Source organism: Notamacropus eugenii, chromosome 2 (genome assembly GCF_028372415.1).
Source record: "Notamacropus eugenii isolate mMacEug1 chromosome 2, mMacEug1.pri_v2, whole genome shotgun sequence".
Taxonomy (NCBI): Eukaryota; Metazoa; Chordata; class Mammalia; order Diprotodontia; family Macropodidae; genus Notamacropus; species Notamacropus eugenii.
Genome location: NC_092873.1, coordinates 79,409,869 through 79,624,047, shown reverse-complemented (window position 1 = coordinate 79,624,047; position 214,179 = coordinate 79,409,869). Strand labels below are relative to the sequence as shown.

Here is a 214,179-nt window from a genome sequence, read left to right as displayed (position 1 = left end):
TTGATGGCACATGTATAAACTATATCAAACTGCCTATCACTTTCAGAAGAGAAGAAGTTCCAGGAGGAAGAAAAAATTGGAACTCAAAATCTTGTAAAAATTAAGGCTAAAAATTTTCTGGACATGTAACTGGGGGAAAATACTATTAAAATAAAATAAAAAATTAATCTAATATGTACTTTTTAAAAAGCAAAAAAAAAAAATACATAAACCCATGAGAGAGAGAGTCCTAGATCTCACCCTAAAGGAGAATTCCCCCAAATTCCTAATATAACAAACTGGGGTTAAGGATTAAGAAAGAAAACACTCTAGTAAGCTTCTTTTATAAGTCAAATAAGCAAAGTGGGAAGGCCTGCAGGAAGATAAATATATTGATACAATGTTGGTAGAGGTTTGAATTAGACTAATCATTCTGAAAAATAATTTGTAATTATGCTTTAAAAATTAACAAAAATATCCATACCCTTTGTTAGATTTCCTATACTAAGCAAATGCTTCAGGGAGATCAAAGACTGAAAATTCTCATATACACCAAAATATTTCTGAATATATCCTTCCATCAACATCTATTTTCTTGCAACAAAGATAGAAACATTTGTGGGCTGATTTTACTCAACTGGTTTTTTTCTTTTTTTTCAGTCTTTGTGGCAAGAAAAGATAGAATGGTGGAAATATATATTCAGAAATGGATAAAGGTAATAAAAAATTTTAATAGGGGTCTGACACATGTATAGTGTGTTGAGCTGATGCAACCATCTCTTCAGATTGAGAACCCTGGGGAAATGGTTTCCAAGAGGGAGAAAGGCTTTGAAGAGTGTTCAGTACACAAGTCCATGTGGCAAGGAGTCATTTGGTCCTTCTTCTCCTCTGACATCATATGGTCCCAGATAAAAGGGCCTGGGTCCTTGGCCTTTTCATTCTCTTCCAATCTAGGTACTAGAAGTGAAGTCTTCAATATTGAGGGTTTCAAAGGCCTGGAGAAAGAATCATGGGAATCCAGGAGTTGAGATCCAGGCTGGATTTGAAGTTAACAAGGTTCCAAAGAACAACTAGAGGTTTTTGAGAGTGACCTTTCTGATACCAGACCAGCAGAAAGATTCAACTGTGGACATGAACTAGGTGTGATCAATTCTCTTTAAGCACTAACTTGTTTTGTGCTTACTCCCCCTAGAGACTGAGGTGGTAAATGAGAGAGAGAGAGTACATTGTGGAGGCATTGGGAAAACTATTTGTGCTCTCTTCTTGCTCTATCTTTAAAATAAATGTCCCTTTATAAAAAGCTATTCAGTGTTAAGTGGCTAAATGGAACTGATGGGGTGCTTGGGCCCCAATTCTAAAATCACATTTCTCTTTAAAAATTACACTTCTTCCTAGCCTCAAAATACTATCCCAGCCCAAGGACACAGTTTGCCCCACCAATGACTGTTATCTCCTTTCCTAATATAGTAGCCAGCTGCCCCTATAGAATTTATTAGTCTGAACCAAACGTGTACTGACTGAACTGGCTGTGCACTGGGTCATAACAACATTTACTACTCACTGACGAATCATATGTATCCTAGACTTAGATATATGTATACTCCCTTATATTTGTCTTGTCTAACAAGACATTGATGAGAGCAGCTTGGTATTTCTGAGCCAGCCCTGACCACTAGTTGACTTAGTGACTTCAGGCCTCAAACCACACTTCTGTGTAGCTCCCCCTTGCATTATTTCCTGATGAATTTTGAGTAAAATACTTACACAGTAGATACCAAAAGTGCATGTTCCTTTAAGAACTGCCTACTCCTTAACCACTCCCTAATCCCACCCCAAAACACCTAGTTAGCATATTTGGCACATGTTTCCTATAGAATATCCTATATAAACTTTCTCTGTACTCCTTTAAGGCTGCAGGTCCCCTAAGAACTCTTGCCCCCTGAAAAGCATAATAAATCTTTACCTTGACCTCAACAATGCTTGAGTCCATGAATTCTTCTCCAGGGGATCTGCCCCCAGTACGCGTAGAACACAGCCAGTGGGAGCTCAAGCCAATGGCAGCAATAGATACCCCCAAAACCCCTCAGGGTGCCCTGGATCCCTGAGGAGTTATATAGATGACCTGGCCCTGAGAAACTGAAGTCTGAATAAGCACATTATTACAAAAACAAAAGTCATCAAAAATATAGATAAACCATGTAATGATTATTCTCTTTAAGTGGCAGTGAATCTTACCTCTCCAAAAATATGTTTAACAATTCAACAAGTGAGTATATTCTTACTTTTTAGATTAATTTATCTTGTGACCCATGAAATAGATAATCACATTTTCAAAAATGAAAAATCCTGGCTTTCTGAGTGCAGACTAAAGCATATTTTTTACTTTATTTTTCTTGCCTTTTTTTGGCAACATGGCTAATATGAAAATGTGTTTTGCATGTATATAATGGATTTCACATGTGTAAAGGATACATTTTTCTTGCCTTCTCAATAATTGAGGAAGGGGCAGGAAGGAGGGAAAGAATTTGGAACTCAAATTTTTTAAAGTGAATATTAAAAATAAATAAAAAATTAAAGAAAAAATAAAAGGAGTTACTGTAGATATTCTTACACATATAACTCCTTTTCCTCTTTGATTTCTTTGGGGGATAGGTCCCATAGTGGCATAGCTGGGTCAAAGGGCATAAAGAGTTTGGGAATTTTCTGGGCAGAGTTCCAAATTGCTTTCCAAAATAGCTGGACCATTTCACAGCTCCTCCAACAGTGCATAGCTGTACATTTTCCCCCCCACAATCCTCCAATGTTTCTCATTTTTCTCTATTATCAGTCATTTTGATCAGTTTGATAGATGTGATATAGAACCTCAAAGATGCTTTAATTTCACTTTTCTAATTATTAGTGAGATAGAACATTTTTTCATACAGTTGTTAATTGTGTAGATTTCTTTCTTTGAAAAATGACTATTCATATCCTTTGACCATTTGAATTGCTCTTAATCTTATCAATTTAAATCAGTTCTTTATATATCTTGGATATGAAATCTTTATCAGATGAACTTGCAAATATTTCCCTTCTAATTATAACTATATTTGATTTGTTTGTGAAAAAAGTTAATTTTATTTGCTCAAAATAAAATACTATTACTTGTCATAAACTCTTCTGTATCCATAGATATAAAAGGTAATTTCTTCCTTGATCCTCTAATTTGTTCATGATATAACTTTTTATATCTATGCCATGTATCCATTTGGAGATTATGATATGAAGTGTCAGTTGAAACCTTCACTGTCCAATTTTCTCAGCAGTTTTTGTCAAATAGTAAGGCCTCCAAAACTGAGAGCTTTGGGATTATCAAACACTAGGTTATTGGGCTCATTTGCTTCTATATATTGTGTACCACTGATCAATTTCCCTTTTATCCCATAGAAAATCATTTTAATGATTCTCCCTTTGTAGCACGGTTTGAGAATAGATTCTCTTTATTACCACTTTTTCATTATTACCCTTCGGGTTCTTGACCTTACGTTCCATCAGTCAAATGCTTCTGATAACAGTTAACTTACAATTTCTTATTTTTTTCAATCTTTTGATTATAATATTTCTTGTCTCATGGAGTCACTCATTTCTCTTTGTTCTAATTTTCATAAGTTTGTTACATGGTAAATTTTATCACTTTCTCTTCTAAGCTATTTTTCCCCTCATTCTTTCCTCCAAACTTTTATTTCATTCTTTTATATCTCTTGCTCATTTTTCCCCTCAGGTATTCATGTAGCCTTTATAGAAAATTCATTCTCCCCCTTCGAGGTTGTAGAATTAGCCTCTTTCTCTAAATTGGATTTTGGGGCATCTCTGGATCTATTGTGGTTTGTGTCTTCTGTTTACTCACATCTTAGGCATTAGAGCTTGAATTGGGGTTATATTCCAAGGCCAGGCTCTGATTTCTGCTGCACTTTTGGGCAAGAGAGTCTGCCCTGCTTGGTCTCAACATGGATCACTCAGTTTCCTGTGCTGACCTTCATCTCCCAGGGTGTGTCTATGCTAAGGGCACTAGTAGGTTTTAGGCTCCCTTGGATATTTGAGCTTCAGAGTATTGGATCTTCAAGGTATTCCATCCCGTCTCAGGACAAAGTGCTAAGGATGTCAGAATCCCTAGACCTGAGATGTTCCTGAACTGGTCACTGCCATTCCTGGCAACCATCTTGGGGCTTTTTTGGAGATGCTAACCACATTTGCTGCCTCCAGAAAGTTCCTTTCAAGTTACAAGTATTTCTGGTCTATTTCTGGTCATTCTGGGAGGTTATACTGAGGCTTTCTGGAAGATCCCCTTTCCTATTTCACATGGATTTCTGGTTGACTTGTACAGTTCTGGGGTGAGTGGAGTCATTTAATGCATTTTCTCAATGGATTTCTCAATTATTATTTGTTATGGAGTAGGGCTGTAGGAGCTGGGTTGAGTAGAGCTCCATTCAAGCAGTCATCTTGATCAGAACTTACCCCTACTCATTTCAGGTCATTCTTTGGCTTCCTAATTTCAAGGAATTATCCTGAATTCTTTCCTTACCTTCCAAGGAACACAGCATATCTGTGTAAGGTCTTTCTAGACCCATTTACTTACTTTTCCAGATTAGATCTGGTTGTTTCCTCTCTATATCTACCTAATTGACTTCAGTATTTTCTTGATCTCAATGACTCCACCTACCCCCACCTACCTGGGTGCCCTTGCTTCTTAGGAAAAATATGATCTCCAGGGCTCCAACTAGTCTTTACCACCTTATACCACAGGAAGTCCTCTACCCTTCATTGTCCAAGGGAACTTTCAAGTTCAAAATTATAGAATGCTGAAGCTTTAAGGTACCTTCATAGATCCAACTCCCAGTGCTTTTTTCTATTTGTTGTTTGGTTGTTTCAGTCATGCCCAACTCTCTGTGACCCCATTTTGGGTTTTCTTGGTGTGATTTGCTGTCTTCTCCAGCTAATTTTACAGATGAAGAAACTGAGGCAAACAAGGTTAAATGACTTGCCCAGTAAGTGTTTGAGGTCATATTTGAACTCAGAAAGAGGAATCCTCCTGACACCAGACCTGGTGCTCCACCTAGCTGCCCTCAAGGGACTTTCAGAAGTCATCTAATTCAACTCCCAGTGCTTTTTCTACTGTCCTAGAGGAAGAGAGGTCTCAACCTGGACTCTTCACTTTACATACTGGCTTGGTTACACTAGTATACCTATGCAAGAATGGAAGAAGGTATGGAAAAATCCTGTGTTCTCTCTTAACTGCTAGCACAGACTATAGGCTACACTAAAGCCCTCTTCACAGTCTCTGTTTCTACCCTGTCTCCTCAGTCTACTAGTATCACAGTGAGCAGAACAAGGGACCTGGAGTCAGGAAGACCTAAGTTCAAATCTAGCTTCAGATAACCATTTCCTGCAAAAGATTACCATTAAAACAATTCACACTTCTCAAATCAAGATGGCCCAATTTCTAACAAAATCTAAGAACTCCCAGATTATTAGATTGGTTAAAATATGGAATATATCAAGAGTAAAAAATAATAAATGCATCACCCAAAGAATATGCTGGAATGCATGAAATAGAAAATGACTTAGAACAAGTACTCCAGAAGATTGGGTAAATGCTTTTGGGGAAAATCAATGGGAGAATCTGCTTGAGAATCACACAGAATAAGAAAGCATGGATGAGTTGAGATACGCACCCATGGGGGAGGTAAGTACTCTCATCAGTGAGATTGCAGATTTGTTGAAATATTGATTTTTCTTATTCTATTAATGAAGGGTTAAAATTTCATACTATTCCTGACTTTTTAGTTATTTCTCTCAAGACTATTAGCTTTTCCTTTGTTGTTGTTCTCACCTCCATCTCTTAAAATCCTCAAAGTTTAGCTCAAGCACTATCTGCTATATAAATGTACTCCTGATGCAGCCCTTGCTATGTTTATTTTATTCATAGCTTCTTTACATATATAGAATGTATATATGGAAGTTCCGCACATAAATCTGAACATATTATTTCCCAGGTACAATGTAAGCTCCTTAAAAAAACAATTTCATTTGTGTCAGTGTATTTCTAGCAACTAGCATAGTTTCTAGTTTGTGCCAGAGAAATACTTTTTGACTGATTATTGATTTTGTTATAGTTCTAATGTATCAGTTCAACTTTGCCTAAGACCATCCATTCCTGCTTCCTTTTGATTTGCTGGCTACCTCATCAATTTGAAATTATCCCTTTATTTTGAGTTTGGCTGAGTCTTTCTGGGTTAAATGTTTCCAGTAAACAATATGTTTTTGAACACTGCCATTCTACTCAAGCTTCTATTCCACTAATTCATTTCTACTTAGCATTATATGCATTAGGCGTAAGTATTCTGCAATCATTTGTTCAGAAAAAAATAAACCTCTGTGACCTTGGGCAAAATTAAGTTCACTTAACCTCTTTGGTCTTCAGTTTCCTCACCTGTAAAATGAGACTAGACTTAATTACGTCTAAAAAGTCCCTTCTAGCTTTTAATCTGTAATCCTATAATTCTATTAATGTACACATTCTTAATATTTTTCCTATTGACACAAATATAACTAAATACTTTTTAAACCCTGTCTTAAACTAACTACATAAGTTTATTTAATTTGAGCATGCTCTTTCTCAGAGACAGATCTTTTGCTCTAAGATAACAAAATCCATTGGCATTTTACTCTTCATTTTTAACTTTGATTCTCCATTATTTCTTTGTTTATCTAAAATATTCATTTGAAATACTCAGATTTAGCTAATGCCATAAGGGAGGTTGAAATTTTGTTACCTACTTTTTAATCCTAATATGAAAATTGAATTGTTTTAAGTGTTTTTCTTATTAGAAGCATAACTGTTGCTTAAAGGAGATCTGCACAACATACAGTCCGCGGGCTACTTGTACCACTAAATGAATTCAGGCAGCCCACGAAAAAAGTAGGGAATGTGAAAGAAAGTAAAGATGTAATGAATGTTTTGTCTATACCCCACTTAACCCACTTTCCCCACTAGTCACTATTGTGCCCCTCATGTAACTTGGCAGGTGGGATGCCACTGTGCACTATCTCCTGTTTGTCACATGACCTGTGGCAATGCATTCATGGTCAGTCTGTCTCAGACTAGAGATGAGTGAGAGTTGTATATTTTCACTGTTTTCAGTCATCATTAAATATAAACAATAAACAAGAAGAAAACCTGAAAAATTTATTAAAACTTGTACCACTTGGCAATTTTTAATTTTAATGTGATTTCATGATAAATAAAAATCATAAGAAATAATAATAATATACAATATAAATAATAATAAATTCATGATAAATAAAAATCTTAAGAAATAATAATAATAACAAAAACAAATCTAGCCTCAGACACTTGTACTAGCTGTGTGATCCCAGGCAAGTCCCCTAAGAAGAAGATGAGGGAAGGGAAGGCAATAGCACCAGCTTGTGCTAGGTACAGTGCTAAGTGTTTAATTTCTGTCTGCTTCAGATTCTTCATCTATAAAATGGGGATAATAATAGCACTGATCTCCCAGGGATGTTGTAAGGATCAAACAAGAAAAAATAAGTCAAAAGCTTTGTAAACTTTAAAATGCTATGTAACTGTTAGCCAAAACTGGTGGCAAAATCCCTTGACCCCTATTTGGGACATGGAGAATGGCATATCTTCTGGATTTGGGCCAAGGGTACAAGATAAGGGAGATCCTGTATCACTCCACTGAGCCTCTCTTGTGTTATTGCTATTTGAGGCTGGTCCTACTCCATGAAAATGAACCCTACCAGGAAAGGTAAAGAGACAGAGTACATGTTTGAAGGCTTCTGTGTGAAAGAAATAAATGGCAAAGTAATACATAAGGTCGGAGCTGGGACAAGAGCAGAGAGACTATTTAATCTTGTTCCTTTATTTTATATGAGAAATTGAAACCCAGAGGGGTTATATAACTTGTCCAAGCTCACACAAAAGGCAGTAGCAGATGAGTGAGGGGAGCAGAACCAGAAGTACATTATACAGAGTTACAGTTACGTTGTTCGATGACTAACTTTGATAGACTTGGCTCTTTTCAGCAATGCAAGGGTCTAAGACAACTCCAAAAGGCGCATGATGGAAAATGCTGTCCATATCCAGAAAGAATCAAGGAGTCTGAATATCGATCAGAGCATACTATTTGCTCTTTCTCTTTCTTGTGTTGTTTCTTCTTTCTTGTGGTTCAGTCCATTGGTTACAATTCTTCTTTGCAACATGACTAATGTGAAAATATGTTTAATGTGAATGTATATGCAGAGCCTATATCAGATTGCATGCCATCTTGGGGAGGGAGGAGGGGATGGAGGGGCAAAAAAATTCACAACTCAAAAGCTTGTGGAACTGAATGTTGTAAACTAAAAATAAATAAATACAAATAGGAAAAAAAGGTAGTAGCAGAACCTAACTAGAACCCTGGGCTCAAATGTTTGTTGAATGATTTCTGAAGACATTGGTCAAGCATTTTTCCCCTCTGAGATATTATATTAGCCTTTCCACCATCCTTCGTATTAGTTCACCCAATCCTTTTCCCAGTTTCTGTGCTAAATGGTGTCTCCCCTACAAGATAAGTCTCAGGCAAAAAATCATGCCCAACAGAGCTGGCTTTTATCAGTTGCCTTTCATCTCCCCATAGACCTGTGACTGGGGCTGTGGACTGCCTTCCTTCACATGAACATCTTAGCCAGATATGGCCTCCTCTGAAAGCCTCTATCCTTACATCATAGGATTTAAAGTTAGACAGCATGTTATTTGGAGTCAGAAAAATCTGATACTGTGAACAACCACAACATTTCACCAGAACTGGTAAGGCTTAAGCTAGCTAATTCTCACATACCCACCTGTTGAGGGCCAGGGTGGAGTGCTGTTGACAAGATCAGGAAAGACCTTTGGGGAAACTGTTCTTTGAGACTGTGCTCATTATTATCCGGAATGGCTCTCCATGCCCCCCAGATGTTGCTGTCTCTATAAGACAAACATGGGAACTACAGAAGACAAGGGATATGTAAAATAGATGTCCTCTAGGCTAACAGTCTTTAAAGACAATAGGACTGGCCAAATCTCTGGGAACTGGAGATGAGCAGAATCTCATGTAGACCTACAGTTTCTGTCTATAAATACCTTGACCCTCAGATCAATAAACGGAACTGGTCTATCTTTTCCCGCCTCCCGTGCCTCTTTTCTTCAACCACTTCACCGAGCAGTGTAGGGACGCGGGCCGTCCCCTACACCCACCAAGCCCTGTTGAGTACCAAAATGCTACATATCAGATGTGGGACAGTTTTAGTAAACTTTGTTCCAAGGTAGACTGATTTGGGACCCAGCTGTAGGGCCCTTTGAAGAGGTATAAAAACAGTTTTAAGACTTTAGAGGGGAGGTCCTGAGACACCAAAGAACCTCTTTGCTGACTGATTTTCATTTCTTGCTGGTGGTTTTTACCTGCTTTTATTTTCCTGATACTGCCTTTTACTTCCTTATGGATTGTATTTTACCTAAGGGATGGCAGGGGGATTTTTTTGGTGGTGATTGTTGTTTTCTGGTTTTTTGTTTGTCTGTTTTAATTAAAGGGATTTGAACCCTCAGGCTCTGTGTGACCCATCTCACAAGAAATGGAAACATAATGAGGCTGCCTTTCAAGATCACTACTAGCTGTAGTCATCTTAACTAGTACACATCGTGGGACTCCTTCACCTAAGAAGGTGCTGGAGCCAGTGTACAGCCTCTGAAGAATTGGTTATTAAATTCTCAATGTGAGTATTTACACTTCAGAAATCAGCAAGTGGTACAAATCAGGGCTTCATTTATTATTTTGTTGATTGTCTAGACTCAAGAAAGTGATGGATAAAATCTTAATAATGCAGATTAAACTTAAAAGTATGTCCTGCACACTTTTTTTTTTTTTACCAAAAGCTGATTGCTAAGCATTTACCAGCATGCCACTGTCTCCACACCCAGATATTGAAATTTTCAGAACTGACAGAGGAGACATGACCTAATATGAACAGCCATGTGGTAGCAGTGGTGGTAGTGCTAGTGGTGGTGAGTATGAACCCTGGTCACAGTTCCAGGTTGAAACAGAGTGCTTATGGTCACTTACAGACCAGAGTGCAGACCAGGAGAGTAGTAAACACACCTTTTCTTCCACCTTGTTAGAACTGAAAATTTACAGTACCCCCCAAACTAGCTCTGAAAACAACTGCACAAAAACCCTGAAGCTTAGGCAGTGTCTCCTCTACCCCTAGAGCAGTGCCCAATTTTAACATAAGGTTAAAAGTTAAGAAATTGACTGGAAAAATGAGCAAACAACAACAAAAAACGAACATGACCATAGAAAGTTGCTATAGTGACAGGGAAGATCAAAACACAAATTCAGAAGAAGACAACAAAGTCAAAACTGTTACATCCAAAGTTTCAAAGAAAATGAGACTTGGTCTCAGGCCCAAAAAAGAATTCCTGGAAGAACTCTAAAAGAATTTGAAAATCAAATAAGAGAGGCAAAGAAAAAAATGGGAAAAGAAATGAGAGTGATGCAAGAAAATCATGAAAACAAAGTGAACGTCTGGGTGGAGGCACACACACACACACACACACACACACACCACACCACACACACACACACACACACACCACACACACACACACACACCACACACACACACACACACACACACACACACACACACACTTTAAACAACAGAATAGGCCAAATAGCAAAAGAGGCACAAAAATCCACTGATGAGAAAAACTCAGAATTGGTCAAACTGAAAAAGATATGCAAAAGTTTATTAAGGAGAAGAACTACATTAAAAAAAAAAAAAACAGAATTGGCCAAATGGAAAAGGAGGTACAAAAGCTCACTGAAGAAAATAATTCCTTAAAAATTAGAATTGGGCAAGATGACTCCATAAGACAACAGGAAACAAGTAAACAAAATCTAAAGTTAAATAATAAAATAAAATGTGAAATATTTCATTGGAAAAACAACTGACCTGGAAAATAGATCTGAGAGGGATAAATTAAGAATTATTGAACTACCTGAAAGCTATGATAAAAAAAATCATCAAGTAAAACTGCCCTAATATCCTAGAACCATAAGGTAAAATAGAAATTGAAAGATTCTACCATTCACTTCTGAAAGAGATCTTGGATGAATACTCCTAGGAATATTACAGCCAAATTCCAGAGCTCCCAGGTCAAGGAGAAAGTATATTGCAAGTAGCCAAAGAGAAACAGTTCAAATATGGTGGGGTCTAACAGTTAGGATACCACAAGATTTGCCAGCTTCTATATTAAAGGATCACAGGGCTTGGAATATGAAATTCCAGAGGGCAAAGGAGTGAGGATTACATCCAAGAATCAGCTACCCAGCTAAAATGAGTATTATCCTATAATGGCAAGCAAGATGGGACTTTTTTGTTGGTTTTTTTTGAAATTCAGTTTCCCAGCCTTGGGCTAAATTGTGAATATCTGAAGGATTAATCTCCTTTGACATTAGGTGTTGAGGATCCTGGACTCTCATGCTTTTGGCCATTGAGCTAATGAGATGCCGAGGTTCAGCACTACATACCTAGGCTCTCTGCTGTGAAGCCAGTCAGGTAACTGCATGTGGGCTATACAGATGGGCTCAGACAATCACATACAATGTTCATGGGCTATGCACATGGGATCTCCTCACTGAGTCAATCAAATGCTGAGTTAAGCCATATATAAACTGGAAGATTAATTTCACTTTGGGGCTCACTCCTAAGAACTCTTGATGTCCTGAAGGATACTCTGGTAGTCGTTGTTAAGTGCCCCCTCCTCTATGGATGTGAACCCAGAAGAAAATGAGCATCGAGCATTGAATGTTGACTATTGAGCATGAAGAGAAAACCAGACAGAAGAAGAAAATGAGCATTGAGTTGGAACACTGAGAAGGCTAGTGGTAGTGGAAGTAGCAGCAGCAGCACAGACTTACTGGAGAAGCCTTCCAGTTGTGACAGTGAATTGAGCTGAAGGGTAGAGATCCACCCACAGGAAACCAGCTTAGTTTAGGCCCTTTTAAGAACTGTTATCAAGGAGCCTCTGGGATTTGCAAGTGAATTGAGGTGGTGGTGCTGATAATGTGTGTAAATATTGTTGCTGGCCTGGTAAGGTTTGTTTTCCCAGAGACAGAAACTGCAGGCAGGAGCCTCTGGAACCTGTGGCCAGGCAAGAGGAAAGAGAGCTTGGAATGGAGCAGTCCCTTCCCCTGTGAGCTAAAGCAAGGAGCAGGAGCAGAGAGCTGCTTGCATCAGGATCCAGGTAGGAGCCAGGAGTGGTCAGCCCACAGACCTGAAGGAGGAGCCATGGAGATCGGTTGTCAGCCCCGAGTCAAGATGAAAGCCTTGCAGCAAGGCAGGAGCAGTGAGAGGGCCAGGTGGGAGCCTGCAGCAGCCATATGAGGGAAAGGACACCCCCCCCCCCAAGAGGACTTTACTTGGACACTCTGTTTTGATTGAGGGGTTTGTAACCTACCATGACCTAGAGGTGGAATGTGTGCTATTCTCTGCTACTTCTGAACGAAGGTTCACCCTTCGTTGCTGAAGAAGACCATGCCATCAGAGAAATGATGACATGACTTGCATTTGACTTTGTTTTGAGTGAGGGAGGGCTGTGCAGGTCACCAGTCTCACTTCTCCTCTAGGGCCATCTGAATCCAGTGACCAGATATTCATCAGGATGACTGGAGATGACCCAGGATGAGGCAATTGGGGTTAAGTGACTTGTCCAGGGTGTTGTGCTAAGGAAGACCCTGGTCTGGGACCCCCTGATTATATAAACAAGTATAAGGTGAGGGCATGCTATGTTATATACTGAATGCAATGATATATGCTGTGTGCCATGTTACATACTGTGTTATGTTATATATTGGATGATGTGTTTCTTTTAAGGCCATATGACCACCCTGGTAATAAGTTGTTATGGATTCTGAATGTTATGCTTTAGTTTCTTGAATAAGTTTCACTTTTGAATAGAGTGTTTATTATACTGTGCCATTTGACCCTGTATATTCACAGCACCAGCCTTGTGTGTTGTGTTGATTGGCATTATAAATCCTTGTGGGGGGAAATGGATATTTAATGAAACTGAGGATTTTCGAGCATTTCTGATGCAAAGACAAGAACTAAATAGAAAATTTGACTTTCAAGTATAAGACAACTCAAGAAAAGTATAAAAAGGTAAACAGGAAAGACACCATTCATTTTGGGGTATATGATTGTGATGTAATACTATTGTACTCTTAGAAATGATGAGCAGGATGTTCTCAGAAAATCCTTGAAAGACTTACATGGACTGAAGTAAAGTGAAATGATCAGAACCAGAAGACAGCAGTATTGTACAATGATCAACTATGAATGACTTAGCTATTCTCAGCAATAAAATAATCCAAGACCATTCCAAAGAACTTACCATGAAAAATGCTATCCATCTCCAGAGAAAGAACTGATGGGAGTCTGAATGCAAATTGAAACTTACTTCTTTTTACTGTCTTTATTTTTCTTGGGACTTTTTGGTTTGTATTTTCTTTCACAACATGACTAATATGGACATATTTTTGAATGATTATACATGTATAACTAATAGGGTTCCTGTTGGGAAAAAGCCATGAAATACAGTAATAAGTGAAAAACCATAAAAACTTAAACTCTGTGAAAGGTGGAAGCCCACACATGGCAACCTGTTAATAACCATAACTTAGATATTGAATTATATCTTAGACACTAAGTCATAACTTAAGATACTATGATCTATGAAAGCTATAACGAGAATATTGTGACATATATGTAACTGGGATATGATTGATACACAAACTTACGTTTGGGAATAACATTGGCTTAACACCCAAGCTCACTACTGAGCAGAAAACCAAAAATATCATCCTATCAATAGTGATGCACTCTCTAGCTCCTCCTACCTTTGTTTTCTATTATTATTACAGTGAATTTTTGGAATTCTTTGCAGGGATCCACTAAACTGTCTGGCTGGCGCCCCAGACCAAAGATTGCCCCTGTTTTAAGTATTCATAATGACTGATTAAACTACTACCTATAATCAGTCTGGGGATACTTGGTCTCTTCCTTTAGTATCAGAAGAACACCCCATAGAGTTATGGGGAAGGTACAGGGATCCCCATCAAATTGCTTGCTGTCTCAGGAATGGGGGAGGTGAGGAAGGGAGGGAGAAAATTTGGAACTCAAAATTTTAGAAAACAAATGCTAAAAATTGTTTTTATATGTTATCAGGAGGAAAATAAAATACCAAATATATTAAAATTTTACAAAAATAAATGATATGCAAACAATAAAGAAAGAGAAAGGAAGGAAAGAAGAAAACAGGCAAAGAATTGGAGGCACTTATGGTAAAACACCTTCATAAGAAGTTTGGCCAATAAAGACAGGAGAGATGAGATGATGGTTAACAGGAATGGAAGGATCAAATGAGGGCTTTTTGAGGATGGAAGAGACACAGGCATATTTATGGGCAGTAGAGAAGCAGCAAATAGGGAGAGACTAAAGATAAGTGAGTGGAATGGTAGAGGGGACAATCAGTTGGAGAAGATGGGATGGAGTAGGATCCCTTCTGCATGTAGAAGGGTTCTCCTCGGCAAGGACATATAGCTTTATAAATATTTGTTAACCTGAAAAAAAATAAAATATTTTTATTTTTTAATATTTAATATTTATTTTATAAATATTTGTTAGTCTGAAAAAAATAAAAAGAGGCCACTGAAACATTTTTTAAAATGCACAGAAGAGTTGATAAGAAAGCATAGACAAGCAGACTAGTTTTTAAAGTAGCATAAGAACTTATTATTTAGGTTTTTTTTAAATAGGCAGCATGAAGTGGAAGTACATCATATCCTCTTTTGTGTTCTGATGGACATAGAGAATTTTTTTGGTGTTTAAATTCAGAATTTAAAAAAAAAAAAGAAAAAAGGGATCCTCAGCAGGCAAAGATAAGGATGGGAAGAGGAGTGAGGAAATTGAGGAAGGGAGAGTGATGCAAATATAGGCAAAAAGGTAAGAGAATGCATATCAAAGTGAAACCATGTTGAGTTCCAGGAAGGCCAACATCACCTTTTACCAAACCTTCACAGCAATTCAACTTGATGTCCCAGGTGTTGTAGGAACTCAGAAGGGAAATCAGTGAGGGCTGGAGCAATCATCAAAGTGGAGGTGGCAGTGAAACCAAAGTTAGATACTGAAGGATAAGTGGGATGCAGCTACTTGGAGAACATTATAAGCATTTTGTTGGAAAAGAAATAATAACATGGGCATGGAGACAGAACCTTAATAAAGACCCACAGAGTAAGTATGTAATAAATTCATCTAAATAAACATTTCATTGAATTCAAAGTTTAGTATAGCTGAAACGTACAATTATATATAGGACAAAAGGAATAAGGTTGAAAAAGGTAGGTTACTGTCAGACCCTATAGCCTTGATTACCAGGCTAAATGAAGTTTCCATCTGTAAAATGAGAAAACTATAGACTGTATTATTTTTTCCTTAGGTCCTTTCTAATTTTATCATTCTACAATTCTAGGAATAAATAAGTCCCTCCTCCATCTACCTTTCCAAGGAATCTCTACTACCTCATCTTAGGGAGAGGCAAATTCAGCATAGCCAGTCCCTCATCTGACCTCACCCTACATTACCAACTTTATTTCTTGCTACTTCCCAGGGAGCAACCAACCTTTCCTTTCAGGCTGCCCCTGTAGCTAACAAAACTCACTTCCTTGTCAACAAATGTTTATATTTCTTCCTCCTTCTTCCTCTTCCCAGCCCCACCTAAATCTTGGAAAGTCTCTGAATAGCCAGATTCTACCTACTTAACTCCTTCAAAATCCAGCTCAGGTCCCACATTTTACAAGAAGACTTCACTGACTGCTCTAATCTTTACTGATCCCCCACAGATTAGCACTCAATTTCACACCATTTTAAATAGAGCTTTCTAATTGCCTCTCAACTCCTGGGTAGAGGGTATTCCTGTGTTCTATCTAGGACAGTCACAGCTACATTAGTAACATAATAGGTGCTCTTTTCATACTTGACTTATTCCTCCATGTGACCAGAGGGAGGGAAGAGTATTTATTAGAGGGAGAAAGTGTTTTCCAAGCAAGGGCAGGTCTCAATCCACTTCTGAGGGTCACACCTGCAAAGGGCTAGGCCTAGGGCTGGAATGGGGAAACGTATAGAATCGGGGTAATGGGCAGTGGTGACACAGGGACAGAACCCTAAACAAAAGTGAGATGGGTGGAAGGAGAGAGCCCGTAGCTTTCTTTGTGTTCCTCAAACATCTGTTCTATGGCCTCCATGTAGAGCTTGTGGTACCAGTCAACCTCCTCTTGGCTGGGATTAGGATGATGGGGAACTGGGATGGGGCGGCCCACTAAAGGAGAAAAGGGTTTGTGGGTTAAAAGGAAACCCAGAAGAGGTGACCCTGGTACCCAGAGCAGCAACATCAGAGAGAAAGAAACTCACCAACAGTGGTAATAGGCACAGGAAAGGGCAATAGTCCCCAGGGGAAGAGGAGACCACAGCCCCAGAATATGCAGGGAGCAAAGCCTATCAGTCTCTTGAAAGCTTCCTGCAAAGTCCTGGGCCAGGATCCTTTCCCAAAAGATGCTTGCATGAAGATCTCATTCTCCCCAAAGGAGTATACAGGAACCAGAGAGGCCCTGTAGGACAGAGATTTGTTATTGTTCAGTTGTCCTCAGTTGTGTCTGATTCTTCACATTCCCGTTGCCGATTTTGGGGACAAAGACGCTGAAGTGGTTTGCCCTCTCTTTCTCATTTGCAGATGAGGAAACTGAGGCAAACAGGGTTAAGTGATTGTCCAGGGTCACATAGCTAGTTATTTGAACTCAGGTCTTCCTAACTCCAGACCCAGCACTTTATCCACTGGGCCACTTAGCTGCCCTAAGCCTCCATGGTATAGCCCTACATCCAGGGCCATTCTTTGGCGTTGATATCAACAAACTTACCCATGCCTCAGAGCCAGGCGCACGAACCCCTTGCGCTTACGTAGTGTGAGGCAATGCTTTCCCGGGACCCCATGCAGTGACTCATCAGCGCCCCCGACCATGATGACCACAGCCTGGCCAAGCTGGGGCCCCGACAACAAGAAGTCCAGGCTATGACGGCTCACTGCGCATAGTCCTGCGGACAGACTCAGACTCCAGGACCCGAGAGCTCACTCTTCTCCCCCAATATTCCCCCAACCCCCTTGCCCTAGGTGGAATGATGAGTTCCTTTTCCCTCCCTCCCCACCACAATCACGGACACACACACGCACACATGCATGCATGCATGCATATACACACTCATGATGTAGCCCCAGTACACCGATCTCGGAAGCCGTCTCCTCTCCACCACAATCACGAATTCACACATATGCATCCATAGACACTCACCACAGCTCATGAGGTAGTCCCGGTATACCGGGAGTCGAAAGAGGCCCGCCAGTCCAGCCACGAAAGGCCGAAGACCCGGGAATTGACGGGAAAAGCCGTTGCTCTCGGTGGCAAAATTACAAAAAGTTCCAGCGCACATGATCCCATGAGGGTGTGAGGCCAGCACATAGTTTCTGTCTGGGGGCAGTTCTGCCGTCTTCACCAGCTTTGCGGAGAAGGGATGTGTGTGGGGATGGGGAGCTGAGCAACACGGGCTGAAACACCAACACCGACCCCCGCCCGCAGATCTCTCTGGTTAAAAGCCTCCTTCCTGAGATTAGAGAACCCTTCCCTCTCAGCTACCCACTGGAATCCCGCCCCGCCCTCTCCCAGGAGCAAGCATGGAAATTTAGGAATTTAATCTCTACTAGCAGTCAAAAATACCCAAAGATCAGCCCCTGAAGGAATGGGAAAACCTTTTACCATCCTAACCTTTCAGCTCGAGAATTGCAGGTATTAAAATAGGCGTCGGCACAGGTAGATTACAGGCACACCAACACCCCACGACCACCTCCCTTTTCTTACGGTACCCCAGACACAAGTTTTATATATTAGCCCATTAAGAAGAGAGGATGAACGAATGATCAGAAGGACAGGGTGATTAAGGAGAGAGGGGCAGTATTAGGAAATGAGGGACAGGCAAGCCCAATATCCCTCTCTCACCTTGATGGGATAATAATCTCTAAAATGTTCCCAAACCTTGCACTTCCTTATCCACTCAAAGCGCCGACCTCCTGCGGAGAGGAAAGGGGGAGGTGGAGAGGTGTAGTCTGAGAGGCGCCCTTACCCCCACCCATCTCTCCCTCATTTTCCCTCCGTTTGGGTCATTCTTCACCTCTGTCCGGTGTGTCCCAGTCCAGATAAAGCCACGCCATGTAGAGAACTGAGAGGAACCAGAACGGCGTAAAGAGAAGAAAAATGAGAAGAAAGGAGAAGAAGAGGCCTGTAAAGAGACGAGAAGGGGTGGAAGTTGGGGGAGAAAGACCCTAATGTCCAGGAACTCACCCCTCCCTCTCTCTATTCATACTCTCCCCACCCCAAATGCCCTATCCCTTCAACCACCCAGATAAAGGCCAGTCTCACCCATGAAGAGGTAGGTGAGTACAAAATGATAAACGCTGAAGATTTCTATTTTCTGCTTCTTCAAGGTCTTCATGGTGGGAGACGGTGAAAGTTAAATCTAGCAGGGAAAAAAGTGACCAAAGGGAGGCTAAGGAATGAAATCTTAACGGACAGTGAAAGTAGGAAGGGATGGGAAGAGAGGAAGAAAAATTGTGGGCACTTCTCCCCAGAGGAAAGGTCTAGAGTGTTCTGAGGCTCTGAAATTTTCCCAGACTTTCCTTGTCTACACTTAAAATTAATCTTTGACCTTTGACTTACCTTTCTGGTTAGCCTCAGGGAGAAACAGAAAAAAGTCAGCAGTAGGAGGTACGGCACTGGAGGGACCAAGGTCCAACGTCCCTGAAGGCAGCTATTTAAACTAGGTAAGAAGCTGCACACCAAGGTGCTTACTGATGACTGAGGTTGGAGAGATCTTGTCTTTCCTGCTAGCTCCGTTTTTATGGATCCTGGACAACCTACTTTTAGATACGGATCTTAGGGGGATGGGTCAAGACGACCGAACTGGTCACCCCACCCACCCCCCTGCTCCCATCGAGGGCTTCTTGGACATCTCAGCTTTCCCTAACCCCCTCCCACCACACACGCATAAGAAAGACAAAAATTTTTTGTCTTGCCCCCGCCTTTTTTTTTCGGTCATAGAGGCGGGGCGGTGGTCTGGAAGATACCATTTCCCTCAAGGGTGGGGCATGGGTGAGTAGAAGAGGGCTGGACCTCGAACTAAGCAACTCCTAGACCAGAAAAAGGTGGCAGTTCTGAGATACTCCTTGAGTTCTTTGCAGAGCTGGAATGAGGCATTCTATCTAGTTTTTTTTATTAATATAATAATCATGGTAGAGATCGTTCATTCTTCTGTAAAGCCTACTGATCTGGTATTCCCCTTACCAGAATTTCCACCTTCCCCAAATTGTGAAGTCTTTTTCTTTATTCCACCCCTTGGAAAAGATAATTTAAAGCACATGAGTAGTTGTTGGAAGATTCGAAGTGCTTGGCAATAGGGTAGATCTCATAGATCAAGTCTTCCCATCAGATAATCCCATATTTACCAAGAAATTTTGCAATAAGGGCAATTCTCTGTTTCAGGTTTGTCAATGGAGTCATTCACAGACTTCACCTTTGGATAACCCAATGCCAGTGCATGGTTCCACAACCCTCAGCACATTAATTGAAGTCATATGAAGCTTAACAAAAGTACCATTGAAGATTTGGTGAAAAGGAAGAAACCTCAATACTTAAGAAGTTGAGGATTATGCCATTGATATCTATGATTCTCATCACAAAAACTAACTTAGTTGCCAGCTTTGTGTGCCATTCTAGCTGGACAGATTTTCCTTCTGTTCATCTGTCTGTACTCCTTATGGTAAGCTTTAGCTTTTTCATAGATTTCTTTTTTCCATATCTTATGGAACTTTTTTATAGCCGTCTTCTTCTTTGGGTGTCTGGCCTTCAGTATTTCAAAGGTCTTTCACTTTTTCAGAAGAGATTCTGGAACCCATAGTAGTTTCTTCTTTTCTACTACACTTACCATGATTACAGCCAGAAAAAAAAAGAGAGAGAGCGCTCTATATAGAGTCTTTTAAAATTATTATTATTTTTTCAACATTCACTTTTATAAGATTTTAACTTTCAAAATTTTTTCTCCCTCCCTTCCTCCACTTCTTTTCCCCAAGATAGCAAGTAATTTTATATAGGTCCACATTAGTTATCTTTATAGAATCTTTGCAAGCTCTTCCACCTTGGCTCTGCTGAGGATTGGAGGCTCCCACTTTGAGACAAAGGTTTGACGCACACAGAGCCACTCAACCTCCCCCATGACACTCAAACACCCCTGATACAGGGCTTTTACAGAGCAGTTCACACACACACACACACACACACACACACACACGCACACACGCAAAATCACTCTCAAATGATACACAGGCTTCCAGCTCCTGAAAAGATCCCCAAACCTACTCTCCAATAAGGAGCAAGTCAAGGTTTGGGGGAAAAGGGAAGCAGGACCTAATCTCCTTTTCTATGCCTGCCATGTCACATGTCTGCATTGCATGTAAGGTTGGAACCTCTTCCAAAGTCCAGGCACAGGGAAGGCAAGGAAAGAAGAGACCCAGAGTCACTCATGGGACAATAGTGGATGCGTGTGTGGTAAATTCTCTGTCTGAGAATTGTAGTGTTGCAGTTTCATGGTGTGTTGTGGGGGTTGTCTCAAAGAATTCAGACTCAGACCACCTCCAATCCAAGTGAAGGCATTTATTGAGAGTCACACCTCTCATGAAGCAGAATGGGTTCCAAGCTTCCAGTAAGACAGGACAGTCAATTTTATAGTGCAGTGATGGTGATTACACAACAAAAATTATGAATATCGCAAAGGCAGAAGGGTTTTGTCAAGGGTAATTAGTTAATGGGAGAAAGGTCTTGGCTTTCATGGAACTGCACACCTACAACACATAGAGAAAAGCCCAAAAGGGGGGAGCATTAATATATGATAATGATATCACAATAAGCTTTTCTATTTCATAAATTCACCCAAAGGACAGTTTTTGTCTATTTAGCCTTCTGTTGTTTTGGGGTCCACATCTTGCTCAGGTGTCCTAGAAGTGCTGCTTTTTGATGGGCTAGCTATTGTGGTCCTGTCTGAGATTAGGTGGATATTGATTATGGTTGAGTACATGGACACACCTGCTGTTTCTGTGGGAAATATGAGGAATGAGTCTGGGGACAATGGCTAACTAGAGACGGTGACTAGCATTCCATCACATGGACACTCCTGCTATTCTAGCGAGGCAGTGAGGCATGTAATTAGGAAGTTAGGATACCGGTGGTGATGTGGTGCTTGGTTGCATGTGCTTGGACCCCAATTCTAAAATCCCATTTCTCTAAAAATCACATTTTTCCCTAGCCTCAAAACACTATCCCAGAGTTTCTCCCCAGCCCAAGGACACAGCCTGCCCCAGCAACAACCATTATCTCCCTTCTTGGTAGCCAACTGTACCTATAGAATTTATGAGTCTGAACCAGTTGCATACTGGCTGAACCAGCTGTGTACTGGGTCATATAATAATATTTACTTTCACTGACCAATCACATGTATCCTAGACTTAGACATAGGTATACTCTCACATTTATCTTGTCTAACAAGACATTGATGAGAGCAGCCTGGTATTCCTGGGTCAGTCCCGACTGCTAGTTGACTTAGTGATGTTTCAGGCCTAAAACAACACCCCAATGTAGCTCCCCCTTGAGCTATTTCCCAATGAACTCTGGGTAAAATACCTTCCCAGTAGATACCAAAGTGCATGTTCCTTTAAGAATTAACCACTCCTGTGCATACCCTTTGACCCAGCAATATCGCTACTAGGACTATATCCCCAAGAGATCATAAAAATGGGAAAGGGTCCCACATGTACAAAAATATTTATAGCAGCACTCTATGTAGTTGCCAAAAACTGGAAGTCAAGGGGATGTCCATCAATTGGGGAATGGCTGAATAAATTATGGTATATGAATGTAATGGAGTACTATTGTGCCATAAGAAATGATGAACAAGAAGACTTCAAAGAGGCCTGGAAGGACTTATATGACCTGATGCTGAGTGAAAGGAGCAGAACCAGGAGAACTTTGTGCACAGCAACAACCACAGTGTGCGAGAGTTTTTTCTGGTAGACTTGGAATTTTGTAATAACGCAAAAACTTCTTATAAAAAAAAAAAAATCCCAAAGGTGGTTCTCAAGGCAAAATGCCTTCCACACTCAGAGAAAGAAATATGGAAGTCATTCACAAAATGTAGCAGATCATGTTTGTGTATGTGTATGTGTTTGTGTATCATGTTTTGATTTGTTATACGATTTCTTTCATTTATCTTAGTCTGACTACATAGCATGACTATAGTGAAAATATACTCAATAGGAAAGTATATGTAGAACCTATACAGAATTGTATGCAGTCGTGGGGAGGGAGGGGGGTAGTGGGGGGTAGGTGTGGGGGGGATAAAATCTCAATTGTATGGCAGTGAATGTTAAACATTAAAAAATAAAAAAAAAGAATTAACCACTCCTTAACAGCTCCCTAATCCTGCCCTGAATCACCTACTTAGAATATTTGACACATGTTTTACTATAGAATATCCTATATAAACTTTACCTGTACCCCTCCAAGTTTGCAGGTTCCCTAAGAACTCTTGCCCACTGAAAATATAATAAATATTTACCACCATGACCTCAACAGTGATTGAGTCCCTGAATTCTTTCCCAGACGGCCCATGCAGGGATCTCCAGTCTTGAAGTTCCTATACCTCTGTCTCTCCAGCCCTCATTAGTGGGGGGATGGTGGCTAGGTAGGGGCAGTGGGCCTGCTGTTTAGTAAGGCCTATGACTGAGTCTGGGGGCCTGTAGTGTAGTTAAAGCCAGATGGTGTGGTTAAACCAGGACATGTCTTCTGTTCAGTGAGGCCCATAAGGAAGTTAGAATATTGGGGCTGAGGGTAGCTTTATTAGGATTCCATCAGTAGGAGACTTAGAGTCTCCTGGGATATCAACCTCTCCAACTGGGGGAGCAGAGCTGGAAGAACAGATGTCTGGGATCACTCTGAAGATTCAGGGCTCTGGGTTTTGCCTCTGTGAGACTGTTTCTGCCCACCATGAGAACAGCCATGTGGCCACTTCCTGCCCAGTACAGCAGATGGGCAGGACTAGCCTTATTAAAGGAGACCAGACTTGGAGGAGAAAGAGAGGAACGGATGGAGGGGGCAGGGAGCTGAGAGATTTTGGTCACTGGGATCCTGTATGGGCAGGGTTAGCTGCAAGCCTGGAAAGAGGTGAGAGAAGATGATAGTTTCAGTGAGAAGTTGCTAGCAACCAGAAGAACCCTATGGAAGTAAAAGCCAAACAGATAGATAGTTATGGGAAGAATCCAGCTCCACTGTATTCATCAGTTAAGGAAAAGAAAAAGGGAGAATACCCAGTAGGGTGAGTGGGATGAATAGTTTGCCCCGAAATCTGCCCACCCAGCCAGAGCACCTCTCTATCCTCCTTTCCTATCTGAGTTTCCTCTGCTGATAAAGCAGGTGTGCAGGGTTGTAGAATTGCTGACATTCACATATATGGGGAAATAATCTCAGAAAAATCTCCACACAGCCTAGTTGCAGACCTAGACTGAATGTCTGTCCCCAACCTGTGCATGTTCTTGTCACTGTAAAGCCAGACAATGTACAAGATAATGAGGAACCAGACTCATCCCAGTTACAGCTGCCAGAAGAAATTTAATCAGACAAACCTGAGCTGAAGATTGGGGTAGGAGGAAGGAAGCAACCTTCAAATTCCAAAGATCAGCCTCTCCTACTGCCCTGAGAAAGAGTCCCACAGACTTCAGGAACACTGAAAACTCAGGAATCTCCAAAGTCAGTCACCCAACAAAATAAACCCCCACCACTCATAGTCTTACTTGGCGGGGTGGGGAGCCTGCAGCCTCAAGGTCATATATGACCCTCTAGGTCTTCAAGGGCAGCCCTTTGACTAAATCCAAACTTCATAAATAAAAGAATTTGCTCTGTAAAACTTGGACTCAGTCAAAAGGCTGAACCCATGGACCTAGACGGTCACATGTGGTCTCCTGGCCACAGGTTCCTGGACTAGAGAAATGGACTTTCTAGTTTTGTTATACCTCACACCCTCCTCTGCTTTGGAATCCAGTGACAATGGCCTCCTTGCTGCTACTTTCTTGCTGTAGATTATTTCTTTTTCATCTTGTATGTAATTTGTTTGTACACAGCTTTTGGCCTGTTGTCCATTCCATTGAATTGTTAGCTCCATATGAGCAGAGACTAGCTTTTCGCCTTTCTTTGTACCCCTATTGCTTAGCACGGTGACTGGCATATAATGATAGACATTTAATAAATGTTTATTGAATGACTGACTAGGGTCCTGGGTTGTTTTCCAGGAGGAAGTGAGATAGAAACAGACATTTGTCAATTTACAAATTGAGCTCCTGTGCTAGGCACTAATGTCCCTTTGTTAGATGTTAGATTCTAACCAGTTTATCTCTCCCACCAAAAGATTAAAACCAAAAAAAAAAAGGAAATTTGTTTCCCCTGTTCCTTAATCCTTATCCCCCTAATTTTTTTTTTAGAAAATAAGTCTTTATGGATACTTTCAGGAGGGTTTGGGGGAAAGCTCGAGCAAGTCCCTGCTTTTACTCTGCCATCTTGACTCTGCCCCCCTATATTTTCTGTTTCTTATACCGTTATAGTATCCCATGTATCCCTCCTTCTCTCCCTCCTAGAGAGCCATCTCATACGACAAATAATTGGGGAGTTTTTAGAGAGGAGAAAAGTCAGAAAAGCCCAAAAATGTGTGCAATGTGTAACAACTGTTGACCTCTCACTTTCACAAAGGTATAATTTAGGGGTTTCTTCTCACATCTCTTCATTCAAGTCCTGTTTGATCTTTATAATTTTGTTACATTTATTTTTTATTTGGGAGGATGTCATTCCTTCCATTTACATTGTTATACTGTGCATATTGCTTTCAGGGCTCTGCTTACTTCAGTCTACAGAAGTTCATGTAGATCTTTCCATGCTTATCTAGATTCATCAAATACAACATTTCTTACAACACAGTCATTTGCTTAGTCATTCCCCAGTTGATGGACATCTACTTTGTTTTCAATTTTTAGCTATCATAAAATGTGCTACTTTAAATATTTTGGAGTATATGACACCTTTTTTTTCTTATCAATGACTTCCTTGTAAAGCTCAGTCATGGAGTCTCTGGTTCAAAGGATATAAACTTTTAAGTCACTTTGTTTGCATAATCCCAAATTGCTTTCCAAAACGATTGCACCATTTCACAGGTCGATCAACAATGTGCTAATATACCTATCTTTCTCCAATCTCTCCAACATTGACTATTGTCATGTTTGTCAGTTTGCGGGGTGTGAGGTGAAACTTCAAAATTGGTTAGATTTGCATTTCCCTTATTGGTGATTTAGAACATTTTTTCATGTGCTTGTGAATACTTTGAAATTCTCTTGAGAACTGTTTGTTTATATTCTTTAACCATTTATCTATTGTGAAATAGCTATTAGTCTTACATATATTTATTGTTTATGAATCTTGGATAGCAAGCCCTTATCAGAGAAAATTTGATGCAAAGAATTTTTTTCCCATTTGACCACTTCCATAGAACTCACATGGTGGTCAGAAGAAGCGATACAAGGACACTCTCAAGGTCTCTCTCAAGAACTTTGGATTTGACTGTGCAACATGGCAGACGCTGGCACAGGACTGCTCAGAATGGCGTGCCCACATCAGAAAGGGTGCTGTGCTCTATGAGCAAAGTAGAATTGAGACACGAGAAAGGAAACGTAGGATGCAAAAATTTGGAGTAACCACACCAGATGTTCACATGGGCTATCTGTGCCCAACTGTGGTAGAACATTCTGAGCTCATATCGGTCTGATCAGGCACAGTCGGACACACTGAAACTTCACTTTATCATGATGGTGTCATTTTGGTCCTCTTTGAAGATGAAGAACAACAACCAACAACCAGGTATATTAATGTTATCTGTGCACAAGCTTTTCAATTTCAAGTAATCAAAGTTATCTGTTTTATCATTTGCAATTGCCTATATTCTTATTTGGTAAAGAATACATCTTCTACCCATAGCTATGAGAGGTATATGATTTGTTCTAACTTTTTTTATCTTTTCTATTACAATATTAGGGTTGCATATCCATTTAGAATGTATTGTGGAGTGTGGTCTAAAATGTTAGTCTAAGCCTAATTTCTGCCAAACTGCTTTTCTGTTTTCCCAGTAAGTTTTCACCAAATCAAAAGTTTTTTCCCTAGGTAATGTGTGTTTTCCACTTTATCAAACAATAGTTATTAAATTTCATTGTTTTCAGAAACAATCTCCCTTGTCTTGTCTGTTCCATTGACTTATTTCTCTATTCTCTAACCAACACCAGATGATTTTGATAACAGTTGCTTTATAATATAGTTTGAGGTATGAAAATGATAGTTGCCCTTCATCCTTACTTCTTTTCATTTCCCTTGATATTCTAGATCTTTTGTTTTTCCACATGAATTTTGTCATTTTATCAAGTTCTATAAAGTATCCCTTGGTTGTTTTCTTGGTATAGCATTAAAAATATAAGTTAATTTTGGTAGCATTGGCGATTTTGTTATATTGGCACACCCTAGCCATGAGCATTGAAAAGAGAGAAGCTGGCAGCAGCACAGAAGGCCTTCAGGAGCAATCAGGGCCCATCCCTGAGTGGATCTTCAGTGTTCAGATGGTGTGAAGTGATAATAGAAGGAAAATGGTGAGTTTCACTGATCAGTGGGATAGATGCCTGGAAAGGCAGAAAGCCAAGACAATCAGCCTCTGAAGTATATTGCAGACCTTTCACCACCACTACTATTCAGTAGGCAAAAGAGGAGTCTTGAACAGAGCTGTGATTAGAGCAGCACCCTATAAATATTACTTTGGCAGGACTGTGAAGGATGGAATACAGTGGAGACCAGGAAACCATTTATAATAATTATTGCAATAGCAAAAGTCCCATCAGATGATACTGAAGGCCTATATTAGTATGATGGAGTGGAAAAAAGGACAAAATGGAAACACTGTTGAGACCGACAAGGACTTCTTCAAGTGAACTGATGTGACAAGTGAGGAACTTTCAGGAATGAGAGATGGCTCCAAGTTTTGTGACTGTTTGAATGATTGGTGATGCAGTTGACAGTGTTAGGGAAGTCAGGGGAGACTTCAGGTCCTGTGAGCAACAAGATGGAGGACTAGACATTTTTTCCAATCCCCATTACCTCCTAAATCTCTCAAAACATAAATTATGCATCAAAGATAAAACTGTTTCCATGGTTTAAGACACACAGAATCCAAAAGAAGGTAAAAAAAACATAACAAACAACCTGTGAAGTGAAACTCACTGACCTGATCTCACTCAGCACCTATCCCCCAGGTCCCATGTGACTATCAATGAGACTACACTAGCAGACCCAAGGACATGACACAGGCTTACATCAAAACACAGCCCTGTTCTCTGCTTGTCCCTACTTCTTTCCAGTGCCATGGAGATCCTGACTCTAAGCTCCTAAAATTTGTTCAGGCCCTGACAGCCAGCATGGCCACAGCCCTTCAGGAGCAAAAAAGGCTTCTGGGGGCTACAACCCAAAGGCACCAATACTGCAAAGCTCTAAATTGTTGGTGCTGGGCCAGAGATCTAATGAACAGAGAGAGTGGGACAGTTCATCAGGACAGAACACCATGGGTGTGGGGGGACTGTGCAGAACTCCACCAAGCCTGAGGGAAAGAGCAGAGCATCTTGCTGGGGCCAATTTTGACCACTTTAAAAATCATTTAGGGTATAGACCTAAACCATGAATAATCCAGTGTGAGAGGAGGTTAAGATGCTTTGAGATTTGACCCCCAGAAGAAACCACAATCAGAGGAGGAGGGAGTCAGAAGGTGAATAGTAGGAAAAAATAATCCTTCTTTCCAAAACTGCTTCAGGCCTTCCCTCTTTCTCTCTCCTCTGTCAACTTTCCTTTGGTGAATATAAGTCTCCCTGTATTCAGTGATTTGTAGGGAGAGTGGGAAGTCAATAAGGAACAGAAACCAAAGTATCATGGGATTTAAAGCTAGAAAGAACTTCAGATATCAACTAGTCCAGCCCCCTCCTTTTGCAGATAAGGGACCTGAAACTCAGAGAATTTAAGCGATATGTATGTGCAGGGTTACACACTAAGTAGCAGAGTCAGGGTTTTAATATAAGTCCATCTACTCCAATTCAATGTTCTTTCCACTACCCTAAATGAAGACAACAAGAATGGGATACTCTTCCCAGGACAGGTGCATGGTTGTAGGATAAACATGTGGACACAAAGGTAACAAATCCTCCTTTATTCAATAACTTATCACACAGGGAACCTCTCCCAAACACACCACCACTTTACCATTTGTGGCTGTGGGTAGGAAGAGGAAGGACAGGAGTTGCAAGGGCTACCTGAGAGGGTCATGTCAAGGCAAGGTAGACAGACACACATTGAACTGACAGACAGGTGCACAATAAATACACATCATGGAGCAGAACTCAGAGAAATTCTTCTGTCCCCTTCCCCTAGCAATGAGGAAGGGGGCTGGCCCTAGGGCCCAAGAAGGCACAGTGGTGATAGGAAAAGGAAAAGTAGTTAACTGTCAGGGATCCACAAAAGACACCATGATGTATCGTGTGCCTTTTGTAGTGGGCAGTCCTTCATGGTAGTGGGTGAGGCGCCCAGGGTGCAAAAGCCCCCAGCCTTTCCTTGGAGATGAGACAATGCAGTCGTATCGCAAGAATCGGCAGCCTCCTCCCTAAATGAGGAGAAAACCCAGGAAGACAAGATGTCATGGTAGATACAGTCAGATTTCCCCAAGGGCTAATGTTGGGATAGGAGAGGAGAATTAGATTAATAAGAGACTGAAGTAAGAAGAGGAAAAAAAAGAAATAAGAGAGATTTAAAAAAAAAATAAGAGAGTGTGATTACCAAAGAAAGAGAAATGGGAGACAAAAGGAGAGATGAATATGTATATAAGATGAGAAAGAGAAGCTGTGGGGATTTTTTGGGGGAGACATCTTATGTTATTCAGTCTTGGGGCCAAGGGGTTGTGGAGATCTCAAGCGTATCTCAGAGGGTAATAAGAAGAGGGTCATTTCATTTGGTTTCCAGAAGGGGGAAGGGATATCACATGGGGAGGGGAAGGGTACCCCTGCTCACCTCATAGTCAAGACCCTTGCTATTGAGTGCAATGTTGAGGGTAAAAGTAGAAGAATCATGATGTGGTCGCAAGGATGGCTGCTCATCTGGTCGGTACCGGACCACAAAGTTCATTACTGCTCGAGTCTGGGGAAAGAGAGAAGATCACGGCCTGGGGTCTGGGATGATCCCATAGAATTATGGCCAGGAGGATCACTGAGACGAACTTGGGAAGGACAAAGGAAAATCCTAGGGTCTTCACCAGCACCTCTACCTTTCCTTTGAGCTCCATAGGTACAATCCCGTGACCAGGGCATTGAAGTTGGAAAGTGCCTCAAGGAGGCACCAGGCAGGCCACAAGGTAGCACTATTCCTGCCAGAGCTCAACGGGAACCAAAGTTTGTATCCTGAGGTTTATACTTAAATAGTCGAATGCAGACCATTTCTGTTTGTCAAGCAACTCCACTCCCCTGTCTCTAACCCATCTCTCAGGCTGCTTAAGGCATCATTTTATGGCAGTTCTTCCCTTTCTTGGGACTCTCGATGTGCCGACCTCATCAGTACATGCAAATTAGGTACAGATCTGGTGGGGCAGGTATAAGCCCTGGATCAGAAGAACTGAGAATCCTGGCTCTGCCACGTCCCATTTATGTGATCCTAGACAAGTCACCTCTCTGAACCTCAGTTTCTTTATCCATAAAATTGTGAGCATCAGATGAGATCATGGATATATGAGTTACCTGTAATCGCTGAGTACTAAGTGAATAAGAGCTATTTGCTTTCTCAATACCCTCTTACCAACCCCTGAGGAAGGACCTAAAATCAGAAATTACAGTTCCAAAGTGAGAGACATCAGAAGCTCACAGGGATCATGCAGGGAAAGGGAGGGCGGATACTGAGATCTGATGGGGGAAATTAGATCGTTTGGGGGTGGGGGGGGAAGGCTGTGAGGAGAAGTAGTTCCATGTCCCCTCCCATCATCCAACCTTTGTGTGGTACCCTGGGAACAGGTTCTCTGTCATGGGTCCCACATAGGTTCTCAGGAATTGTAGCCATTCATCCTCATAACCCAGCTGCTTCATATGAATGTCTACAGTAGGCACGTTCTCATATCCTCCTGCTAGTCTGGAGTCCTAAAGGGGAGAGTTTGGGCACACAGAAGTTGAGCCATCTCTACTCTCTCCTGGGAATACCCTTTCCCAAGAGTTTCTTAAACCCTTATTGCCACTATTGCCACACCCCCCAATACTGATCCTACATTACCTGGCCCCTGCCTAGAATCCTATGTCCCCCTTCATCTCCTGGGTTTATGTTTCTTTTATCCCCTTCCCCTACCCTCTCACTCACTCCCAAATGATCCTTAATCCTCTGTCTTTTCCCTAGGACTCCTGCATTCTCTCTACTCCTCCTTTCCAGAATACTCAGTGCCCCATCTCCTGACTTTCTCCAAATTACCCCATCCTACCTCATGCTTTCCCCCAGACCACTGGCCAAAGTTCTCCATCTCTTCTACTAGTTCATCACACATCTGCTCCGACAACAGTGGAAACCAGTACACATCTGGACATGGCTAATGAGGCAGGGTTGAGGGAGGGAAAGGAAAGAAACACAAGAGCTCTAGAATTCTGATGATTATTAGACAGAAAAAAAGGATCTGGGTTGAGTGACTCATTTTTGATCTGGCAGAGTTGGTGGGGAAACAAAAGAGGGGGTAAAGGGCCAGAACTGGGAGGGGTGGGTGGGAGGGTGATAAGGACTGGGAGGGGTGGGTGGGAGGGTGATAAGGTAGGGAGGAAGAGGCAGTGATAAGGACTGGGAGAATTAAGTGACAAGAATCAGGGGATGAGAGAGGGCAAGATGTGTGTGTGTGTGTGTGTGTGTGTGTGTGTGTGTGTGTGTGTGTGTGTGTGTGTGTGTTGGGCTTAGAGGCTACGGCTGGGATACTCCCTAGTATATGATGTATGGTGTTTTAGTGTTTGGGTGATTGGGGATATTCCCTTAGAGGGGCTTACCTGTTCCACCACACCATCCCCATCAAGTGCCCAACTGTAGTTCTCATGGATGTACTGCTCTTGCCAGTCCTACAAGTAGATTATGAAGGAGACAACACTGATTATCTCCCCCTCCCCCCCAGTACCAATAGGCTACCACTCTACTATCAGACCCCTCAAGATTACTCCATTCCCTCACTGCCTTTGGGCAAGATGGGATTTAGGGAGAGGGACTGAAAGGCAACTATTCAGGCATCAAGAACTGGAGACAAAGCAGTGGCCCCTTCCTCACCAGAGGGTTGTCAAAGATCTGCCAGAGGTCAGGGTAGAGGTGGTCTGTTCTGTACCGGGCTGTGGACAAAAGTCGCCCAAACTCCTCCTGGTTACTGAGATGGAGGAAGATACCCTAGGGAAGAAAAAAAGGAGAGATTAAAAGAATTGGGGAATGGTCTTCCCAGTCTCCCCTTCCCCAGGGACCTAGGGACCAAATTTCATACCTTATCACGGACTGTCTTGCAGAAAGCCATGTCAGGATCACTCTCACTCTGTGAGAACACTTCTCTCTGGGGCAGCTCATTCCGAAGTGTGTTCCCCTTAATCAGATAGGCCTGGGATATGTATGGTACATTCCACACACCCCTATGTATGTGTGGAAGACAGCAAGGTTAGCAAGGTTAGCATAGTAATAAAGCTTTTGTAGTATTTTGTAATTACAAAGAGAAATTACAAAACTCTTATTTTATTTGATAGCTCATTTCCATATTACTTTACTTTCTTCACAGTCAGGTAGGTAATACAAATGTCTCCACTGTACAGAGGAGGAAACTGATATTTAAAGAAGCTAACCAATTCCCTCAGTAAGGGAAAGAGCTCAAAAGGAAACCAGGTTTGCTGAGACCCCATGCACTGCTTAGGACTTCATGCTGCTTCTGTCCAGGTCAACAGAGAGTCCTTCACCCCTGAGGATGCACTTGCTTAGGGATTAACAATTGTCTTCCTCAGCAGGGTTTGGCCTGCTTCCTGCTACCCCAAACCATTGGGAAGATGTCTGGGAGACTGGTCAGGAGGCAGTAGTTCAGGTGAGAGTAAGTCAACAAACATTTATTAAGAACCTACTATGTATTCAATGGTGATAAGAGCCTGAACTAGGGTAGTGGCAGTGTTAACGTTGAGAAGGGTACAGGTGCAAGAGATGTAGTGGAAGGTAAGGCAGGGATTTCTGCAGAGGAAAAAAGACTCACACTCGTTTCCTCTGCACCAGCTCCACATAATCCTCAGATCGAGCATAGTACTCCTCAGGACTCAGTGCCCCCCAGAAATTGGACCAGAGTTTCCCATGTCGAGACAACATAGGAGCTATCACCTTCCTGGAGGGAAAGGGAAAAGGGAAAGTGAGGCAAGAACTGGGCTGAAGAAACCTGGGGGGTGACCTAGGATATGCCCTGGGGGTGGACATAAGGGGGCTCTTCTTGAGAGGAGGAAAAGAATTTGAGAATCCCTTCAGAGATTTGGGGATGACTCAGTTGGGTGACCTGTTCTCCTCAATGAGGATGCGTAGGGTCTGGGGGTTGGTGATGACAGCATCTGCATCCAGGCTAAAGTAGAATTCACACTCAGAATCCTGACGACAGTTGTCCCTGCAGACAAACAAATAAACTGGTGAGTCCCTAGAGGCAAGCCTCCCCTCCTACTTTCTTTTCACACCCACTTTCAGCTCCCTGAGAAGAGATTGAAGCCATAATAAGACGAATCAAAGACAAAATTCTGGAAAGAATGCTTACTATGGGGAATGGATAATGTAAGGAAAAGCAGCGGTTCCACTTTCCCCAGACATGTGCAGGCACGACCCCACCTAAGCATAGGGACAGTCTGATTGGCTCAGGTACAGGGAGATGGGATGGCTCAGTGCAGAGATGGACAGTATAGGCATAAGGATGGCCGGGCCAACCTGTAATTCCGGAGACGGCCAGAATATAGCAGTGGAATGACTAAGTAGGTATCAATGTGGCTGAAATGTCCCCGTCCCCACTCCAAATTTACTCACATGGCCATGTCCCGGGCCTGGGCTGGAGTCAGAGCCTCCTCTGGTCCAACAAGCTTCACAGCAGAGAAATGGTCCTGGAGCTGAGGCCAAGCAGCTGCGATGTGGGGCTCATGATGGACCTCCTAGTGTTGAGGAGAAGAAGGGAAAGACAGAAAAGGATTGGGGAATAAGGGGCAAGAAAGATGGGGGACATGGGAGGAAATTCAAGATTGGGGTGATGGTGAAGAAAGGACAAGGGAAGAAATTAGAAAACATGAGGTCAGGGCCACTAAAGGAGGCAAGGTTTACATTAGGACTTTATTTGAAATTGACAAGCATTACTGGGACTTGGGGATACAAATATAAAAGGAAAACAGTCCCTGTCCTCAAGAAGCTTATATCCTACTAGGGTTATCTCAGGAGGTGATAAGAGGCAGTTTGGGGAAGTGGAATGAGTTTATCTCACATTATTATGCAGGAAGAGTGTAATCTGCTCAGGTGGATAGTCAAGGAATAGCAACCTCTGTAGGAATCTTGGCAGGAACGGAGTTGGCTGTTCCACAAATACAGACAGAAGCACTCTGGGGAAAGGCTGCTGTAGATGGAACACATGAGGAAGATTGTCACTTGGAAGCCTGTCACTCCCACCTCCTCCAGAGACAGACACTATTTCCCTGATGATACCCGAGCATATTTACAAACCTGAAGTTCTAGAGGAAAGGGGAAGTTACCTAAGGGAAAGAGACCAAAACCCCACGCTCTCTAGCAATAGCCCCCCAACAAACAAAGCCAACAGAAATGGGCTAGGGAAAACCAGACACTCTTTCTCCACCCTGTCCTCCCCAGGAGCTCCCTCTGACCCAGCTTTGAACACTGTTAATGTTTGTTACATTAGATGGAATCCTGACTAACTCCTCTGAACCATTTCATTCCCCCTTTCTCTTTCTCATTCTCACAAGCTCCTCACCTGCCGCTCCTCTAGGTCTATCCGGTCACGGTCACAGAACCCGCAGCCTCCCTCTGGAGTCCAGCCATTAGGGATGTAGTTTCCCAAGTAATTCAGCTGGAGCTATTAGGGGGGAGAAAAGCAAGCAAAAATCTGAGTTCCAGGAAGCTAAGCGGGTCAGGAATTCCACAGAAGGAAGCACAAAGAGGTGGGGAAAGACATTAGCAAGGGGAACGAGAGAGACATTGCACTCTTCTCATCGGTCCCATCTGCTCTACAGAAACTAGGTGGCACAGTGGATGGAGCACTGGACTTAAAGTCTGGAAGATGAATTTGAATCCTGCCTCACATAAATTCTAGCCACAAGACTCTGGGCAAATCATGTAACCTCTGAAGCCTCAGTTACTTCATCTATAAAATGAGGATAATAATACCACCAATCTCAAAGGGTCATTGCGAGGATCAAATGAAATAATACATCCAAAAAGTTTTGCAAACCTTAAAGCACTATGTAAAGGTTAGCTTTGGTTTATTGTTTTTATTATGAGAAGGGTCACTATGCAGGCATCCAAGTTACTGTAATCCTTGGGATAGAAGGGTTCCTTAGGGATGCTAACAGGTCCATGGATGGGGAGAAGGTACCTTGGTGGGTCCATTGCCATGGATCACAACAGGGAGTGTATCATAGGCCACATTCCGAATTCGAACCTGATTCCGGTCAAACTTTAATACCACCTCATCTAGGGGAAAGAAAGAAGCCAAATTTTATACTTCCCTTTCCAGGGTCCATAGTGCTACAGATATGAATAAATTTTTGTATTCCAAAAGTCAGATTCTTCAGGGGAGGGACCTCAATATCAACACAGTTACATGAAGTACTCCTCTTAAGTCTGGGATTTTCCCCACATCAGGTAACCCAATTGCCCATGAGAACCTCCCAACCACTCATAAACCTTAGTTGCTCCCCCTTCAACTCCCTGACCTATGGCTCCATTGAGATTCTGAAAGATTCGAGATTTGTGATCCAAAGCCAGGCCAAGTTTTTCCTAGAGGGGTCAAAATAGGGAATGTTAATTGAAGGAATTTCCCTAACTTCTTTCTTCCCACATTTCTTTCATAACCCCCAACACTTCTTTCCATCGTTCAGCCTCCCAGAATTTTCTCCAGCTGTATTACTTTCCCTCTCCCTCCACCAGGGAGTTCCAACCCCCACCCCAGTAAATAAGGTACCCCCTTTTCTAGGTGTTTCAGATTTCTTCTCAATCCCCTCTCCTCACTCTGAGTTTGGAGTCCAGGTAGAGCCGAGTGTAGAACAACTGGTCATCATCATCATCCTTGTATTTCCACTGACGAACAATATGATGGATAGTGGGGGCAAAGCCAATGAACCCTGTCCAGGTGGGTGAGGGCAAACTTTGGAACCCAGGTATCCAACTCCTGATAGACCAGGTATATAACCCTCCTCCCCCTAGTTCTCTGTGCCAAATCTTATTTCTAAGATTCCTAAGGACTCAGGAACTTACCTTTCCTATTCTACAAGTTCCTATCCGAGACCAGGTGACCAGCCCAACCCCACCCCATCCCATATTGTCTGTCTTTCATTCCAACCCTGAGATTGACCTAGCCCCAGTCACCAAAGTGACCCAGCTGCCCAGTTCCCCCTGGCCACACCTCCAGAATTGAGGAAACGCTTTCCATTTCCCACAGTGGGGTACTTCTCTGCTAGCCCCCACTCTGGCCAGCAGAAACTCTCAGCTGAAAAGAGCAAGCGGCTGCCACTCTGAAGAAATTTCCACAGCAACTCTTTGGGGCTCCCAGCTAGAAGTACATCATAGCTGTGTGGAGAAGGAAGAGAGCATATTATTAGAACCACAGCCTTCTCACTCCCTAGTTGCTACTTCTGCCCACTTCTTAAAGAGGTCGATTCACTGAATGGGCATTATCTCACTCAAAGTGAGAACTTGAAAAGACCTTAGCCTGAAAGGGCCAGGGTCTCCCATTGCATCCTGGGCCATCTCCAGCCATCCTGATGAATATCTGGTCACTGGACCCAGATGGCTCTGAAGAAGAAAGCAAGGTTGGTGACCTTGCACAGCCCTCCCTCACTCAGATCAAAGTCAACTGCAAGTCATGTCATGTCCCTGATGTCATGGTCCTTTTTGAGAACAAAGGGCAAACAACCTGTGAGTAACAGTTCCTTTCCTCTCCTCTCCTCTCCCTCCTTACCTGGGGTGCTCTGCCCAGGAGAACATACACTTCAATGGTCAAAATCCGCTTTTTTCTTTTGGGTTTAATGGCTAGATTTCTTTCTCAAAGACTAAGCCTTAAACCCAGTTCACTCTGGAACTCAAAGGTTGGACAACAGGTCCCTGCCCTCCTAGCACAGAATGAATGTAAATACTAAATAGTAACTGTTTCTCTTTTGCCCAGGAACTCAGAGAGTCTTCCCCTCCCCATTCGATTTTTTTTTTTTTATTAAAGGAGTCATCCCTTGACTCACTTCTTAAAGAGGCCTATTCACTGAATGGGTTTTACCTCACTCAAAGTGAGAACCTGAAAAAACTTTAGCCTAAAAGGGCCAGGGTCTCCCATTGCACCCTGGGTCATCTCCAGTTGATGAATATCTGGTCACTGGATCCAGATGGCTCTGGAGGGGAAAGTGAGGCTGGTAACCTTGCACAGCCCTCCCTTGATTAAATCAAAGTCAATTGCAAGTCATGTCATCATCTCCCTGATGTCCTCCTTGAGAATGAAGGACAAACACAACAACACAACTTCTGCCCATACATTTTGGTGCAATAGAAAGAATGTTGGATTTGAAGTCAGAGAACTGGACCTGTAGCCTTCTTGCCCCAAGAGATCCCTCTGCACTCAAGAGCCCTCTTTTCCCAAGGATGAGTTCCTCCTGGAACTTCTATTTTGAGGAAGTACCCTGTGAACCATCAAGTTCTCACCCGGGAAGTTCCCTCATCTCCTATAGTCTTCTTACCCTGGAACATTCCTTTGCCCCTGTAGCCTCCTTCTCCAATTGGTGAGTTCCTTTAAGAACCTCCCTTTTGAGAAAGGGCCCTAGCCAGTCATCCTTCATTCCTCTCCTGGCTGTGCTTCTGATTTTCGGGACTTTGCCACCATACTTTCCTCCCTCCTCCTCTTATGTGTTGTTTTCCCCAGTTAAAGATGTAAGCTTCCTGAGAGCAAGAATTTTCTTCTTGATTGAATTTGTTTACCCAGTACTTGGCACAGTGCACCATTTACAAGTGTAAATATATGCTTGTGGACTTGACAAGAATTTAAATCTTGCTTCTGCCCAATTATTATGACCCCTTTGGATCTCACTTTGCACATCTGAAAAATGGTAGGGTTGGTCGACCTCCAACATCTCTAAATCAATGATCTCATGATGTTGAGCCTTTGTTCATTCAGGATCTCTCCCAAAGATCTTTCCCTTTCCCCACCCCCAACTCTATCAATCATTCTCAATCCTTTACCTGTCCACAAACATGATGACCATGTCCTTTCTTTCTGCATATTTCTCCATCTCCTTCTTCAGCCATCGAACCTTCTGGCCCCCTCCAACTGTTCGAGCCACATCTCCTCCTCTCCATTCTTCTCCTAGGCCCAGTGTCTGGAAGATCAAGACAGAACGCCAGGAAGAAGTCTTAGCCAAACAAACCCTGCTCCCCTCAAGGACCCAGACATGCAGTGCACAGCTCTTGCTACTTCCCTTCTCCAGCTCACATTCCAAACTACCCCACCCTCCTGGGGGTTCCTCACCTGAACAGTGTAATTGAAAAACTTTGCAGACTGCAGGAATCTCAGATATCCTTCTGTCTCCTCTGTGGCAGCAGTGATTACCAGTAGTTTATCTGAAATGGTGACCGGTGAAAAAGGAATCCCCCCTAAACAACTCCTAACCCTCCACCTCAACCCAAGGCTCCTGTTTCATACGAGTAAGAATAAGAACGTCAGATGGGGAAGGGGAGCTAAGGAAGGCCAGATGTAACCAGAGGGGGGAAAAAGGAGGACAATGTGTTTATTGCCCCCTTGATGAAAAATAGAAGCCAGAGAAAAATGAGTCGGGACTTTGCTTCTCAAACTTCCCACTCCTTTTCACCACCCGGGGGGCTCCAGAAGGAGGACTTCGGGGGCCGTGGCCCACTCTGCCCCCTCCGACGCTATCCCAAACCCAGCAAACTTCTTCCAGGTCCCCAGCCACGGCCCCTCCCGCACCTTGCGGCCACTAACCAGGATTGACTCTCTCGCCACCGCCCAGGCTAGCGGCACCTTCCGCTACCGAAGCTGACGACGAGGCCGAGGCTCCTGAGGGTCCCAGCAGCTGCCAGCCAGGCGGCAGCAGCAGCAGCAGAGATGACAGTCCCAGCTGAAGTCGGAGGCTGAGCCGGAGGCCAAGCGAGCCTGGGGAGCTCATGGCTGGGCGTGGACTGTGACACTGACCAGGCCGGGCACCGGCGGGCGCGCGCCAGCCCGGGCTGCAGGGGACTTGGCTCTAGAGATCCCAGCCCGAGAATGGGAGCATAGGAGAAGGGGAAGGATTGGGGGCAGCTTCGGGAAGGGAGAAGGTGGTGTTCTGGAAGACCTAGAAAAAAAAGACGTAACCCGAGGCGACGGAAACCGAAATCCAACTCTCAGACAAGGCGGGGATTGTGCTAGGGCTAGCAGACTGTACTGGGGGCACGTCTAGGGAAGTGGGCAGGGAAAATTAGGGAGAGTAGGGCGGGGAGGGGAGAAGGGAGAGGATTTGGGAGAACAGGAGGTGGAGAAAGGGGATGAGGAAGAAATTGGAGAGGAAAGGGGGCAAAGGTTTAGAGAAAGTGAAACTGGACGATTGGGGGGAATTGCGGAAAGAAATTAAGGAGAGTAGAGGGGATTATAGACTTTAGAAGGGCAGAGGAGTCAGGAGACCTGGATTCCAGTGCAGACTCTGCCACTAATTAGCTGTGTGATCTTAAAAAAATTTCCCTCTCCCTCTCTATTTCTCAGTTTCCTCACCTTTAAAAAGACTAGATGAGATCATCTTTGAGGGCCCCCCAGCCCTAATATACCACGAGTCTTCGGAGAAAGGAGGGTATAGATAAAGGGACAGAAAGGGAAAGGTAAACTTGAAGGATGGAGAGATGGAGATGAGAACACATGGGAGAAAGGAAAGGGGCACGAGCTTGGGAGGAGGACCACCGGCTGCAGGATAAAGAGAGGGGGCACTAAAGTTTAGGATACAAAGCTAGAAGCAACCCATTTACTTTATCCATAAGAAAATAGGTACAAAAAGGTTGGGTGAGTCACCCAAAGAAAAAGCACTTTCAGTGAGTAAGGATTAGAAACCAGGGACTGGTCCATTTCCACTACCCTGGGCAGCCCTCAGAGAGGAAATTTCCCAGGACCTCTCCCCTCCACTTCCTGAGAGACAAACTACAAGATGAAAATTATCATCCCAATCTGGCTCCAGTCTATCATGCAAATTCTTATTACTCTCTCTCTCTCTCTCTCTCTCTCTCTCTCTCTCTCTCTCTCTCTCTCTCTCTCTCTCTCTCTCTCACACACACACACACACACACACACGCACGCACACACCCTACCTGGACCACTTGTTCCCCATGAATTATATTCTATCTCTCATTTCTCTGTATTTGTATTTGCAAAAGTTGTTCCCCTATAATGCTCTCCCTACTCCTCCTCACTTCTTAGAATTCCTAGTTTCCTTCAAGACTCAATTCGAGTGTCTTCTTCAAGTAGTCTTTCCTGATTGCCCCATTTGTTAATGCCCCTTCCTCCAATGCTATGTATTTTTTTAATTTTATTGATGTGTTTTGCTTTTGCTTACAGATTACTCTCTTTCCGTAAGAGGTGTCTTGTAACAAAGTAAAACAGTTAAATACCTTATCTGAAAGTGAATGCAACATTCCATAGATAAAGCACCCCTTCTCAATTTTTAATAATTAACAGAAATCTACTTTTTTCTCCCAACACCCTACCCTAAGGGGGAGAAAAGAAGAAAAACAAATTCCTTGCAACAAAGAAGTATGGGAAGAAAAACAAATTTTCTGTATGACTGTATAAATGCATAAACATATGCATATAAATGGATATGTATAGATCCAGATATGCAAGTCTCAGTCTGCACCCTCAATTCATTCCTTCTCTGTCCTTTCTGTCCTCCTTGTATGAATGCTCCTAGTTCTTAGAGCTTTCAGAGTTGTTTTTATAGCAGAGGTATTGGATGAATTGTTCTGCTTCTGCCCATTATTCATCAGTTTATGTCTCCAAAATTTCCAAACCCAAAAAGTCATGGGATCACATTTCTAAATCTGGAAGAGACCCTAGAAGCGATCCAAAGCTTTCATCTTTACATATGGGGAAACTGAGGCGTCGCTGGCACCGGAAGTGACTTCTCTAAGAAACAAAGTGTAAAGCTTCCTTGTCTCCTAGGCAACACGTGGCAGCTGTAGGGCCCAGCCTTTGGTTACGCTCAGGTGCCCTTAAGGAAAATGGTGGCCTCGGCATTGTCGTCCTTCCTCTGACGTACGGGCTTCCGCCGGAAGCAGCCGTGGTCTTCCCGGAGAGCGCCCGCGTCTCCGCTTGCCGGTGTTCGTGAGCTGCGTTAGCCACCATGGTGGAGAAGAAAACTTCGGGTGAGTGTGAGCCTCCGCGCACGGGTCCTCCGGGGCGGCCGGCCGCCGCTCCCCCCCCGACGGCCCGGGCAGCCGCTCCCCCCACGACGGCCCGGGCAGCCGCTCCCCCCCCGACGGCCCGGGCAGCCGCTCCCCCCACGACGGCCCGGGCAGCCGCTCCCCCCCGGACGGCCCGGGCCCGGGCAGCCGGCAGCCGCTCCCCCCCCGACGGCCCGGGCAGCCGCTCCCCCGACAGGCCGGGCAGCCGCTCCCCCGACGACGGCCCGGGCAGCCGCTCCCCCCACGACGGCCCGGGCAGCCGCTCCCCCCCCGACGGCCCGGGCAGCCGCTCCCCCGACGGCCCGGGCAGCCGCTCCCCCCACGACGGCCCGGGCCCGGGCAGCCGCTCCCCCCACGACGGCCCGGGCAGCCGCTCCCCCGACGGCCCGGGCAGCCGCTCCCCCCCGGACGGCCCGGGCCCGGGCAGCCGCTCCCCCGACTGCGGGGGCAGCCGCTCCCCCCACGACGGCGGGGGCAGCCGCTCCCCCCCCCGACGGCCCGGGCAGCCGCTCCCCCGACAGGCCGGGCAGCCGCTCCCCCGACGGCCCGGGCAGCCGCTCCCCCGACGGCCCGGCCGGCAGCCGCTCCCCCCACGACGGCCCGGGCAGCCGCTCCCCCGACGGGCCCGCCTCACCCCGCTCTCCCCTCTCCTTCCACCCAGTGCGGTCCCAGGACCCCGGGCAGCGGCGCGTGCTGGACCGGGCGGCCCGGCAGCGCCGAATCAACAGGCAGCTGGAGGCCCTGGAGAACGACAACTTCCAGGACGACCCCCATGCCGGCCTTCCCCAGCTGGGCAAGAGGCTGCCTCAGTTCGACGATGATGCCGACACCGGTGAGCGGGGGCGAGAGGGCGCTGGGGACCCCGACGGATTGCTGCACCCCGGGGGGTTGGGATTTAGAGCTGGATCTTCTGAACCTCTGGTTCCTAGCCTCTTTGGTATCGTGGGCCCTCCTCTTGGCAGCCTGGTGAAGCCCTTGAACCCTTTGCAGAATGTTTTTAAATGTATAAAATACGAGGCAGCCAATTATATTGAAATGTGGTTATCAATATATATTGTGGATGTTAGGACTGGACCAGGGGCTCTTAACCTTTTTGATATCATGGGCTCTCCTCTTGGCAATGTGGTGAAACCCTTGAATGGTATGCAAAACGTTTTTAAATGTATAAAATACATAAGATTACAAAGGAAACGAATTGCATTGAAATATAGTTATCGATATATATTATCGAGGTTAGGATTTAGAGCTGGAAGAGACCTAAGAGATGTGGACCAGGGGCTCTTAACTTTTTTTTGTCTCATGAACTTTCCCCATGGCTACACTTTGCTGATTGTTTTTAAATGTATAAAATGCACAGAATTACAAAAGAAACCAATTATATTGAAACGTAGTTTATATAAATTGTGAAGGTTAGGATTTAGAGCTGGAAGTACTGAAATACGATTATCAGTGTATTATGTGTATGTGTATTGTGTTTGTCCTTCGGTCTCAAAGAGGACCATGACATCAAGATGATGCCGTGACTTGCAGTTGACTTTGATTTGAGTGAGAGAGGGCTATGCAAGGTCACCAGCCTCACTTTCTTCTCCTGAGTCATCTGGGTCCAGTGGCTTGATATTCATCAGGAAGGCTGGAGAGTGCCCAGGATTCAATGGGAGACCCTGACCCTTTCAGGCTAAGGTCTTATCACAATCTTTAATTTGAGTGAGATACACCCATTCAGCAACAGGGTTCCCAGATAAAAGAGAAACAATTACTATTTGAATGACACAGTCTGGGAGAAAAGGTGAGACAGCCTAGGAGTAACGGTGACCAATCCAAGTGCTGAACTGCTACTTTTCTTTTTGTGAGACAATCAGGGTTAAGTTATTTGCCCATGGTCAGAGAGCTGCTAAGTATCTGAGGCCACATCTGAACTCAGGTCCTCCTGACTCCAGGGCTAGTGTTCTATCCTAGCTGCCCAGATACTTTCAAAATATGAAAAGAGACAAAAGAAAATCCTGCAGTGTGTTAGTTGATTCTCAAAGGAGAATGTATGTGAAGTCCTGGACCAGGGTCACACAGGATAGGGTGTATATTAAGGAGCTTCAGTCAATGAGGGTAGAGGAAATACTAATAGAGATGAGATATGGCACTGATGTATTCATTTCGGAAGGAATTATGTAAAAGGTGTGTGTATATCCTCAAGTGAAAAACCTCTGTTCTTTTCCAATCCCTGACCTACAGAGAAAGAAAATGAGACCCAGACAGGATTAGTGGTTTGCCAGAGAACACATGAGGAGTAAGTGGGAGAGTCAGAATTCAAACTCAGGTCTTTTGACTCCAAATATGGGCTTCTTAATGCAGTTCCATTAAACAAGCCTGTGTAGAGGCCCAGGCCCTGTGTTAGATACTGGTGTTAGACAGAAGCATATGGTCCCCATCCTTAAGGAATTCATTTCTCTTGCACAGAAACAACACCGAAATTGTGTGTGAGTGTGTGTGTGTGTGTGTGTACACATATGTAAATATGAAATATATATGAAGTAATTTTCCTGGTAGAGGGTACATACTTAATGTATAGGGTAGTTTAATAAAACAGAAATTTTAGAGGACACCATACAAGGGTAGGGAAGAGTGAGATAGAGACATTGGACAAAGGGAGCTCACATGAGTTTTAGGGAACAGAGACTGGTGGTAGAGAGCTTTAGCCTAGGCAGCCTTCTGTAAACATGAATTCTACTTGGAGCCATAGGGCACTAGACTTTCAAGCCTTTCACAGCAGAAGAGGCAACCTTCACTTCATTATCAATCTGTAAAAAAGAGGTGGGGGGCCAGGGAGAGATGGAATGTGTAATAGTAGGGCAGATAGCCAGTTCCTGGTCCCGTCTCCTAGTCTACCCAGGTAGAGTTCTAGGGCCAGGCTGGTCATAGAGATGAGGTGTGTTTGAGATGTTGTCTTCATCCTCTGCCAGAGGATTCAAGGCAGTGCTTCAGAAATGAAAGGGACCAAGGGAAAAGAAAAAAATTAGACAAAATAATACAAGGCAGCTTGTAAGGGAAAGAAAAACATCTTGATAGAGGGAAAAAAATTATTGTTTTGATTGTCAGGGGTACTTTCTTGTTTGCCCCAGTGCTGCCATTCACTCTTTGTCATTTTGGGCAAGTCGCTTTTCCCATCTGAGCTCATTTGGTCAGCAGAACCCTTAAGATTCCTAATCCCTTCCCAGAGTTGGAGCCCTCAGTCACATTTAAATTCATAGACTGACCCTGCTAGTCTTTGTATCTAAAGCAGCATGGTCATATAGAAAGAACACTGGACTTGGAGCTAGAAAACCTCTCTAAGCTTTGAGGTCTCCTTTACCTTTCAGTCCATGACCTCTGACCTCTGCTTTTGACATAATAGGTGAATGAAGTAGAAAGATAAGGGAGCTTAAGCAGGAGGAAGGAAAATATCTGATTTTCTGAAAGGGGCAGTGTAGAAGTGTGAGGAACTGGGGGGATGTTAGCCTCAAGATGAGGAAAAGTGTGGAAAGAAAGGCAGCAAATGGAAAAGTTCACAGAATAACTCCTCCCTTCTGTTCCCCTTCAGGAAAGAAGAAGAAGAAAACTAGAGGAGATCATTTTAAACTACGTTTTCGAAAGAACTTCCAGGCCCTTCTGGAAGAGCAGGTGAGGAGAGTGGGGAGAACTTAGAAGCTGAGGTTGGTAATATAGAAAATATATGAGGGAAGGGGGCAAACTTGAACTGGACAAGAAGGAGGTAATCGCAGGTCCATGACCCCACTCCTTTCATTTTTCCAGAATTTAAGTGTGACTGAGGGCCCTAACTATCTCACAGCCTGTGCAGGGCCCCCAACCCGGCCCCAGCGCCCCTTCTGTGCAGTGTGTGGCTTCCCTTCTCCTTATACTTGCGTCAGCTGTGGAGCTAGATACTGTACTGTCCGCTGCCTTGGCACACACCAAGAGACTCGGTAAGACCATACCTCATTCTTTCCCTCCCCCAGTTCTGCTAACCCCTCTTTAAGCCAATCTACTTCTACCTCTTCTAATGTGTTTTGTGCTGGGGAAACCTGAAGATGTTCCCTTCCCCCTTGTCCCCATATATATTGTCCACTAACGATTGCTTACTGTGAAGTAGCCTAGGTAAATTCACTGATGGAGACAAAGACCAGACCTCCTTTTCCATAAGAGACTCTTTCCTTTCCTGTCTCTGTAACCTCCCCTCCCCTCCCCACCTTCCCCTGTTCCTTCTCTATATAACTGATGCCTCAACTCTGTCCCCAGGTGTTTGAAGTGGACAGTGTAAGTCTGGGACCTTTCCCCAAGGAAAGAAAACCCTGCCTTTCTCTCTCTCAGAGAGAAAAGATGAAACTATTGGGATGTTACAGCTTCCTAGACAGGACTGTTCCTCAGTCTCTCTTTTCTTTTTTAAATTTTTTTATTTGTCATTCTGTACTCCACAAATATCAATATCAGCATTTTGAAAAACACAGAAGTCGCAAAATACGATTATACATACCTTCTTATATACATCTTACATTCTTTAAAGGATATAATAAATGCAACATGTTTATTTCAGAGCTGTCCTGCTTGTTTCTCCTTCTGATCCCTTTTCTGTGCATTTTAAAAGTGCTTTCCTGACCTTCTTTCTTCATTTTTTGGCACATCTGTTGCTAGTTCTTTTCTCCCTTCTAAATCCCTCCCATTAAAAAAAAGGCAACTTCCTGTAATAAATAAGCATAATGGAGCAAAACAGATCCATACCTTTGCTGTGTCTGAAAAGGTATATCTCTTAATGCTGTTCCTTTTCCAACAAGGAAGACGAAAACTGGGGAAATGAATATCCCTTCTCTAAGTCCTGCCCTCAGTGTTTCAGTTTACATGGGAGAGGTGGTATGGGACTAAATTCACAAAACATTACTGTTCAATCTATTTGTTTCTAATAAAGCCGTAAGAAAAAGCTTTGCTGTGTCAAGTTGACATTTTATTTGTTGGGGGTGAGTATGATGGTTGAGGTTCTTCTATTTCTTCTCATAACTCCTCATCCTTGCCCTTTCAATGTCCATTGGGTCCTCAGTATCTGTACTCTTAACCATCCTCATGTCATTAAGTCTTACAGTTTCTCCTTTAGTGTCTATGCTCTTACTTTTCACTTAATTTCCAAACAACCTATATGTGCAGAAGACTGGGCCACCTACTGAAGTAAGAGGGAGTGAGTAGAGGAGATGGTGCAGAAGAAATTGAAGAGTCTACTGACCCTGTCTGTGCCCTTAGGGTTTTCCAGTCAGATGGACAAGAAGACTTCACCTTTGTAACTAACTCTCAAGCCAGTTGGCTTCTGTTACCAGAAGTAATGATGTTTGAAATGTCTGGAAATAGGGCAGAGGGTACTAAGATATATATAAATATGCTTCTTTAAGTTACTCAAGGTAGTCCCTTTAATTAAAAAAAAAAACTGGGAGGGGAAGAACCTCAGGGTTCCTGGGTAAAAGGGAAACAAATCACTTTTTAGTTATTACATCCCCTCAGTGCTAGGTGGGTGGGGACTTGTTGTCCAGTCTATGAGTTCCAGAGTGAATTGGGTTTAAGGCTTGATCTTTAAGCAAGAAATGTGGCCAGCAAACCCAAAGGAAAAAAGGCAGCTTTTGGCCATGGAGTTTACCTTTCCCTGGGCATAACACCAGAAGAAAGGAGAGGGGAAGGGAGGGAAGGGGACAGGAGAGGAGAGGAGAGGAGGTGCTACTCACTCACAGCTTGTGTTTGTCCTTCGTTTTCAAAGAGGTCCATGACATCAAGATGATGACATGACTTGCAGTTGACTTTGATTTGAGTGAGAGAGGGCTGTGCTAGGTCACCAACCTTACCTTCTCCTGAGCCCCAGCCCACTGAGAACACTTGTCAGGACCCCCATACCACAAGGTATCACTTGTTACCTGATGAATTGTTGCTGAGTTCTAGTTGCTTATTATTAGTACACAGAAACGTTAATAACCAAGAGAAAATGGCATTCATTATTCAGGAGCCAGGGCTTGATTGTTGGGGGCTCATTGGGCTATCTGAAGAGATAGGGCATCAGGGATTAAACTGAAGGCCTGTCTCTGTTGGAGTCATAAACTGCTTGTGTGAGGTCCCCCAGGCACCCAGGCAAGCATGATCATGAATATAGCATTCTCATTGATGAGTAGGGTCCCCCTGTCCCCTACTCCTCTTAGTGGTACTGTTTTGCATCACTTGACTCATGATGGGCAGATTTGGACAAAGGTATGACCTTGCCTTTTCTACTTTGTGGTAACTAAGTCTATTAGTGACTGCTTCAGGGTGTTTGCACCCCCAGAAGCCTAATAGGGACTTCTGGCCACCTCTTGGTTCTTGCCAAAGGTTCCATTCAGCCTGGTTTTTAATAGACAAAAGTTTCAAAAACATGAGCCCCAAAGAATCTTAAGTCCCAAGAGGAAGAGCCAACTGATAGTCTGTGTTAGGTCTCATAGAGCTTTAGTGCATTCCGGGCTTTACTCAAAAGCGTTAGTCTTGTAGTTGACTGAGTAAATGGAATCATCAGAATGTCCAGGTTGGAAATATGGGTCCTGAAAAACCCAAAGATTCCAAAAAGCCCATGGACTTTCCTCATAAATTCTGAGGAAGTGTCAGTTGTTTATTTTGGACTTTTCCCAGCATTATCCACTGCATTCCCCAAAACCTGACAGTCTGGACCCTGGATTTTCTTAGGACTGATTTCTCACCTCTTATCCCAAAATGGAACACAGTCTAATCCAGGAGCTCAGCTACTGGTCACCATGTCCTCAAGGCCGTTAGGAAAAGAAACCTCAACTTACCAAAAGGTGGCAGTGTGAGAGAGAATTCAGGTATCCCTTCCATATCACAGGGGTTAGGGGTGTGGAGTCTCGGCTATCTGGAAAATCTGCTTAAAACTTTTTGCCCCCCCATCCCCCTTCATAGTAGAGAAGAAATCTGATTTTTTTTTTCTTTTATGAGGTGTGTACAGTATTAAAAGGTCAAATATGTTCAATACTATACATATATTTTATGCATTTCTGAGTTTCTAAATGTTTTCTGTGTCATCAGCTGGCTTTTTCATGTCATCTGCAGCTTCCACAAAATTCCCATTTAATTTCTTATGCTGACCCGTGATATATTGAAACCACAATGGGGAAAGTCACAATATGGACTTCTTTTTAATTGTTTATGATCTTTTCTTTCTACCTGTCTATTCTTTCCCAGAATCCTTTGCTGGATCTTCATCTACTAAATACAGGTGTCACCTGTATAACCTATCAAACTGCTTACCATCTCAGGGAGGGAAAGAAGAGAATATGGAACTCAAAATTTTTTTTAGATGAATGTTAAAAAACTGCTTTTTATGAATAATTTGGAAAAATATATTATTTTAAAACAAAAAGCAAAAAAATAGACATGGGTATCCTCCAAGGATCTGTCTGGGGTCCTCTAATCTTGTTATTCTGTACCTTAACAATTTCACCAACTCCCCTACATTCAATAATAATCTCCATGCAAAATGATTCCCAGCTCTAATGTCTCTTCTGAGCTCCATCTCCCATCCCAGAGGCCTTTTGAACATCTTAAATTCGATGTTTCACAGGTATCTCAAACTCAGCAAATCAAAACAGAATTCATTATGTTTTCCCAAAACTCACCTCTTCTGAACTTTTGTATTACTGTAGAGAGCTTCCTCCCAGTTACCTAAGCTTGTAACCTCAGTGCTCTTTCACATCTCTCATATATGTCTCCTCTTCATTCACACAGCCAACCTCATCCCTAGGCCACCTAGCTGCTTCAGAGATTCTGTACCTGACAGTTGCCACCAAGAGGGGAAAGAGCTCAAACTCTAACCTGATTTGCCAGATAACATGGAGTTGGAGGGAGTTGTTTGGACAGTGCAAGACCAAAGTGAAATGTAACAAAGCTATTTAGCAGTCCCACGAACTGCTTCATGTTCCAATGTTTAAGTCTTAATTTTCCAGCATAGTTGTTGTTGAGTCATTTCAGTCTTGTCTTACTCTTCATCATCCCATTTGGAATTTTCTTGGTAAAGATACTAGAGTGGTTTGTCATTTCAGGAAACTGAGGCAAACAAGGTTAAGTGACTTGGCCAGGGTTACACAGCTAAGTAAGTGTCTGAGACCAGATTTGAACTTAGGAAAATGAGTCTTCCAAACTTCAGGCTGGCACGCTATCTACTGTGCTACCTAGCTGCCCTTGGTATAGTAATAGCTATTACTTATTGTTTAAATGTCTGTCATAGCCTTTTGTGTTTAACATTTCTTTTGTGTTGAGGAAATCAATACATGTCTAAGCTTGACCCATAATTGTTAGGAATAAAATTTCTAGAGGAAAAACAAAGACTCCTGAAGTAGATGAGGCAAGCTCCTTTATTCTGTGTTCTTGCAAGAAGCAGATGTTCTGATAGAACAGATACTTATGGAAGTAAGATCAAGTAGTTATATATCCCTGTCCCGGAACGCCATGTCCCTTCCTCATTTCCTCATTGGCTGAGTACTCTGGGGTATATAACTTCCCAATATGCCTACTCCACTTTTCCCCTTGATATGTTGGCTCAAATTTCTCTTGGTTTCTATAACACTGATCACACCAAGTTCACATGCAAATACACTATTGCTACTGGGTGAGCCTTATCTCAGCTACTGTTGGCTAGGTCTCAAAAGTCACTCCATACTCCTCAAAGCTGGACCAACTGACTGCAAACACCATTAAAGACTCAAGAACTTGAGGCTTTTATTCATGGGCCATATGTCTGCTTTAGATGAGGACCCAAGATGTCTTCCCTTACAGCACTGTCTTTCTTCTTTCACCAGAATACCATCAGACTGGAAGAAGTCAACCAAAAAGAGCAGAGAGGCCAGCTGGGGCCTTTTGAATGCACCCCAGTTTAGGTTACACTGCCACAGACAATAAAAGAGCATCCTAGTCAGCATACGGTTAGGGACCAGAACCAGTTATAAAATAGGTTGCAAATCTCCACAAGGCACTTCTATCACAAGTCATCACCATTCTCCCAGAATCAGGCCCTCCAGGAGAATTGCATTGTTGCTACTGTCATGTAAATCTAAAGCAGAATTCAAGTGAATTTGTATGGTTATGTTAGGATCGATTAGAATGGTTTATTTGTATTCACAGACAAATGTGGTCCAGAGGGTACGGACTGATGAAAAAACACCATTTCCGTCAGAGACAGACTTGTATGTTTCTACCTTCACCCCCACTGTCCCACGGAGTAGCATTCCGGGTGGTAACCCAGATAAGCAGTGGGATATGCCCTCTAGTTAAAGATACAGAGCTGCTAAGTGTTTGGATTTGTATAGGGTTTTTAACAAAGGACTTGTCATTGCAGTTGTCACATGATGAGATAAGGGGGGGTCAAGGAACGTGGACCGGTTACAAAAGGGGTGGAGATGCTCTAAAAATTAACCAGGAAGGCCCACTTAGAATGAGGAGCAAGGAATTATAGCTGTGCCACATCAGAAAATTTGCTGGAGAATAGAATTTAACCTCACCTGTACCAGAGAGACAAGGCACCTCAGATCACCTCCACAGCAGTAGTTTTGAGGCTGTTCCGAGTACCACATCACAGTCTCTGTGGCTACGTAGGACTTCTCAGTCCAGCCAAGGGGAAGCTGTATCTCTTGGTGGGAATTCAGCCCCTGATGTTTGCTGAGTCCTACATCTCGCTTTTCTTACAATGGCAGCCTGCTCTTCAGCCTCAATGTCAGGGCAAAACTGGGGGAGGAGGAGGTCAAGGAAGAGGATGCTGGAAAATTTCTGCTTGAGCCAGCAGGCATCCTAATCTCCTTGGAGATGGCATGCTATTTCGGCTTGGCCAAGATAGGGTGTCTCTTCCATTAGTTTTTCTATACTACTTTAATGCTAGTCTATTTTCACAGGTTGTCTATCCTCCCCCCCGACCTCCGCCTCTGCTTTCCATTTACCTGCCCTATCCCAAGTTCCTTGAACTTATTTATGTAATAGGGCATGCACAAAGTTGCCCTGACTACTTCAGCAGGCCACATGTGTTAGCTCAGTGCGTGGGTGCTTTGGGGATGATGAAACCCTTTGATGTATCCAGCTGGCCATGGGTGACTCAGCACTGAAAAACTCAGGCACTTTAGAGGATGACACAGCAATCCCCATACTGCCTACTAATTCAGGAAGGGCCTCAGTAGACTTTTAAAAAAGAGCCCATAATACTGCCCTTGTCTCTCTTTTTCCTTTGAATCTCAATGTGGGAAGTACTTCTTTGAGAGGTAGAAGGAGCTGCCCCCTTAGCCTACCTCCGTTGCATGGCAACCACTCTCGCATGGCAACTGAATTGGTGCTTGGCTAGGTGAACTAAGTCTAGATCTTGGGGTTTCTGGCTGCGTTGAATGCTTTGGGTTTCCTTTCCTGAGCACAGGTAGCCAAACAGCAACCCTAATTTGTATACATTTTGCCTTGTAAGCCGTCTTACGAGTTCAAAAGGTTTTGGAGATCCAGGGTCTTCACTTGGAATTAACTGGTGGGAAGAAAAATGTAATACCTTCACAGCTAGCATTTAAATACTGCTTCAAGTTTTGCAAAGCACTTTACAAATATTATCTCATTTGATCCTTAGCAGCAGAACTGGGAGAAAGGTGCTTATTGTCCCCATTTTATAGATGAGGAAACTGAAGCACACAGATGCTAAGTGACTTGCCCAAGGTCACACAGCTAATAAGTATCCAACACCAAATTCGAAGTCAAGTTTTCCTGACTCCAGAAGACAATTGATTTCCCTGCATCTGGTATGTATACATTCCCACTCTAAGCTCTACATCCAATTGCAAATGCTACTTCCTACTTTGGGACCAAGACCTGTTTGATTAAAGCAATATCTGCCGAAGGCGCTAGAGACAAGGGGCTATGTAGGCCATTCTGGGGTGGCATTAAACCTGACTTCAGCCTTATTACTCAGAAGCCATTTTGAGGGCTGATGGGAAACCTATCATAGCCATTTGTCTTCTGTTTGGGGCCCCCTACAAACCCAACAGTTCATCAAGTTAAATGCACCAGTCACAGCCTCCCCAACTTGTAGGAATGTATTTTGACTTCCTATTGAAGGTGGTGCTAGGTGTGGGGCTGAGACATAGGTTCCAGTCAGAGCAAACTGATCAAGAGGATCCATGTAATTAGACTCATATACATCCTAGTGGAAGTGTGTATGTCTGATAGTGTCCTTCCACTGGCAGAGGGAGGAAGGAGGTTTCGCTGAATATTACTTTTCACCTTTTCACCCAGTAACACTCTCTGTCTATCCTTACATCTAAAATTTGGATATTCACTGTTTCCCACTATGTCATTTCAAAGGATCCAGATTAAGGAACACTTTATATTTATAACCAAGCTCTTCTCATCTGGCAGGATCCATTTTCCTTTGTCAGTTTCAACAGCCTCTATTTCTCTGAAGTGTTCTTTCTCTGATTCTGTGAAAGAAGGGGTTACTTTAACTTCTGGTATATATGGGAATCAGCACTTGGATCTTTATACTTTGAGTATCACTAGTGGCTTCCTTAGCCTTTTCATACGCCAGTCTATTACACCTTGCCTCAAAGCTTCCCCCTTTTTGGTGTTCAGGTACATGGACAATAGCAATTTCTTTAGGTAGCTTTACGTCTTCCAACATCTCTTTAATTATTTCCCCATATATCAGTTCTCTCCCCTTACTAGTTATGAGTCCTCTTTCCATCCAGATCTTTCCAAAGATGCGTACCACCCCATATATGCATATTTAGTGTCTGTGTATACAGTTCCTTCTTTGTCCCTTAGAAGCTTCAGAACTTGATTTAAGGCAAAAATTTCACAGGTCTGAGCCGACCAGGAAGCTGGCAGCTTTCCCATCTGTCTCACTGATTCACCCATTCCATCAATGACTGCATATCATTCTGTTTCCTTCCTTCTACCACCCTGGATGATCCATCAGTGAACAGGTGTTCCCCAGCATACTAAATCAGGCCTGACCTTGGTTTGGTAGCAAATGATGTCCCAACAATCATCTTCTACCCTTGATGGTGTCACCTCCTTTCTCTGATAGGAAAGAGGTCAATTTCACATGAGATTCTGTTGTCAGTAAAAGATCATCCTTTTCAGTTAAAATGGTTTCATATTTTAAGGTCCTAGAATCCATTAACCATCTGCCTGCCTTTTGTTTCAGAATATTGCTGAAGAGTGGAAACTATTAGTGCTCCCCAAATGTTAATTTCCTACTTTCACCTACCAGAATGGCAGTTGCTACAACTGCTTGTACATATTCTGCCCCACCCCCCACCAAGAAACCTCATCTAACTCTTTTGACAAGAAGGCCACTGGTCTTCTCATTCCTCCCTAGGTCTGCGCTAAAACCCCAGTTTTCCACTGTCACAAATAGGTGAAAAGGTTTGTCAAGTGAAGACAGAGCTAATACAGGAGCCAGGATCAGAGACTGTTTTAGGTCCCTCATCAGTTGTAATTCCTCCTCTGTTCATCCAATTGTCCCAGTTCCTCCTCTAATAATTTAGAATACAACGATTTAGTCCTTTGGGTGTAGGAATCTATCCAAAGATGACAATATCCAATCATTCCCCAAAACTCTCTAAGTTCCTTCTTAGTTTTTGGAACAGAGGTTTTAGTAATTCCCTCAGGGCCTGTCTTTCCTTTCCCTTCACTAATTAAGTGTCCCAAATACTTAACCTCTTTCTCCACAAACTATAATTTAGTCTCAGATAGTTGCAATCCCTTTGACCCCAAGAAATTTAACAATTGGAAAGTGGCCTCAGCCACTTGTTTTCTTTTCTAACTTGACGCTAGCAAGTCATCTACCGCTGTTGTCGTTAAACATATTGCAGTAGAGTAGTCCCATAGGGGACTTGAAAATCTTCTAATATCTATTCTAAAACCTGCCCAAATAAGTTGGGGGACTCTGGGAAGCCCTGAGGTAAAACAGTCTATTGGAATTATTGCTTTCTCACTGTAAAAGGATTTTCCCACTGTAAGGCAAAGAGCTCCCTGCTTTCTTGGCACAGGGGACAAGCCCAGAAAGCATCCTTAAGGTCTACTACACTAAACCATTAGTCTTCATAAGGGATCTTCCACATCAGGGTGTAGGAGTTTGGAGCTATAGGATGACTAGGAGCCAAAATTCTGTTCACAGCCCTAAGGTCCTGCACCAATCAATAAAACCCATCCAGTTTCCTCACAGGTAATAATGGGGGTGTTATGTGGGGACACACATGATTCTAATAATCCATCTCTAACCAGCCCATCAATAATGGGTTGGAAACCCTTTCTTCCTTCACCAGGTATCCTGTATTGCTTAACTCAAACTACCTCCCCTTCTTGCTTAAGATTTATCTTATGAACATTGTTCTCAATCCTCTTCTATTGCCTTGTCTTACCCACATGGATTCTTCTATTTCTTTCTCATCCTCCTCAGTAAGTATGGCCATTTTCACCTTGATCCCTTGATGCTATGTTTCAATTTGTAAATTTAATCGAACTATTAGATTCCTTCCTAACAAATGACTCCCTACTTCTGCAATGTATAAGAACTGAATAAATGTTCTCCCTTTTTCTCGTTGGAGCCAAGTCACATCAAAAATTGGCACCAAAACCCCCTCCCCCATTACCCCTGTCACTCTTAATTTTTGTCCTGAGAATTGTACATCTTTGGGTTTGAAATGAAGAGCATGCAGCTCCAATATCTACCAGGAATACTGTTTCCTCCTCTCTAGGAATTTACCAAGGGTTCTGGGTGGGCTTCTTGTCTCAAGAACCCTTCACTCACCTGTTCTTCTTCAAATATCATCAAGGGGACTATTTTCTCCTCCCTTCTTAGTTCAGGATATTCTCTTCGGAAATATCCATGTTTTTAACAGAAATAACCTCGGCCTGGTGAGAGGAGTTCGATGTAAAACTACCCCTATTCTGCCCTCTCACCATAGTTCTTGACTGAAAGGGGGTCTCTTGGGGGGTTTGCCTGTCTTCCCCTTTCATTACCTCCTGCACAGTTGCAACCATAAGTTTGAGTTTCTGTTTCTATCCCTCCTCCCTTCTCACAAACACTTCCTGCGCATATCTTAGGAGTTCTTCCAGGGGCCTCTGACTCCAATTCTCCATCCTCTATATCTTTTTCTGAATATCTAATTCACTCTTAATTACAAAATGAACTTTTAGGAGACTTGTCCCTTCATTGGAGTCAGGGTCTATACCCAAATACCTTCTCATTTGGTTCTTTAGCCTGTGTAAAAAGACTGAAGGGCTCTCATCCTTCTCCTGATATATATCCAATGCTTTAGAAAAAGTCTGAGACTTTGGTACAGCTGCTCTAATTCCTTAAATTATCAGGTCTCTAAGGTCTCTCATCTGGGACCTATGCCGCTCATTACTGTTATCCCACCCAGGGTCTATATTTGGGAACATTCTTTTGGCAGGCAGCACTCCCAGGGCAGAGGATACCTCCGTTCCCAGTCTTTCATGGCTTCCTGTCTTATCATTCCTCTCTCTTCACCTATAAATAATATATTCAAAATTGACATTTCTTTTGACCAAGTATAACATATTTGATCCTAAAAACTGATCTAACTGTTCTGATAATCCTAAGGGATTCTCTATGAGAAGCTTCATTTCCTTTATGAAATTTCTTACCTCGATAGCAGTTAGCAGCATGTTCACATTCAATTTCCCTTTGACCTAATGGGACTTCTCTCAAGAGGTAAGTTTTAATCTCCCTCTCCTTCTCAGGGAAAGGAAAGTTCTCAAGATCTCTCCTACATTGCTCTCTCTCCTCAAAGGTGCATGAGGAGTAGAAGGTGTGCTGGGCTGCCCACCTCCCTCAAATGGGCCCTCCAATTCCCTCATATCAATCAAACGTTGTCCTGGGGAGGGAGGGGGGGAGCGGGGGGTAGGTGGGGGGGATAAAATCATAATTGTATGGCAGTGATTGTTAAACATTAAAAAATAAAAAAATTAAAAAAAATTAAAAAAAAACCGTTGTCCTGGTAATAGGGGAGGGATATAGGAAGATGGGAGGGATACAGGAAGGTGGAAGGGCCTTGAGAGGATCCCATGGTTCCTTTTCCTTCTCCTGAACCTCCTCCTCCTTCCTGTCTTCAATTTTAAGAAGGAAAGCTTGTGTGGTGGCCCACCCCTCCTTCCAACAAGAGGCATGATCATTCTCCTCTTGACTGAGAGGTTGCTTCTCATTTATATACAGATTTAATGCTTGACAAATCCAATCCTCACTGGCCCCATACTTGGGCCAAAAATACTTCCGGAGGCATAATTCTCTCCTTGGGGCAGATAACACAATAGCACTTTATTATCTGTTTCTTACTCTTATTTTTCATGCATTCATTCCATTCCAATTCTCTAGCATCCTCCCCAAGGTACTGTTTGGAGGAACTCTACCCCAGGGCCCTTCTCCCACCCCTTCCCAGTGCCTTGGTTCCTTTATTCCTCATTCTACCCACCTAGAAGTACCAGTCCTACTACAGTTCCTTTAGACAGAATATTCCTGCTCACAAAGTAATACTAAGAAGTCTGAACTTTCTTGCATAGTAACCATGGTTTCCTCTTATTTCTCCAACTGCAGCACTCTACCTCACTTCAAATCAAAGTCTCAAGTCTGGGCAGTCAGAGGGGAAGACACTCACCAGCAATCCACAAAGCTACCGACTTTGGGGAGGCATACCTGTCCATCCTTCAGTGGTGGTTGGTCCCCCTCCCTCCACATAACTCACATGTATATTCAGAGAAATTAGTATTCATAAAGCTATTACGCATGTATACTCCAAGTGGAGTTGTGACATTTGTTCTATAGTCTACATTCTTGGCCCCAATGCCTACCTTAACTGGTTTCTTCTGGTTTATATAGATACATCCAGTTACTGGCTAACTTCAGCTAAATTAATATCTGTCTCTCTCTTCCTATTCTGTGTGGGAACCATACTTCTATTTTATCACTTCTCTGTGGAAATATAATTCTTTATACTTTACATAATGTAGATCAAATATATTTCTGTTCTTCAACTTGGGGAGACTCTAGATGTGATCCAAACCTAACTTTTAAGTAATTTTTCCTGTGGTTATAATGAAGCAAAGAGTATGAAAAAAAAAGAAAAGGATTAAACCTTTCTTTTAGTCAGTCAAGATCCCCAAGGACTGAACCTGGTTGGGACCTATAAGACAGATAAACACAGGAGGGCTGCTAGCACAGGTTCACTCTTGATCTGCTCAGACAGGAAAGACACTAAGAAAGGGTTAATAATTTTACTTTATTCTAGTCTAGTTTTCTTAGGAGAGGATTGCTGATAATGCAAGCACAATTCCTATAGCATTTCCTAATCACCCTTCTCCTCACCCTTCTCCCAGGGGCTGGCAAGAAGAGGGGCAACTACCCCTATGTCTCTATGGGGTCAGTTGAAACAGGCACAACTTGTCCTTCCCCTGAATCCCCTCAGGCCTCAATGGGGGTCAATCAAGGCACTCACAACATTCTAGCTTGTGCATTCAAACCTAAGGTGCCCCCCAAGTTTCCCCATCCCTTGACTAGTGACCACCTGTTTTATAGGGCACCAGACAAAGAAGGCATCCTGCCAGCAATAGCCTCACAAGTTTACATCACCTCATCCCTGTATCTCACTGTGCGGTCACAGTGGATGCTTATATTATTTACCATTCTGTAACTCTGCACAAGCGTGGTGGAGATGTTTTGAACCATAATTGTGGGAATTCATATCTAATACCTGAGAACAAGAGATTGTTATGGCTATGGATCCCGGGAAACTGAACTCTAAGAAATAATTACAAAAATCCACTTTATACGCACTATAATCCACCTTACTTACACACTAAAATTCACCTTATATACAGAAGCATATGTATGAGGCCAAAATAGATAGACCGGTTAGTTGAGAGAGAGAGAGAGAGAGAGCACAAAATCTAGCTCCTTGAACCTAGGAGTGATTCCTATTGTTACCTAAATTGCTAATTTATCTTTCTTTTTATTTATGTAGGTGAGTTGTAGTATACACCCATGGAGTATGTAAGGAGATGGAATGAAGAGGGGTGCCACTCCACTGGGCTTGCTCTGAGGTGCTCTGGCTGCTTCCAGCTGACCATGTGTGATTCAGTACATAAGTACTTCGGTGCTTTAGATTGATGAAGCAATTCCCTTGAAGGTCCCTTGGTCCTATGATGGCAGCAAGGGGGTGTTTGCATTAGAAGAATTTGCTGCTGATCCAGGAAGAACTATCAATTCAGTACTTTCAAAGAGGAAACATCTCACTCTACGTCCTTTTCTTCCCCTCCTGTTCCTCTCCCTGGAATATGTGGCCAAGTAGCTCTCTCTCCCTGGATGTCCCATGAGAAGTTGAGGAATCAAGGGCTCCTTTTCCTTCACTATAAAAGAAACTTCTAGAACATGACAGTCAGCATTATGTGCTGGCTTAGATGGGCTTGAGACTATATCACAAAAATCTAGCTTCTTCTTTTGCTTTGTGTTTCTTTCCTGAGCATAGATAACTGAACAGCAATCCTGAGATGGATGTTTCCAGACTCGTAAGCAATTTTGTGTTTGAAAGCACCTTCAACTGATGCTGGCTATACAGTGAAAGGGTAAAATTTGATAAATCATAGGAACTTCCAGTGTAATACCCAGTACTCCAATGTGGCATGTACCTAGGGATAAAGTGAAGATCCTAAATCATCATCTGTTCATTGGGATGATACTTGCCTTTAGATGGTTTGCCTAATCATTAAAAAGAAACTTTTGGATTCTGCTGAATTGAGAGCATTCTTTGATAACTACCTCTCCTTGAGATCAGCTATCAAACTGCTTTACAGAGGAGTGTTCAGTATCAGTATGATCAAGAATTATTTCTGCTACTAGCATTTAGATGTTGCTTTAAAGTTTGTAACGTCTATTATCTTACCTATTATCTATCTCCCTTAATCACAATGATCCTGTGTGTGTTAGTACAGCAATTATCCCCATTTTATAGATAAGGAAACTGAAGTTTCCAAGAGATTCAGACTTGCCCATGTTACATGGCAATATAAGTGTTGGAGGTGGGATTTGAGACCGGGTATTCTGACTCCAAAACTAGCACTTTGTCCGCTACAGGCTAATGACAATCTGGTAAATTCCCAAAAAGAGTAGGTATTTCAAGATTGCATATGTAATCCCCCTCCCCCAAAATAAAAAAGATATCCACTAACTTCCTAAACCAGTTGAGTTCAGTATTAATTTTTTTGCAGGGGGGGGGTAGATAGTAATGAGTTCAAGCATTCTCATTTTACAGATGAAAGAACTGAGCTTCAGAAAAGCTGTTACTTGCCCAAGCGCGCGCGCACACACACACACACACACACACACACACACACACACACACACACACACACACACACACACGACGTACCTATACTGTATATATTTGCCTCCTCACTCATGCTCTCTCCCCCCATCTCTTCTTTCCCCCTCCCACCTCCCCGCCCCGGCACCATGAATTCCTTTGTTTCAGCGCTAAGGTTGTCATACAAACTTTTATTTATACAAAATACACGTACTCGGTGTTTTTCCCACCTCCACCCCGTACCCCAGAGGGTCTCTTAAAGTCTGGCCACAGAAAGAGGCAACGGCGAGAGAGCTGTGCCACCGGCCCTCTCTGGAGCCGTGGGACAGGACACTGGGGGCGAAGCCCGGTATCGGGGCCGGGTAAGGGTGGGTCTAGACGGAGGGTGGAGTGCTTGGAGCTGGCTGAGAACTGAGGCGGAGCCGAAGAGCGGGGGGCGAGGTCTGACTTCGGGGAGCTCGGGCCCTCTCCTCCCGTTCCTTCCGAGCCGGGTCGACAGAGGAGAGCCGAAGCTGCCGCCTGAGTCTCTCTACACGTAGGCGTTTTTCCCGTATTTGCCGAAGCTGGCTTCACTGTTATCTGAAGCCCCTGGGGGCAAGCGAGAAGTAGGGCTCACGGTGGGCAGTACAGTCAGAGGGGCCTTGTAGGGTACGCTGCAAGTAGGATGGGGACGAGAGTCAGGCAATGAGGTCCCTTCCCCTCCTCCACACCGTCCCTCCCTGTGCCCCCCGCCAGGCTCACCGATTGGAGGAGCTTTGTGATGAGCAGCAGCAGTGGCTACAGAGAAGAATACCCCCGAGGATGCAGAGCAGGGAGGCACTCCAGCCTAGGTACAAGGCGGGGCCCAGCTCGTACCTGGGGCGGCACAGGGGTGGAATGGTGAATGGATGGAGCCCTGGGGCCCCTGCTGAAGAGGGGAGCTGAAAGGGGCTGGGGTCCTTACAGATGTGTAGGATGGGTTCAGACTGAGGTGGGTAGGGCAGAACCTGAGAGTGGAAGAGTGGGAGAGGGCTGAGAAATCTTGTTGCTGGGGAACCTGGGGACAAATAGAAAGCCAGAAAGTTCCCATACTTACTTGGTCCCAGAATACAAGGGGTCAAAGAATTCTCGGGTGATATTAGAGGCATACCAGGAGATAGTCACCATCCCACAAATACCTGAGAGAAAAGATGGGAGGGAGGGAGAATTACACTGAATCTCCTCAAGACTCACTCCTCCACTGAACACCCCAGGTTTCCCCCACTCACTCCATGGAAGGAAAGAGAATAAGGAAGAGAGGAACAGAGCCTTGGGAGGGAAATGGGAAAACAGAGAAGCCCTAAAGGGAACCTTTAGGTGGGGGAGAGGTCAGTGAAAAGTGGAGGCATAGGTCCTAGAACACTTTTATCTGCCAGATCCTCTATGAAAGCTGTGAAAGGCTACCCCATTACTCACAAGGAAAGTAAATGTCCTGGGTCAGGTCCTCCAGTCTGACTCCCCACTCACCCTCTAAGACTTCTTTATTTACCATGAATCTAAGTCAAAATGATTTTCCCTGACTGTACTTCTGGTTGATTTCATCTCCACTAGTTCAAATTTTCCCAGCCCTTCCAGCTCAAGACACACCTCTTACATGAAACTTTCCTGGAATATTCAGCCCAGAATGTTCTCTCCCTCCTATAAGCTGCCAAAGCATATTCTGCCTGGTACTAGTTTGAAAGCACCTTCAACTGATGCTGGCTATACAGTGAAAGGGTAAAATCTGATAAATCATAGGAACTTCCAGTGTAATACCCAGCACTCCAATGTGGCATGTACCTAGGGATAAAGTGAAGATCCAGTTCTGGATCTAGCTCAGTTCTCTTTCTATCCAGTTATGAGTCTATTTTGTCTTGTGAGAAAACTTTATTCAACTGTGGGAATTGTGAGAAAACATTTTTGCATTGTTTGAAACTAAGCCCTGCATGGCTGGGAAGCTGTACCTCCTCTCCCTCTTTCTTAAAGACCATTTACTAAGGACCTAGGTTATGCTGACCAGGAATGTAGTCAGATCCAAAGATTGATGCAAAGAGTTTTCTCACAATTATACATCTCAAGCAGCCCATATGTTTTATCTGAAACTTGGCTCCCTACTAGTCAGTCAGTTACTGTTTTCTTGTTCCTTTGATACAGACACTTGGAGGGGACTGGAACACCTCTTTTCCTGATTTTGGGAACTATTCACCACCACCACTACCCCCTTCTCTTCCTGAAAAGTCCATAATCCTTCCTCCAGTTAGAAATCAGACTATTTAATCTTTTCTCCTGATTTGTATTCTGTTAATTGTTTTCTTTTAATGCATAAATATATGTCTCCTCTTGTATTTGGGGTCCAGAGCCAAGCTGATAAGGCCTGGTCCCAATTTGTTACACAGTTGGCATACATTGTTTAATAAAGCGATATGCTCAAAAGCAAGAACCTTGTTTCCTCAGGTATTTCAGATTTCACTTGTCACAGTCCCTATCCCTATTTCACTCCATACATTAGGCATTCCAAATTTTATTTTGTATCCTCAATCCATCTACATTTGTCTCCAATCCTTTCATCTGAGGACCTTGGAGCTTATTTTAATTAGCAAATTTAGGAAAATTTTCATCATGAACTCTTTCTTCTCTCCTCTTTAAGCTTAAAACCACTTGATTAACATCATCCCTCTCCCTTCCAAGGCCAAAGCCTCTGTCAGACAAGTAGCTTTTATTAAGTGTCTACTATGTGTGCTAAGTTCTAGGGATACAAAGAGAGGCAAAAGCCTCTCATGGAGCTCTGCTGAGGGAGTCAACATGCAAACAACTGTGTGTGTGTGTGTGTGTCTATGTGTGTATGTGTCTGTGTGTGTGTGTTCGTCCTTTATTGCTGAAGAGGACCTGCCATCAGAGAAATAATGACATGACTTGCATTTGACTTTGTTTTGAGTGAGGGAGGGCTGTGCAGGTCACCAGCCTCACTTCTCCTCCAGAGCCATCTGAATCCAGTGACCAGATATTCATCAGGATGACTGGAGATGACCCAGGATGAGGCAGTTGGGGTTAAGTGACTTGCCCAAGGTCACACAGCTAGTGAGTGTCAAGTGTCTGAGATGCAAACAACTATGTACAAACAAGATACATATGCAATAAATTTCAGAGGGAAAGATTAAGGAAGACTAGGAAAGACTTCTTGCAGAAGATGAGACATTAGCTAAGAGTTGAAGGAAGCCAGATGGAAGATAGTGTCATGCTCTAGAATACCAAGGAGGCCAGGGTGTCTCTGCATCAGAGTACATACCAGGCAGTAAGGTGTGAGAAGATTGGGAATTTAGGAAGGGAACAAGTTATCAAGGACTTTAAAAGCCGAACAGAAGATTTTACATTTGATCCTGAAGATGACAGGGAGCCACTGGAATTTACTGAATAGGGAGGTAACATGGTCAAATCTGGGTATGAGGAAGATCAATTTGACAGTTTAAGTGGGGGATAGATTAGAGCAGGGAGATTTGGGGCAGGAAGACCAGGCAGAAAACTATTATAATAGTAAGGGCCTGAAAGAGGGTTGTTGGAGTTTCAGAGGAGAGAAGGGGCATGTGTGAGATGTCACAAAAGTAGAGACAGCAGGATTTGACAACTGGTTGGCTACGGTATTGGATATGATCTCATCCCCTGCTATATTCTCTAGCATATTACTCATTCAACTATCCCCTCCTTCTCTCTAATCAGACATCTCCCTTTATCTACTGTCAATCAGTTAAACATTTGTTAAACATCTGCTATGTGCCAGGTACCGTACTAAGCACTGGGGACACAAAAATTAGAAAAGACAGTTCCTGCACTCAAGAAGCTCATAAACTAAGGGAAGAGAAAAGTAAACAAATACGTATAAACAACTTATATATAGGATAAATAGGAAATAATTAAAAGAGGAAAGGCACTGGAATTTAAAAGGAATTAAAACCCTTTCTACAGAATATAGGATTTTAGATGGTATTTAAAGATAGCCAGGTATGAGAGCAGTCAGAGAAAATGTCCAGAGCTGAGAGATGGAGTGTCTTGTTTTTACAAGAGCCAGGAAGTCAGTGTCATTGGATCAAAGAGTACGGGGCAAGGAATAAGGTGTAAGAAGAATAGAAAGGTAGGAGGGGGCTAGGATATGAAGGCTATTGAAAGCCAAACGGAGGGTTTTGTATCTGATCCTGGATTTTAATAGTGGCTCCTTCCCTACTACCTTCAAATATGCCCAAGCATCCTTCATTCTTAAAAAAAAAAAAATTCATTAAACAATACTATCTCAATTTATCATCAAGTATCTCTCATCCCTTTTCCTACCGAAAGTATGGAATACCTCTATACTCTCATCACCTCCATTTCCTTTTCTTTCAGTCATTCCTCAACCTTTTTACTTCATCACTCAGTGAAACTTCTCTGTCTCTCTCTCCCTCTCAATTTATCTGCTGGCCTTTGACCCTGCTGACAGCCTTCACCTCCTAGTACTCTTGACTTTCTGGGTTTTGTAAGATTTCTCTCTAGTTCTCTTCCCACCTGTATGATTGATTTTTCTGTTTCCTTTGCAGGTTCATCATCCATCTGAAAACTTGGGGTATTCTCCAAGGCTCTGTCCTGGCCCCTCTTCTCTTTTTATGTTCTTTCTCAGTGATTTTCATCAGCTCCCATGGGTTTAATTATCATCTTCATGAAGATGGCTCACAGAGCTATATATCTAGCCCCTGTCTCTCCCCTGAGCTTAGGTCCCACATCAGCAACTATTAGACATTTCAATTGGATGTCACAGTCATCTCAAACTCAACATGCACAAAACAGAACTTAGAATCTTTTCCCTCAAGCCCACCCCTCTTCCAAACCTTCTTAATTCTGGCAAAGGTACCCCCAGCCTTCCCATTTCCCAGGTAATAATCTTGGTGCTATACTTTAACTCCTCATTCTCCCTCATCCACAGAGCCAATCAGTTGCCAAATTTCACCATTTCTATCTCTGCAATATCTCTACAATCCACCCCTGTCTGTCTGTTCACATAGCCACCCCCTTAGTTCATGCTCCCATCACTTCTCCCCAGTGGCCTCCTATTTAATCTCATTAATTCAAGTCCCTTCTCACTCCAGTCCACCTTCCATGCAGTTCCCAAATTAATTTTTCTTAAGTGTATATCTTACTCAATAAACTCCAGTACTTCCCTATTGCCTGTAGAAGAAAAAAATGCCTCTGAGTCACTTTTATGACCCTTAACAACCTGGCCCCAACTTATTTTTCCAGCTTCACTGTATATTACTCCCTGCAATGCTGCAATCTGGGCAGCTGTTCCTCACACATTAACACTCTATCTCTTGTTCTCCTAGGCTCCAGGGGCAGGGAACCTTTGACCTCAAGGCCACATGTGGCCTTCTAGGTCCTCAGGTGTGGTCTTTTGACTGAGTCCAAGTTTTACAGAACAAAAAATTCCACAAAATAGCAGGGCCCATGTCTTACTAAAACTTTGTATCCTCCATAGCATCTCACAGTGTTTCTTAACCTATAGTAGATGCTTAATAAAGATATGCTTTGGATCGCATCCATTCTCCTACTTCAGTTATCATTTCTATGAAGATAGATCCCAAATCTCTTGTGAGACCTCCATCTCCAAGGGCCTACTGGTCATCATCACCTGGTTATTCTAATATTATCTAGACTGTAGAATGTACAAAACAACTTATTAATATAATATACTATGCCTTTCATAAGTGAAAAGTTTAATTGCTAAAAGGGAGCAGAAAAAAAAGAATTGTATAGAGGGAAAGGATGAAATCAACTTGTAAAGAAACAATCTCATAGAATATTGGACATAAATTAGTCTGTCAGCTTATTTGGATGTTACTATTTTTAGAGTTTTAAAGGTTATAACTGGCAAAGGTGTTCATCAAATAATTGCTTAGAAACTATGGGAAGATCAGATAAAGACTGTTGGTTTCATTACTGACAGAAAGGTTAATTTCTTGAGTTTTACCTCATAAGGTAAAGTTGAATTATTGACCATCAGAAGTCTCTCATTTGAAGCATTGTGTGTTTGTCCTTCGTTGCCAAAAAAGACCATGCCATCAGAGAAATAATGACATGGTTTGTACTTGACTTTATTTTGAGTGAAGGAAGAATGTGCAGGTCACCAGCCTCATTTCTCCTCCAGAGCCATCTGAATCCAGTGACGAGATGTTCATCAGAATGACTGGAGATGACCCAGGATGAGGCAGTTGGGGTTAAGTGACTTGCCCAAGGTCACACAGCTAGCAAGTGTCAAGTGTTTGAGGTGAGATTTGAACTCAGGTCCTTCTGACTCCTGCACTGGTGCTCTATCCACTGCACCACCTGGCTGCCATTTGAAGTATTAAAAGAATAAAAAAGCCAGTTGTGAAGAAGCCAGCACAGAGTAAGCAGGAAGGAGGGCCTACTGAAGAGAGGAATTGCTTTGCTAATTGGCTGGAGAAATCACTGGAAGAGAACTGAATTTTTCTATTTGAACTTGATGCCTTGATCTATGGCCTAAGACTAAGGGAGACTACTCAAATTGATGCCTGCTCTCTACTGCCCTCTTTGGTTTGAAAGGGAGAAATAGAGGGGGAAGGAAATTTTTGCATTTGTTTTGCTGTGAGCTTTGCTTTTCTATGAACAAAGGCTTGACTGAGAATTGTTTGGACAAGACAGGATCCTGTTGAGTAAAGAAGTCGCTAAGCTTATCTGCATGGAACAAAAAAGTGAAACTGAGGAGCCTTGCAGTTCTCTGGCTTAAAGGAACTGCTTGTTATTCAATGGTGAAACACTTTCTCATAGTCCTGTCATGGGTAAACTGTGAGCTTTATCAGTTCCAAAGCATAAGAGTGGATTGATCTTAGACAAAAGAGCTAGAAGGACCAGAAGGGGAACAACTAGCAGAAAAAACTTTCATGTGGTAGGTATTGTTCCTGAACCTTCTAAGGACATCAAGACCTGCAGTGCTGATTTGTGAGTTGCCCCCAAGAACATTCCCTTGCTAGATTTCTATAATGCACATACTACTCCATGGATGCTGTGTGCATTGGTGAGAGAATGTGGTCGAGGTTTATGAGTGTATTGTAATGTATTAATTATTTATGAATTTTCCCTATATTGAGTAACTGTAATGTTAATGATTGCTTTTTGCCTTATCATTAAGTAAATATTTGTCAATGGTGTCATAAAGGTGTCTGTCTCTTCAAGGGCCCTTTCATAAGAAGTTCTTAATAATTAAAAGAGAAAGTGTTTTTGTGTAAAAGAAGAGATTTATATCAATCATCAGATGATTTGGAACATTGCCACTGTTATGGATGAATATTTTATATTCTAACGAGTAAAAGAACCTTCATTTTAATATACACTGTTAAAATATGCGTATGAACAAAAATAGCTTTTAAATGAGCTTTGGGCAGTTTGGGAAAGAAAATGTTATGTTCTGTAGATATGAGGACTCGGATCACCACGTGTGGGAACAGTTTAACCTCAAAGAAATAGATCTTTTGTATATTAAAAAGTAGAAAAATGTAAATGTGAAGAAATATAGTTTCAAGGGCACCAAAGAGGCAGACTACCTTGTTGGAGACTTTGGAGCCAGGCAAGATAAGCTGATCCCCTACTTTGCATCCAGGTGTTTTACATATGGGAGACTGAGAAAATGAGACACCATTCAAACTGAGAAAATGAGAAATCATTTAAACACTTGGAGGCTATGGCACGATTTTTTTTAAAAGATTCAATTTAATAGGGAAAATTGGAGGATTTCAGATTTTTTTAAGCAAAAACATCCCTGAGAATCAGATGGTTCTCAGTTAAGCCATTCAAGGCAGACAACGAAGGCAAAAATCCTCGGAACAGTGAGAGCGGGGCAAGGAGAACGGGAGAAGTGAAGACACCGCAGGAGGGCAGAAAAGCTGCTCTGCCGGAGCTGGGGCAGAAGAATCAGCTGAGAGGTCTCACCTGACTGACTCCTGAATGGACAGAAAGAAGTGACGTCTTTAGTCACGGGCTACAGGGAAAGACACAGTCCGTCAGCACCACAGAGAGCCTCCTGAGACAGGAGAAGCTTTTCATAAGGGCTTGTTGTTCTCTACTGCCACCTCTGGTTTAAGAAAGAAAAGCAGAGAGGGTTTGGAAGGCTATGGAAAATTCTGGTGGCTGGGCGGGATTAAAAAAAAAAAACCAATCTGAAGCGTGACTGCGAGCTCCTTTCTGATTGGACGGTGGAAGATCTAAGTGGATAACTGATAGGACTGATTTGTATAACCAGACCTGAAATTAACCAGATCTGATAAGATTGGTAGTTGTCTGACATAGAGAGAACGCTATTCATATTAAGCGTTAACCCTTTCCAAATGCCCTTTTAAGAATGATGGTTAATTGTGAGAGCTTATAAAATCAGTGTTCAAGATGAGATGTGTATTGTAATATAGTTTATTACATGTGTATTTGCTTTAATAGATTATCTATTGTTATTCGCCAGCTTCCAAGATAAACGCAAATGGGGGGCTCAAGAGTTAAGAGTCCTGAGTAGGGGAAGTATATTTCTCCTCAACAAGGTTACCCTGGGGTCCTGAGAGGGTTTGGATATAACCATGTGGTGGTGATCTATCTTTGGGAACTGTGTCTTTTGGGAACTATCTTGTGGGCTACTAGTGTAAGAGCAGGTTCAAAGAGTGAGCAAAACTCACAGAGGTGACATGTTTCACACACCTAGGTGAGATGTACAAAGCCCCAAGCGTGACATAGTAAGAGGGTTTATATTCCACAGTGCCTGTAGTTACCAGTGGAACACACTTCTCATTACATTGTGGGGACATTGGAATAGACATTATGCATTACAGTTGGTACACAAAAAATACAGAGATGGGAGATAGAATTGTACAAGGAATTGCTAGCAGGCCAGTCTGACTAGGACAGAAAGTAGAAAAGCTAGGTTTAAACCAGATTGTGGAAGGTTTGAGGTTCAAGGCCAAAAAGTGTATACTTAACCTTAGAGGAAATAAGAAGGCACTAAAGATTTTTGAAATTTTTGACAAATGTATTATATCCTAAAATACAAAGTGTGTATTTTAGGAATACCAATTTGGTAGGTGTGTGGAAAACGAATTGGAGAGGGGAGAGATTGGAAATAATAGTCCAGATGATGGATGATGAGGCCCTAAACTAGGGCTGATGTTATGTGAGCCAAGAGAGTTGGGCAATGTGAGAGCTGTTATGGAACTAGGGACTGACAAACCTTGACAACTGACTGAATATGGGAGTTAAGGAAGAAGTAAGAGTTAAAGCTGACTCTAAAGTTGTGAAATGAGTATCTGTAAAAATGGTGATGCTCTCAACAGAAACAGGAAAAGTTTGAAAGAGGGATAGTTTTGGGGGAAAAGATAATAAGTTCTATTTTGGATATATTAAGTTCAAGATGTCTACAAGTCATCCAGTTGTAAATATCCAATAGACAGTTATTTGGGACTGGATAGAGACAGGAGAGAGATTAGGGCTGGATATACAGATCTGGGAACTGTCTGTGTAAAGGTGATAATTGGCCCCAGGGGAGCTGATAAAATCACTAAGAGGACAAAAGAACGTCCAGGATAGAGGTTTGGGGGATGTCCCACTACGCGTAGATATCACAGAAGCCAAAGGAGGAGGCTATTACAATGGCCCAGAGTCAGTCTATTTAATAACCTCCCAAGTGGCCTACGGGTCCATAACTTGGGATACCTGAACTTTTTTTTTTAATGTTTAATGATTAAGTATTTCAATTTAATTGGTTTCCATTGTAATCCTATGTATCTTATTTTATGCATTCAAAAACATTATTCTGAGAAGGGATCTCTAAGTTTCAGCAGATGGCCAGAGGAGTCCAGGGCACAAAAATCCTGGTACAATGCTCTCATACATCTCCTCATTCACATGACTGGCTCCCAAAATGATTTTCCTAATGTCTCGGTCATGTCACTCCTAATCTAGTATTAGAGATCCACAATGATATGGTTCCAGTCTTTTTTATTCCACCTGATTTCATACACTTTCTTACATGTATTTACCCTGGGCTCCAGCTGCTCTCAATGACTTGCTGTTTCCTTACCTCATCTGACCTTTCTTGCCTTTGTGTCTTTGTTTCTTCATCTTCTCACATCCCATTCAACCGTCTGTACTGGCCCCAACTTCATCGAGTCCCTGCATCTACTCCAAGCTTTGGTTTCTGCTCCCAAAGAACCATCTGACCTCCAGAGACCACACCCTGAGGGAATTATTCTATTCAAAGTGAGATGTCCAGATTGATGATCAAGAGCAAATTCACACAGCCCAAGCCATGTTTCGAATCAAATCCAGCTATCCACTCAGCCCAGCACATGCCCAACTCCCCCAGTAATTAAATCAACACAACCATTGTTTCTAGAAGACAATCAACTGCCCTGTCCTACAGCTCCACTCTCAATCCTTGTAACTTCCCAGACCAAAACACCCTTCCCTGGCCATTACTCCCCTATCTGTGTTGTCTCCCCCATGAGAATGTGAGGTCCTCTAGGGAACGGGCTTTCTTATATTTGTATCCTAGCACTTAGCACTTGATGCTTAGTAAGCACTTAATAATTGTTTTCATTCATCATCTATATCTGAAATATACCCTTTCTTCATTTTGAAGTCTTTTCCATATTTCATGACCCATCTTAAATGCTACTTCCTCCAAGAAATCTTGCATTACCCCCTCAGTCTAAAGTGTTCTTTCATTTGAAGTCCAATAGCACTTTTTCTTGCATTTTCTTACATATTTCAAATGGTCTCTCCCTCCTCAAATCTTCCTGGTGTTTTTTTCTCATTTCTTCTATCATGTTCTGCCTTATATTCCATCCACCTGTGTGTATGTTATACCTCCTTTCCCTTCCCGTTCCAATGTAAATTAGTTTTGTTTTTATCTTTGTGTTCTCTATGAATATTTTTCATTATAGTTATCTGTGTACATATTTTATCTTTCATATTAGATTCTAAGTGCCTTTGAAAGCAGGGACTATGTCCTACTAATATTTCCTATCTCTTCTCAATACCTAGAATAAGGCAGTTGAGGTGGAAGAGGAAAGTAGCAGCTGTGACATTGCTTGGCAGAACTACAAGATACAGAGGGCAAACCCAGTCAAGTCCCTCCAGAATGTCCCAGGTTTCCTCTGTGCCAGTTGCGCCCCTTTTCTTACCAGCCACTATGTCCAGGGCCCCTGCAGTAGCTGCCAGTTTGGCCTTGCTCTCAAGTGTCAGAGACCCAACTTGTGTACATCGAAGGCCAACAATGCCTACAAAGAGACCCAGGAAGCCAAAAAGGATGGCTGTGATCATGAGTGCCCGGCAAGCCTGGATAGTTCCTGGGGAGAGAGGGGTAAAGGTAATGGTTAGCCCCATATCTCTCTACCCCATTCCCATCCCCTCAAAGAAGCCCATTTCTGCCTTCCTTCAGCCCCTATTGCAACTTTAGCCCTTGCAGGACTTGTAGAGCAGAGGAAATAAATATAGCTGGTTCTCCTCTATTATATTTGGGCCCAGCTTCCCAGCCTGAGTCCCCACTTTCCCCATGAGCTCCTTAGAATTGTCCCTTCTTCCCTTAAAATGGTTCATTCCACCAGCTCTGACCTCAGGATTCAGGACAACCCCCATCTCACTTTGAAATGTGACCTTTGTCTTCCGGTAAAATGGGGGAGGGCCAAGGACAGCATCTTGGGACTGAGGTAATAGGTATTATCCCTTTCCTAATCTAAAGCATCACATTTTCAGGAACTGACCACAAGCACCACCTCTCTCCTTTCTCTCAACAATTGCCAGATACTCCTAAGGACCTTGGCCCCCTCTCCTGGGGTGGGGCAGAGCTGCTGAAGGGAGGTAAGAGACTGGCTTATAGCCAGGAAAGAGACTACAGAAGTGGGGGGAGGGCAGGGAAAGGTGGAGGGAGGGACAAAGTACTCTGGGAGTACCCACTCCCATTCTAAGCTTTCCATTTCCCTCCTAGGTTTCAGTTGCCTTTGTGTAACTGCTCTCCATTCCTCTTTCCACATTCTCATGAGACTCGCTTTGCCCTCATCTCTGGACCCTAGAAGCTTTGGTGCTGAGGGGGAAGAAAATAATCTCAGACCCATAACTGTCAGTTATAGAAGGTACCCTAAAGGTACCATCTCTCATTCAACTCATTGTTTTTACCCATTTATGTTTTTCAATATTTAATTAATTTGTTTTCAGTTTTCAACAATCACTTCCATAAGTGTTAAATTTTCTCCCCCTCCCTCCCCAAGATGGCAGGCAATCTTATATGGGTTCTACACATACATTCTTATCAAACACATTTTCACATTGGTCATGTTGCATAGACGAATTAAAATGAACGGGCAACTCCCTCATTTTTGTAAAAAAAGTAAATTGCAGCCCAAAAAGAGGAATGGATTTAGCCCAGATTTTGCAACAAATTAGATCACAGCCTATGTCAATAGTAATTGCAATATGGGGAGGGGGTGACAACCAGGAGAGATTCCCCACCTCAAAGAGCAGGGTAAGGAGGTGAACAGCTCCTTCCTCCCTATCATCCCTAGGCAGTAGTGTGGTCACACCTACCAGAAAAACCTGATCCCTCTCAGACCACAGAGATAAGAGGTGGTCTTGAGGACTATAGTAAAACTAGCATCCTTCCTAGACACCACTATTACAGGAGACAGAACGATACAGTAGACTTGGTCTGGGAGTCAGGCAAATTGCTCAACCACTGTCTTAGTGTATGATTTGGGCTTTGATATTCTTAACTATAAACAGCTCTGATGATCTGTAGTTCTAAGGTCCCTGGGGTTTAAAGGCAGCTTCCAAAAGGGATTCTGGGAACAACAGAATTGTGCTTTTACAATTCTATTTCTGTTCAGGGGAATAAGCTGAGGAACAGTCTCCCATGAGGGGAGCCATCTCCCACCAGATTACTGGAATCTGGTGTGTTGGGATGGGGTGAATTTGGGTGAAGCTCCTGAGATGCTCAGGGGCTACAAGAAAACCCTCCCTAAAAGTCTGTAAAATGCACTGAGATTCCTCCTGCCCTCACACCATTGGAAGGTGTATCATCCTCACTGATAGGTAATGGAAGAATGGAAAGACACTGGACTGGAGTCAAGAGAAACAAAGTTCAAACATGGGCTCTGTGGCTTATTATTTGTGTGACCTTGGGCACCTTCTCAGGCCCATTTTCTCTTCAGTAAAATAAGCGATTTGGATTAGATATCTCTAAGGTTTCTTCCAACTCTAAAGCCTATAGTTCCACTGTCCTTCGGTGTCAATATTTTTCTCTCTCCATCTTAGGTAACTGCAGAAATGTTACACACAGCCCCATCCAGCTGGCAGTACTCTTAAGTGGGGCCAAAACCATATTAAAATGTACCTGGGAAATAAAATAAAGATAATGGTAACATATGGCCCACAGAGGTCCTTATGTGCAGTTTAGTGATCCACATTTCTATTTGAGCTCAACACTACTGATCTACAGGGAATCAAATGTGACACCTGCGGGGGTGGTTCCAGGGTAGCAGAAGGTAGTGTCCGATGCCAGAAGGACTAGACTCCCATTCTAGGGAAGAAGCAGAGCTTGGAAGCTAACATGAAGCTTGAGAAAGAGGAAGGCAGGACTTGAGATTGGGGTTCTTATATGTGAGAAGCTAAAGGCCACAGGACATCATTTCTTTACTCCTTTTCCACATAGGAGAACTGTTTTAGGAGTTATAAGGAAAGTTGTCACCTTGTGGCCACAGCAACCTGTAGTGAGCCTGGGAAACTGGCACAGAATACCGAGAGACCCTTCTGATTATCTGTGGACGTATAGTGAGAACCACTTCCAGGCCACTAAGAACAGTGAGAGCTGAGAGTCATTCCTTCTAAATACAGTATGAATTTATAGAACCAAAAAATATCAGAGTTAGAAGGTAGCTATGAGTGCATCTATCCCAGCTCCTTCAGGTCACTATTATGAGCCTTCAAGGTTACAGAGTAGCAGATGCCATTAGAGGTACCACTAATATTTCCCATCCCAAGTGCAGTGAGAGTCATAGCAGGTTATACAACATGGCTATCCCAGACACAGGGCCAGTAATTTCTGGCCACAGTCCTTGCCTCCCAAGGCATAGTACAGGGCTATATCAGTCAAGGTAACGTGAGGCTTGAGAAGCAGGTGCTGCTCTCCCCACTCCCCAACTGTAAAACATAGAGGGTCAAACTTGAAGAGACCTTAAAACATAGAGCTCTTACAGATCAAGTTACTTTTCCCATTTTACAAAAGAGAAAATTCAGGCCCCAAAAGGTTGCATAGTAAAAGCTGGGCAAGGTAGCCAGAATCATCCAATGTCCATCCCATTACACCAAGCTGCCTGCCAGATACAATGCTTTCCCATTTTTCTCCCTTGCAGAGCACAGGATGTAACCTTAAGAACACAGATTCCAAGCTGAAAAGGATATTAGAGATTATCTAGTGCTAAATCTTATATATAGAAGAGGAAACTAAGGCCCAGAGATTAAGTGACTTTCTCAAGGTCACCTAGATAGTAACAAATGGAATTCAATTCTGTCCCTTCCCTTTCTGGGGCTCCTTTTTTTCTAGTGAAGTATCCCTTCCCTCCTTTTCCCCCACATCCAAAATTATACCAGACAGGGCAAGCATGGAGGGAAACTCCCAGCAGTTGTAGACACCAGTGGAGTCTGTGGCGCAGCTATACCAGAGGTTCTCAAAGATGGTCGATGTTGTAATGACATTGCCATGGATAGAAGACACACGCCAATAGCCGTTGGGAAGTGTTACTCCAAGCATCAGTAACCCCAGCACACCCAAGAAGAATCCAAATGTCTCTACAGCAACTGACATGATGGGAAGACAGAAGCCTGGGGGGATGCGGGAAGCAGAGAGGCTAGAGTCCAAGCCTCTGCATGCCCCAAAGGGTGGAACCCCACGACAGCAAATAAAAACTACAATCCAGGAACCTGGGCCGGGGGATGAAGAAGGGGTAAGGGGTAGGAGCTCCCTTTTAGTCTGACTGGAGTTCTGTCTCTCTCTTCACGTTGGGTCTTTCGATGTCTCCCTCTCTCTTCTCTCTGCCAAGTGTCTGTCTGTCTCTGACTCTGCTCTCTGCTTGGTTCCAGGACTGAACAGAGAGAGCTATAGCTGCTGACAAGAGAGGAGATGGAATGAACAGGCCAAAAGTCCACCCTCTCCTCTCCTCCCCCACCTCACTCCACCCCAGGTCCGCCTAGGGCTCCCCACCCCCCTCCCACCCCCAGGGGGAGGAATTGACCGGAGTTAACGGAAATACCCAGGAAGATACCCCATGGGAGGGGAGGGGCCAATGTGGGGAGGCAGAGGGAGGTGTGTGTCTATATTGGCTCAACTTGCATGTTGGGAGGAGGGGGAAATAGGGAGAAAGGGGAGATAGAAGTAGAGAATTAAACCATAGTCCTCTCTTTCTCCTCTTCTACCCAAACCTGTTGTCCTCTTCTTGTCTATTCCTTCTTAATACTTAATTTGAAGGCAGGGATGCTGAAAAGAGCAGGGGAGTGCCTAAGGAAGATACAGAGAAGGCCTGCCCTGGCGCAGTCTTAAGACTCCCTTACTAGTAGCCCATGGGTGATAAGAAGCATAATCTCAGTCACTCCAGGGCTTAGAAGGCAGGTTCTTTGGGTCCTCGATGAAGGGATGGTATTAAAGACTGAAAATATGTTGCCACTGTACTTGAGAGTCAAGCTCCATCTACCATCTCCCTCTCCCTGCTCCCCCTCCATAAAACTCAGCTTTTTTTGGGGGGGAATATTAGTTGACCTTTGACTCTTGGTGAAACTTGATCCTGAAACAAGGGGCACCCAAGGAGGGAGGGGAATGGGCCACAGGCCCAGAATGTGATCCTGGGTGGTTAATCTCCTTTAATGAGCCCAGAGTTCTTAGGATTTATCATCAGCTGTAGTAATGAAGATGGATTGGAAATTAAAAGCTACTGTACTGTGCCCTGCCCCTTTTGAGATAGGGGGACCCTGCCCCTCAGCACCTGCATCCTCCCTTAGGGCACAGATCCAGATTTTTAGGAACAAGGACCAGTTTCCTGTCACCTAGCAGGCAGCCGCAGGCAGGGGGAGTTGGTAGGACATCAGCCTTGTTCTCCACCCTCAGTTAAGGAAAGCAAGTAAGGTTCTTGAAGTTAAGCACCAGGGGACTGTCAAGTCTCTGGCTGCTAATGCTTGGAGCGATACTTTCCCACATCCACTTCTAGGTCCTGGTTTGCAGCTGCCCCAAAGATCCTCTGACAAGAGCACATGCTATCAGACTAAGCAGGAATTGGTTAAAACTTTGGGGTCTGCTCCACTCCATCTTGTAACTCCCACTCATCATCACCAGGTATCTATCTACTCCACCCCCCCTTTACTTTCCCTTTCAGGTCCAGCCCTGCACTGGGCTGTGGAACGAGAAGTATGTGATGAAGCAAGCATCCCCATGCTGGGCCTGGCACCAGAGATGTGAGATGCTGAAGAGCAGGGCAAGAGCTGAGTTATAACTGAGCTGGAATGGGAGAAAATTGGAGTCTGTGCCTTCTAATCCAAATCCTAATAATCAAGGATCTGAGATCCTGAGTCTTTTCTTAACATGTTTTCATGCCCTGGGTACCTCAGTTTCCCCTTCCTCCTCAAGAGGAAGGACTTGATGGAGGAAGCAGGGAGACAAAGGGAGGGGAAGGGTGGGGCCTATAAAGGAAGCTAAAAGGAGGAAATTCATAACAACCAGTCCCCACCCACTGCCACCCCCTTCCAACACGTTGGTATGGAAAACTACACATCCTACAGCTTCAGCCCAGTGGATCAGAGGGCAACAGGGCACTTAAGATTTGGTCCTACTTCACTGTACCCCTAATTTCTGTCCTTTCTCATGCTCAAGAGATTTACGCCACCACTTCTGGGTGCTACCACTGTTCAATGTCATAGGGGAGGAGAGCTTAGAGGCATGCCTTCTAAGTTCATTAGTAGTTTCTGGGCAAAAGGGGACATAAGACAAAAAAAAAAGCACAAAATAGGGAAATGCCAGATAGGCATGACATCCCTGTTTGCCACTCCATTCCTCCCTCCCCCCAACAAGCCCCACCTTATTCAAGACACAGAAGCCTCAGTCCAGAGCCCTCAGTTTTATTTACATTCTACCAAAGCACAAAATCCCAGGGGAGGGCAAGTCTTGGGAAAGAAACTGAAGGGCATGAAGTAATAAAGGAGGGAAATGGGAAGAGGATGAAGATGGAGGGAGGAGGGTAGAACAGAAGGAAAGGTACAAAAGAGACAGGGCCCTCCCCTTATCCCCCTCTTTAAATATCCTCAGTATCAGCATCTCCATGGCCCCAGCTGGCTGCTTCATCTCCGAGGGTGGGGCAGGTCAGAGGTGTGTCCCGAGGGTAGCAGAGGTAGAGCAGCTCAAGACTTAGACTTGGCCACAGCAAGTCCAATTAGCCCAGCAAGCCCAGCCACACCCAGGGCCATGCCCCCCACGATAGCCATGCCTACCAGTCCATCTGGGAAAAAGAAAACAGTGTGAGGACTTGAATGAGAAACCTGATTCTACAAATCCCGTTCCCCCTGTTAAACCACTGGTTGCCACTCAAAGCCTCCTGAAGTGTTTGCATATGAAATAATATGGAGAAAAGAACACGGCTGAAGGGCAGAAAGATTTCTGGGGAGAGTGAGGGCTAAGAGCAAAATGATAAATGAGGGGGAACTTGAGGGATGATGAGGAGCGAGGGTTGGGAAGGTAACTGGGGAGGGGTCAGGAGTTCAGAGAGAGCTGCAAGGTGAGAGGTATAAAAGGCAGGAAAGGAGGAAGACTCACCTTTCTTCATAGCCTTATCAATAAGGCTTTCTAGCTCCTTGGCCTGGTTGTTCTGGGGCTCAGTCTGCAGTAACCCTCTCACGTACTTCAGAGCCTTCTCATATTCCTGTGTAGAGGAGATAAATGTTTATACTGTTTTTCCCTTCTCCCTCTCTTCCTGGGCTAGGGGCCATACTCTCCCAAACCTGTGCCCATCCCAAGCCCGCCTAATGCAGTGTAGTTCATAAAAAGCACCAGCTGTGTGGGGGAGATAAGACAGGAGAGATAACAACCCGATACTTGAAGTTGCACCCAACCTCAGCACCCTGACCTCACTCCACTCCCCATGCCCTCAGTACCTGTCCTATCTTTTTCTTATCCTCTCCAGTTTCCTGACTCACAGTTTTACCTCCACCCTGATACCACCCCAGCAGTCCCCTCTCCCCATTCAAGTGGTACTATTATGAATTAGGAACGTAATCAGAATACAGCACACTGAAGCCCAGAGGGAAAGTGAGAGAAACTGGGGAGGGGTCCCTCACCTTGAGGCGGTAGTTCCCCACAGCCAGGTAGAAGACATAATCTCGTTGCTCCTCTTTACTTCCTTTAGGTAGCAGTTCTGGGGAAGAGGTGGAAGAAAACCACATCCAGGCTGAAATGCCCTCTGTGACCCTGGGAAAGTCAGTGCCCTAGTCTGGGCCCTGAATAACCCTACCTACCCCAAATAAGCCCTCTCTGATTCCAAGGATGGCATTAGCATGACATGTACTGCTTCAAAGTGCATTGGCAAATGATCCAGAAAGTATTAGTTTCATGGTCAACTCATTAATCTGCATGAGGGAAAGTTAAGGCACAGACAATACTACAAAATAATAGTATCACACACATCCCTTCTATTTGGCTTTGGCCAGTACTAAATAATTTGGCTTCCTTTCCCTTTTTCAAATACCAGCACAAAAGTTGCTTCCCAGAAGCCTTCCTTGATTGACCCTACCCAAGTTTGATGCTTTCTTACTCTATGACCTCTCACTGATTTATCATCTGAATCTGCACTACCTGTACTAACACTCAACGGTATGTAGTTTTTCTATGCAGTGTTTAAAATCTCTACATGTTGTCCTGTCACACAACTAAGTTGGTTACCTGGAGAGCTAAACTACAACTGTGTTTAAAAAAAAAATCTAAAATTTTGAAACATATAGAGGGGTGCTTATTTGCAAAAACATCTTACTTTTATATATATAAACTTCTTTTTACAGACCAATTTTTCTAGTAGGGTTAGTATTTACAAATCTTTAATTATTCTATCAAAGTCCAGAAAAATTTAAAGGCAGTTTCTGAACCAGTAAAGACTGATAAGTAAAGGGTCTTTTTATCAATAAGAAACTAGAATTCTCCATGTAAAAATGCCATTTACTCGTAATTTTTGAGAAATACATGTACAGGTAAATCTGTTACACTACCCCCAGCCACCAATAAAAGGCTTCAAATAGAGAAGGTATTTAAAAGAAATGAATATCTGAGTATTATTTACCAACCAATGACAAGGGTAGTGGTAAGGAAAGTGCTGAAAGAAACCTGTCACATATGCTGAACTGAGAGTTGACTGCATTATGGAGTCTTGCGTTGAAAATAAGACAAGAGGATGAGTCAAAAGGCTAAGGTCAATGGCAGAGGAGAGGGATAGGAGGGTTATAGTGGTCAGTAAAGAAAACTGGGAAAGAGAGGGATTGGGGAACTAGGCACCTCACCCTCCAGCAGCACGATGCCCTTTCGGATGTCATCGTTGTATCTGCTTCTCACCAAACACCAGGCATACTCAAACTGAGTGCTGCGTGACACAGAGCCCCCTGCCTGCTCTGACTGGAACTTCTTCTCGAATTTCTGCCACCAGAGAGAAGAATGATTCAGAACAAACAGCAAGGAAATATTATCACCACCACAGCATCCTCCTCTCCTTGTCCTCCATTATTACTACTGCCTAATCTGGCAAACGCCCTCCTTTTTCCCCTTCTTTCAACTAACCAAGACATCCAACATCCCAGTCTCTGGCCCGTCTCCATTTGCAGTGGCTCCTACTCACCAACATCACCCCTCACAAACACACTTAAGAATGGCACTGCCAGCTGCCTGCAGGCATGAGGTGAAGGAACCACATGGTTATTACTCAAGGTGCCACTTCCCCTTCCCTAGAGGAAGACTCAAGGCTGGACCCTCAGAGTACATCCCCACCCTCTCCAAAACTCTCAAGGATGCTGGAGACCATCTCTACCCACACCCCGAGGGACCACGCTTCCCTTTCCCCCTCGAGGACCCAGGCGACAATCTCTCCCTCTCCCATTCCCTTCGGGGATCCAGGCGATCATACCCCCTCCCCAATTCCTCTCAAAAGCCAGGCATCCATCTCCACCCTAAATTCCTCTCAAAGATCTAGTTATCCACCTCTGCCCCCAATTCTCCCCAGAGACTCAACCCTCCAACTTTTCCCAAGCTCCCTCAAACCTTCTGACAAAATTCTGGGGTGCTGAGGACGAAAAAACTACAATCCCCACCAAACTCAGAGCAAAGAGGCAGGTATCCACAGGGGGGTGGCCCCCGAGGGCTTCTGGGATTTGTAGTTCTATCGTGTCCCCACAGAGGAGGAGAAGGCAGATAGGCCCAATCCAAATTTTCAGCCCTTAACGACACGCGCCTCTGGATTCCTCCTGCCCTCTCCCGAAGCAAGGCCTCACCACTAAATCGTCAGCGGCCACCAGCTCGCTCAGCACGGCCTCCATAGCAACCAACTACCCTGCGGACTTCTCAAACCCAAGTCACCAGAACCTTCGCCATCTCTAATGCTTCCTGAGAAGGACCGGAAGTCAATTCCCGTGCCCTACTATATGTAACCAATCACCGAGTACAGCCTAACGTCAACTTCCCGCCTCCGTGCCGTCGAGAAACATTAATAGCCAAATTTCACCTCACTCCGGGGACTGGGCGGAGTTAGGAGGACACATCACCAGGGCGCAGCCTCACAGTAAGTCCGCACAAGATGGGGCCGCCGCCCAAACCCTGAAACCAAGGTCCTGGGATACAGCCGGAAGTACACACGCCCTGAGGCTTCCCGGTTACTCTAGGACGGCAGCGCCTCATCTCGATGGTACGCCTGGCGGACCCTCTAGGTTGGGGGCATGCGAAGGAGGCGTGGAAGGCAAAATAAGACTAGTGTGGGAAAGAAGGCAGTGCTTGTCTACTCCAGCACCTTCCTTTGAGAGGCGGGGAGGCTGAGGGCCAAAGAGAGCGGACCTTCCCAAGACTGTTAGTGTGCTGGTAGCAGAATTGGAATCAGAAGCTGGATTTCTCCCCTGCCCCACCCAAAGTCAGCTTGCTGTTTGCGCAGTTGGGCAAACTAGGGGACCGAATGGGGTCTTTCCTGTGATACTCCTGTGCTCAGGGCGTGTCTTACACTTTAAAAAGTTATTATTGATATTGACATCACCCTTGTTACAAAGTTACAAGCAAAACAACTAGAAACAGTAACACTGCATTGTAACCTAAAGCATGTGCTGCATCTCTACAGTCCCCCAACTCTTCTCAGTTCAGCAGGTTTATAGTCTTTTTTCCGTGTTATTTTTTTTAAAGAATACTCTATATATATATATATATATATATATATATATATATATATATATATATATATATATATGTGTGTATGTGTGTGTATGTGTGTGTGTGTATGTGTGTGTGTGTATATATATATATATATATATGTATATATATATATATATATATATATATATATATATATATATGTGTGTATAGAGAGAGAGAGAGAGAGAGAGAGGTCCGTATTAGTGAGAATAATCAGTCCATACAGTTAAAAGTTATAATTAAGTATACAAACACCAAAATAGTCCTTGTCCTAAAGGGTTGTATGTTGCAGGTGATAATGTTTAATATAAAATTTTGGAATAATCTCTTTGTTCTCTCTGAAGCAAACTCAGAGAGTGCCTCTTCCTATGTCAGCAAAAGCCAGCCAAGGCCGACTCTACATTCCTTAGGAGGCCTTTAACCTAAGACACTATATCTTGAATAATGAGGCTTTCCTTTGTATCTTATTATCTATAGACACATACTATGTTATGGCATATCTTGAATAATGGGACTTTCCTTTGTATCTTATTATCTATAGACATATACTATGTTATGGCATGTTAATGGTAAAGAAAATATAGACATCTTAGGTTGTAATTTCTATTGAACATAGTTTACCCTTTCCTATGTCAATTATATGTTTAGGGGAGGAAGCCTGCCACTTACTAGTGGTGGGGTTTCTTTCCTGATCACTGAGACATATGCTTACCCAGCCTGGAATCTCAAGGCCTGACTAACATTGCTTTGTTAATTGTCCTGTCTTACTGAATTTATGATTTGCTTAATTAGGAGAGTTTTTTTTCTCACGGCAGAATGTACTTAAAACAGATGATTTCTGTATTAGGTAGTCAGAGTCACCTCTGACTCCATAGCGCTATGTAACTGTTTTCTTTATGGGGAACTGATTAACTAATTAAATCATAAAATGTATGCATTTAGCCTGTTGCCTTTTCTCTAAACAAGTTTTCAGGTCAACACAGGAGATAACATGTAAATAATTAGGTATACATACAAGATATATACAGAGTAGATGGAAAGTAATCTCAGTGGGGAAATTTTATTTCATCTTTATCTCATCTATTTATAGAGCCATTATAGTAGTTCCTTGTTTATAATGTCTGTTTTTGTCTAACTTTTATAAAGTGTATAATTAATAGAGAAGTATATGCATATATTTTATGTTTGGGAGAGAGGAGGTATTAGACTGATTACCAAACTGAAGGTCTACAGAGCTCTTGTGCTGACCTCATTGTTATATGCCTGTGAAAAATGGACAGCCTACCAGCACCATGCCAGGAAACTGGATAGCTTCCATTTGCATTGTCATAGGGAGATTCTGAGGATCAATCACCTGGCAGGATAAGGTAACAGACTAAAGTCCTTACTCAAACTCTTCTGACATTATCACCAAGTGGTAATGGTGAATGCCAAGCATTCAAATTATGCTTCAGAGAGTGCAATTCGGATGGACTGGCCATGTTGTTTGAATGCAAAATGTACGCTTGCCAAAAAGACCATTTTATGGAGAGCTTATATGGGGCAGGCGATCACATGGTGGTCAGAAGTGATACAAGGACACTCTCAAGGTCTTCCTCGAGAACTTTGGATTTGACTGTGCAACATGGGAGACACTGGCACAGGACTGCTCAGCATGGTGTGCCCACTTCAGAAAGGGTGCTGAGCTCTGTGAGCAAAGCAGAATTGAGACAGCACAAAGGAAACATAGGATGAGCAAGTTTGGAGTATTCATATGGACTATCTATGCCCAATCTGTAGTAGAGCATTCCGAGCTCATATTGGTCTGATCAGCCACAGTCAGACACACTGAAACTTTATTTTATCATGGTGATGTCATTTGGGTTCTCTTTGAGAATGAAGGACAGCAACCACCAAGTACGTTTACGTAAATTGGGGATATACAATCAAGAAAATTTGTAAACCAGTGTATTAGGGATGACTCTGAGTTATACATTTGTTAATTCCTTATATATTTCACTCTGTACTTTAACACCAAAAACATCATTTCCATAAACACAGCAGAATACAGAAAGAGGCTTCTATAAAAAATCATGAATCTCCATTTCCTACCCCTTGCTTTTAAAAAAAAAAACATGAAATAAATTCTAAATGTTAATTTTAAAACTTCCCTATTTATCTGCATCACCTTCCATACTATCATCTCTCTGGTTTTGCAGTTGCTCTCAATACTCTGTTTCTTTTCAGAATCTTCATCCAAGTCCTACCCACTAACCATGCATGTCCCCCAGGGCTCTGTCTTGGTCCCTGGTTTCCCTCTATACAGTGTTCCAAAAATCTTGCTACGGTTTTAAACTATTAAAGCATAAAACTGCACCAAGACTTTTGGAACACATTTTACTATTTGTCTTCATGAACTCAGCCCCTATAGGTTCAATTTTTATTTCCATGCAGATGATTTTCAGATATGTTTATCCAGCCCTAATTTCTTTCCTGACCACTATTCTCATATCTTCAGCCACAATTGGGTGTGCCATAGACATATTAAATTCAGCATGTGCAAAAATAAATTCATGAAGTCTTATGAGGAACCTAGGTGTCCTTGTGAATACGGAACTGCACCTACCAGAAGAAATATCTGAATTGAAATGTAGTCTTAGATGCTTACTAGCTATGTGACTTTGGGCAAGTTACTTAACCCGTCTGCCTCACTTTTCCCTTCTGTAAAATGAGGATAATAACAGCAGTTTTTTTCTTCCAAGGTTTGTCATAAAGATAAAATGAAATAATATTTGTGTTTTTTTCCAACTTAATTGAAAATTGGTATTACTATAAATATTAGCTGTTATTTTCCCCTAAATTCTCCCCTATTCCTCTTTCCCACTATTGTCAAGGGCATCAGAATTCTCCCAGTTACTCAGGTTCACAATCAAAGAGTCATCTTTGACTCTTACTCTCTCTCACCTCCCATATCCAATCAGTTGCCAAGTCCTGTCAATTCTGCCTTGGTAATATTTCTCCTATAAACCCCTTTCTCTCTTCTGACATTACCACCAACCTGGTTCAGGTCTGTATCACTTCACAGGTGAACTCTTGCAATAGCTTTCTGGTCAGTTTCCCTATTTCATGCTTCTCTCCACTCAGGTCCATCTTCCATTTAGATGTCAAAATAATCTTCCTAAAGCATAGATCTGACCATGTTACCTCCACACACACCCACACTCACCAAACCACCTCCCCACCCTATCCTGCCCCTCACTATTGTATAAATTCTTTATCACCTCCAAGATGAAATATAAAAACTTTTGTTTAGCTTTTAAAGCTCTTCACTTTCACCTGGCCTTTTACCACCTTCCCAATCTTCTTACACCTTAACTTTTCCTCCTCCTCTACACACAAACCCTTGAAACAAATATGAAGTCAAGCAAAACAAATTCCCATATTATCCATGTCCATGCATATTTAATCCATCACCTCTCTGTCAGGAGTAGGTAGCATGCTGTATCATTGGTCCTCTGGGATTGTGGTTGATGCCATATAGCTTTCTAAGCAGGAGAATGACAGAGACAGACCTTTCTATCACAATATATAATTTTGGCTGATATGTGAAGAATGAATTGGAGAGGGTAAATATTTGAGGCAGAGGGACAAAGTAGGAGACTATTTGCACCAATTCAGAAGAGAAGGCATAAGGACCTGAACCAGGGCCCAGTACATTTTATTTCTCTGCACCTAAAATTACTTCCATTTCCTAATCTGGACATGGACCTCCTTGCTGTTCCTGGAACAGAACACTTCTGGTTCCAGGCATTTTTAATGACTGTAGCCAAGCCTGAAATATTCTCCCTTATCTCCTCCACCTACTGGTTTCCCTGACTTCCTTTAAATCCACACTAAAATCTTATCATCCACAATAGTGCTTCTTAAACTTTTTCCATTTGCAATCCCTTTTCACCTGAGGAATATTTATATAGGTATGTAAAAGAGGTATACAAATCAAACATTTACTGATAATAAATCAGAAAGACAATTTTTTTAAAACAATTCTTTGATAAATATATATATAATTTTACCATTTATTAAAGATGAAAGCAAATTTGCATACTATTGAGATGGATGTGCTTGTTTACTTTTACATAAAGAATTAAATCTTGGCTGAATTATTGTTAATGCAGAACACAGAGAATCATCAATATTTTGTCAGAGTTAATGGATATTTTGATTTTATAATCATCAGTGCTGAGAGTGCCACTTCACATAAATATATAGTATAAAATGGCAGAAGTATGTTTAGGACCATTTCAGAAATTGTTGGAAATTCTGTCCTAATTCCCAGCCAAAATTCATTTAACAATTTTTTAGGAAACTCAAGTTTTAAACTTGTGTCACTTGACAACTTGGCAAATTCTTCTTGAACTTTTAATGGCAGATGACAGACATTTTTTATTTGAATTGAGTGTGATTTAGTTTTTTGGAATCAGAATTTGAAGGGAAGTATTTCTGAAACTGTATCTCCAGGCACTTCAGATGATCAATTTTAACTCTTACAATTAAATCTTTGGGAAGGTTATTTTCAATTATAAAATCATCTGTAGCTGTAAACATTCTAATAAATAATTTTCGACTCTATTCTTCCATAGATTAATTTTTTTAAGTAAAACTTTCAATTTTGTTTTTTAACAATTTTATTGTAACATAAATTTAATTGTAACATAAATATGTTACAATTTTTTTCTTGAAATGATATGTTTAAATCATTGTTTTTTGAAAATATCCAACAAATAACACAATTTTGAAAGTCATAAGTCATTATGAAAAATATTGATAAAATCTAATTTCTGCTCAGTCAAAAATATAACTTCATCTTTTAATTTCAATAATCTATTTAAACTTCACCCCCTTGAGAACTATCTTGCTTCTGCATATAGTAATAAGTAATAAGCTCTTGTAATCAGAGGCCATGTCTTTCCAAAGGTTTGAAAACAAACAACTGTTAAGGGCACAGCTTTTAATTAAGTTAATGATTTTGATAGTGTCTGGAAGCACAACATCTGACTCTAGTGATATTTTTTGGCTATGAGTGCCTCCCAATATGTTCACTGCCATCAGCTTTAACTTTTGCTACAAATCTAACTTCTTGCCCATCATTGTTCCAGCATCATCTGTACAGACTCCAATGCAATTTTTCCACTGTCAACTTTTATTTGTGAAAAATTCATCAACTTTAAGATATATATCTTCCCCTTTTGGTTGCCCTTCCAAAGGGTGACAAAGCAATAATTCCTCATATATGCTTCCTTATAAATATATTTTACATAAAGTAATAACTGTACCATGTTAGAAATATCAGTTATTTCATCTAACTGAATTGCATACTTTGGGGTGCCCTTAAAGCCTGGTGATAAGCCACTGGAAATGGTCATTACTAATTTCAGAAATACTTTATGAAACAGTACCATTTGATAAAGGAATTTTATGAATTTCATCCCCATACTTTTCCCCGCGAACTATTTCTGACATTTTAATAGCAGCAGGTAACATGAGATCTCCTGTCACATAGGGCTTTTTAGTTTTTGCAATTAAATAAGTTTCATAAGATGCAAGAAAATACTTCATTGACAGATTTTGTAACAGATTTCTCAAAACATTGTTTTTGTTTATTTGAAGATTTAAAGAGTCATTCAAAATGTCCCTTTGATTTATGACAGTACACTGCATGTTTGGCATTAAGATGTCATTTTAGTTTGACTGGTTTTATGATCTTCACAGACAAAAACAAAAACAAGCAAAGAGGTTTTTCTACACCATTATCATTATTAGAAGTAAATCCATATTGCAAAAAATTTGACATATTTTCTTTTTATTGTCAATTTAGGTATACTACAACTTAGTAGCAAAGACTCTGCTGCATTGTATTTTTACCTCTTCTGCATAAATTTAGCCACTTATCAGTAACTGAAAAATATTTTTGTCCTAAAATCTAAATAAATGTTGCTAATCATTTCTCAAATAAATACTAGCTTTAGTTTATGAAATTACATTTGTTTGTGCTTAATTTTAAAAATTAGTGTTCACACCTATATACATTGGTTGGTTGTTGCCTTCATTTTCGAAGAGGACCAAAATGACATCACCATGATAAAGTGAAGTTTCAGTGCGTCCAACTGTGGCTGATTGGACCAATATGAGCTTGGAATGTTCTACCACATGTTGGGCACAGAGAGTCGATGTGAATATTTGGGGTGGTTACTCCAAATCTGTGCATCCCACATTTACTTTGTGCTGTCTCAATTCTGCTTTGCTCATAGAGCACAGTACCGTTTCTGAAGTGGGCACACCATGCTGAGCAGTCCTGTGCCAGTGTCTCCCATGTTGCATAGTCAAATTCAAAGTTCTTGAGAGAGTTCTTTAGAGTGTCCTTGTATCACTTCTTCTGACTACCATGTGATTGCCTGCCTCATATGGGTTCTCCATAAAATGGTCTTTTTGGCAAGCATACATTTTGCATTCAAACAACATTGTCAGCCCATCAGAGTTGCACTATCTGAAGCATAGTTGAATGTTTTGCAGTTCAACTTGAGCAAAGACTTCAGTGTCTGGTATCTTATCCTGCCAGGTGATCCTCAGAATCTTCCTAAGACAGTTCAAATGGAAGTGATTCAGTTTCCATGCATGGTGCTGGTAGACTGTCCATGTTTCATAGGCATACAACAATGAGGTCAGCACACGGGCTCTGTAGACCTTCAGTTTGGTAGTCAGTCTAATACCTCTTCTCTCCCAAACTTTTCTTTGGAGTCTCCCAAACACTGAGCTAGCTCTGGCAATGCATGCATCAACTTCAAACATCAGTGATGAAGGAGAAATATTATTAAAGGACTTTCTTGATGCAATTAAGCACTTATATTTCTGTAAAAGAAAGAGATAACAATAATTTTAAAAATCAAACATTCTAACATAATACAATCCAAAGATATACTAATTTGATATTTACATGCTGAGGAATGAGGAATAATGAGGAAAATATTAAAAGTCTTTATTCTTCATAATTAAACTATTATGTTTCTGTAAGAACAGAAAACTTTGTGTATATAGTAAAAACACTACATTTCATAATATATAATAGTCTCAAATCTGAGCCAAGGTATTTTTGGTAGCGATTACATGGTGTTGTGTGGCATGATGGCATGCACAGTACAAAGTGCACATCTTGTATGTTCAGAACCAAGGCTTCAGTGAAATCACATGATGCAACACAGGCAACCACTGCCAGACAGAAATACCTTGAATTCATTACACATTTGATTTCGAAATAATTTTTGGTTGTTGTGCATTCAGAAACCTTTTACTCTTGCCAAATTTTTTACAATCTCATATTCAGTTGCATCACTCCATACTGGGTTTCAACCCACAGTTTAAGAAGCACTGGTAAGAAAACCTTTCTCTTAATACTAATGCCATCCCTCTGTGGTTATCTCCAATTTATCCTGTACGTATCTTATTTGTACATAAGTGTATTGAGAGAAATGATTATTAAATAGTCAAATATTGGGGAGATTCAGGATTTTTTCCCTTCCAAGAGGGAAGATTTGGAGATTAGTCAAAGCTTAGTTCTTTGAAGGGTAGGGTGGATGATGAGATGCAATCTTGGAATTGTTACCCTACCCAACTAGAGAACCTTACAAAGAATTTAATCTAAGGTGAATTTTCTCCCATTGTGTTCCACTCTGCTAGGTCTGAGCAGAGGTGGACCCTTTTGTCTAGATTGCCATAGTATGGATAAGAAATAAGTCTTTGTTCAAGACTGAGTGATTAGTCGTGTCTCCCCAGACCCTCATTCGAATAATCCCACCTCTCATTATAATATTCATTCTCATTAATTGTTAACCAATCAGAATTGATTGCCATTCTCAGGAACATCCACTCTCCTACCCACCTATAAGTGCTGAGTGGGTTCCATGAGGGATCTTTGGCATTTGAGCGTGCCACTGACCCCTTTTATTAATTATCTACTAGCACGATTCATAAAATGATTAATTATTCAGAAACTATGACTCTCAAACATTTTACACATCACAGTATACATATTGTTCCTCTTATTAGACTGTAAGCTCCTTGAAAGCAAAGAACGTTTTTTGCTTTTCTTTGTATCCCCAGTCATTTAGCACATTGTTTAACACATAATTGGCCCTCAACAAATGTTTGTTGACTTGATTTGACATGACTTGGTTCCTGCTAATGTTCCTTCTCTTCTGTTCATTTTTTAAATAAAAAAAAAAAACCCAGAAAATGAGGATTGCACATGAAAATGTGGATCCCAGTTGCATACAGATTGCTTTTCAAGTACATAATAAATTCAACGTGCAAATTTCAAAGCTGTCTTACTTGCCTGTGTTATTGCTGGCCTTCTTTCTGTTCTCTCCTGTGCATTTTTTTCTTCTCTAATCTGCCTCTCCCACTCTCTGACACTACCCCCCCACACACACACTTGCACATTGAGCAAATATTTTTAAAAATAAAGAAAACTAAAGGTCTCATTTTATATATGTATTATAATATATATATTATTTATATATATAGTCTGGCAAAGTATATATATTATATATATTAATCATATATGAAAATGTATGTGTCTTCTGCATTTTAAAGTCATGACCTCTCTGGCATACATTTCATCTTCATTCTTTTGGACTTTGGTTTATCATTGCATTGATCAGAGTTCTGAAGTATTTCAATATTGTCTTTCTTTATAATCCTTGTAGAAAATGTTCTGTACCATCTGCTCTTTTTGATTTGCATTGGTGCATAAATCTCCTCCCAGTTCCCTCTGAAACTATTCACTTCGCAATTTCTTTATGGCACAGTAATCTGTTACAATCTTCATAAAAATGTTTCAAACTCTTCTTTATTATTGAATGTCCATCTTTTCTCTTGTATAGCTAAGCTCAGACTTGCAGGATACATCACCCTGGGCTGCATCCTAAACAATGGCCTTTGGAACACATTATTCCATTCCTTCTTTTTCTAGTGGGCACAACATAGTCTTGTGCTATTTTGAATGTCTTTTCCTTTGTATCTGAATGTCTTTCTCCTGATGACTTGCAGATTTTGTTTCTGAATTGAATTGTTAAATTTAACCACAATGAGTATTGGAGCTTGCAGCATTGGTTGGTTTGGTTGGTTTTTCTCGACACAATCTATAAATTCTTTCAACTGTAATTTTACTTTCTATTTTCAGAAGTTCTGGACAATTCTCTTCTATTATTTCCTCCATCGTGGTGTTGCTGGGTTGTTTTTTTTGTCCTGTTGTATTCACCTAGGAGATCTATAATCCTTACATTGTCTCTATACATCCTGTTTTTAAGATCCATATGTTTCATTTGTATAGTGAGTATATTTTCCTTTAATGTTCTTGTTTTTTTTTCTCTTCTTCTAGAATACCTTTCACTTCTGCTTATTTGCATTCCTAAACTATTGCTTTCTCTTTTGTTTCCTTAGTGAGGTTTGCCACTGCAGATTCTAGTTTTTCTATTCTGTTCATTATGTTTGCTATGCAGGACATAAACTCTGCTCTCATAATTCTCATTTCTCTTTTGAACCACTCAAGAATAGCATGGTGTGGTTCCATGTTCTCCTCAAATTCCACAGGGTCCTCTGTCTCATCAATTATTGGATCATTTCCCTTCATTTAACAGTATTCATTCATAGATGCCTGAACTCATTTACGAGATCTGGAAGCCACATTTCCTTCTGTTGTTACTGTTTTTTGTGTTGATTTATCTGTTTACATTCAAGGTCTTTGAGATTTATTCTTCCTGGAATATTTGGTAATGAATGGTAATCTTTTTCCCCCTTATTTTTCTTACCAGTCACTTTCTGACTCCCTCCCCTTTGATTGTGGTTTCCTTGGGGGTTGGATCTCAAATCATCTCAGACTCCTCCCACACTGAGCAATTCATGGTTCACCAGCCTAGGTTTCTGTCTAAGGTGACTTTTGAGGGATCAGAGCTGCCCTACCTCAAGCCAGATGCTATAGTCCTTTCCTCAGGCCTGGTGAAGTGCTAAACAGCTCCCCACCTCCCCTGCCCCTCCCCCCCACACACACAGTGTCCTGTCTTCATGATCTGTCCCACTCCCTCAGTTCCTTAGTTCCTTGGTATGACACTACCAGTTCCATCTACTTACTCTAGTACTGGCAGTTCAGAGCTTTGCAGCCACCATCAGACTTTTATTCCTGAAGGGCTGTGGCCAAGTTGGTTGCTGAGGTCCAAGCAAACTTCGACAGCCTAGAGCTGAGGTCTCTATGCCACTAGAAAAACAGAAAGGGGAATGGGGGCCAGTGAGTGTGTTTTGCTGTAAGTTTGTGTTGTACCCTGAGGTCTGTTAGTGAAGCTTCACTGCCAGTAGCATAGGAGGTAGAGGAGGAATAAACTCAGGATTAGTAAACATTAGTTCCTGGGTTTGGGGATTGTTGGGTTTGTTTATTTTTAACCTACTTTTAGATTCTAGATATCCTAGACCATGGACACAGCTAAAATTGTTTTATCTTTGGCATACAAGCTCTGTTTTGGAGAGGTTGTAGGGACTGGAAAAAAAATACATCGAATTTACCATTTTATTGCTCACATAATCTGGAAGTCCTCCATTAAAATCATATACCACAATTTGGTTAGCCATTCTTCAGCAGGAGGAAATTCCTTTAGTTTCCAGTTTTTATCTACCATGAAAAGAGTTACTGTAAATGTTTTTCTACATATAATTCATTTTCCTTTTTCTTTTGTGGTGGTAAGAGTCTGAACTGACTGAGGAGACAAAGTTCAAGCTTCTGAGCATATTGATTTATTAAGCAATGCATGCCAATTGCATAACAAATGAGGCCAGGCCTCTTCAGCTTTGGCACTGCCCTGAATACAGGGAATGACAGATTTTTTTTTCACATTGAAAACAATCAAATAATACCAGTAGCCTTCATAGTCAATGAAAGGTTGAGAAAAGCATTACTGGGGTCTAATCTCAAAAATGACAGAATGATATGTTTGAATCCAGGGCAAACCTGTTTAAGATCATGGTAGTACAAAATCTGTGCTCTAACTACTGATGCCAAAGAAGCCAAAGTTGATCAGTTCTATGAAGAACTAGAAATAACACCAAAAAATGATATCACATTCATCATAGGGAATTGGAAGGCTAAAGTAGGAAATCAAAAGAAAATTGGAATAACAGGTGAGTTTGTCCTTGGAGGAGAAAATGAAATAGGGCAGAGACTAACAGAGTTTTGTCAAGATAACTTGCTGCTGTCATGATGCTAGGAGACATCGTGTGTGGCAGAGCTAAGACCCAGAAAGCTATGCCCTGAACTTGGCATAACAAGAATCTTTTTCGTCCACCCTTTGGATGATCTCACCCTCTGATAGAATCATGTAATTATTGTACTGCTCGCTGGGCAACCATTGGTATAAGTATTTAGATTTGGCCACACTCAAGAGGGTTCCCCCATCACCCCACTAGGGGCGGGGCTCTAGCAGGTGTCCTTGCTTGCAAGCTGTTTCCCTGATTTTGAAATTAAATTTTGATTGATTCCTGACTCTCCTATCTCTAAGACTGCTCTGTTCAGTTTCAACCACCCACAGATTAGAGGCTGGTTCCCTCCAGATCAAACAAATTCTCTTTTTCAACAACCCAAAAGGTTGTCATTACCAGATGGTCAATATATCCTAATAAGCTGTATTTTCAGAATTAATTTTGGTTATTACCCTTAATTCATTTCCCTAAGAAAGAGCATAGCATTTTTTACCTAATTATTTTCCTAATGGGAAGTCTGGAAAGGGTTTTAGGCTAGAGAATTTCTATTTCTAAAGAAATAGTGTAGAGTGTAGAAAATAATTTGAGGGAGTTTGGTTCTTTCTCATCACAGGAGAGCTCACAGTAGGAAACAAAATCATGATTGAAAGGAAAAAATGTAGGAAAGCTGTTAGTTGCACAGTTTTTGAACATTTGAACATAGTTGAACATCTGAACATTCATACTAGGGGGAAATCTTTGAATGTGAATAACACATTAGACAGCAAAACATTCAAGAGGAAAGAGAGACAGTCTAGGTGGTTTGCAAGCTTGGGAGTACTCTAGCAACCAATTGGGATATTGCAGATCATTAGAAAAATTATCTTTTGCACTTAAGGCAGAGAGAGACAAAAAAAGAGGCCCCAGGTTCTTGGTTTAAGTAATTTGCCATCTGGTGGCCAATTTGTATATTGCACTAATGTAAATAAAAATCCTTGACTAGATAACTGCTTCCCAGTATGATTAAGGGACTATCTGTGCCCAATCTGTGGCAGAGCATTCTGAGCTCGTGTTGGTCTGATCAGCTACAGTCAGACACATTGAACCTTGACTTTATCATGGTGATATCATTTTGGTCCTCTTCAAGGATGAAAGACAGCAACCCTGTCCGTAAGGGAGTGTCAACCAGACCCAACTGGAGTCTAATCTGCAGATGAGCAGAGCCAAACAAAGCAGACTGGAGACAGGAGAGTTAGAAGTTTAATTTCAAAGTGAGGGAAACGGCTTGCAAGCAAGCACACATGTGCCGGGGCCCTACCCCTAGTTGGGGAGGGGGAACCTCAGGTAGTGTGGGGAGATCTCAATGCTTATACCAATGGCTGCATACTGAGCTGTAACCCTGAGAATGCAGGGAAAAATAATCATGTGACAAGTGTGATTCATAACTGGGCTTCATGACCAGAACATGGATACAGCAGGTGTATGAGCTCAGAGAACACCTGGTGCTGGTCAAAGCAATACGGTAATTATGTGATTTTGCCAGAAGGTGAGATCATCCAGAGAGTGAATGCAAAGGGCTGTTGCTATGCCAAGCTCAGGGAACAGCTTGCTTGATGAGCCTTAGATCTGGAAAACAAAGTGTTGTAAGGCCAAGCAAAGTAGAATCTTTTGCTGTTTTTGTTTTACTCAAAGTGCCTCTGAATAATGTGATTAAGGAGGATCTTTCAGGTCTGGGAAGATTTGTAGGAAGGTCCATGCCTTTTTTAAATGAGGCACTGGTTCTCAAGGGATGTGATGTCCTCTGGTTCTAAAAAAGTATATAAAGACTCTGAGGTGCAGTTTTATTTTGGGGCTTAGTTTTTGGAAGTGTTTGTTTGACCAGAGGAGGACTCTGGGAAGCCACTAAAGAGTTCTCCAGCTTTGAAAACTTAGATGTTAGTGCTTCCGTCTCTGGTAACTATGGTCAGACAGTTGGATCTGTCAGTTGAATTGTGATGTATTTATTGATTATGGTCAAGCATAGGAAGCCATGTCTGTTGATCTTTGATTTCTCTGTATTTTCTTTGAAGTTCAGGGTGCTGACTCCCCTGAACTAGGTGAATGATATATATATATGCTTGATTAAAGTGATTGTTAACCCCTCAAAAGCTGCCTTTTCTTTTATGAATGCAAACATAAGAACATGTGATCGCAGGCCCCCCGTGTATGATGGGGTGCTTGCTGATATAGGTGTCTCCTAATGTCTTGACATTTCCTCCTTTTGGCCAAAGGGAAGGAGTCTGAAAGAAGCTTTACCTTCTGGCCAATAAAGGAGAGGCAGGTAAACCAAAGTGCCAAGAGAGGTCATTTGGGCCAAGACCAGATGTTGCCTAGGGGGTTAGTCCCTTGAGGGGACCTATCAGGGAAGTGTGTCCCAGGCATCATTGTTAGCCACTGTTTGCTTGCAAGCAGAAAAGAGGGGGACAAGAATATACAGGGAGAAAATAACAGCAAGCCTTGAATCAGTGCATACTCAGCTCTCGTCTGGAATCTTAGGGCAGCTCTCTCATGTGGATGCCAACTGCTTCTGGTCTGTACTAGATGAACCTTGAGGTCCCCAAAGAGTTCTGCTGTCCACTCAGGAGCAGGGTTTTCTTCAGCTGATCCAGGAGTACATACACACAAGTTTGAAATCTTCGCATCTGAGTTTCTGGTCAGCATAACATAAGTCCTTGGTTAAGGATCTCTAAACAGTACATAGAGATAGTCCAGTTTCCCAGTCATGCAGGGCTAGGTTCAAAGCAATAAGGTTTTTTCTCACAATTCCCATAATTGCATAATTACATTAAATCAGGCACAGATCAAACTATTTAGAGGACTCACAATGGACTAGTTCTGAGAAGGGAGATTTACATGTCACCAAGGTAACCAAGAAAACTTAAACATAAACCAAAATCTCAAGGTTGAGATCAAAAACCAGTCTTAAAAGCTGAGACTAGAGTCAACAATGCTAACTAACATCAAATCTCCTTGTATCATAGTAACTCATTCTCGATATCCATTTAATTAGTACAATTTGAGTCTCAGATGTCTCGTGGTTATCTGGTCCCTAGATATCTTTTCTTGGACAATAGGCTTTATTCTCAGGACAGTTCTGAAGGGGACTTTGCTTCTCTGGTTCCAAATCTAAAGGTTCCTAGATAATTCTGACTTAATGTAGTACAATCACTTAAATTTGGTTCTCCAATTTTGCAACTTTGGAGAATTTCAGTTTAGATACCATTTGCTGTTTCTATCTTTACCTAAAGCCTGCACCTTACAGAAGACTCTTTTAAAAATTTATGAAGGTCCAACTGCAAAATGAACTCTTCTTCCCTTTAAGATTATTAGACAGAGAGACTCACAATTAGAGCTGAAGAGGTTAGGCGAAACCAAAGCCCTTGGAGTCCACATTGCCATGATCCAAGACTCTGAGGTGGATATGGCAGAGGTGGACATGAAGGAGGTGGAGCTCAATGAGTTGGAACCAGAGAAACAGCCCTGCCAACTGCCACCTTGGGGCCAAAAAGAACAGTGTGGTCAAGGTCAAGGTGGCCGACTGCTTGGCCTAATTGCCATGGGCTACCTGAGTCTTCTTACCTTTCGCAGGTCTTCAGTGATCAGCCAGATAAACGTATTGAGAGAAGAGACTTTCCAGAGTCAAACAAGGTGGTAGGCTTTATTCAGGGTCTTGGTTACATGTCCATATGCAGGCGAGTTCTTCCCCAGGAGAAAGGAACCCTCCTCCTCCCAAGGAGCAAGGATCACACAGCGAGAGGACAGGGCAGAAGAGGGGAGGGACCCCTGAAGGGGATCCCGCAGCAAAAAAAGAGGGCTGCCTCAAGCTTTCCTGTCCCTGCTTAAGCTCTCCCAGTGGCATAGTTTGCACGTGAATACCGTGCATGTGTGCTCTCAGCCCCTAGCTAATTAACAACAGGTGTGCTCAGACCAGGGACCAATCTCAAGGGTGGGATGCTCTCCCCAGCAAGTTTCCACTGAGAAGAGGTGGTCACTCTTCAATTCCCAGCTGTTCCCTGGGGGACCTCGTGAGAGCTCTGAGGTTTAGAAGCCCTTACCTTCACCTGACCCGAGACTGTTCACGTGAAAACCAAGCTTACACCCCAACAGCCGACGATGAAGCCGAGGCCACTGTGGCCTCCAAGTTCACAGGCATGTCCAAGGAGGAGCTGCTGAAGGTAGCTGGGAGTCCTGCCTACCCTCTGTGCCCTGCTACTGCTCTTCTGGCTGGGCATACTGGCTGGTGTCATGGTCCTTATCATGCAGCCACCCCACTTCCACAAGCTGACAAGCTGCCTGTCCAGTGTTGGTGGCACCAGAGTGCCCTGTACTGCATCAGAGCCCTGAAGGTCTTCCAGGGCCAGGAACATTAATGGGAGTCTGGCTGAGGTAGAGGCGCATCTTGATTATCTGAGCACCTCAAAGCAAAGGCACTGGTGGTATTGGGCCCCATCCATAAGAACCTTGAAGATGACCTTGTTGAGATGAATCTGTTGCAGATCAACCCTACCATTGGCTCCCAGGAAGAATTTGCCCAACTCTTGGAAGCAGTCAAGAAAAAGAACATCCCAATCATTTTAGATCTCACTCCTAACCCCAAAGTCAAAGTAGCTGGTTTCTGAAGTGAAAAGAGTGAAGAAATGAAGGGAAGATGAATGGTATCCAGGTCTACAATATCCACAAACTTACCAATGTTGCTTCATTCCCATCTCATTGGAAGAACCTCACTCATAGCATCAGTGATGACAAGGTCCTGATTGCAGGAACAGGAGCCTCAGACCTTTCTGAAGTCCCAAGCCTGCTGAATGATACTGATCTGCTCAGCAGCTCATATCTAGAAGACTCTGAGAAAAGAAACTCCTCAGGGAAATAGCAGAGAGAATTGGTCGATAACTACCTGAGCACTGTTGGTGGCTACTGATGCAGCTGCACATATTCTCAAGTTGGGTACTTGGCCTCCTACATGCCTGCCCATTTTCTCCATCTTTATCACCTATCATTGTTCACACTTCCTGGAACACTCATCTTTAGTTATAGGGATGAAATTGACTTGCAGACAGCCGCTCTCCTCAGACAGACTGCTGAAGCCCCCTTCATGCTTTGTGATGAAAAAACGTGAGTATTCTGAGTCTGTGAATCTCAACATGATTGTATAAGGCCAGAACAATGACCCCGCTTCCCTCCTTGCTCTGTTCCGCAAACTGAGTGATAGCCGAGGGAAGAAATGGTCCTCGCTGCACAGGGACTTTGTGGTCCTGCCCACCCAAGACAACCTCTTTGCCTACATTTCATTCTGGGACCAAAGACAAGTGGTTCATTATCATCTTCAATCTGGGCCCCATGGGCCAGGAGGCTGAGTTGAGGATGCCCCCTGTGGCCGGCAGCCAAAAGCTGGAGCTTTCCTAGGAGGCAATCCTGTTGCTCAGCACCCAAGGGGGTCACCAGGAATGCAGCATGCTGTCCCTGCACAAGCTGGCCATGGGCCCAAGGGAAGGGCTGCTGCTCAAATTCTCCTACGTGGTCTAGGCTCCTGCTGGGTACCCTCTTCTCATTGAATCTTTGTTGTGTTTGTGTGTATTGGCAAGGCTCAGGGAGGGTTTGGGATTTTTTTTTACTGTTGAAGATGCCATGGGATGAAATTCTGAACCTGTATCTGTGTATTAAAATGATAGTGATGAGGGGAAAAAAAGATTATCAGACAGATACCTTAAAATCATGGGAAAATAATTCACTTTCTTTACCATTAGCCATACAATTTATGTGTAAAATCTTAATCCATTTTTGAGAACTTATTACTCAAATGTACTCAAAGTCTGAATTTCCATGATAGGTAAATTGAGAAGTCAATTGTATAATCCTGTTGCTTTCTCAAAATTTACTATTCCATTTATTTAGAAAATTTTTATATTACATTTTTGTCTTATTAGTTTGTCTAATCATTTCCTCCTTAGGAGTATAAAATCCTTTTATTATAATTTGATTACAAATACATGTTAAAATTGTAAGATGTTTATACTTGCATCCTATTATAGTAACTCAAAAATATTCCAGTACTAATTTATTATTTAATAGATTTAGTATTATATTTGTTAAACTTCCAGATTATAGAAATTTGATATAAAAGGAAAAAGAAGGACATAGTTATAACAATGTCATATATCATAACAGGGAGAAAAACTCCCTTAGCTCTGTTTCATTCCAGACAGAAAAATCATGTAGTCACAGTGTATCAGAAGCAAGCCTTGGGATTAACCGGGTGGGAAAATTTCCCTTTCAGAAAGGAAATAGCATGATGGGGAAATGGAGTCAGGAGGATCTTATGTAGGCTGTGTCATGGTTGTCCCCCAAACTTTTCCAGGCATAGACATCCACCTTTAGTAGTTCTCAGACTGCAGCACATGCCATTTTCTACCATTGACTTAATGATAATTCAGACAACTATTCCTGTAATCAAAGCTCAAACAATACTAAATTACAGTCCCAGGAATTTTTACCTTAAATAGCAAAATTTCACTAATCACAACTTAGGGCTTAAATATCTTTCCTAATGTTCCTCTAACAGATAATATTTCATTTATCCTTTACTTATAAATTAAAACTACCCCTATTCTGGGGTTTCAGATATACAGCAAATACCTGATAGTTGACTCAACATTAATATGCTGAAGCTACATCTTTAAACCATCCTATATACTTTCATAATAGCCAAGAATTGCAAATGAAAATTTACTATTATCTATTATTATTATCTGCTTCATAACAAAATATAATTCATTAAATATTTAACAGTTTTCAAAGTTTTTCAAAGACCTTTTGACTGAGTCCAAGTTTGACAGAACAAATCCTTGTATTGTGGGGATTTGTTCTGAGAAGTTTGGATTCAGTGAAAGGGTTGCACCTGAACACCTACAAAATCACATGTGGCCTCAAGGCTACAGATTCCCCAACCCTGGTTTAAACAATATTTTCTCTTTTCATGGTCAGAAATGTCAAGGAAGCGTTAACAAGAGGTTGCTATAAGGTGCAGACTGTTAACCTATTTTTTTTTTCTTTCTTCACTCTACAATTACTTCCTCTACTCTAGAACAATAAAGCTATGAACCTTGCCATTGACTTTTAAAACTTTAAAACCTTAATCTGCTAAAATGGTTTTAGTAATTCCACAACCTTTGATTATCTGACTTTATTTCTGTAATTCCAATATAGCCAAAGTTGAAATGACAGAAAAAAAAATGTCTTACAAAGTTTTTTCTTTCCTTTTTCTCTTTTCTTATAACCTAGTCACCTGTGGAAAGACTAAAGTGGGAGTTAGTCCTGCTTACTGGGACAAAAATGCTTCAACTGTGAAAGTTCATCAATCTTTCTCAGTGTTCTGAACTCTCTGGCTACCAAGCAATTTTATGACTGACTGCATTTTAAATCTTTCAAGGTTTCAGAATCTACACAGACATTTCACAGGATACAGACATTTTATATTTTACAAAGACATAAGTACAGGCAAAATGACAAGACAGACACAAACAATTCTAATAAAGCATGCAGTTACAATCCATAGCCATAGCCAGGAATGTGTTTACTGGTTTAACAGAGCATGGAGCTAACTGAGCACTCTCTTAGTCTTCAGGGGTAGGGTGAGGGTAGGAGGAGGCAAAGCCAGAACAGAGCAGATAAGAGCCTCCTGGCCTGTGGAGACTGGAGCCAAACAGAGAAGGCAGTAACAGCTGGTTAGGGGAACAGAGTGTCCAGAAAGCATACACTTACCAGAGAGACCCAAGACAAATCAAGTTACCAGAGGCCCCGGAGTTTTCCTCACAATGAATGGAACTCAGATATTGGAGCAGGAACAAGGGCAGAGCATGCACCAGATTGGGGTGGGGGTGTTCTGACTCTGGAGAAATAATCTCTGGTGGTACATAGTCTGTTCCCATTGGTCCTGGAGAGTCCTTCGGCCCAGTTTTATGTCCAATTCTACTTCTATCCCTGCCCCTAGTGGAGGAGTGTGGGGAGATCTTAATACTTATACCAATGTCAGTACAGTGAGCTGTAGCCCTGGCAACGAGGGTTAACAGACAAGTCTGATTCATGGTACTTGTCCAAGCTCAGAGAACACCTGGTGCTGGTCAAAGCAATAAAATAATTATGTGGGGCAGCTAGGTGGTGCAGTGGATAGAGTACCAGTGCAGGAGTCAGGAGGACCTGAGTTCAAATCTCACCTCATACACTTGTCACTCACTAGCTGTGTGACCTTGGGCAAGTCACTTAACCCCAACTGCCTCATCCTGGGTCATCTCCAGTCATCCTGATGAATATCTGGTCACTGGATTCAGATGGCTCTGGAGAAGTGAGGCTGGTGACTTGCACAGCCCTCCCTCACTCAAAACAAAGTCAAGTGCAAGTCATGTCATCATTTCTCTGATGTCATGGTCTTCTTCAGCAATGAAGGACGAATACACAATAATTATGTGATTTTTGCCAGAGGGTGAGATCATCCAGAGGGTGGATACAAAGGATTGTTGTTATGCCAAGCTCAGAGCACATCTTACTTGCTGGCCTTAGCTTTTAAAACAGGGTGTCTCCTAATATTTTGACAGGAAGCAACACAGAGCCATAAATGTCATTTATGTGTGGCAATGATCTCAAATTCAAATAGAAAGAGGGGCCATTAAACTATACAGAAGCATCTCTGAGTACCACATATTGACTTAGTTTTAAAATAGAATATTGTCTATGTATTATTGTATTCTTATTTTAAAAATATTTCTCAATTATATTTTAATCTAGTTGAAGTGCACTGGTTAGCCATTTTTGACATAAGGTAATCCCAGCTTAGAACTTCTTTCTTCTGTGAAGATTAGAATCTTCAGGGTTCCCCACAGTGTTCTTGTCCTGGATCCTCTTCTCAGAACTCATGGATTTAAACTACCATCTCTATGCTGAGGATTCTCAAATCCACCTATTCTTTCCATACCTCTTTGCTGTTATACACTCTCACATCTCTAAATGCCTTCAGATATCTTGAGCTAGATGTCCAGTAGACATCTTAAACTACCAAGTTCCAAACTGGTCTCTCCCTCCAAACTCTCCTACATTACTAAGTTCTCTATTTCTCTCAAGGGCAACACCATCTTCCAAGTCCCTCAGGTTTACAGCTTAGGTATCGGTATCGTCTTTGACTCCTCTGTGTGGTGAAAGGCCTCATCACTGCACACCTGTATTATTGCAATAACCTGCTGGGAGATTTGCCTGCCTCAATTCTTTCCCCCACCGATTAATTCTCTATTCAACAGCCAAAGTCATTTTCCTAAAGAGTAATTCTGACCGTGGCACCCCCACCTCCCCACCCCCCCTCAGTAAACTCCAGGGGCTCCCTATCATCTCCAGGACCAAATAGAAAACCTTGTGTTTGGTGCTCAAAGCCCTTTGTAACCCAGTCACCTCCTACCTTTCTTTATTCTTACACCTTACTCTGACATATACTCTTCATTCAGTCCATCGGTACTGGCCACCTTGCAGTTCCATGAAAAAGACACACTCTCTCTCCTCTGACTACTGCATTCCCTAAAATCTCATCTTCTACAGAAAGCCTTTCCCAGCCCCTCTTAATTCCAGGACCTTCCCTCTGTTATTTCCAATTCATCCTGTATTTAGCTTATTCGCACTTTTGCTTGCTTCTTTTCTTGCCCTTTAGATTGTGACCCTCTTGAGGGAAGGAACTTTCTCCTCTTTTTGTATCCCCAGTGCTTATCACAGTAGCTAGAAGAGAAACAAAATATCCCCTTCGGGTGAGGGTGGGAGAGTACACAAACCCAGGATCAGTACCAAGAGAATGCGAACACTTCTTAGTAGCAAAAAAGGCAAAAGCGAGGGAGAGGAGGCACCCGCAGGGAAACCCAAGGCAAAGATTCTGGGTCACCGGCCCGGAACCCCTTGCAGGCCGCCCTGCCAGTCGCGTAGGACTAAGTACATCCCGTCCACCCGGAGGCCGCCGTCCCACGCCGAGCATATCGTAGAGGGCTGCTCCGCCTAAAGGGAGCCCAGAGGCCAGAACCCAGAGAAGTGGAAGAAAAAGAGGGTGTGGCCAGGAGGCCCTACCGGCGAAGCCCCAGGTGATCGCCTGGACAGGGCAAGTAAGGTCTGCACTGAATCACCGCGACTAAGCCCCCGAGCTAGGAGGGGTCCGGCCCGGACCTAAGCGTCTGCCCCAGGGGCTTCGAGGGGCTGGGACGCGGGATGACTGCTGCGTGGAACAGTCAGGAGGCCGGGAGGGGCTGTGGCGTCTCAGAGGAGGTGAGAGATCGCACCTGCCCTGGGTACCAAACGAAAGGGGCTGCACCAGGGCCCTGGGGATAGGGGCGGGACTCCTCCTGCGAGTACGGTTCCCACTAGCGTGTACACCTGCCTACGAGTACCACACCCCCTCCGCGGCTGGTGCTGGTGCATCCTCTAGTGTACACTACCCATCCCTCACCCGCTTTCTAGGGGCAGTTTAAATTACAGTAGTAAGAAACAAGTTTCCTGCCCTTGGGACGCATCCAACTTCGTTGGAGAGAGGAAACTCCTACATGAATAGCAGTTTGTAGGACAGATAAGTGTTGAGGTGTGTGTGACAGAAAAGTATTGCAAGCTTTCAAAGAAAGAAGGAATGAGTGGGTGCTGCAGCTGGTCCTGGAAGGATAGGTAGCGTTTGTGTAGTTGTGAGGGAAGGTCGGAATTGGAAGACCTCTGAATCCTACCCCTGGCACTACCTATGTGACTAAAGGCAAGGGGGAGAGGAAGAGGAAATAATTGAAGAGACAGAACAGTCAGAGAGGTAGGAAGAGAACACATTAGTGTAGGGATGAGAAAACCAAGGGAGAAGGATTTCCTGTGTATTATATAATGCTAGATGGTCAGCATCAAATGCTTTAGAGATGTGGGAAGATGATTTCTCAGTCTGCAAAAGAAGTTTTAGAATTTATGCGGCGGCGGGGAGAGGGACGTGTTGCCGAAGAATCAGACTTGAATTAAACAATAGGGTTTTTGGTACGACTTGTTTTGATTCACACAAGGGAAGACTCAAGACCTAAAATGAAAATCTCTGGCGTGGAATCATGGCGGATGCACAGACACCATGAGGGCAAAGAATATTACTGGGTCTCAGTTGCTGGAAGGATCAATTACCGGAGCCTCATGTACCGTGGTCTTCAGGCTGAAGCAAAAACAAAAGGTGGTCAGTAATGGACTTTGGGAGAGGATGCCCTGGGACTTGGCACACCTTGCCAAGCTCTAGGTCACTTCCTGGTCAATCAGGTGAATGAGATGACTAGGCTGCACTCCCTTTTATACCGGGACAGCTTACTGTGGCAACTCAAAATCAAGGGCTGTTGTTTCTAGGTAGGGTGGAAGTAGGGAAGGAGTTTCATTCAAAAATGTCCAGCTGGTTTTCCTGTCTTTGATTTCACAGGTAGAATCCTAGGTATTGGTTAATGATAACAATGGGAAGTACCAATATAGTATGGAAGTTTCCAGAATTTTTAGAGGGCTGGGGACAGGCAGATTACAAAGGAATAAAGACCATGCCTAAAGAGAACATATGTCACCTACTGCCAGTGAACTTATGGGTCACAGAAGCCCAAAGGTTCTAGTTTTTTGGACTATTCCAGATGAAGAATAAGAAAACCAAGTCACTGGTGGCCTTTGAGGGGAAAAATAATGTAGCAGGGTGGGTAGGAAAAGGGGGGATTAAATGACCAGAAGAGCTGGCATCTATACAGTCCTTTAAAGTTTGTGAAGTGGTTTACATTCTTGAGTCACATATTAAACAACCTGACCAGGTGTGAATACTACTATAGTTATTATCATTCCCATTTTACAGCCAAGGAAACTGAGGTTCAAGTTAAGTGAAGCCACTGATCACACAGTTAGTAAATGTCAAAGGCAGCATTCTGATTCTAAGTTCAATACTATGTCTGCTATGCGACTCTGAAATATAGAAAGTGTATCAAGCAAAAGTAGAATATGTTTGAATATATCATTGAAAGGAAGGAGATTCTTGACAAGTGGAGAACTGTGGGTGAGAACATTGTATATAGTCAGACTTGGTTGATGTGTCAGTTTTGCTGAATTTTTTTTCTCTTTTATTTGTTAGAAAGGATGGCTCTCTGCATAAGGAATGAGGAAAGAATATAATTGAACCCAAAAGAGGAGGAAATCAAACAACTATAGAGCACACAGAAGCATTTCTGTAAGAACACAGTGCTAGAAAATAATGGGAACATAGTCTCTTTGGGTAAGGATTTTTTTCCCTTTGTGACAAAGATTATCCCTTATGACTACTTGGATCACTCCTTTGTTAAAATCTGGAAAGGGGTGGGGCATAAATTATTGAATTTTGAGTCAAAGTTTCTCCATTCTTAGATATCTGATCTGCTCAATTAAAAATTGAAAATGAGTGGCCTTTTGGCGTATACCTGAGTTTGCACTTCCTCATCCACCAAGTCTTGCTACCAAGTGTCTCCAACAAATACGATCTAACAGACCATTTTACTGGAAGATTTCAATATGTCACAACTCTCCCAGAAATTTATTTCCAGTTTTATTAGGCTAGCTGACAAAATTCACTTTAGCCCTTAGCAGTTTGGAGGGCTTTAGTAACTTCCTACATGGGTCACTATCTAAAAGAAAGATTTCCCTGAACTCTACCATACTTCTCTGAAGTACACATCTGGAAGGCTCAGAGCAGTCAGCCAAGTTCCTTGCCTGGTAAGGGAGAGGGAAAGGTTGGCAATTTGCTACACTCACGACTGTGGCAAAAGGCTAAACTTAATGGGGTTCATGCAGAGAAAACCTCCCAGAAAAACTCTACATTTTCCTCCTTCCATCACCTCTCTCATAATTCTTTCCCCATACAATCTCACTGAACTTCCTTGAACAGTTGAGAATCCTAACTTTCATATTTCTCTATGTAAGCAACTATACAAATCTAAAACTGTGCCACTGAATACAAAAGAGATGACTTTATAGACATTTTCTTCTCCTTCGTATCTTTATCTCTTTCCAAATCTTAATGAGAATGCTTCCATGTGTCAGAATTTTTCATCCTTTTATCAGGGGAGAGTAAATGAGCTTCCCTTTATCTAGGTCATCACATGTTTGACTAATCGTTGTCATAGGAATACATTCCTGAACCTCATCATATCTAAGTGAACTTTATATAAGGCAGCATTTTAATAAGTTGCCTATAGGTGGTACAGCAGATAGAATGTTGTGCCTGGAATTAGGATGACCTCAGTTCAAATCCAGCCTCAAACATTTACCCACTGTATGATCCTGGGCAAATCATGTAGTCTCTCTGCCTCAGTTTCCTCAACTGTAAAATGGGGATCATAACAGTACCTGCCTAAAGGCTTATTATAAAAAAAATGAGGTGATATTTATAAGGCATTTAGCATAATGCCTAGAACATCGTAAGTACTATGTAAATGCTTATTCCCTTCCCCTTTTCCCCAAAATATATTAATTTTTTTGAAAACATGGATGTCTTAATAATACTCTGCTAAATGAAACATTGAATATTTTAGCAATGATTTTTAAAATATTTTTTTCAAAATAATAACATTAGACAACAGAATGATTTTGGTTGTATTATTTACTAAAGTGTATAGTTTGGTTATATACCACATAAGTGACTACTGAGAAGCTACATTGTAGAGGATAGAGAGCTGGCCTTAGGGTAAGGGAGACCTTGATTCAAGTCCTGAATCTGACAGAGTCTTGCCTTGTGACCTTGGGCAAGTCACTTAACCCTACAATGCAACATTTCACCTTCTGAGATTATAAACTGCAAAATAGTTGTGGATCTGCATTGATAAAAATTTCCTCCTTTTGTGTTCCCTGGACAAATGAGATTACTAATCTTGAGCTGTATGCCTTGGCTATTGGGGCAGTTCTTTCCTAATGAAGAAAATTTCCAGTTTACAAATCTTTGGAGCAAAGGGAAAAGCTGATGATACAGGGTCTGTTGGGAACTTGGCATGCCAAGGAAAATCCTTATTTCAAGATGAGATTCAGTCCCCTTGAGGGGCTCTTTGACCTTAAGGCATCTGCTGACATGTTGGCCACCCCTGAAGGTGGCACATCTACAGAAAGATCGTGTTCATCCTTCCTTGCCAAAGAAGACCATGCCATCAGAGAAATGATGACATGACTTGCGCTTGACTTTGTTTTGAGTGAAGGAAGGCTGTGCAGGTCATCAGCTCCAGAATCATCTGAATCCAATGACCTGATATTCCTCAGGGTGACTGGAGATGGCCCAGGATGCACTGGGAGACCTTAGGCCATTGAATAGGCCTGTTTAAGAAGTAGCCAGGGCATGGCGCCTTTAATGAGGTCAAGAAAAACAAAGACATCAGGCTGGGTGGGAAACAGCAACCAGTTACTATTGATAATCACTCTAAAGCTTCGGGGATCCAGAAGTCCTTGGCAGGGACCCCTTGGAGTCCCAGTTTCAGTGTAGTAGGTTTAAGGTTTTGGGAGAGGACAGGGGACAGGGGACAGGACAGGGGAAAGGGAAGAGAAGGGAAGGGAATGAAAAGGGAAAGGAGACAGTAAAACCCAGGTCAACTGAGCAACTTTTGGCCATCCAAATTTACCTTCCTTTGCAGAGAAGGAAGGGGAGGGAGAGGCAGACCGGAAGGAAAATGGTAAAGCCCCCATATGTTTCACCTTGGCAAAATTCAGACCTTTTTAAAGTAAAGTAGCTTTTGTGTTCCATCATAATTATAATAATAGGATAACGTTCTTGATGATGATGCTGTTTTGGTGGCCAGTGGTCTCTCTCTTCCTCTTCCCCACCCCCATCCCTAATACTATTTATGAGAGGAGGCAAATGGTTTGATAGTTTTGGTTTCCCAGCCCCTGATACTTGCTGCCTAAGGTTTGGTTTGATCTGCCCCTTGATAGGACTCCCAAACATTAGTTTATAAATAAAAAGTCTCATTTCTTTTCCATTTTTCCCCCTCAAAATCTCTCATTTGCTTTACGAAAGATTTTTTAAAAAAACACAAAACTTTTATTTCATCTCTTCCAGGATTTCTAATTGAATTTTATGTTTTTCTCCAAGGTTTTGTTTGTCAATCTTTAGGAGCCATTACCTTCTTTTGTGTTTGTGTATTGAGTGTCCCTGCAACCATAATAGCTCTTTATGGTGCAATTCTTACTTTGTTTGACCTTCTTCCAGCCTATTTTGACTTTGGATTTGACCTTAGGACTGTTCTCTGCCACACTTCTAGAGAGGAGATTTGAGCTGATCCTCTTGCTTTCTTAGAGTATTGAGTGTTGTATGATTCCAGGATCTCAAGGACAAGCTGGGGACCTGCAGGCTTTAAGTGCACGAAGAGAGGTCTGATCCTGGGCAAAGTCTGATTTCTGCCCCTCTGTTCTGAGTTCTGCAGGTTCTTGACCTGGGTGTGCATCTGAGCAACAGCAGACTGCTGATGGATTCTCCACTCCTTTCTTAGCTATAAAGTTCTGCTAGTTCTGAGTGACAGAATTGCAGGTTCTTCTTTGGTCTGGGATTCTGACCCTGGTCATTCCTCTGTAGGTTAGGCTAGATGCTGGAACTGCGACCCTGCTGTGGCCCTGGGGTCTGACTTACTTACTGCTTGCTCTTGAAATTTCTCCTTTCTTGATAAGCTGCTCTCTACATGGGAGCACCATCCCCAGAGGAGGTCTACTGTAGGCTGCCCTAGCTCAGTACCCTGGAACTACGTAGTGGGTGACAAAACCATCTGTTGTCACCTGTCCCTGGTGCACAGACTTTTTCTGGGCACTGGAGTGTCATAAAAAATACACACACATATTTTCATTAAACAAGATAAAAATTTGTTTTATTGATTTCTATGGATACCTTGACATTTAAAATACAGAAATATGAGGTAATGAATGGAAAGCTAGACTTAGGAAGTTCTGAATTTAAGTCTTACCTCTATCATCTACTGTTTGAATGACCCTGGGCAAGTCACTCAACCTGTTAATAGTAGGCTAGCCAGTTGGCAATTTAGATTGTGGGCTAGCCTGCTTTCACCCAGAGGCAGAGTATGTATCCACATTCCAATACTGATGGTTTCTAAAAAATACTAAGATCCTGACTACCTAGTGGTGGAACTTGTGGCTGTGACTCTTGGAGATGGGAATGGAATCTTCCCTGATGACTCAAGTTGTGGGAGCTTTAACATTTCTGTGGGGAGAGTGGGGTAGGGAGACCAGATTTGGGAATATCTATGCCAGTGTCTGAGGGAAAGTTGGATAGGGATGTGATTGGCTCTCCATAGTTTTGGCTCTCCTGTCCCAGTGAAATTCAGCCCAGAAAGTTGCACAGACTTTTCCCTGGGCACTGGAGTATCAGCATGCCCCAGTCCCCAGTGTCTGCAAATGTTTCTGTTTCCTTGTGCTAACCTTTGGTAGACAAAGGACTCATTGTGACTTCTGGATTTCTGGTCTGGGTCTGGTGCTTTTTCTAGGTTTGTTTGAAGGAATTTTGTCTAGGGAAGTTTGGTTGTATTGCTTCCTGCTTCTTCACATTCTTGACTGCTTCATTTCAAAGTGAGGTTCAAGTGATGCTCACTCCCCTCACCTCTTCCTCCTTTGTATAGACTTCTACTTTTCTCTTCCCTTCTCTCCCTTCTCCCCACCCCAAACCCAACCCTCTAGCTGCTGGCCTGGGCCAGGGCTGTGTTCAAGATCAGTTCTAGATGTCCTTGGACCACAAGCCTAGCTCAGAGCTTTGGGTACTGAGTCCAGGCTCCTGTTCCTTCCAAGAGATCCTAAACTTTTGGCTTGGGCCTGGGGCCAAGTTCAGGATCAGCTCAGGGCTTTGAGTGCTGAGTCCAGGATCCCAAGCCACTCCGGTTCCACAAGTTCCATTTCCTTGTCAGTTGACTTTGTGATGTTAGCTGGAAAGATGATCTGCTGTAGCTTCTCTGATTATCTAGTCAGTACTTGATTTGGTGCTGTTAAATTATTGTTGGAGCAGTGGGAGAAACTGAACTATTCTGCTTCTTCTTTTGTCATCTTGGCTATTCTCCAGGGCAGTTTTTTAATGTGCAAGGATGTAAAACCTGCTTCTATGGTTTCCCTCCTTTTGTCTTATAAAGGACAATAGCTACTCATATTTAATCGCTTAACCTCTGTTTGCCTCACTCATTACCAGTTTATGTGCGCGTAGCCCTCAAAGTCATTCGTGATCATACAATCTCTTCCTCCCTCCCTCAGCCCTAATCCTTGTGCTCTACCAGAAGGAAGGTAATTCTGGGGAGTGATCCTTGTGAGGCTGTTGGCTTTTTTCTTCAGGTTTTGGCACAGGGTAAGTCACAGGGAAGGAAAATCAAAGGGGAAATAGAGTTTCATGATGGTTAGGACAGATTGCCTCTCCCAGGTCACACACAGCACACCTTGAAGTTCATGATGGCTACTGTCCAAAGGACAATGGCTAGAAACATGGGGTTCATTAGACATAATGGGAATTTGGTCCTTGTATTGCCAAGGCAACATTCACAGCATTGGTGGTGACTATGAATATGCCAGGGTAGTTCTCAATCGCAAAATATAAGACTCTCTATATAGAAGACAGAAGAAAAACGTTTATTTAAACACCAGAAAGCAAAATCCGTCATGGTGACCAAGAAGTTAATAAACATGGTCACAGCAGAAGGCAAAGTCATTCTCAAACCTCCCCTCCCTCAGCCAGGGCCTTCTCACTGTCAACTGTCACACTGTGTCAGTTGACCAGTGTCTGTCAGTTGGCCTGTGTCAGTTGACCTGTGTCGGTTGGGCCCGTGTCAGTTGGCCTGTGCCAGTTGGCCTGTGTCAGTTGGCTTGTGTTCTGTCCCCTCTGACCTGATCCCACTCACTCACTTCCTCCTAGTTCTGCTCCACCCTTCCTGTTCCACCTCTTCCACAAGCTCCTCCCACCACATGTGACCCAGACTTCCAGGAGATTTAAGCAGATCATATGGGCCTATTAATTAATGAGAAAGATCTTTCCATTTACATGACTATTCTAGTTCTTTCATCTTATCCTATAAACAGTTCTATGGCCAGTTCTGTCACCCCAGGAAATGACATGCCTCTCTCTCCAAGTTGGTGTTAGCAAGTGGGTCCTACATTTTTATCCAGTTTTTTAAGCCTTTGTTAAATTTTTCAGACGGTCCCAGATAGTCATCCTTACTGTGATAGACCAAGGGCCATTAACAGTACAGAACTCATGTTGTGGATGCCAAATGATAAGACGGTACAGTAGGTTTAGTGGGTACATTGGCAATTTTTGGTGAACTTGGTAGGACCATTTTGCAATGGCTGATGTGCACTTAGGCTTCATGTCCTTGGAGAGATGTCTTTTCTATGAAATGACCAATGAACATTTTACCCTTCCTCATGTTGGACCTTTATGGGTCATGGTCTCCAGAGGTGAGTTAGTAGTAGCATGGTCCTTTGAAATTATTCTGGAAGAGGGCCTAGAGCTAGAAGTAAGAAGACTGAAAACCACTCATGAAAGCATGGCAGTAATTTAAAGCAGCTCAGGTCCTCTAATCATTTCAGTTTACTCATTTCTCCCAACCCCTCTGCTTGTGATAATTATAAATAATGTGTCATTTTGAGAGGAAGGTGGAGCTAAGTCCTGGAGGCAGAACAGGTCCTTAGGGTTCTCCAGGCCAGTTCATCAACTGAGGCTCACCTGCTGCTTCCCTTTTATAGACTTTCCAGTTCATATCCTCATCACTGAGAATCCAGGATTTGGGATCACTTAAACTTGGAAATACATGGCCAGAAGATTAGAGTTAGGGCGGATCTGGGTCACAACCGAATGATGTGTCAACTCTGGTTGTTTAAATCCCATTCAAGTGGGCTCTCAGTTACCAGATGTCTATATGTACACAATCCCAAGGTTCCCTAGGTACTCTTTGATATAAAACTGTCATCATGGCAAGCCAATCTTATAATTCTCTCTATTTTTTATTTACATTTTGTGTTCCCCACTGGAATGTATGTTCTTTGAATGTACTTTCCATCTTCTTTTTCTGTGCTTTTGCACTGGCTGTCCTCCATAACTGGAATGCTCCTATTTCTCGTCTTTGCCACTTAGCTTCATCATTTCTTCTAGCATAACTGAATTGCATCATAATCATATACCACGACTTGTTCAGCCACTCTCCAACTGATGGGCATCACCTCAATTTCCAATTCTTTACCACCTGTTACATTTGAAAATTAAAGTAAACTGAGACACAAAGTTCTGAGCATTATCAGTTTATTAGTAGAGCATGAATCTACTAACAAAGTGGGTCAGTGGCTACCACTGTAACACCAGAGACAAAAATGAGCAGAGGCAGCTCCTTTTTTAAAAAGCAAAGAACAGGATCAGAGAGAAAAAACATGATTGGTGGTAGGGTTGATACCATCATGGGAACAGGAACATTATGATTGAATTTTCTGAGGAATTCAGGCTAGTAGCCATGTGGGGCTAATGATCACTTCCCTCTGTTATTAAGGAATGCTGCCTGATTTATGGGATTCATCTGCAACCTGTAATCTTTGCTGCTGGATCAGAGTTAGCAGACTCCCTGGCACCTAGAAAGTTTGTTAGGGAGATAATAGCTTTTCTTAATGATGCAAGGAGAGTTCAGGGACAGTATATCTCTTAGAGCTAGCTTCAGGACTTAAAGATAACACCAGATGTCTTGGTATTTACCCAAGAGCTAATGGTATAAAAGATGAAAATTCTTTCCTTTTAACTACAATGACTTATGATCAGACTGACCTTTTAAACTAACTCAGAGGGGAAATCTGAATTTCTAAACTTAACTAAAGGACACAGAGAGTGAACTTACATAGATACAGAATCAATTACAGTAAGAAATCAATACAATATAGAATCAATTATAAAGTAGAATTAATTTGAATTTCATAAACAACAAAAAAAGGTGCTATAAATAGTTTTGTACATATAAGTCCTTTCCCTTTTTCTTTGCTTTCTTTGGGATACATACCTACTAGGATTTTGGAAGTTTTAAATATAGAGGTGGCACATTTGTCGGTGATGGCAAGATTATGACCATCTTTGTGAGTGGAGGAGCTGGTCATGGGAAATAAGCAAGGAGAGGAACTGAGTGATCAAGGTGTTTGAGGGAGAGTTAGTAAGGATGTTGATGTCCCCTTAGTGTGAGGCCAGGAGTTATGGAGGAAAGAAAAATTGTGAACCAGATACCAAACTCATTTGCAAAGGAGGGAGAGTGAACCGGAAGTCTGTAGACAAGTTACTGGGAAGTTGATTGAGTAGTAGATATACATCACATGAACCTCAAAGAAGAAAAGATTAGTGAGTGATGGGAAGCAGTGGGAGAACCTAGAGGTGGCAATGGAGAGCAAGGAATATTCCAATTCACCTCACCTTGACCAGTAAGCAGAAGAAATAAGTGAAGGTGCAGTTAGTACTTCAAAGTATGACCACGGAAGTTGTTTCATCAGGGTGGAGTCAGATTTCATTAATAGCTAGAAGATGGAAGAAGTGAGAGAAGAAAAAAATTAGGATGAAAAGAAGTTTGTTGCCTAGAAAATTCCAGAGGACACAGTGGGAGGGGTGATCAGAATTTGATTGAAAGTATGGGGTAGGAGGTTTGAGGTGGATGGGAAAAGACATCTGGTGGTAGGGGATGGGGAGTGGGGTTTGGATGTTGACTTATAGGAGTTCAGGATCACTAGGATGTATAGGGTATACAAGTATGAGAATATTCATCTTCTAGTGGAAGGTGCCACACTACTCTTCTCAAAGGAGGCTAGAGACAAGTAGAGCTCAAGATGGAAGGCAATTGGTCACATAGGAGGCCCTGGTTCACTCCTTCTTTTCCCTCTATTGGGAGGGAAAGATGGAGCAGGAGATGGAAATCCCTTTCCCCACCACTTTTCCTCTTCCTATTCTCTCAAGGCACAGGGTTAGCAAGAGGTGGAAGGTCTAAAGTCATAAAGAAGCTCGTTCCTCTTAGCACCAACCAGTGGTTCTCCATTTTCTAGTTGGGAGATTAAGCTGGCAGCAGAAGGTGGAAGTTCCCTTGTAAAACCTTCTCTCAGGGAAAGATATGGACCTAGTTATTTGCATGTTTATGTATTTACATGTTTCATGTATTTCCATTAGACTGTGAGGTCCTTGAGAGCAGGGAAAGTTTTTGCCTTTCTTGTATCTTACACATATTAAATACTTAATAAATGATTATTGTCTGGTTCCTAGAGATTTAGGGGTGACCGGTGTTCAGTCTTAGACCTGGTTGGCAAATTGTATTATAATAGTTATCTTGGGTGTAAGTGAATAGGAATAGCTTTCCTCACAGTGTAGAGGAACTGATCCCTACCTTACTGCCCCATGATCTTGCCAGGACTCAAAGGTCATTGCCCTAGGAATAGTGAGAAAATTGGGCTGAAAGTAGGGCATCTTCTAGCTAGATTAACAAAATCTCTCTGAAGAAACTGTTCAGAAACCTCACAGACCTTCTATACTGTGGGCTCTTTAATAAAAGACCCTTTTCTGAGTTCATTAAATCCAAAACAATGAACAATTACCTGAGACAAAATTGATTTCCTAGCTTAGAAAAGGCAATCAGTCCCTTTGCTTACCAAGGCCCAAGTAAAAGGTTTTTTTAACATTCACTTTCTAATTTTGACTTCTACATTCTCTTTCCCTCCAGCCCCTTCCTATCCATTGAGAAAGCAAGCACTATGATCCTATTATACATATGATGTCAGGCTGATGGGGGCTGGAGGTAGGAGGGGAGTGAGGGCCCCCCCAAAGACCAGTGTACCAGGGGCAAGCTGCCTGGAAAGAATTTGCGGACTCAAGTATTGTTGAGGTTAAGGTAAAGATTTATTACGCTTTTCAGCGGGCAAGAGTTCTTAGGGAACCTGCAACCTTAGAGGGGTATAGGTAAAGTTTATATAGAATATTCCAGAGTAAAGCAGGTGCCAAATATGCTAACTAGATGTTTGGGGGTGGGATTAGGGAGTGGTTAAGGAGTATGTTTGTCCTTCGTTGCCGAAGAAGACTATGCCATCAGAGAAATGATGACATGACTTGCACTTGACTTTGTTTTGAGTGAAGGAGGGCTGTGCAGGTCACCAGCCTCACTTCTCCTCCAGAGCCATCTGAATCCAGTGACCAGATATTCATCTGGATGACTGGAGATGACCCAGGATGAATGAATTGGGGTTAAGTGACTTGCCCAAGGTCACACAGCTAGTGAGTGTCAAGTGTTTGAGGTGAGATTTGGACTCAGGTCCTCCTGACTCCTGCACTGGTGTTCTATCTACTGTACCACCTAGCTGCCCAGGTTAAGGAGTGGCCGGTTCTCAAAGGAACATGCACTTTTGGTATCTATTGTATAAGTATTTTACCCAAAATTCATTGGGAAATAAGCCAAAGGAGGGCTACCTGGTATGGTTTTAGGCCTGAAACATCACTAAGTCAACTATTGGTCAGGGCTGGCTCAGAAATACCAGGCTGCTCTCATCAATGTCTTGTTAGACAAGATAAATGTAAAGGAGTACACTTATGTCTAAGTCTAGGAAACATATGATTGATCAGTGAGTAGTAAGTGTAGTTATGACCCAGTGCACAGCCAGTTCAGTCAGCACTTAGTTGGTTCAGACGTCTATAGGTGCACCTGGCTGCTGTAGCAGGAAGGGAGATAATGGTTGTTGCTACGGCAGGCTGTCCTTGGGCTGGAGAGAAACTGCCTGAGATAGTATTTTGAGGCGGGGAGAAATGGGATTTTTAAACAGAAATGTGATTTTAGAATTAGGGTCCAAGTGCATGCACCCAAGCACCCCATCAATGCAAAACTTGCCAAATAAAGAACTTTTAAAAAATGCTTCCTTACCCTCAGAAATGCTGTTGATAATTAGGAATCAGGTGATCTGGTCTTGAGTATAAAGCCAGTGAGAATTATTGGAGATTTTAGTGGAACCTCAAAAAATTATTATGGAATAAAGACCACTCTCTGATTGGCAGGTCAGATTGCTTGAAGCAGTAATTCCACAGCCAGATTTTAGGAAGATCAGACCTCCAAATACTGGATTCTGGTAAAGAAAAGAACCACGAAAAGAGCAGGAATTTCTAAGGGACAAGGCAATAATAATAAGGATAACTAATATTTATAGGGTGCTTCCTATGTAGTAGGCATTGTGCTAAGCACTTTACAGTTATTATCTCATCTGATCATCAGAACAGCCTTGGGAGTTAAGTGCTATTATCCCCATTTTACAGATGAAGAAACTGAGGCAAACAGGTGACTTGCCCAGGGTCACACAGCTCCTAAGTGTCTGAGGCTGGATTTGAACTCAACTCTTCATGACTCCAGGCTATATTCTCTATCCACTTCATCTAGCTGCCGAAGACTTACTGAATACAAAAATTCAAACATTTTGTAGTTGCTTAGGCAAGACTCAGAAGTAGCAACAAGTGTATTTGTTCACCAGATTCAGGGCTGATCAAAGGTAGTTTCTTAATATGGAGCTACTCATGCTCAGTCTGGTTCTACAGTACTATTGTTTCTCAGTGCTGGTTCTACAGGCATCTGCTTTCTCTGAAACAATCTTCCTCTTATTTAGGGCTATCTATCACACTTTTATGCCAAAATAGTTTTACCTCTCAGGTTTATTTCTTGCCGCGCTGGTCTTGTCTTACTCTGTTGTGGTTTAAATGAGAATGAGGTCATGCTCACTGTTTTCAGGGTTTGGGACAACCTTCCTCTTTGGCCCCATCTTCGTTTCCTGGTGCTGATTTCTTGGAATTCAGCCTCTTGTGCACCAACTCCGCATCCTCACCTAGATGCATGTGTTACTCATAGGTCCATCCAGCTAACAGATGTAAAGGAAGAAAAATCTCCTTCTTCCCTTGTCCTGTGCTGGTGGTGACACTGCATCAGACCACTGGGACCTTTTCTGTGGGATTTCTATCTTCCTGTATAGGACGGTATTGTCAAAAATTCCATAATTCAATAGATTTTCTGTGAGCTTTTGTTTTTCAATCTGTGCTATCAAAGTAATAACTCTTTGTAACACAAAGTGTTCTAGAGCTTGTTGAAGTTGAGCTGGGTTTTCTAGGTATATTCTCAGCCCATTGCTCAAATGTTTTGATTTTTCTAGTAATTGCATACAAATCAAATATTTATTATTCAATATAGATGTTCTCCTCTGTTTTAAACTGTTGCTGTTTGCTTTGTTTAAATTTTTTTTAATTCTAACTTAAGCACAACCTCCCCCACACACATACAGAAGCATATCCATATACAAAGTAGATTAGAGAAAGGATTGTACATAAAATCATAGAAATAATAAAGTATCTTCCTTATGAACTTCCTTCTCTTCTCTGCATTTTTAAATGTTTCAATGACACCCTTTCTTTTTTTCCATATCACTACTGCTAGTTCTCCCCAATCTTTTGCCCAATTAAAAAAAATCCCTTTGCAACAAATAAGTATGATTAACAAAACAAATCCATACGATAGCCATATCTGGAAATATGTCTCTGCCCCCCATCAGGACTTAGAGTGCTTCATCATAGATCCTCTGGGGAGATAGTTGGTCATTCCTTTGAAGACCTGCTCTTAAGGAGCACCTAGGCCCCCTCAGCTCCTTTACTGCTTGTCTTGAATGAGATGAGAGCCACCAACTCTACTTCTACATCAGGCACCTGCCACGTAGGATCCCCCTAGCCTTACATCCACAAAGCCTCAATGCCCTGGAAACCACAGCATGATTATCTGAACTACTCACTAGGAACCCCTGAGCCTTGCTGTCTGCTCTTCCGCTGAATCCTTAGGACTGATGTGCCTTTATGTCTGCTCTGCATCTGAAATTTTATATGTTGCCTCCTCCAGTTAGAGGATGAACTCCTTGGAAGCAGGCATTGTTTCTGTAGTGCTTGGCACATGGTAGGGGCTTAATAAATGCTTTTCCCCTCATTCAGTCATTTGTGTTGTTATTGAACAAATTGTTTTTCTGCTTCTATTCAATCTTAATTAGTTCACCCAAGTCCAAGGATTTTCTGAAATCCTTATTTCTTACAGATGAATAATATTCTATTATATTCCTGATTTGTTCAGTCATTCTACAATTGATGACGACCTCTGTAGTTTCAGTTCTTTGCTATAACAAAAAGTAGTACTAAAAATAGTTTTGTACATATGTCCACTTAGGCTCTGTTACTCCACTTTTCAGCTCCACTTTTCACGTCCACTGAACAAGGTGCCCCTCCCCGGTTAAACTCCTCACTTCTAATTTCGTTCCCTGCTGCTAATTCAAGCCAGTCTCTTGACAGTCTCTGGGGCAGCTAGGTGGTAAGCACTGTGTATAGAGTGCCAGGCTTGGAGTCAGGAGGACTCATCTTCCTGAGTTCATATTTGACCTCAGAAGAGCTTGAGCAACTCACTTAACCCTGTTTCCCTCAATTTCCTCATCTGTAAAATGAGCTGGGGAAGGAAATGACAAATCACTCTTGTTTCTTTGCCAAGAAAACCCCAAATGGAGTCACAAAGTATCAGGTGTGACTGAAAATGACTGGATAACAACAAAGTAACCCCAGGCATACATACCGCCAGCTTTTCATGGGCACTGTGTGGATTGGTGAGAGAATGGGACCCAAATCTATGAATCAACTGTTATGCTTGATTATTCGCGTTTTTTTGCTAAACGTGTTATGTTTAAGAGTTAATGGTGTCATTGTAACTAATCTGAATAAATGAGAAGCACACTGGTAAGGCCTGAAGAGCTATAGTGGTAAGTAGTAGGAATGTAGTGCCCCCACACCAGGGTTACCCCTAAGATCCTGAGAGAATTGAGTTATAGCCACCTGGCTATAATAGTGACTGGCCTCCCTACAAAAATTTCCGTACCTGACATTGTGAAAGATTGCTAGATTGTACCATGTCACTAATAATAAGGAGAACTGCAAATTAAAAGAACTCTGGGATTTTACCTTACACTACTAAGTTGGGAAATATGACCAAAAATGGGAATAGTCAGTGTTTGATGGATGCAGAAAGACAGACACATTAGTACACTATTGGTGGCACCATGAATTGATCCAGTTATTCTGGAAGTTAACAAACTTCTTGCTCCAGAGACCCAGGGCTGGGTCATATTTTGAAGCCATTTTAGGGAGTGTCCAAATTCATTGTACCTTAATAGGAATTAATTTCATTTTGACAAATTTCTAGTACCTTCTAGCGGAGAGAAGAGGTGTCATTTGTATTTTCTTTCTTTTATTTTCCAGATTATGAGAACAGAAGGAAGAAGGAATGTAAGTCAAAGCAGGAAATTTCTAGAGATGAATCCATGTGGGTCATGTCAGGAAGGCTTCAAAGTGATTCTCCATAAATATGAGTCAAAGTCAGTGAAAGTAAAAACAAATTAAGTGACATAGACACTTCAAAGGATGAACTGAAACCGACCTCTTCCCAGGAGAGAGAGTTCATTGCCAAAAATCATATTTTTTCTGAAAGAGAAAGGTCAGGAATCTAATGAGAGAACAGAGAAGCTGTCACCTGAGTTCAAACCTTATTATGCATCAGAAAGTAAATATAATAAAGAGGGACCCTAAGATTGTGAAAGACATTGTCAATCTAAGATTAGTCAGAATTTAGTAGATACTAGAAAATTCAGAGTGTAAAGAAAAGCTATGAATGTAAATATTGTAGAAAAGTCTTTATTCAGAACTCAAACCTTAACATACATCAAAGAATTCATTCAGGAAAAAAAAACCGTGGATGTAATAAATGTGGGAAAGATTTTCATCAGAGCTCAAATTTTATTATACATCAGAGAATTCATGCAGGAAATAAATCCTATGTATATAATGAATGTGGCAAGAAAATTAATCAGAGCTCTAATTTTATTAGACACCAGAGAATTCACAGTGGAGAGAATCCCTATGAGTGTAATGAATGTGGGAAAGCCTTCAAATAAGGTTCAGATCTTATTATACATCATAAAATTCCTACTGGAGAAAATCTTTTGAATGTTATGAATGTGAACAGACATTCATTCAGAGTTCACACCTTGTTACACATCATAGAATTCACGCTGGGGAGAAACCCTACAAATGTAATGAATGTGGGAAAGCCTTCCAGCAGTGTTCTCTGTGTGTATTACAGAGCATCAGAGAATCCATAGTGGAGAGAAGCCCTATAAATGTAAAGAATGTGGAAAGACTTTCAATGGAAAAACAGCTTTTCTTAAACAGAGACTTCATGCTGGAAAGAAAAACTTAACGAATGTGAGCCAACCTTTAATCAGGATTCAGACCTTACTAGAGTGCAGAGAATTCCAAAGGAAGAAAAGCCTTATGAATGTAATGAATGTGGAAAAACATTCAGAAGTACTCAGATTTTACTAGACGTTGGATAATTCATACTGGAGAGAAACCCTATGAATGTAATGAGTGTGGGAGAGCCTTCAGTGGGCATATAGCTTGTCTTAAGCATCAGTAACTTTATAACAGGGAGAGATTAAACGAATGTGAGAGAACCCTCAAATAGGACTTAATTTAGTGGATAGCATAATGTCCATAATAAAAAGCAGGGACTGTCGAAGAATGCCCAGAGGGTCAAGTCCAGCCCATTCTGGTTTTTGTATGGTCAGAGAGCTGAATAAAAAAAAATTCTCAGTTCACTGGCCCTATAGAAACAGGCAGTGGGCCAGATTTGACCCTCTGGCCATAGTTTGCTGACCCCTGATATAGAGAATGCTAATGAATTAATAAATGTTGAAAATTTTTGGAGGAATTCAGACCTTATTGCATTTTATATGATTCCTACTGCAGGGGAGGCCATTAATGTAGTGAAACTGAGAAGCCCTTCAGTTTGAGAACAGACCATGTTGGACATGAAAGAATTCATACTTGTTAGAAACTTACTAATGTAAGTGTTAAAGAGTTTCGTCAGTCATGATGGTAAAGGTTATCCACATCCAGAAAAAAACTCTGGAGTCTAAATGTAGATTGAAGCATACTATTTGCTCTATACTTTTTTGTTTTGTTTTGTTTCTTTCTCATTGTTTCTTCTTTTGGTTCTAATTCTTCTCTACAACATGAGTAATGTGAAAATAAGTTTAATGTGAATGTATACATAGAGCCTGTATCAGATTGCATGCCGTCTTGGGGAGGGAGGAGGGAAGAAATGAAGAGAAAATTTGGAATTCAAAATCTTATGAAGTGAATGATGAAAACTAAAAATAAATTTAAAAAAATAAAAGCCTTTTTAAAAAAAAAGTTGACAAAATTTAGTCAGATTTCAGACCTTATTCAGCAACAGAACATCCATGCTGCTGGAGATAATTGTTTGGATACAGAACACTAAAAAAAGATTGGTTAAAACAAAATAAACCCCCAACAAAGGTATAAGCACATGGTTCTACCGTTGCTTCTCTCATGTCCATTCTTTCCTGCTCTAGGTAAAGAAGTACTGGAGATGGAACAAATTGGGTTGCAACTTCTGAAAGGTTGGGAGAGCCACAAGAGAACTGGGAACCAGAGTCTAGTCCAGAGTTTATGGCCACCTGAGCCCAGATGCCATTAAAGTCCCAAGAAATGACCATCAGGATCCAGGCAAGCAGTCAATTGACCCACAACAGAGATGCTAGATCCTACAAGAGGGAGAGATTTATTAAATTAGATTATGTTACATTACGTTATATTTTATCGCATCATATCATATCACTTATCCTATATTATAGTATAGTATAGTATAGTATAGTATAGTATAGTATAGTACAGTATAGTATAGTATGAACTTAGTGGGATGAGTACTTTATAGCAACTGATTTAAGGTCAAAGCAACTTTACACAAGGACAGAAAAAAGGAAGGCGTTCCTTCAAGTGTTGGGAAACAATGCTTTATAACTTCTTTTCTTGCCATATATCCTCAATAAATACCCTTTTATAAAAGCTTACTGTTCATTTTTTAAAAATTTAATGGTATTTTATTTTTTCCAATTACATATAAAGACAATTTTCAACATTCATTTTTTTGAAAGATTTTGAGTCCCAAATTTTTCTCCCTCCCTTCTCCTCTCCCCAAAACAGCAAACAATCTGATATAGGTTATACATGTGCAGTCATGTAAAACATGTCCACATTCATGTTGTGAAAGAAACAGAACAAAAGGAAAAAACCCCAGTGTGTTTTCCAGGTCAGTTGTTTTTTATATCAGATATTGTAGAACTTGTATTTATTTCAATCTTTTGATTTTGTTTTAATATTTCTTACTTTCTCATGGAGTTGTTAATTTCTATTTGGTTTATTCTAGTTTTCAGGGATTCCATTTGTGTTGAGGGTGTAAGCTCAGTTTTCACGTGAATGGTTTTGGGCAGGTAAAAGTGAGGACCTCTAAACCTCAGAGTTCTCACGAGGCCCCCCCCTAGGGAACAGCTGGGGATTGAGGCGTGAAACAAGGGCTATCTTGTGTATTTCCACCTCTTCTCAGTGGGAAACTTGCTGGGGAGAGCATCCCACCCTTGAAATTGGTCCATGGTCTGAGCACACCTGTTGTTAATTAGCTAGGGGCTGAGAGCAGGCATGGTATTCACGTGCAAACTATGTGGCAGGAGAGCTTAAGTAGGGACAGGAAAGCCTGAAGGCTCTTCTTGCTGCGGGGTCCTTAGAGCGAAGAGGGTCCCTCCCCTCTTCCACTCCCATCCTCTTGCTGTATGATCCTTGCCCCTTGGGAGGAGGAGGATTCCTCTCACCTAAGGAAGAACTCACCCTGCATATGGATACGTAACTAAGACCCTGAATAAAGCCTAACCCTTGTTTGACTCTGGAAAGTCTCTTCTCTCAATACGTTTATCCGGATGACCACTGACCTGTGAAAGGTAAGAAGACTTGGGTAGCTCATCAGCCTCTAGGCCGAACACATTTGGATAAAATTTACCACTTTCTCTTCTAAGTTATTTTCTTTTCAGTTCTTTCCTCCAGAGCTTTTATTTCTTTTTTTAAAATCTATTGCTTTATTTTTTCTAGGTATTCATATAAGTCTTGTGGAAAAATCCTCTTTGTTCCTTTGTCTTTGTTTAAAGTTGTTAGGAAGTAATATTTGCAATAATTTTTGACATAGGATGGTGTTTTCTTTGATTTACTCCTCTCTCTAGCTTTAGTTCCTAAATTAGGACTTTATGCCAGGACTAAGTTCCATCCCCTACTGTGCTTTTGAATAGTATAGTCAGACCTTCCCCTGGATTCTCTGCAGTTTTGTTTCACAGATAGCACATAGGAGGCCCTGGAGTTTTAGGTCTCTACCCTCTAACAGATTCACTCTTGATCTGTTCAGAGAAGTAGACACCTTCAGAGGGGTTAATAATCAGCTTTATTCTAGTCTAGTCTTCTCGAGGGGATGCTGATAATGGGAACAACAACTCCTACAGCATTCCCTAATCACCTTTCTTGCAGGGGTGGTGGAGAAAGGGGGGCAACTACTCTTACATATGAATGGGGTCAATTGAGAGGCACAGCTTGTTGACTCCCCTAGATCCCCTCAGGCGCAATTGGGGCCAGTTGAGGCAGGTACATGTATTCCTCTATGCATTACCCATTGTTTCCCCCATGGGTTCCCTGTGATTTTCCCCACTCAGTGACCAGTGCCCACCTTCTTTATAGGGCAACAGACAAAGAAGGCATCTTGCCAACTTTAAACTTACAGGTTAACTTTAGCAATATTGTCATTCTATGCAAGTATAGTAAATATTACATTATGTCACTCCTTATCTCACAGTGCAGCCTCAGTAGGACTGTCTGTCACTACAATTCTGGGAACTACTATCTAGAATCCTTTGGGCTATTCAGGAAGTTATTGCCTAACACCTAGAAACTAGACATTCCCATGGTCACAGATCCTGAGAAACTAAACTAAAAAGGATAACAAAATCCTCCTTACATGACAGATTCCTATGCTAATTTCCACTTCTCAGTGTTCAGCCCAGCTGGATCTTTAAGGTTGAGAGTGCTGAATCTTCAGGGCCCTCTATGGAGTCTCAGGAGAGAGTATTAGGGATAGTAGTGACCTAGAACCAGCTTATACAGGCTCAAGAGAGCCAATTATTAAATTTTCAGCTAACCATTTTCAACTCTGAAATCAGCAAATGCTGCATGTCAGAGTTTGATTGTTTTGATTTCTGGACTTAAGAAAGTGATGGAAAAAATGTCAGTAATTCAGATTAAATTTAACTGAGTATTGTATATACATTTTTGCAGAGATGTGCCTGAGGTGTCTCAGTGTGAGCGCTGGGGCACTGCCCCAGCTCATAACTGTGCTGCTCCTCAGGGCTACAAAGATATCCATTCTGTGTACTTGACTTTCTCAAGAGAGCCGTCCATTCCTTTTGCCCTGGACACTGTGTTGTGAAGCAACCTTATCCGCTACAGCTTAATTTACTTTCGGTTCAGATTGGTTCAGAAATGACACAGAGTCTCAAGTCTGATATGTATATACAGTACTAGCATTTGTTTTAATAATTAATATTATTATAAAGTTTCATTCAGTAAGTCCCAATAGTTAAGTCATAATCAGTAAGTCTCAATAGGTTTGTCACAATCTTACCACAACTGATCAGCACTGATGGGGGAATTATCTATGTCTGGATCACACAGTTGGGGAGTCCTGGGTCAGCCTGCAGAATACTGATGGGAAGATCCTGGGCTACACAAGGGGCCTCCCAAAGATGGCTCAGGACTACCGTCCTTTAGTAGTTCCTTCTAACCAAGAAGGCATTTTGCCAATTAAATTCGTGATTGAGGAGAAAGGAGGTGTTCTCAAAACATCCTTGAGAGCATTTCTCTTTAGGAATGTCTGATTCCAGGAGAGGTGGCCAGTCCTCCCAGGAGCAGACATCAGACATAAACAGTCCTTCAACATTTGGCTAGGAATAAGATTAGTTAGAGTCAGGATTGCAGGCATGTTGAGCGAGGTCAGACTGTCCTAATGAATTCATGCATCATGGACACAGAATGTTGCAGGCTACAATTGGCCCTGGCTTTTTCTGTTTGCAATGGGAGATTATACTGAGCTTGGCTAACAGCTCCTCCCTTCCTCTCAAAACTGCCCTTCCTTTTTGTCCAGTTTTGAAGTAGGAGAATTCACTTTACTATAATTTCATACTGGATTTCTTGATCATCATTTGGTCTGATATGAGGTTCAAGCTTTTTATCATGGTGTCAGTAGTGTTAACAGGATTTTACTGAGCCAGTCTCTAATCTGGGAATTCTTGGTCTGGCACAAAGCGGGCCTAGAGATAGGAGTGCCACTGATCACGTAGCAGTTTAATTAATTAGTTTCATTATAAGGAACAGATTTGCAAACCGGGAATTCTCTTGATCAGAAGTGATAATATTTAATATAAATTCTGGACTTTAATAAGGGCCAAAGCTTGAATTAAGAAGAGTCTGGACCTAATGGTCTCCCTTGTTAAGTAAACTCCGAAAATGCCTTTTGTCAGAAAAGCTGATAGGGTTGACTTAGTAACTTCCTTAGGAGACCCTCCTCCTGGCATTTTAGCGATAAAAAGAAAACACAGATGTCCTGAGTTGTAATTTCAATTGAAACTTTGTTTACCCTTTCCTGTATCAGCTATTTTGAGTACCTGTTTAGGACAGGAAGCCTGATGGGATTTTCTTCTTATCGTATGTCCCAGAGACATATGTTTACACAGCCTGGAGTCACTAAGCCGAACCGACATTGCTTTGTTAATTGTCTTGTCTTACTAAATTTACAATTTGTCCAACTGAGTTCCTTTCTCACGGTAAAATGTATATAAGCCAGAAGATTTCTGTACCAGCCAGCCAGATTTGATCCTGGCTCTGTAGTGCTATGTAACTGTTACCTTTATGGTGATTTGTTTAATTAATTAAATCATAAAATGTATGCATTTAGCCTGTTGCCTTTTCTTTAACCAAGTTTTCAGGTTAACAGAAGTCCACCTTGCTGTAGTGAAGGCAGAGATTATATACACAAAACACAAGTGGGAAGGAAGTGGGAAAGGTAGATTATGAACAATTGTTTGCCAGAGCCTGAGTACTTTTCCATGACAAGCCCATGGGTCCACAATACAGGTATCCTGGAGTCCTGTGGGAACAATGTTGTTTCAGGTCCTCGGGGGCTGTTACTCTGGTCACAGGACCAGAGATATATGATGGGAACAGGTTCTACAGTCTTTGATTTGATTCACTTGAGGTACACAGGCACAAGAATGCGGTGATTGTGAGAGTGTTCCCAAGGATTTCGTTGATCAACCTGTGTTGTAAGTTTCTGACTTGAAAGCCAGAAAAGGCAATCCTGAAAAATGTAATTTATTAGTATATTCATTACAAATATCATATCAATTAATATGAAAATCATAATTCCCTTCACAGTAGATATATGGAAATTGAGCAGCCTACCTCTTGTTCAGGTGGCCAGCTTGGCAGGAAGTCTGTGTTTTTTATTAGATTTGCAAACCACCTGGCAAATATATTCTTAGACTTTGTTGGATGTACTCCATTTCTGGCCAAGAATCTGTCATCCTTATATTGTAGACTGTAATCTGAAAATCTAAACCCCATTCTCAGACCTCACCTTCTTAGCCATCTGTTTATTTCCTAAATTAATTTTTCTCTGTCTCCCTTGCCTTTGTAAGGGTGGAGTTGAAATTATCTTATTTGGTTCTAGTGATTTGAGTAAGTGAAAACACTTTTTGATTGAAGCAGATAATCAGAACTGTGTGAAAAGGACCTGTACAACTCTTTAAATCAATGAAGTCATTGCATAGAGACTGGATCACGCCCTTAGCAATTTGCATAAAAAAGGGAATTGATTTCTGAATCTGGGAAAGAAGAGATTCTGAATATTTTAACTAGAACAAGCATGAAGCAAAAGGGGAACAGAGCTGTGGCCAAGAAGAGAAATAACCAGGAAAGTTGTTGGTTATCTGAGAGAGGTCCCAAGAAAAGATTCCACTGGACTGCATGACTGGGGAGATAACAGCGCACTTGATAGTAATAGAAAATTAGAGAGAGGGGAGGTTTTATGGTTTCTTAAACAAGACACTCCATCTTTAGATTCTGGGCATTTTCACTGACTATTTCCTATGCTCGAAATACTCTCCCTCCTCATCTCTGTCTCATAGCTTCTCTGGCCTCCTCCAAGTACCATCTAAAATCCCATCTTCTAAAGAAAGCTTGTTCATTCTAATATCTTCCCTCTGTTGATTATTTCCAATTTATCCTGTATATCTTTTTTGTACTTACTTTACATGATGGTCCCCATTGGATTGTGAGCTCCTTGAGAGCCAAACTATTTTTTAGCTCTCTTCCTATCCCAGGAAGGTGTTTAATAAAGGTTAATTGACTGAGATGGAAGGTATAGTACATCTTCAGTCCTGTGGACTCCTGATTTTTCATTACTGCTGTTTGTTTTTCTGTCAGTGTACCTCTACACTTGTGGGTCTCCTGTGTATTTCTTTTGTGTAGAAGAAATAAGTAACTGTCCTATACCTGATCTTTGTACACCAAGTACTTTTCTACTTCCCCTGGCTTTGAGTCAAACTTAACCTTCATATAATTTTCCCCAGGGCTCTGGGGAGTGGTGTAAAAAGCCGGAGAGTTTAAGATCCCTTTCTTTAAAGGCCCAGCTCCATCAAGCCCCCAAGCAGGTCGGTCACCATGGGTCCAGAAAAGGGGCCGCGGTTCTTACTGTGCGCTGACTTCGGTAAATGTTTTATCCTCTGTCTCCATGCCACCTCCCACCCCCAAGAGCACTGCCATTTCTTCTTTGTGCCTCCAGCGCCCTGCACTTACACACACTGAGGGTACGAAACGCTTAACAATGACAGCTTGGATTGAACTGACTCTCCAAGTAGCCAATATGCTGGAAGTCTGGTTCCTCCCGGACGCTCTAGGAAAACCGGAGGACCGGGATGTCAGTGGTCCTCGGGAGGGGACTGGAGCTGAATGGGGGGAATAGGAGGACGGGGGAAGGGGAGGGAAGGAAACCGGTTCCTGGCTGGTCAAAGAGGGCGCCGGAAGTGACCGTTCCCATTTGGCCTGGTCTCGAGGGGTGGCGGTAATGGAGGCTGCAGTGGTTGGGGCGCGGGCGATGAGCGGGCAAGAGGCGGGTGACACCCAGGAGAAGGTGAGACCTTTGTCTCTCCGCGGTCCGGAATGTAAAGGGTTGAACACCTCCCCTCCTCCCCGCTTCCCCAACCCCCAGCACACGCACACTGGTGACAATGCTCCACGCTGGGCGTGTGGTCCCGCGTGCCTATAGAGGGATTACACACCCATCTTTCCATGCATTCATTCATTCATCTCTCCATCCACTTGGCCTCTTCGGCACCAGCCGAAATTCTGCTTTCCCACGCCCTCTCTCTATTGTCACGCTTCACTTTCCACCACTCCCTGGATAAGCACCTTCCTCCTCCATCCCCTATAGGCAAGATTCCCCTGTCCCCCCCGCGAGGGACCAAAACACTACCCCTGTGTCCCAAACCTTCCCTCGGCGTTCGGGAACCTAACAGGCATTCAGACATGCCCCACTGTTCCTTAAGCACACTTCTCCCTCCCTTTCTTTGCCTCCCTTCAATACATCCCTCCCCAACATACACAGCCCACACCACACACATAAACCCCTTCTTTACACACACATACATCTCTTCTTATACACTCATTCTCTTTTGTGCCCCCCACCCCATAACTAGTCTTGCCTCCCACCCTCTCTATTTTCTGGTCCAGTGTGAGATGGGAAGTTCTGAGTTTACAGTCAGCAAGTACCTGAGTGTAAATCCCACTTCTATACTTTTTTAGTTGTGGGGGGCTTGTGTGAACCCAGTCGCTCTGACACTCTGTTTTCCCATTTATAAAATGGAAAGAATGATGCCTGCATAAAGCACCTCGCAGCATAAGGAAGGCTGAGTAAGAATGTATATGTAAAGCATTTTGTAAATGTCTTAGCTCTATATGAATTTGGGTTCTTATTACACAAACACACACACACACACACAAACACACACACAACCCTTCTGGATCCCTGACCACTTCCTAATAACAACATCCCTTTTCTTCCTGCCAATATACCCACATCTTGAAGTCAGATCAAAGCCCATTATGTCCTTTCCACATCATTGGTTCCAAAGCTTTCTTCCAGGGTTTTCTTCTTTGCATGTTTCCTCATAGCAACAAAAATTCCTCCTTCAGGAGCCCAATATGGAAAAGGCAATGGCTGTGTTTCTTACCCAGGAGGAATCCAAGAGACTGGTCTTCCCACAGAAGGATCTCTACAAGGAGAATGATGGAAACATGAGCTCATTGGGTAAGCTCTTACTTCTCTGACCCATAATTGGACTTTCAGACATCGCTTTTAAAATTAAAGATCAAAACAAAAGCCTTAAGATGAGAATGGGAATTTGATATCTAAAGAGATAAATTTAAATTGGAGTTAGTAACTATAGATTTCCATTCTCTCCATGAGGTACAGAGGCTGGATGTTTTGGTTTCTTGTGCCAAGGTTATCTGGCCTGGTGAATGAAAAATTGGGAAATGAATGAATACACTATTCACTGATTTCTTCCTTAATCTGTACCTTCTCTTTCCTTAAGAGTCTTTCAAGAAAAAGCCTTCTTTCAATGTGATGGGAAAATCATTGCAAAGACTTGGCCTTTTCTGGAGTCTCTAGTTCAGTTTATTTTTTTGGAGGGACCCTAGGGCAAGAGTCTAGTACTGACTATCTTCTGAGAAAAATTCCTTCCATTAAAAGAATCATAGACTTTAGAGCTGGGAGAGCCCTTATAAGACTGTCTAGTCTACCCTTCTTCATTTTACAGATGAAACAACTGAGACCAAGAGAGAGGAAATGACTTGCCCAAGGTGCCACAGGAAGTGGAAAGCAAATCCAGTATTTGAACTCAGGTTCTCTGACTCCAAATCTAACATTTTTTTCTATTACAATAATCTCTTTCCCTCTGTTACTCCTATATACTTGGAAGGATTATGTTAATTCAAATTTGGGAGATGCCTTATGCCCCAGTTGGTCACCATAGCTACCCTTATCTTGCCACTTATTTTTGTATGTATGTGATGATGAAGATGGGGTACTTAGAAATGCTGTATAATGAATTTTGCATCAAGGATCAGAAATTTCTGGATCTGTGAAAATGTGCTGTGGTCAAAGTCCAAAACGTAATGGGACTGATACAGAGGATTCCTTTCCCTCCATTCTCTTCCTCTTATATTTTCTACTCCCCAATCCCCCTCTCTTACAGCAATCACCTTTTCTTAGAGCAGCTGAGATTCTGCATTGAATAGATGGACTTTCTTCCATCAACAGGCCATGGAAATTATTCAAATCTAGAAATCTGGAAGTTATTCAAATGTGGAAATCTAGACGTTATTCAAATTCTAGGAATAAGAAAGGATAAGAGACAGTTCATACGCGTCATCTCCATCTCCCCCAGATCTTGAACCTTTCTAGACTGTGACCCTGATTCAGGCCACATCCCTGGTGGTTTAGGTTCAATGTTGGAACAAAATGAGATATTCATAGGTCATTCTACAGTTAACAAAAGGAGAGTCACTTAATCATGGCAGGAAAAGGATAGTCAACAAGGATAAGTATTGAGGACCCCTCTAGCTGACTCAGCTGAGCAAAACCCCCTTGCCTGAGCTGCTCATTGTGATTCACCAACCCAAGATCCTTGTGACCATTTCTAGTCACCACACAGGTGACTAGGAAATGATGTCAATAGCCTGAGCCTTTAATCCCCTCAACCAAAGAAGTCTCAAAGATGATTTCAATACTTTTTAAGGAAAAACTAGCCTAACTTGCATGGAGGCAGGAGTTAGGATATTATTCCTACCATAATGCTTCTTGAATGTCCTTGAATATTACTCTATAGAAAAGAGAGGACAAATGAGCTGATTTTCAGCAGAGTAGAGAAGTGGTATTTTAGCAGAGTAGTCTGGAAGCAGTTCATAGGATAATACTCATTTTCCTCAGTGCCATCAACCTCAGCTAGAATGGTAACAATGAGACTAAAGATATAAAAAATATTTCATAGGTGAAACAGACATGCCTTTGTGACTCAGCCTTCCTTCTTCATTTCCTATATTCAGATTACTCTAAGGTTCTAAGCCAGAGTAACTGTGGAAGACGCGGTGCTATTGACAGAAAGAGAGCAGTTGGGAGAAGCAGTTGTTTTGGACAGAAGTTATGATTGGGGGATCCATTAATAAAATATAGGTATTTCAGAGCCTTGTCTGTGCTTGGCAATGTTCCATAAAGTAGTAACAAAGAAAACAAATGGTGGGAGTGATTCAGGGTTGAAGGTAGATGTGAAAAGACCTCAGAAAGGAATGAGTGTCCTTGGCAGTATTGATGTGGTTGACCCTTGATCTTGTTTGGATGAGGCAGTATGGGAATTCGTAAGCAGTTATGGAAAGAGTGTTATCTAAAAATGTAGAAAGAGAGATTATCCAAGAGAAGAGAGTGGTCAGTAGTGTCAAATTCAGCAGAGGAGTCAAGAAGGATGAAAACTGAAGACTTGGCAAATAAGAGAACATTTACCTTTGGAAAGAGCAGTTTCAGTTGAGTTGGACTTAAGTTGAGGTCAGAAGTCAAATGGCTGAGGAGTAAGTGGGGGGGGGGCATGTGGAAGCAACAGGTGCAGAAAACTTTTCAGAGGGGTTTGGGAAAGAGAGAAGAGCGAATTTAGGGTTAGGGTTAAATGATAGCTTGGGGGGATGGTAGGTTGCAGTCTGCTGGAAAGGACCGGAGGGGATGGGAACAAGGTTACATGTGGAGAGGTTTGTCTTGGCAAGGAGGATTACTTTAATGTCATAAACAGGAAGAAAAAAAAGGCAGTAGTAATGGGAACATGAGTCTGTTTTGCAAATACCTATTCCCCTGACCCATAATTCATCCCCTGGGGATTTAGGGCTTTTTTTAAACTTTTCTTTTTACTTCCTGATCTTTGACTGTTCAGGGTTGAGTATGTTTTCATTATAAATAATTTTGGTTTGAGTCTTATATAAAAATTTTAAGTGTACAAAAGAATAGCCCTCTTATCATTTCCTTACTAGAGTTATAGTAGTCTTTAATATAAATGAAAGGTTTTTTTGTATCTATAGACTTTTCTTATTTTTGTTATCAATATAATTTATTATGCTAGCAGTTGTCTTAATATTTCCTAATGCCTGCATTTTTATGTAAGTCCAATTGATCATAATAGATTTTGTATTTTGTTGTTGTTGTCTTTTTGCCAGTGTTTTATCCAGGGTTCATTAGTGTTCTCAATATATAATTCTCTTTCTCTACTTATCCTCAGTTTGAAAATCAAGGTCATGTTTGTCTCAGAAAAAGTTTAATATGATGAGTCTTCTTTCTGTATTTTGAAAAGTTTTTTTGTCTTGTTTTGTTGTTCCTTAAACGAATGCTGGAAATCACTTGTTAAGTTGCTTTGGACCTGCTGTTTTGTTATTGTTCCTTGTGTTTGTTCCATTTCCTTTTATGATATTGGGTTATTTAGATGATCTATTCCCTATCTTGTTAGTTTTGTTATTTTGAAACAAAGTATGGATCAGTTCTCTGCTGCTTGTGCTAATTTTGGTCTAACAATTAACACCAAGAAAACACAGGTGCTCCATCAGCCATCACCACACCATCCATACGTGGAACCATCGGTTATAACAAATGGAGAAGTTTCAGATGCTGTGGATAAGTTCACTTACCTTGGTAGTGTACTTTCCAGGGATGTACACACTGATAAGGAGGTTGACGCATTGCCCCAGCTAGCTCAGTGTTTGGGAGGCTCCAAAGGAAAGTTTGGAAGAGAAGAGATATTAGATTTATCAATTACTAAACTGAAGGTCTACAAAACCATTGTACTGACTTCATTGTTGTATGCCTGTGAAAACTGGACAGTCTACCAACACCATGCCAGAAAACCAAATCACTTCCATTTGAATTGTCTTAGGAAGATTCTGACGATCACCTGGCAGGATAAGGTACCAGACACTGAGGTCCTTACTCAAACTAAACTGCCAAGCATTCAAACTCTGCTTCAGAGAGGGCAATTCCAATGGGCTGGCCATGTTGTTCGAATGCATATGTTTTATATGCTTGCCAAAAAGACTGTTTTATGGAGAACTCACACAGGGCAGGCATGGTGGTCAGAAGAAGCGATACAAGGACACTCAAGGTCTCTCTCAAGAACTTTGGAATTGATTGTGTGACATGGGAAACACTGACACAGGACTGCTCAGCATGCTGTGCCCACATCGGAAAAAGTGCTGTGCTGTGTGAGCAAAGCAGAATTGAAACGGTTCAAAGGGAACACAGGATTCACAAATTTAAAGTAGCCACCCCAAATGTTCACACAGACTATTTGTACCCAACCTGTGGTAGAGTTTGTATGGGTCTGATCAGACACATTGAAACTTGACTCTAGCACAGTGATATCATTTTAGTCCTCTTCAAGAATGAAGGACAACCACCAGTTTTGTTGGTTTATATTTTTATAGATATTAGTCCACTTCATTTAGATTTTCAGCTTTGTTGCCATTAGATATAAAAGTGTCTAACACATGTTTAATTTCTTTTTCACTTGTGAATTCCCCTTTCTAGCTTTTTATCTTGTTAATTTGGTTTTGCTTTCTCTTGCAAAAGTAAATAATTACTGGCTTATCAACTTTGTTAATTTTTGGAGAAAAAACAGCTCTTAGTCCTGTTTAATAATTTACTACTCTAAAATTTTTTCAATTTGTTTGTCTCACCTTTAATTTTCGACTCTCTTTTTTTTTGTTTGTGACTATACATTTTTTCATTTTCTAGGTTAAAAAAAATTTAATTCTCAACAGATTATTCCTGATTGGTTGCAGAACACCATAATCTCATTATTATCCACTATCATTCTCTTTAACATAATTATTCATTGTTTCTATGATTTGGTTTGACTCACCAATTATTTAGAGTGTCTTTTCTTAGACTCCATTTAACTCTTTGTCTTTTGATCATTTTAAAAAGGTTTTTATTATATTCTGGTCTATAAAAATGGGCTTAAGATTTCTGCTTTTCTACATTTTTTGAGTTCTATGTACACTAGTGCTTCCACAGTTTTTGTGTAAGTACAATTGCAGCCTAAGAAATAACACATTCAGAAGTTTCCACAGATCTCTCAATATAGTTTTCACTTAACTTTTGTTAAGTTTGCAATTTCCTTCTTTATCTCTTTTGTTGGGTTTAACAAACTCTGGCAGAGAAACATTAAGTTTGCCTATATTGCCTATAGTTTCCTACTATTAGGCTTTTAAAAATAATAGGTAGCTTTTCTTTAAGAAATTGGTTGCTTTGTCATTTGGTACATACAGCATATATATGTGTATATGTGTGTGAATACATATATTTGATTATGATATTGTTAAATTATTATCTATGGTACCTTTAATCATTAAGTAGGTTTCCTGCTTATCCCCTTTCTTTTAAAAAATAAATTTTCATCACAATTTTTTTGTTTTCACATCACATGTATTTCTCACCTGAAACTAACCAGCAGTGCCAAGAACGTAAACACTTTATAATTGTTTATTCATAGGCTGATAGTAACATAATTCATAGCAATGTATTAATAACATTGTATTTCTGTAAAACAATGGGGAGATCCTAATGAGCTCATTAAATAGTGTTTTGTCACTAACATAGAACTGCCAATAAATTCTAATTGTTTTGGCAATGACAACTATCAAATCTTCTTTGACCCAGGCACCGATGTCCTTCCAGATTCCCCGGTTGATAATCTTGAGATTATTTTCAATCTCTGTCTCACGTACCTAAATAGGTTTCACATCTTGCCATTTCTACCTCCACAACATCTTTTGATCTCACCTCTCTCCTCCCACAGCTATCACCTCAGTTCAATCCCTTATTATCTTGCATCTAAGTGATCACAGCAGTCTTCTGATTGGTCTCTGTTGGGTAAGACCTAACACCAGCACCCTTTCAGTTCAGGTTCAATGTTGGGATCAAATGAGGCATTCAAAAGTCATCGAACATTTAATAAAAAGAGGTTGACAGTCCTAGACCACCTAGGACACAGTGAGGTTTAGCTTTTGTACGTGCTGCCCCCTTGTGTCTGCTCAACCACTTGAGTGATCTTCAGATATCCACTCATCATGCATGGAACATTTTTATGTCCTGAGGGCACGGACCATTCAGGTCTCAGGAATCCTGGCCTCAAGTCTGTCTTCAATACAGTCCTTCTTACATATCACCGACACAGTGACTTTCCTTAAAAACAAATCTGACTACAAATCACTTCCCTCCCTATCCAGTCAACTCCAGTGGCTTCCTCTTTCCTCTACCTGGCACTAACCTATCTTTCTAACTTCCTTAAATATTAATCCCCTTCTCACTTTATGTGATGCAGCCAAACTAGTATTCTTTCTGTTCCTGAAATACTACGATCCCTCACTTGTCTTTGTGCTTCTTTATTGACCGTTATTCCTGGAAGGAATTCTGTTCTCACCTTCACCCCACTGATTTCCCCTGAAGGAAGCTGCAAGATGTAGCCCAAGTATCACCTTCTATGAGAAGCCTTTCTTGATCACCCAATGGTGATCGCCCTTCCTCCCAAGCTATCTTATATTTAACTATTTTGTTTTTATTCTTTTCACATTTATTCTGAATGTATAAACATACATGCATATAAACCATTAGAATGTTCCTTGTGAGTAGAATGTTTTATTCCTTGCATCCCTAGCACCCAGCCTCTGCCACGCTCATAATAGGCCCGGCACATAGTAATGAAAGTTGGTTGATTGATTGATTGACACTTTTAAAAATACTGCAATTTTTAAAATATTACGGTCAAAATAGGAGTGTACTAGAGTCAATTCAAAGCTGCTCATAATAACCAATTGTTAAATTTTCAGTGACTGTTTATACTTGGAAATCAGCAATTCATGGTTTGTTTGTTGTGTCAAATTGTCTATTCTTAAGAAAGTGATGGAGAAAATGTTAATAATGCATATTGAACTTTTTTCCCTGGAAAGCCAGTTGTTAAACCAGCATACCACTGACTAAAAGGAAATAAAACTGAGGCCAATGGACAATATTAATGCCAAGCTATTGAAGTTAAGGAGGCATCTAGGTGGTTCAGTGGATAGAACTCCCGAGGCCATTTAGAGGACTTTCAAATTCTTTTTTCTTGATGAAAATTTGTTTCATTTTGATTATTCTTTCTGCCTTCAAACAGTTTCCTTTCTCCTAGAAAAAAATGAACATTTATTCAAATATTTTCTTTATTGTTTCAGATTGTGAGAACAAGACTGTAAAGAGGGAATGGATGCCAAAACAGGAAATTTCTGGAGACGAGTCATTTCATGCAACAGCAGAAACAATTTCAAGTCAGATTCCCCAAAGATTTGAGTTGATCGAAACCAGGGTATGTAAAGATGAGTTAGAGAAGCAAAATTTAAACGTCTCAGAGGATGGACTGAACCAGACCCATTCCCGAAAGAGAAGGTTAAGGCAAGTGAATATCACCCAAAGGAAAAGCTTTACAGGAGAAAGCAACAAGGGATGTAATAAGAGAGAGAGAAAAGTCGAATGGAACTTAAACCTTGTTACCCATCGTAGAGCTCCTGCAGGGGAGAAGTCCCAAGATCAGAGGCTGAAAGAAAAGCCAGAACTTACTGAGTATCCAGAAATTCATACTTTAAAGAGAACTCATGAGTGTAATGAATGTGGAAAAGTGTTTAGTCGAGGATCAAATCTTACAATACATGAAAGAATTCATACAGGAAAGAAACCCTATATATGTGATGAATGTGGGAAAGGTTTTAATCAGAGTGCCAATCTCTGTAGACATCAGAAAATTCATACTGGGGAGAATCCTTATGAATGTAAGGAGTGTGGAAGAGCCTTCAGGGGGAGCTCAAACCTTATTCTGCATCGGAGAATTCACAGTGAAGGGAAACCCTACGTTTGTAAAGAATGTGGGAAAGCCTTCAATCAGAGCTCAGATCTCATTATACATCATAGAATTCATACTGGAGAAAAACCCTATGAGTGTAATGAGTGTGGGAAATGCTTTAGTCAGAGTTCACACCTTGCTACACACAAGAGAATTCATACTGGGGAGAAACCCTATGAATGTAGTGAATGTGGAAAAACATTCAGACAGAGTTCACTGCTTCTTCAGCATCAAAGGATCCACAGTGGAGAGAAACCTTACAGATGTCACAAATGTGGGAAAACCTTTAGTGGACGCACAGTCTTTCTTAAGCATCAGAGACTTCATGCTGCTGATGAACTTGAACAAACCTTCAGTCGCGACACAGACCTTGCTGGACAGCAGAGCATTAATAAGGAAAAGAAACTTTATGAATGTAATGAATGTGGAAAAGCCTTCCGGTGTAGCTCAGATTTGATCAGACATCAGATAATTCACACTGGCGAGAAACCCTATGAATGTAATGAGTGTGGCAAAGCTTTCAGTCGGAACTCAATTCTAATAGAACATCAGAGAATTCACACAGGAGAAAAGCCTTATAAATGTAGTGAATGTGGGAAAGCTTTCAGGGGGAGCTCACAACTTATTCAACACCAGAGAATTCATAGTGGGAAGAAACCCTATGAATGCAATGAATGTGGGAAGACATTTAATCAGAGTTCAGACCTGAATAGACATCATAGAATTCATAGTGGAGAGAAGCCCTTTGAATGTAATAAATGTGGGAAAGCCTTCAGGTGGAGCTCAGATCTTGGTAGGCATCAGAAAATTCATATTGGAAAGAACATTTATAAATGCAATTAGTGCAAAAAAGTCTTTAGTCAGAGTTTGGCCTTTACTCAGCATCAGAGAATCCACACTAGAGTACAATCCTGTTAATATAATCATGAGGGAAATGAAAGCTGATTTTTACTTTTGCTAAATACCAGAGAATACATTTTATGATACAGTTTCTTAGGAAACTAAGATCCTTAAGAGTAGGAGAGGTTTCAGTGTAACCTATTTTAATCGTCAAGAATTCTATAACAGAGAGACATGCTAGGAATGGTTAAGATGGAAATGTAGTATCCTTGCTTAAAAGCTTCTGTGGCATCAGAAAATAGTATAAATTGGGTAGAACAATGTGACATCTCCTTATTTAATGTCCCCACTAGCAATGTACCCACTAGGTAGCAAGTCCAGCAGCCCCCCAAACTATTGAGGTCTTCCCAGGACAAGTTAAGTAGGCTGAGTGTGAGGACATAGTGTTCTGGGGAAAAAAAGTTGGATCTAGTACCAGAGGATCTGGTAAGAAATAGACAAGCTCTCCGCCTCAGTTTCCTCATCTGTAAAATAATAGTGCCTATCTCGCAGGGTTGTTGTGAGGCTCAGTGACATTAAAAGACCTTTGTAAAACTTAAAATCTTATATAAGTATTAACATAATTTCAACCCTAGAGCACCTTTAATTCTATTTTTCCCTTTTTGAATTCTGAAATTAAATATCATTAAAATAGCATTTCCATATACACAACAAAAAATAGAGGATTGTTTATAAAACCATGAATTTCCATTTCATTCCACTTGTTATTTATATTACAAAACAGTTATAATAAATTCCAAACATAATTTTTATGATTAAACTCCTCTCCCCTTTGCACCCAACCCCTTAAATCATCCTGTATTATCAGGTAAACCTTCCTGGAGGTTGGGTCCAAGAAACTGCTGAACTGGAGAACCTTCCTTCTTCCTCGAGTGGCTTTGACTTATTGAGCACACAGTTTTAGGGAGACAGGACACCCAATTCTGATAGTCACGAGTATGATGATGAAGTTGTTATTTCAAGAACCCGTTCTAGCCTTCGAAAATGCCAGTTGCCTGAGGCTGATGTAATTGGTGGAAAACCCAGTACATGTGATGACAGAATACCCTGATCAGAATAGAGAGGGAACAGAAGGAAGAAGAAAACTAGGGTAGCAGATTTGACAAGCACAGTAATGCCGTATCCTGAATAGATATCAGCCATGGAAAGGGTTGATAGCTGCAGGATGGAGGAACAGGACCAATATAATCAATTTGCCCATTAGAAGCAAATCAGAAACTATAGCGGTACTTGCCTATGGACACCATTAGATAGCAGTAACAACTTTATGCTTAGTTAAGGGGATCAGATGGTACTGCAACATGGCATCATGACCTGCATGTCTTCAACCTCTACTTTTCTCATAATGAAATCAACCTTATTCAGTTCAGCAGGGAGCAAATCGTGCCTGATGGATACTGATATATTCTATAATCAAAGATGTGGAGGTCATCAGCAAAATCTCTTCATTAGTCCTGATCCCAAAGGGTAATTGATTGTCCAGTCCTATTTACTCCAAGCTGTTATGGGAAACAAAAAAGGAATTTTGTTTCCACAGGGTTAAAACTTCCAGCTTTAAGTGATAGCAGTTAATCAGAGTTGTGACCTAGCATGGGCAGGTAAAAGGTCAGAAACTTGTGCATGCGCAGGCTTGACAAGCTGTTTGAGAGGAAGCCTATCAGAGAGGAGAACGTGAAGTGAGGTGTTCAGGAGGCTTCTTCTAGCCAATAGATGGTGAGGCGGGAGATTCCAATTTGGAACAGTATAAAGGGGCTTGCCTTGGTCTGAACAAATTGTAGCACTCCCCCAGGAGCTCCCTGTTCATTCAGGGGGAATGAATGTAAAAGTTTTCCTGATTTCACAGCAAATATTGTTCTTTATTTAAGGTGAGCATGTCCCTCACAGTAGGGAATGCGCCCTCTTCTTACAAGGACCATAATAAAAGATTCTTCTTTCACTCTGGTCTTTAGTTTTGTTATCAGGGCAAGTGTGAGCCTTACTCTAGATGGGGAGGGAGATTTATTTATATTATATTATTTTATAATAATTTTATATTACTTATTTATAATAGTGTGATATCTCAACACCACCCTGCCCCTACATAGATTAGGCCACTTTTTCCTTTAATGATATTGAGATATGATGACTCAAGGGACTAAGGAATTATTGACATCATTTCCTCATCACCTGAGTACAAAGCTACCTGGAGGAGCTGAAAAGGCTCCCCAGATGCTTGCCTGATGGTTATGATGACAGGGGCTCTCAATGTCTATCTCTGTCAAATATCATCCTACTATGGCTCAGTATGTCTCTCCTTTTTTTTTAAACTTGAATGACCTATCAGTCTTATTTTGCTCCAGTATTGAACCTAAACCACCAGGCAATTGACCTGAGACTAGCCCAACCCACAACATTTGTTGTAGTTTTACAGAACTGGAATGAACTGAGCTTGCTGCTGGAGGGCATGGGTAATACAGAGGAAGGTGAGACTGGATTGACTTGGATGCTTCAATTGGAGCTTTTGGTGAAATCTTTAGAAATGATGGTTGTTTACTGTAAGGCATACCTTATACCCAGGAGATTAGAAAGTGAATTGTCTGTGGTCATTCATAAAAAAAAGAAAAAACAAAAACCAACATACACATATGCCTTGTCCTTAAAAACTATACCTTGAAGATAACTGGATTAAATTGTGTTTTAAGCTATCCAGTTTTGCTAGGCCTTCCAATGTGATAGTTTAACCCTCCTCCATGTTCTACTGGGGCATCTCTTCGGAACTATTTACCTTTAAAGCAGACACGAGAAATAAATTTAAGGTGATGAGAAAAGATTTTCTCTCTCACTAGAGAAGGACAAATTCAAAAGAATTAGTTACATTCAGTCCTTGTTAGTATCGGATGCCTTTTTATTGCTAATGGGCATCTTTACTCAATTACCACAGTGGACACTTCCTGAAAAAAGGCTTCATCCTGTGTAAACTGGTCTTGTTTGAATGGCTTTTTGGAAATAATTATGCAGTTTCTGGGGCAGCAAGGTGGTGGGTGCAGAGGATAGAGTGCCAGGTCTGGAGTCAGGAAGACTCATCTTCCTGAGTTCAAATCTGGCCTTAGACACGTAGTAGCTGTGTGACCCTGGACAAGTCACTTAACCCTGTTTTCCTCAGTTTCTTCATCTGTCAGATGAGCTGGAGAAGGAAATGGCAGACCACTCCAGTATCTTTGCCAAGAAAACCCCAAAGAGGTCACGAAGCATCAGACAAGACTCAAGCAACTGTGTAATAACCACAAATGCAGCCTCGAGACCTGCAGTCCTCAGTCCTTACTAATGTAGCTACATTTAGATGCATTCTCTAGCAAGCAATACCAGTTTATTTACATCCAAAAGAAAGGAGGATGGCACTTGGAGTTACAAAAATCCTAGATAGCAAATCTATCCATGCACAATGGAGAGAGAGCAGTTATCATGGAATACATCATAGAACACACAGTTTGGCTCCAACTATCCCTCTGTGCTATCCTGCCTCTGTGTCTGTCTTTGCTCAAATTTGAAATTATGTAAAAAACTATTTGGAATTATGCAAAGTGCATACCCTTTCATCCAGAGACTCCACTATCAGGCAAGGAATCATCCAAGGAGGTCACTGGCAAAAAGGAAGGCTCCACAAATATCAAAATATTTATAGCAGCGTTTACCTGTATGCCATCCTTCTCCAAGACCTCCAGAAAGTGGCTTGAGAAGAAGAAGTATGTGTAGTTATCCATTTCCCAGAGTCCTTGAGTTTCTATTCCATTTTGCCCTTGAAGATACTTTTTTGCTACAAGTTTCATGGACTGGGGGAGGAAAAGAGATTCCTGGTAGAACTTCATTCAGTGATACTGAGTTGGGTAGAGAGGCAGGAACTGAGATCCTCCTAGATTAGAACACTATCAGGCCTAGAACTGTGTAAAGATGGAGATGATACAAAGCAGATGAGCAAACCAGAGGAACATTCAGGACTGACTATATGAAGGGGAGTAGGTGGCTGGGAAACAGCCACTGTAAAATAAAGCTGAGTTGACTCTACCATTTTCTTCCCATTATTTTCTTGCCTCAACTAGACACTTGCTGGGCAAATCTGAGAGTTCTCAAACTTGCTGAATCCTTTTCCATTTTGTCCTCCCTAGTTTGCTGTCTGGGAGTGAGAAGTGAGTGTGGGGAAAGGAAGTCAGTCCAAGCTACAGTGAATCCTCCAGTTTGATACTTGAAAGTCTTTTATACTTGTATACTTTTTATGCTCTGCTATATATTTCAGGCTTTTCTGTTTCTGTTTCAATAAATTACGTGACCTGTAATTTATTGATGGATAAATTGATAATTTATTTAAATTATCAATAAATTGATCTCAATATAATATCAATAAAATAATGATTATTTAAAAAATAAAATAAATAAAAAAGAATGAACTGTCCAGTGTATAAAACCAAAAAACCATTGCCTAATAGAGAAATGGTCAAAGGATATGAACAAATTAATCAATAAACATTAATTTAGCACCAACTATTGTGCTAAGCGCAGCTCTGAAAAGGAGAATTGCAAACAATTAACAATCATATGAAAGAATGCTCTAAATCACTGCTCCTTAATAAGGAAAAGGCAAATCAATATGAAAGAATCCTCAATTGTAGAAATACATATCAAAGAAACCCTGCGGCTTTACCTCATAACCAGAAAATTTGCAAAGACGGCAAAAGATAAGAAGATGTTAAAGAGGTTATGGAAAGGAACACCAATTTATTGTTGGTGGACCTGTGAATCGGAACAACCATTTGGAAAAGCAATTTTTAATTATGGAAAGTGACTAAAACATCTTATACCCTTTCATCCAGAGATCTCACTGCTAAGTATATACCCCATGGAGGTCATTGACAAAAACGGAGACTCCATAGACACCAAAATATTTATAGCAGCATTTTTTGTGGGTGTAGTAGCAAAGAAGAAATGCCCATTGATTAGGGAGTAACTAAAAAAAAATCGTGGTACATGAATGTAATGGAAGATTGTCATGCTGCATAAGAAACAGCAAATGTGACGTATACAGAGGAAAGACTTGCATGAACTGATGTGAGATGAAACAAGCAGAGGCAGGAAAGAGATATACACTTTGACTACAGCAGTTAAGTGAAAAGAACAACCACCACAAAACAACTGGAATCAGAAAGTGCTGGACTTTTAAGATGACCTGAGTTCAAATCCAGCCTCAGATCCTTACTGTCTGTGTGATCCCAGGCAAGTCACTTAACCTCTATCTGCCTGTTTCCTCATCTGTAAAGTGGGGGTGATAATAGCACATATTTCCCAGGTTGTCATGACAATAAAATGAGATAATATTTGTAAAGGGTTTGTAAACTTTAAAGCATCATTTAAGTACTAGTTATTATTCTTGCAAGTTACAAAGAACAGACTTGGCCCCAAAAAAAGAAATATGAAAAGACACTTTCCCCAACTTCTTTGCAAAGGCCAGGCTTCACAGATTGAAGATATTGCATGCAGCGTCAGATTTGTTCTATGTATTGGTTGGATTTTCTGGTGTTTTTTTCTCTTCTCCCTTTTTCTTGTTAAACAATTTTTTTAAAATTTTGAATGGTAATAAGCAAGTAATAGACAATATAGGCAATATACAATATTGCTGCAATACAACAATATAACATTATTATTACAATAGGTAATAATCAAGACTTGCTGAAAGGGGAAAGAACATGGAAAACCTAGGTGATATAAAAGCAAAAGATATCAACAAAAAATTCTTGAAAAAGAACGAATCAGAGAGGATTCTGGAAGATGGCAGAGTAGGTCAGAAAACGTTTTGCCCTCTGCATTTCCTCCACAGGAAAAGATAGAACATTGCCTCAGAGGGAATGTAGAGCCACGGAAGCAAAAGAAAATAAGGGTAAAGCAGTTGTTCTAAGACTACTGAAGAAAGCCTCAGGAAAGACCCAAACTCTAGGGGCAGAGGTGCAAACACCTCCAGGCCAAGTCTTTGGAATCAACAATTAACAAGCTCTGGGGGCAGCTGGGGTTGGGAGGCAGTCTCAGCCTTGGAAACTTTCATTTCATGGACAATGTGGGGTCTGACAATTGAGTAGGAGAAGATTAAAGGACCTTCCGCTGTCAAGAGATGCCAAGCACAGCTGTGCTGTCCAGACTCGTCCTGAGCTGGACAGCTGCTGCGGGGAGGAGTTAGCACACTCCTGGTGAAGTGCAGAAGCAGAGGGGCGGGGACCCTGATAGCTGTGGGCACTTGCAGGAGAGCAGAGAGGCTGGTTTCAGTTCCAAGGCAGAGAGGACAGTTGTAGTTTGTAGCTACCCAGGGGACTGCAGGGAGTAAGACAATTTGTCAGGACAATGTAACCAGGAGCTCTAGCTGTGACTTAGGAGTGGAATGGAGAGCCTTGGGACAGATGTCAGAAAATAACAGTAAGAAGGAGCTGAATCTTGGGACATGATTATTCCCCATACCTCAGGACTAGAAGTTGATCACACTAATAGCCACTAAAAAACAAAATAAAAATAAAAATGAGCAAACAAAGGAGAAAGAACCCAACCATAGATGGTTGCCATGGAGATGGAGAAAATCTGGATCCATATTCAAAGGAAAATAATGGAGCTTTTAAAAAGCCACTCCTTTTTCTTATGGTCTCAAGTACAAAAAGATTTCTTAGAAGAACTTAAAAAGGACTTTAAAAATAAAATGAGAGAGACTGAGAAAAAATTAGAAAAAAATAAGAGCAATCCAAGAAAATCAAGAAAATTATGAAAAGAAAGCCAACCAACTTGAAATAGTGAATCAATAATTCCTTGAAAACTAGAATTGGGTAAAGGGAAGCTAGTGACATTCTAAGACACAAAGAAATAATAAAACAAAATCAAAAGAATGAAATAATAGAAGAGAATGTGAAACATTTCATCAGAAAAACAACTAATTTGGAGATCAGAATGAGGAGAAATAATATAATAGTTGAACTGACTGAAAATTATGATAAAAAAGAGTCTTGATACAATATTATGAAAAATGATTAAGGAAAAGTACCCTGAAGTTCTAGAACAAGAAGGCAAAACAAATAGAAAAAAATAGAAATAGAAAAAAATCCACCAATCACCACTTGAAAGAGATCACAGGAAGAAAACTTACAGGAATATCATAGCCAACTTCAAAGCTCCCAGGTTAAGGAGAAAATATTGAAAACAACAAGAAAAAATTTAACTATCGTGGAGCTATAATAAGGATTACACAAAACTTAGCAGCTACTACACTGAAGGACCACAGGTCTTGGAATACTATATTTCATGGAGCCAAAGAGTTAAGGTTACAACCAAGGGTAATATACTCAACAAAATTAAGTATAATCCTAAATGGAAAAAAATGAATATTTAATGAACTAAAAGACTCAGGTATTTGTGACAAAAACAGCAGAACTTGGCAGAAAATTTGACATGACACATGTCAAAAACACATGACATCCAGGAGAAAGGACCAATTATAAGGCACACAATAAGGTAAAAGTGTTTACTTTCTAGATATGAAAATATTATCACTTTCTTTATGTCTTATTTTTATTTGGGTAATTTGAAAGAAGGTTTGGACTGAACTGAGTATGATGGGGTGATTCTTAGAAAAAATAAAACTGTAGGGAGAGATGAAAAGGAGAAATTACCATACAAATAAGGCAAAAAAATTGAAAAATTGATACAGAAGATGTGGGGATGGCAGGTAGTGCTGAAATCTTACTGTCATTGGAAATTAAAGACGGAACAACATATATATCTAGAAGGATATAAAAATCTTCTAAATTCAGAAAGAAACAAGAGGTCAAAGGGATGGGGGGAAGAGGATAATGGAGGGATTCTTGGAGGATTGGGTAGGTTAAGGAATAGGAGGAAAAGGTAGTGGGTAGAGGAGTGAGGAAGGATATAAATAGGATGAGAAGGATAGTGAGGAAAAATAAGGAGGAAAATATACAAGTAATTATAGCTTAGAATGTGAATGGGATGAATTTACTCATAAAATGGAAACTGATAACAGATTTAAAATGTTAATTCAACAATATGTTGCTTTCAGGAAATGCTATAAAATTGAGAGATACATATAAATATAAAATAAAGATCAGGAGTAGAATTATTATGTAAAAAAAAAAAGGTAATCATGACCTCCGACAGTTAATGCTAAAATAGATATAATCAAAAGAGAAAAATGGGGAAGCTACACCATGTGTCATTCATATTATTCCATATTGTTTTAGACCATTCAAAACCACCATACAGTATAAAATGCCTGCAAGTATACCTGCCAAAGCAGAGACAGGAACTATATGAATATAAACATAAAACACTTTTTATAAAAATAAAGTTAGATCCAAATAATTGAAGTAATAATTGTTGTTCATGGGTAGCTAAAGCCAATATAATAAAAAAATGACAATTTTACCTAACTCATCTATTTATGTAATGCTATCCCAATTAAATTACTAAAAGATTACCTTACTGAACTAGAAAAAAATAACAAGATTCATTTGGAAGAACAAAAGGTCAAGAATTTCAAAGAAACCAAGGGAAAAAATGTAAAGGAAGCAGATTCATCAGTATCAGACATTAAATTTTATTATAAGTTGAGAGCATTGTGGAAGTATAAAATGAATAATTTTCATTATTTTAAATTAAAATTTTCTTGTATAAATAAAACCTATGCAGTTAAGAATAGAAGGAATGCAGAAAATTGGGGCAAAACTCTAATAGATCTCTCAAATAGAGTGTGATTAAATTGGAATATTGCTGTGCTATAGGAAATGATGAGCTGGTTGATTTAGAAAAACGTGGAAAGACTTGCACTTATGAAGGAAGCTACTGTCCCCCTTCAGAGAAACAGATGACAAATGGAAATAATCATAGTACAGTCTTACATATATGTGTATATATACGTGTATGTGTATACATTTATAGATCTCTCTCTATATATATACATATATCTGCACTTAATTGTAGCCTTCTGGGAGGGGAGAGGGAGCAAAAGTAAAAAGTGCACACCAGAAAACAAAAGAAAACCTACAAGGAAGCAAAGAAAAGTTGAACAGCTTTGAAAACAATGTGTAGCATTTATTATTTAAGTTTTCTTGAAATGGAAATTTATTGCTTCAATATTGAATCCTCCTCTTCTGCTGGAAATGCTTTTTTCTTTTCTTATTTTGTATTTAAATTTAAAATAAAAACAGAAAAAAATTAAATTAAAAATAAAGAGAAAAGAATGAATCATCCTCTCACCAAAAAAAAAAAAAAAAAATGAGTAGTCAAATCCTATGAATGGGGCACATTATGAATGAGGAGGGAAGAATCCTAGGATGTAGCACTCAAAAGAACAGAGATGAAAGAGATTCCTATTTTTGTCATATTTAAAGCATATTCCAGAAGATCATAGCTCTAGACTTCTATTGAAACAGATGCAGCACCACATGAGGCCCCAGGAGAGAGAGATGATGGGTAAGGGGAAATCAGTTATTTATAGGTACTCAGATCACCATCTGGTGGCTAAATAATATACTACATGTCCTAAACTGGTAAATGAATAAATCCTATGACAGCCTATGTAACAAGCAAAAAACCAGGAAATAGAAAACAGATGCCACTAGATATGATCCCGGCAGTGAAAGTACATGCCCCAGTCACACTTGTAATCTTCCACCTATATATCCTTTATGTTAGCTCAAAAGTGATTCTCCTCCATCAGGACTTTCTCCTTTTTCCTACACTGGATCTTTTCCTACTCAGATCTCACGTGCCCCTGTGAGGCACTTCGTATACTTTATTTAACATTAGAGCTGTATACGTGGTTATAGCCCCTCATAAACTCCGTGAAGACAGGGATTACCTAATATTGGTCACCCTTAGAATTATAATCATAAAGCTAGGCATTAAATGAATATTTAATTTTTTAATTAATTTTAAATTAAATTTAATTTAATTTAATATTTAATTTAAACAATAGTTTTTGCTTTTACAATGCTTTTGCCATGGTATCTAATGTGAATTTAGTATTTGTGATGTTTGAATTAAAAGCATTGAATGGTGATACAAGTAACTAAACTTACAGTCCCTTTACAATAAAATCCATTTCAGTATCATATTATTTTATTCAGATTTCATTGTCCATTCATTCTCCTTTATTTTTCTTCATATGCTTATAGAGTATACTTCAATTTTTTTAACTTTACACTCTTTCGATAATATCTCCCCACATTTCTTTGTGTTGCTCTTACATGTCAATGTTAATTGCATCTCAATTAGTTTCTGTTATGTCAATGTTCTACAATTTAACCATTCCATTTTTTTTTCAAACAAGCCTATATTAAGCCTAGGCATTGTGCTAAGTGCTTTATAAATATTATCTCATTTTAATCCTCACAACCCTGAGAGATAGATTTATTATCCCCATTTTCTGAGTTGAGAAAACTAAGGTACACAGAAGTTAAATGACTTGCCCAGGATCACACAGCTAGTAAGTACCCAAGGTCAAATTTGGATTTAGGTTTTTCTAACTCCATGTCTAGGGCTTTGTCTATTGGATCGCCTAGCTATTGTATTTGACCCACTTCTGTCAAACAGTTGTTTCCAGTTTTGCAACTACATAGAATACTGCTAAGGAAATCTTCGAACAGATCTTTTAAAAAAAAAAATCCTTTCAGATTGCAAGGAATATTGTAACTTCCCAATGGGCAAAATGAAAAAACTCCAGAGAAACCTGGAAAACTGCTGTCAGAGTAAGATCTGCAGCAGCCTTGAAGCCCCCTTTGACTATCAGCTAGCTTTCCATTTCCCAGAGTGCCTGTTCCCCCAATGCCTGATCTTATTTGACCCGGGGAAGAATAAAATCCACACCACTACAACTGTGTTGGGTGCCTAAATCCCTCTCAGGCCCCAACAGACTTCCCTGCTGATATTCTTCCAGATCACCTCTCCACTGTGTGATTGGCTCCTTTCTATAAAGCTGGCTTGCTTCACTTTCTGTTTATTCTAGTCTCATGATGCCTCTTCTTCCTCCTCTCAGACATGCCAGTTTTCTTTTTTGAAACATGAACCTCCTTCATGAATATGGCTCAGGATCTCAACAGTCACAGCTCTATCACAAGTTTTTGACTTATGAATGTAAATGCAAAGGTGATTTAAATCGAACTGCACTTGGCCCAGTTCTGGGCACAACCCTTCTTCTCCCCAGGGCTGTTGAGTAAGGACCTTGTCTCAAACTACATACTTGTGATAACATGAGTGACAGATAAAGTTACTATCTTTCCTTATACTGTACTATGAGTCTGAATTTCCCTGAATCTGTGTTATAACAAAAGTACATTCTCAACAGTTAATTAACAGTTATCGTATTTAATAATTAATAATTATTGTAGTGTAATTAATAATTACACTACAATAATTAGTTATTGGACCAAAGGGTAACCAAGGCTCTAAGATTACAAAATGATTACTTTTGTAACTTTTACTGAATATTGCCAGACTACTCACCTAAAAGATTCTTCAGTATTAACTTTTTCATCACCATGAGTGTACCAGTTTCCCCAGAACCCCACCAACACTGAATTTTATTGCTTCATTTTTTGCCAATCCAATGGATTTGAAGTGGTACTTTAAAGTTGTTTTAATTTTTATCTGTTTGGTTATGAGTGAAATTGAGAATTTTTTACTTCAAGTGCATCCTGGGTCATCTTCAGTCTTCTTGATGAATGTCTGGTCACTGGATTCAGATGGCTCTGGAGGAGAAGGGAGGCTGGTGACCTTGACTCAGAACAGTCAAGTGCACATCATGGCATCATTTCTCTGATGGCACAGTCTTCTTTAGTAACGAAGGACAAACACAATTTGTATCTACTTGGTTATGAGTGAAATTGAGTATTTTTTATTATATTTATATTCCTATGTTATTATTTATATATATTATATGTAAATATAATATAGATCATATTTTATATATTTATTATATTATATTTTTATTAATAGTTTCTTTTCTAGTAACAATTTGCTCCTGTCTTGAAAATTGTATCTACATCCTTTGAACACTGATAACTGGGCATTATCATTTTGACTTTTTACTAACATCTAGGGAGTATAAGGCAGGAGTTGGCAAATATTTTCCATGGGCCACATCTAGTCTGTTTCTATATGGTCCATGAGTTAAGAGGGTTTTTAAAATATTTTTAAGTACCATAAAACTTAACTTTAAAATGTAAAAACTATCACAAGCTATACAAAAACAGGCTAAGGATTGTAGTTTGTCAGTTTCTGGTGTAGTGGATATCAGAGTTGGAGTTATGAAGACCTGAACTCAGATCTTGACTCAGACACTCCTACAGTTTGGTGATCCTGGGCAAGTCACTTAAACTCCCCCAGCCTCAATTTTCTCATCTGTAAAACTGGAATAGCAATAGCACCTTCTTCACAAAGTTCTTATGAGGATCAAATAAATAATATATGTAAAATGTTTTACAAACTTTAAAATGCCATCTCACCTGCATGCTCCAGCCATATTCTCTTAGGGTCAGACAGGCTGCATCTTTCCCCTTGGGGTTCTAAGGGATCCTGAGGGGTTTGCGGGATATCTCTTTTCTTTAGGTTCAAGCTGCCAATGGCTGTGCTACTTCCGTTTTAGGGGCCCAGTAGCTAACACTCTATTGCATTAACCACTTAACAAAGCTTCAAAGATAAAACATTAATGAACATACAAACCCTTCCTGTCCCATCCCCCTCCACACACACATACACACACATCATTTTGGTCTCTAAACTACATAGCATCAGACACAACACTGGACGCAAAGAGAGAACCGACCAGTTCAATGACCTGGTCCTGGCCGGAGTTCAAAGAACAGATCAGTTTGCTGGCTCTAAGATAGCAAAGGTAAGTGTGGATCATGCTGGCTTAATAGTCAGTAGGGAATAACAGTTGCTCCAATGTCTCTTTTCACCCTCTGTCCATTGGGGTGGCACTTCTGCACAGGCATCCAAGCTCCAGTGTACGAAGGGGTTTTAGGTTAAACTGAGCCCTTCTCAAGTCCTCCCGTTACAGTTGTGACCTCCAAAGTGGAATTCCCAAGGGGTTCATGTTCACCCATCTAAGAATGGGAAGTCAGGTCACATCCCACACACTCCCTGCCATAGAAAGCCAATGTGAGGCTAATCTGTAACACAGCCACATCTACCTTTGTGTCCCTCTCCCACCATGTATCATCCCAGTGATTCCTCTCTGCTCTACAAGCTGCCAACTTCCCCACTCCCCCACCTGCCACACACACACACACACACACACACACACACATTCTGAGTTCCCTTAAGGTACTCTCACATGTGCCATTGGGAAATTTCCAGCTCCCCACTCCCTTACCCTTCTAAATCACCTCATAATGACATCAGGTACCTGCCTCCCTGGAGGATGTAGGCTCTGTACTTGGGTGCAGTGACTAAACCATTTTGCATTCACCCGAGACAGAGTGAGTCACACAGAGTGAGCAGACATGATTGAATGATGAGCTGGGTTGAAGATATCAGTTTCCCCCATAACCCCACCCATCTTTCACATTTCTCTGCTGTGCTTGAGGGAAGCAGTATCCTTCTAGTCACTCAGGTTTTCACGCCTTCAAGGTCAGCTTCCACAATCCACAACTACCTCTCCAATCAGTAGCTAAATCCTGTGGGTTCTATTTCCATGTCTCTAGTGTCTGTCTCCTTTCCTTTTACTCACACAGCTGTCACCTAGTTCAGTCTCTCATCCCCTCTTATCAGGACTATTGCCATAGATAACCTCCTTTGACTTCCACATTGATTTTTGTAAAGTGTGTTTCTGACCATGTCACTCCCCAACTCAATAAACTCTAATGACTCCCTGTTACCTCTAAGATCATTTCACCTTTATATCATCCTTTTAAAATGTCTATTTTTATAAATTTTATAATACACACACAGTATATAATATATACGTACTATATACATGTATATAATGTACACACTATATGTATGTAAGGTATAAATAAGTAAATATGCACATATTGAGGTACTTTTTTTTTTACTGACAGAGATCAATAGTTTGACCCTATAAGCAAAAATTGCTCCGGAGGACTATAGAGTAGTGTTCTCAAAGAGTGTCCAGGGTACCCAAAAACCTTTTTAGAGGTCCATGAGGTCAAAACTATTTTCACAATAATACCAAGGGGCTTTCATTTCTAACACAATTAAAGATCAACAGATATCCAGAGATATGCTGGAACTTGGCTCGAGAGAACTGATTGTTAAATTTTCAATGGTAGGCAAACACTGCAAATCAGGGCTTGATTTGATTGACTGTTCCTTGAGACTTGTCATTTGTTCATATTCCCTCCACCCCCACCCCAAAGCTGTTTGTTAAACATTCACCAGCATACATCAGGATATAACCCACATAAACATAACTCATTCAAGGGGAAGGGGACAGGGATGATTTTCAACAGTTTTTAAGATTGTAAGGAGGTCCTGAAAACAAAAAGTTTGAACACTACTGCTGCAGAGAAACAATGGGAATTATGGGAGGAGATTCTGTCAAGGTCTGTGGTATGGGAGAGACGGAAAGGGCACACCGTCCAGAGTTCTAGAAGAATGATGGAACAGTAAGATTTAGACCAAATGACACTTTAGTGACTAGATGGATTCTTAACCTAGGAGCCATTTAACTTTTTTTAAAATTTTATAATTGTGTAAGGATATAAGTGGTGAGCCCTACAGGTAGAGAGGGGTCTATATGTAAAGAGTCTCATTTATGGTAAAGACACTGTCATTGGGTGGCTTGAAGGGATATAGAACAGACATTGTCAGCCTCTTCTCCTTAACCCTTATCTAAGGAAGACTTTTCATTCCTGACAGGAGAGAAAGCAGGAGATTGGGGCAGGAGGCTACCACTCTGCTTTCCTTAGAAGGGAGGGTACCAGGCTAGCAGCCTATCTATCTGTTCCCTTAAATATCATTCATCTAGAGTTTATGATTGGGTTCCATCTAACATTTTTTTTTGTCATTGGGAGGGAGGAAGAGGGACCTCAGCTCTATATCCAAGTCTTGACCCCTTTCTCATTTGATACCAGTTCCAGAATGAACTGAATAGCAAAGAAGTCCATTTATCCAGCTCACTTTGTGGTAGAAGCAATATCCTAACTCCATACCCTATGCAAGTGAAGCTAGTTTATATGTGTGTATATGTATATTTATACACTTACATATATATGTATATATATATATACACACATATAAAATCTCTATATGTGTATATATATGTGTATACATATATCATGCATATATACATATATAAAATCTATGTCTGTGTATATACATGTGTATACAAATGTGTGTATGTGTGTACACACATACTCACACACACACACACACACACACACTTAAAAAGGTATTGAGACCATCCCCAAGATTGGGTTTGCTCAGACGACTAAGCTACTGATACGTCTTTCTCATCACCTGGGTACAAACCAGTCATGAAAAGCTCCAGGTGCTCCTCTGAGGACTAGCTGATGGAAGACAATGGACCCCTTAGGCAAAAGAACTCTGCCCAGCTGAATCAACTGAAGGTGTCCTTATGTCCCTCCTTGTTGAATATGTTCCTCCTGCTATGGCTAAGTGAATCTATTTTTAACTGTTGAAAGACCCACAAGTATAAGTACATTTTGTTCCAGTATCACATCTAAACTACCAAAAGAGGGGCCTGAGTCAGACCTAACTCATAATAACCCTCATTTCACAGATCAGAGGAGCATAGATTTAGAGCTGGAAAAGACCAATTTTCCCCCATTAAAAGAAAATGTTTGTTCAGCTTCACCCTCAATAATGAAGCAAACTCAGGTATTGTTGTCAGTCATTTCAGTTGTGTCCAACTCTTTATGAACCCATTTGGGATATTTTTGGCAAAGATACCAGAGTGGTTCACCATTTCCTTCTCCAGCTCATTTTACAGATGAGGAAACTGAGCTAAAAAGAGCAAAGTGACTTGCCCAGGGTCACACACCTAGTAAGTGTCTGAGGCCAGATTTGAACTCAGGAAGATGAATCTTCCTGACTCTAGGCCCAGCATTCTATCCACTGTGCTATCTAGTTGCTCAGGTACAGACAATCAAGAGGAGTTTTGCTAAGTATCTCAGGGTAACAACCAGCTGAGGATTTCAAATTGCCCTGCTGCTTTTATAGACAACTTTTTCTTAACAAGAACAAGACGATCCTGATAGGTATATGTGTCCAAAAGGACAAGGGTCATTTCGTCTCAACTCCTTCCCCATTGCCACATCATAGGGAAATGAGGTTAGAGATAGGATGAGAGCAAACATGACTACATACTGACTAGAAGGTAACATAAAGAGGGAATGGGAGTAAAGTACATGGTTCTTTTTCTAACAGACTGGATAACGTGTGTGGAAAGATAAGCAAGACTGGAAACTATGGGGTCATTCAAACTGACTCAGCACAAATTTACATAAGAGGACATTGAGGCATGGAAAAATTAAATGGCTCCCCAAGGATCATACCACCAATAAGGTTCTGAGGTGGGATATGGGCCTAGAAGTAATCTAGATTCCAAATCCAACGCTCTTCCCACTTGTGGTAGGGTAGGCTAGTTTTCCTTAAAAGGTCTTTAAACTGACCCCAAGACTTCATTGTCTCAAGGGACTATGTACTCAGGCTGTTGGAGTAGTTTCCCAGTGGCCTAAGTATCAAAGGACTACTCCTTCCCCAGGCTGACCAGCATGAACAACATAGGGTCAAGAAAGCTGTACCTAAACTGCATGCTGTATCCTCCCTGAAGATCCTTTCCCTGATACAGCTAGGTAACCTACTTTTGTTAATTGTTAAATAATCTGTAAATACGCCATTTCACTGCAGTCTCAAACCTGAACTTCAAGACCAGCCTGACTCAGGCTGGGCTTATCACGCCACTAGATTATGCTGTAGCCCAGACTGGGAAAGTGTCTTGCCCAGGTAACAAAGTCAGGAATTGTTTGTATTCAGTTCTCTATCGATTGTACTGAGATAGGGAGAAACAGAAGGTAATTTGGTGAAGAACTGCAACAAAACAACATTGGACCAAGGTGGAAATAATGGGCCAATGAAAGACAATAAAGGTTCAGTCCGGGACACTTGGGTTCAAGTCCTACCTCTGAGATTTATTAGTTGTGAGAACATGGGCAATACATTTAATCTCTGGGCCCTCCTTTGCTAAGCCATAAAATGGCAGTTAGGTGGCACAGTAGCCCAGGAATCTGGAGGATCTGAGTTCCAGTCTGGCCTTACTAGCTGTGTAATCCTGGGGAAGTCACTTAATTCTGTTTGAATCAGTTTACTCTTCTGGAAAATGAACTGGAGAAGGAAATGGCAAATCACTCCAGCACACTAAAAGTCTCACACCCTTATAGCCTTCAGAAACACAACTAATTTAAAAAAAACTACAAAAAACAGAAATAATCACATCCTCACAGGGTTATTGTAGAGAAAAATGCTACACAAACTTTGAAATACTATCCCAGCTCTAAATTCTAAATATTATAATGCTATAAACCCCAGATTCAGTGAAGAAGATGGATATGAGATGATCACCTCATTTAGAAGGTCTTCATAGCTATGTGAGAGGCCCCTGTGGACCTGACTCACAAAAGAGCTGGAAATATGTTCAATAGTCAGAGGGAACATTGGTCCTGGCAGTCTTCATGTAAGAACTGTATCACCTTCCCTAGGGAACACTTAAGTGGCAGCGATTAAGGCAGTAATACATGGTGAGGCAGCAAAAGAAAGTAGCAGTAGACGAGGAGTTCCTTGACCAAGCTCAAGAGTTACAGGTACCAAAGAAGCAGCAGAATAGCAGCGTTAACAAAAGAAAAAATCCTTGTAGCATTCTTTATTGTGTATAATAAAGGCGCTCTACCTTTTATGCCTTGTTAGTCTGGTGCTAGCAAAAGAACAGAAGCCATTAAGAGTTAGAAACAAGACAATGTTAGACACAAGACAAAATTAAATACAAGAGACAATCCTGGGTCTTGAGCAAAAAGAAGCCATTAAGAGTATTATTTCTTGAAATGCCTCAGATTTTTATTTTATTGATGCCTTTTGTTTTTACATCACTTTCAATTTAAAAATATGTCCCTCTCCCTTTCTAGTGTGTCCCCACTGGTAACAAAGATTGGAAAAGAAACAGTTCAGCAAGGCCAGCCAACACATTGCCCTCATCTGACAGCTTACGCAACATACCACACCCATCTTTCCCCACCTCTGCAAAGAAGGGAGGAGGGTTCATTTTATCAACTGTCTTGTAGGGCCAACTTTGATCGTTATTAATGGCACAGCATTTTATTTCATTTTGTTGTAGCTGTTCTATATGTTGTTTTCCTGGCACTGTTTACTCTGCAGTTTACCTGTCTCTTCTTATGAGAAGAGGGAGGGCTCATGAAGGACCTGTGATCCATACCTTTTGCAACCTCCATCCCATTCTATTTATTTGATGAAAGGAAGGCTATAAAGGTGTGAGACTTTGACTGACCCATTTTTATCTCATAACTTGCTTCAGACAATGAGGCGTCTATTTGCATATGAAAGTCGTGAAACTAGGCTGAGGTTTAGTAGAGACAATGAATTTGCTCCAGGGGGTGCCCAGTCTTCTACTTGGCTAAAGGAGAGGAGAAGAGAGGGAAGAAAAGGAGAGGGGAGGGAACAGGTGGGGAGGAAAGGGAAAGGATTCTTAATTTCGTTCTTCTTTTGCCTGTGATAATGTTTAATATAAAATTTTGGAATAATCTCTTTGTTCTCTCTGAAGCAAACTCAGAGAGTGCCTCTTCCTATGTCAGCAAAAGCCAGCCAAGGCCGACTCTACACTCCTTAAGGAGACCTTTAACCTAAGACACTATATCTTGAATAACGAGACTTTCCTTTGAATCTTATTATCTATAGACATGTACTATGTTATGGCATATTAATGGTAAAGAAAATATAGACATCTTAGGTCATAATTTCTATTGAACATTGTTTACCCTTTCCTATGTCAATTATCTGTTTAGGGGAGGAAGCCTGCCACTTACTAGTGGTGGGGTTTCTTTCCTTATCACCGAGACATATGCTTACCCAGCCTGAAATCCCAAGGCCTGACTAACATTGCTTTGTTAATTGTCCTGTCTTACTGAATTTATGATTTGCTTAATTAGGAGAGTTTCTTTCTCATGGCAAAATGTACTTAAGACAGATGATTTCTGCACTAGGTAGTCAGAGTCACCTCTGACTCCATAGCGCTATGTAACTGTTTTCTTTATGGGGAACTGATTAATTAATTAAATCATAAAATGTATGCATTCAGCCTGTTGCCTTTTTTTTTTAACCAAGTTTTCAGGTCAACACCTGGGATAACTCAAATAGGACATTCAAGTTCCAGTGCCCTTACAAGGTACAAATGAACCATTCAAAGTGTCAAGCCTTTACGTCTTCCCTTTCATCAGGTGGGGTAGGGGACTCAGAAGATCAGAGATACTGTGATCAATGCCTCCCCTACACGTTTCTTGGAAGTCTTCATGTTTGTCATATCTCATGGCATGGTGATATTTCTAGCATCACAATTTGTTAGCTACTCCTTTGGTTCCAGGTTTGTTTGGGTTTTTTTGCTATAATCACCCCCTCTTAATTCCAAAGCCTTCCTTGTATTTATTATTTTGTGTTTATCTTATACCTAGTTTGCTTTGGATATATTTGTTTGCATGGTGTAAGCTCCTTGAGGTAGGGATTGTCTTTTGCATCTTCTTATATCCCCTTCCCTTAGTACAGTGTCTGGTGCATAGTAGGCGCTTAATAAATATGTATTGGTTGATTGATTGTTACAAAGATGACCCTGGTATGTGTGGAAATTGTTTTTCTGTCTTTGACTTCCTAAGCAATGGTATCTCTGAGTCAGAAGTTATGCTATTTTAGTCTCTTTTAAAATATAATTCCAAAAATAATAATAATAAAAGACATTTAGGCCACTGAATATTTCCAGTGTCTAAGATCTAAAAAAAATAAATAAATTCATCCTTTTTCAACAAAAAATAAACTAAAATATAATTCTAAATGCCTTTCAAGAATGATTTCATCAAAGCCTAAAAGACTGAGTCTAGGTGAATCTAGGATTGCTTTTCTCTGGCAACATGTATCAGATGTGAATGTGGGCTCCAGTAAAGCCATCTTCCAAGGGCTTATCATATTCATCATAATAAGTTACATTTAAATATTGTTTCAAGGTTGAATGGGAACAGATTTAGTGAAGACTTCTCAGGAATATGGAGTCTTCTCCCTGGACTGGAAGAGACCTTGGGCCCAGGTTTCCATTCCTCCAGAGTTGGGTGATTTCCATATAAGGCTATGTATTGCTTTAGGATCAGTGATTGGATATGACTCACCAACTCCTCAGCACTTAATTTGCCTATGTGTAGGAAGTCTGCAGTCCTCACACAGGTCCACCTGATTTGCATAAGTTCTCAATGCTCCATTTGCATGAGTCATCAATGCTTCATTTGCATATATTTTCAATGCCTAATTTGCATATAATGATGTGTATTTTCGCGGGCTTTGTAACGTCCAGGAGCAGGAAATTTGAACCGGATTTCAAAAGGGATTGGTTAGATTTCGAGCCTAGAACGGTAAGACCTTGCTTCTCAGCCAACAAGGATAATGGTCAGTGGTGGGAGGGGGATTTTCGCGTCAGGGTCTATATAAATTGCCATTCTGCTTCTGTAAGGTGCCTCCCTACTCCAGCTTTCCTGGTGAAGGGACCACCTGGTTTCTCGAGAGAACCAAATAAAGGAGATTTTCTGTTTTTACCTTGAGACGCCTCTGAGTAGTCAATCTGAGTAAGGGGGTTTGTGCTTTCCCACACACACAAGGTAAATAAAGCATTTTCCTCACAATAATTCTCTGAACTAAGTGTGATCTCTATTTTAAAGATGAGGAAATTGAGTCTGTGAGACTTGGATTTTCAAAGTCTCAGCCAGTAAATCACAAGTGTTGGCAAGTCTTCTTGAGCTGGAAAGTACAGGATCCATTGATGTGGTCTGAGGACAAACCACGAGGACAGTTTGGCTACACGGCGACCAACTTTTCAACTAATCCACTCTCAAAGACCACCTACCAAGTTGTGGAGAAGTTGTCAGCTGGATCTGTAGAATTAAATCTGATGTTCTTGAAATGCTGAAGAAAGGTATTCAAAACAGCTCCAAAGTACAGTTTCCATCTTAGATTTAAATTCAGTTCTTTCCTTAAAAGCAAAATAAAGTGAAACAAAACAAACAAATCTTGAGGAAATTGAGTTTGTGAGACTTGGGTCATTAGTAATTGCTTCTAACCCATGACTACCATTTTTGAAACTAGAAAAAGTTGCCCATGTTTCTGTCACTCATCTTTCACTCCTTTGCCATTACTTAACAAAACAGACTCTTTGCAAAATTAGCAGTGATCTCTTGATTGCCAAATCTGATGGGTTTTTCTTTGTCCCCATTCTTCTTGATCTATCTACCGCACTTGACACTGTTGACGGTGTTGGCATTTGATACCTCACTTGCTAGATATTCTTTCCTTTCTGGGTTTTCATGACATTAATCCAGGGGTTTGCTAGAGCTATACCAAAGATAGTGCCAATTGTTACATTTTCAAAGTGAACATTTACACCTTAGAAACTGACTTCAACCTAGACCTTAGAAACAAAGCAAGCTTTGTTTTGTTGGTTGTCTAGACTTAAGAAAGTGAAGGAGAAAATGTTAATGATGCAGATTAAACTTAAAAGTGCGTAGGAGCCTTTTCGCAGAGTTAAACATTTACCAGCATAATTCTGCCTACTCACTGGTCCACCTCCTATCTCTTCCTTTTCTGTATCCTTTGCCAGCTCATCATCCAGCCCCCTAACTGTAGGTAATGGATAGTTTCAGCGGAAATTAAAAGACCTCTATGAACTGATATTAAAGTGAGAAGAATTAGTAGAACAATGTATATAATTAGCATCATTGCATCATTATAGAGAAAAACAACTTTGAAAGTCTTTAGAACTTAGATCAATGCAATGATAAGTTACAAGTCCATGGGACTGAAGATGAAATATGCAGTATGTCATGAGAGGTATTGAACTTAAGCAGAATAAGACATGCATTTTCAGACATGACCAATGTGGGAATTTGTTTTTCTGGACTATAAATTTTTGTTATATGGTTTTATTTTGTGGTTTTTAAAAAACATATCCAATTGGGGAAGGGCAGTTGGAAAGGAGAGAAAAATAAATGCTTGTATAACATGTTTAAATGTGTACAAAAACAAAAAGGGAATGAAAGGAAAAAATTAACTTCTCCAGTCACCTACATTCAGTCATCTTCCCCATTCTCTTCCTATTTGACCTCCCAGTTCTTCAGGTAGGATTCATGGATTCTCACATCACATATGCCCCCCAAATCCAGGAAAGGGAACAGGGGATGGTTTTGTGTCCAAGATTTCAGTGCTGGATCATGAACTCTACTGGGGAAAATAGGGAGAAGCAATGAGCAAAGGAGTCTTCCCCTTCAGTTCACTGGCATTGCTGCAGGAATCTAGCAGTCTCAGAACTGATTTGATAGCCTCTGAAGGACATGTTCCCAGCAGCCAGCTGCTTAAATCTTTGGCTATGGCAGCAGCAGTAGCCTGCTATTATGGCAGTGTGTCACTTTATGAAAGTTCTGCAGTCTCAAGCTATTGGCAAGAGCTATTTACTCCCTGTGGCTCACATGGTAGCTCAGAAGTTGCAATCCCAAAGTCAACAGATGCACCAGACTGATCAGCAAATGAATCTGCATCTCAAGGGATGGAAAAGGAAAAGAAAGGCAGCCAGTCCCAAACTCTAACACTCATCTCCTGTCTGTTCTATCCTATCACAGTGTTGCCAGAACATTTTCCCCATACTCCCAATGAGAAGATGAAAAGACAAGTACCTGAGAGCCCAGTACAGCAGGCAACCTGGGTGCCCTCACTTACCAGCCTCCCCACCTGCTTAGCTGAAAAATGGGAAGATTTATATGAACTGATTCAAAGTGAAATAAGCAGAACCAGAGAAACAGTATACACAACGACTATAACAACAGTAAATTGAAGGAACAACAATAAAAACTGAATGTTGTAAAGTTATAGGAACCAAATTTGACCTGAAAAGAAATATGAGAAGGCACCATCCTCTCTCCTCTTTGCAGGCATGAGTGTCAGCCTTTTTTAATGTATTGGTTAGTTTGCTAGATTATCTTTGTCTTGTTTTTCCACTTTTTTTATTCTTTGTTCTCTGGATGGGGAACGAAACATAAGTGAAGCAAAACAAAAGATAATAAAAATTTATTAAATAAAAATAATTTGCAATACCTCCCTCATTGAGTTGTGAGTAAAATACAGTGTGGGCAGCTCCCTCTAACTAAAGATCTTTGTAGTTTAGAAGATAAAAGTTGGCTAAAGAACACAGTAATTAAAATGAATTGTCCAGGATCACATAGCAAAGTGTCAGAGATAGGATTTGAATTTAGGTCTTCTGGAAAACATTCTAGTCACAACAGCATTCTAGTCACAAAGTTGCACTGCTCCTTCTACCCTAAAGGTGTGAAAATGAGTTCCTGTTATTGTCTAGGGATAGCAGCATGATTTCTTTAAGTGCTTAGGTAATCTATGAAAGCCACTCAATGGGCATAAATGTGTGGAATCAATGGACATAATTTAAACATGAGTGAACTAATGGAAATTATTTAGATTTTCAAAAGTTCCTACCAAAGGTTTTGTCATAAACAGGGGACAGATTTATTGACAGGAGAGAGGGAGAGGGAGAGGGAGAGGGAGAGGGGAGGGGAGGGGAGGGGAGGGGAGGGGAGGGGAGGGGAGGGGAGAGGAGAGGAGAGGAGAGGAGAGGAGAGGAGAGGAGAGGAGAGGAGAGGAGAGGAGAGGAGAGGAGAGGAGAGAAGAGAAGAGAAGAGAAGAGGTCAACCTGGAAAGAGGGCTGCAAAAACTTAAGTTTGAATCCTGCCTTGAACAACTCATAATTGTACAATCCTGAGCAAGTCACCTGGGCAATATACCTGAGAGTTCAGTTCCCTCATCTGTGAAGCAGCAGTAATAATGTAGAATTAATTCTCATGAAGCTGTGTGAGGATCAAATAATATATGTTAACACCCTCTATGGGTCTTAAAATTAAGGATAGGTGGGTAAACATCTCCGTGACAGCTGGGAACAATCTTTTTCTGGGGGGGAAGGGAAAATGTTTTTATGATACTTATGGTCTGCATGTACCCTTTGTGACATCTGGGGTCTCGTAATAGAATAGTGGCATTCTGAAGTGCAGTAATGACATTAGCCCGGTACTTGTCACATAGGTGAATACACTACTGCTGCAAGCTGACCAGGTTTGGAACTTAAACTTGGGAATGGTATGAAATATTTATCAGGACACCTAAGGTTATAGCCCCCAATCCCCTATATGGAATCTTTTCTCCTTCTCCAAAGACCTCCTACCCTGTAGGTAGCATGGTGTATTAGACAGAATCAGGATTGGAAAGGATTGGAGTCAGGAAGATCTGAATTCAAATACTGCCTCAGACACAATCGTGTGGCCCTGAGAAAGTTACTTAACCCTTTCCTGTTGGTAAAATGAGGGGGTGGAATTCAATGACCTCTAAAGTCCCTTTCAATCCAAAATCTATGATTATGTGACAATATACACAAGTGCAAATTCAATGTACTTTGGCAACATAGTTTATTGGACATAATCAAAATGAAAGGAAAATATTAAACACTACTATGTAGCACCCTCCTCCAACCACAATCTCCCAAAACATCTGCTTATCTTCCCAGATTTTGGGGGGCACTAGAGGAACAAACCTCAACCACTCACTACTGCATGTCATATAACAAATGAGGAAGGGAATCTTCATGGGAAGTATGGTGTGAGTGGTCTCCCTTCCATTACCCCCATTCCAGACTTGCCTCTACTACACTGATTCCTGCTGTTTAGGTCTTTGGGTGCTGTAAATCTCAGGAGAGCTGTCTCAGCTCTTGGCTCTTTCTCCTATTTGAGTCCTAATCACCAATCTCAGTTTGAGGCAGTTTGTGGCTGCTACCGTTTAGCAGGACTAATCTCAAAGTTGCTGCCTACCCACAGGGTCATCAGTAGCCTTGGCTCCATCAATAATTGCTGGGTACTCCAATTTCCTCCAAGACGGGAAACTCCTAAATTGCAAGAGCAAATGCACAAAAAGAGTTCCTGACCTGTACATCCATATCTAGACCTCCTTCCCTTTCCTTTGTCCTTGAGCACATTTATTTTATTTCCAAGGTAGGGACATCTCTTAGATTCTGTTCCATCTACCTCCTATATGGGAACTTCTAGGACCCCTCAAGTCCCCACAGTGATGATCATACAAAAATAGTGACTACATCTTAAAAGAGTGTATTGGTACCTTCACCCCTTGGTTGAAGGGTGGAAGAATACAGGTACAGATAATAAACGTTGTGATTGCGATGTTTAGTTTTAACTTTCCTTACAACAGTGGGTTGGAGAGGGAAAATATAAAGAAATGGCCATTTTGTTTTTAAAATCAATCATCAATACCAGTTTGCTCTAAAGTGTGTGGGTAATCAAATACAGAAATGAGAAGGGCTGATTTCATAACTTCACCATGGATAAGTGCTTTCTTGTTGAGCCCTGGGTGCATTTTGTGTGACCCCCCACAACTCGTTCTCATGCATATTCTACACTGAATTATAGTAACTCAGTTCAAATGGTAACTGTGCCTATTAACAACACACCCTTTCTAAGCCAGTTGCCCCATTTGTAAAAAGGTGAGGATGCTGGTTCTACCTACTTCACAAGAATAGTTCTGTTGGGAGAATTCTTATACACCTTACTCTATAGACATGTAAGTCCTTGGTTACATGTGCAGTTAGTGTCCCTAAGTGGAGTACACACTTCTCATGGGCAAGAATAGTTTCTTTTCTTATCCTCTGTAAAGTCTTGTACAATACTAGGCACAGAATAAGTGTGCCAGCGAATTCAATCCCAGTGAATGAGTTAATGGCCTATCAGTTACAACCTAGATCTGGAAAGGTACTTCACTCTGAAACACTAGTCAAAAGTTATCTCTGCAATTGGCTGCCAAACTAGAAATGGGTCATCTTCAAGTAAGGATGTCAACAGCAAAACAGAAAGTTTCCTACTCTGGTACAAATTATTCATCGGCACTTAGAAGACTGCGCGTAGGTCCTATCATCATTCAAAGCAGACAGGGTGAAGCTGCAAAAGGTCTAGTGAACAGCTGAAGTACCAGAGTTGCAAAAGTTTCCATGAGGAAAGACTGAAAAAAATCAGGCTCTCACTGAAAAGTTGAAGACAACAATCAGACAATCTCTAAGACTGTCAAAGGCGTGACTAAACTACAAATGGGTTTCTTCATCAAACCACTGACTCCTAAAGCAAGTAGATTCTGAAAAATAGTTTAGGAGCAAACAAAAGTAACAGAAAAATAACTAGAAATGCTTGCACCTGAAAAAAATGACTACACACTGAACCAGGGAAACCAAACATGGTGACATCTCAGTGGAGTTGCTTGGGGTGGGGGTGAGAGAGGCAACAATTGGAGAAAATCATCCCAGACCACCCTCAGGTAGTAGTAAACTCTGTTGTTTCTATGTTGTTGGAGGACAAGTGCTATTAGCTCCTTCTAAATTTAGCACCTGGGGATAAAACTTAAGTTGCCCTGGTCTAGTTATGGCATAGGTAGGTGCAAAACTTAGGGTACTCACTCCCTTAATGATGACAAAGACTGAGAATGTAAATACAATCCAGAAAGGTTAATACAAGTGCATAGACAATAATAGTTCCACTGAGGGATATCGCTTGGTTAAATACAGATATTAGGGTGACATTCCTTTTTGTGGAAAACTGCTTTCCAACAAGTAGCATGTTAGATACAAAATACTCAACTGGCCAGGATGCTGAATGGATCCAGTATGGCATTTCTTACACCCTCTTACTTCTCCATTCAACTGCTCTTCTTTCTTCCAGGTAATGAGAAAAGGGGTGATAGTGACACCTGATAAGACTTTGGTAAGGCAGCATGTTTGGGGAGTGTAACTGTAAAGTGCTGAATAAATCTAAGCTCTGTGATAGCACAGAACTAGTTCTCAGAAGGTGTGCAGTACTATTTGTGTGGAGTGAGTTTCTGCTAAGTGTGTTATGAAACCCCTGTCCCCATCCCCACAGTAGGACACTGACTTTCCTTGGTTTAGAATCAGGAAGTTCACAATAATAGCTCTATCCAAAGGGGTACAAATCACCTTCTTCTCCTCTTCTATAAGTCCTAAGGAGGTAAAGAAAGTGAAGTATTTGGGGAGAAGTGGAAGAATCCCAAGGCCCCACTGCCTGGAAACCTTTCTTTGTTGACAATTTAAATGTTCAGTGTATTATGACTCCTCATGGCAAACACTATGCTGTGAGTAAAATAATTTTGAAAATTCCTGGGCTATAATCTTTATAAAGAAAAGAAAGACATGCCCAAAACTGTATCAGAGTGAGGGGTAAATCAAAAATATTTCCTCCATAGGTGCCTTGCAAGAACAAATAGGTAGGGAGCAGGTCTCCCTCATTAAAATGGCATTCCCCTGTCCACCACCCCACCCCATCCCCCCCCAAAAAAGCAAAGCAACACAGGGTGTGTTCAGCCAAACAATACACTCACACACCCGAGACAAACTTGTATAGAGCCTTGCTGACTCTCCTAGCCTTCTATTCTAATCTCTTCCTCAATCTTTGTTACACAGCTCTCTCCTTGTGCCCCCCATATACACCATCACACCACCAATAATGAGCCACAGACCTCCCTGTTTGCTTCCTTTTAATGAAGGGTCCCACCATGCTGTGGGAACCCAACCAAACCTGGCATGCCCCTGAAGATATAGTGGAAGGCCTGGAGGGGGAGGGGAAATCTTAGGACAGCCCCATCCCTTTAACACGGAAACCCATCATGAACACTGGTTGGGGGAGGGAATTTCATAATGCCCTCTTAGTGTCATCATACCTGCCCCACTTGAAAACAAAAACAAAAAAACACACAAAACTGGCTACACAGCACCCCACTCTTAGCAGCAATTGGGGGGAGGTGCTCCCTGTGGGAGGCATGGCCTCAAAGCAGCCTATCCCCCTTTCCTTCCCTTCCCTTTGGTTTACTCCTGGCAACACTACACTGTGCATCCTACTATTTCCTCCAACTCCTAAACCAACCTGCTCAAGTCCCCCATCACCTACTCTGCCCCTCTCGTCTCTGTCCCTGCCTGTGTCAATAATCCTGCAAGTGGGGGAGCAGCAGCCCACATCTCTCCTCGCAGCAAGGGGCCCCAGGTGGGCCCTCTCCTCACACAGCTGCCCCTTTTTCCTTGAGGTCAGGGGCTGAGCGCTGCCGTCTCATTCGAGGAGGTGTGGTATAGGGAGGATAACGGGGACCAGAGGGCCGCTGAGCTGGGTAAGGCTGAAGCTGCTGGGGATAATAATTGTGCTTCTTGGGTTGAAACTGTTGGGATTCAGGTTGGCTGGGACCCCCACCCCGGGGGCGGCCCCCTCCATCCAGGGAGTTCCTCCGGGGCCTGTGAGGCCTTCGAGGACTGGGGAGCCGTCTAGGAGCAGGGGCTGATACAAGAGTACCCTCATCAGGGGGTTGGGGTATGGCCAAAGCCTCCCCACTTTCCCCGACCCCAGGCCATGACTCCCGGTGCTGGGGGTTGCTCTTGAAGGGAAATCGCAACTTGCAATCATGGGGTGGAACAAATCGGGCAGGGGGCCTTCGAAGCCCCCCACCTCGGCCTCCAGCAAGACCTTGTAGCCCCTGTAGACGCTGCTGTTCCTGCTTGAGCCACCTAAGCCGGCCACGTCGGAAGGCGGGGTCCTCTTCCATCAACCTGGACACCCGCTCCCAGCTTGAGGGGGGAGGGGATGGGGGCTGGACAGTGGGGGTGACAGCCCCAGCGGCTGCCTCTTCTGGACCTTCTATCCCTTCTGAGCCTGCCCAGGTCACCTCCACATCCTCTTCATCCCCATTATCCTGTGAAAAGAAGGGAGAGAAAAGTGAAAGGGCAAGATGGGTGGGAAATGGGGATAACTGGGTCTTGGAAGACAGAGAAGAGGGAGAAAAAAACCCAGGGAAAAGAATGGCTCATTCATTCAGCATTTATTCAGTGCCAACAGTTATTTGTTGTGCCTCTAAGCAAGACACTTAACCACTAAGCCTTCATTTCCTCATATGCAAGACAGAAACTATACTAAATAGTAATGCTACCTATCACTTTAAAGAGTTATCATTCCAGTCATAGAATTTAAAGCTGGAAGAGATCATTAGTCCAACACCACCTCCTCCCTTTTGCAAAAGAAACTGAATCTTAGGAGATGAAGTGACTTGGCCAATGTCACAAGCTTGTGCACTTTCCACCCTACCGTGACGCTGTGAGGACAGCATTTCATGAACTGTATTGAAAGGGTCCCTTCCAATCACTTCTCACTACACAGAACCAACTTTATCAGGGGTCTTACAAAGAACAAATGTAAGGACCAAGTGCCAAAGAGAGGAAGAATCCAGTGATGGAAGGGATGGCTAGGTGGGGATGGGTAGGAAGGGAAGTTTTAAGAACAAAGGTTCCTCAGGGGTGGGAGGAGGATGGAGAAGTGAACAAAAGCCAGGCACACGCACGCCTGGGTCCAGAGATGCCAGCCTGCCTCACCTGCGTGAGGGGGATGACTCTTTCCATCCTCAGCATTCGATCCCTCAGTGCCCGAAGCTCCCTGTCCTTGGTGCTGTTCTGAAGCTTCACCTCTTGTAGGATTCCAGTCAGCTTGTCAATGTGCGCTCGGAGATCCTCCACCTCAGCCCCTCGTGCTCCCTCCTCAGTAGACCCTCCTCCTCCACTTCCCTCTTCTTCCCCTACTGTATCCCAAACATCTCTTGCCACAGCCCGCCAGGCATCCCCGGGCCCTTCAGCTTTGCCATAGGTACGGCACAGCTCCTTCATCTTGAGGGCAGCCAGTGCCTCGATCTCTGCCCTCCCATGTCGGAAGTCAGCCAGTGCCACCTCGTAACAGATTTCCTTCACTGCCTGCATCTTCAGGTCTGCCATTGTGGCCCAGCGGGGGTCCTTGCCCTGCAGCCGCCGCCGCTGGGGAATCTGATAGACTCTCCGTGGGGCCCGGCGCTTACCACTACTTGGCAAGCCACAGCGCTTGACGATGGACTGGACTGTGGTAGGTGGAAGCTGCTCCCGCAGTGACGATATCAGCCTCCAGCTCTCCTCACAAGAGCGTTTGTCTGAGTCATCCCCGCTGTCTGAGTCTGCATACTGGGGTCACAGAAAGGCTTGGAGGGTTAGGGTTTATAATACACCCTGGGCCTACTGGTCCCAGTACGTCATAGGAGAGCTAAGACAAGGATGGTAGCAAGCATACAGCGGTTGTTCAGTTAACTGGGGTACAGTAGAAAGAATACTAGGTAGGAAGTGAGAAGACACAGATTGTCTTCCTGGCTCTGCCACTAATTAAATGTATGATTTCAGGCAAATTATTTCCCTTTTCTGGTCCTCCATTTCCTCATCTGTAAAATGAGGGGTAGGACAGGATCTCAGACGTCCCTTCTGGCTCTAACAAACATTTTGTAACAAACTCTATTTTTCTACTCTCATTTTTTCCCCTATCCCACTATTAGCTTTATTTACTCCTATTAGATCCCTGAAATTCTCTCCTCACCCTATAATTCCAACTTCTCATCCCCACTATTTCTACTGCAGTGACAATCCTTTTGCCTACCCTCAAAGAAACCATATTCTGCCTAATCCTACTGTTGCTCAAAACTCTATCACTGGTCATGAGATCAACCTCGTCATCACCACTAGGGGCCACCTTCTCTGCCAACCTCCCCACTCTTCCAGCTCCCCTGTCCCACTCACCAGTCGATGCTGCTCTAACAGAAGATCAGCCTCTTCTTTCTCCTTCCGGTACTGATTCTCTAGATCCTGTAGCCTGAAGTGATGGAGAGAAAGACAAAGCTCAGGACCAAGTGGGGTTAAGGAGGCTTGCACGTGGGAGAGCAATATTAGGGGCTGAAAAGGGAGTCAGATGTCTGGATCCCCTAATAAAGGAATGGTATCACAGAGATATCCAGAAACACTCCTCCCTCTTCTACTGCCCCACCCCCCAAAGGCACCTCTTCTCCATCTCCAGCTTGATATCAATGCCTTGCTGTTCTAGCAGTTCTTTTTGGGCAAAGTTCCAATCCACAGGTTCAGCAGGTGGCCCTGGGGGCGGAGGGACCCCACGCTCTCGTTCTAGTCGCGCCTGCTCAGGGTGATTGAAGCGGAAGACATGGTTCTTGCCCAGGACAATTCGGTTCCCTGGAGATGGGGGAAGGAAAGAAGAGAAGGTAAATAATCTTTCGCCATACATTTCTCTGCCCACAATACATCTTTACCCATAGCAGAGATCTACTGGCATCCAAAAAGTGTGCTAGAATTTTCCCAAGAGATAGCAAGGAGCCATAGCACCCTCTCTCCCTTCCATCCCAAGTTAGACTAGAGCTTCTATGTAGTCAAAAAAAAAAAAAAAAGCAAAGAAAAAATCCCAATTATCCTTCCCTTCCCTTTACCCAGTTACAAAGAGCTTCACCACAGCCTGATCCTATTAGCTATTCTAAGGACCAAAAAACAGTGAAGCAAGAGGAAGTTAACAGACTCTGACTCCACTTTCCTGTTCCCTTGGAACAGAAAGAGTAAAAGTGATTTAAACTTGAATGCCTGATCCTCGCTCCTATATCCCTATATCTGTTCAACCTATCTTAAGTTCCTTTCCCTTGACTACTCCCTTGTACATTTTTGGCAAAGTATATAATGTTTCCCATGCCATCTAACATTGTGGATAAGAGAAGCAAGAGGAAGAAAACAGTCAGTTAATAAATATTAACCTCCTACTAAGTGCAGGGCATTGTGTTTTTTAAGCACTGGGGTACAAAACAAGGCAAAAGACAGCTCCTGCCCTCCAAATCTAATAGGGGAGAATATGTAAACAAATATGTATGAACAAACCATATACAGGATAAATAGCAAATAATTAAAAGAAGGAAGGCACTAGAATTAAGAGGGACTGGGAAAGCTTCCTGTAGAAGAAGGGTTTTTAGTGGGAACTCAAGGGAAGCCAGGGGGCAGAGATGAGGAGGGAGAGCACTGCAGGCATACAGAACAGCCAGAGAAAGTGCCTGGAGCTGAGAGATAGATTTTCTTGTTCATGGAAGAGTCAGGAAGCCAACGTCACAGGATCAGAGTATGTGAAAGGAAGGAAGATATGTGAAGTCTGGAAAGATGTGGGAGGGAGGAAAAGAAAACATTATGAAGTTATGAAGGGTTTTTAAGGTCAAACAGAGGATTATATATTTTATTTCTAAGACGATGAACAGCCACTGAAATTTATTATGAGCTTAAAACATGGTTGGACCAGCACTTTATAAATAAAAAAATCACTTTGGTGGCTTAATGGGAGATGAGGTGGGGAGAAACTGATGGCAGGCAAACCTACCAACAGACTCCTACAACAGTCCAGGTATGAGGTGATGAGAGCCTGTACTAGGGAGGTGACAATATCAGAAAGGGGCTGTACTTAAGAGATGTTGCAAAGGTGAAATCAACAGACTGGGGGAGAGTAAGAGATAGTGAGGAGTATTGTGTGACACCCACATTGTGAGGCTGGGGGACTGGAAGGATGGTGATACCCTCAACAGTAATAGTGAAATAAAGAAGAGGGGAGGATTTGGGGGAAAGATAATATGTTGCACATGTTGAGTTTAAGATGTCTTACTGGACATCTACTTTGAGATGTCTGAATGGCAACTGAAGATGTGAGACTGGAGGTCAGGAAAGAGATTAGGACTGGATAAACAGATTTGAGAATAATCAGTGTGGAGATGACAACTGAGCTGATGGGAGCTGGTCACCAAGTAAAATAGTATAGAGGTAGAAGAGAAGAAGACTCAGGACAGAAGCTGTGGGGCAGAAATGGTTATTCAGTGTGACTTGGATGAGGACCCAGGAAAGAAGAATGAGAAAAAGCAATTAGATACGTAGGAGGAGAACCAGGAGAAAAAGAAGTCCCAAAAAACTAGAGATAAGAGAGCATCAAGAAGAGGGTAAGTGACAGTCAAAGGTTGAAGAAGGATGGACACTGAGAAAAGATCACTATTTTGGCAATTAATAGATCCCTGGTAGCATGCAGTTTCAGTTAAATAACATGGCTGGAAACCGGATCGCAGGGAGTTAAAAAAAAGGCGGAGAGATACCTATTATAAACAACTTTTTCGAGGAGTTTAGCTACAAAGGGTAGAAGAGATACAGAATGATAATTAGTGGGGATGGAAGATTAGGTTAGAGTTTTATGAGAATGGAGGAGACATGGGCATGTTTGTAGACAGCAAAGAAGGAGCCAGTAGACAGGAAGCTTTTAGTTTTTTCTAAAAGATCCTAAAACTGCCTTAGAACCCAATTTAATGGGGTCCAGGAACAATTCAAATGGAGCAACTAGATGCAATCCATACATGGTACAGACTGTTCTCTGAGACCAAAGCCCACAGTCCAGAGCTGCAAACTGTCCAGGGCACATGTGTTTTTCTAATGAGTCTCCTTGTCAGAGTTAACAGCGTCATCTCAGCTAATTTGTTTAAATGGGAAATATGCTGTAGGGGTTTGGAAGCTATAGTTGTGAGCAACAGACATACAGCTTCCCCACACCAGGGTTACCCCTAGGATCCTGAAAGTGAATTGTAGCATCATGGCTGCCCACCTTATGGAACCCCGAACCTGATGGCATGAATGTAAAGTGGGTGAATGAAATAGCCTGGAGAGAGAGAAGGGGATGGGGTGCTACTCCCATACTACATAAGGATTGGTTAAAGAGAATGAGATAAACTTAAAAGGGCCATAACAACTGTTTTCAAGTAATTTAAATATCACATGGAAGATGGGCTACATTTCTTTTACTGGATCCCAGGTAAAAGAACTAGAAGCCATGGGTGGAAGTTGCAGAGTGGCAGAAAAACAATGAATTCTAACTACTCCAAAGTGAAATGGGTTGCCTCAGGAGTTCCTTCTCATTAGAGGTTCTCAGAGTCCTTTCTAACTCTCAGATTCTATGATTTTATTTCCATGCCTCTGATCTCGGTCTCCATCATACATACTCCAAACCCACCCAACACCAGAAACCCCACCCTGGAGGCCCTTCTACCTGATCTTAGCACCAGTGGTTGGGTCACAGGGTTCCCATTTACATATGTCTCAGCTCCCTCACAGGGCTCCAGAGTCACCACAACTGGGAAGAAAAAAGAGAGTTAAATATTGGGGAAAACTTGGGGATATGGGGGGGGGGTAGCTATGGAATTGTAAATTGTAACTGCCCTGCTTACAGATCCACCCTCCTCCCAGCTCCCCAGAACCCCAAACCACTTATGCCAACCTTCGAGCATACTTACTCACACCAACATGCACGCATGCACACACAGACACTCACACACACTCTCTCTCTCAATGCCCCTCCCCCTACCTGTGGGGGATGGAATGGCCCCGCTGGTGGCAGCACAAGGAGGGAAGAGTAAAGGAGTGGTTAGTCCTAATTCAATTGCCTTTGCTGTGGACCTCCTCACCCACCACCACTATCACTGTCTGAAAAGCCTGGAAGTCCCAGGAGACAATTCTAGTCAGTCACTTTGACCTCTAGTCGTCCCCCTGCTTCCTCCCCGTTCCCACTGCCATTGCTGACACAGTCCTACCTAGATGATAACAGGCTCCTAGCTTTCTCCCTACTATAATTCATCCTCCAAAGGGTTGCCTGACTAATCTTCATCATCTACAACTTCCACCAGATAATTTCCCTGATCAATAGCCTTCATAGAATCCCAACTCTTCTTAGAATAAAGTCCAAAGCCTTAGGCCTGGCTCTCATATAACTCCTACCAGTTATCTCCCCTACTCTTCTCTAGTTAGATCCAGCTTCTCCCTTGTTTCCCACAGACATCATGCTCAGCTCTTCTGTGCAGTCTGCTCAGGATTCTCTCCACTCCCTCCTAAAATGCTTTCTTCCCATTCTCTTTGTCCTTCCTGGATTAGTCTAAGGTGGCGTAGTAGATAAAGTCCTCAGAGTTCTGGGTATTTAATGGGGATGAGCCTAGGGACTGTTGATAGAGAACAGGTGCAGAGTATAATTTTTAAAGTAGGGGCAGGAATCTGGTGAGAGGGGGTGAAAGAGAGAGTTAGTTTATGGAGGGGTTCAGGGAAAGGGAGATCTGGAAAAAGCTGGCCTGAGCTGAATCCTGAGAAAGTCCTGTTGTTATAGGGGAAGGAAAAGAGAAATTCCTGATGTGTATTGGGGGGGGGGACCCGGAAGATAAGGTTCCCTCTAAGAGATATGGCCTGAGTTGAAGGCTTAGGGAACTGACAACGTGGGGAAAGAAGTAGAATCATTTAATCCCATGTTCCAAGATGAGGGACATCTGGGCTATCTGGGTCCTAGGTAACTCCAAGGCATGGGGTTGGCTTAGAAGATGTCCAGTGTTGGGACTGCAATGTGGTGTAGTGGAAAGAAAATGGATTCAAAGAAGTCAGAAAGACCTGGGTTTGAAGCTGGTGCTAACTACTTTATCTCTGTAATCCAAGGTCTCCTCTCTATAAATGCAGAGGTTATTTAGACCAAAGGACTCAAACTTTCCTGGGCCACATGCAGCCTTCAAAACTCCAGAGTGAGGCCTGAACCAGATTAAAATGTAACTGGGAAATATTTTGCAAAATAAAGTAAAACACAATACAACAGATAATGTGAATTTGTGGTTTTCTATGTCAGATCTGTTTGTATTTGAACTGGACACCACCAGGATGACAGTGCTAAGACTTTTCCAGATCGAAATCTTTTTCTGAATTCCTCTACTACCTACCCATACCACTCAATTCAGTCCTTAGACATAACCTTGCACTATTACGGACCTATTTTTCATGCATCTGTATTCTGCTCCCAGGCCATACTTGTATCTCTCTCTCCTGCCAGAGTGTGTCAGCACCAAGCTGGACAAATATTTAACAGAAACTCAGCAAGTATCTTGTTAACTTCAACCTCACAGCTGCCTGAAGAGATCTGAACTGAGTCGGAACAAACCACATTAACCTGCCGAGGTGACCAAGTGTGACTAATTCCGAGGCTGACTGTGAAGCATCATGCTTCAGGTGGCTGGAGATGCAGAGTGAGGCAAACACATTTTCAGACGTGGTTACTGTGGTGATATGTTTGGCTCAACTGTACTTATTACAAGGCAGAAATTTATTGGGGTGGGAGGGGCAGAAAAATCACCAGAAAGAGGTGATGACTTAAAAAAAAGGAAAGCACCAATAAAACATTAAAAAGAATTATCTGCTGAACCCAAGCATGAATTTTATAAAATGAACTATGATCCAAAACAATCATGGGGGGAAGAAAAGAAAAGCCAAAACCTCAACCTCAGTGACCACAAGTGTTCCTCCTCTCCCAACCCAAGGGCAGGAAACGGGTATCTTGCGGTCACAGCACATGAGGCCCCCCTCCCCGCCCCATGCCCTGCTCTCCTCTTCCAGTTCAGCTGCTGTTCACTTAACGGGGCCTGACCACATGTGGATCCATTGTTTTCCCAAAGCTATTTGACTGGTTTTATCAACAAAATACTATCTGAACCAAAATAACCTTTTGCTTAATTTGAGTGCTTAGATGGTACAGGACCCCTGGGCCTACCACGCCCTAGAGCCTGTTTCTCCAAAGAACAGGCTGACAAGCCTCTCTGAAGACTCTGGAGTTCATGCTCATCAGGTCTACAGTTCCCCAAAGTCCTCACCGCTTACAGCTACTCCAAGACTAAAATTCCCAAAAGTCTTTGCTTAAAAAGACAAGCAGAAGCAACTTCTGCTAAAACAAACACATATTCCCCAAATATGCCTTGACGCTGCTCCTGCCTGCTGAGGAACCCGAGGAAGTAAGGATGGTCCGTCCTCTTCACCCAGTCCCTGTCCTCTCTACCCCACTCCATTCTCCAACATTTCCCTGGGTAATACTGCCCCAATCTATTCACAACATTATTATTCATAGACGTAGGGATGGCAGAGTTAGAAAGTAACTTAGAGATCACCTAGTCCAGCTCTCTAATTTTACAGATGCTCAAAGTAGCACACAGGGTGGCAGCAGACCTGGTATTACCTGCTAGGTGTGTTTTGATTTGCAATGACCTTTATATTCTGATATACTGATGTACACCTTCCAAAGCATGCACCTTGTGTCTCCTTCCTGAGGCTACCCAAGGCCAGGAACTGTATCTCTCCATTAAACATTTCCCCCAACAGCACTGGTAAAAGGCTCTGTATTCACTGGGTGGTCAGTATATATGCCCAGCTTCCCTGCTCAGCCCCAGTTACCTTCTCCATCAGGCTGAGTGAGACTCCGAAACACACAGTGCTTCTCTAAGATGAACTGTCCAGTCAGTTTGATGTCCACATCTACCTGGCCTACTCTAAGGAGGGAAAGAGGGAGAAATGGTAGGTGGGTTATAGTGGTAGGGAAGAATCTGTGAAAATCCCAGGATCCTAGTTAGCTGAAAGTGAGACTTTCAGAAAAAAATGAAGTCCCTGGATTGGTACTAGAACCTAGGGTCATTCCAAGAGGTGAGGTCCCTACCTTTACCTATTCTCCCATCCCCAAACTCTCTACCTTTTTTTTTTTTTAACATTTCTATTCAAGTGAATTAGATTAAAATTAATGCGAAGAACAATCCTGTAAGGGTAAAGGAATTCCCAAGAAGAAATCATGAAACATAGGTGAAAAGGGAAATAGACTAGTCCTACCCCTTTGTCATGGTAATGGAGAGAACCTGGATTAATTTTATCCATATAAGCCTCAGGTGTAGAACCTGCCTCCTTTCTCCCCCATCCTTGGAGCTCCCAAAGCAATTAACCATGAGGGCACTTAGCTCAGGGGCACTGGGATAGGAACAGATATCTTAACATTTGATTGGATTTCTTCCTTAAGCCTAGATAACTATGGTCACAACCTCACAAACAGAGTAGAGAAGTGAGGTTACACATGGGCAAGGGAAGCAATTTTCCAGGTACTTGTAGAGTGCCTGAGGGTTTCTAAGGGCTTCATTTCCAAAGACAGGTGTTACCTTAAGTAGACCTCTTTCTCAGTGAGCAAAGACAAAGGAGAACACCAGTCTCACTTCTGCCAACCCAAAAGGTGGCTGACCCTGGAAGTTAACAAAAGGTCAACATATAAAGGATCACTGAGGAGAAAGGCTACCTGGTGATACCATCTTTAATGTGATACAGCAGACACTCTGACATCAGGGGATCTTCATTTAGGTTCACTAGATGAGGGGTCTGTAGGAAGGAAAGACACAAGTTATCAAGAGGAGAAGGGAACCAGTCATGGAATAAAAAGGGATAAAGGGAATGAGTAGAGATCTCAGGAGTCATGAAAGCAGTCACAAGAGAAAGATCAGAGAGAGCAAAGGGATGAGTGAATACAGACAGTTAATGTCAGAGATTGAAAGGGAAAAATCAGAACAGAAGACAGCCATGAAGCACACACAACGCAGTGGAACACAGTCACTTACTAGGCTGGAAGCCAGGATGCAAGACTGAAGCTGTGTCACCTGACTGCTAAAAGGAGGCAGGGGCGGGACCCCAGCTCCTTTTGTGGAGGCTGACCCCATTCTGCCCCATGTCCCCAAAGGTTCACCCTTCTATTACCACTAGGTAAGTGCCAAGAAAGGTTGATGTTACCACTGATACTAAGACTCCTACCTTAGCACCTTTTTCCTTCTCCACCTCTGGATCTGAAAAGATGGGGCTCTAGCTCTGCTTCCTCTTAGGAAATAGATTGGAAGCCCCCGCCCCTGCCTCAGAATTTACATAATTTATCATGCATCAAAACCTATGAGGAAAGGGACAACTCCCCTGCCCTCTAGAACCTCTGAATACTTAAACAGCCAGTCTTTTCCTGCCAGGACCTCACACAGGTCTAAGGCTTCAGCTTCCCTATACCCCCATTATTACCTGCCCATTAAAGGATGAGGCAAAGTGAGAATTTAGTCAGACCCTGGGGATCTGATCCCCAAGGACCGATTAATTAAGATCTTGCTGCCTTAACTCTCTACCTCCCTGATGTCTGAGACAGAACAGCATCCTGCAGGACAAGAGGTCCAGGTAACCAACTAGTATATAGCTATCAGATTTGTACTTCCTCCTCCCTTAATCCTTTTCATTTAATCACCATGAAACCCCAATTCAATCTTTGACAAATTTTCCCTCATCTAAGAGTCCTTCCTTTTACACTCTCAGAAACTTGGTTCTCTCCAAAAGACACAGCATTCCTGGCCATCCTCTGCAGTACCAGGTCCTCCTTTGCCCCTAACACAGCAGGCAAAGAGCATATTTTTCACACCTCAAAGCCTCTTCCAAATGCTCCCTCTGCTACCGACACTAAGCAGCCTCTCTTCTTTTGACGGTCATCCTGTTCTACTATCCTAATCTCTTGTTCTATGAGACAGCCTTTTCTTTCTCAAGGAATTCAGTAGCTGGCTTCCTCTCTATCAACCCCTGCCCTCACACTATGGGACTTCAAGATAAACCCTGATGTCCCTCAAACTGACTGGCCTCTTAGTTCAATTTTGCCATCAACCGAAACTGAGCTGTTTTCAGTAGTTTGGTCTTTGAATTTCCTTTTTTTTTGATCACCTCTCTTATCTTTCTATCTCTCCTTGGGCTTTATTCTTCTACAAAAGATTATAGTAATGGTCTGAGAGCCCGAAGGGATATCACTGCAACCTCCACCCTCTGTATTCTCCCAAATCATTATCACTTCCCTCCTTTCAGTCTTCATCCTATAGTTAATCAGTTAAAATTATACCCTTGTCTTGTATCCTGTAAAATCCCTAACCTGGATTACACAGTTTTAGAGCTGGAAGTGACCTTAGAGCCTATCTGGTTCAAATTTTACAGATAAGAAAGTGAGGTCCAGGGGTTAAGCAACTTGCCCAAGGTCACACAACCACTAAGGAGCAGGGCCAGGGAGGTTTGAACCAGGTCCTCTGACTGCAAATTCAGCATTCTCTTCCCTGTACCGTACTGCTGCTCTGCTCCTGCTCCCCCAGCGCTGAATACCCCAGTGAAGAAAGTTACACCACTACACTGACCGAATCTATTACCAAGTTAAGCAGATACAGAACAATACACTATGTGTATTACAATGACCATGTGGAAGAACACCAGGCCTCCCTCATCCCTTTTACAAATATTAGGAAAGCTGTTTTCTCAATACCCTAGCCCAAAGTCTTTGGATTACTCAACAGAATGAGAAACCCTTATCAAGTTGTGCTATCAGTTCTGAAACAAGGCCCTGCAGTGAAATATTCTTATATCATTCTTTTTGAGGCCTAGTTTCTAAAAGCAGAGGCCCAGTTCAGACCAGAGAAGACTATTCTCCAAATGATTAGAATAATATTTTGATTACTTCAGTTAAAAACCTCTTAATACCTCCTGAGTTCACCTCTGAAGAATCCTTAGGGGAAATGGTTAAAGAGGGAATGAATGGTTTTAGCAAAATAATTCTCCAGGGAATTCCAAAAGTTAAGGAACTACTGTTCTGTTTGATGAATCAAAACCATTCCTTGAACTTTCACCTGAGATCTTTCTACAGAACTGTGTCTTTGGGGGGATTATAAATTGCAACTCAAAGATGGCTTGTTTTATAGTGAGATGTACAAAAGTATTGGGAAAATCTGCCCCCTTTGGGATCCTTTTCTCTTTGAGCAGAGATGCTCAGAATTAGAATTAAATAAATCTGTCTCTGGCAGGCTTATGTCCCAAATGCAGAGTAATTAATTTGTTTCTCCACAACTACAATTAGTAAATTAAAACAACACTAAAAAAGAGAGGAACTTACATTATCTACAGGGACTAATTTTAGTCCCAAAGATTTCGCTCCTCTCAAAAAAAGAGAAGGGGAATTATACTAAAACAGAATGTTATATTCTCTCATACAGTTGTTTTTACAGATGAGTTTTATTTAGCTGTTTTTGTTACAAAGGAGGGTTCAGTGGGGAGTGATAGTATATCAAAACCACAGTGTGAAAACCAAAAAACATCAACAACTCTTTAAAAAGGGAGAAAAACACTTCCTTTCACTTGAGCCTATCATCCCTCAAACTATTTTCCTTTCTTTATCTCTTTTATCTTTCACAATCAAAGTCCTAGAAGTTCAATTATATCTCTTAATCTTCCCCTTACTTCTCAAACTCTTGCTTCTCTTCCGATCCCACCATGAAACTGAAACACACTCCCCTGAGAGCTAAATGGCTTCTCAGTTTTGAGCCTACTTTTCTGTAACTTCTGACACTGTCAACCACCCCCTCTCCTCTTCTAGTTCACCTTCCACCATCTTTTAGCCTTTGGTGCTTCACTCTCCAAACCTGACCTCTGGAGACTATTTCCAGGAGGAACGAAGTCACTCAGTGCTGAACCCCCAGGGATCATGCTTCTTCAGACTAGCCACCACGTTCCATCCTCTCACTCCTGAGTACCTCCCTCTCTCCCTTTCTACTTTTTGCTCACAATCTAGTGGAGGAGACAACATGCAAACATGTATGTACACACAAGCTATGACAGAATAAAAGGAAATAATCAACAAAGGAAAGGTAGTAGAATTAAAAGAAATCAGGAAAGGTTGCCTGTAGAAGGTGGGATTTTAGCTAGGATAAAAAGGAATATAGAAGGCAGAGATGAGGAGGAAGAGCATTTTAGGCAAGGGAGGATAGTCAAAATGCTTGGGATCAGGTGATGGAGCATCTTGTTCAAGTTTATAATCTCAGGCATCATTAACTGGTCCCTCTTCCTCCTCATTCCCAATATCATCAGCTGCCAAGTTTTGTGGCTAACACCTCCACAACACATCATCCCATGTAACACTTTCTTTATATTAACACAGCAACTATCTTAATTTTAGGCTTTCATTGTCCAGATGACTGCAATAGCCTCATGGTCTCCTTGCTTCTATTCTCTCCCCTCTCCAATTTACAAAGCCTTCCCCCAAACTTTCCAGGTGTCAGTGTCCTGTCCCTCCTCAAACTCCCTTGTTTTTATTAAACTGTATACATGATATAATTTCCCCCCAGGAAATTCCCTGAGGGCCAGAGCTGTCATTTTTATTGATCTATGATTAGCATTAAGGACAGAGCCTGACACATGGGAGATGTTAAATAAACGTTTGATAAACTGAATAATAACATCCGATGTCGTAACAGATTGAGATTATATATAACGTTGTTTTCACTTTATAACAGCAGTACCTATGTCTTATCTTATTCTTCTCTACAGTTTCAAAAGTAAACAGTTTTCCTTTGCATCTCAAGAACTGACCTTTCCACTTTACTTTGAACCACATTCTTGCCTAATAACTCACATTTCTAAAACACTCTTAAGATTTAAAAAGTACTTTCCTCACGACGGTCCTGTGAGATGCTGACTACAAGTACTTATCGCCATATTACAAAGGAAGGGAACTCACACAAGATGGCTACATGACTTGTCCACATTCATATGCTAGGAACATAGGGTCATGGGTTTCATGCTAGAAAGGACTTCAAAGGCTGTCCAATCCAAGCATCTCATTTCATGAGGAAACTGAGGTCCAGGGAGGTTAAGTGACTTGCCCAAGATCACACAGGAAATAGGTGTAAGGGTAGGAAATGAACCCAGGCTTCTTTCTACTGCCCTATGTGGCCTCCTTAAATCTTAGGTGTCAGATCAAGGATTCAAACCAGTTCTCCAGATTTTGGTTGCACTGCACATACCACGCAGTCTTCTACCTCTCCTAGACCTTCATTTCCTCAATTAAATGCCCACCTCTAGTATATTCACTCTCTCTTTCTCTTTCTCTCTCAAATGATCAAGAGGAATAATCAAACATGCTCCTATCTCTCATTTCTTAAAGAAGGCTTCATTTAAAGCCCTCCCCCATATTCATTTGCTTCTTCTGCCTATTACACTCCTTTCATGGGTGCTATCTTTACTTTCTGGCCTCTCGTTCCCTTATCATCTGCCTTAGACCTCACTGATGCCCGTACACTTCTACTGGCACATCTCTCTTAGAAATTAACAATGACCTCCTTCTTGCCAAGTCTAATGGCCCTCTCTAGGTCCTTTTGCTCCTGGACCTCTATGTGGCATGCAGCATTGTTGGCCATCCCATCTTGAGAATGTCCCCTCCCTTGGCAGGGTTCTGGTTAGTACCTAACTCTAGACTTGGTTTTCTTAGCTCTCTATATTACTCTATTATTGAAAAGGTGGGATAGCCACATTCTGTGACTGGAGCGCTGAACTTGTAATCAGGAAGGTCTGAGTTCAAATTTCACTTTGGATACTTTGCCACATCGCCTAACCTCTCTGAGCCTTAATTTTCTCAAATACAAAATAAGATAATACCACCAGTATTACCTACTTCCAGAAGAGCTATTGTAAGGTTTAAATGGGACGATGGATATAAAGCACTTTGCAAACCTTCAAGTCAGTCAGTCAACATACAATTAAGAGCCAACTATGTTCCAGGCACTGTGCTAAGCACTGGGGATGCAAAGAGACAAAGACAGTCCCTGTCCTCAAGGAGCTTCCAATCTAATGGGAGAGACAACCAGCAAATAAATATGTACAAAAAAGGGTAAATAAGAAATAATTAAGAGAGGAAAGGTCCAGAAATAAGAGGGGTTGAGCAAGGCTTCCTGCAGAAGATGGGATTTTAGTTGGGGTTTAAAGGAAGTCAGTTTAAAGGTGGAGATTAAGAGGGTGAGCATTCTAGGTATGAGGGACGGTCAAAGAAAATGCCAGGAGCCATCAGATGGAGTGCCTTGCGTGTGGAACATCCAGGAGGCCAATGTTACTGGAGTAAAGAGTATGTGTCATGAAGTAAGGTGTAAGCAGTACATAAATGTTATCTACTGTTTTTACTACTAGCTTGTCCTATTCCTCCCACGTCATAACCATATGTGCCCTCTAATCCTATCCCTTCTAGGCCTCTGTTCTTCTCCAGTTACTAACTATGGAGAGTTTATCTACTACTGTGGATCCAGTTATCACCATTATATCAATAACTCTTACATCTCTAGACCTAATCTTACCATTAGTATGGTTCCCTTTTCCAGTTGCCTAAAGGACTCCTCCACTCAAATGTTCCATTCTCATATAAAATTAAATAAGTCCTAAAATAAAACTTACCACTGCAGTCTTTCTCGATTTCCCAATTTCAGTAACTCTGTCTCTCTGGTTAGAAAACTTCAGGGTCATCTTTAAGTCTTTTCTTCCACTTATACAATGTCACCAAATTTTATCATATCTACAAAATTTCTCTTTTTAAAAATGTTTTTCCCTATCAATTTCCATTGCCACCACTTAAATCCAAAATCTTACTATCTTATGCCTAAACCAATACAACCGTCCCAAACCCAAGTCCTATTCTGGAACTTATTCCCACTCTCCCTTCCTTTCTAATCCTATCCTGTATAAGGTTGCTGACTAATCTTCCTAAAACACAACTTCCTAGTCTTAGAACTTTAGAGTTGGAAGGATCCTCTGTGGCCATCTAATCCAACCCAAACTCAAAAGGAGTGGTCACCAACAAATGGTCCTCCAAACTCTATATAAAGATCACCAGGGAAGCATGTACCTCCTCCCTCTGAATGCAGCTAATTTAATTATGGGATAGTTCTAATGTTAGAAGTTTTCCCTGACATAAAGCATAGATTTGCCTCTTTGCAGTTTCTATCCATAGCTCCTGCTCTAGTCCTCTGGGGCCCAATAGAACAAATCTCATCCCATCTCACTTCATGTCCCTTCATGTCATCACATCCCTTTCTTGCTTAAGAGGCCACTCCCAGCCCCTTACAACATCCAGTATGACCTCTCAAGTCCAAACTGCTTAGCCTGGAATTCAAGGCCTTCTAATTCTAGATGAACAATCTCAACTATCCAGTATGAAGTATCTGTTCCAAATTAGTCTCTTCATGTTTCTGTACACAAACCAAGGTAATTCCCATTTCTACTTCTACATATGCTATTTTCACAAGCTAGATTGCCTTATATTCAGTCAAATGTACTTATTCAGTACCTACTGGAAGACTGTAAGCCTTACCTGACTATTCTAGCATCAAGGAATTTTGCCCTTCTCTGACTCCTATTATACTCAGAATCAGGACCATACAATTTAGCATTTAATTTTAATGTTCTTTAGCTTTGTCTCTTCAAGTATATTATAAGTTCTTAAGGGATGGTTCCTTTCCTACCACCTTCAAAAATATATTCAAGTCTCTTTCATCTTTTAAAAACTTTCATTAAGCCCTACCATGCTTCAAGCTACCATGCAACATTTCTCTACCCTTTATCAGCCAAACTCCTAAAAAAAAAGCTTTTTTTATCTATATTTGTTGCTTTCAATTCCTTTCACTTAATTCTTTCTGCAATGTGGCTTCTGAACATTCAAACTACTCTCAGCAAAGTTATCAATGATCTCTTCTAATTACCAAATCTAATGTTTCTTTCTCAGTCCACATCCTTCATCTTTCAACTGAATTTGACACTGTTGACCACTCCTCACCCAATACTCTGTCCTTTTTGGCGGCTTTTTAACCCTACTCTCTCCTGATTCTCTTCCTGTGATCTGATAACTTCTTTTCAGTGTTCTTGGCTGGCTCATCATTCATAATATATGCATCCTAATTGCGAATGTTTCCCAAAGTTCTGTTCTAGGTTCTCTTTTCTTCTCCCCCTATATCACAGGTATTTCACCTGGATTCCATGAACTTGTCATTTTAATATTTTGATAGCTATTTCCATATAATTGGTTTTCTATGAGTTTCATTTCGTCCACTTAAGAAACTATTATTCTGAGGAGTCCAAAAGCTTCACCAGACTACCAAGGGGTCTGACCACAACACAAAGAAGGAGCTAAAAACACCTTCTCTCCAAGACTCTTTCTCCTGATAACCTCAACAATTCCCATGTGTTTAACTATCATCTCTCTGTAGATGACTCGGATACATCTGACCTATCTTCACTGAGCTTCAGTCCCACATCACAAAATGTATAGAAGGACATTTGAAACAATATGTCCCAGAGGAAACTCAAGATGTCTAAAATTAAACTCATTTTCTTTTCCCCAAAACCTTCCCTTCTTCCAAACTTCCAGGGTCAAGGGCACCACTATGCCAAGTTCATAGCCTCAGTACTATCCTGTACCCCTCACTCTATCTAACCCCATCATTTCTATTTCCATGATATGTCTTCCATCACACTCCTTTCCATTGAACTATCAAATTATCAAGGCCTTCATTCTCTCTTTTTTTTTTTTTGTTGGAGGGGGGTGATGAGGCAATCAGGGTTAAGTGATTTTCCCAAGGTCACACAGCTAGTAAGTGTTAAGTGTCTAAGGATGGATTTGAACTCAGGTCCTCCTGACTCCAAGACCAGTGCTCTATTGACTGCACCCCTCATTCTCTTTCACCTAGAGTATTCCAATAGTCTCCTAACTGGCCTCCCTCTCACAAGTCTCTTACCATTCCAAGCAACATCCTACATAACATCCTGTCAAAATAATAGTTCTTAATCCTAGGTCTGACCATGTTACTCCAACATTCAATCAATTCTGATGGCTTCCTACTGCCCCTAGGATTAAAAAACAAAAGCCCACCCCCCTCTGGTTAGCTCTTAAAGCCCTCCACGACCTGGTCCAACCTACCTTTCAGCCTCACTGGACCTCCGTACTCTGCAATCCAGCCACAATGGCCTTCTCTTATACATGACAGGCCATCTCTCATCTCTATGCCTCTGCACTGCCTTGCTCCACACCCGGGGTTCTCCGCACTTTACCTCAGCTCCAGAGTATTTCTTCTATTAAGATGTAGCTCAAACACCACCTGCTACAAGAAGCCTTTTCTGATACCTCCAATTACTAGTGTTTTTCTCCTAACTCACACTGATACTTTGTATCTACTTTGTTTCTATTCTGTATTTATATTTGTGCTGTATACATATAAACAGATACACACACAGATATGTAAAACTTGTCTCCTCCATTAGGATGTAAGCCTCCTTGTGTAGGAGACTCAATCTTTTTCCTTGAATTCCCAGGAGGTTTCTATCTTTGTCCTTGCAATTTCAGTTCCTGGCACACAGTAGGTACTTTAAAAATGTTTGACTAATTGATTTAGAGCAGGGACTATTCCATGCTCCTACAGAGCAGGTCACACAAGCAACTAAGAAGGGAGGTAAAGAAGATAGAAATCAAGAAAAACAGGGAGAAATGTTAATGATACTGCAGGGACAGGTCACGGAAGAGACAACAGAATCAAATATAAATAATCTTTTTGCTCACCATCCCTACCACCCCTTCCCTCATTAGTGCAGATCTCCCCTTTGACTCTTCACCTGGCCTCCTCACCTTCTTGGGGGAAAAGACACCCACAGTTCCCCCATCCTCTCGTACAGCCACACCCATCTCTGCCAGCAATGCTTCTCTGTGGGTAAGGAAAAGAGATGCTCAGATTGCTTCCCTTTTGCTTCCCATGCTGCTTCTTCTCCACAGGGATAAATAACCCAACCCCTTTCTTCCCATTCTGGATACCTAGGTATCCACAGACCTCACAGGCCCATACCTCTCCATTCGCAGGGCTTCCGTCTTACGAAGTTTCTCTTCCCATGTTTCGTTCAGCTCTGCAATGATCTTTTCTGTCTCCTGGATCCGTAAGAGACAATGGATCAGCACATCCCCTGACAAGCATCTCTCATGGAGATCTCTCAAGCACACAAAGCCCCAACTCACTCCCACTGCGGTACTCTCAGCTCCCTCTCCCACCAGTTAATGGAATCCTAGGTTTCTCACCTGTAGTCTCTCCATAGCTTCCTCAGGCCCAATATGGGGCTCAGCATTAGAAGAGAAGGATGACTCCAGCTCCCCATTGTGAACTGGAGGACCTAACGGTGAGTCTGGGACAGGTGGGGATGACAGAGCAGGCAAGCCAGTCCCACAGCTTCCCTCCTCCAGCTTTGTAACTGCGACAGAGAGAGAGGCCAAAGAGAATGAGTCTGAAAAGACATCTAGAACCATGGAATCTTACAGAGTTAAAAGGGAATTGAGAAATCATCCAGTCCAAAGCAAGAATCCTTCCTACAGCTGTTCATCAACAATTCAGCACACGAAGCTCCTAAGCTTAAGTGCTTATACTACACAAAAGGGACGATACACAGAATCCCTGGCCTCAAAGAGCCTCTGTTTTACTGGGAAGATACAAGTCCAAATATAAATGAATACAAAGTAATTTGAGGAAAGGAAGAATGAGGCAAGGCTTCAGGTTAATGGCCTCTGAGCTGGACAACAAAGATTCTGAGGAAGTGGGAGGTGAGCATTCTAGGCTTAGGAGATGGTTTGCAACAAGGCATAAAAATAGGAAATGGCATGTTAAATTCAGGGAATAGCCAGAGACATTTTATTGTCTAAAATTAGACAATATTAAACAGTAATATGAAATATCAAATCTGGAACAGGCTGGTATCAAGTTATGGGGGACTTTAAATGCAGGCTGAGATGTTTATACTGCATCCTAATAAAACACTTAAAATTGTTTTTAACAGGAGGGTAACATGGCCAGATCTACAACTCAAGATTATTATTGTAATTTTGTGGAGGATAAATTGAAGAGTCAAGAGAGAAGAAGAAGAGAAACTAATTAGGTGGTTATTTTAATAGTTCAGGTAAGATGGGATGAAGGCCTGAGGGTCTGAACTAGAGTGATAACTGTGTTGAAAGAAGGAAAGGGATAGAATAAGGGGAAGTAATATCACTAACCCTTGGCAACTAATAAAATATAAAAATGAGGGATGTCTCCAAATAAGAAAGACGGTAATGTATGTCCTCAAAGAAATAGCGAAGTTTGGTATAGGGGAAGACTGGTGGGTAGGGAGAAGAAATTTTATTCTTCCAGTCCCACCTGAGTATCTTCAAGAACAGGAAGCTCACTGATGGCCTCATTAAGTAGTTCAATCCATCTACTTGTTAGAAATTTTTTTTTATATACTGAGCCTAAATTTTCTCTCTTGTTAATATTCATTCACACATTGGTTCTGCCCTCTAAATCAACAGGGAATAAACTTACTGTCCCTGCTCCATGGCTGTCTTTCATGTTCTCTAAGGGCAGAGATGGAAATGATTATGGAAATTAGGTGGCACAGTACATAGGGTAGTGGACCTATAGTCAGGAAGACCTGAGTTCAAATCCTGTCTCTGACTTAGCTATGTAATTTTGCTTCAGTTTTCCCCTGTATAAAATGGGCACAGTCAGGAAGATTTAAATGAGATAATAATTGTAAGGTGCTCTGCAAACCTTAAAGATCTTTGCAAATACTGGCTGTTACCATTATCATTAATATTGTGGCTTGTGTAAAGAACAAGACGATTATGTATCCCCCTTACTCTTTTCTTCTGGACATGCTTCAATTTATCAACATCCCTTTAAAAATGACTCAAAATAGAACACATTAGACAGGTGATCTGACCAGTACAGAATATATTATGGTTATAGCCTTCCTATGACCTGGACTCTACACACTTTTGAAAATTTCCAGATCTTTCTCTTAACAACTGCTACCAAGCCAGGTTTCTGTACTTATAAAGGTGACTTTTAAAACTTAACTATAGGAATTTCTATTTATCCCTATAATTTGCTGGTTTGGTCCCAGAATTTTGTTCTATCAAGATAATTCTGAATCCTGATTCTTTCCATGGTATTAAGCTATGAACTTTGTGACATTTACAAGTTTTATGAGCATCTATCCTAGGTATTCATTATGTAAGTAATAAGCACCTAATAATAAATATTTGTTGAATTGAATTCATCCAAAACATTAACAATATTAAGGAGCACCCTGACCACATACAGGAATCTATGGTAGATAAAGGATGGAACCCCAGCTCCCAACCTCCCAGTCCCCTATACCTCCCAGAGCAGAGGCTGAGAGCCCCTGGGCCAGCAGCAGGTCTCGGAGCCGGGCTACCTCCTCCTGTAGCTCTCTGATCAGCCGGGCATTGGGGTCCTCATTGATAACTGCATTACAGCGGATCTGCTTGGTGCGGTCTGCATATCTGGGGCAGGGAGGGAGGGTCAGGGTGACCTAGACTTCAGCCAGCTCCCTTTTATTGGTCTGTTTGTCTGTCTGCATCTCCATCTCTTCCATTCAATCAACATGTCTAAAGGTGTAGCAGGAGCACTACAGAGCCCTTAAATCTGGGTCCTAAGCAACTATTCCCTAAGTCCCTGGCTTCCCCTGCCTGTCCATCTGATGCCTTCAGTGTCCCAGAGTCCCAACCTGAGGGTGCTGAGTGTCTCTTCATAGTTGATATCTGCAGGGCTTAAAGCTGCAATCATTGCTGTGCGTGAATTTCCTCCTGGGAATAAAGGAGAGGAACCATTGACCTGGATTTCAACAGGGGTCAAGCTGGCTGAGGGACAGGTAGTGAACATAAGAGCCATGGTGGGGCAGGGCAATTGGAGGACGGAGAGTGGGAATTCAATGAAGAATTACAAAGTTAATAGTAGAGTCCTGGTGTCAATGAGAGAACTGTGAAATCCCTGTGAAGGTCCTGGGGTTAGGGAGAGGCATGGGAAGTGACTAAGTGGTTCAAGGGATAGCAATGGCATAACAGAATCCACAAAAAGGGGGAGGGTAACATAAAGAAAGGTGAGGCACAGGAGGTCTCACCTAAATTCTCCTTTAGTAGCCAGGTAAGCACAGAGTCCCTATAAGGGATGAAATCTGATTTCCGCTTCTTTGATTGCTAGGGACAAAAAGAAAGTGCAAAGAGCAATGAGATGGGAATTCTTTCACCACTATAACTCCCTCTTTCCACCAATATTGGTCTAGGTCTCACCATCTCTGCTAGGGCTGAGATCACTTTTCCTAATGTGGTAAGGGACTTATTTATATTAGCACCTTCCTGGAAGGGGAAGAGAAGAGTATGGGCAGTGAGATGACCCCTAAATCACACCTCCTACCTCCCCAACCTCCCCCACCCCCTTCGTCTTAGATCCCTACGTCTCCAGGATCCTTCTCACCTTCAGTCGCATGCCTCGGGCCCCTGAAGAATCAGCTCGTTCACTCCCAGCCAGATCCACTAAACTAATTTTACTGACCTGGATGTCAGAAAGAAGAGACAGGAAGTGATGAGTTAGGTCAGGGAAAAGAAGAAAAGAGAGAAAAGCAAGGAGGAAACATGACGGAACGACCCAGCAGAAACTCGGGCAACTACTCAGCGGATAGGGGAAAAGGATCTACAGGCATATTATTTACTTTTTCTTTTTGAAGGAAGTGGTGGAAACCAGAGGAAAGACAATCAGGATCAAAGTGACATACTCTTTCCAGTAATGTGGGAAAGGGTGTTTCCCTGCCCTGAGAGGAAAAGCGATGGGTCCTTGGTTCAAGAAAAACAAATCGTAAGGAACCCAGAAGGAGAAAGCCCCACCTTCTCTGTGTCCAGTCCTGAGAATTGGTCATGACAACGTTGGGTAAAAACAATGGTGAAGACAGCATGGGAACGGCTACTGGTCTCATTCATGTTGGTGGCAGCCACTGTCCTAAAGAAAGGGAAAAGGAGGGACTGGGGTCAAAAGATCCAGCCTAATCGGCCATAGCCCTCTTCTGGGATTCAGGTGTTTAGAGCTTCCGGCTCAGACTTCCTCCCCCTCCAGCACTATCTCCCTCAGGCTCCCAGCCCTCACCTGGCTTTATTGCCACAGTCCATTAGGTCAGCAATGTCAGCATAGGAGGTAACCGCCAGCTTGGACAGGTCCTGAACATAGGGACCCAAGATGGGATGCTCTCGTACTCGCAATCCCCCTCTGCTCTTGGGGTTCAGAAGGTCCCGTACACGCTCACAGTAGATCTCCATGTAGCTCACCTGGGGTGGAAGGTATAATGATCCATGTATGTGTTCAATTTTAACTTGCTTCTCTGTCCCACTTAACCCAGTTCTGGGTCCCCCAGGTGCTCAAGCATTTAACTCCTCCAAGGCCTTTTCTCACCTCCACAGAGTAAGACAACTGGGCATTCTGGTTCTCATTAACCCGGGAGAAGAGGTCTTCACAGAGCTGAAGAAGAGGGAAAAAGAGGAACCAAAAAAAACCCAACAACAAGGGTCAAACCTCTCCATGGTACCACCAAAAACTCCACCAAGAAAAGGAACCTAGCTCTAGAACCCAGTCCTCCCCCTCATATCTAGCTAGTTCATGTTCTCCTTCCAACCTAAGCCCAGGAGCTTAGTCCCTTGGGCCTAAGCTCTCCAATCCTCTACTATTTAGGCTCTCCCTTTACCCTGAAACCTCTCCTTCCTTCCCCAAACCAAATACTTGTATCCCTTGCTACTGATTTCCCTCAGGGACCCAGGGATCCCCCATCTCAATTCTCTCTGGTACGTCTGAGGGATGTACCTGGGGCACAATGCCTTGCTGCCCAGGCTCCTGCCGCCCCATCATGGTATAGGATTTTCCAGCACCTGTCTGCCCATAGGCAAAGATGCAGACATTATAGCCTTCGAAGGCATGAAGCAGCATCTCTTCTCCGATATCCTGATATACTTGAAGCTGAGATGCAAACTGAGGGTCCTCTGCCTGAGAAGGATCAAGAACAGGGAAGTAAGGTAGGAGGGCAAAGAAGAGATGAGAGCCAGCTGTTTCGGTCTTCAGTTTCTAAGACTCAAGTGTTTTGTCCCTCAGTCCCTATTCCCTACCCAGACAGAACCCAAGAACCACATCCCAGCTTTCCCAGGTCTTCCTCACTACCTCAAGTCCTACTCCTCACCCCTCAAATCCTCAGCTCTACCTTCCCCTGCTCCCACAAAGGATACTGTGATCTACCCTCCCATACCAAATAAGTAACCTCACCGAGGTGTGGGACCAGTAGGAATAGTCGAAGGTGAAGCTTTTGGGGGCATCCTTGCTCTGCTTGGGGTTGGTGATGGCTAACAAAAGGAAATGAGGTAAGGACAGGACTGAGCTCCAAGCTCCCAGATCCGGAACTCCTTCCCCATATAGCCTCAGCCCTTGGATCAGGGAACCAGGAACCCTCTGCCCCAGTTCACAGCTCCCATTTAAGACTCCCCAACCCCCTCTAGTCACTAGAGCTAATTTTGGCTCCCTAAGACCTGCCTTCTCACTGAGCTGCCTCCCTGATTGGGCAATGAGGGCTGCAGGCCAACATTCCTTACCCCCCCCAACCCTCCCGCCCCATGGCCCAGAGAACACACAAGGGAAAGAACTGCTCCCACCCCCACCCTGTGCTCACCTAAAACCCTCCCAGTGCCTCTAGTGGGCATGTCCAGTGTCCTCCAGCCTTCCCCCAATCCCAGAAATCCCTGTCAGTGCCCCTGGGACTCACTCACAGGTGGTGTTGCCCTGCATGCTGACCACACACTTGGCATCATGGCTGCTCTCTCGGGCGTTAAAGGGTCGTACCCTCACAGCAACCTTCACTGAGGCACCTGCCATGGCCCTAGAGACTTCTACCCCACTCAGCTGGAAAATGGAAGGGGAAGATTGTACAGGTAGTACCACTGGTGACAAGAGACTGCCATCCCACAATTTCATCCCCCCAGGGCCCCAAATATCTCCTACGTTTTCCAACCTTCCAGCCATACATGCACTTAGAAACCCACTTCCACCTCCCAACCCTGGCTCTTTCCCTCACCCTTTGTGTCCTTTCCTCTTTCCTTCCCCCCTCCAACTCCCAAGCCCGTTACCTGGTGTCCTGGCCCCAGGTTGGGGGTACTGTGTTGCCTCTGGCTGCCACTGGCCCTTGTAAGTGGGGCCCCATCCTATACTATAGGCCTGGTTGCTCCTGGGTTGAGGGGGACAAAGGGATAACACTAGGCTATAGAGAATATTGGATGGAGTCCACTGAAATCTCTAGGTTCTATCCAGGGGGCATGGCCAGGATGGCAGGAGGGTAATGGAGAAGAAAACTAAGTGCCTAATGGTCTAGGTGAGTTTTGTCCAAAGTGAAACCAACAACTTTGAAAACTATTCTAAACCTGCCAATAAAGGCTAGGGCACAGAAACCCCAGGTAAAGAATAAGCGAGGGAAAAGTTTGGGAGTGGCACTGAATGAAAAGAAGATGCAAGAAAAAATACAGTGAAGCATAAGTGACTAAGTGAATAATTAGGATGGGACATAGAGACATTAGAAGAGAAAAGAGTTCTGAGATAGATAGAAAATGGGAAACAAGAAGAAAATGAGAAAAACACAGAGAAATCTATAACAAACTCCCTACCTTGAAGAATTCTGACCCCATCTGCCTAGTCAGCTGATAATTATTTATTAATCGATACTGTGTTAAGTGATACTTTATATCCCTAAGGATATAAAGAAAGGAAAAAAACAGTTTATCATCAAGAAACTCACATTCTAATGGTGAAGACAACATGCAAACAATTATGTATACACAAGATATACCCAGTATGTATATACTGGGTAAATTGGAGGTAATCTCAGAGAGAAGGCACTAACATTAAGCCAGCATGAAAGAAACATACATAGGGATATATAAATTATACACATACAACAGCCTACTGGCCCATCTCCAAATGTAAATGTAGAAAGATAAAGGTTATGACAGAAAAGTCCTCAGGCTCTGTGGTTCAGCACCCAGAACCTAGTATCTAAACACCCTAAATTGCTTCAAGATTCTTCAAACCCACCTACCCCCAGTACCCCAGCTCTTCCTTACAAGGACAATGAGATTGGGAGGGTGGGGCCATCCTGTTTCCCTACAATTCTCTAGGGAAAGGGGATAGTGCTCTTACCAAGAAGGAGTAAAGGGAATACTAAGTTCCTGATAGGGTAAGGGGAGGGAGAAAGAGCCAATGAAAGGGAGCTTGGGTGTCCAGATACCTGGGTCCTCAAAAGAAGAAACAGCCTTACTTCACTCCCAGATCCAGGGCCCAAGCATCCAGCATCCTACAGTCTACAAGGTGTCAGGCAGGAGCCTAGGAATGTGGATGAGCTGGTGCCTACACCCTGGGAGGAGAGAGTCTGAGCCAGCCTACGCCCATACAGAACAAGGGCAGGGAGGGCATGAGAAGTTAAGTGATCCCAGGGTTTTCCTCCTGTCACCCCAGACCCCATTGACTCTATTTCTCTAGTTGGGCCTTACCTCAGGTTCTACAGGCTGGGGCTTGGGAGGTAGGGAAAAAGAAATTGAGAGATGGGGCTGTCTGGACAGTGACAGAAAGATCTCAAAGTGAGACCCAGCAATTGCCTCCGGAAGTACAGCCCTGACCTGTAACTCCCCATTAGGGAAGGGAAAAGAAGAGACAGTAGGTCGGGGTAGGGGTTGAGGACAGAGAAGGCTGAGAGCGGGGGCTCACCCTGGGAGGCTACAAGAAGGGTAGAGTGGCCTCTTGGCCGGGCACTGAGGGTAGAAAGTGGGGCTTGGGGGATGGGGGGGCTCAAAACAGCCAGTCAGTCCCAAGGCCCGAGGAGAAGAAACGCAGATTGGATTCGATAAGAGACAGAGAGCTCCCTGAAGGATGGAGACGGTGGGAGGTGCACGGGCTGCCCGCGAGGCCGGGACGGACTGCCCAGGAGAGGGGATGGGGGGAGACCGGCGGAACCCGCAGGGAAATGCCAGGGTGCCCAGCCCTGCCCTCCCAATGCCAAGGCCCCCACTTCCTCCCCTAGCCACTGGGGGCAGCCCCGGCGGGGCCGCGGCCCGCACGGGGGCGAGGGGACACCGCGGCGCCCTGAGGGTGGGTGCCCAGGCCGGCCCGGCCGCCCGGCCGGCGCACCTCGCCTCCTGCCCCGCGCTGAGTAATGCGCCAGGAATTCCGCCGAGGCCCCCATGGCGAGGCCGGCCCGGCCTGGGCCTGCTGCTCCTCGTCCGCCCGAACCTCGGGCGGACGCGGGGGTCTTCCCCGCCACGCCCGTACCCCGGGCCCGGCGCTCCTCCGGGGCCGCAGGCGCTCACCTCGGCTCCCCTCCTCCTCGTCCTCCTCGTCCCGGGATCCGCTCTCCTCGCCCGACTGCCCAGCTTAGGGCGAGGGGGCTCCGGGGCGATTTCCCCCAGGCCCCTCGCACCGGGGCCGGGGGAGGAGGCGGCGAAAGGCTGCGGGCACAGCGAGCGAGGCGGCAGCGCGGCTGCGCCCGGCCGCGGCGGCTGCAGCGAGCTAGCCAGCCAGCGAGCGCCCGGGGCGGGGGGCGGGGGGGGGGGGCAGGGGGCGGGCTCCGCGCGCACGCACACGCGCGATCACGCCGGGGCGGGCAGACTGGACTGGCTACTCCTCTTGTTAAAAGGGCGATGCGCCCCGCAGCGGAGATCCGACCTGCGGAGCGCTACGAGAGGCTGGGCAGGGTGCCCCGGCTCCACCGGAGAGGAAGGGAGGGAAGTGGGGCATCCCTGTCCCCACCCTTCGGGGCGCCACCTGGCGGGGCCTTCCTCGCCGTCCATGCCAAGCTTGCCCGTCTGCGGCTGTTTCGGGTGCTGACGCCGCCACCTGCCAACCTCTCAGCCTGCTGGCTGTGAGACCTCTCCACGCTCCCTTCTCCGTGTCTGCGGCTCGATCTCAGGCTACGCCAGTTACTCCCTGCCCACCAGTGACGGGCTCCCTCTGCCTACGGTCATAACCCTCATTTCCGTAGCATCTCAACGTTTACCAAATGCTTTCCTCGTGACGTTTCGGGGAGGCAGGTAGTTAGTGGAAGTATGAACAATGCAGGGGAGATTTCTTCACAATTCTCCCGCTGACCCTTCTGCCCCCTCCCCGCTCCTTTGTTAATCTTCATGGTCCCTAACCAATTCCACGGTTCGCTGTTAGTTATCGACCATCGTTCCCGCGTCCATCTCTACACATCCGAATTGTCCCCCGCACTCCTAGCACAAACCCAGCTTCCCCTGTCTGTTTCTACCTCCAACTGGTCTTTCTGTCCACCCTTAACTTTCCCTAACTGCTCCTTTACCATTCACCTAGTACATTCATCAGTCTTTGTCTCTGATTTTAGGTGGCACTCCCAAATTCTGTACCAGCACCTGTACCCTAAATGCCTAGATTTTGACACTACCTTTCCCCATCCTTTTACCTGGCTTCCCTCTGATTATCCCCAATTGCCAATTTAATGCATTCTGCAACCTGTCATTTACTACGTTTATACCTGTGACTCTAACGGCTACCTTCACTTGTACCCCTAATTCTTGCCCTACCCACCTCCTCCCCCACAGGACACATTCAGATCTTGTGACCCCACAGCCCAGCCCAGCAACCTGCACAATCCTTTACCGTAGGGAAGAGGATGGAGACCTTCCTTTGACCATACTGTCCATCTCCTACTTCACATGTCCCCTGAAGTTACAAGGGCCTGGACTGGACGATTCTGCCTCAAAGGGACTTCCTTCTGTTGCTGTGTTAGGTAAGAAGAGAGGCTACACCTTCTGACTGAACCTTTCATCTCCTACTGATGGTGTCCCCTGAGGGAAGGCCTCTAGACTAGGCCACCAAAGCAAATTCCATCTTCTGCTGTACCTTTTCCTTGATGGAAGAGAAAGAAAAAAGTCTCTGGGGAGTAGGATTTCCTTCCCCTGCCACGCAGTTTTCTACCGAATCTCCAGCTTTTGGAGGGAAGAGGAACAGTAAAATAGAGCCTCACATCTAACTTATCTGCCTTCTGTCTCATACACCACTTGTCTTCAACCCACTTTCTAATCTCTTCTGAAAAAAATTAACATTCTCACATCTGGTCATACCCCACACATTTCAATGATTCGGAACCGTAAGTAAGTCATCATTCAAACTCTATTCCCGTGCCCCATCACCCAGTTCTGTATAACCATCCCCCTCAACTTCACCCCAAAGTTCCAATGAAATACCACCTACTCCTTCTTCTATGCTCTCTGGAATGCCTGTTCCATTGGTAATACGCTTCTCTTTATCCTAAATTTTTTACTTTCTCCCTCCCAATCTTCTACCTATTACTGAAATCTGACTCCCCACTGAGGACACAGTCTCCTTGGCTACCCTTTCCAGTGCTGGCTGCACCTTCTTTCATTCCCCTTAGCTCCATAGTTGAGGCAGGTGAGTTGGAATATTCCTTGCTCCACATTGCCACTTCTGGGTCCCACCCCTAACTCCATCATCCAGTAACTTCCCCTTCTTTTGAGGGGAGTTCATAACTACTGTGCAATAAAAATTCTGATAGCTGTTATCTACAGTCTTCCAGGCTACTCGCCTTCTTTCCTTAATGAGTTTGATACCTGGTTCACAATTTTTCTCTCCTCCCCAACTCCTGCTCTCATACTTGGGGATTTCAACATATATATTGACTCTCCCTCAAACACCTTGACTACTCAGTTCCTCAACCTACTCACTTCCTATGACCTGCTCTATCACCCCACTTCAACTATACACAAAGATGGCCATATTCTTGATCTTGCCATCACCTTCATGTTTAAGAATTTCCAAATTCCTTTATCTGATTATAATCTTTTAGCTTTTTATCTTTCCTGACTTCCCTTACCAGGCTCTGTTCTTTGTCCACACCATGACCCTTGACTCCTCGATTTTCTTCTAGGCCATCACCCCTGCACTAGCCACTATTTCCATTTCCCCGACTTTGACTCCTTGGGGAACCAGCTAAACTCTACACTACTCTCTTGTGAGTCTGTAGCCCTCTTATGATATATCACTGATTGCACCCTGCTAAGCCTCAGCCTTGGATGACTCCCATTCTCTTTTGCCTTTATTCCTACACATGTGATGATAAATGAAGGTGGAGAAAAATCACACAGTCATTCTGACTAGGTTAGTAAAAATGTATGTTATCCAACCTCAACTGGGCTCTCAGTGCTGCTACTATACCTCCCTTATCAATTCACTATCCCACTCTCCACAGAGGCTCTTCTAATCCTTTTCATCTCTCCTAACACCTCCCATGGCTCCCCCTCCCCTCCTTAGACAAGAAGTTTGCCTCATATTTTACAGAAAAAAAAATTAAAGCCATAAGCTCCCTCTTCTCCCCTCTTCTTCATTTCATATCATTCAAATGCTTTCTGCCACTTGCTCCTCCACCCCATGTAACCTGTCTACATGTACATGTCATCCTATTCCATCCCACCTTCTCCAATAGATTGCATCCCCACACTGTCACTTATTTTCAGTCTCTCCCTGTCTACTGGCTCCTTCCTTACTACCTACAAACTGCCCATTTCTCCTTCATTCAAAAAACTGTCACTTGATCCTTTGGTCCCTAATTACTATCTTCCTGTCTTTTGTTTCTAAACTCCTGAAAAAGGTTCTCTGCAATAAATGCTCCACTTTCTCTCTTCTCCCTCTCTTCTTACTCCCTTACAATCTGACTTTGGACTTCAAATTGCTCCCTCCAAATTTACCAATGATCTCTTAACAGCCAAATCGAATGGCATGTTCTCAATTCTCATTCTTCTTGATCTCTTATAATTCTCTTTTCTTTGGGTTTTTGAGACACTGCTCTTTCCAAACTATTCCTTCTCAGGCTCCTTTGCTGCATCTTCATCCAGATCATTCCCTGGAACTGTTGGTGTCCCACAAGGTTCTGTCTTGGACCTCTACTCTGCTCCTTCTATATTTCTTCACTTGGTGATCTCATCAGTTCCCATGGATTTAATTACCATCTCTTAACATTTAATTCTCATCTCTTCCTATCCCACCCTAATGTCTCTGGTGACTTCCAGTCTCATGCTTCAATGTCTTTCAGAACTGGAAATCCAGTAGACATCTTAAACTCAACATGAACAAAACAGAACTCATTATCTTTCCCCTAAACACTTCTCCTCTCCTAACTTCTCTATTACTTTGGGCAATACCATCCTTTTGGCTCACAACCTAAGTGTGATCCTCAACTCCTCCCTATCTCTCAATCCCTATATCCAATATGCTACTAAGACCTGTTGATTTCATTTTTGCAGCATCTCTGAATACTCCTCCTTCTCTCCTCTGACACTGTCACCCACTCTAGTGCAGGCCTTCATCACCTCATCCTGGACTATTGTAATAATAACATGCTAGTGGATCTACCTGCCTCAAGTTTCTCCTCACTCCAATCCATTCTCCATTCGGCCACTTGAATGGTTTTCCTAAAGTGAAGGTCTGACCATGTCACCTCCCCCCTTAATAAACTTCAGTGGCTCCTTATCATCTCAAGATCAAATATAAAATATAAATATCAAATATCAAATATCTGACATTCAAAGCCTTTCATAACCTGCCTCCTCCTATCTTTTCAGTCTTCTTACACCTTACTCCTGGACACATACTCTCTGATCCAGTGACACTGACCTCCTAGATGTTTCATGAAGGAAAAAAAAAACAGTCTATCTCTCAGTTCCAGGCAGTTTTTCTTTTCATACTTCCCCATGCCTGGAATGTAATCTCTCTTCATCTCTGCTCACTGGCTTCCTTTAAATCCTAACTAAAGCAGCATCCTCTACAGGAAGCCTTTTCTAACCCCTCTTAATTCTAGTGCCTTCCCTCTTTTAATCACTTCATTTTATTCTATATATAATTATATATATATAATTATATATATATATATAATTTGTAATTTCATGAGGGCAATGATTAACTGTCTTTTGCTTCTTTTTTGCATCCCCAATGCTTAGCACTTAAGAAATGCTTATTAGGGGGGAGGAGCCAAGATGGCAGAGTAGAAAGATACACATATGCTAGCTCCTACCCCACAGCCCATAAAATAACCTGTAAAGAAGAAATCCCAACAAATTCTGGAGCAGCAGAAGCCACAGAAAAATGGAGTGGAGGAGATTTCTGTTCCAGAGAGACCTGAAAAACTGACACAAAAGGTCTGTCACACACCAGACCCGGAGCAGAGCCCAGCCCTGCCTTGGCCGCACAGCACCGAGAGGAGCAGATCCGAGCAGGCTTCAGGGACAGAATCTCCAGCATCAGCCCAGGTCCCTCCACCCACAGGCACCAAAGGTCAGTGAGAGGGTCTTTTCAGCTTGCCGAGAGGGGAGCGGGGTGTCTCCATAACTCAGGCCCCCTCGGGAGGCAGCAGCGGAGGCAGCAGCAGATAGGGGCTCCCAAAGCAGGCAAGAGCTCAGATCCATTGTTGAAGGTCTCCACATAAACCCCATGAGGGAACTGAGCCCTGTGTGGCGGCCCTGCCCCAACCTGAGCACCAGATCTTAATCTCACACTGAATAGCAGCCCTGCCCATGCCAAAAGCCCTGAGGCTGGGAAGCAGCATTTGAATCTCAGCCCCTAAGTTCTAGCTGGGCGGAGTGGGAGGCGAGGTGGGTGTGGAGAGGAAACTCAGAAGTCAAGTAACTAGCTGGGAAAATGCCCAGAAAAGGGGGGAAAAAAAAAGAACATAGAAGGTTACTTTCTTGGTGAACAGATGAAGATGAGGAAGAACAATGCTTACCATCAGGGAAAGACATAGAAGTCAAGGCTTCTGTATCCCAAACATCCAAAATAAATATTCAATGGGCTCAGGCCATGGAAGAGCTCAAAAAGGATTTTGAAAATCAAGTTAGAGAAGTGGAGGAAAAACTGGGAAGAGAAATGAGAAAGATGCATGAAAAGCCGGTCAACACCTTGCTAAAGGAGACCCAAAAAAATGCTGAAGAAAATAACACCTTGAAAAATAGGCTAACTCAATTGGCAAAAGAGATTCAAAAAGCCAATGAGGAGAAGAATGCTTTCAAAAGCAGAATTAGCCAAATGGAAAAGGAGGTTCAAAAGCTCACTGAAGAAAATAGTTCTTTCAAAATTAGAATGGAACAGATGGAGGCTAATGACTTTATGAGAAACCAAGAAATCACAAAACAAAACCAAAAGAATGAAAAAATGGAAGATAATGTAAAATATCTCATTGGAAAAACAACTGACCTGGAAAATAGATCCAGGAGAGACAATTTAAAAATTATGGGACTACCTGAAAGCCATGATCAAAAGAAGAGCTTAGACATCATCTTTCATGAAATTATCAAGGAAAACTGCCCTGATATTCTAGAACCAGAGGACAAAATAAGTATTCAAGGAATGCACCAATCACCACCTGAAAGAGATCCAAAAAGAGAAACTCCTAGGAATGTTGTGGCCAAATTCCAGAGTTCCCTGGTCAAGGAGAGAATATTGCAAGCAACTAGAAAGAAGCAATTCAAGTGTTGTGGAAATAAAATCAGGATAACACAAGATCTAGCAGCTTCTACATTAAGGGATCATAGGGCATGGAATATGATATTCCAGAAGTCAAAGGAAGTAGGACTAAAACCAAGAATCACCTACCCAGCAAAACTGAGTATAATACTTCAGGGGAAAAAATGGTCTTTCAATGAAATAGAGGACTTTCAAGCATTCTTGATGAAAAGACCAAAGCTGTAAAGAAAATTTGACTTTCAAACACAAGAATGAAGAGAAGCATGAAAAGGTAAACAGCAAAGAGAAGTCATAAGGGACTTACTCAAGTTAAACTGTTTACATTCCTGCATGGAAAGACAATATTTGTAACTCTTGAAACTTTTCAGTATCTGGGCAGTTGGTGGGATTACACACACATGCGCACACACACACACACACACACACACAGAGCACAGAGTGAATTGAATAGGATGGGATCATATCTTTAAAAAAAATGAAATTAAGGGGTGAGAGAGAAATATATTGGGAGGAGAAAGGGAGAAATGGAATGGGGCAAATTATCTCTCATAAAAGAGGCAAGCAAAAGACTTTTTAGTGAAGGGAAAAAGAGGGGAGGTGAGAGAAAAACATGAAGTTTACTCTTATCACATTCAACTAAGGAAGGAATGAAATGCACACTCATTTTGGTATGAAAACCTATCTTACAATACAGGAAAGTGGAGGAGAAGGGGATAAGCAGGGTGGGGGGGATGATGGAAGGGAGGGCAATGGGAGGAGGGAGCAATTTGAAGTCAACACTCTTGGGGAGGGACAGCATTAAAAGAGAGAATAGAAGCAATGGAGGGCAGGATAGGATGGAGAGAATTATAGTTAGTCTTACACAACACGACTATTATGGAAGTCATTTGCAAAACTACACAGATATGGCCTATATTGAATTGCTTGCCTTCCCAAAGGGAATGGGTGGGGAGGGAGGGATGAAGAGAAGTTGGAGCTCAAACTCAAAGTTTTAGGAACAACTGTTGAGTACTATTCTTGCTACTAGGAAATAAGAAATACAGGTAATGGGGTATAGAAAGTTATCTGGCCCTACAGGACAAAAGAGAAGATGGGGACAAGGGAAGGGAGGGCTGATAGAAGAGAGGGCAGATTGGTGATAGGGGCAATTAGAATGCTCGGTGTTTTGGGGTGGGGGAGGGGACAAATGGGGAGAAAATTTGGAACCCAAAATTTTGTGAAAATGAATGTTAAAAGTGAAATAGGTAAATTTTAAAAAAAGAAAAAAGAAATACTTATTAACTGACCCCTATTCTATTCTAGGAAATCAGATATAAGGTACTTAGGTGAAGGTACTTTCTTATATGAATAATTTGGTTGTTGAAAGGGACAGATCATTTTTGTGTATGAAGAATTAATAAAATCCACTTTGAATGTATATGTTGTCCAATGTGTTTATATGAAGAAATACAATTTCTCAGATAAAATGTGGAAGAGAGAGACACACTATTAGGAAGACCAGATAGAAAACTGCCCATCAGATCAATGTACTGAGAAGACCTGGTTCAAGGCAGAGAAATGATGAAGGTTACAGTTCCTTGTAGTCCATTTGTAAGTGATTGTTTTAGAGCTGAGTAGAATATAATTGACGGGTAGGAAATCAAATAACCAGAGCCTGAGGAGATGGACTGTTAGGTTTATACCTGAAAGAAAAGTGAATTTTGTGAGGATTTATTTCATCATAAGGGAAGATGAGTCACTGACCACCAGGAAGCTCTGACTAGAGAGTAAATAGTTGGGGAAAATAATTGAGAAAAAGCCACTTGTGAAAGACCTCAATGTGAAGATGTTAACAAGACAATCAAATGATGGGAAAATTTCAGCTACTGTGCTGGGAGCTTGCTGATTGGAAGAAATGCATTGCTTTAACAACTGAACAAAAAGGCTGGAACAGTTAGTGAGCTCTTTGGGAAAAAAAAGTCAAATGCTGATCTACTGCCTTCTAGCACCATCTACAGCTTGAAGAGGCAAAACTTCTCAAAGGTGCCTAGATCTCCCTAGATCTCCCTAGATCTTCCCTCTCTGGTTTGAGGGATAAACAGACAGTAAGACAGATTTTGCATCTCCTTTGTTATAAGAAGACATTTGGAGTTGATTTGGATAAAGCAGAATCCTGTTGAGCCAAGAACTGGAAGGGCTTTGTCTGCATTACTTGGAAAGCCAACTTGGAGAGTTTTATGGTGAGCTTTGCTTTGCTGAAAGGAAAGATTGAAAGGTGATTAGACAAAGCAGAATCTTATTGAGTGGAGTGGGTTTGTCTGAGAACCAACATGAGTTGCTTATAGTTGTCTGTCTTAAGGTAACATCTTACTACAAGAGCATAATACTTTCTCAGTGTCCTATTAAGAGTGATTGTGAGTGAAAATAGTTTGTCATAGCTTAATCAGCCCCCAGAACAGAAGAATGGATTTGAACAGCAGTAGGGCAGTAAGATGAGAAGGTTAGCAGCTAGCAAAAAAGGAAGCTTCATGTGATACAGACTGTTCTTGAAGGGACCAAGAGCATCAACAGGTGTGAGTACCCCCAAATGCACAGGCACTCATATGCCTCCTTGCTAGGGTTTTCTAAATGTCTGCCTACTTTTCCTCACCAATATTGTGCATTAATGGGAACATATGACACCATTATATAGGTGGACTGTAACTTTTTTATTATTCCTGTATCTGCTATATGTTGAGTAACTGTGATATTTTCAACATTCTTACACTAAGTAAGTGTCTGTATTTAAGAGTTAATAGTGCCACTATTGATTGATTTTTCTATAAATAGGAAGCATAACTGTGAAGGCTCTGGAGCTACAGTGTCAAGTAGTATCCCCTCTACAATAGGATTATCCCTAGGACCCTAAAAGAGGTTGAGTCATAATTATATAGTAGTGGTTCTTCTCCTGGAACCCTAGACCTACCAATGTGAGGGCAGGTTGGACTGAGCAAACCAGTTCAGAGAATGATAATGGAGGTGGGTCAAGTTATGTGCAGGTGACACAAACATCCAATTTCTCAACTCTCAGATCTGCCCTGACCCTATTATATCCTTTTCTACCATGAATGCCTCCTTTTTCTTCATTTTCCAAAGGCTCAAAGAGGGAACTCGTTCAACCACCCACCAGTGCTGCATGAGTTCAGAATGTATGAATAATTTCATCCCCTTTCCTGATGCGTCTTTGTTCTACTGTGGGAATACCCTTATTTTAAGTTGGGAATAGGGAGAAGGAGGGCTGAAGGGAAGATTATAAAGCTTGTTCCCTATCAGTCCTGTCAATCAATCAATATGTATTTACTGAGCAAATACTATATACTAGTCACTGTGCTAAGTGCTGAAGATACAAAGAGATAAAAAAAACAAATGGTCCCCGCTCTAAAGGAGCTCACAGTCTAATGGGGAAGACAACAAGTAAACAAATATGTACAGACATACTATATGTAGAGTAAAAAGGAAATAAATAAGAAGGCAGGGAATACTTGATTTTATGGAGTCAAATTTAACCAGTTAAGCTGAGAGATGGTACCAGGAAGTGATGAGAATGGTACTCAAGTAGTACAGAGGCAGGGAATTCCTGTTGACATTCCCTGCCAACACTTTGTTTTCCATTTTCTGCGACTCCTAATCTCAGTCATCTCAAACACTGTAACCTTGCTTTTGGGATGGGAAAGTACAGTTCAGAAATTTCCTTCCCTTACAATAGCTTACATGGATGTGTTGCTTTATCACTCCACATGCATTTTTTTTTCTCATCCAGTCATACTAACAATCCTGCATGTATGGGGAGGTGGGGGAAAAGGGAGAACCACACCTGTGATTTCCTTGGCAAAGGAAGTCCCAATGAGGAAACTCCCTCTTCCAATTCCAATCAATAGGCAACTACTCTGCACCTTACTTAAAAAATTTTTTTATTCATTTTAACTTAAATACAAAATGAGAAGAGAAAAGAACATTTCCAAGTACACAGCAGAACATGAGGGAGAATCCGATATAAAATAATATATACACATTTTACAAAAACCTATGTAATAAATCCTAAGTAACTCAGTTTTCCTAAACTCTCTTCTAGGTTTTCTTTCATTCTCTGCTGTGTACTTTTTATTTTTTTCTCCCTTCTTCCCCTTCTCTCCAGAGAAGGTTACAATTAAACATGAATACATATATGCATCTATGTACACATACATCCATATCTATATATGATACATATATACATATGTGTATATGTATGATATATACATATACATATATAGATACCCATACATATATGTGAGACCATGCTATGCATATTTCTATTTGTCGGCTCTTTCTCTGGAGATAGATGTCATCTTCCTTCATAGATTCAAGACTTTCCACATTTTTCTAAACCAACCAGCTCATCATTTTTCATATCACAGCAGTATTCCATAACAATCATATCTATCTGAGAGATTGTCTGTGAATGTTTTCCCCCATTTTTCTTCTTTCCTTCTAATCTTGGTTTTCCTTAGACAAGAAAAATTTAATTTAAAATAATCAAAATTATCCATTTTACACTTCAATAATATTTTTACCTTATAATATAGTTTAAGGTCTGGTACTGCTGAATCTCCTTCCTTTACATTTTTTTCCCTTAGTTTCTCTGAAATTCTTGACCTTTTGTTCTTCCAAATGAATTTTGTTATTATTTTTTCTAACAATAAAAACTTTTTTTTACTAATTTAATAGGGACAGATTTGAACAAATGGATCAGTTAGGTAAAATTGTCATTTAAAAAATATAGACTATCTTTACCTATCCATGAACAATGTATAATTCTCCAGTTATTTAAATCTGACTTTATTTGTATAAAGAGTGCTTTATGTTTATTGTTCATGTAGTTCCTGTGTCTGTTTTGGCAAGTATGCTCTCAGGTATTTATACTGTCTAGTTATTTTAAATAGTCTCAAACAATATTGGTGACAGTGTAGTTTTCCTTTTTTTTTCTTTTAATTAAATCTATTTTAACTTCTTTGTCTGAGATAATACCCCTGCTTTTTTTTTTTACATAATAATAAATCCTTCTCCAGCCTTTTATTTTATCTCTGTGTGTATCTCTCACTTTTATTCTGTTTCCTGAAAGCAACATATTGTTGAATTCAGATTTTTAATCCATTCTGCTATCCTTTTCTGTTTTATGGGTAAATCCATCCCATTCACATTCTATGTTATAATTGCTTGCTACGTATTTCACTCCATCCTATGTTTCTTCACTATGCCTTCTATGTCTAATTTAATTCTATCTGCTACCTTGTCTTCCTATTCCTTAATCTATCCATCCCCTAAGAGTCCCTCCCTTATCCTCTCCCCCTCACCTAAATTTACCTATCTTTCTAAGAGTTTCTCTCTTATACTCTCCCCCTTCTAATTCTTAATCTACACACCCTTCTAAAAGTCTCTCCCTTATCCTATCCCCTTGTCCTCTTGCTTCTTTCTAAATTTAGAAGACTTTTATACCCTTCTAAATGTATATATTGTTTCATCTTTAACCAGTATCTGATGAGAGCAAGGTTCCAGCACTGCCATTCCTACCTCTTTTCTTGCTTGTAACATTTTCTCCTTAACCTGAGAGTACCTTATTGTCTTAAGAGAATTTCATAAGACACTGAGGATTAAACAGCATACCCAGGGTCATACGAGCTTGGATGTGTCAGAGGCTACATGCAAATGAACCAAGTCTTTTGACTCATTGGCAAACACTAACCTTCATTTACCGTTGAAGAAACTAAGCTTAGCATGACTGAGAGACTTTCTCAAGGTTATACAGTCAATTAAGTGATACAACCAGGACTGGAACTCTGGTCTTATAACCTTAATTCCTCAATACCAATTTCTATTTTCTAGTTTTTTCACATCACCTGAATAGCATCCCCTATCCAACCTGAAATTACACCTGATTATGAAGAGAAATACTCTTTAGCAGTGGGACCTAGAAGCTTGAGACAGTGAAGACTGAGGTGACCTGGTCCCATTCTCCATAATCTCCTCAACCTGCTCATAACTGAATCTCTATCCCAATTCCCAGCTATGGTTGCTAAGGGAGAATATCTTCCAACCAAATCTGGGAGCCTGAATGAATCTTCACCATTCCTATGATGGTCAAGATGACTGGTGTGAAGGGGTGTAGGAAGTGGAAAGCAAGATCTAGAGATAGACTCCATCCTCTAAAACCCTCAAGAGGTCAGTCATGTTCCAACCTCAGTCCAATTCCTCGGTCTGTAAGCCTGGTATTTCAATGATATGAAGATAGCTTCTAAAAGAAATTCAACCATAAGAGAATAACTGTAAATGGAAAGTGAAGTAATATCCAGATTAGAACTGGGTTCCAATGGGAATTGTAGCTGGATGAGAATATAGCAACATGAACAAGTGACTTTTGTGTCCCACAACTTCATCCATACTGAAGAAGAATGCACCATCCTGGTACTATCCACCTCCCAACAAAGCCCTGTTAATACTGTAACATGCCTTATTTCCCAGTCATCCTATCTTTAAACTCTCCCAGTCCCCTTCAAACCCTGACTACTTACAACTCTTTTTCAGAGATGAAAACATCTTCCTTTCCACTCCCTAATGTTTTAGCTCTACTCCCAAACCCAAGTGTGCTATAGCTTTTATAGCTTATCCTTGATCCTTTCAGAGATTGAAAGTTCTTCCTAGAACCTCTTCCCAGTGGTGTGCTGGTAGGTGTTTAATAACCAGGTCTCCAGATTAAAATATGTGTGTAAAGTCATCTTTCTAGTTCCAGCCTTCAACTGGGATCAATGGTGGCTCCTATGTTGGTAACAAGCTGGCTGTGCAGGAGTTCATGATCCTCCTTGATGGAGCAGCAAACTTTAAGGAGGCTATGAGCATTGGAGCTGAGGTCTACCATAACCTGAAGAGCGTGATTAAGCAGAAATATGGACAGGATGCCACCAATATCAGGGATGAAAGTGGCTTTGTTGCTAACATCCTGGAGAATAAAGGAGCTCTGGCCCTGCTAAAGAACTCTGTTGGTAAGGCTGGCTATAGCGATAAGGTTGTAATTGGCATGGATAGTGCTGCCTCAGAATTCTTCCGATCTGAGAAATATGATTTGGACTTTAAGTCTCCTGATAATTCCAGCAGATACATCTCCCTTTCTAAGCTTGGGGACCTCTATAAAAGCTTCATCAAGGATTATCCAGTGGTGTCTTTTGAAGATCCCTTTGACCAGGGTGATTGGGAAGCTTGAAAGAATTTCATTGCTACTGCTGGCATCCAGGTGGTAGGGGATGATCTCACAGTGACCAAACCCAGGCACATTGAAAAGGCTCTGAACAAGAAAGCCTGCAACTGCCTATTACTCAAAGTGAACCAAATTGGCTCCATGCCTGAATCTCTCCAGGTGTGAAAGCTGACCCAATCGAATGGGTGGGGAGTAATGGTTTCCCGTTGTTCTGGGGAGACTGAAGACCCTTCATTGAAGACCTAGTGGCAGGTCTCTGCACTGGGCAGATCATGACTCCATGCTGATCTGAGTGTCTGATCAAGTGTGACCAGCTTCTCAGAATTGAGGAAGAGCTGAGCAGCAAGGCTAAATTTGTTGGAGGGAACTTCAGAAAGCCTCAGGCCAAGTATGATCTGAGGCCAATAGGCCCAAGAGCTCGAAGGTGTCAGTCACCTCTGTAGAAGTCTGCTCCTATCCTAAGAATGAGCAGCATGAAGAACAAGACCAGTTTTTGTGGGGGGCAGAGGCCTCTGCTGCTTAATTTCCCCCTCCCTCCCACCTTTCTGTGATGTTCTCACTGCTTCCTTAGACCTGTCATACACTAAAGACTACCTGATCATCTGACTCTGTCGGAAGACCATGATCATCTTGTGACTGGGATAGAATGACCTATTCACAACCCCAACCCTGGTGCTGATGTGTGTATCTGTGATGCCACCCCAACAAGCCCCCAGGCCAGATCCTTAATGGCTTCTATGTGCAGAAAAAAGTGTGTATACATATAGATGTGCATACATACACACACAACATACTTTTAAGTATGATCTGCATTATTAATTCTGTCTCTACCACTGTCTTAAATCTAGACAATCAACAAACAATAAACCAATCCCTGATTTTTAGTGCTTGCTGATTTCTGAGGTGTAAATGCTCATATAACAAGCTGGTTTCAGCACACCATTACCTTTTCCCCCTCCTCAGTTGCCTAAATACCCCTAACTGGGTCTAAATACCCCTAACTGGCTTCTATATCTTCCGATGTTAGGAAGAAAGAAAAGGGAACTAGTTTTAGGGACTTTAGCCAAACCCAGACTAGAACCCAGTTATCACTTTTTCCCTGTAGGAACTAAGGAGGCTCTTGGAGTTCTGAGATGTAACCAGGATGTGGGAGTGCAGAATAACTAAACCCAAGGAATATTGAGGACTGGGGACCAGAAACCTAACTGCTTGAAGGAACCGGAGATTTTGTGAATTATATATGCCTTGGAAATGGGAGAGGAAAGGGAACCCTGAAGGAAGGGGAAAGGTAGAATAGATCACAGACGAGATACTTGAGTTTTGCTAAAGAAAAAGGATCTGGGAATTGGTAGAGGAAATAGGGACTTGAAAGTATGTCTGAACCCTGGATGAGGATAAGTCCTAGAATGAAAGTTGAAGAGATAGGGAAAGGCTGGGGAAAAAGGAAGAACCTCCGGAGGTTGGGTCATGATGCCTGAGTTTCTGAGGAAAAGAAGAATTCTAGATGGTGAGTTAATAAAGGGAGAGGATTGGAATTCCTGGGGATTTGTCCCCTAATCTCCATAGCCTGAAAAGTCTGGAATGCGGGCAGCTCTGGGGCTGCTTTTAATTGACCCACCATATTTAAAGAGACTATTTCCAGTCTGGCCAAGAAGCATTCTGTGCTATAAAGACAATTCCCTTGCAATGGGAACATTCAAATATAGACCCAGGGAAGGCTTATGGGTTTGAGGAGGACGTGGGTTATTGGATATGGAAACCAAAGACTTCTAGACTGGATACCTTTGTCTCTGACAGGTAAGAGCCTCTGTCTAGAGAAAAAGATGCCTCAGTTATGGGGCCAGGGTGAGAGGAAATCTAGAAAGCTACCTACCATCTCATCCTCTCTTCCTTGTTTTCTCTTATATTCTATAGCTGTGTTGGATAAACTGAGTCTTTGTGGTAGCTGAGGTTCTTAGTATCCTCACTCTGGAAGCTGGAGCGAAAGACTGAGAAACAATGACACTGTTGACACTCTCCCTACAATCTCCCACCCTGGAGATCCAAATATCTTGTTCTCCAGCTTCAGTCTTCCCTCCTCAGACTCCTCTACTCACTTCTAGAAAATAATCATTAATGTTTATTAATATAAATGATATATTAGAAATATTAATATAAATATCATTAATATAATCATTCTCCCCTTTCCCCACACCTCAATTCCTACTCCTGTTAGGCACCCAGGCTCCACATCACTCCCCTTATCCATATTCACTCTTGAGACAGTTTCCACCTGTACTTACATCTTGTTTTTCCCTCTGTTCTCTTATCATCAAAACAAGTGATGAGTGTAATGTAATATCTCAGAATTGTTTTAATTTGAATTCCTCCGTTAATGATTTTCAGTACTTTTTAAACTGATGTCCCATGGCTTACTTTACTTTTGAGTGCTACTTGTTCATATACTAAGACCACTTAGCTATTGGGAGATAATGCTTATTCTTAGAGATTTGGCTTAATTTTTCTCAGAAATTTTTTTGTGCAGATATTTTCTTCTTCCATATTCATTTTGATATTTGTACAAAAGCTGGTAGGTGGCACAAAGGATAGAGTGCCAAGCCTGGAGTCAGGAAGACTTATCTTCCTGAGTTCAAATCTGGCCTCAGACACTTACTTAACTGTGTGACCAGGGTCATCACTTGATCCTGTTTTCCTCAGTTTCCTCATTGGTAAAATGAACTGGAGAAGTAAATAGGAAACCACTCCAATATCTTTGCCAAGAATACCCCAAAAGGAGTCAAAAAGAGTCAGACACAACTGAACAATAACAACAAAAAGCTGTATATATACCCAAGAGATACTGGTGCTGGCCCAAGCACTCTCTCCTACTTTTGGGTTCATGAACTCATGGATCCAGAATCAGTCCTAGACATTTCTTCTCCAAAGAGAGTAACCAGGGTCTCTTTCTTATTGTCTCTACATCTTTATGCCCCACCCCAGGATCCCTGGGAAAATCACTTAAACTTTAGGTTTGGCTAATGTCTAGGATCTTCTCAGAAAGTAGTATGAAAGGCACTAAGCATATAATGTAGAATATACCAAGTATATAATGTAGTATAGGATAGCTATTTATTTCCTCTACACAAAAGAGATACTAAAAATACAGAAGATTTAACAAACATTGTATATTGACAAACACTTAAAAACAACACAGTAACCTATAACTCCTATTATTAACATGGGAGATTGCTGCTTAAAACATTAAAACATGGAGCATTTAGTGGAACTATTGAATAGACTTGTTTGCTTCTCCCTTCCTTCCTTCCTTTCTTTTTTTCTTTCTTTCTTTCTCTTTCCTTTCTTTCTTTCTTTCTCTCTTTCTTTCCTTTCTTTCTTCCTTCCTTCCTTCCTTCCTTCCTTCCTTCCTTCCTTCCTTCCTTCCTTCCTTCCTTCCTTCCTTCCTCCTCTCTCTCTCTCTCTCTCTCTCTCTCTCTCTCTCTCTCTCTCTCTCTCTCTCTCTCTCTCTCTCTCTTTCTCTCTCTTTCTTTCTTTCTCTCTCTCTCTTCCTTCCTTCCTTTTTAAGCTGGGTGGGCCTCACTTGACCAGGCTGTAAAGACAGCAGCCACTCAGAGATTCAGTATGATCAGTATGGAAACCTGTTTGAGAAGATTTTTCACCTTTAACATATCTCTAAACAGCTCTCTCAGTATCCATGTCTTCTGGCAAGCCAGACTAGGGATTAAAGGGCTTATCCTCTTCTAAGTTTCTTCTCTTAGAAACACTAGTAGCCATAAGAAATACCTTTTACAGAGCAGTCAGCATCAACTGAGAAGACCTTCTGATTCTTGAATTCCTAAGGTCTAGAAACATCCATCTCAGGATTGCTGTTTGATCACCCATGTCAGAGAAAGGGAATACAAAGCAGACAAGGTAATCAGGGACCTGAGAGTCAGGTTCTAGGCAACATGAACTCAAATTGCCATGTATGAGTCTGATGTCATGGATGATGAGGGTACAGATCTTTTGACCCCATTTCATTGGGGGGGGGGTACCTCTGAAGAGAAGGAAAGAAAAGTAAGGTTGAAGGTTGTCTATTTTTTTAAAGTCTACTAAGTGGGTGGTTCTTCCCGGCTAAATGTCCAATCCTCTTTGAAAGGCACCTCTTGCCACTTTCATCTGACAAAAGAACAGCTATCCCAAAGCACCAATTCATTAAGCACTTTGCTTCACACCTCTAGAAGTGGGTCCCAAAGATGAGGATAGAATAGGAATGGACACTAGATGATTATCCCCATTACATAACTGAAGTAGTCCATTTTGGCATACTCTGTGTTACAGCTCGTTACAAATTCATTTTCCCCATCCCACTTTGGAGGCATAACTTTCCATTATCTTCTATTTGTATAATGTGATTCTTTATACTTAAATCAAATATCCAGTTGGAATTTATTTATATAGTGTAAGATGCTAGTCTAAATGTATTTTCACTAGACTATGATCTGTTTCCCCCACACACACACACAGTTCTTGTAGTATAGAGTTCTTCCCCCAGTACTTTGTGTTCCTAGATTTATCATGATGTATTATTAGCTATACGTTTTCTCCTAAGTTTTGGTTACTTAATCTATTCCATCGATCATCTCCACTGTTTTTTAAAGCTAATACCAGATAAAGTTGATAAAAGCTTTATAATTTGAGATATAACAATGCCAACCCCCTTTCTTTACTATTCCTATCATTATTTCCCTAGATATTCCTGACTTTTTAATACTTCCATATGCAGAATGATTATTTTTGTCTAATTATATAAAGCAACCACTTGGTTATTTGATTGGTATAGCATTAGATCTATGGATTAACTTGGGTAATGTCACCATTTTTACTATATTAGAATGAACATTGCTATCTCTATACTCAATTCGGTCTTTAATTTCTGCCAAATAATAATGAGGACAATATGCATCCTTGTTTTATCCCTGTATTGAGAAAAGCATATAGTACTTCTATATTACACGTAACTTTAGCTTTGGCTCTATTTTAGGAAAATGCTTTTGATCATATTAAAGAAAAATTTGATCATTCCTATGCTTAGTGTTTTTTAACATAAATGAGTGCTACATTTTATTTTTTCTGAGTATTTTAGAAATTTATTTTGTATTTTAAAGAAACTACTATAAGGAACACTAAGAAGAGTGATGAACTCAAGATTCAAGTGAATCTGTTCATATCACACCTCTGATACTTACAAGTCAGTTAAACTTTCTGACCTTTAATTATTTCAGTTATAAAGTGGTGGTAATACTATCCATACCCATTAGGATCATAAATCTAGAAATGGAAGGGACCTTAGAAACCATCTAGTCCAAATCCTCCCACCACCCCATTTTACAAATTCCATGGGAATGAATGGAGAAGTATTAATTAAGCATGCTTCAGCTCTGGGGATAGAAATAAGTAAAGCAAATGGAAAGGTCCAAAAGTCCTAAGGGTTCAGTGTAAGGGTAAAGGGCAAGGTTCAGAGGTCCTGGTGCAAGTGTAGGTCAGATACAGGTAAAGGGGTTTTGAGGTTCAAAGGATGTTGAGACTCAGAATAAGGGAACATAGTAAGACCTGGTGGACCTCCATCTTATTGGAAGCATTTTAGTTGGTGACTCCCAGCTCATCCAAGTGGTGTGTTGCTTTCCCCACATCTGGGGAGATGCTCATAGTATTCACTTCAATATTGTTGTGAGGTTTAAATTAGATCATATAATTAAAAGTGCTTTACAAATGTTAAGGTAAAATGGCAATTATTTTTAAGGCTTTTTCTGTGCCTCTTGCTAAAACTATGCTTGTTTTTTTGCTGTTCTATTATTGATATTTTATCCAACTTGTTTTCCTAATATAGAACTATTCTTGCATTTCAGGTTTAAATTCAATAGCCATAATGAATAATTTTTGGATATATTGCTCTAATCTCGTCACCAGTATTTTTTTATTTTTCATCAATGTTCATTAATAATATTGGTTCCTTTTCTATTTTATCCCTCCTTGTTTTGGGGAAAAGGATCATGTTTGTTTTACAGACTTTGGGTCATATAAAGTTTGTCTTATAGAATTTCTTTGTTTTTTGAAAAGTCTATGTAGTATAAGAATTTATAATCAGCTCAGATTTTTTAAAAATTATTTTTCTTTATCACAAGGCAGGGTTCAGTTTTGGATATTTAAATTAAAAGACATTCATTGGATGTGTAAAATGTATATAAATCTGTCTGGGCCTGGAGTTTTGTTTTCTTTGAAAGCTAATTTATAGCTTGCTCAATTTGTCTGAGAATAATGGGGATGTGGGAAAATAGGAATACTGCTAATGGAGCTATAAATTGGTCCAACTATTTAAAAAATAGTTTTGGAATTATGCAAGAAAAATTACCTGTTTATTTAGTTTTATACCCCTACCCAGATATTACTAACATGAAAAAACTGAGCTACATAAAATATCAATGCAACACTGTTCATAATAGCAAAAAAAAAAAAGTGTTAACCACCCAACACTTTTGATGGCTGAATAAATTGTATGTGAATGCACTGGAACAAGAGTTTATCAGGAGGAATAATGCAGAATATAGAAATAGAGGAAGATACAAGAAACGAAGCAGAGTGAACGAAGGAAAACCAGAAGACTTACAACAATTACAACAGCTCTGTAGAGGAACACAACAAAATTGTTGTGAAAAACACAGGACAAGGTTGGTACTAACTTAAGAGTGCGTATATCCTTCTTTTCTTTTAGAAAATAGAAAACTGCAGTTTTCAGAGTGTAGAGTCTTGAAATAAATCAAAGCCATGAGTTGAGGAATAAAGCATCTTTAATTGAGATAACAAGGTAGCAAAACTGCCACCCTGGGGGATGTTCAGTGGATTTCCCAACTTCAAGATCCATGTAAAAGTTTTTTATACCTTTAGGAGGGGAAGAAGCAGCAAGACCTGATCATGAAATCCCAGCTGTCTCCAGCAATTTGAGCAAGGGAAACCACTTAATTCTGGTCATTTTGCCCTTAATGCCATGAATCCCAGTGGAAGGGGGCAAAGCCGTCAGAAGCCTAGATCCCATTTCCTCCACAAGGCAAGATCTCAGGATGGGACTTAAGTTAAACCTAACTGACACTATCTTTGCTGAGAATGCTACTGACATTCTGACCTTGCTGGGGTCATTTAGGGAATGGCAGGTAACATAATATTTGATATTAACAATTTCTATCCTTGTAGTAACAATGTTCTGTCAAGATTAAGTCGGCAGGTGCAGGCAATGGGCCAGCGGTTATTAAGTATCTACCATGTGCCAGCTGTCTTGGAAACAAAAATATAAGCTTACAGTCTAACTTGGGCGACAACATGCACATACACGGGGGAGGGGGGCGGGGCATTCGGTTGCACTAAGACTTTTGGGACATCCTCTATAGGAAACACCTCCAAAGGTAACCTGAGTGGGGGGGGAGGGGAAGTCTCAAGTGGAAGGTTGTGCTTGAGCTGAGTCTTGAAGGAAACCATCAATTTCAGACTCTACGTTTTGGGGAAATGAATTAG

General features: G+C 41.9%; 7 protein-coding genes, 1 long non-coding RNA gene and 3 pseudogenes across 16 annotated transcripts; 4 read left to right on the top strand and 7 right to left on the bottom strand.

Moving 5' to 3' along the window:
- Positions 1 to 15,360: 15,360 nt before the first annotated feature.
- On the bottom strand, positions 15,361 to 19,283 carry MOGAT3 (monoacylglycerol O-acyltransferase 3). Of its 2 annotated transcripts, none has more exons than XM_072641344.1 (8): positions 18,879 to 19,283; positions 18,582 to 18,678; positions 18,334 to 18,441; positions 18,162 to 18,232; positions 17,460 to 17,664; positions 17,031 to 17,205; positions 16,528 to 16,724; positions 15,361 to 16,435 (listed from the first exon to the last, which is right to left on the bottom strand). In XM_072641344.1, exons 2-8 carry the CDS (start codon positions 18,652 to 18,654, stop codon positions 16,281 to 16,283), a joined length of 984 nt encoding a protein of 327 aa, XP_072497445.1. In that variant the 5' UTR covers positions 18,655 to 18,678; positions 18,879 to 19,283; the 3' UTR covers positions 15,361 to 16,280. The 2 variants fall into 2 exon arrangements, with proteins under 2 accessions (XP_072497445.1, XP_072497446.1); XM_072641345.1 differs by having other exon boundaries at positions 16,094 to 16,435; positions 18,198 to 18,232.
- A 256-nt stretch (positions 19,284 to 19,539) lies between these two features.
- On the bottom strand, positions 19,540 to 20,145 carry LOC140523566 (large ribosomal subunit protein uL30 pseudogene; annotated as a pseudogene).
- An 8,376-nt stretch (positions 20,146 to 28,521) lies between these two features.
- On the bottom strand, positions 28,522 to 39,031 carry PLOD3 (procollagen-lysine,2-oxoglutarate 5-dioxygenase 3). 2 transcript variants are annotated; one of them, XM_072641337.1, is made up of 19 exons: positions 38,575 to 39,031; positions 38,104 to 38,195; positions 37,818 to 37,954; positions 36,001 to 36,164; positions 35,607 to 35,719; positions 35,312 to 35,375; positions 34,972 to 35,069; positions 34,351 to 34,452; positions 33,850 to 33,978; positions 33,405 to 33,526; positions 32,893 to 32,997; positions 32,602 to 32,727; positions 31,858 to 31,999; positions 31,653 to 31,766; positions 31,382 to 31,450; positions 30,835 to 30,939; positions 30,356 to 30,502; positions 29,391 to 29,516; positions 28,522 to 28,986 (listed from the first exon to the last, which is right to left on the bottom strand). In XM_072641337.1, the coding sequence occupies exons 1-19, from the start codon at positions 38,756 to 38,758 to the stop codon at positions 28,831 to 28,833; spliced, it is 2,295 nt and encodes a 764-aa protein (XP_072497438.1). In that variant the 5' UTR covers positions 38,759 to 39,031; the 3' UTR covers positions 28,522 to 28,830. The 2 variants fall into 2 exon arrangements, with proteins under 2 accessions (XP_072497438.1, XP_072497439.1); XM_072641338.1 differs by having other exon boundaries at positions 33,850 to 33,975.
- A 1,742-nt stretch (positions 39,032 to 40,773) lies between these two features.
- Positions 40,774 to 48,425, top strand: ZNHIT1 (zinc finger HIT-type containing 1). Of its 2 annotated transcripts, none has more exons than XM_072641342.1 (5): positions 40,774 to 40,976; positions 41,677 to 41,847; positions 44,587 to 44,666; positions 44,799 to 44,968; positions 45,282 to 45,959. In XM_072641342.1, the coding sequence occupies exons 1-5, from the start codon at positions 40,955 to 40,957 to the stop codon at positions 45,301 to 45,303; spliced, it is 465 nt and encodes a 154-aa protein (XP_072497443.1). In that variant the 5' UTR covers positions 40,774 to 40,954; the 3' UTR covers positions 45,304 to 45,959. The 2 variants fall into 2 exon arrangements, with proteins under 2 accessions (XP_072497443.1, XP_072497442.1); XM_072641341.1 differs by lacking the exon at positions 45,282 to 45,959 and adding an exon at positions 48,237 to 48,425 and having other exon boundaries at positions 40,835 to 40,976.
- Positions 48,426 to 59,563: 11,138 nt separating this feature from the next.
- On the bottom strand, positions 59,564 to 74,583 carry CLDN15 (claudin 15). 3 transcript variants are annotated; one of them, XR_011974094.1, is made up of 5 exons: positions 74,045 to 74,368; positions 70,588 to 70,752; positions 60,468 to 60,549; positions 60,134 to 60,378; positions 59,564 to 60,045 (listed from the first exon to the last, which is right to left on the bottom strand). XR_011974094.1 is itself a non-coding variant. In XM_072641339.1 (5 exons), the coding sequence occupies exons 1-5, from the start codon at positions 74,259 to 74,261 to the stop codon at positions 59,922 to 59,924; spliced, it is 702 nt and encodes a 233-aa protein (XP_072497440.1). In that variant the 5' UTR covers positions 74,262 to 74,583; the 3' UTR covers positions 59,564 to 59,921. The 3 variants fall into 3 exon arrangements, 2 of the variants coding, with proteins under 2 accessions (XP_072497440.1, XP_072497441.1); XM_072641339.1 differs by having other exon boundaries at positions 60,134 to 60,247; positions 74,045 to 74,583; XM_072641340.1 differs by lacking the exon at positions 60,134 to 60,378.
- Positions 74,584 to 76,542: 1,959 nt separating this feature from the next.
- On the bottom strand, positions 76,543 to 80,231 carry FIS1 (fission, mitochondrial 1). The gene is made up of 5 exons (XM_072641343.1): positions 79,961 to 80,231; positions 78,980 to 79,112; positions 77,771 to 77,847; positions 77,250 to 77,355; positions 76,543 to 76,935 (listed from the first exon to the last, which is right to left on the bottom strand). The coding sequence occupies exons 1-5, from the start codon at positions 80,003 to 80,005 to the stop codon at positions 76,838 to 76,840; spliced, it is 459 nt and encodes a 152-aa protein (XP_072497444.1). The 5' UTR covers positions 80,006 to 80,231; the 3' UTR covers positions 76,543 to 76,837.
- A 5,790-nt stretch (positions 80,232 to 86,021) lies between these two features.
- LOC140525715 (uncharacterized) lies at positions 86,022 to 101,421 on the bottom strand. The gene is made up of 4 exons (XR_011974092.1): positions 99,915 to 101,421; positions 94,630 to 96,997; positions 91,023 to 91,146; positions 86,022 to 87,746 (listed from the first exon to the last, which is right to left on the bottom strand). It is a non-coding gene; the product is annotated as an uncharacterized lncRNA (long non-coding RNA).
- On the top strand, positions 95,554 to 97,679 carry LOC140525714 (amino acid transporter heavy chain SLC3A2-like; annotated as a pseudogene).
- A 16,494-nt stretch (positions 101,422 to 117,915) lies between the features above and the next one.
- Positions 117,916 to 127,006, top strand: LOC140522681 (uncharacterized; annotated as a pseudogene).
- A 216-nt stretch (positions 127,007 to 127,222) lies between these two features.
- Positions 127,223 to 138,996, top strand: LOC140525713 (uncharacterized). 2 transcript variants are annotated; one of them, XM_072641336.1, is made up of 4 exons: positions 127,230 to 127,330; positions 128,392 to 128,506; positions 129,018 to 129,102; positions 135,499 to 138,996. In XM_072641336.1, the coding sequence occupies exon 4, from the start codon at positions 135,531 to 135,533 to the stop codon at positions 137,001 to 137,003; it is 1,473 nt and encodes a 490-aa protein (XP_072497437.1). In that variant the 5' UTR covers positions 127,230 to 127,330; positions 128,392 to 128,506; positions 129,018 to 129,102; positions 135,499 to 135,530; the 3' UTR covers positions 137,004 to 138,996. The 2 variants fall into 2 exon arrangements, with proteins under 2 accessions (XP_072497436.1, XP_072497437.1); XM_072641335.1 differs by lacking the exon at positions 129,018 to 129,102 and having other exon boundaries at positions 127,223 to 127,330.
- A 25,964-nt stretch (positions 138,997 to 164,960) lies between these two features.
- On the bottom strand, positions 164,961 to 193,351 carry KIF1C (kinesin family member 1C). Of its 3 annotated transcripts, none has more exons than XM_072641334.1 (23): positions 193,214 to 193,351; positions 190,988 to 191,085; positions 190,627 to 190,763; positions 190,134 to 190,210; positions 189,681 to 189,860; positions 189,276 to 189,341; positions 188,973 to 189,151; positions 188,717 to 188,828; positions 188,310 to 188,387; positions 188,126 to 188,191; positions 187,957 to 188,032; positions 187,564 to 187,642; positions 187,194 to 187,339; positions 185,084 to 185,253; positions 184,857 to 184,936; positions 184,643 to 184,718; positions 175,457 to 175,536; positions 174,577 to 174,671; positions 171,380 to 171,463; positions 168,321 to 168,507; positions 168,064 to 168,136; positions 166,849 to 167,460; positions 164,961 to 166,175 (listed from the first exon to the last, which is right to left on the bottom strand). In XM_072641334.1, the coding sequence occupies exons 3-23, from the start codon at positions 190,670 to 190,672 to the stop codon at positions 165,492 to 165,494; spliced, it is 3,246 nt and encodes a 1,081-aa protein (XP_072497435.1). In that variant the 5' UTR covers positions 190,673 to 190,763; positions 190,988 to 191,085; positions 193,214 to 193,351; the 3' UTR covers positions 164,961 to 165,491. The 3 variants fall into 3 exon arrangements, with proteins under 3 accessions (XP_072497435.1, XP_072497433.1, XP_072497434.1); XM_072641332.1 differs by having other exon boundaries at positions 190,631 to 190,763; XM_072641333.1 differs by lacking the exon at positions 193,214 to 193,351 and adding an exon at positions 192,169 to 192,237 and having other exon boundaries at positions 190,631 to 190,763.
- Between the last annotated feature and the right edge of the window lie 20,828 nt (positions 193,352 to 214,179).

Coding starts and splice junctions, on each gene's coding strand:
- CLDN15 (XM_072641339.1), bottom strand. CDS start 74,261: ATGTCAGTTGCTGTAGAGACATTTGGATTCTTCTTGGGTGTGCTGGGG. Junction 70,753..74,044: donor CTCCATGCTTGCCCTGTCTG/GTATAATTTTGG, acceptor CTCTCTCCCCAG/GAACTATCCAGGCTTGCCGG. Junction 60,046..60,133: donor TCACAAAGCTCCTCCAATCG/GTGAGCCTGGCG, acceptor TCCTACTTGCAG/CGTACCCTACAAGGCCCCTC.
- LOC140525713 (XM_072641335.1), top strand. CDS start 127,265: ATGGAGGCTGCAGTGGTTGGGGCGCGGGCGATGAGCGGGCAAGAGGCG. Junction 127,331..128,391: donor CGGGTGACACCCAGGAGAAG/GTGAGACCTTTG, acceptor TTCCTCCTTCAG/GAGCCCAATATGGAAAAGGC. Junction 128,507..135,498: donor TGGAAACATGAGCTCATTGG/GTAAGCTCTTAC, acceptor TTATTGTTTCAG/ATTGTGAGAACAAGACTGTA.
- FIS1 (XM_072641343.1), bottom strand. CDS start 80,005: ATGGAGGCCGTGCTGAGCGAGCTGGTGGCCGCTGACGATTTAGTG. Junction 79,113..79,960: donor TGGCCGCTGACGATTTAGTG/GTGAGGCCTTGC, acceptor CTCTGGTGGCAG/AAATTCGAGAAGAAGTTCCA. Junction 77,356..77,770: donor TGGGGAACTACCGCCTCAAG/GTGAGGGACCCC, acceptor TCCTCTACACAG/GAATATGAGAAGGCTCTGAA.
- KIF1C (XM_072641332.1), bottom strand. CDS start 190,736: ATGGCAGGTGCCTCAGTGAAGGTTGCTGTGAGGGTACGACCCTTTAAC. Junction 187,643..187,956: donor GCTACTAAAGGAGAATTTAG/GTGAGACCTCCT, acceptor CTTTATTCCCAG/GAGGAAATTCACGCACAGCA. Junction 174,672..175,456: donor ATTAAAGATGGTATCACCAG/GTAGCCTTTCTC, acceptor TTCCCTCCTTAG/AGTAGGCCAGGTAGATGTGG.
- PLOD3 (XM_072641337.1), bottom strand. CDS start 38,758: ATGAGCTCCCCAGGCTCGCTTGGCCTCCGGCTCAGCCTCCGACTTCAG. Junction 38,196..38,574: donor TGGCGAGAGAGTCAATCCTG/GTTAGTGGCCGC, acceptor TCACCATTTCAG/ATAAACTACTGGTAATCACT. Junction 33,979..34,350: donor TAGACCTAGAGGAGCGGCAG/GTGAGGAGCTTG, acceptor TTCCATCTACAG/CAGCCTTTCCCCAGAGTGCT.
- MOGAT3 (XM_072641344.1), bottom strand. CDS start 18,654: ATGAAGACCTTGAAGAAGCAGAAAATAGAAATCTTCAGCGTTTATCAT. Junction 18,442..18,581: donor ACTCACCTACCTCTTCATGG/GTGAGACTGGCC, acceptor GTCTCTTTACAG/GCCTCTTCTTCTCCTTTCTT. Junction 18,233..18,333: donor CTGGGACACACCGGACAGAG/GTGAAGAATGAC, acceptor TCCTCTCCGCAG/GAGGTCGGCGCTTTGAGTGG.
- ZNHIT1 (XM_072641341.1), top strand. CDS start 40,955: ATGGTGGAGAAGAAAACTTCGG. Junction 40,977..41,676: donor GGTGGAGAAGAAAACTTCGG/GTGAGTGTGAGC, acceptor CCTTCCACCCAG/TGCGGTCCCAGGACCCCGGG. Junction 44,969..48,236: donor GGCACACACCAAGAGACTCG/GTAAGACCATAC, acceptor ATTCTTTCCCAG/AATCCTTTGCTGGATCTTCA.